General features: G+C 38.8%; 15 protein-coding genes across 16 annotated transcripts; 5 read left to right on the plus strand and 10 right to left on the minus strand.

The window, feature by feature from the left end:
* Window positions 1–3,065: 3,065 nt before the first annotated feature.
* On the plus strand, window positions 3,066–8,839 carry fut7 (fucosyltransferase 7 (alpha (1,3) fucosyltransferase)). Its single transcript, XM_084745448.1, has 3 exons — window positions 3,066–3,206; window positions 5,456–5,590; window positions 7,194–8,839. Exons 2-3 carry the CDS (start codon window positions 5,588–5,590, stop codon window positions 8,268–8,270), a joined length of 1,080 nt encoding a protein of 359 aa, XP_084601574.1. The 5' UTR covers window positions 3,066–3,206; window positions 5,456–5,587; the 3' UTR covers window positions 8,271–8,839.
* A 3,810-nt stretch (window positions 8,840–12,649) lies between these two features.
* On the minus strand, window positions 12,650–17,381 carry pou5f3 (POU domain, class 5, transcription factor 3). Of its 2 annotated transcripts, none has more exons than XM_084745446.1 (5): window positions 16,311–17,364; window positions 16,010–16,121; window positions 14,922–15,052; window positions 14,507–14,671; window positions 12,650–14,407 (listed from the first exon to the last, which is right to left on the minus strand). In XM_084745446.1, the coding sequence occupies exons 1-5, from the start codon at window positions 17,067–17,069 to the stop codon at window positions 14,147–14,149; spliced, it is 1,428 nt and encodes a 475-aa protein (XP_084601572.1). In that variant the 5' UTR covers window positions 17,070–17,364; the 3' UTR covers window positions 12,650–14,146. The 2 variants fall into 2 exon arrangements, with proteins under 2 accessions (XP_084601572.1, XP_084601573.1); XM_084745447.1 differs by having other exon boundaries at window positions 14,115–14,427; window positions 16,311–17,381.
* Window positions 17,382–26,635: 9,254 nt separating this feature from the next.
* On the minus strand, window positions 26,636–55,631 carry npdc1a (neural proliferation, differentiation and control, 1a). The gene is made up of 9 exons (XM_084746388.1): window positions 55,266–55,631; window positions 40,890–41,039; window positions 29,121–29,234; window positions 28,292–28,525; window positions 27,964–28,030; window positions 27,381–27,477; window positions 27,146–27,225; window positions 26,884–26,983; window positions 26,636–26,789 (listed from the first exon to the last, which is right to left on the minus strand). Exons 1-9 carry the CDS (start codon window positions 55,375–55,377, stop codon window positions 26,718–26,720), a joined length of 1,026 nt encoding a protein of 341 aa, XP_084602514.1. The 5' UTR covers window positions 55,378–55,631; the 3' UTR covers window positions 26,636–26,717.
* A 6,012-nt stretch (window positions 55,632–61,643) lies between these two features.
* Window positions 61,644–73,524, minus strand: LOC146308275 (ER degradation-enhancing alpha-mannosidase-like protein 3). Its single transcript, XM_084746641.1, has 20 exons — window positions 72,623–73,524; window positions 72,434–72,479; window positions 71,019–71,119; window positions 70,170–70,209; window positions 69,906–70,018; window positions 69,568–69,721; window positions 68,827–68,961; window positions 68,549–68,654; window positions 68,033–68,130; window positions 67,770–67,895; window positions 67,567–67,650; window positions 67,311–67,394; window positions 67,027–67,151; window positions 66,684–66,849; window positions 65,487–65,644; window positions 65,274–65,391; window positions 64,151–64,324; window positions 63,782–63,947; window positions 62,626–62,817; window positions 61,644–61,882 (listed from the first exon to the last, which is right to left on the minus strand). Exons 1-20 carry the CDS (start codon window positions 72,772–72,774, stop codon window positions 61,644–61,646), a joined length of 2,577 nt encoding a protein of 858 aa, XP_084602767.1. The 5' UTR covers window positions 72,775–73,524.
* An 11,247-nt stretch (window positions 73,525–84,771) lies between these two features.
* On the plus strand, window positions 84,772–92,487 carry LOC146308276 (annexin A3-like). Its single transcript, XM_084746420.1, has 13 exons — window positions 84,772–84,919; window positions 85,034–85,081; window positions 85,516–85,603; window positions 85,764–85,858; window positions 85,969–86,082; window positions 86,968–87,058; window positions 87,200–87,279; window positions 87,667–87,723; window positions 88,425–88,518; window positions 89,154–89,249; window positions 89,642–89,700; window positions 90,757–90,879; window positions 92,087–92,487. Exons 1-13 carry the CDS (start codon window positions 84,908–84,910, stop codon window positions 92,144–92,146), a joined length of 1,017 nt encoding a protein of 338 aa, XP_084602546.1. The 5' UTR covers window positions 84,772–84,907; the 3' UTR covers window positions 92,147–92,487.
* A 92-nt stretch (window positions 92,488–92,579) lies between these two features.
* Window positions 92,580–109,401, minus strand: rcl1 (RNA terminal phosphate cyclase-like 1). Its single transcript, XM_084746419.1, has 9 exons — window positions 109,200–109,401; window positions 107,731–107,802; window positions 106,543–106,718; window positions 104,567–104,641; window positions 104,324–104,448; window positions 103,612–103,737; window positions 102,513–102,669; window positions 95,033–95,136; window positions 92,580–92,754 (listed from the first exon to the last, which is right to left on the minus strand). Exons 1-9 carry the CDS (start codon window positions 109,327–109,329, stop codon window positions 92,601–92,603), a joined length of 1,119 nt encoding a protein of 372 aa, XP_084602545.1. The 5' UTR covers window positions 109,330–109,401; the 3' UTR covers window positions 92,580–92,600.
* Window positions 109,402–110,923: 1,522 nt separating this feature from the next.
* Window positions 110,924–122,599, plus strand: ak3 (adenylate kinase 3). Its single transcript, XM_084746421.1, has 5 exons — window positions 110,924–111,259; window positions 114,556–114,675; window positions 114,954–115,126; window positions 118,740–118,858; window positions 120,287–122,599. The coding sequence occupies exons 1-5, from the start codon at window positions 111,112–111,114 to the stop codon at window positions 120,396–120,398; spliced, it is 672 nt and encodes a 223-aa protein (XP_084602547.1). The 5' UTR covers window positions 110,924–111,111; the 3' UTR covers window positions 120,399–122,599.
* Window positions 122,600–124,878: 2,279 nt separating this feature from the next.
* Window positions 124,879–135,525, minus strand: cdc37l1 (cell division cycle 37-like 1). The gene is made up of 7 exons (XM_084746322.1): window positions 135,071–135,525; window positions 133,285–133,584; window positions 132,599–132,692; window positions 131,788–131,903; window positions 130,652–130,774; window positions 130,246–130,419; window positions 124,879–128,459 (listed from the first exon to the last, which is right to left on the minus strand). The coding sequence occupies exons 1-7, from the start codon at window positions 135,173–135,175 to the stop codon at window positions 128,343–128,345; spliced, it is 1,029 nt and encodes a 342-aa protein (XP_084602448.1). The 5' UTR covers window positions 135,176–135,525; the 3' UTR covers window positions 124,879–128,342.
* A 1,639-nt stretch (window positions 135,526–137,164) lies between these two features.
* exd3 (exonuclease 3'-5' domain containing 3) lies at window positions 137,165–188,854 on the plus strand. Its single transcript, XM_084746196.1, has 22 exons — window positions 137,165–137,297; window positions 137,739–137,909; window positions 138,298–138,357; window positions 144,723–144,787; window positions 146,073–146,234; window positions 146,732–146,917; window positions 147,008–147,061; window positions 147,959–148,098; window positions 148,199–148,305; window positions 148,385–148,458; window positions 148,816–148,854; window positions 149,455–149,621; window positions 150,789–150,942; window positions 151,101–151,299; window positions 151,394–151,503; window positions 152,320–152,503; window positions 152,651–152,823; window positions 153,614–153,832; window positions 153,957–154,010; window positions 154,844–154,975; window positions 188,192–188,258; window positions 188,471–188,854. The coding sequence occupies exons 3-22, from the start codon at window positions 138,330–138,332 to the stop codon at window positions 188,836–188,838; spliced, it is 2,682 nt and encodes an 893-aa protein (XP_084602322.1). The 5' UTR covers window positions 137,165–137,297; window positions 137,739–137,909; window positions 138,298–138,329; the 3' UTR covers window positions 188,839–188,854.
* Window positions 188,855–201,003: 12,149 nt separating this feature from the next.
* On the plus strand, window positions 201,004–202,992 carry nrarpa (NOTCH regulated ankyrin repeat protein a). Its single transcript, XM_084746194.1, has 2 exons — window positions 201,004–201,173; window positions 201,362–202,992. Exon 2 carries the CDS (start codon window positions 201,865–201,867, stop codon window positions 202,201–202,203), a length of 339 nt encoding a protein of 112 aa, XP_084602320.1. The 5' UTR covers window positions 201,004–201,173; window positions 201,362–201,864; the 3' UTR covers window positions 202,204–202,992.
* Window positions 202,993–228,232: 25,240 nt separating this feature from the next.
* On the minus strand, window positions 228,233–234,192 carry LOC146308282 (protein AMBP-like). Its single transcript, XM_084745903.1, has 10 exons — window positions 233,989–234,192; window positions 233,112–233,254; window positions 232,178–232,254; window positions 231,892–232,008; window positions 231,469–231,570; window positions 230,903–230,958; window positions 230,338–230,422; window positions 229,487–229,654; window positions 228,983–229,156; window positions 228,233–228,427 (listed from the first exon to the last, which is right to left on the minus strand). Exons 1-10 carry the CDS (start codon window positions 234,187–234,189, stop codon window positions 228,402–228,404), a joined length of 1,149 nt encoding a protein of 382 aa, XP_084602029.1. The 5' UTR covers window positions 234,190–234,192; the 3' UTR covers window positions 228,233–228,401.
* Window positions 234,193–236,091: 1,899 nt separating this feature from the next.
* Window positions 236,092–238,952, minus strand: LOC146308283 (protein AMBP-like). The gene is made up of 6 exons (XM_084745902.1): window positions 238,683–238,952; window positions 238,263–238,408; window positions 236,986–237,062; window positions 236,691–236,810; window positions 236,273–236,591; window positions 236,092–236,158 (listed from the first exon to the last, which is right to left on the minus strand). The coding sequence occupies exons 1-5, from the start codon at window positions 238,800–238,802 to the stop codon at window positions 236,443–236,445; spliced, it is 612 nt and encodes a 203-aa protein (XP_084602028.1). The 5' UTR covers window positions 238,803–238,952; the 3' UTR covers window positions 236,092–236,158; window positions 236,273–236,442.
* Window positions 238,953–240,112: 1,160 nt separating this feature from the next.
* ptgdsa (prostaglandin D2 synthase a) lies at window positions 240,113–246,568 on the minus strand. Its single transcript, XM_084746540.1, has 7 exons — window positions 246,365–246,568; window positions 243,713–243,852; window positions 243,489–243,565; window positions 242,345–242,455; window positions 240,785–240,886; window positions 240,638–240,669; window positions 240,113–240,554 (listed from the first exon to the last, which is right to left on the minus strand). Exons 1-6 carry the CDS (start codon window positions 246,458–246,460, stop codon window positions 240,638–240,640), a joined length of 558 nt encoding a protein of 185 aa, XP_084602666.1. The 5' UTR covers window positions 246,461–246,568; the 3' UTR covers window positions 240,113–240,554.
* A 5,919-nt stretch (window positions 246,569–252,487) lies between these two features.
* Window positions 252,488–274,379, minus strand: slc27a4 (solute carrier family 27 member 4). Its single transcript, XM_084745410.1, has 14 exons — window positions 273,873–274,379; window positions 270,616–270,777; window positions 265,554–265,764; window positions 265,079–265,262; window positions 262,689–262,847; window positions 260,790–260,859; window positions 260,537–260,628; window positions 258,853–258,962; window positions 257,956–258,165; window positions 257,442–257,568; window positions 256,494–256,631; window positions 256,226–256,390; window positions 255,145–255,291; window positions 252,488–254,673 (listed from the first exon to the last, which is right to left on the minus strand). Exons 2-14 carry the CDS (start codon window positions 270,774–270,776, stop codon window positions 254,516–254,518), a joined length of 1,932 nt encoding a protein of 643 aa, XP_084601536.1. The 5' UTR covers window position 270,777; window positions 273,873–274,379; the 3' UTR covers window positions 252,488–254,515.
* Window positions 274,380–278,418: 4,039 nt separating this feature from the next.
* On the minus strand, window positions 278,419–286,437 carry swi5 (SWI5 homologous recombination repair protein). The gene is made up of 5 exons (XM_084745412.1): window positions 286,257–286,437; window positions 284,683–284,731; window positions 284,221–284,324; window positions 283,802–283,896; window positions 278,419–278,505 (listed from the first exon to the last, which is right to left on the minus strand). The coding sequence occupies exons 1-5, from the start codon at window positions 286,352–286,354 to the stop codon at window positions 278,441–278,443; spliced, it is 411 nt and encodes a 136-aa protein (XP_084601538.1). The 5' UTR covers window positions 286,355–286,437; the 3' UTR covers window positions 278,419–278,440.
* Window positions 286,438–288,358: the final 1,921 nt, after the last annotated feature.

The following is a 288,358-nucleotide window of genomic DNA, read 5'->3' on the forward strand; positions in this document are numbered from 1 at the left end:
CATCAAAGAGTAGGCTCTGCTGCCTGGTCTTTCTTGCTGCATAAAATATTATTTCACTTTTCAGTCTGGTTTTAACACACAGCAAAAACACAGCTACAGCCAGGGATGGTCCACCAGAAACATGGACTGGTTAATACTGCTGTTTTGCTCAAGAAAGGTGCTCTGCCCTTAATCAACTCAAAGATCCCTGGTAACACTTAAAGGAATGTCTTGTTTTTTGCTGTTTCTGATCCCCAATCCACACCTTTAAAACCTGTCAAAATCTGATTTTTGATTAACTTGTAAGAAGCAAAATTATCAGATCATACTTTGTTATTATTTATATATAAAAAAGGAGGATTATTCATGTCTGCTTGGAAAGAAATGTAAACTGTCAACTATTTTCCTGACTCTGTGTGGATTTGTGAGTAACCTTTCTAATTTTGGTAGATGCACAGCGAAATGTTGAGAAACAGAGCTCTTCACAGCAAAAGACAAACTAAATAGGCAACTCAAGCTGAAATTATATAAATGGCCAGTAAGGAATTGAAAGGCATTTATTGTTTATCTCCAAAAAATGGTAAAATTATGAAATGCATTTGTTGTGCTGAATAATACCCGAAATGAGGCACTTCACCTTTGTTTTGAGCAGCTTGAAATAGCATCAGCTTATTTGTTCAATAATTAAAGGATTTTTTTTATTCATCACACATAAAGCAGCAAGCATAACAAGACTATGTAAAAGGAAAAAAAACTAGATTCACATCTAAAAATCAGAATTGGTGATATTAAAGGATTTTTTTTGTGGCATCCCACAAAAGAGAGGGCATAAGAATGTAAACAATGTGCTAAAGTGGATGAGCAACACTGGGGGCTCCCAACGTTGTTACTGTTACTTGTTATTATTATTAATGTTACTTCTGAGTTGCAAACAGTTAAACCAAAGAGTAATAGTTATTTGAGTGGGTTTAAGAGTCATCAAGAGGAATATAATAGCGGCATCTAGTGTTGAGATAGCAGAGTGCAACAAGTCCCTCTTGACAAAGACCATGCCCCGCTTTGAGTGAAAACAAGCACTGGAAACGCAACCTGTCAGTTCATCCACTTTAAAGGTGGCAGATCAAGAGGAACCTCATTTCTTTTTTTCTTTTTTCTTTTTTTTTTTTTAAAAAGACATAGCATAATTGTTCACCTGAATGGCCAAAGTGATATCGGTCTCTTACTTTTTGCATTTAAACTGGCAAAGACCCAAAAAGGGGCAGTGGCATGACATAGATGGGCTGCTCTTGTCCATAGCACACCCCCACCCCCCGAGCATGTAGGAGAACTGGCCACAAAAACAGTGTTCGGTTTTGTTGGTTCTGGGCGACTGTAACATGGTGTTGTACCATGGCAGCCTCCGTGAAGAGGGTCCACTCCCTCTGTAGATGTAAAGGGCTCGTTCTAAGATTAACATTTATTTTAGTTCTCCTTTCCAGGTCTTTATACACTAGTGAAAACGTACTTATGAATATTATATTCAATTTATGCCATACTCTGCAAATAAATCCCTGCAATCTTACTCACTAGATCTTTAAAAGAGCAAAAATTAGAGAAAAGTCCAGCAAAAAAGTGATAGCTGCTGCGTAGCAATTGGTTGGGCCCGGGCATTTTGAGGAGGAACAGGAAGAAATGAAGGATGAAGAGGAAGAAGAGGAAAATGAGGAAGAGTAAAGAGGAGACAACTGACAAATATGTGAGGGTCCACCAGCAGAACTTCCCACACCAATAACTATTTAAAACTTATAAAATTAAAAATATCTTTGAAATCATATGTCTCTAATCCCCAAAGCATAATGCTTGAGTTAGCACTAGCATGTCACTTCTGCATCACCCAGGACGCAAACTCACAACTTCAGAGCCCAAGAGGAAGTCACAACCCTGCTGAGCTACAGGTCACTGCTTAACCACAGACGGCTTTCATTGTGACTCTGGCAGTCAGCAGGACTGAATGGAGGCAAATTTCAAACTAGTTTGAAATTAAACTAAATTAAACTAACCAAACTACTAAAAATTAAGTTTTCAAACAAAATTCTAAGAATTTGTGTGCTACATCTAGACAGCATATAGATACCTGTAATTTTTTTTTCAGACAGACTGATTGCTCCATAAATGACAAATGTTTAAGGTTTAAAGAATCTCCATTTTCCATTAACTGCAATAAATACATGAGGATACAGTCCAAACATTTTTTTAATTCTGTTTTTGAGAGACAATTCTGAAATTTACCACACTACATCTACCGTGACATCACAATGTTTTAATTTTTATCCCATGAACATCAGAGATGTATTTCACAAGTATCTGCGATAGCTCTTTACATTACTGTCTATGGTAAAATGTTTTAATGCACTGTGGGCTGAATTTTTGATAAATTAAAATCTGTCTGGAGAGCAGTTTGAACATGAGGTGGATTAAGTTTGGCTTTAACTGTCTGGAGCACCAGGGGGTGCAATCGCCCTCACCTCCACCATCTACCAGCAGTCCAAATCTATTAATTGAAAAGAATAAAAAGAGCACAATCAACAGAAGCTAAACATGATTGACACATGTATACAGTCATTCAAAAAAAAGTGATTTAAATATTACTCTGTGCATTAATGCTCTTTCTGGTAAACACTCATTTCTTTATATCAATGACAAATAATCAACTGCTTTCTTCTCCCAAGCATTTAAAGCCATCAAACATCTAGTACTAACTTGAGTCAGTAGTATTGACCTAGATTTTGTGTGTTACCACATTTTATTATTAACACGTTTTCATCATCCACGACACTGCTACATCTTTTTACTTAATGGTGTGTGATCACCCTTGTGCAACCTCCATTAAGCTCATGTTCACCACTTCCTCTTTTCCCATCAGCGCATGTACGCAGCAGACCCCACCTGATTATGATCAAACGCTGGGAGGTGTTTCCAAAGATGCAGCATAGTGTCAAATTTGCTAGAAGCAAGAATTGAAGAAGATGTGCAATGACACAGAGGGTGGGGGGGACCCAACAGGACGCTGATCTTAAATCATATTCAGGAACCAAGTTTCAGAGAGCCACACCTCAGCTTCCTTAAAACAGACTGCCTTTTTTGTTCTTAAACACTTAAAGCTCATCATTAGTTTCCAACCAGCAGCGACCAAATATGGTGTCTGTGGTGACGGAGAATGGAGAACAGAGCGCTCATCTTGTGATCAGGTCAGTGTATTTCTCTGGTCAGTTTGGTCTGAAATGTCTTGTTTTACACACAGTCTCTCCATGGCAAGAAGTAGAAAATAATCACCTCTATGTCAAAGCTGATGGTTTGTACTGCTGTGAGCTAAAAGAAGTGTTTCAGAAAGGTTTGAGACCACTGCTTTACACCACTGTTTTGCAGAAACAACTCTCTGATTATAGACATAGCAAATACGCAAACTATGTTCTTTGAAGAAAACATTTCAGGTGCAAAAGTAAGGGAATAAAATCAACTGATCAATTTGTTTTATGTATGAGATAACTGTGCTATTAGAAAAGTCTAATATTACACCTAGTACAGCTGGTGCCCTTTTTCTGTTTTTTTCACAACCAGTACTTAGACAAATCCCAGTTCTGCTGATTTTAAATTGGGAAACACAAATTCCTTACTGATGTAAAAACAGGAGCTTGCCATCTGATGGAAGCTTTGTTTAGCTTTGTTATTTGCTGCCTTAAAATAATGTGCAGTCATGCAATACCATGCAATTAATAAGTAGATGCAGAGCCACCACGAGGCATGAGCAAACTAAGCACTGTGGCCACAAAAGGAGCCCCAAGAGAGCTTAATTTGTATGTGCGTGTGTGTGAGAGAGAGAGATCATACAAAAACATAATATTATGTTATTGCAACACAATCCTAAATGATATCCCCAACAAACTCATCCAACGACTTCAACTCATCCAAAACTCTCATGCTTTTTCAATTACACCAGCTCCCTGTACCACAATGCATCAACTTCAAAATCCTTCTGTTAACTTTCAAAGCCCTTCATAGCCTAACACCTATATATCTCTCAGACCTCTTACAGGCTTACACTTTATCTCAACCCCCACAGTCTTTGTTAGCAAATCTATTAACTGTACAGACTATTAACCTCAATACAATAGGTGTGAGGACGTTTTTTCATGCTGAACCCATCTGTTTAAACAAACATACCAACTCTAACTCCTTTAACTGCATCTCATCTTTATTTTGTACAAATATCGATTTTAATTTATTTCTGATTTCTGCTCTATATGTTCTGCTACTGTTGTTGCTAATTGTATGTTTTTATGATGTATGATCTATTCTGTTGTTGTCTGATGTAAGGTGACATATAATATTTAAAGTTCTCTTTAAGGGGTAATATACTGCAATAATGACCTGCCTGCTCAGTCCTGCTATAACACAGCTACTTACTAAAAACTTTTTTTTTTTCAATTATGCACTTACTCTTTATTTCATGCAATTTACTCAAACATTTTTTTATCCAGATCTGACAGTTTTGTAGTACAGCTCTGTATCATTTGTATTCCTGTGAGTCTTTGCCAGTTCCTTATTTGGACACTGGTCATTGGTCATTTCTCTTGTGTTGCACAAAGTAAAACCCCACAGTTTCAGTTCTGTTTCATAATCCTGTTTCTTGTTTATCTGTATGATTTCACATTTTGTAGGAAGAGGAAACACATATGACACATCAGTTAGGCAAGCCACTTGAGACAGGAGGTCACTCTTAATGGTCAACGCATGCACTGAATAATTTTTTGCTTCTACATTTAAAAAAGTGTCAAATTTTCCCATTAAAGGATCACTGAAAAATGAAAATTCAGCCATTATCTACTCACCCTCATGCTGATTGTAGGTCAGGTTTATTTTGCTAGTCTGCAAAACACTGCTGGAGTTTCACAGGAAAACAATGTTGCAGAATCTCCCACGTAAACGGTGTGAATAGTGACCAGTTTTCAAACATAAAAAACAACATGAAAAAAAATGATTTGCTGTTTGCACACATACCCAGTCCAGACAGTGTGCATGTGCACATGAAAGTGGCTCCAAGCTAAGGATCTACAGTGGAGATTCAAGGTAAAAACATGTAAATAATATTTTTTTTTTACTCAGCTTGGCATTTTGGGCCTTCAGGAGACTTAGATTACACCAGACGAGCAGTGTGGAGGCATTTTATGTTTTTATTCTATTGTTGTTGTTTTTTTACATTTGAAAACTGGTCACTATTCACTTCCCTCATGTGGGAGATTCTGCAAAGCTGTTTTCCTGTGAAACTTCAGCAGTGTTTTGTGGGCTAAAAAACTAAACCCAGCCTTTGATCGGCATGAGGGTGAGTAGATAATGACTGAATTTTCATTTTTGGGTGAACTATCAATTCAGGTTTTGTGTCTTCAGCTCTAGCACTTCTGACTTTGTCCTAAAGCTTTCTTTCTTTTTGTTCATGTAGAAAAAAGGAAGCTTTCAGAAGATTCTCTTTGGCTGTGCTTATGCAGAGGCATGTGTTTCATGGTCTCTGATTTGAGTGGGTGGTAGTGAGAACCCGCCAAGCTGGGAGTGACAGGCTAAGTTGGAGTCACAAATGGTGAGTCCTCGTTACAATGATCATGGTCCCTATGCAGGAATGATACAGTAGATGTTCACTTATATTAAAAAAAGGTCTTCATGTCAATGAATTGCAGTAGTTTTAATGATTTACTTCTCACCGTTTCTTTGTAACTTTTTGGTACTTTAGGATTTATATACATTCCCAATTTTTTAAAAAATGGGACATTGTGTAAAAAGTAAAAAAGAAAATAGAATGCAATGATTTGCAAAAACTGTTTGAATTGTATTCAGTTGAATACGGCACAAAGAGAAGATATTTAGTTTCAAACTGATAAATTTCATTGTCTTTTGTAAATACACAATTATTCTGAATTTATTTGATGTCTGCAACACGTTTCGTTACTACTACTAATACTACTGCTACCACTAATACTACTACTAATACTACTGCTACTACTAACAATAATAATAACAATAATAATAATAATAAGAATAAATTATTGTTGTTATTATTATCATAATCATCGTCATCATTGATAATATTGTTGTTATTATTATTATTATTATTATTATTATTATTATTATTATTATTATTATTATCATTAGTAGTAGTAGTAGTAGTAGTAGTAGTAGTAGTAGTAGTATTATCATTATTATTAGTATTATTTTTGCCCTTACAGTACATTAAAAAGTTACATTGTCACCCAGGAGAGCCTCTGGTCAATCTTTTCTCTTTCATTAAGAGGATAGGTTAGTGACAAAACTACTTAATTCTCAGAATTCTGTTAGATCATGTAATGTGATAAATTTTATCTCAGTTGCAATATATGTTGAAATCATGTAAGAGCCAAACAAAAATAATTTTCCATGAAATTAAGAGAGTCTTTATTAGTCACTTCATTTCATTTCAGTTAATGTTTTCAACGTGAATTACATTTTCTGTTGATGTGTTGATTTTGGACAGGAATTAACCTTGTTAGTCACTGGTTCTCATTCATTCTCATTCTCATTCTCATTCATTAATTAACTCTAGATTTGGAGAAGCAGCAGGAGTTCTGGTGTGCTTATATAATGTTTGTTTCCAATCAGAAAAGGCTGTCTAAAAGAAAGGTTAAGTGGTGAAAATATTCTACAAAATAGCAAACACTACTTTTAGGTATCTAAAATATGATTTGTTACTGACACTGTCCACAGCAGTGCACTGCTTAGCTTCCTACACCACCTCCCCTGCTGCTTCTTCAAATGTTGGGCATGCTTACCACCATATACTGTAGTTAATATACTGAATATGGATAAGTATCTCATCCAAAACCACTTGAAAAAAAATCTGAATTCTCCCTTTAACTCCTGGGCCATTGATTAAAAAAGTCTATACTGCATTACCTTGCAGCAATGATTTTTACATCATACAGGAACTAATGGAAACTAATGGATGCATAGAACAGAAAAGTATGTACAAATTTCCAAAACACAGCAGCATGTTTGCAAAATGGTTATTTGTCATGCTACGTGCAAGAAATGTGCTAAACTTGCAGAAAGTACTGATACAGTCATTTAACGTCTGCTTACGATATAAGGTCAAGCCACAAAAACCTCATAGCTGTTCCATAACCCTACTACCTTATTTCCTTTCGTGACAGGGTTGTCATAACATAAAAAAGACTGGCCGCAGCTCAATGAAGAAGCGCCTCCTCTTCCTCATTCTCTGTGTTTTACCACTGTGTCTTTTCAATGGATGGCTGAGAGGATTCCAGGCCTCGATAGCCATCAATCCCTCCAAATCCTGTGATGGGTGCCGCAGTGGAAACGTAACCATCCTGCTGTGGCACTGGCCCTTCAACAAGTCATTCAGCCTGGAAGGTGACGTGTGCTGGGACCTCTACCACATCCCCAGTTGTAGACTGGTGGACCAGCGCTCCTTTTTCCCTTCAGCTGATGTGGTGGTGTTTCACAACAGAGAGCTAGTACAGGGCCAAAAGCTGCCCTTTGACCTTCCACGGCCAAAGTGGCAAAGGTGGGCCTGGATGTCCCTGGAGGCCCCTGTTCACAATGGAAATTTGAAACAGTATGCAAACATCTTCAACATGACCATAAGCTACAGGAGGGACGCTGATATCACTGTACCATATGGCGAGCTGCTGCCAAACAAAGCTGTAGGACATCAGATGGAAGACGTCTCTCTGAATAAGACCTCCCTGGTCTGTTGGGTGGTCAGTAACTACAGGCACCTGCACAAGAGAAGCCAAGTGTACAAAGAGCTCAATGCCACAATTCCTGTTAACGTTTATGGTAAATGGACAGGGACTTACCTCTCCTCTAGAGAGCTCTTACCTACAATCTCTCGCTGCTACTTCTATTTGGCTTTTGAGAACTCAATCACCAAAGATTACATCACAGAGAAGCTGTGGAGGAATGCTTACCAGGGTGGGGCAGTGCCTGTTGTCCTAGGAGCACCATTAGACGATTACAAAGCCGTGGCTCCCCCTAGTTCTTTCATCCATGTTGATGAATTTGAATCAGTAAAAGACTTGGGAGAGTATCTGCAGCAGCTTGCAGAGGACAAGAAACGCTACAGCGAATATTTCACCTGGAAACATCAGTGGAAAGTGAAGCTGTACATAGACTGGAGGGAAAGACTGTGTAAGATCTGCTCACAATACAACAGTTTACCTCAGCAGAAAGTTTACTCTGACCTAGATGCCTGGGTTAGCGCTTGAGCTAACACTTGAACTTGCATAGTTGTGGTTCATTTTTTCCTGATAACTTGCAAATGTTACCACATTCATGACAAATTAGCAGAGATCATGACCTGATTTTTCGCATCAGGGCTTACCTATTTTCCCTCATGCTTCTGTTACTTGCAATATATTTAGTAATAATAACAATTTAGTATATGTAATACAAACAATAGAATAATTTAATCATTTTTTGCCAATAAAACAAATTGGCAAACAGAGATAATCAGATCAACAGAAACACTGATGAAAGAAATTGTAGAAAAGGCAATGAAATGAAAAATCAGAAGCATTACATTCTTGTGATTTAGAAAACACTGTTGAGGAACATATGCCAGAGGTGGGGGAAACAAGCTGCAACTCTGATGACTTGAGACTTGCTTAGCTAACACTGATAAAAGACTTGACTTTGATTTGGTATTCATGATTTGAGACTTGACTTGAAGATCTTGTAAAGCAACATTAAATGTGTGTTCTGAGCTTGTCACACCAAGGATACACAGCCAAATTTGAATGATTGATAAGAATTGATAACAATAATGATAATAATAACAATATGGGCACTGTCTTTTGACTAATTTATATATAGAAATGGCATCATCAGAATCTTGTATACCTTGACTTGATCGGTTGATTCTCACCACAGTAACTTGGGACTTGAAGGTTACACCTGACACTTGTTTGTGATTTGCATATGTGACTTAACCCCCCCTCTGGTTGATGCACACAAACACAACCAACATGCTTTAACTAATGACCTGGTGAAATGAATCTCAAGCACTTTATACCAAACACCTTACCTCTCTATGGCTTAACAACCAGTCTGACAGTTTAGGACATACGCTTATTTGCTTACTTGGTGAAAGTTAGATGAGAAGGTTGATATCACTGACAATAAATATGAAGCTACAGCTAGTGGCTGGCTGATTTATGTTGCCTACAGACTGACACAGGGGAACAGCAATGGCTCTGTCTGAAGCTATAAAATGGTAATTAGGGGTGACCTTTGATACCTTTGGACTAGCAGCTAGTCAGACTGGCTGTTTTTCTCTGTTTCTAGTCTTTATGCTAAGCCAAGCTAAACAGATGCTGACTGTAGCTTCACACTTCTTGCACAGATTTAAGAGTGGTGTTCACCCTCTAATCTAACTCTTGGTAAGAAAGTGAGTGAGGGTTTTTCCCAAAATGTTGAAGTACTTCCCAGCTCGACATTGCACATAGTATAGTCCAGGGCGCTTTGAGGGTGTTGGTATGACTCAAAGCCCTGAACACATGCACTGTAACAACACCCAACCGAAGTATTTTTTTTTTTTTTTTTTCATTAGTTTTTCTTTGATTTTTATTACGCTTTTAATTTTTGTTTTCAGTTGAGTTTAGTTTCAGTTAGATTCCAGAGTGGGTTTGCTCATTGAGGTTAGTTTTTATTGTTTAAAAAAGTTCGGTTGTAGTTTAGTTTTCAATAGTTTCACTGTTAGTTTCAGTGTTTTTGCTCCTATAACATGGGGGGTATTTGTCAGGGACAGAATTTAAGAAATTCAGACTAGGCATTACAACACAAACACAATATGAAGGCATCTCAATTAACATAATGCCTCAATGCCAGGTCATGTTTTTTGTGTTGACAATTTGAAAAAATCTAGTCTAAAATTTAGTCTAAAACTAAAGATATTTCCTGTATATTATGATTTTATTCTAGTTTTGTAGGCACACAATATAATTTAATTTAGTTTTAGTTTAGTTTTAATTTAAATTTTAGTTAACAAAAATGTTTTTTTTTTCCTAATCTAGTTTCAGTTTTTAGCTTTAATTAACTATAGTAATCTTGTACATAACTGCATATAATAGCACAAAGTCAAAACACTCCAATAGTAAACTTTAGGTGCGTATTTGAATAGAGACCATGGCAGGATTGGGGGTTTATGTGGGGGATTATGGGTGATGCAGGACCCACAACACAAAGCACAGAGGCCTTGAATCATCCTGAAGGGTTTTATTTTGCAATAATGTCCTGCTCACTGTGCATTACACTGCTTATTACATGGTTACTTACCAATAAATAAATAAATTGTCGCAGAATATTAACTTTAAAATGATTTTATGGATTAAAAATAATGTATTGCTCCTTCAGAGTCTATGATTAGAACTGTGTGCATCGTAACAGTCTGTTCTTCATATCAATGGTATGCTATATAGAAATAAACCACCTTAGAATGCTGTATTGGACAATCAGAAAAAAAGTTTAATACATTAATTAATAATAAATCCATGTAAACAAAGTCCAGTATCACAAAGCATACCTCAAGTGGCATATAATAACAACAGAAATGGCAACAATGGCAAAACGCACAAAAATGTATAGAAGTGAGATAAATAACATACAAAACATTACAACTGAATATTTGACACATATACAGTAAAAACAATAAGTAGGCCGGTGCAGGATGGTGATTTTATAAGTCAGAAGTAGCATCTTGAATAATAATAGAGAACAGGGGTTACATGATTACGTTTACAAGTTTTGGGTAATATACTGTATTGTGCAAGTTGTAGTTTGCCAATAGTTGATTTAGGTAAGCCAGAGAGAAGTGTTTTACATTAGTCAAGCCTAGATGAGCTATATACATGAATAAGTGTTTCAGCATCATCCATGGACAGTAAATGGAAATGGAAATATGTAGTTTTTGTAATACTGTCTACATGTTCCTCAGAGGAGAGATTATGACACTGAGATTTCTGATAGGGGCTTTACAAAATTGTGGAACCAGCTGTGTTCAGACTGAGATTGCAGAAATACAAAGGTTGCACAAATGGCACTGACAGTCTGACGAAATTCTATTTTATTAAGTACATCCATTAAAGCATGCTAACTGATCTATGGTGGACACGATTAAAGACCTTAAAAACACTGTAATCTTGATGTAGTTGAAGAACTGAAGATAAATGCTGATTTTGTTTCCTTGGTAAATGCTTTCTTATGGATTTTATCCTTGAAGTTAAGGACAGGATCCCAAAAACATAGCCTTCGAAAACAGTTTGACCAAGGGAATAAAACCTTGAAGTTGACTCCACTTCAATCTGCTGCAATTTACCCTTTGTAAGTCCTTCCTTGCAAAACCTCAGTCAACCATCTCCTCTCTTGTTTCCTGTTCTTAGAAATGCTGTGCTGGGCTTGACTGAAAACCAAATTTACAAGATGGCTAAAAGATGTTGCTGACAACCTGTAAAAGCAACATATATAGGCCTAGTAGCTCCTCAAGTTAAGTTAGCCCAGTGGATCCCAAACTGGGGACCAAGCCCACTGCTCAGTCAATTTGAATCCTATTTTATCAATTGCTTTGCTTAATTGGGGATTACAGGGTGCAACTTTTTTAAAAACTTCTAAGGAGGTATGCAAAAAAGAGTTTGAGAAACCACTGAGTTAGCTAACTAGATAACTAATGTTAGCAAAATGCTTGCTTGCTGGTTAATGATTAACATAGATTAGCTAGCATTTTGCTAACATTAGCCATTAATGTGGATTATCTAGCTAGCTAGTGTTCTGTTAACATAAACCAACTTAAAATGTATATTCTTTTCAACATAGACACACCTAGCACATGGTATATGTGCTAGCACGGTATATATGCCGAAACAAGAAAGAAAGAAGAAAACTGAGGTTCCGAAAGCTGCAGAACTTGGGAAGGAAACTGAATGTAATGAAACAATTGCTGAAAATCAGCATATGCTACAAATGAATGCATTTTTAGATTTTTACGATGCTGTACTATTCAAAAGTTAGGCAAGATGATTTTTTGTTTTTTTTTTTAATTAATGTAATTTTTTGCAATGTATTTGATTTTGAAGATGTCCAAGACTATCCTTTCATATAAATTTGTCTGTCAAATTGAATTATTTAAATTTCATGTCTATCTTCCCTTGACAATAAAAACAGTAGTTTCTATAGGAAATGAACTGTCACTGAGTCTTATTGCAGGGAACAACACAAACTACTAGTAATCTAAACAAAGCCCAATTTCAAACTCATGTAAAACAAAGTAGCCTGTTATCCTTGATAGTAGGTAATGATTCAGTTTGGTGAGTTGCCTTATAAACCTGAAGAAACCATAATTTCAGTTCCTCTGTCCATGCACAATAAACCACATTTGGTTGTAAACTATGATGTGTTGAGTAGACATAGACCTGTTATTAAATTGTACAAGAGAATTCACTGGTTTCAGTTGGACATGAACAACATTTTTACTGGGGAAAAAAGCAATATCACTTGTTTGAACATATGTGAACAAACAATTTCAGCAGTTTTACTTGATAACTAGATGCAGAGATACATTTATGGTCTTTGCTCAAAAACATCTCAGTGTAGCTAACATTTCAATAAATTTAATAAATAAATTAAATCCATTTACAATGTTGAGGAAAATGTGTCACATTAAAAACTACTGGTTAGAGTCAGTTATGATTGCAACCTCACATTCATGTCAGTAAAATTATTCATCATATCTTACCATTAACACTGAAGCATTCTGGGTTTAAGGATTGATCCAGTGTTTTACAGACAACACTGAAAAGTTTAGTCCTGCTAATAAATTTGTGTCACTTATGGGGACTTTGAGCCATGTGAGGTACAGACAGGAGGAGTGACTAAATGACATTTAATGTCTTCATTTTCAAAAAAAAATTACAGTCATTCAAGTAAAAAATAAACTTCTTAAAAACAGCACAGAGAAATACACCAATGAGCACCCAAACTTGACTTGTACTATCAAGTGTTATTCAACATTTCATAAACATAAAAACCCTTTACAGTAAAAACAAAACTGCGGTACTGAAACACAATTTGGCTGTTGTAGTTTCAACTTGACAGTATACTTGATTCAAGTCAGGCCACACTAATCTCACTACCATTCACTTGACTCATTGACAAAATAAACAGTGTGCAATTGGCAGAGCAGCTAAGACACTCGTTTCCCAATGACGCTAAATATATTTGCAAAGATGCTGATAACTTTAAATCTGGGTTTGGTATACAAACCTTTTTTATAATAAGATAATATTCAGCAATTCAAAAGCCACTCTGTGCAAAATGCCACTCGAATGAGGCTGGTTTTCCCATTTCAATGACAGTTCAAACACTGTAGCTGCTCCACTCAGATGGGATAAAGGAATATTGCACAAACATTGACCAGACTGTTGAAAATTAATTCTGTTTAAAGAGGTTCACATTGCAATTCTTTTGATAACCTGAATCTTTCCTCATCTATACCTCAGAAAACCTACCCAGGATTTAGTATAAGTGGAAGAAATACTCATCCTCATGGCACAACTGGAAAATATACTGTAGTGCCACTTCAGCCTTGTTCTAAACCTACAATGATTAAAGGGATAGTTCAGATTATTTGAAGTGGAATTGTTTGGGGCCATCTACTGTAGGTAATACACTGAAATCATTAAGTACCTCATACAACCCACCTCGAATAATGCAAACTGTCCCTTCAAAGCCTATGGAATAATTTACTATGCTCTATACAGGAGGACAAAAGGCACATTCAGCAATATTCAGTTTAAATGTTTCTGTTTTAGTCTGAAGTCAAAGCAGATGACTTTTGTGTCATGGAAAGAGGATGTGGCATTTGACAGTTCAATTAGTTTCACCACCAACACAAACAGGAAACCACTTTGATCCATCTCACTGCTGCAGTCAGTAGAAGAGCCTCCACACTGATCCCACAATCCCGCAATCCACTGAAATGATTGGTTGATCTGGTTTCTAGATTTAAAGGCTCGTCTTCAGCTTGAGTTGGGGTTGGACAGAGACGTTGGGAGGGCAATCAGTGGTTCTGGCTGGGACTACCTGGGCATGTTTATCCAGTCTGGTGACTAACCAGTCCAGGGTGCAGGGTTTGTTTGAGGACGTCCGGCCGATGAAGCTGGGGCATGTAGAGTGTGGGAGGAGGGGCTCCGGGGTAGCTGGATGCAGGGTAGCCCTGATTGGGAATGGGGGAGGGGGCCATGTTCAGCGGGGAAGGGCTCTGCTCGTAGTACTGACCATCGCACTCCTCATCTAGTGGCAAGGCCAGGCGCTTTCCTTTCTGTCGTCGGTTGCAGAACCAAACGCGTACCACCTGCCAAGAACAGCATTTGTCTTTTAAAAGAAAAATGATCAGCTAGGCAGAAATTCTTTAAGAAGGGCAAATGACATCACTTTTGGAGATTGTACTTACATCCCTCTCCAGACCAAGGTCATCTGAGATGTGTGTGATTTCCTGGGTGTTGGGCTTAGGACACTTAATAAAGTAAGACTCCAGAGCTGAGCGCACCGCTCCCTCAAGACTGGTCCTCCTCTTCCTCTTTCTGGTGTCAACAAAGGCTCGCTCGATCTTATACATCTGAGGAATCAGAAACACGTTAGTCTCCTAATACGCTGATTGTGTTTCTTTAGAAACTTAATTTGACTTGATTGAATTCTGTGCAGTCACTTGATGGCATGTTACATTTCACAAGACTAGAGGGCCTTGATTCAGGTTTGCTCAGCAGGATGTTAGCTAGGCCTGAAAAGACCAACCAATGCCATGAAGCTTGGTGATCATCTGTTGTCTTGTAAACTAGTTGGCACAGATGTCAGAGTAGCAGACTTACATCCTGGGGATTTTCCGAGGTCTCTGCCTCATTCAGCCATCTCTGAAGAAGGGGCTTCAGCTTGCACATGTTCTTGAAGCTCAGCTGCAGAGCCTCAAAGCGGCAAATAGTCGTCTGGCTGAACATCTTACCTATACACACACACACACACACACACACACACATATCAATTGTCACAATGAAATAAACTAAAGATGGTCGATTTAAAAGCCAAAACTATAAGGGGAGATTCATCCACATTAGAGTGCCCTGACTGCAGATATAACCAACACTTGAGTTAGTTTCCTTCTTTGCTACCCAACAACTTAAGTGAAATATTGCCTGGATCTACAGAAAGGACCAGATCACTTGCTACTGTTATCAGAAATTTAGCTAAAGCAGGAGTGTAGTTGGGGATAAACCCAAGCAAACTCAGTTTATCCACCTCTTTGAAATGATTACTCATTTATTTTCAGATCAACTGTATCAATTAATGAGAGGAAACAAGGTGAGTAAACTAGTTTGAGGTTAAAGTAATTATTGCTGGTTTGCATAAACTACAAATTTACAGTGTTTTCATGTGGAATACCACAGTGTTTTAATTTTTGCTCCCAGATTATCACTCTGGACTGTAAATGTGACTAGGGTTGAGTATTGTTTGAATTTTAACAATTCTGATTCTGCTTCTCAATTTGGTTTTTAACAATTCTTGTTTCTAATTCAAGTGTCCTACACTCTTCACAGCAGAGTTGAGTGAAACACTAATTACTATAGATAAATGTTACCTGTAGAAACATTTAGCTAAGTTAACGTTGGCTAGATGACTGCAACAACAGTGGTCTCTTTGGTTCTCACTGGACAGATAGCCAGGTCAATATACACTAGGTGTTTGCACACAATTTAATTTGAAACTATAGCACCATTGACATTTAAAAAAAAATCTTAATGACTTATTTGGAGTCTATTTTCTGTGCCAATCCTTAAATCGGACAGTTTCCTAGATTTGCATGTGACATCACTGATCCCAGGGGAGACACTGATCACAACTTAAAATCACTATGGAGTCAACTACACAAAATATAAACCAGTACCTTCATATGGGAACTTACCATAAAGGTTACCCAGGGCAAGGCCAACGTCAGCTTGAGTGAAACCCAAGGTAATGCGTTTGTGCTTCAGCTCCTTGGCAAACTGCTCCAGTTCTTTGGTGGAAAGATTTTCCTATAGGATAGAAAATAAAACATTTCAGATAGGAAATGTGTGCGCGTTTCCAAGTGGCATTTAACTAAATCCTTAGACGGATTACCAACAAGTTGCACTAGTTTTCGCTATGAAGAAAAAAAAAAACAAAAAACAAAAAAGACGCATATCTGGGTAAATTTGGACACCAAGTTCATTGACGGATCTTACCTCCTCAGAGTCGCTGCAGCCGCCGCTGGAGGACCCACTACTCCGCGTGGAGGAGGCCGGGTTCTGCGTCTGGGGCCCGGTGGCAGCCTGAGTTGCGTTCACGTTGAAAAACGCGTTCCCTGGAAGCCCGTTACTTGGAGGTGAAGGGGACATGGATGGTGAAGATGCAGATGATGTTGAAGGATTTTGATTGTTGTTGCCGGGTGGTGTAATGTGGGTGATCCCGGGCCAGAAGGACGGGTTCCATGCCGCGGAGTAGAAGACTCCGTGGGTCATGGCGGCGGAGGCTGGAGGTGTTGGATACTGCTGCACCTTAATCTCCGATGAGTAGTCATCACCAGTGTCTTTCTCAGTCTTCACTTCAGGCAGCTTGATTTGCTCCCGGGTCTCGGCTATGGGGGGACTAAGGTTTAGAGGCTGGGTAGCTGCTGTTACGCCGGGTACCTGGCCGGTGTACTCGGGCGCAGCGAAGGGATACCAGTGCTTGGGTTGCCCAAACTCTCCAGCCTGCAGGTCGGATCCCCTGTAGTCACTGGCGACGGGTGGGAAAGGGAAAAATGTCTGCGCGGATGCTGGTGTGATGCCACTATAGGCGGTTTTGTTGTAGAAGAGGCTCGGGTCTGGCAGGACGCCGTGAGAAAGCTGGAATGACGCAGTGCTGCCCAGACTCTCCTGACCCAAAATCTGGGTGCAAGGGTTGGTCCGGCTGAAGTCATACGGCCGGCTTTGGCACTCCGGACTCTGCGATCTTTCAGACATCTTCCAAACGAGCGTGAGAGCGTAAGAACCTTGGGTCCAAAATTAAAAAAAAAAAAAAAAGAAAAGTTAGCGGTGACTGTTCAGCCTGCTCATCCGTTTGAAGTTTACGCACAAGCCAAAGAAGGATGAGGGAAGAAGAAATAACCCAGCACCTGTCCGAGAAGTTTGGGGGAAAACTGTGCAAAAAAAGTAGGCCTGAGCAGTTTTTGGTGCAACATAACCACCAATACGCCTACGGCCTACTCCATGAAGTCCAGTCTTCTACACCACCTCTACCACTCACCTCACTTTCAAGCTCAAATGCTCCACTTCTGCGTTGGCTCCACAGGTTTTCCTAATCACAGCTGCGGGTGTTGGAGAGCGCCCTATCTCTTCTCCCATTGGCTAGCACAGACAATTGCACACAGCTGATGGTGAATTTGTGAATGACCTTGATTCTTCCCAAAGTAGTGGGCGTGTTTTCACACAAACTTTGCAGACCAACTCAGTTTTTTGCTTTTTCTTAAGTGAATTTAAAACTCATTACGCGCAATGCCAAATCATTACCTTGGACAATATTAATAATTCAACAGTTTGGAGTCACCTGAAAATGTATATTTACATTGCTAAATAGGCTCGGGTCACTGCTCATGTAAATACATATTCTAACACTATATCTTACTCACCTCATACATGAATTATAATGCTCGATTTGTTTAAATTATTCCCCTTTAAGGAGATGGCTTTGATATTAAAATTCCTGTCACTGAGGCACTAGCAGAAAACTAAATGAAATAAAACGACTTTGTAATCCTGAATAACTGTGATAAAACAAATAAACAAAGGCTAATGAATCAGGACAACATTTGAGTTTTTAAGTCAATGACATTGTTTTGGCAGCTCATAAGCGACACTGTATGACAAAAAGACAAAACTGTGTACCGGACACTAGAAATGATCTGTAAGGAGACACGAAGGCTGAAAGATAAGACATCAGAAATATGGTAGCAGAAAAAAAAAGTTTCGTTTGTCGTGAAAGCTTTTGTAAAATACATTTTTAATTTATAATATGTTCGTGTTTTGCATTGGACCTGTTAACATGTGTTAAAAGTGTTGAAAACCTTTGGTCTTTGTATTAGAAACAGGAATCGCAATTTTCCATCAAATTTATCAATACTGTTTCAAATATTTGTACAGCTAGACAAAACCCTACTTTGGACACTAAGTTTCTGGATACTTTTGATTCTGATTTTCTTGCCAGACTAGAAACGGAAGAAAACTGAGAGCTGAATCATAAAATGACCAGCTGCATTCAGGTGAACTTCTCCCATTCACCGCTGATCGATGGCCATTCAGTGGCCTGGATGGCCGGAGCACTGTACAGATGCGCTCCCCTAGCGCGAGTCGTTGGCCGCAGATTGCGGCAGGAAGACACACTGCGGGAAGGGAGAGGGGGTGCCATTGTACGATTTGGCCCCGGGGCACCCCGTGGATTTCAGATCCCGAGTTGCGATGGTCGACCATTAGCTCCTTTTCAGATTGGAACAATAAGTCTCAACCCTTTGATTCCGCCCCACACCCACCTCCTCCCCCTTTTCCCCTCCCGTCCACTGAAACAAACACCAGGTCGAAGTTTCACTCTGGTCTGCAGGCCCAGGGGTCCAGGGCATCCAGTCTGATACGGCCTGGAGGTCCAGAACTGGTCTGAGGACCAAGGTGTTGTCTGCAGGTGTAACAATCACATTTGATATCCATCTTGACATGGTTGAGTATCAGATTCATCCTTTGCATAGCCTTTAACCAAGCTTGAATGATTTTAGTTTTTTTTTTTTTTTCCTTGAAGCCCTTAGACTGAAGAACAATTTGATTAAAGAATTATATTAATTTTGCAGATTGTGCTATTTATTTATTATTGGGGGGCTGTAGATACAAAAATGTATTTCAGAGAAAATGTGGGATAGAAAAACACAAATATATAAAATAGGGTTAGGCGTCTAAAATAAATACAAAATAAGAATTAATTCCAAAATTAAGACTGCAAAGGAACCATTAAGAAATTAACTTCTATTCTGCCTATCAATCCCTACACAAAATGCACTCACTAATTTCAAATCAAACAATGGTCTGCAAACATCTATCATATATCAACCTGTCTATCTGTCTGTGCCTATAGACATGCAATGCATTTGTCTTATTAAATCGAGTCTAGCAATATTCCCAGTTATCCTGCTCAGCGGTTACTAAGTTGCTTAGCTAGCAGGGGAATTGCACAAACTGAGAACTGTGCATTTTTGTAACAATCACCTCAGTTTACCAAACTCTAAGCAACAAAACACTTTACTGGGACGGGATACTCCATAATGTTACAGTAAAGTAGCCTATGTAAATCCCCAGATATTCAAGAAACCAGAATTCACTGCCATCACGGTTATCTATGTTTCCGCTGGTAACATTTATCTGTCATAATTAGCATTTCACTCAGCTCTGCTTTTAACCGTGGAGGATGCTAAAAGAATCAGAATACAGAATCACTTTGAACTGAAATCGATTCACAGAACCAATGTCATTAAACTCCAAATGACACTCAAGTAAAACTACATAATTTAGTTCCACTTTAAACTTATCTCATGGCCTCTACGGGGGCTTGTGTCTGAACCTGAAAATTACTTCTTACACTGTAACCAGGAGAATCTCTCCCAGATACAAAGTCATGTAGGTCCAGGACAAGGGAACCTTGGGGAGACCACAAGAGCCTGGTCAATAGCTTAAAAGACATCAAACCCCAACTATGCGAGCATTGTCCTGGGCCATGGACTTGGGAGAATAATTGTCATGCAAAAGACAGACAGCAAGAGAGATAGTAGACTTTAGGCCAGGTTCAGAGAGAAAGGGACAGCAGAGCAGAGAGCTCTCGGGGGGGTGAGTGTTGAATAGCGAGGTACAGTGTGGAGGAGATGTGTGAGGGGAGTATCTGGGGATTGAGTTGAAACCCCCCAGATGTCTCAGATCTTGTCTTTAGTTCTTTTTAAGTGGCCTCTTGAAGACACTTTAGAGATCCGCTTGCTGCTTGCAGGGCATGTCCAGTCACACAGAGAAAGAGAGAAACTTCCAGATAAAAGAAAGAAAGCCTGTTGGATGAGCAGCTAGGTCAATGTGTTGCACACCTCAACCAGTCACACCAGTGAAGAAGACAGGACCTTCTCCAAAGCTGCACCCATTGCTCACTAAAGTTAGTGCTGCCAGTGGTGGAAGAAGTACTCCATAACATGTAAAAGTTTATTTTAAAATCTTACACTGCAAATATAAGCCATTTGTTTTAACTCTAAAAGTTTTGTGCCCAGGCTGCCTTCAATTTTAAAGTTAACTGAACTTGAAAAGACAAATAAAAGTAATTTGTAAGTGTTCAAAACTAAATAATTTTTTTTGTCATGACATTAATTCACTTGAGAAAGCGTGTTGAACAAGTTTAAGATATTAAGTTGAACCAACGACTGTGAAGTCACACTGACAAACATAAACCAATTTGATTCCTTTTGAAACTTTAAAATATAAAAAAGAAGGGCTGCAGGGGAGTTTTAACCCTCAAACAATGCATGCTGGGATGTCTGCTAATATGCTGGTCATGCTTCTTTAGAAACTTAATTTTATGAGTTGACTGAACTCTGTACAGTACATGCATTCAACTCATCTCATTAGTTAAAAAACGTCTAGTCAGAGGGACTCATGGTTAGAAGTTCTGGAGTATTCTGAAAATAAATACTAGAACTTTCATGTTTAATTAACTTGAATAAATACAATTTGTAAGAAAAGTTTAGTTGATTTTGCCAAATTCCTGTATGATTTTTTACAGTGTACTAAGTAAAAGCATAGAAGTATTACAATAAAAATGTACTTAAAGTATCAAAAATAAAAATACATGTTCTGCAAATTGTATAGTATTATATTTTACATTAGTAATTAGTAATACTGATGAAACAAAGTGTTAGTCACTGAAGCTAATTTTAGTCCTCATACAGTCAGACCCTAGTAAGAATGATGATGGGGATCTGAATAAACTAACACTGAAGTTCTGTAGTTTAATCAAGTGGTTCTCAAACTGGGGGCCAGGCCCCTCCAAAGGGTCTCAAGACAAATCTAAGTGGTTGTGAGAAGATTAATGGGAAAGGAAAGGCAAATTCTGATAAACAAATTTCTATTGGTGGGTAAAAGCTACAATATTTAAGCACTCGAATAAAGTACAAGTATCTCAAAATTGTACTTTTGTCCCAGTATTGAGAAAAGTACTTAAATCCTTTGCACCACTGTCTCCATCACTGTAGGTTGTGTCCATTCAAAGGAAAGCAACACTGGGTGTGTGCCTCTGTGTGATATCAGAATAAGAGATGTTGCTTCTTTCACTGAATGAATTCTTGCCGTCATCTAAGTGACGATTAGTCCTTACTGTAGTCATCTTTCATGTCAGGGCATATAGTTTACTCATGTCTGTATGTATGCTTCTGAAAATGACACATAACTATCTTTGTCACCTCAAGTGGAGATAGCACCAGTTTCATTTAGCAGTTCCTGTGGTTACTAAATAAGCATTTCTGAGAAGTTGTATTTTTTTTATTTGTAAGAAATCCCCTAAAAGCCAATGACTCCTGCATGACATTGTTAAAAAAAATTATAAGTTATAATTAGGGATGTAAAACAATACATCACATGTTGCAATTTAGAAAAGTCTCATTATGTAATGATAAACTGAACGTGTGATAATACCACAATAAAAAGTCCATGATACAATATTTTTCATAATATGAAAAAACATGAAAATGACAAATGAATGAAATGAAAAATGTCCTTTATTAAACAATAAATCGGATGTATAAATAATTTTTTATTTGTGTAAAACATGTTTTTCCTTTTAACTCTGAGTGATTTTGCATTCCTTCCTTAATGAAAGAAAATGAAAGTAGTCAGCCATGATGCATATGTTTAAAAAAGGAAATGGATGCTTGAATTATCTATGTACAATTGCAAAACAAAACAAAAACCAAAGCAGTCAGTAGTAGTCCTTTTATAAATGAAAATAATGAAGTGAAATCACCAAGTAGTCGCCCAATGACAGCTGGGATAGGCTCCAGCAACCCGCGACCCTTCCGGAAAAAGCGGTCACAGAAAATGAATGAATGGATGAATGAATGAATGAATGAATCATCATGATAAATACTGGCACAGTCTGGTACAGCGCTGAGACATTTTATTTGTTGTGATATTCAATATGTTCTAAAGTCCCTGCTGGACTGTGAAATTACATGGTTAATTATTTCATTTCGTTATTACTATTACGTACTGACTTCTGAATTGTTTTGGTTTTGCAGTTGTGCATACATAATTAGAACATTCTTTGCTACAGACAATTGTATACAAGCAGAAAAAAATGGAATAAAATAGATTTTTTTCAAGTTGTCCCTTTATGATTTTGTCAGCTTTTCAATATTAAGATAAATATCTAATCAGGGACTTTTTATCGTGGTATTATTACGCAGCTTTGTCGATTTGGATTGGTCAATGACATAGCATTCTATAAAGGCAGTTATTTATTTATCATTATTATTATTTATCGTTGTTTATCATTATGGTGAAATAAACTCCTTCAGGGAGATTAAAGACCCCTCCCCTTTGTGTCGAGGTTCTGCACCACCCTGTTGGGGTTTATTTCACAATAATGACCTGCCAATTGTTCATTATCCCTTACTTATTGTACCTTGAGTTTTGAGTATAAATTATAAGACATATAGAATAATTACACTATAGTCTGACCCAGCATCCCCCAAAACACAACTAAAATGTAATTTTATTGGTTAATGTAATGTTTTTTAAGATCAGCATAACTTTCAGCTTTGACTTTCCCAAGTTACTGATCTGATAAAGTAATAACACTGGAATCTATATCCCGCCCCTCCTGTTGAGCAACACAATCGTCTCCCACAAACAAGTCTGATGGCTTTTTGATTTTCTTCCCAACGGCCCTGCCTTTGATACCCACCTTCACAGACCCTCCACCCACCCAGGTTTTTATCTGAGGGCCAATAGCTGCTTTCCTTCCACTGTCCACCGGCACAAAGGGCCTTTAATGGCCCTTGGCATGTGGCTCAGTGGGGACAGCAGACTGACCCATCCCCTCCCCAACACACACACACACGTACATACTACCAGTTACACACAAAACCCACATGGAGGTAAATACAAGCTTTCTGTCTGCCCCTACCCCCAACACACACACTCCTTCTGACGGTAACAGAAGGTCAAACAGGATCACCAAAAACACAAATGGAAAGTCAGCCACTCACTGCAAGTTGAGAGGCGTATGTGTAATGGCAAAGTTCATCACAGTGGAAATTCTTAAAGCGCTGCAGTTTGACTTCATGACTCAACAAAACTAAAGATATATTCAGGTGCATAATACCCTTATTTTGTCCTTATCCTGCAGAATTTCCCAATTGAGTGTGCTAGGGGCTCATAATATCTTAAGTTTCACCAAAAAAATATTGTAACCAAGGTTTGTTCCATTACTCGGATTGAGACCTCTCTCTTTAACCACTTAACATAAAGTTTCTTTTCATTTCCCAGTAAAGCTTTAGGTTAAAAATAATCTTAATCCAAAATGTAAAACACAGATTGTTTCAGTTCTTCATTTAAATTGCAGGATTACACTGATACTTTGAAATATTCAAGCACAAGACAACATGTTTTTATGGCAACACTATTTCATCAAATATAGATTTCCTATAAAATGTCTTTGCATTATTTTGTACCTAAAATGCAGTCTGAAATATTTGGCATCTTTGGTAACTTTGGGATCTCAACTAGAAGAGAAAACTGTATACAGTCTTTTTGTTGCTTATTTATTTATTTGTTCTACAATTATATGCCCTGTTACACAATATTTTATTTTATTGTTGTATATATTATTTTATAAATGGACAGTTAATTCTATTATTGTTATTATGTCTTTTATTACTTGAATTACTTCTGTTTGTTAATGGAACATCCCAGCCAAAGTTTTTCACATGACTCTACATGCATAACTGCTGTGGCATCTTAATAAACCTCTTGAATCTTGAAATGAAGTTTTGAGGATTTGAACGTTTGGCTGCAACCAGTATGAGCATAGTTGACAACGTTATTTCCATTGCTTTTGTGGCATACTTCCATTGTATTTATTGCAAGTAAATCCTCTTAATGTGTTTCTTTCTCTTTTTCTTTGTAGTTTGTTCTTGTATGTTAATTACATTTTTAGAATGTACAAAACAGCCTATTACATTGTTATGGCACTCCCTTGTGACTTAGGTGGAACAGTTCATCACCAACCAATCAAAAATACATATTTTTCCTCTGGACTGTAGTTTTATTTATCCATCTAGATTATTTTGGTGTGAGCTGCTGAGTTTTGGAGATATCGGCCGTAGAGATGTCTGTCTTCTCTCACTACATAGATGAAGCTTGGCTTGTTTTGGTCAAAGCACCAAAAAAGTACATTCAGCAGCAATGTCTCTTTCCAGAAATCATGATGTGGTTACTCAAGATAACTCACAGACCTTGTGGTGAGCAGTTTCATGTAGGAACTATTTTCTTCCTGCCGAACCACACCCGCCAACTGTATCACATTGACAGCTATAGCTCAGTGGTGCCAGCTCAGCCGAGGAGGTGCACACCTCTTTTTGCGCAGAGACACCAGGTCTCACTCCTGACTCATCACATGCTGACAATTTGTCACCACCACTCAGTGACTCATACAGGTTGAAAACAACAAACAGGCCTTTTCAAGTAATTTCAGGGTAAACCCATCTGCAGCTGTATAAGACGCCCTGCGCTGTTGATATAGTATGAAGAGGGAGAAAGTCCACACATGGAGCAGGTGGGGTGAAGGGATGGCTCAAACAAACACAGGACTTTCACCAAAGCATCTCATCCAGATACTAAAAGGTAGCTTGTGCTTTCAGTATCAGACACTGAGGGGTGGTGACAAATCATCCGTATGTGACGAGTTGGGATGAGAACAGGTGATACGGTTGGTGAAAAGAAAATGGTTCCTCTGTGAAACAGCTTACAACAAGCTCTGTGGATTGTCTTGAATAACCATGTCATGATTACTGGAAAAAGACATTGCTGTTGAGTTTTTCAAATGTTTTTTTTTTTCTTCTTTTTTTGGCACTTTGAGCACCACAAACTACCAGTACCATCTGCTTCCATTATAATGAAGAGATGGCAGAAATCTCTACAGCCAATAGCTACAAAAAGCTACTAACACCCAAACAATCTAAATGGATAAATAGGTCAGAGGATAAATATGTACCTTTAATTTTAGGGTGAACTGTCCCTTAATACTGACCATTAACCACAATGTCCATAATTTGAACCTTCATTGCATCATTCCATGTCATTTCTATTTCATCACTTTCACCAATATCAATACATAAATAAATAAACAAAAGTAGATAAATAATGATGTGTATACCATGACAAGCACAAAAGTAAAAGGCTGAATGCCAGTTTCACATGTGGTAGAAAGTTTTAATTCCATTTCTTGGTCTGCATGTACAAATACCTATAAAAAGTGAACACTTTCACTCTTTGTATGTACACTTTGCAGCACAGAGTTAACCTGGGACAGAAGAGGACAGAAAGGAAAGAGGGACAGTACAAGATAGTGATATTTACCACCTACAAATCCATCAGTATAGTCTGTCTCCAAAAACGGTACTCAAGTGCTCAGCAGTCACTTTTACTGTACATTCCCTCCCTCAACAGCAGGATGCAAACACACAGGAGGCAGAATAACTCTTCAAAGCACTGCCATGACTCAAACACAGTACAGTCAAACCATGCAAACAGACGTCATCAAGTACTTCATTTTCATATAAGTATGTATATATATATATTTATATTCTATAATGTTAAAATCTTTATGTGCAGCTTATATGACAAGAAACATTTTCAATGCTAAACCTGGTGTTGTGTAGGGGATTTCTTAATGCTAGAGAGATCTGATTTGAAGTATGTCCTGGGTATCTGTTAGGAATGCGGTTTAGCCACTAGGTATGCATAATGAAACAAGGGAGGGCACCTGTTTCTCAACTTCTGTGTGTGTGTGTGTGTGTGTGTGTGTGTGTGTGTGTGTGTGTGTGTGTGTGTGTGTGTGTGTGTGTGTGTGTGTGTGCTATTGTATCACATTCTTTGGAAATAGCTGCAAAAAATAAAGGAAAATAAAGATGGTGGAGAAAATCTTAACTTAGAGTTTGACATTTGAACAGGACAAAACATATATAGGGACATAATCTTGGAGGACACTTATGTTAAAATATAGGAATGTTCCAAAATAGTGACAGAAATAAATTAACAAGGAACCCAACATACACTTGTAGTATTAAAAGCTGTACTCGGGGGTATAGATATAGTAAAGGGCCAATAAGAAAACAATCATTTTGTATCGCCTTGTCCTCTGCCTGGATCCTCAATTTTTATGCATGCAGTGTGAGATCAAGTGGCTTCTTCCAGAGAAATGGCTTGTTTGCCTGTGTGTGTGTGTGTGCGTGCGTGTGTGTGTGTGTGTGTGTGTGTGTGTGTGTGTGTGTGTGTGTGTGTGTGTGTGTGCGCGTGTGTGTGTGTGTGTGAAGTGTTCAGCATTCACTTGTGATTCCCTTGATAATGTAAAGTCGAATCATCAAACAGAGGGTTTTTCACTTCCATCTCTCCGGTCTGTTAAGGAAAGAAGATAAAATTGATTCTCAGTCACAGAACAACACCAGAAATTATTAGTTTTGTATGTATGTATGTGTGTGTCTCTGCTCACCGGTGCCAGTCCCGGGCACTCATATACTGTAAAGTCCCCGCCCACTTCTTCCTCATCTGATGTGACCTCAGTGTCAAGGACTTTCTTTTCAGGTTTGTGACTGCAGAAAGAGAAAAAAAATGAGGCAGAGGCGGAGAGGTTACAAAGTCAGAGGATGTGGTTTAAAATGTTAGGCCTGCATAAAGATACAAGATACAGGAAAAAAGGGAGGAAGAGAGGGGGTGGCAGAGAGAGTGCATAAAAACGAACACAGAAAACGTACTTTCCTGCTGAGAGCATCTGCTGTTTCTGATGTTGGTAGTGATACATTTGGGCACTTTGGGCCAGAGTTTTATCGCCCATCTGAGGACAAAAACAGAAGAAGGAAGTGATGGATGAACATCTGAAATACATGCACAGTCTTACATCTTGTGGTTCTTGCAAAAGAAGAAGTGAGAAATTGAAACAAAGCAAGCTCTAACAAAAACAGATAGGTAGAGGGAGAGCACTGTACTTACTGAATTACCATTACCACTGGCGTTGGCAGCAGGTGCACCTGCTGTTCCGAAAGCAGGGTAGTCGACCTTCTGAGCTAGACGTGATTCTTTCTGCAACCTGTGGGGGACATCATGAATCTTGAGTTTCTTGCAATAATGACTGCTGTTTCCTGCCTCTGGTATTAAAACATCTTTTAACTTCAGCTCACAGCTGATGATACATCGGCAGCAAATGGAGGTAGATTTTTTAATTTTAATGGGATAGTTCAGGTGTATCACCTACAGTAGACAGCACTTTTTAGGTGGCTAAAATGTGTTTTGCCACTGGCCCTGTCTACAGCAGTTAAATTCTTTGCTTCTGTGCTAGTACTCCTGCCTGCTTCCCCACACTGGGGGTGTTTTGACACCTACTGTGGGTAATACACTGACCATCAATAAGTACCTCATACAACCTAATGTCAAGAAATCTGAACTATCCCTTTAAAGGTCAAATAAGTGCAATGCAATTAATTAGAATTCTATAAAATATTGGTCTTTACTGACCAGGAAAAAGATCACATTTGGAGTCAGCTTGCGTTACTTATGCATGTGTGTTTAGACTTACTTGATGTAACAGACAGATGCCAGGATCACTGCCACAGAGCCCACCACCACACACAGCGAGATCATAACTGCAGAATGAGGAAAAGAAAGGGAAAACAGAGCAGAGTGATGGAGTGGTGGACTGATGACTACCCTGCCTGCAGAGACATCTCTTATGGGTCCTAAATATAATGACATCTTAGCTCACTTGCTCATTATGAAATGTTATGGTCATCCTGGGTGAAATAATATGCAACACAGAAGCAATGAACACGCCATGGTGAAAATAATTAACTGTTCTGTTGGCACAAATTGATAAAACAGATAACAGGACATAAAATCATACTCACTGACAATAATGCTGTCACCCTTGGGTACCGGCACAGCTATAGGACCAGCTCGGCCACCAACTGCCGTGGCCCTGTGCTGGGGGGTCGGTGTATTAGGGAGGGCAGAAACTGCAGGGTGGGGGCCTGTAGTGGTGGCAAGTGGGGTTTCATTTGTGAGACGACCCTGGCTTTTCTGTCTGTGTTTGGAGACGTCTGTCTTGCTTTTTTTAACATCTGTCTGACTGGTGACGGTAACTGGAGAGAATGAAGCAGAGACAAACAGGGAGAGAGTTAATCAATATTTGGTGACTGAGATGACTGTCAATTTATCAAAACCCATTTCCATCAATAAAAGAAAAAATAGCCCCATGGTAAGTTATAATTACGAGATATAAAGTAGAAATTGAAAAGTTAAAATTATGAGATAAACCGTAACATATCATTATCATAATCAATCAATCCTAATCAAAAGTCACATTTATTAGGTAACTAGTCAAAATTATGAGTTAGAAAGTCATAATTATGATATGAAGTAAAATGTTGAAACTGAGTAAAAAGTCAATTATGAGATAAAAATGCAGAATTATTAGTTAAAAAGTCCTAATTATGAGATATGAGATTAAAAGTTAATATTGTGATATTTTTTCTTTTATTGGGCTTCCATGTTAATTCGAGGGCATGTAGGAGGAAAATTAAATCCTACATTAGTTTAAACAAAAAAACAAAAACACTCTAATACAAGAAGAACAGTTGTATTTGAAATAAATCCACACATTTGAAATCAAAACACAAAGTGTTTTATAGTTACACAGATATATTTCTATCTGCTGTTTGCTCTGCAGGTTCTTACCAGAATGTTTGAGTTGTTTGTTTGGTGGTTTGATCTCTGACACTTCCTGTTTTTCAATGATGGAGTGAAGATAATCAATCTCTTCATCCAGGTCTTGGTAGAATTTCACTTTGCCTAAAGAACAGACACGATTCAAAGTTTCAGTGGTTAAACAGATACTTATTTTAACTGGCAGTAACTGTCTTTAAGTATAAGCTACAAATAAATTTTAAAAATGCAACAGGAAATACAGATTGCATAAAATGATGTACTGCTCATAGTGACACTCAAGGCTTCTTCATATAAACAAAGCACCATTCATACACATGACATACAAATTAGTTATTAACCACTGACAGTAACTTCATATGCATCACAAGCACAGTTCCCAGGCCAAAACATCTATGGCCATAATGAATAAAATGTAGCCACAATTTTGCAAGGGCTGCACAATAAATATCAGGCCCAGTAAATTATCAGCTGATAGTGGTAAATTTTGGTTATAATAATATCTGATTTGGCAGATTATGTCAAAGCATTTAGTTTGATTTCTTAGGAAAAATCCACTGTAAAAGCCAAAGTATATTTGTAAAGAATTTTGAAGTATATCACCAGACTTGGGGAAGTCTGCAAGCTGCAGTAGCTCTTCAGGAATGCAGGACACCCACAATATTGTATATTGAAAATAACAGGCGACAATAAATCCTACACTGTAATTTAATCAGCTGATTATTTGACTGTCATTTATCTGTCAGTGTAAAGCTTTAAGCCCATTATCCTGAAAACAAAAGCCCACTGCTCTGAAAATACACACTGTGCAGTTGAGGTTCAGTGACTGCTTGTCTCACCGCCTGCCATTAACAGACTCCATTAATATTTTGTTCAATTCATTCAACAGTTATAAATCCTTCTAAAAGATTATTAATGATTTCTTATGACTCATAAACAGACGCTAAGTCATTTAGCAAACATTCGGCATTAATTTTAACTCTAACTAATGTGTAACAGACAAGCAATAGAAATTTCAAAGGACACTGCAGCTGCAGCATTGCTGTGAGAAGCGAGTATTTCAAATTAAGCATGTTTTATCTGTAAGGACATATTGTGGTAATTTTTTGAGTTATTACAGTAAATGTATTACAGATTCCTAGTTTAAATGATTAGTTATTTTATCGTATCAGCCATTAGAAGCAGGTAACTATCAGGTGTTGGTATAAACTGCAAAAAATCAACATCATGCATTCCTAAATTTTGCAACAATCTACACATCACAATTAATACCTGAGTCTTAAAACAGGACTATGTGTGCTTTTCTCTACTTTCTTTTCATTGTCTTATTCTTTGATCATTTGGGCAATAAAATGTGAGGAAAACAGTGAAAATTTATTGTGTGATTTTGCAACCAAATTTGTGACGGTTGTACATAAGACCATATTACACAAGTGTGTAACATTTCATGCACTTCTACCCGCAGGGGCACTACAGTAACAGTAAGACTTGATACAGTTCTATTGTCTTTAATAAAATGAAACTTGGTACACAGTTTCTCCAAGTATGTGTATGACATATTGAAGCATGGTGCAAGAAACATCAGAAGCTGAGCCGGAGAGTGGCGGCAGTAGCAACAGATGCACCAATCACAGAGACTTTCTTCAGGAAATGTAAATACTCTGGTTAGTTTTACTATCACAATAGACATAGGGAACCACGAGAGCCTCACAACACTGGCGTTTTTGCATGACAAAATAACTTACTCAGCTCTAATTTTCTTAGTAACTGTCACTGTCCCTGTCCCCTAGCCTCGAGGTTGGGGTTGTCTGGGTCTGGAGAGCATCATTTTGAATTTTGTTGACTTTCATGACTGTAATGTGAGCAAAGGAGTGACGGAGAGCACTTGCATATGGTTTAGCCATGTATACATGCCTGTCCTCAACCTCTACATGTGTTTTTCAGGGTGCTGCCTCTGAAGTGATGGACAGGGAGTGTGTCCATTGTGTGTTGTTTGTTTGTGGAATGGTAAAAAAAAAGGAGACAATACTAAATCGTTGTTAACAGCCCTTATGGCCAGACAGTGAGCTACATTCCTGCGACACTGCCGAGGTCTCCAGGGCAACCGGGGCCAATAGTGTGTGTGTGGCCAGGGGAGGAAGCACCACAGGGGGCAGGGGCAATCAGCTAAACCTCTGCTTCAGTGCTACATTCACAATAGATCCCATAGCTCGCTGCTGATGGAGGTGATCAAAGTGCTATTTCCCTCTATAAAGTTTGCCTGCAGTATGTCAAACATCAAATTATAGGTATTTGCACTCAAAGTTGGAGTGGTGGTAAGGCAGGAAGAAAGAAGCTGAGAGTATATAACTGTATCTCAGTATATTAGAAGTATGATTATCAGTAATTCATAATCAGTATGTCTGTGCAATATCAATAATTCACTCAGGTGAAATTTAATTTCAACATACTGTATGTCATGTGTCAAATTTTCAATATATGTATAATGGTGTAAACTCTCCTTTGAGTCTGTTCCTTGTTTATATGGCATATATTCTTCCTACTTTTTATATTTTCCTCTTTATGTTGTGCCTTTTAAAAAAATTGTCTTAAAATGTTCCTATTTTTTTTTTTAAATCCTCTTTTATATTGCTTGTTTACATATTTATAATTTATTGTTTTTGACCTCTTTCTATTTTGCTATCCACTCTGCTGCTGTAACACTGGAAATTTCCTTCTTGTGGGACTAATAAGGGATCATTTTATCTTATTTTATTAGCACAAAAAAGTTAAAGGTGTTTTATTACTTTAGCAGATCATGCAGTTTGATATAATCCATTCAGCATCTGGACAAATACATGGACACTTGTTTTGATTCCACAGAAAAACCAGTGTGGCAGTAAAACAAATCTAAATAAAATGTTATTACATGTTATTACAACCACCTACATTACATTAATGATTACAGTGTCACTTTCACTCCAGAAGGCTGGCCATCTGGCTGAGCTAATGTGTATGATATGACATGCCAGCACTTTCACTGCCTGCTTTGTTTTTTTCTTACCCCCCTCCACTAATGGCCATTTAGTGCACTCCATAGCAGGAGTCTGTGGAGGCGGGCTGCACCATCTGTACTTTGCAGGTGGCTGGGACTTCCAACCGTGCCCGTGTGCTCGCCAGGAGCATGTGGTAACGCGGGTTTGAAATTTAGAGGAGACAAAAAAAAAAAAAAAAAGACGTGAGCTAAGTTGCTGCTTTTTCAGATTGTGCACCTTGATTTAAAATCACCGTGGAGGGAAATCCCCAGGACCGGTGGTTTGACATACATAGACTGAGCATGCACACCTCTCGTCCAGTAAGAGAGTTTTGTCACTGGCTTGATAATGACCCATAACCTCTTGAGAAGCACCCGGGGGGCAGTCGGGTACAACAAACAAACACTAAACAGCTAAACAGGGATTGAAGTTCACACACATCTGTGCTGTTGGGTTTTCTCACTTAAAAACCATTAACATCTCTTCCTTCCGCAAACGACGTACGTGCACACACACACACACTCCCTTCCTGCCCCCTCCTCCTTCTTTAAAGACTCTGATTTCTTCTTCTGATTTCACAGATTTATTATGAATAATGTATTTCCTAATCACTGGCTGACATTTGTGTAGAAAAGGTAAAATGTACTACTATAATTATACAGTGTATTATGCAAATAGGCTGCAACTATTTTTTTTTATTAAATCAAATTGGCTTGAGGTGCTGCAACCCAAGATTATTTCATTGTCAATTAATCTGTTGATCATTTTCTCGATTAATCGATTAAATAATCCAGTCACAATCTTGGTTCTAGGTCCTAATCATGGTCCACAAAATGTCGGAAAATAGTGAAAGATGTTGATCAGTGTTTCCCAAAGTCCAAGACTAGTGTGTGCTTATATAAGGTGCAGTTATTTCTTTTATACAGGGATCTCATGACAGAGTAGCCTTTCACTAAATATTAACCAATCGCTATCTAAAGGAGTCTTTAAAGCTCAAGTCTGGGCTCATCTCTGAGGTAAGATGACCAATTAAATTATGATAGGCTGGCCCCAGGTGATATTAGGGTCTTTTATTAATTTACTGTCTTCTTTTGTCTTTTTCTCGTAAACTTTGAAATGTTTTAGTTCTTTTATAGCCATTGTTGTTGTGCTTCTACTGGTTTAGTGAATGCTTCTAGAAATTAATTTCCCTTTTTTTTATTTGTAGGATATTCTTGAGATGGGGTGGAGGGAGGGGTGTTTATTGTTGTAGGGTTTCTGTTATTCGTCATTGACATTCTTTTTACGTCATGCTAGAAATAATTTTTCATGCTTTACATGTTATGCCTTTAATTTTTCTATTCTATGTCCACAATTGCTCAACCAACAGCCAAAAATAAAACAGCAATGAATGAATAAATAAATAAATAATCTGTGAAATAATTACTTAAATAATCAACTATCAATTTTATATGATTGATTTTGTGTTAATCAACTGATTTTAGTGCAACAACTAAGTAATTTCTTGCTTGCAAACTATCAGACAGGTATCAGGTTTTACATGTCACCTTGTTGAGCCCTTAGAAGAGGAAGTGCACACTGAGAACAGTAACTCTCCCTCACAGTGAGCATGTCCTTAGTCCTGTCCACAGAGTACTGATTTATACTCAGAGTGTCCTGCCGCCCTCTAGTGGGAAATTTAATACACCAAGTATGCAGAGGGAAGAAAGACGCAGACAGAGTAACTGCAGGTCATTCTCAAATTCTCTCTCCCAGTCCCAATGTCACATATGTGTTCCTGGTAAGTGCGCAGGAGTTTAGGTCTGTGCCACTGTGTCATCATCAATCATCAGGTCTACGAGGGCGCACTCACAGCGCTTTTTGACTTTGTCCGAGAGATTTACCCATTTTTCAAAGTGTTGTGACATTAAACACAGGGTCATCAGGGTAACAACAAACAAACAAAAAACACTGATTAGTTTCATTCTTCTTCATGCAGCTTCATGCAAGTTTTTTTTCTTACACGCAAAAAGAAATTTTATAAATCTAATTTCCCTGAATGCTTGTATATTATACATTTTTAATCGTGTTGCACATAGGCATATTTGGCACAATATGTTTAATAGAATTTTTAGTTTGACATTTTATTCATCTTTAACATCAGTATTTATGTCGCTGCTACATTTTACAGTCTTTTGTGATACTGTTTATCGGATATTTTTTGGGGGGAATATATATAATATACATATATAACATATGTTTGATTCTGTATATTGTAATTGTACATCGTTTTGCTCAGTTATTTATTTATGATTTCTTTTTATCTCTCCTGATTGTTATTTGTGTCTTGTATTTTTATATTCTCATATTTGTATTTTTATATTGCATATTTTTATTCACTTTTATACATGTAGTTTATTGTTAACCAGCATTCAGTGTTAATTGTGCATATGACAATAAATGAATTGACTTTGTCTTGACTTAAATAAATAAAGTGAAAATAGTTAATAAACATGGAAGGAGCATCTAAAGTAAAAACAAGTTTACATGAGAGTGTTTGGGCGCACAGAGAAAGTGATGAGGTTTTGACATAGATGACTAAACCGATTTCTGTGATCTCGTCCACTCTGTAATGAACGAGTCTGGAAGATGTTCAAAGGTTCAGGAGGTCGGCCCATTAGGTCCCTTGATCATGAAGAAAGTAAAGAAAGACTAAAGAAAAGTTCCAAACCCACAAAGTAATGTAATATGTCTTACAGCCTGTCGCACTCAAGCATGACCAGCTGACGTCAGCTCAGTCTGTGAGGGTTCAGGGTGTAAGGCTCTCAGGGGAACATTGAGACTGGGCCTCTGAAACCAGTCTGGCTGACTAATTGTCATGCTAGTTTCAGGTCCTTCACATTAACATGCTATCTCCACAGTATTTGAGGGAAACATCTACAAGACGGTTGAAAGGAAACAGACCACAGTTTAAAAACTGAAACTCATATCGACCTCTATTAATTTGTCTGCTTTTAGACTGAGGGAGTTAAAATGTCATTTTGCTGCAGTTCTAAAGTTGGTTAGGTGGTTTACCTTTTAACTATGTCACCCTCCCACCTGCCATAAAAAGTTGGTTACAGCTGACTGCAGAGCTTTGAGTCAACACAGGAAATCTGACCGACAGTGTTCTAACCTTCAATAAACAGTCCCACCTGTCTTTCATCCACTGTTTTAGAAATGAATACACCCAGAAATGTAAAACATTCCAAGTCTGCAATAAACCACAGTGCCAGTATGTGTTTAAGATAGACTCTTAAGGCACAGCGGTTTTGCTGAGTCTCATTACCAGGTCGTCAAAACGCTGTGCTGAATGACATTATGTTTGAGGGCCAAAGATAAACCTCAGCTTTAATTTTTAAGATACTGTCAAAGTCAACTGACAATCACTCTAAAAAATAAAAGCTGAGAAAACATAACATTTCAAGGTAACTTGACACGATTTTTGAGTTTTGAGCCCAACTCAACTCTTAGTTTTCCCAGTTAATACTGTTTTATTGAGATATTTTACTATTTTTGTTTGCAACCCTTTAATTTACAAGAACCCAAATAATGACAGATCATGACTTGAGATTTCAATTTATCTCAACAAAAGATTATAATTTGACAAAACTTTGTTTAGTTAATTTCAAAAAGATTTATTATGGGTACAAATATTTTGTTTTTCAAGTGTTAAAGAAAGAAATTGTATTTTTTTAATGTAGCTCAACAATGTATTTATAAAATTACATTTTTAGCTATCTGCTGTAGTGAAATAACAGCTTTGATTTACTCACAGACAGCCTTTTCTGATGGGAAACTGCCTTTATACAGGCCAAATGTCGCTCTCTCTAAACCAACAAAACTCCATAGCTGAAATCAGTATCTTCACCTCGCAGGACACAGAGGTGCTGGTCTACTGCTGCCTCAATCTGTTAGTTTGTTGGTGTTATTGTGTCACTTTAGTGAATCCAAGCTATAAATTTAAAACACACAAAAACATCATTTAGGTAACACGAAAACACTTGCAAACTAACCGATCGAGGCAACGATAGACCAGCAACTACTGTGACTTCTGGCCTATACAAAGGCAGTTTTCCCTTCCGAGAAGGCTGTCTGACGACAGTGGCTAAAGTGGCTGAAGTACTTTTTGTTGCTAACCCTGTCCACAGCTGTACATTGCTTAGCTTCTGTGCTGGTGCCCATCTCTGCTTCTTCAAAGTGGTGGCGTGTCAACCAGCAAGTACTGTAGATAAAAACCTGACTATTGATAAGTACGTCATACAACCCCACTTCAAATAATACAAACTATCCCTTAAAGTAAACTGCTGCGGGATATTTGGTTATGTTCTCTTTTGATGAACCTGTCTAACAGCTGCTGGAGTATATTGGTCTTTGCAGGTTGTTGACTGCTCTATTGTATAACTGTATCATGTAAGAAGATAAAAACATGCATACAAAAAAAAGGGGCACAAACAAAGTCCAATTAAGTTGTATGTGTGGATGTCCAAGACAAAGCCCTACCTTTAGCCCACAAAACATCTACTTTCTGCATATAAAGAATACCATTTAGTCTGTTTGTGTGTGTTCTGATCAAAGGACATGGCTTTGAGGCATACAGTATGTTTACCAATGGCTGTGCACGCCTCCATGTCAAATACAAGCAGGTCCTACTTCCAATAAAAAGTGCTGCCTGCCTGACTTGTTCATCTACTCTGCAGTTTCAGGCTCTCTGAACGAGTATGTGAAATATTAGACATTTCAGACTCCACACAAAGCGATTTCCATTGATTACAGCAGCAGAATCACTTTGAATTCCTGCAATTTATAGGCAATCAAGCCACATGAATAGACCAACCAGTGCAAGGCCACAGAAGTATTATGATGAATGACAGAGAGGAGCTGATAGGATAATTTTGAATGTGAGATATGAAAGCGGGTAGAGAAGAGTCAGAAAGAGGAACATTGATTTACATCGACATTATAGACAACACTGAGCCCAACACTAGCCCGGCCATCAAAAGAATTTTTAGTAGAGTAATACTGTAGTTTCAGTAATTTCTGTGACAGACAATTGGTTGATATCACTGAAAAATAACTGAAAAATCCAGTATTTTCCCCTAAAGAGGATGACAGCGTCAGTATCAACTGCTCTCCAGTTCACTGTCCTACACACAGACTTGGAATAATGGATTTTTTTCCCCCTGACCCTTATTGAATTTAATTCTCTCTATGTGTAACTTTAAAAGTACTTCATGATGTTATTGTGAGTGTCCTATAAAATAGCAGAAAAGCTGAAAATTGGACTGCGCTACAGAGCCAGTGAGTCAGCTTGATGATGGCAGTGATGAGATGTCTGCAACCTTTTCTCTAGTTTCTAACTGCACAAGCTTCACTGACCTAACTGTTACTAATATCACACTTCACACTTTTGTCTTTTCTTTCTTCTCTCCAATTTAAGCTCATGCTTTTATTCTCCTAATTTTGAGTGTCGTAAAATCTTTACCATAATGGCAGATGTAACGAAACAAGTGATGTAAAAGAGGTAAATGATGTAAGGAAGCTGAAACAACATTAAAAGACATAAGACAAAAACAATCAACTCATTCATCACATCTCATGTGTCCATATCTGTCTTCTCTCCCCCCTCCACCCCATTCTCCTCCAGTTCTTCAACTCCAGTAACCCACTGGAGCTTATCCAAAGTCCAGTCCTCATCTTCACCACTTCACTTTTCACATTTCTCATCTCAATTTTGCACGTCAATTGAATAATTTTGTACACTCTGATTGAAATGATGTAATAAGACATTAGACATTCTATTTTTATATTTTGAGTACATTTCAGAGCCTGTACTTCTTCACTTTTACTAGAGTAAAGACGTTGAATTTGTACTTTTACCAGAATTGTTTTTCACACAAGTATCTGTACTTCTACTTGACTACAGTATGTGTGGACCTCTGTTTGTTATTTATTGTGATGCCTGACTTTATGCTTTTGTCAAGTTCAATTTTTCACGGTGAAGTCAAATTTCCACTCTAGATTCAAAAAGGTGGGCAATACAGCTGCTCAACTCAATTTAAAGCACCTTGAGTTGCATGCATTTTTTATCAGAAAAGTGTCTTTCCTCCCAAGACAAAGAATACGGATGTTTTGCGGACAATCATCTCTGCAAATGAATGAAATGACTGTTTATCAGATTAATAAGGAGTGTTTTAATAATTTCAAAACTTTATTTTAGATTTAGAAATACATTTTTCTATAAAAATAATGAATTTTAATTTAATGTCATTTTATATAACATCAGCCTTCATTTTTGGCCCACGCACCTACATCCAGATTAATTTTTAGCCCTTCATAGGAAAGATTTTGGACACCTCTGCTCTATCCTTAAAATTGAAAGCCTGTCTTACTTTTTCCCTCTCCTCTCTTTCTTTTCATGCTTTCTCTCTGTCATGTCAGACTTAATTTAAGACTTAAGTTAAAAACTGGAAGAACAAATGGAAAAAAGGTTGAGTTATGAGCTGAGTTATATTGGGTGTGCAGGCAATTAATGCGTCAGAATGTGTCACTTTGTGCATTTTTAAGGCTTTAGCAAGCAAATTTGTTCTAATCAGCCATCATATTTCCTCTGAAGTGACAGCATGAGGGAATTCAGAGGCATAATTTACAGTCGGTAAGGCAGCAGCTCTTTATTGTGTTTTGATGCATTAAGAGATGTGCGTTGACTCTGACAAAGCAAATAAACCAAATCTGCTAAATTTAAGCAAGTGAAATTATTCAAATTTCATCAGTTCACTTCAACACTTTGCATCTGTTTGTGTGTATGTGCATGTGAGTGTGTCTCCCGTGCGGATCACTGTGGTCTCTCTGGGGTTTATGTAACCACTTTAGGGAGCTTAGCTGAGGCCTACGATGTGCTGGACTCACAACACACACACAGACACAAAACAGCATCACATATTTTAAAGTTACAGTCATCATATTGAAAAATGCACAGACATGCAGAGATACAAATACAATCCAAATACTAATAATAAATGATCAGGCTTTATCATTTTGAGTGTTCTGCAAAATAAAATCCTCTCTTCTCCTGCATGATGTGACCTTTCTCTGCAAAACATCCTCACACTCATCTCCTTCTCGTGTTTACTTCTCTCTCTGATGCTGCCGCCAATAATTTGAGCCAAGTTTGTACGGTATCCTCTCTCCCGCCGCAGACCCATCTAAATTATTAATCCTGCAGAGAACACACGCGTGCCCACCAACATACACACAGTACACACACACGCATTCGTGCAGAGGCGAGTCAGTGCGCTCAAATGTACACAAGATGCTTCCATTTCTCTCGCTAATTTCTGCAGCGCTGTCTTGAAACACGGTGTGCATGCCAGCAGTGAAGCGATGCCATGAAAAATAAGATTGATTTTTACGCAGCTTGGCTCTTTTATTGAGTGACATTAGATTCAGTGATGGAGATGAAGGGCACGCGAGAGAGAGAGGGAGGGAGAGAGAGAGATGCATGTCATCTAAGTGATTAAAGCTGCCAATGTAGGGCGGTGCATGTGTGTTGCAGACACAGCACGGGTATGGGTGGATTAAAAAAACACAGAAGATCAGACTGCACCACAGTTATCACAGATATGGACAGGAGAAGGACGTAGAGAGAAGAGAACTGGACAAGATAAAACCGAATTGGAGGAGATTCGTGAGTTAGTGAGAGGGAGACAAAATAAAGCGATCAAACTCAGACTGACAGAGGAGGAAAAGAAGAGTGCAGAATCAATAGATGACTGAGAGAAGGAGGTGGAGTGGAAGAGAGATGTGGGCAACAGGATACAGAGATCAACTCAAGAGAAAAGAGGCAGTGGCAAAGAATGAATGAGGAGTGAAAATGTTAAGGAGAACAGAGAAAGAACAGCAGTGAATCAGTCAGTACACTTAGATGCACCCGATAATTCAATTATGAGTGGGGTGAAGCGATTGTTGTAACTGTCATTTAAAGCAGCTTATGGAACTCAAATTGTAGTTGTAATTATAATAAGCATAACCTGGTTATTTATTAGTTTTCTATTAGAGAGAGCGATTCTCAGCTCATGTAATGGCAGTTTCCCATCAGAAAAGGCTGTTCTGATGACAAATAAAAGCAGTGAAAAGTGATGAAAACATCACTTTGATACAGTCTAGCGATCCTTTTCATAATGTTTTCACACACTTAGAATAACAATCTGAGCCTGTCACCCGAGTCGCACTTTGGTGGAGTGGCTTCTCTGCTTCCATCAGAGTTTGTTTTGCCAATTGTGGCGATTTACAGACTCGGTTTGTAAAGATTACAGCCTGCCGTGCTGTCGTGTTGCTCTGCGTACAATGACGCAGCTAAAAAACAAGAGCTGAAACTCAAACTCATTTCCAGCCCGGTCCAGACCTTTGAATCTGCTCACTCCAATTAATAAAGTGTAACGTGTTGACAAATCTTTGACTTTCAGCAGCTCTAATCCAAACTATCCCTTTAATCTTTTCTGTATTTTATTCTGCAAAAATTATTAAATTATTAAAAATGGTTAAGAATAGCCAGTTCCTTGTTTTGTCCAAGTCCAATGGCATATATAGTACAATGATATACAACAAAGAAAAGCAACAAATCTTCACAAGCTGGATCCAGAGAATATTTGACATTTTTTCTCACTAACTTAGATAACTCTATCATCAACTAATTATTTCAGCTAATAATTGCAGCAAGCCATTGCTTGTGTTTTTTAATATTGCATACCATGCTGATGGTGTCTCTTCCTCGCCACACAGCGTCCTTCCTCGTTCTCCTCCAATGTGGAGAGGCAGGGGCCACAGTGGGAGGAGCCAGGCTTGCAAAACTCACGTCCCTGTTTGGCACAGTCTATATGGCGAGGGCACTTACTGCCAGCTGCGTGAGAGAGAGAGAGAGAGAGAGAGAGAGAGAGAGAGAGAGCAACAACAACAGTTTCGTGAGTATCCAAACCACACTGTTGTGATGCAGAAGTGATGCTTTTAATGCAGCAGTTAAACAACAGTGGCCTCCACACAACAACATTTTAGTATTATAATCTTAAAGGGACCACAAAATCAAAAACACATTTTTCCCCCTGGCCTATAGCGCTACTTATTCATTCAGATTTTTTTGGTGAGAGTTGCTGAGTTTTGGACATATTGGTCATAGAGATAGAGATAGAGATGCCTTGTCTCCAGCACAATGGTACTAAATGGCACTTGGCTTGTGGTACTCAAAGGACCAAAAGAAAAAGAAAATTAGAAATTTCTTTCCTAAAATCATGACTGGATTTCTTAGGATAATCAACAGACTTTGTTGTGAGTGTAGGAGCTTTTTTTCCTGCAGGAACTACTTCCTTTCTACTAGAAAAAAAGTAGTTCCTACATGAAACTGCTCACTAGGCATAAATCTCTACGGGGAAAAAAATATGGCTTCAGTGAGTGAAAAGAAAAACTTTACACATTTGGAGATTTCAGTCCTGAGTCCCAGGTTTATAATTTTAACAGCGTAAGCAATGGAATGAAGTGCTGGTAATGTTGCCCGAGGCTTGTACTGTCACTGAAATAGAGGCACTGCTTGAATATGAAAACATCTTGCCACAGCAAGGTGATCGATGTCTGCAACGGGACAAGGTGGTCTCCATCATGAAGCTAGAGAATAGAATATATGCCATAATAGATGATGCTGCCCAGTAAGACACTGAGGACGGAGGATATACAGAGACTTTTTAACTCTGCATGTGAAGACACAGCCAATATGCCTGACAGTAGGTAATAATACATCACTGAAATAGACTTTATGGGTAGATTTACAAATATAATTATGAAATGAAATTTATTTTTCAAACTCAAAATGTCTTCAAACTAATGAAATACATTTAGAGTCATTACTGAAAAACTTTGGTTTTAATAATAGCAAACTACGCATGCATGCACGAGGCCCGCTGTTTGTGTGGAAATGAGTACTATAAATGCTCTCAAAAAGAGCTGCTTCAACTTTGTGAGCGACGCTCCTTTCATTAGTGGATGTGTCAGCTCTTCAGCCCCATTCAGAGACAAAACATCTGCCCTCGAACGCAGCATCTGCTGATGTCAGAATTATATCACAACGTTGCTGGGTTTCTGAAAATAGCTTTTAGTGATTGCTATAACCTCATCATGGCTTCCATATGGGCGAGGTTTACCAGATAGGACAAGAATGTTTGAACAGCAAGAAAAGTACATTTTGAATAATTTTCTGCCCGAGCCCCACCTGTTTATCAATCCAGGTTAGGTTACACCAAAGTAAAGAGTGATCTACAGCTGCGCTCTCACAGATCTGCCCGCAATCAGGTTAGATAATCACTTGACCTGATTGCTGCCAGTTTGACACAAAAACAGAGCCCACACATCCTATTTAGCTCTATATACAACTTCACACACACAGTTTGAGAGACACACAAGGGGAGAAGTGGGTCACACAACCACAGCAGGTGTGTTTGGTAGCAGGGGGCAGGTGGAGCACTGAGACGCCATCAGAGCGGATAATGAGCCCGGCAGAGCTGCACAGCGGGAAAGCTAAAGGTGAACAGCACAGCAGGTGTTGATACTGGCACAGCAGACAAGGGGTGATGTGAGGTGGATGTAAAAGAGGGGATGAACCAAGTATTTTAGAGGGATAATGGGTCTCAAAGGTTGGCATTGTTCAAGTTTATAGGTGACACATCAGTGCTGTGAAAACCATCTTTACGAGAAAAAAAACCCTGAAAAGAAATCGTTTGAACTGAGAGTTAATATTCTTTATTTTAAAAACAAACTTATAGTTTTCTGCTAACAACACAGTGGTATCACTCCTCCGTCTTAACCTCACTTTTTTTCAATTGCTACATAGAAAGAAGAGAATTAGACATAAGAGGAGGTCAGTGAGGGAGAAACCTCAGTGATCTCCATGGCAATGAGGCCTGTAACAACAGAGAAAATGTGTTATTGAAGGAGCACATGCGCAGACCAGGAGTGCTGCAGAGATAAAGAGTAGATAGAAGAGGGGCTCTGCTCGGCTTTTTGTTCCTGTGTACACATTTTTATCCCCATTTATACTGTGATTAAAGCTACTACAAGCAGTTTTTAAGGGGTTATGAAACAGATTTTTGGTGATTTTTCTCTCAATTTAATACTGATGCCTCTATATGACCTACATAAGCAAACATGACCCTCCATGAGAAGACTGGTTATTTCTATATAATTATTATTAATGGCTGTCACTGGGTCGGATTCTCTGTGAAATCACAAGAAACAAGTATACTTACTTAGATCATTTTGTTTTTGACATTATTTAGTGTGATTATTACTAAATGATTATTATAAATTGTCAGAAAATGTTGAAATATGTCAATCAGAGTTTCCCAAAGCCCAAGATGACATCCTAAAATGTCTTGTTTTGTCCACAACCCAAAGATATTCAGTTTATTGTTATAAGAGTAAAGAAACCAGAAAATATTTACATTTAAGAAGCTGTAATCAGAGAATTTTGACTGTTATTCTTAAAAAAGATCCACCTAAACACAAATCAACATCAGTTCGAGTGCAGGCTATATTTAGACTATCTTCACCTCTTTACTTTGTAGTCAGGCATCTGTTTCTGAAGGGAAACCCTTATAGAAGTCAAATATCGCTCTCTCCAAACCAACTCAACTATGTAGGCATAATCAGTAATTTTACCTTTGAAAACACAGGAGTTGCTGGTCTACCACTGTCTCGATTTTTTAGTTTGTTTGTGTCACTGTTTAACGTTGCTGTTTTAAAAGGATGGTTCAGATTCACCCAAGTCACACAATAACCCAAAGAAACAGATCGAAGCAGTGATAAAACCCAGATTTTTTTTCAGGTAGACCTTTTTTAAGTGGATAAAATACATTTTGGGGCTGATTCTGTTCACAGAAGTTCATTTCTAAGCCTTTTATTGTCTCCTTTTCACTAACAAAGTAAAATGTTGCTTTTTTCTGCATTTTGTGGACTGCTTTTGGTCTGTTTTTATACGGTCATGGTAAATTGTATTAATGCAAATTTCTTTGTATAGGCTAAATATGATGCACTGAAAGAGGAATTCAACTACATTTTGAAAAGATTTATAAATTTTTGTATTACACAATACCTGCTGCAATAAACATAAAAAAAATCTAAAAACATCTACACTAATCAACACTACTGGAAGCTACAAACAAATACTAATGAAATGCACATTGCACATACCCATACAAACACACACACACACACACATTTTGAGAAGTGAAGTTCACACATCATCAGGGAGGTGACACACTCGTGCACATCTTCTTATGTCACTAAGTGGTCTGCCGCAGGGAGCAAGTGGTGGAGTGACGCAGGTGTAATCTGAGGAGCTTTGTTTTCCTTTCTGTTTGTGTTAAAGATAGAGAAAGACAGAAAGAACAGGAGGCTGCTGATGGGAGATAATGAGCATTTCTATTTTTTTTTAACACCTGAGGGTTAGTGGTTTATTCACTGCTGTATATCTGGGTAGAAAAGCAAATGTTTTGATTAGTGCCATGAATCACATTGCTCACAAGACTAACATGCAGGTAGACAGCTCCCTGAGCATGTTGTTTTAAGTCACGCTCTCTTTTTCTGTTCCCACGGCCAAGCTATTGCCAAATTATTCCACATCAGTGTGAGTGTGACATGCTCATGTGCCGAGCCCCCTCATTCTTGATTAGATCCAAGTACGCACTCTTCATTATTTTTCTCTCCTCCTCTTCCCCTTAATTGTCACGGCTTCTATTTTTACATGCCACGTGCCTTCCTTTAATTTCCCCTCAGGTATCAAACCTTTGTCTGATCGTTTCAAGTGTGCTTATTGATTTCCAAGGCAATGACCTCAGAGGCAGAAAGATCATCACCAGAAATAGACCGTTCTGTTCCTATTGTTATTTTATATGAGCGTGTACAGTTTGTGTCACCACATTGAGTGAATGGAGTGAAATTCGTTCTTGGGCACATGTCTGTGCACATGGTCATGCCATAAGCCTATGTAAGATTTCATGCAAAAAAAAACCCCCCAAAAAACCACGCAGATTCATAATATGACTGAAACAGTGTTCTTATGCTTCTGCACTGACGACAGAGGCTGGAGGCTTTATGTTCTTGGTTTGTCTGTACATCTGCACGTGTGTAGGATGGCAATGTTGTTCAGTCAGTTGGTTGGTCAGTCCACCACTTGACCCAGACTGAAATATCTAAATAACTATTTACAGTATTGCTATGAAATTTTGGATGGGCATTCATGGTTCGATGACGCGACCTGATAACTGACTTTTTATCTCACACAAATGTAGCACAAAAGTTGGTGAATGTGGTAAAAGTTATATCTGTTAAACATCAGCATGTTAGCCCACACAGCTGAAAGCACTGCTGTGCAGTATGGCCGGGCGATATGAACAGCAATCAATTTATGCTATTTATTCATTTATTTGGGTAAGCAAGCATCATTGATTAAACCGTATTCAATTTCAGTTCACATCATTAAACTTTGATTGACTAAACTGAGATTAGTTTTTAATCTCTCTCCTTATTTAACTAATTTACTCATTTAAACCTAATATTGTCTCTAATCCTGAGCTAATCTTAGTTTAAATTAATCTTTGTTGATGCAACCTAGTCCTAAAGTTCTGGACCATTTGCTTTTAGATTTATTACCAGCGATGTCCAAGATACACACCATTGTATTTTATATGATGAGACTGCATATTCTTCCCTCCAAGAGAGATTTGATGCTCACTGGCATCTTATTATCTATAAAGCCCTTACTGGACAATATTACCTTTCAGATTTGCTTCATCACTCAGATGGGCTTTATGAAACCTGCTGAACTGACTGACTCTTGCGTCATGTTGTTAGGTCTGAACTTGGAAAGACTGTTTTTAATGCACCTCACTCACAAAACACAGCATCATCTTGAAATCAGTACACTCTAATTTAAGAAATTTAATCTTAAAACTCTCAACATTTACTTGTAGTTGTTTTACATAACTGTATTTTATTTTATTTGATTTATCTATCAAATTATCTACCCTAATCAGAAAGTCTCCTTATTATAATGAAGCTAGAATCTAAGTCCCTCTGGTCAGCACGTCATCATTATTCAACATACATATATATGTATACACAAACACACACTCACACACAAACCTATTCCATGTGTGCTTCATTATGAATGTATGAGGCAGACCAGCAGTGAGAAAAAGAGGGTGGGAAAAAGCATATAAAGTGTGAAAATCAGGCAAGAGCTGCAAACACATGCAAGAACACCTTTTGTTATAATGACATTGTGCAGGATAGATTAAAAAAAAAAAAGATATAATTTTACTAAACTCACGCTTACATAACACCACTTATTCTACACACAGCTGAACAAATAAAGATGCTCATCATGATAATCATATGACAAAGCAGCTCAATTCTATTTGCCAGCATAACAAAGGAGCAACAGAAGTGAATGTCAAGTCGCCATAGGAGGTGGCCTTGCACCAACATGCCTCCCACACAGTGCTGTGCGCTAATTAGAGAGCTCAATCAAGGAGACGGAGGAAGAGAAATACAAAACAAGAGACACACATACAGACAGACAGGGAGTCGGAGACTGAAGAAAAACAGAAATGAAAAACCTCCACACACGTTCGTGCAGTGCACCAGGTCTTTCGATAATGGCGAAGACAGCGGAGGTGTGAAAACAGATTATATAACTCAGGGACTCAGAAAGTAGTCCTTGGAACGAGTGAAAATGACTTTCCTAACCATCTGCTGCTGCTGTTGCCAGGCTGTGTGCTCAGCAGCAGCTCTGCCAGGAAGAACTGAGAGGCAAACAGAGGCATTCTCACACAGCCTGGCAAACACCTACTCTCACAGACATACACACTCTCAAGCAAGCGAGCGAGCGAGCGAGCACACACTTTCATGTCACTGCTTACTTGTGCTCCGTCAAGCTGTTCTACAGAAAGAATACAACAAAAGTCACCCCAATCTGTAGATGTGCGTGTGTGTGTTTGTAAGACAAAGATTTAGAGAGGAAGTAGGAAATGGGCAGGCCTGGTGGATCATACACTGCCATTGTTTGCGTTTCCTGACCCTCAGGAAGTAAGCCAAGCACTCCAAATCAAGTGGAAACATTAGCTCTACTTGGTGCTCTTCACTTGATATGTAACCACACAGTTTATTTCCACATGGATAAAGTGTGTGTGTGTGTGTGTGTGTGTGTGTGTGTGTGTGTGTGTGTGTGCTCATGTGTGTGCCTTTTTGCGTCACCATGCTGCTATGCTCCTGTTTACCCACCATACCTCACTCTCAAAAGACAAAAACAAACAAATGCCAAGCAGCCGGTTTCTAGTGTTTTGTTTTCATTGGCATCAACTGGGACGAGCCTCGGGATTAGAAAATGTGATGATATACTTTGTAAGCCATGAAACAATATACATTTGTCATTGTCAAAGATTTATCCATACTATTTACTCAGAGGTACAAATCTTTTTTTTCCACTCTGGCCATTCATGCACAAATGTGGGATTTGTTGTAAAGACTACATGAAAACACAGTTAATCACTTTTGAATGTTTTAGATAAAAACGTAAGGGTTCCTTAACTGTTTTTTATGCAACAATATGAAGAAATGCTTTGATTTTTCAGAAATGTATTTTAATAATTTCAATAATCAATTAGCCAAAAACAAAAAAAACATGTCTTGTTTTATCTAAAAAGTGGTTCTGAATTGATTTCCCAGAAAATGTTCAATATTATTAGATGCTGATAAAGTTAAATAGAACTACATATGTTATAAAATGGTTACCCCATCCAGGCAAGTGAGTCACAAAGCTGCCTGATCGAAAATGTATTTATTAGCGGTTATCAAATAACAAAAAGTTAATTGTCATGTTTAATCTAGGGCTGCAATGTCTATGAAATGAAATGTCAGAAAATAACATCAGTTCCATAACTAAAGATGTTCAGTTTAATATGATTATTTTTGTTCTACACAAAAAAAATGACTGATGATTAATTGATAATCAAAATAGTTTAATTCTTTTCATTACTAGGCAAGTGAATTGCTAGATTAGTGGCGCGACCTTGTCCTTTACAGACAAGATGAGGGTGAACATAAAAATGGGGATTTATTATCTTGTATTATGCCTAACATTGGTGGATCATAAAACATCAGGTATGGAATTAATCTGCAGATACTCCAGTTTAAGATGAAACAAAACTTTTCTATGGATGCCAGTTTTTGAGCCACAACAAAGACCAAAACGTGTCCTGCAAAAGACTTGGTAAGCCTTGTTTTTTGCGTAGCCTACGCAAGATTATCTGCAGTCAGATTTGGACACACCACCAAACACATGATCCCCTCTAGGCTTATGCCTGGCAGAGATAATAATTAGGATATTTTGTGCAAAGTACAACTTGAGTGAGTTCCTTCCTTTGGCTTTGCTTTGGCATTAAAACAGCATCTGATTGGATTCTGAGCCAGGCTAAACGCTGACGAATGCAAAGCAAAGCAAAAGTTTCAGAATCAACTGCCTAATTATTTTCACAAAGAAAATTCCTCAGTCAGTCTTTACGTCTTTAATGACACAGCAGAAACGCTCCCACATCAACTTAGATAGCTTCAGTTCTTAGAAAACTGTGTCATAAACCCCTGAGCCTGAATCAGAGAACTAATGCATGGAAACTGTCAGCCTTATCAGTTCCAGTATATAGGTGCTGGTTTCCCACCATAATCTGATGCTGTGACTACATGTAAAATGTCCTGCCACAGTTGGTGGAAAATGGGACATGACTTAGCACTGTTTAACACACAGACAAGATATGTCACAGTGCTGAAGCAGGAAACACACTGGTGTGTAGAGAGGTGCAGATCAAGAGGAAGTGAATGGAAAAAAGTCCAAGAATTTCATCCTTGACTGAAGAGAATTTTGTAGAGGAACCAGGCGGAACGAGTCTTTGTTTGTCCCTTCTTGTGGTGCAGTCATATCTTTTCTGCCTTATCTCTGCCTGTGTCTGTCATTTTTTCTTTCCTGCTGCAGTTACTTCTGTCATGCCAGACAATGATGAGTCTAAGCCATTACACAGGGGCTAATTACTGTGTCATTATCATTAGAGCGGAGCAGAGCAGCACAGCCTGCAGCAAACAGAACAAAGGTTAAAGGGATTTATACAATGGCAACAAGTAGGTGGCAAGAAAGCTCCCTAATTTAGTGTGTTTTTTCATTTCCTTTTTCATGGGCATCGTGCCTGTTGGCCTACAGCTGGTTACATTAGAGCTGAGAGTGTTTCTTTAACTGGACTGATCAATGAAAACCATTGAGCTCAAGATTGCCTTAAAATTAGATTTCATCAGAAAACATTTTTTAAACTCAGTGTCATCAAAAGTACGTGCTGTGGTATTTACAGACAGATTTCTGAGTATGAGCACTTCAGAGGAACTGTCAGCACTGATGTTCATGCTTCAGATAGTATTGGTGCTTCCATTTACATCATGTAATGCAGATCATTCTTGGTAAGGATGTGGTTTCACACAAATGCAAACCTGTGCATACAAAACCGCTGACATATGAAATAAATGGGCTGCTATCCAATCTCTTAATTTACATCACAGGATTGGCTCGACAAAAGACACAACTGCTGGTACGACAATTATAGTTAGGGGGTGGTATAAAAAACTAGGGGACCATGGTGTGATTCATTCAAGCTAAAATGTGCTGCCCCTGGCTTTGTCTAATGTCTTTAGGTGCAATGTAAGTTGATTAATTTAGGGCCTCTCATTTCCTGGAGAGGTCTGGTAGTCGACAAATGAAGAAGCCAAAGGCTGGGCAAAGGAAGACAGACAGCAAGAGAGGGCAGTGGTTTGAAGAAGCAACCACAGCAGAGCCTTGGCCAACCACTCGAGCTGAGACAGCAAGGACCACAATGGGGCAGATTGATAAGTCTTTCCTGGCTGTTGCGTAATTTTAGCACCACCATATAAGTCAGTGGTCATTTTCCCTTTTCTCTCACTGAGGAATGATGGTTATGTAAAATCCCCTCAAATACCACACAAGCTACAAAACAGGTCCATCTGAAACCAGAGGCTTGTTAGCTTTAAACTGCCTTTTATGAATGACTTCCTGAAAGTACTGAGTTCATATACAATATGCATCAAAGGTTAAAAAAAAGACGGAGAATAAGATTCAGTGATCCTAAAAGCTCCTTGAAAGCTTTTTAGAGGTGCTATTATTTTTGATAAATCTGGACAAAGCAAGCCCACTCCAATCAGAAAGCTTTCCACTTAAAGATTTAATACTGACAGATGTCAGCTAACCCATGTTGGTCTTTTATTTGCATACAATCATAAGCAAACTACAGGCATAATAATAGTCTTGACATAGCAGTAATTGTGTCTCTTTGACATTATTTTATCTGACGGGGCCATTTGTTGAATACGGAAACTTAAAATTAAACTTCACTGAGTAAAAAAGAAAAAAAAACATGTTTTGTATCTAATTAGTTATTAGCAGGAGTATCACAATTACAATATTCGAAAATAAACTGAAATGAGTTTTCCGTTTCAAGAATCAAATCAAAAGGCAGAATCGGCACCCCTGCCTACGTGTACATGACCATTGCCAGGGCATAGAACCAATGACCTGTTGATCTTTACAAATAAAAACCCAATAGCCTATGAACTTTTTTATCAGTTGCTTATCTAATTATTGTTAATGATTTGTAATAATTGTGGAGTGAGGGGAAGTCCAAACATTTTTCAGCTTCTGAAGCAGAAAAAAGTTTGGGAACCACTGTCTCAATTGTGGAATGTCTATGTGATCAAATAACATAATCATGTAAACTAAGGAACAGAGACTAAACCTTTTTCATATCTTTGTCTGAGGGCAGCCCACGGTCTCAGACTTTGACAAACCATGATGTAAGCGATGAACAATCACTTGTTTCATGGGAAATTTAATCTCCAGTTATATGAAGAAACGAATCATTACGTTTGAAGATGGTCATCGACTCAGAGGTTTTTATGTCCCCCGGCAGAGTGAAAGTGTCCTTCCCCCTCACCTTTCATTGCTCTCAATTCCCACTTCAACGCACATGATTGTGCTGCAGGGCAAAAAAGGTGATTGAAAAACACTGAGGCCAGTGGTTGTGTGTGCGTGTGTGTGTGCGTGTGCATGTGTGTGTGTGTGTGTGACATTGAAGATATGGATCATTAAGGCTTCGTCCTGGTGGAAGAAAAGGCCGGAGGCAGTGGCTCCCTGAATAATAATCACACCAGTTCTGTGTGGGTTTGGTGAATGACAAACCTGGCATTTAAACGTGGCAGCACAACAATGACCGGGGCTGAATTAGAATATTAAGAGGTGAAGGTGATGTTTCTACAGCGAAATGCTAAAAGTAGAACAGAAAGAACATACAATTAAATGTTTTTTTTTAAATCTAGTATAAAAGGTGACTTCTCTGGTGCTGCCAATTCAACGTGCCTCACTGAGCCTGAATTATACAACATGATAAGGTAATTAATTCTGTAACTTGGCCGGTAACGTGGACATATTTTATGTAATCAACTGGTTTATGCAGATTTTGGATAGTTTCTGTCCTAAGAACCCAGTGTTCTGTGAAAGCTTTCTGACATATTTGCACATGATGATGTGGCGATGTGTGCTGAATCAACCACCTGATTGCTATGCACTTCATGCTGTTGTCACACTCATCCTGAAACCTGACTCGCTACAGTTACTGAATGTGCTTTTTGAGGTCCTCTGATTTATTTAATTGTTAATAAAGTGCTACTTACTGAAAAAGAGCCTGTGGAGTAGATATGACTCCAGTAAAATGCCTGTGCAGCAACATTATGTAATGTCCTATAGGGGTGAACAATTCTGAAAAACAGTTTAATTGTGATTATTTTTTACTGATACGACAATTACAATATAATTTGCAATATTAGAGGGGATTTTAATTTTTACACCATTCTTTTCATTCTATGATTAAGATGTAGAACATGATGTGCGGACCAGGACAACTCTGCAGCACAGCTGGGCTCAATCTAAAGCTATAATATGTAATATTTCCTTATTACAATGTCTAAAAACTCTAGACATATGTTATATATTTTACTATGTTGCTGACTTTTATTATCCCAAATGTTTCCAACAATGTTAAAATACAGAGAAATACATTTATTAAAGGTAAAAGTGTGTTTCCTGCTACCCCTTGCTAGCTAGCTAGCGTGAGGAAGGAAACTGGAAATCATGACTAAACGTAACATAAATAAAAACTTTATTACTCTGCTCATGAACACAATTTCTGCCTGAATCATGTCAGATTTTCATCAGCAATGATGGTTGTTTAAGAGCGAAGAAAACAACTCCCATGATCCCATGCTACTTCACAACGTCATTAAACTACATCTTTCGTACTGTTTTAATTTGAGAGAGACCCTTGGCTGCAGAACTTAAATATTGTATGTTTACATCAAAACTATATTGTAACACACATTTTTCCTTTAAAACAAATATTGCATCTCTTGCGATTTGAAAACTGCAGTCGGCCATATTGCACTTGAGAAAATTTTGATTAATTGTTCAGCCTTATTGTGCTGTCATCGTTTATTTCACACCAGAGTGAAAGGTGAAAATGAAAGGTGCTCTTTTGCCATGTCTTGGTAATTTAACACAAACAATAGGCTGCATACTGATATGCTGTTACATCCCCATTCAGTGTAGCAAGTGTCAAAACCTGTCATCCATCACAGACAAAATCCTTTGACTGCTGACACCAGACATACTATTCTTATCTGAACATGTAAAACAAGAGACACGTTTAAGGTGTAATGACAGTTGGTCTCCATCTTGTACAAATTCTTTTTTTTCTGACACTGGAAAATTTCTCTTTGTCACCAAACCGCAATACTGTTTTTTTAGCATGACCCTTGCATTTGAATTTTGGTTTGCGAGGAGACGAGAAGTGGAAAATTACTGGATTTTACCCCACGGGGGAAAAAACAACAGCTGACGGTGCGTCACATCCTCTTTGTTGTGCACAAGCAGAATTAAGCTTCATGCACAGATTTTAGCAGGCTGGAGAGAACCACTAGATGACTGGCTGTGTGGATAGGTTCACGTTCAGGTGGAAAAATACATATGAAAACCTAGAAATTCGCACAAGTCTGTTTCGAGGCTAAAGCAGTAAATGTTGAGTGTGAGTGCAGTGTGTGTGTGTGTGTGTGTGTGTGCGTCCCTCAGATAAAGGCTAAAGATTACATGTGAGAGTCCAGCTGTTGGTTCTCCCACAGGGTTTCTGTGTTAAAAGCTGAGAAGCAGATAATCTCCACTGAACGCATTGGCAGCAATCATCACTGTGTGGACACACATTACAACCACACACACAGACACACAAAACAGGCATAGACAGTAAGTACTCCAATACATACGTTTCCACTATGTACAACAGCTCACAGTAGTTTCTAGACTAAGGATTAACCAGTTACTCAGTTTAGAAAAGATAAATTTAAAAATTACTGTTTTCATAAATATTTTGTTTGGTTACAGCTCATGCAAATACAGTTACAGTTCAAAATATATTCAAAAAGTAACAGTTGCTTATTTTTCTCATTACAAATATTGTAAACTAAATTTTTTGGGAATTTGTTGTTGCTACTTAGATGTTTCTTTCCAGATCTTTCTGGTTCTTTTACAAACAGCTCTGACAAATCCTACTGAATCTACGCAATGAGCAATATTGTGTTTAACATTACACTTACAGTTTAACAACAAGGTTAATGACCAAATGAAGGGCACTAAAAAAGTAAACTTTCAAATGTATTTTCAATAATTAGAAATAAAAAAAGAGACGCGGAGCAAAATATATCGCTAATGTATTAATGATTTATGTTAGCTTCAATATCCAAGGACAGGATTTACATCAAAATACTAATTAATGTTAGTTATTAAAGTGGTGATTTAAAGATTGTTAGTAAAACCTCACGGTCTAAATTGTGAAATTAAATAAAATTAATACACAAACCCTCATAGGTTTTAATATAGGCATATAAATTGATATGCCAATATGATATAGCTGGTTGGGCTCTAGTATTGTGTTTAAAGGTACAATGAGACATTTTTAACTGCTTATAAGACCATATCAGTTTATTACTGATGTCTCTGTAAACGTTAACAAGAGACTGGCTATTTCTGTACTGTTGTTCTTAATGGCTGTCACTGGGTCAGACTCTCCCTGAAATCAGATGGACGGAGCCTGTGTTTACATTTTCCCAGGCAAAGTTTGACTAAGTAGCATGTTAGCCACTTAAAAACAAGCAGACGGAAATAGATCATTTTATTTTTGATGTTATATTTTGTGACAATTATGGTGAAAACATTACCTTTGTTGTCTAAAGGGGCCTCCAAAATCAACAATATGAAAGTTTATTGCCCTAGCTTTAAAATGACCCTTTAGACACTCAGTGGCATCACTCTCATAGGTGTTTGTCATTATTTTAATCATTATATACAGGTTAATCAAATTATCAAAGTCATGCTAAGTCAATGAATAAATAAAAAGAAAAAAAATGCACCTCCTTCTCACAAGAATACTCGTTATGGTTATTTTAACATGGAATTCCAATTAAATACCAGTCTGCATTACAGCTAGATAATCACTGACTAATCTCTAAGCATACAAGGAAATGCATTAAGTAACCTGACAAGGAAGAATTTTGTTGTCCATTGTTTTAGTTGTCCATTGTTTTTTCTTCCTTGTGCTCTTCTTCCACCCACTCAGAGGCACACCTACTTGTTTAACCTATCTAAAATGGCCATCTGAACACATGGGATATCCCGCACTACTGAGCGAGTTTATCAACAACAAAACTGACACCATAAACAATAAGAGATCAATAAAACACTGCACAGGTTCAAAAAGTCTTCTTCAGGATCTGTTTGTCATTGTAGTTAAAGATGCCCCAGTACTGATGAGACAGACAGTCGTGGGATATTAGAAAATGAGCTTAACACTAATAACTGTGGAGGTTAACTGACTGGTCTGGTGGAGGCTCTGCTGTGTGTTTGTTGTTGTTGTTGTTGTTTTTGTGTATTTACCTGGCAGGCCAGCACTGACAGGGAGGACACACAGCAGCACCGCGGCGAGCAGCAGCAGCAGCACCGAGGCCCGGCGCTGGCGTCCGTTCCGCGGGCTGGAGAGCAGCAGCATCCTCGGGGTCTTCTCGGGGACGGAGAACCGCAGACGGGGACGGAGGTTGCTGTCATTCCCCCATCACTCAAGTTCTATGACTGTATTTTTCTTTTGGTTATTTTTTTTTTTTATTAAGCGAGAAAGCAGACTACTCACAGCGATAAGCCGCACAGGTCGAGAGGAGGAGAGCGCAGTCCACGTACAGCCTGACTGCGCACTATAATCCGCGGCAGAGCTAAAGATAGCGGAGGTTCTCACTGAAGAGGAGGGATGTGTGTGTTCCTGCGCGTGTTTGACATGCTGCCTTCACGGTCTCCACGTAAACAGCCCAACTAAAAAAAACAAACGTGTCACCGAGGGTAGCACAGAGTTTCTCATGTTTGTTTGTTTGTTTTTGTTTGTTCTTTCTCAGCAAAGGACCCCTTACAACGACACAAAAGACACCGTGGACTCATGTATGATCCTTTGAATAATTTAATGTAGCCCTATTTTTACAGTTCTCCTTAGTTATGTGAAAGACCAACACAAACTAATAAAATATATATGTAAATATATATATATATATATATACATATATATTTTATATGACGCAGATACTAGACATGTTTTAAAATATTTGCACCATGTCAACACAGAATGTCCATAACATACACAAAGCAAGGGTGTGTTTCACTCATAAGACGAAGATATAAACGTGTCTGTAGGGGAGATGATGTATTCACTGAGATTGTGAGTGAGTGAAAGAACATGAGCTTATCTAAGTGTGCAAAGCTACCCTGCAAAGAGTTTTTAGGGAGTTTCGACTGCAACCTTTGACCTCTCTTGAAGATATAATAAGAAATAAAAGATAAAAGCTAAAGAAAAATAGAAAATATTGATAAATATCAATATCGAGGTAATTCATCAAAAATATTGTGATATTAGATTTTGTCCATATGAAATATGAAGCAAGTATGATGCTATCCCCATGACAACTGAGCAAACTGCGTCCATTAAGACAGACAACGACATATGGTTGAAACCTCCAGAGAAAAAAACAGCTACAGGGTGGGCATTAAGAAAGCGTTTTTTCTCTCTGTTTTTCCGTGTCAAAAATGCAATTTTAGGTGAAATTTTATCAGAATTCACAAATTCAAAGAAGCTTTATTGGCATGCAAAACAGATTTTGAACTACACATAATAAATAAATAATTTAAAATAAAATAGAAAATAGAAAAAGTAGACTTGTGGCAGAAAAAATTAAACAGTGAGAACTATATAAACACTGTACACATTTTTAAATGAATCTAAATGTTTCAATCATCTGTTTTTCTACTGAAGACATTTGACAACTAAATGTTGAAGAAAAAAATGAATGCCAGTTAAAACGCTGTAAAGGTCAGACAATAGACTGTCTCCACTCTCACATCGTGACAACTGAAACGTCAAAGGAAATTTCCACCCTTAAAATCATTTTTTTTATTATGAAATTCTTACAGTCGTCATGTTTCCTACAGTACCTGAAGGCAGCAGTTTACCGAGCGATTAGACAGCTCACGAGGTACGTGAAACGTGATGACGTAGAAAAACCGGGTTTAATAACATTAGACAGTATGATGTGCAAGGTTTTCATACTGTTAGTGTGGCATGTGCTGATAAAAACTGATAATTTTATTTTAATGCTGATGATTAACACTTTGTCAACCAATCATTTGTTTATTTTTTATCAATTAATTTTCCACCAAGACACACAGATTAACTAATAATAACCTTATGAAGATTGTGGTCAGGGAGAAAGTTGATGTGTAAATACTGTGTTATCCAATTCAGCAGCAGGTACAGATGCCACATGGCACATATGAAAATGTATGAATACACATCAAATAAACAAACATATCATGTATCACATCTTTTCTATTGTCTGTTTCACCTATTAGCGCCATTATTCTCTCCCAAACACAGAACAAATGGTGAATGGCAGCAGACGACAGGCATGTTTGCTTAGTGCTGAAAGACCTTCTCTAAATAAAGGCCATAATTCAGTGAAAACCTTCAGCTGGCGAGCGTTAGATGGAGGTAACAAGAGGGGATATATCTATGCATCAACACTGAATCCTATTAGTACCTAAAAACATTTCTCATTTGACTCTGAAGACACTTATTATCAACTATAAGACTACCAGGAACTTCATACTTCAGAACTGTTTAAATGTGATTTTAGCACACTGTCAAAAAAATATGCACTGTAAAAAAAAAAAACAGGAATTCAGTGCAATCAACTAATCATATATTATACATATATAAGTATTGTTTATTCTGATTAATTAAACTCAGAAATTCTAGCATTTATTCTCAGAACTTATTAACATGAGTTCTAACTTGAAGTCTTTTTGCTTGAAATAATGAGTTGAATGAATGAACTGTTTTTCAGCCCTCAAGCTATTCAATCCCAGCATGCATTGTTTGAGAGTTAAAAGTCTCCTGAGAACCTTCTTTTTTACAGTTTGAAGAAAACACATTATTTAAACGGTGTAATACATTTTAAAATAAGTCACGGTTGCTTGTTTTTAAAATAATGAAAAAACACAGCAAACCATGATGATGGTTAGTATTGAATTCAGTCCCTATACCCTCATTCATAAAATTTCTGCAATGATTGAAGAGTTTTTGGTTAAACTTAATATCTTAAGCTTATTGAACATGTTTTCAGCTGAAATAATATCAGATTTATTGACTGAAAGTTTATGTATCTTGAGTCATTACAAAATTACCTCAACTTGTCTTTTCAGATTCCGTTCATTTAAATTTTTAAGGCAGCCTGGACACTTTTTCTTTTTACTGTGTGTGATTCATTTGCAAATTAGTAATGTTTTGTTATTGTTCTTGTCAGCATCAATGGTGGCATTATCAATAATATCACCATAAACGTCATCATACTTGTGATTGCGCTATTCTGGAACAGCTCAGAGGTTTCAAGGTCTGTCTGATCCTCTCCTGACAAAAAGAACAAAAATGGAATAAATAAAAAAGAACACATTCATTTTACTTACCAAGACACAACTCGCTAAGGGCAAGGATATTTTATTTTGCTGCTTTTTGGACACCATTAATCTTCATGTTTCCTGTCTGAATACTTCACAACTTGATGCAATATGAAGAAATATAGATGGATTTATTATATGCTACATTATTGTTGCATAAATGTTTAACTGTCAGACTCAAGTAACAGCTGCCACTGATGCTAGAAATGTAAAATGAATCTGTAACACAGGAAAAAAAAAGAGTTTTGAGTTTGAGAGCTGTGTTTTGAGATGAGTTTTGAGAATGTGATTTTAAATTTATTGACGGGACTGCCTCAGCTCACAGTCAGGAACTAAATACAGAGAAGATGTGAAACAGAAACAGGAGCCATGTCATGCATCTCCTTTGGCACATTTTGACTTTCAGCGACCGATCAACAGAAACCTCAGAAAACCACTGAACACAAAATTAAATAGCATGAAAAAATAATGAAAATTAAAATCCCATACTTCTTGTCCATGGTCCTTGTCTCTGAACAAAGAACACAGTCCTGAGGTATACCGGTTGGCAAAGCCTCATACAGGCTAAAATAAAAAAAATTACATGCCAGGTTGGATTAAGACTTGAAATAAACTCAGCAGCATCAGGAGAAGATCCACTGTACAAACATTAAAGAAAACACACTCTGGCACAAGGAGTGTTTTCCCCATACAAACATAAGCTCACATTTCATGTACCACACAAATCAAAAACCATGCAACAAATTATTATTGAGAATGAAGTAAGTGAACAAAATGATTAAAGATGCATTTTCAGGTTTGTTGCATAAAGTTATTACACATAAAAATGCCCATAATATGATTTGTGTAGTTTGGGAGCAGGAGACTAACAGCAAGCACATTTTAAAGGGATAGTTTGAAATAGTTGAAATGGGGTTTTATGTATCCATAATCAGTGTACAAACAACACTAGGTGATGGTCAACATGGTTCGGTTTGGGAAGCAGGAGTACGGGTGTAGGAAGCACTGATGTTTTACAGGTTAGTTTGGATTCACACAATAACACAAACAAACTAACCAGTTAAAGCAGCAGTAGATCAGCAACTCCTGTGCTCTGTAAGATAAAATGAGTCTGGTTCAATGAAAGAGAGCAGTATTTGGCTTATATAATGACAGCGTCCCTTCAGAAAAGGCTGTCTGATGGCAATCAGGCAATGGCAATGTAATATTCTAAATGTAGCGTGCACTTAGATGTTTTTTTTAGGTGGGCTTTTAAGTGGCTAAAATATGTTTTGCTGCCGACCCTGTCCACAGGTCCACAGTACTCCTCTCTGCTTCTCCAAATCGGGCGTGTGTCATCAGCCATCTACTGTGGGTAGTACACTGACTATGGATAAATACCTCATGCAACTTAATTTCAAAAAATCTGATTTATCCTTTTAAATCTTGACAAAAGAGAAAAAAAAAGGATCCCAAATGCATCCAGAAAATTCACCGAGTACAGCTGCATCAATCATACTTTGAAGACAATGTATAGGATTCAGTTGGCCCTGGTTTGACTTATCATTTCAGGCAAAGCACATTACTATATTCCAGCAATCTTAACGGGTATAATTAAACATTAGAACTATTTCTGTTTTTAAAACTTGTTTACCTTAAATTTTAAGGTGAACATCAACAATGCATCGCTACTGTGAATGTAAATGGGATGATAAATGACCACAATTAGAATGACTTATTGTGACACACACAAACAAATGCAAAGACAGGCTGATGATGGTCATTTGAACAGTGAGTCTGAATCTGCCACAGACGATCATACCTGTCTTTCAAAGTGCATAGCAGTCCGGGACTGCAGGCCAACCTGTGATGCTGCATCTGAACCGAACCAGACTTGCATTTTGCAACGAACAACTTTGGTTATTTTTGCACTCTTTTAAAATAACGTGATTAATTTCAAATTAACAGTAATTCTTGCCTGAAAAATCCAAACTCATTTTCAAAAGATTCACGGTGGTTAATCCTACAGACATTTTATTCTTAAAGCTACTACAAGAAGTTTCTAACTGGTTGTGAAACTGTCAATTTATTGCCTTTGCCTCCATATAACCTACATAACAAGACCAACCTCAAAGAGACTGGCTATTTCTGTGTTGTTCTTGTTCTCTGCCTGCCACTTCGTCTGATTCTCAGTTAAATCAGACAATTTGAACTTGTATTTATGTTATTCAAGGTAGTTACATTGAGAAATACATTATCCACTTAAAAAGAAGCAGGAGGAGATTATTATTTAGATAATTTTATTTTTGATGTTATATGTTGTTGATGTTGTTTGATGTTATGTTTGTTGTTTGTTGATGGTGGAAACGTTACTGCTTTTGTCCACAGGGGCCTCCAAAATCAGCAAAATATGTAAGTTCCTCATAGTAGCTTAAATTTCTTGCATGATGAGGGTTTTATCTGACAGCAGTGATGTTTTAGCTGAGACGCTGTCTTAGGTATTATAGTTATTAAACACACACACACACACACACACACACACATACACTCACACAGATAAAAGAAAATGCAGAACACACACACACATCATCATCAAATGGGAAACTGCATTCGCTCTTGAAATTCCCTGAAGTTGCTTACAAGTACAAAATAAAATAAAACTCTCCAAATTGGCCCCAGTTCATCTCCTTCATCTACTAACATATTAGTGAGAAGTTAAGACAGCTAACTCCACCTACTGGCCACATAATATTCCATCCAACCAACACTGAATATTCAACAGTAGTTGGTGAAGTGAAAAGGTGCAATCTACATTAAAAAAAAAAATTGCATTGCATAAAACCTAGCTGAGTACATTTTTGCCTTATCTATGTTTTCCTCTTAAGTTAGGTCAATTTAAATTCTAAAGTCAATGATCTACGTCATTATCACCACAAAAACTTTGTATGTGCCAACAAGAGCAACACTACAGGCGAGGTGCTGGCAGCACCTGCCCAGCCATCTTAGCCTACAGTTTGGCCTTTAACTACCTAGTTTAGTCTCATGACTGTTCATTTCACAGAGACCCACATGGCACAGACTGAACACAGAACCATCTTTAGGTTTCAAAGTCTTGACAGGATGTGTGCGTGGCCACCATGCTGCATGACTCTCCTCCTTTGGCTGTAAACATGCAGGCTGGGTCAGCTAGGGCTCCATGTAGGGCAGTGAGGGGCTCTGAGGCACGAGCCATTTAGAAACTGATGACGAGGGATCAGTGTTAGAAAACTTCAGGGTCAGCAGTGATCAAGGGTTTGTGTCCAGTCCAGTTTGAGGTGAACCTGACGAACACGCTTCAGTTCTGTCATTCTCTGCCGTCCTTGTGCAGAACCGCTGCTGTGACTCTTCCTCCTCTTCTTTAAGGACCACCTCTTCTTTCTCCAACACGAACTCCAAGGTGGGCCCTCTGGCTGCTCCTTCCTCCAGCTCCCCCTCCTCTGCCAGCCGGAGTTTGATGTTCATGCCGACATGTTTTTCTGTCTTATCTGGACAGCAAGGAGGAGAACCAATGACATGCAAAATTAGAACACAGAGAAAAATTTTGATTTAGTAACTAATATCCTAATCACATGGGACCAACATTACCTGGGGACCTCATGTAATATAGAAATAAACCCTCCATGTCAGCATTTTACTCAAATTTACTGACAAAGCTCTGCTTGAAGGGATAGTTCATTCCTAAATGAGAAATACATATATGTCCTTTGGCCTGTGGTGTTATGAAGAGACATCAGCCATAGAGTTATCTGCCTTCTCTCGAATTTAATGGAACTGAATGACATTTGGTTTGTGCTGCTTGTGCAGCAAGTGACATGAGTTCAGATCCAAAGAAGTCAGAAGAAGTCTCTTTTTGGTAAGGGCTTTATGTCGGCATGTAAAGTGATGAAAATTCTCTAAATATAATGTACACTGAAACTGATATTGATTTTATTACGTGGCTATTTTGCTGCTGCCCCAGTCCACAGCAGTACATTGCTTAGCTTCTGTGTTGGGACTGCTGAGTAAGATGTCAATCAAAACACGATCTGCCATGCCTACAGACTTGGCAAATCATCTAAACAGCGAAATGAGCTGTTTTAGAATTTGGTTTTCTAAGTTATGAATGTTTATTTTCTCTCAGATTTCCGTGTATGTTTAACAAGACACTCAACTCTGATATCATATGTGCATTTTTTCTAGTTAAATCCAAATTTCCAGAGGTTTTAGTCTTCCTCCTCCTGGTCCTCACCATGTCCCAGCTGCCTCTCCTTGGGCAGCAGCAGCACATCCACATTGCGATGTTCCTCCAGAGCTGCTGTGAGCACAGCGCCCTCACGGCTGAACAGGAAGACCAAAGGCAGGGTGATGTCTTCAGTGGAGTCGCCATCTCCAACCATCTGGAAGAGGGGAGTCTCCTCACTATTACTTCCCTCACGGTGGTCTAAGAGGGAGAATAAGGGAATAACTGAAACAATTTCATTTCATCTTTGAGGTCCAGCCTCCAGTATTTAGCAGTTATTCTAACCTCTGTGTGCTGGGCTTTAAGGTGGGCTGAACTCATTTTGGGATCATTACGGATGGGTGATACTGCAAAATTAGGTTTCGACCCAATACAAAGCAATACAAGGACATAATCACTGATATTGATACAGATATTTTTTATTATTAAAAGTACCTTATGTGCTTTCATATAGGTAGAACTGTGCGCCATTATTTATAAGGTGGGCTGAATATATTATTTGAATGTCTGAATTTAGGCTAACTTAAGTAACAGCTATTGATGAACAATAACAGTATAAAATGTAACATTAACAAATGATTTGACAAAAGTATTAATTTCTCTACTATATAACTGGATATTCCTTGTCTGAGCCTCTCTGAAAAGACTCTGACAGTCAATTCTGTCTCTGCTTCAGGGTTGTACATGCTGAGGCTTTTCCCTCCTCCTCTTCACTTCTTCTCTGTTACAGCTCCACGTTCTCTTTCTCATGGTGTTTTGTTGTGTGTTGGAACATATTTGTGACTAACAGCCTTCCTACCGCTCATGCTTTCATTCACACCTGTGAAATATCTCCAAAGCTCCTCTTTTGTTCAGCTATCACTACATGTGTAGGTATGTGTCAGATTAAATACGACGCATGTGTTGTTTCAGCACAACAAAGAACAAACAACAGCAGTGAAGAAACAAAGAGAACATATACTAAACAACAGAACATTGTTTGTATGGACAGTTCTTCTGTTTTATACAATACATACAATACAACGCAGACAAGAGAAACCGAAACTGATCCTTTTTTTTGGTATTGATCCTATTGATGCCAGAATCGATCTTCAAGAATGGGATGTAGTACCAGAAATATCAATATTATGGGATCAATCCTCCCACCCATACTAATAATACTCACCTATAAAGATGACTCCGATGGCTCCTGCCTCCTGTAGCCGACGAGCCTTTGCGGCGAACATGCAGTCACCGCGCAGTGCCACAGCAATATGGCCATTAAGCTCCTCTGCATTATCTACTGTCCCACATGCAGTGTAGGGGGAAGCTTTCACTATGCTGCCCTTCACCTGCGGCACAAGAGTTTGAGTGCGTAATTGTCAGTTAATGTGTTTCTTAATGGATGGAAATAAAAAAAAAGAGTGCAGGTATAACAAAACATTTGCATAGTTCTGGAAAAATCTGTAAAGTAATTATAACATTTGTATTTTCTGGTCATGTTATCACTACATGCAGGAGCGTTTACTATATTATTGTCACACTGGAAGCTCACCCCGTGCTCCTGCTTGGTGAGGTCCATTCCAAACTTGGCCGGTCCTGCTGTGAGCACCGTCCTACCCAGAAATGGGGGGGATATGAGCTGAACGACATGAGGCACCACCTCCTCCTCCTCTGCTGTCTGGCTTACCTCTGCCACAAGTTTAACTCTGTACACTCCTTTATGCTCCTAAGAGATTCATATTTAGAAAACAAGTGTCATATTTAAGTTATTAAAGGAAAGTTTTATGATAACGCCAGCTCAAATTTTATCATGGTTCATCTTGGAGCTTGGGATATTGTGGTATTATATATTACAGTAACCCATATTTAAGGCAGTACATTAATCACCCTGACCAATTTTTCACTTCATCGATATTGATTTAACCCAATTCTTATAAATCGTTTAAAAATGTAAAATGAAATTGGTAATCCATTTACTCTGATTATCTAATTTCCTTTCCCCCTCACTGTTGGATAACTCATGATACCAGACAGAGCACACTTTCTGCTTAAGGAAACGCAGAACTGAGTGTAGTGTAGCTGATAAGATCACGAAGAAATCTGTTTAAATTTCATCTGGCTTTTAATTTTCGAAATCCTCTGCGTACAGCACTGTTCTTTCCACAATTTGAAAGATGTAATTAGTTCAACAGCAGGTTATATAATTAACCTGTTTTGATGGCTCCATTGAAGTATATTTAGAGCATAAAAAATGGTTCAGTAGGTTGTTTGAGTGCATCATTGGAGACAAAATCAGGTCTTAAATTGGTAACTAAAGATACATTTTGCATAATTTTAACCAAAGCTAAAAACTATGCAATTAAAACCTGCTCAAAAACATCAAAGCAATCTTCACTTTTCGGTCATGTTAGAAACTACAATAACTTACTCTCACTTGTGCTGAACATAAAGAAAATCACAAAAATGTCTGAGATAACTCAGGGGTTACACTAAAAATAAAGGGATTTCAAACAAGTACATGTTGTTGGGACACAATTACTTATTTGGCCACTTGCCTGCAATCTCAAGATAGCATATAACCGTTATCCTTTAACATATCTGCAACAATATGCTTTTAAGAACAACATCCTGCACTGTATTATTCAATGTGAAAGTAAGCAAAGTATCTAAAATACCTTCTGACTTCTAGTGCCTCCTGCCATGACCTCATTCAGTGGAGTGAGAGAAATGCCCATGCTTTTCAAGAACTCTACTGGTTCCATGCCATTATCATGGAGTGGTAGTTCAATTTCCCTGCAAAGCACAAACACAGCCACAGTTAAAACTCAAAGTAATCATGGCTAACAAGTTTCACTCTAAAATCAAAAGCACCTGCCGACTAGGCACACCTGACAGGTAAGGGGTGGAAGGCTCGTCCCACCCCAGTGAGGTACTTGTAGCCGTCCCGGATGGTTTTGGCAAATGAGGGATTGTTGGGGAACAACGTCTCTATGCTGGGGCAGGAGTGTGTGAACAGATCTTCTTCTTGAGAGACAGAAACAGGCTCCTGAAAAACAGGACCAACAGTTAAAGGCATACTCAGAGTATTACCTACAGTAGATGCTGGTCGATATCAGCATGTAAAATAGGCAATGTACAGCTGTGGACAGGGTCAGCAGCAAAATGTATTTTAGCCATCTAAAAACATCCCACCTAAAAAATCATGACCAATTTAAGTGTATGCTATATTTGGAACATTTTCATCAGAAGGCCTATACCAACAGGAAACAACTGTTATATACGCCAAATATCATTCTCTCCAAACCACCAGACTATTTAAGGAAAAACAGTAGTTTTATCTTGCAGAATACAGAAGTTGCTGGTCTACTGCTGCCTCTGTGGTTTGGTTTGTTTGTGTCATTTGTGTGACTTCTGTGTTTTAAAAGGTTGGTTTGGATTCCCCAAAGTCAAAATATACAGATCGAGGCAGCAGTGAAAATATTCTAAACATAGTGTACACTTAAACTGATATTGATTATTTTAGGTGGACCTTTTTTATGTGGCTAAAAAGCATTTTGTTGCTGACCCTGTCCACAGCAGTACACTGATTAGCTTCTGTGCTGGTATTTCTCTCTGCATCTCCAAACTGTGGGTGTGGCGACAAGCATCTACAGTTGGTAATACGCTGACTATCTAGAAGTACCTCATACAGCTCCAAATAATCTGAACTATCCCTTAAACGCATCTTAGCTCCTACAGTTATATGTCAGTTCACGAATTAAAGGGTCAGTTAGCATTTCAAGACAAAGTAGCTCAGCTGGTAGAGCACGAGCCCCACATACTGAGGCTTTGAGTTTGATTCTTGCCTACAACTCTTTGCTGCATGTCTTCCCCTCACTCTCTCTCCCCCTCTCTCTATCAATTAAAAAAGGCATAAAAAGCCACAAAAAATATTTTTTTTAAAAGTAAGAGAAAGTAATGATGTATTAATGTAATTATAAAGTAATAACACACAATGTCAATGTGTTCTATTCTTACAGAAAAATACAGATTATGTATCATAGCAATAAATAATGCTTACTATTAACATTAACTTAAGGTCTCACCGTATTGTTGCCCTGACAGGGTGGCTTAGTGGTGGAGAGAGAAACAGGGAGAAGGTGAGCCTCAGTGGTGAAGATGTAGTCATCAATATCAATGGGGAGCTCGCTCTTCTCCGTAAACAGCAGGTACAGGTATTTAAACATCTCAGCCAGAAAGAATGAGTCCATCCTACACACACACACACACACACACACAGATATACACAGACATGGAAGCTGTTATCAAACATTCGTAAGAGGCATTTTGAGGTTAATTCATCAAACTGGCCTTCTAAGGTTACTCTTCCATATGGGAAATCTAACAAAACATGTCAGTGTGAACACGTGTGTAATGGCATTTGTATACCTGTCCTCATGCGTCCCAGTGCGGACATCTTGCACAGCAGCAAACCCGCAAGGCACCCTGGCGTAGGCATTGAGCTTTTCCACAATGGACTGTCCCACTCTGAGGTAGTAGGGGTCGCCAGTGGCCTGCAGAGATCAAGATATCATCTCGACCACACATCTCCACTTTGCTTTAAATTACTTTGTGTTTTTAGTACAAGAGTGGAGTATCATCATTAATTAGCTTTATCACAACTGACCTGAAGTTTCAAGGTTAAATATAGTTATACATATGTAGTTATTCACCTTATAGAGGTAGTAGGTGCTTTCTGCAAACTCTGGTCTCAGTAGGTGTTGGCCCCAGTGAACTCTAAACTCTGTAGTGAAAGCCTGCGGGGAGATTAAGCAAAGAAAAACATTAGCGTCGGTCTAAATCACAATATAGAATCCTATGATTGTATCCATATTAGCCACCCGTCTTAAGTATTTAAAATACTTGTTCTTGCCCATATATGCTCACTATGTGTCATAAAATAGAACAAAAAGAGCAGAGATTCTTTACCTCTGGAAGAAACTTGTGCTGTTTGGTTACTTGGTAAAGCATTTCATGAGTCTCAATAGCTGGTTTCAGATCACCTCTCAAAACCTGTGTGAAAAAGAAATGTCACTCCAGGAACATGTGCAGCAATTACTACGTCTTCTACCATGTTTTTATTGGTAGTAAATGCGATTAATCAAGTGCAGTCTTAAGACAGCATCTCTGACCTGTAAGCCCGGGAAGAATGCCAGAAGAGAGTCCATCCAGCTGCGCACGCTCACAGTGGGGTTGTGCATGTGTACGTTGAGCAGCAGGGGAGGCTGACTGATGTACTTCATAATGGCACTGTAGTGCTGTTGCAGTCAAACATCATGAAAAATATATTGGCAAACACTGAAAAATGTCTTCAAGCCACTTTCACATTATGAACAAAATGGCCACTGAAGATGCAACAAGGAGTACAATATAAATGCAGTGATGAAGAACTTACAATGTTGAACCTCTCTAGAAAAACATTGTCTCCTAAAAGAATATAGGCCTTCATCAGATATTCATAGTACGAGTCGATACCAGCACCAACTCCACTGTCTGCAAACACAGAAGTGATAAGACGGTCAAATATGGCCCATGTGTACAGCTGTGGAATATTATGTACTGCATGTATATTTCTGTTTTATATGTTGGTCCACTGACTGTATGAGAACCATTGACATAGATGGTTATTAAGTAATACACAGTACCGTAATTTTTTTTTTTTTTTTTTGATAATCAAAACAATGGTATTGTATTCTGAAACAGTCAATCATTACTTTATATTCATGTAATAAACATACAAATGTCAATTAGATTGTAATCTGCTTGAGAAATAAATAGAAATTTGGTTATAATAAGCATTTGCTTATACTGATCAATTTGACACAGATGGACATTATAAGCAGTTTCCACTGTACCAAATATAAATGTTTTTATATTATACAATATTGTATATGTGTTTAAATTGCCTCACCCCTCCGGACCCACTCTTCATTATGGATATTGATGACAGTCCCCACCAAGTCGCTTCCTCTCTGTCTCCTCTCCCACAGGACGTCCAGAGCCTTCCTTGCATTTGCCTGTAAAACAATAATAAGCATTAATAATGTTTCTGGTAAATTTAATTACATCATACATACTGTATATGGTTTCTGGTACTAGTTATAGCCAGCTATAACGTCAAAGAAGAAGAATAATATTAAAAGACATTTAAAAAAGCCTAATTTCTACAAAGGCAGAAGGAGACTGTACCTCAAACACAGACTCTCCTGACAGCCTGCTGAGGGCAGCAAACTCCAGGATCATTGTTCCAGCACAAGCTGTGCAGGTGTCCGATTCAGTGCCTGTGCGTGAAAGTGGGTTTAGCACTCCATACCGCAGATTCACCTGGAAAACCAAAAAATGAAAATTTCACCTTGTCACTCAGCACAATGTTATGTACTAAAATAAGTAAAGTATTGTTTATTATCTCCTCTGTGGTGCACTGACTGTAACAAACTATTCTCCATTAACCTCTTCAACTCCATGGACATGTGTTCTATTTGAATATATTCCTGTATACAGTTTTGGATTTGCATAAATTGGGTAAGACAGGAAAGCTGAGACTCCTCTGGATTCAATGGTCCAATTGTATTCATGTGTGATGATGCCCATAGAAGCCATTTATGTCTTCTAAGATTATTACAGCCTCATGAAACATCACAACCACAGACTAGAGAACTAGGCCATTCAGAGGATGTATATTGGGTATATTTATATTGTAGGGATGTCATGAGAACCAATACTTCAGTAACAAGTTGATGCCAAAATCAGGGTTCAACATTAATGTCTTTTTCTCACTTGCCCGGTTGGGAAGTGAAGCCTCTAAACACGGCAAAAGTATAAATAAATATAAATATTATAGGGAAGGAAGGAGTGGAAGAGTCTATTAATATCTGTATATAATAGATCTGAAGTAACACTTGTGATATTTAACAATAAAACAAGGAATACCTTAGGGTAAGGAAGGCCACTTGTGGTGTTAAAGGCAGGCAGTAATCGATGGCCCAGCTCTTTGGCCATGTGTAGGAGCTCATCACGATACCACTGCATCCTCTCCCCACGCTGCCGTAGCAGGTCAGCCATCACGTGGGCCCCCAAAAGCCCTCTGAGGAAGAATTAATGAAGAAGACAGGTTGAGACACAATATTCAGCAGGACATTTATGTCTAGTAATAGTAATATGCTGTACTGATGTGGAATCACTGTACATTCAGAAAAATAATTCATAAAAAAGAGCATAAAAATGTATCTACAGTACAAACGTAAATAAATCACGGGCAGGTTTCATACCCTAAAACTCTGATGTTGGTCTCAAACACAGACACTACCACATCGTTGTCCAGGCGTACATCCCTCACAGCCTTCCTCACTGCGTCCTCAAACTCATCAAGCTTGTTTAACACCTGCTCACACACACAAACACAGGAACAAATAAATCTACTTCCAAAAAGGGGAAAAATAGACTGAAAGCCAGAGCACAGTGAGACAAAAGAGCAAACAAAAGCAGATTAAACTACTTTCACACTTGTAAACAGAAGAAGAGCAAGCACTCACCACCAGGGTATCGAGGGTGTCAATCAGTGTGAGCGAAAACCTACAGAAAAGACAGTAGAAGTGTTATAATGAGAGTGTCTGGCACAGCACAGGGGAGCTGGTGTCCCACTTTGTTTCATTTGTACTGAACCACAGACTGTAAAATCTCATTCAATTTCTAGCCTGTTTGTATTCACAATGAAATTGTATTATGCAACATGTGTGATACATAAATGGATGCATTGTACTTTAAGTCCTCAATTTACTGCTTTCTTCTAAATTTCATTCACAATTCATAAATCTAGGGCATCTAACCCATGTTGAATTTAATCTGTTTGGTCCTTGTCCTCTTTGAAGATGCAATACTTCAAAAAATGGATGGATGGATGGATCACATCTAGTTACCATTTTACAGCTCTATGAAAAAAACGCTTTAAAGCAGGACCATTTAATTACTCAGAAGGGCCCAATTTGAAAAGAGTAAAGTGCCAAGGAGCCTGATGTTTAGATTTCCTTTGTCTGACCTGTAAAATTAGGAATTTAGATGCAGAAAACAATTGCACCTCATTTTTTACTTACCCTTTATTAGTTTTCAAGTTGAAAAATAAATACGTACAAAATGACAGGAAAAACATCAATGTACCTGTGAAATTCTAGATTAGATGTAGCTTGTTGTTTTAATTAACACAATGTTGCATTCAGCATCTTTTTTCATTCAGTTTGTCACACCTAAATTCCCTCTTTTAGCATTAGCCTTTAAAAAGGCACAAAAATGCTTTGGTCTAAACTGATGCCAACTGACTGGTTAAAAAGACATGGTTTCTTTGATGATGATGATGATGATGATGATGATGATGATGATGAACTTACTTCCCCAAGGAGTCATCTATGTCCCCTCTATTGGGCTCCTGACCACGGACTCTACCCCTGCAGCTCAGAGGCATCAACTCATCTGCAGGATAGGCGTATTTCTGCAACACAAACAACAGTAACTGTCTTCAACCTTCATGTAAAAAAGGTCAAGAAAGATGGCTGGAGGGTTCAAAATTCTCTAGGAAGAAAAAGAAGGGGGGAAAAAAGGAATTCCACCAATATATTGTATTAATTAACTATTATTATTATTATTATTCAACTATTTTAAAAATATATAAATTCTATCTGGTTACTACTAAGAGGAATTAATGTCAAGTGTTCTTTTTCAAATCCAATAAAAGCACTTTATTCATAATTGAAGTATCTCTCCTCTGTGTGTAACCTGTCCTTCCAAAACTCATTAACGCCAACAAGGAAAACCATTGATTCCTAAGAGAAATCTCCATCATCCCAAACAAAAAAACAATCAGTACTACTGAGACCACCAAAACTGACAATGCAGTTGCAACATCATCCTGCATGTTTGCTTTCTGCACAACCCCGCTAAATCTGACAACACTGAGGACTCTGTCAGGCCACTGATTCAAGATTTTCTTATCTGGTATTTAGAAATGAGACACAACAATAAGCTATCTTCCTGGTGCAGACAAATCCTACCTTTAACTGGCTGACCCTGATGAAGGCCACAAGCCGAAACACGCTGGTCTCACAGTTGTTCTTCACACTACAAGTGTTGTTGGAGTTTTAATGTCTGTCAGCTTTTCTTAACCTCCAACATGCAAATATAAAATATAGCTGCAGCTATTAATCAATTATATTATTAGTCAAGTGAAAGACAATTAGCTGCCTAGTCTTTTGATAATTGATAGTTTCACAGTTAAAAGTAAAGATTTCCTGCTTTCTTTTGTCATTGAAGAGTCTTTGAGTTCTGGACTGCTGGTTGGACGAAATAAGTAATATGAGGACATCATTATTGAGTATTTTTCACATTTTATGCTATTTTATAGACTAAAGGCTGCAACTAACTTATTTCCAGGATCGAATATTCAGTTGATTATTTTCTTGATTAACTGATTAGTTATTTGGTCTGTAAGTTGTCAGAAAATAGAGGAAAATGACAATCAGTGTTTCCAAAGGCCCAAGATGACATCCTCAAATGTCTTGTTTTGTCCACAACCCAAATATATTCAGGTTTACTGTAAGAGAGGACTGGGGAAACCACATAAGATTCATATTTCTGAAACTGATATAAGAGAATTTTTGACTGTTTTTAATTGTTTTTAATTACTTAAACCAATTAATCAAAATATTTGGTGATTAATTTAGTAGTTGGATTTTAATTGATTAATCATGAAAAGAATCAGCAGATTAATAAATAATGAAAATAGCCTACATTAAAGTAGATACCTTACCATGTAACTCCCGTAAGCGTGATCAAACATTTCAATAATCTGGTCCCTGCAAAAACAGAAAAGGCAAAACAAATGTATCAAATGTGAAAATGGCACAAACACTGCAATTTTTTTCATAATATTGCAGAGACCTCCTCAGCCACTCATTCACACACGTGTTATATACAGTCTGTCCAGGCATATCTTCACCTGATAACAGTCTTCTCCTCTGGTGTCATGCTCTGGCTCTCTTGACATTTGGCCCAGCCAAGAAGACTGGTGATCAGCAGGGTCTTCAGCATCATCCCAGTGCCAAAAGTGTGGACCAGTTCCCAGCAGAGTTTATTTCCTACTCTCCTCATGTAGTCCTGCTTCAGGTTAAGCTTTAATACGGACAAACAAACTGCTGTCCTTTGTCCAACGCCCACACAGTCTAACAGTCAAACAGCCCAGCAACAGGCACAGCTGTCCTCCTTTAGACCCCCGATCGTCCTCATTCTGGTAGACAGTCGGCTATAGATAAATGTTAGCTACCTCCAAGCTCCATTTCCATATTTCCACTGTGGTTCATCTGTAGTTGATCCAGGATTGTTACGACCACCACCACATGCCCACAGAGGAGCACTTCAGCTGACCGTATCCATGTAAACAATGGAGGCAGCTAGCTACAACTGAGCCTCCATAAACAATGACTAATGACGGTGCCCTGTAAAGAAAAACAAGACTGACCACCGAAGCACTGGCTAATAAGAGAGCACACTTCTGTTTGAACCAAAAAATGTAAAGAAATATGAGGAAGGTATTGAGGTAGTTACCAAATTGGTAGCACAGTGAAGCGGTGTAGCTAACGCTGGCTAGCCATCACAGTGCTGGCTGGGAGGTTCCCCGTTGCTAGCCAGCTAACAACTTCGCCGCCAGCAATGGAGATTAGTTGGCTATTAGCCTTAATAGCTAAATACAGAAAGTAGGCTAGGTCTAAACATCACATTGGTCTAAGACAAACGGTTCGCTTGCCGTCTAGACTGATTATCATTCAGTTAAATGGTCGATGACACGTCGCCGAGTATCACTACAGATAGACGGCACCCTGACGTCGTGTACTGAACTGTCAAAGAAGCTCGTGTCTAGAAGGGAACACAAGATTTGTAAATTTCTCGCGAGATTTGTACGCGTTGTTTCTTCATTTTGCACACTATGCAAATTAGTTATGTTCGATTAAGTGATAACACTGTACTTAAAATCTGGATAGGTTTTGGGTCAGAAAACACGTGCTTAGGGTTAGGAAAAGATCATGATTTCGAGTAAAATATTTATTCTCGCGAGATTTTTCGCGGATCTGAGGATCCCTTCTAAATACAACCGGCAAAACGGGCAGGCTGTTTTGGGAAAATCGGTGTGTTTACCCCGGATCTAGTCTTTCAGGAAAGCTCTACTCCTACGTAACCTGACTAGTGTCCCTTCGGCAATTTCCACCCTTCAAATGGTTATATATATGATTATGGTAGGTTCAAATTAGATTAATTATCAGGGTTTCGATATGAAAATGGAACAGATGTCATATTGTTTGTCTAGGAGAAGAGAAGGTCCCCTGGCAGGCTAAACTTAGGGTATAAAAAATACGGAATCGCCTAGGCACACGTTGTAAGGTAGGAGGAGTCAAAGGGGGTGTATTTCTTTTTTTAATCTAATGCATTTTGCATTCCTAACGAAGTCAAGGAAATTCATTCCAAAATATTACATGAACTATTTTCCAGTGAATTCCCTAATTCACAGATATGTGAAAGTGAATTGCTCTGTTCTTTTTGTGGCCATGCTGATGACATATCTATCCAATTATTCTTGCAAGTGAAATAACAACAATATTTTGGTCTAATTTAAATTCTCATATTTTCAATAGCACCAGTGTTGCTCACTGTTTAATCCTCAAATATATAATTTTTCATCATCAAAATATATATAACATGTCTCTTAAGTATGTGTTAATATTTTATTTTACTGGGAAAATTCTTTATTCATAAACATAAGTTTTAGGTTTACAACCCTCTTTCACTCTTTTAAATTGATTTTGATTTAATGCTTAGCTCTCTTGCTTTTACAAACAATAGAAAAATTAACATGTTTTTAGAATCTGTTAGAAAAAACATTTTTGATGAAACCTCCTGAAGACAAATTAATTGCTCTTTTCTAATATTTATTTGCAGCTTTTTCAAGTTAATCAAGCCATTTATTTGCCTCTCATTGCGCTGATTTTTCCCCTTAGTTTTTTTGTATATTTCTGTCCTATTTTTTGTTATTTTTATTATGTAGAAAAAATTATTTTCTGTATATCACAAGGTAGCTTAATATATTTTCAAGTGTATCAGTGATGTATAAGAGTAACCTAACCCAAACCATTTATGTAGCCTATGTATCTATTTATTTTTTATTTTCTTATGCAAGTCATTGACCTATGCAAATGACCGTGTTATATTTGACTAAATGTTTATCAGTGTATTCAGTGTATATCATTGTGTATTTTTAACAAGAACATACTGAACCCAAAAACATGTCCACACCCACTGAAAATTATGTGTGCAACGTCATCATTCATAAATCCTCACATCTTATCTTTCTTTTGTTGTTGTTGTTGTTTCTTCTGTTGAAAGATCACTTCTCTCTGTGGTGTTTAGCATTTGCCACAAGATGTCGCCCCTCTCCTCTCAGTAGATCACTTTCATTCCTCTCCTGGAGTTTATTCATGGTTTGTTTATACACTTCTTGATCAGTGGTAATATTTTCACTCTGCAGCATCAGCAGCTGCTGCCTGTTCATGAGGATGTCGGTATATCCTTAGACCTGTTGCCATGGTTCCCCTTGATAACAATGTCTCCATGGCAGGATGCTGGGGTGAGCTGCTGCATGCTGTGCATGTTATAGGCTCCACTTATAGTTTTGCCTCTGGATATATTAAGTAAGGATATCCATGCATTTTGCTTAGACTAAATTTGGATTTAAGGGCTTTTTTTTTAGTACGGCTAAAATAACTAGACTGACTTGGGCAGGCCTATACTCCAATAAGAAACATACTGATTGTGATGATGCTCATACAGCACATGCTCAGTTAGACCCCCTACCCACCAGACAGACATATTCAACATCTGCTGCTACATATATTAGGGTCAGTGTGTCTGGCAAGCAAATGATGTTCTGTCATGGCTGATAAGCTAAGCGGCCATTTAAAGGCAGACCACACAACAGTATTTTTCCATCAGTGATAGTGGATACATAAAAACATAATACACACTAATACAAATGTGTATTGCTTTTTCTCAACATACATATATTATTGTAAGGCAAATAAAGCTGTTTAAGAAAAGTTCACTCACAGTAGGGTGACAAAAATGACAAAAATTTGTTTTTAAGTTGCAGTTTTGTACAATAAACACATCTTCAATTTAAGTTTTGTTGCATTGCACATTGATCTGTTCTTCCTCTCTCACACTGAAATATAGAAAAGACTGAATAGCATCTGCATACTGCAGTGATGGTTCAAGGCCAGTTTTGCTGCTGCTGGTGGTGGTGGTCTATTGAGACAAACAGCAAAAGTTAATTAGTGAAATTTAATATATTTTTAACATTTTGTGTCACCAATCATGTATATCATGTATATATATATATATATATATGTGTGTGTGTGTGTGTGTGTGTGTTTGTATATATATTTATATATATATACATATATATATATATATATATATGTTCTGGCGTTGGAAAGGGACTGTATATTCAGCTGATCATGGATAAACTGTGGCCGCTGGGGGGCATCGGTCAGAATGCACAAAAACTCCGGATGTTCCCTTTAATGTCTTTATTGACCGTTCAGTGGGAGCATACATAAACAAGCATGAGCATGTGTAAGTGTGTGGTTCTGAAACAGAAAACAAAACAATAATCAGAACAAATGTACTCACTTCCTGAGCAGTAGTGGTAAACAACACTGAAATAAAACACTCAGCATCCGTATATAACTAATATAATATATACATGTGACCGTGGCTGCTCGGACGATAATTAGCAATTACCAAGCTAGCCGTACGTTTAAACGATCAACATATAACATTAAATGAGGAGCATAACAACCATAAACATCACACTTACTGGTAATATGAACGCACACAAGCCGGCTCAGGCTCACAACGCCATCATACACAACAATAACCCGTTACAGTCTCTCTCTTACTGTGGAGCACGTTTCTCCCTGCTGCACTGACTCACTCTGTAGCGGCCCTCCTTTCGACAGCAGGGGGCGGAGTTCTGCCACTTAATGAATGATTAACTTCTGCTCTGGCTGTCCTTCAGCACAGCCGCCCCCAAATTTGTTCATCAAATTTGTTACATTAAGAAGGACAGACAGTGTCAGTGTCCGGGATGGCAGGCAGAGCAACAAGACGGGCGACAGGTCTGATGTAGGCCTTATCTTTAACCTGGACCACTGCAGTTCTGATTCTACCATCCTGCCCGGGGATAACTTGAGTAATGTGGCCAAGTGGCCAATGTGCTCTTGGCAGTTGGGGATCCACTATCATAACTATGGTTCCAGATTGGAGCTGGGCAGAATCCTTGTGCCACTTAGAGCGTGTTTGCAGAGAGGGGAGGTAGTGTCGAATGAAACGTTTCCAAAACTGGTCGGCTAAAACTTGGGTATGTCTCCAGCGGCGTCGGCTCAGCATCTCAGTCTCCCCGTATACAACTTGTGGGAGTGAGGGATCCAGCCGCCCCATGAGGAGCAAGTTGGGGGTCACTGGGTCAGCATCTGCTGCATCTGACGACACATAACCTAGAGGCTTGGAGTTCAAAATCCCCTCTACTTCGATCAGTACTGTTCTCAATACTTCCTCTGGAACAGGCTGAGACTGGATGGTAGTATACAGTGCAGCTTTAACGGATCTAACTTCCCTTTCCCAGACTCCTCCGAAGTGAGGTGCACTAGGTGGGTTGAACTGAAACTGGATCTGGTGCTTAGCCAGATGAGCCTGGAGGGTGGGGTGCAAGGCTTGGAAGGCTTCCTGGAGCTCTCTCTCTCCTCCTTTAAAATTAGTGCCTTGATCAGACAGTAGCTCAGCTGGCTTGCCTCTTCGTGCAACAAAGCGACGGAGGGCCATCAAGAAGGAGTCTGTGTCAAGGCTAGAAAGCACATCTAAATGCACTGCACGAGTAGTCAGACACTTAAACAGTATGCCCCATCTTTTCTCGTGGCGGCGACCAATTCTGACAGTGAAGGGCCCAAAACAGTCCATACCTGTTGAAAAGAAGGGGGGCTTCATCAGTCTCAGTCTGACTGGAGGGAGATCTGCCATTTTAGGCACTGTTGGAGTAGCTCTCCACCTTTGACAGTCTGAGCATGAGCGCTGATGCCGCCTCACTGCCTCACGACCATGGAGTATCCAGTATTTGCGACGCAGCTCCGCAAATAATCGCTCTGCTCCAGGATGATGAAGGTCTTGATCAGTATCTTGGATGATGAGCTGAGTCACTCGATGACGAGGATCCAAAATCACTGGGTGAACAGCATCAGGCTCCAGCTGGTCACTCCGCCGCAGTCTTCCTCCAACACGAATGAGTTTCACAGTCTTATCATACTCTGGTGCAAGACAGAGCAGTCGGCTGGTTACATGTATCGGCTTACCAGAACTCAGAAGGTTGAACTCCTCTGTGAAGCTGTCTTGCTGAGCTCGTCTCAGGATTTCTCTTTCTGCCTCCTGAATCTCTTTGGCAGAAAGGAAGGCTTTGGGTCCTGCCGCCCCATGACAGGACTGTGCAACAGACTCTGTGAGAGCTCTGAAGGAGGGGGATTGGTCAGCACTTGGCAGAAGAACAGTCTGTGTGGTTGTAGCGAAACAGCTGATTGCCTTTCTCAGTTCAGGGGAATCCTCAGTTCCATCTATTACTGGCTGAGTGGGCCAAAAGTCAGATGGTTGTCGCAGGAAAGCAGGGCCCTGTCGCCACCTACTGTTGCAAGACAGCTCCAGTAATTTCTTCCCCCTTGTAATGTCATCAGCCGGATTGTTGACAGAATCAACATACCTCCAGGCCCGCACATCTGTCAGCTCCTGTACTTCTGCTACTCGTGTTCCAACGAAGACTTTGTATCGACACGAGTCTGACTGGATCCATGTGAGGACAGTAGTGGAATCGGTCCAGAGGATGACATCTCTCAGGGTCACAGTCAGCTCGTTTAGCAGTAGCGAAGCCAACTGAGCGGCAGTCAGAGCAGCACATAGCTCTAGTCTTGGCATTGTCTGCTGTTTCTTTGGGGCCACTCTGGATCTGGCAGCCAGGAAAGACACCTCGACCCGACCATCTTCACTCTCTGCACGTAAATAGGCTACTGAACCATAGGCTCTCTCTGATGCATCCGCAAAGATGTGTAGGTCTAGGTGGGGGTTCGAACTGTCCATCTCAAGGCTTACATAGCAGCGAGGGAGTGAAATCTGAGAGAGATGCTGCAGTTCTTCTTCCCAGTTCTGCCAAGACTGGAGCACATCCTCTGGGAGTGATGGGTCATCCCACTCTCTTTCTTTGACCCACAGCTGCTGCACCAAGACCTTGGCCCGTGTTGTAAAGGGAACAATGAAGCCTAAGGGGTCATATAGGCGTGCTAGAGTTCGGTAAATGTTCCTCATGGTAGGTATTAGCTGATCCTGCATTTGGTATTTGTACCTCAAGGTGTCTGAGTTGCAGAACCAGCGGAGCCCCAAGGTGAGTTCTTGTGGATCAGCACGTCTCACTGATCCACAACTCACTGCTCTCAGACCGGGCTTCTTTGGGTAGGTGGCTGATAACCTCAGGGGTGTTACTGGCCCACTGGCGTAGCTCAAATCCCCCCCTTTTCAGAAGGGATGTCAGTTTGTTGACTAGGTGTTGGGCTTCCTCAACAGAAGAGAGACTCTGAAGGCAGTTATCTACATAGAAGGATCTTTCAATGGACACTCGAACATCCTCACCTGGCTGGCTATGGTCGAACACATGCTTCTGCAGAGCAAAAGTAGCACAGCAGGGACTGCAGGTGGTGCCAAATGGTAGAACCTGCCAGGTGTAGATGCTGGGTGGTTCTTCTGTCTTTAGATCTCGCCACAGGAAGTGAAGCAGGCATCTGTCTGCTGGAAGCAGCCTCACCTGATGGAACATGGCCTTAATATCGCTGCTAACAGCAATGGAGTGCTCTCTGAAGCGCAGTAATACACCCATCAGACTGGAGCTCAAGGTGGGGCCAGGCAACAGCAGCTGATTAAGATTGTCTCCCTTATATGTGAATGAACAATTGAAAACAATCCTATTCTTTTCATTGTGACTCACCATGTGATGAGGGATGAACCAGGACTCTGCTGTTTTGTTCAACTCCTCCTCTGGCACCTTCACTGCATAGCCTGCCCTCTCCAGTTTTGCAATCTCTGCGCAGTATGCTGCTGCTCTTTGGGGGTCTCTTAGCAGGCGCTTCTCTGTGCTGCGGAGATTGGCTAACACAGCCTCCTTTGGTGCACAAAGCTGGGGCATATTTTTCACTCTGAGAAGAGGCGTGGCATAGCGTTGGATTCCTTCCACTTCTATGCGTGTAGTCTTTGTCTCCAACAGGTGGACTGCCTCCTGATCCTGCCTGGAGCGTGTCACGAGTTTCTCACTCCTGTAAGGGAGAACATCTAACTGCCATAGTCTCTCTACATTCTGCAGGAGCTCAGCGGTGGGGGAATGAGTTGAGATATGCAGACACTGTAACTGAGATGACTGCTGCTTGACGTGTTTGGTTGGGCCCTGAAGTGCCCAGCCCAGTCTGGTTTTCACTGCCGCTGGTCCTCCAGGTGGTCCCAGGCGCACAGGTTCCACTGGAGTAATGAGGTGGGGGTAGTCTGACCCGATTAACAGCAGGGGCTGCACTTTGTTATATGACTGGAGGGGGAGACCCTTCAGGTGCTTGTATTTTTTCTGAAGGGCTTTCACAGGATATGTGTGCTCAGCCAGACCCAGCTGATCCGCAGTGAATGCTTTATGGATCTTGAATGACTTGTGGGGCTGATCTGCTGGGGATATGGAAAATGACACTGCAGCACCATGCAAAGTTCTCAAATCCTGACGAACAGTCCGGAGGAGCAGATCCTCCGGTTCACCTGTGAGTCTAAGTCTCTGAGCTGCTGCAGGCAGAATGATGGTCCGTTCAGATCCATCATCAAGAATGGCAAAGGTCTCTAAAGTATGCCTTCCGTTGCGCAACAGCACCTTACTCACTTTAAGCAGGACCTGGCTGCACCCAGACCGTCTATCCAAGTATAGGACTTCATTGGTGGTATTAACAAGGCAGGATGTGTCTGCAGCAGCAGGTTTTATGTTCACTTCATGCAGAACTTGTAGATGTTTCCCCTTGCACTTCTGACATGTAACTTTAAGGCGGCACTGTGCAGCTTGATGTGAACGACCACACCGCCAACATCTTTTGTTGGTCTTAATCCAAGCTGTTATCTGTTCAACAGTCAGCTGTGCAAAGTTGGAACAGTGGTCAAGGAAGTGATATGTGTTATTGCAATAGGGACAATATGCTGTTTTTTCTGGTGACTTGGTGCTTGAGGACTGTTTCCCTGCTGTAGTTGTGTTCTCAGGCTGGTCTGTAGTTTGCAGGATGCTGGTGCTCCTACCAGTCTTCTTGTCACGGCGATGTTCCTCCTTAGCTCCAGCCCTGCTCTTGGTTTCAGTAGGCAATGTCTCATAAACTGTCTCCTGGATCTTAAGCTCGTAGTGGAGCCAGTCAGAGAAATGCAAGAGGCTGGGAATGATGATCCGCATTGGGTAGAGGAATCTCCTGAATTCTGCTCTCATGTCCTGAGGCAGCTTGCACAGCAGCCGTGTCACATGTGACCCACAATGGAGCTCTGTCTGACCATTGTCACCGAGCTGGTCTAACATTCCAACCAGTGATCTCACCTTTAATGCGAACAGCTTAAATCCACGGGTGTCTCCTCGTGAGATGTTTGGGGCATCCATCAGCTCAGCAATCTTCCTGAGTGCCAGCTGGTGTGGTTGTCCATAATGCTCAGTGAGGCTAGCCATGGTGTCAGTGTAAGGCTGTGGTGAGTTGGTGTAAGAGTCCGCTATGAGCAACGCCTCCTCATACTTCAGGTGGTCCACCAGGATCTGGTATTTAAAACGTTCTGTAGCATCCTCAGGCAACAAGTTCTCAAGTGCAACTTTAAGCCTAGCAAATTCTCTTGTATCCCCAAAAAAAAAGGGGATTGTGGGCTGTGGGCCGCGGTACATAGACTCATGTTGAGGGGGGAGGGATGGCCTGCCATGCAGGGACCCAGTCCTTGGTGGGGTATAGGGTGCACAGTACTCTGGTGTCTGCACCCGTGGTGCTGTATAACGTGGGTCTTGGTGACAAGGAGGCTGTTCATGATGTATCGGCCCCAGGTTTCTCAGCAGCGTTGCTAGTTCTGCCCCTGGATCTTGTGATGGTGGCACTGGTGGGTAGAGCTCATCATCTGTCACAGGGGGCGGTGGTGGTGGCCAGTTGTCCTCGTCCCCCGAAGGCTGATGGTTTCCACTGCTCTGCTCAGGTGGGCCAGACGACGGTGGGGAGCGGAGGGTAGATTGTAGTGGTAGAGGTGGCAGGTCACGTACAGGGACATGGGTGTCAAGTCTCTTATGCATGTCTCTCATCTGGCGCTGTAGTCGCTGATTATCCTCCATCAGCCTGTGCAGAGTCTCCATAATGTCAGGAGAGGTTTCTCTAGGAGGTATCCACTGGGAAGACGCCAGCCTACTCTGGAATGGGGTATCTGATTCTGTGTAACCAGACTGATATGGATGTGGGGCTGCTGCTCCATGCTCTGAGGAGTAGTCATCATCTAGCGATGGCAGTGTGAGAGGCGTCATCCTGACGTGTCTCTCTGAAGATCTCTCCCTGCTGTGGTAGTGCTTCCATGTCTCCCCTGGCTGGGTAACCTCATAGTCTTCCATCCAGGCCGGAGGTCGTGTTCTGCGACGAGGCCGAACATCTAATGGGCGGGGCGTGCTACGTTGTTCTGGGAACATCTCAGGTAATCCCACAGTAACCACACTATCCGGCTCGAAGGACCAATTTGTTCTGGCGTTGGAAAGGGACTGTATATTCAGCTGATCATGGATAAACTGTGGCCGCTGGGGGGCATCGGTCAGAATGCACAAAAACTCCGGATGTTCCCTTTAATGTCTTTATTGACCGTTCAGTGGGAGCATACATAAACAAGCATGAGCATGTGTAAGTGTGTGGTTCTGAAACAGAAAACAAAACAATAATCAGAACAAATGTACTCACTTCCTGAGCAGTAGTGGTAAACAACACTGAAATAAAACACTCAGCATCCGTATATAACTAATATAATATATACATGTGACCGTGGCTGCTCGGACGATAATTAGCAATTACCAAGCTAGCCGTACGTTTAAACGATCAACATATAACATTAAATGAGGAGCATAACAACCATAAACATCACACTTACTGGTAATATGAACGCACACAAGCCGGCTCAGGCTCACAACGCCATCATACACAACAATAACCCGTTACAGTCTCTCTCTTACTGTGGAGCACGTTTCTCCCTGCTGCACTGACTCACTCTGTAGCGGCCCTCCTTTCGACAGCAGGGGGCGGAGTTCTGCCACTTAATGAATGATTAACTTCTGCTCTGGCTGTCCTTCAGCACAATATATATATATATATATATATATATATATATATATATATATATATATATATATATATATATAGTTTAACATATCAAGATTTGATTTGTCTTGTCCAAATAGTCTCTGAGTAACTGGGAGAAATGCAAAATGCATTGCAACCGTCCCCAGTCGCCCCTAGTCAGATCTTTTACTTAAGTAAAAATAGTAACACATTATAAAAATTTGCTATTATAAGTAAAAGTCATGCATGATGTAAAAGTAAAAAGTAGGCCACATTAACACTGAAATATGCTTAAAGTACCAAAAGTAAAAATAGTCATCACTATGCAGAATGACCCATTTAAAAATCATATCCATATGTACATTACAATTAGTGATGCATGAATGTGTTAATCTCATATTCATGTTGCAGCAGGTAAACATTATATACTGCTGGATGGATTCATACATAATTAAACATCATTAGTAGATTTTGTACTAATAATCAGAGTGTGCAAACAAAAGAATAGTGTAACTTATCAAATAGGGCTGCACAGATGACATATTATCAAAATCATAATATGCAATATCCAAATCGCAGAAACTGCATTGTTTGATAAAGAAAAACCTAAAAATAAAGAACAAATGCCTCAGTACTTGAGTAAACGTACTTAGTTAATTCCAGCGGATATTGTGATAAGAATAGAGATGAATATTTCCTTCCTCTTTCTCTCTGACTCATACCTTTGCCTCTGCCCTGAGAGCAAACACGACACTGGACCTTTCACTTTCTTACAGAACCTGAAATCTTATGGCTTCAGATGAAACTTGAATAAGGTGTTTTACATCAAAAAATACGCCTGAGTATAAAGATGCTGTGCAGCAGATGTTAGTTGTTGCGCAAAGGAGTCGAATAAATCCAGTAAACATGTCACACATCTGGCGAACAGCGTACTGTTACTGTTTACAAACGAGGAGGAGTTTATGTCAACATCTCCGTGATTCAACTTCCTCCAGCTCATTCTGGGCGTTGCCTTCTCAACTTTTCTGAAAGGTGTGGCGATTTTGGCTCACTGTGAAGTTCCTCCACTGACATCAGCCCTGTCCTCTCACTCTGGTAAGAAGAAAATACCGTTTTCAGATTTTGGATCACGGTTTTTATGCTTGTGCACGTCTTAATTCTCCGTTTGTCTTCCGCGTTGTGTCTTCTTTACGCTTTGCTGATCGGGACGTGTTTTTGGACTTCAGTGTCCGACATTCTGCAGTTGTATTGAATTTACACGTGTCTACTTGCTTTATCTGAACTGAACCTTTATCTGTCAGATTAGCGAAGTTATTTCAGATTTACACGGAGATATTTTGAAGAATAATCCAGTGGATTTATTTATAGTAGAGGATGAAGTGGAGATAAAATGCAGAGCTGTGAAAAAGAATCAAATGTACCACTATACTATATGGCAAGCTTTTAACATTTAATTGACTGGATATACATTGCAGATGTCTGTAATTCATGTAGTCCTGGTCAAAATAGCATGTCAGATATCCAGTGACATTCTTCTTAGGACACATGACATCACTTTTACCATTTGTGTGTATTTCAGATATCTACACTTATGCTTTTTTATATTTTCTAGAATGAACATCTGCAATGGAAAGAAAAACAATCCAATCCAATTGTTGCTGGTCAATTATACTAAAGAATTTGTACAAAGAGGAGTGCGGTTCAATTAAATGTGATGTTATAATACATTGATATAACAATGCTGATAGTATGTGCTTTTTCTTCTCCCTAGTTTAATACTTTCCTCTACAGCCACAACAATGTCTGTTTGGGTGAGTAGTTTCAGGCTATCTGTGAGGGATGATATAATTCAAATTAGATTTTAGGCTGGAAATATGTGAAAATATTGCTGATAATTGAAGCATATTTGTTGACTTGCATTGCAGGATGACTTAGACCTCCTTTTAGACTCCCCCTCATCACTGACTGTGACAGTAAGTTGAACATACTATCCTTCAGTGGGAAGAATGTAGAGATGATTATGGAGTCACAGGAGTGCCATAAAAAAATCTGTAAAAGAAAGTAACACCATATTTTATTTTACTTATTATGATATATACATAGATGTGTGTGTGTCTGTGTGTTGTTCTAACTTTATGTTTATCTGCATTCTATTTTTCTGTGATCTATTATTCTTTATACAAAATAAAATAAAATAAAGGTGGAAATATTTATTTTCTTCTCTTTTAAAGATTCATTCTTTTTTTTTTTTTTTTTTTTTTTTTTTTTTTTAATTAAACATTGTGCAAGAAACAGGATATGCTCCTGTACATGGACAGGACATTGTTTCACATGTACAATTTAGTTACCGGTTGATGTGTTTTCGTATTTATGTACAAGCCTTTGAGTGTGTTTCTGTGTTTATCAGTCCAATGCAAGAGGAACTGTGAAGGACAAGGCAAACTTTAAAGCGGAAGAAGACGTGACTGCACTAAGGCAGGCAGTTGAGGGCATTGGTAAGTTAATAAGTTATCATTATCAGTATTACGAGACAAACATGTAAAACACTTTAATAATAATTTACTAAATATCAGTTAGTGGACTTGCATATGTGTATATATGGTTGTAAACCCATTAAGTGTAGTGTAAGTGGTGATGTTGTCCTCTTCTTTAAAGGTACGACAGAAAAGACACTCATTGAGGTGTTGACCCAAAGAAGCAACGCTCAGCGTCAGCTCATTGCTAAGGCCTATGAGAAAGCCACAGGAAGGGTAAATTAATCGACTTACTTAGATATTAATTCTGAGTGTTGTGACGAAGACCAAAATTAGTTTCCTGATGGCAGAGTGAGATTTGTGTCTTATCCACCTTCCTGCATCAGACATTAAAAGATGACCTGGAGGGCGACACTCATGGAGACTTTGAGGACTTGTTAGTGGCTTTGGTGACGCCTCCTGATGTCTACGACTGTCATGAAGTCATCAAAGCCATCAAGGTGAGGCTGTTAAATTAGCAGACTCTGCATTGGCCTGCTGATGCACAAATAGCATCTGACTTATGTTTTTTTTTTTGTTTCTAAGGTTTACAAAAATGTATCTGGCTCAGTGTTTAAAGAAACATTAAAAAAAAAAACTTTAAAATAGAGGTCTGAGGACTTTAGATTGAGATTGTGATCAAAGGCATCCACAATCTACTTTCAGGCAAGATGTAAAGATTGCAGTTTTGAATGTCCTCTTTGTTTGTTTCAAAACTTCACATAATCTCATTGACTTTTGAATCTGCATGGACAAACCAAAAGAGAGGCGAAGTTCTTCCAGTCTACTACCATGGGACCTTTGTTCGGAAAAAATAGAACTGTAATTGGTTGTCAGCAGTGAGAGACAAGTATTTTTTTGATCCTGTTCAAAATTTGAATTGTGCCACAAATTGCACATATGATGTTTGTCAATTTAACGGTTAATTTTACAAGTCAAGAAAGTTGCAATTCACCATCAAACTGATTAAGTATCAGACTGTGAAGCTACGTAGTTATAAAGACTACAAAAACTACAGGGTAACACTGGAAGGGGTGGGACTTCCCCTTTCTATAGAGTGATGCAGCCAACTAGATGGCTACATTGATAGGAAATATTACTTTGCATGGCTCCTCCTTGGGTGAAGTATTGTAAACAATGCAACTGAGTTGTGAGTACTTGGAAAGTTCAGAGAGTCTTTAAAGCATGGTGATAGTCTGTGTTTGATTTGGATTCATGCATCTTTATTATTCTCACATTGTGGTCTAAGAACAGCACTTCAACTGCTGGTGTTTTGTCTATGTATAATAGTACACTGAGACTGTTTCACACTTGTGCATGTCACATTTTGTGTGTATCACATCCAGGGTGCAGGGACCACAGAAAGTACGCTGACAGAAATCTTTTCCTCCAGATCCAACAGACAGATCAAGGCCATGTCTGAAGTATACCTGGCAGGTTAGTAACTTCAACACAAAGTATTTTTATAATTTCACTTGTTAATAGTGACTCAGATTCTTGTGAAACAGATGACAAACATTCTGATGTAACATGTCTAGATTATTGTGAAATATTCTGTATTGTGCTGTTACATTCAAGAAACTGGAAGATCGATGATTCATGATCTGCAGTCGGAGGTGTCTGGAGATTATGGCAAAGCACTGTTCATCTTGGCCGAGGTACTGTATGTTCAATAAAAACAGCAATGTGCTACCAGAACGCATTCCTAACAAATGAGAATCAGACCTAAAGCATTACATTTATTGTAGCCAGACAGCTCTGAACATTCTGCTCATGTCTTACAAAATGGGATGAAATAAATCATGCTACACCCTGAGAAAAATACATTTCATATATCTGATCCAGAACCGCAGGGAAAAACATGCTGTCATATGTGAGACAAAATAAAATCACACAAATACAAAAACAATCAATAAAAATCAAATATTTTCTACAAGTTCTCTAAATCTTTGGAGACAAGTATAATAAAAGGCTCATTATTTAAATGCCAGGTATATTGGCTTTATAATGTCTCACAAACTGTGTTCTTCTCTTCATTCTCATAGGGGAAGAGAGACGAGAGCACTCATGTGGATGCTGCCAAAGCAAAAGCAGATGCTAAGGTATACTCACTGCAGTTGACTCCTCCATCATTTAGTCAACCTTTGTTTTTACATCTGTTTCTCAGGCACATTTAGAATACTTGTGTGTTTTTCAATGACATATGGTACAACAGGAATAACGGTTTAGGAAGCAAAGCAATCTCTTGCTGTGGACAGTGTAAGTCTACACTATATTTATTATTTGCTGCTAAATAAGATGAGTTTGTTTAAGTTACTTCGGATTTGCACAAGTTACACAATAACACAAACAAACACAGATGAGGCAGCTGTAGCTGAGCAACTCCTGTGTTCTTTGAGGTAAAATTACTGTTTTTGCCAAAGAAGTCTGGTTGCTTTGGAAAGAGCAATAAACTGGCTTCCCATCAGAAAATGCTGTCTGACAGCAAAGTAAAGGTTTTTTTTAGGTGGCTAAAACACAATTTGTTGCAGACCCTGTCCATAGCAGTACATTGCTTAGCTTCCAACATCTGTACTCCAGCTGCTTCCCCACACTAGGAGCATGCTGAAACCCATCTACTGTAGCTAATTCACTGACTATGTATAAGTACCTCAAACAGTGTGAATTATCCATTTAACATGTCAAAATCATCCACTGTATTGCAGCTACTGAATTTGGTCATGAAAACCCTTTTATTTATAGAGTAAAGCTTTTTCATAGTCTAAAGCTGTATGTATTTGACACTCACTCTCATTCCACTCAGGCCCTGTATGAAGCAGGAGAGAAGAAGTGGGGGACTGATGAGGAGAAGTTTATTGACATCCTGTGCCACAGGAGTATTCCCCAGCTTCGACAGAGTGAGTACACGGTTTACTTTTTTTTAATGCTAATGTAATAAAAATATTTATTTAATACTAACATGTTCACAGTGACAATGCTAAAGTGTTGGTGCAAAGCAGGTTTGTTTACCATGTTAGCATGTTGACATTTGCTAATTAGTACTAAATACAATGCACGGGTAAGGCTGATGGGAATGCCATAGTTTTGCAGGTATTAAATCATAAATCAAAGTATAGGAAAATTCAAAAGTTTGACTTGATAATGACACTCCCATTCATAAAGAAAAACAACAACAATCGAGAGAGAAAATAGAAAAACGACAAAATCAGAATCATTTATTAGGATTAATCCTCTGGCCATCATGGATACCTGCACCAAATTTCATTGCAGTCCATCCAGTGGTTACCAAGATATTTCACTAAAAGCCAAAAATGCCAATCTCATGGTGGTGCTGGAGCTTAAAGTAAGCAGGATTCATCCTCTGTGGAACATAGATTTCTACACAAAAATTTATGGCAGTTTTGGAAGGAAAAAAAAGTGGTGGACTGAACAACAGACTGACACTGCTGTCCAAAGAGCCAGAAAATCAACACCTGTTACACCTTCAACAGGAGAAAAAAGTGGTATTCAAATCTCTGTAATGTTTTTGCAGCTCTGGTAGAGTACAAGAATCTCAGTAAGAAGACGCTGCAGGAGAGCATTGAGAGCGAGATGTCTGGAAACCTGGAGAAGCTCCTAGTGGCTATTGGTGAGAAAAGTGTGTCGTATTGTCTGCCTATTTCTGACTCCTCACACTGAACTGTGGTCCATTTTAATGAATATTTGCATAGCAGCCATTTTGGTATGAAATGGTAGGTTTAACACGTTCCATTCAGGTCAGACACAGTTAGAGTGTTGCTACTGTGCATGTTGGCTCACTGGTAGGCTCTGCTACACTAAATGGAATAGGACATAATTAGTATCATTGATATAACCAGTGTTAATGCTACTATTAAACATCAATATGGCTGCCTTGAAAAAAAAACATCTACTTTGTTGCATCTTCATATTCATGTGTAAGATAAGCTAACCATTGTACAGGTGAGATCTGTGTAAGATAAAAAATATTTATTATTAATTTAACTTATTTTGTGTGTTTAGTTAAATGTGTGAAGAACGTTCCTGCATACCTTGCGGAAAGGCTTTTCAAGAGCATGAAGGTAAGCTCTACAGTATGTCCATCTGTATAAAGACAGCCCATAGTTCTACCAGTGCCTCTCCAAATAAAATCCCCATATTGTTTGGTTGCACCCTGTCCTTTTCAGCCACACCATACCATTGTATTGCTCACCACCAGTGTTGTGGAAAGGAATGTTAAGCCCGTTTTATTGCTGCTGCTGCTGCTGCTGTTTTGACTAAATGTGCCAACGGGCTCTGAAGCAGATAACATGATAAAAAAAAAAAAAAACATGTGAAACTACTGTAGATATGAATCCCTAATTTCAAACATGTTGGGACACTGCAAAACATAAATGTAGCCCGGACAATGTGATTTCCAAAACCAAAACGTGCATCAGTCCATCACAGATGAGCTCAAGGATGCTCCTTTAGGGGTTAGGTAACCAATCATGATACTATTACCTGTTAGCATTTAACCTGTGTTGAAAAACAGGTGTTTTTTTGAGAAATTAAACAACTTCCCCAGTCTTTTTTTTTGCACATCTCAACTTTTTTTGTAAGACGATGCAGGCATCAGAGTATATTTACAAAAATCAATGAAATTTATCACTTAGAACATTAAAGGTGCAGTATACAACATTTACTTCCTTGAGAGGTTACAGCAGACAACCAGCATCTTAAATATGGATTAAGATTGTTTCTACATTGCATATTTTTTGCCTATTTTTTGACTTCACTCTCTGCTCAGGTGACCATCACTCCATTTTATCTTCATATAGCAAATAGCTGTTTGTATATATATATAATGAATGCTATATAATGCACCTTTAAATGTTGTGTCTTTGTATTCTACTGAATATAGGTCAAACGATTTGCAGATTATTGTTGCAATTATTATATCCATTTTCATTCAGTTTATACACAGTGTTCCATCTTTTTTGGAACTGGGATTGTAGAAGCAGACATTTTTGCAGGACAATATACGTGAACATGAAATAAGTAGCTGCTAATGAAGACGAGACTGCATTTTCTTCATTTGATTTATCAACGTCCAATATGTGCCTTTGCTTCTTTCTTTCAAATCTTTATTTATCCAGGGTCTGGGAACCACAGAGTCCACTCTGACCAGGATATTAGTCAGTCGCTCAGAGATTGACTTGCTGGACATCAGAGCCGAGTACAAGAAGCTGTTTGGATGTTCCCTCTACTCTCAGTTAGAGGTCAGTACACACACCTGCAGAGATGAAATCTAATATACTCACAGCAACATATACTGTATATTCAACAGTTTAAATATCATAGGACCGGTTTCACAGACAGAGCTTTGATTGATCCAGGAGGAGGCCTGGATAGTTAAACCAGGACAATTCAGTAGCTTTCATGGCTTAAATTAAGCTTAGTTAGTCAGAGACTATGGAGTCCTGGAGTAATGTCAGTAACTAATGGTGCTCATAAAAACCCGGAATGGAACAGAAAACACCAGGACTGGAGTGAATCTTGACACAGAACAGTAGTAGAGGCAAACAAGATGCAATGCTACTCAAACAAATTGTGTCAAACCATCCAGTTATTGTAAGTAAAAAAAAACACTTATCTGGCCTCTGTTGTTCTTCATTTATATCAGGGCTGCCCAAAGTAGGGCTTGTGGAGCAAAATTGGGCTGGCATAAAGTTTGATTGGGTCCGCCAGATGTTTCTAGCCAAAAAATGTTTAATTTTTAAATAGATATTATGTAAAAATGTTCTTTAATGGTCACCCTGGTTGCTCACTTGGTGGAGCGTGTGCTCCATGTACAGAGGCTGTAGTTCTTATCCCAGCTTGAGGATCTTTGCTGCATGGTGTCTCTTCTGTTCCTCCCACTTTTCCTATCTTCACTTGTCTTGTCCAGCAAAGGCAAAAAGCCAAGCAAATAAAAAGCTCTTCAAATTTATAGGATCCCTAATTATTACTTTTCATAGTCTTAGCAGGCGGGCAGAGTAACACTGCACAGGAAGTCAGTCAGTTAAGGGAACTCAGGATCATTGCACCATTTTGCATCATAATGCAACGTGCATTTGCTTTTGACTCATGCCCCACCATTAAGTTTAAGTTTTGGCCCTTCAAAGAAAAAAAGTCTGGGCGTTCCTGATTTAGATTACATTAATTTAAACTTCTATTTAATCAAAGAGTGATTCTGATTCTCCCTCTTGCAATCAGCTTAAACCAGAACAAACTAAATCTACAACTACTACAACTCAGTCTGTGCAAGTCGCTTTGCACTATTACAGCTTAAACAGGTATTTTAGTCTGTTACTAAGCTTGTGCGTTGTTTGTGAAATCAGCCCTTAGTATCTTTGTTTGAGACATTTGACAACAAATTGCCTTTTTTTCAGATGACATGTTAAAACACAGACTTCCTGTTTTCCTTGTCGTTTTGTGTTTCTGTAGTCTGAAGTGTCGGGCAGTTATGGAACCGCCCTCAAGCATCTATGTGGCCAAGATGACTAACTCCTCCCAACTCCTGTGCTGAAAAACATTTGGTGGGAGGAGCAGCTTCACCCCATAGGCAACGGGAGGAACCGCATCTAATGACGACGATGACCAGTCGCTGACCTTTCCAATAAGCATCGTACTGATACATAAGCTCGAATATAGCCGCAACGACGGCTGGAACTAACCATCTAGAAATGCTTCTTAATGTGGAATTTCAGGAATTCCAGTAATGTTCAACTAGACACTGATGCTTTTTTAACTCCAGTACTGTGCAGACTCAATGGTTAACACATAAACACCAAGGAGATGCTGCTGAATGTCGTTGTGAATACATTAAATTTGTGTATTTCTTGTGACTGATAGCTGTTATCAACTGCACATTTTGCCAACAAACACACACAAATAAAAATACTTTATTAGTCAAAGAGATTCAAGACAACACTGTGACATTTATATAAAAAAAATAATTTTATTTAAGGGTTTTGTTTATGTTGCTGTAACCGACACCTACACAGGTCATCAGGACCTTGTCTCCCCCTTTCCTTTCGTCTTCTGAAGGCTTCTGGACTTCGATCTTGAACATGATCTGGAAGAAATCTCTAATGTGCCTGAGGAACTCGATCCTGGAGGGACAGTGGGAGGGATGGGTGGAGGAATAAGGGAGACAGAGGGAAGAAAGTTAGTAATGTGATGATATATATTCCCGTCCATAAATAATACAGACTGGGAGTTGCTGAGCACTGTCCTGGGTGGGTCTACTGCAGGATATCTTCTCTCTCTCATGCACATTATCTTCAGTTCTTAAAACTAGTTTGACAAGGCAAGGAAATTTTTATAAACTGAAACAAATGCATGCAAAAGTTTTAACTGTTTGAATACATGTCACTGAGGTTAACAGACTGTGTCACCTGTCTTCAGCATTACCTGAGTGAGAGGAGGAGTGTATTGTGATGGCACTGCCAATCTTCAGTTATCATAGTACTGTACTTGAGAGGTACACAGCACCGGTACCATGATAACTGAAAATGGACAGTTCATAGTTCACTCCTCATTCATGATGACGACCACAACTGAAATCTTTTTTTTTTTCAGTTTTATTCTCCTTTATCATTAAAAGAAATATGCAAGTCACTAGCATTCAATAAGTACTGCAGTCCAAAAATATTAAATTGGAGCCAGTAACAGTATAGAAAATAAGTTGAATCCCTTTTAATAAAGGATTTATGGTTGAAGTGAGTTGTTCCCCTGCCTTCTCCAACCGAGACTCAAACACTGTACGCTGATCAGCTGGTTAGAAATGTGTAAAGTCGAGCCTGTTATCCTGAAAACAAAAGCCCACTGCTCCGAAAATACACACTCTGGAGTTTGAGTTTAGTGACTGCCTGCAAGACTCACTTAACATATTGCTCAATTTAACCATTATAAACATTGACTCCTAAAAGATTATTAATGATTTGACTAATAAACAGGCATTTTCTAATTCAGTTAACATTCCAGCATGAATTTGAACTCTGATTAACAATCGAGCAAACAAAAACATTCCAGACCTGATGTAAATTTGATGGAGAACTTGCAGTGTTGCCGTTGGTATTTCAACGCAGCATGTTTCCTTAATCTCTGATCACGTCATGTTAATTTTATGTTTATGTAGAGTAAATATATAACATACTACTCCTTTATACAAATCAACTGTTTTGTTTACATTAAATTAATGTGGGTAAAACATAAGACTTAAAACTTCAAATACTTTCATTCACCAAGCAACTTCATATGAACTGACCATGTAGATGCACAGCTGTCCATGTCCCTTGACATGACACGCATATGTTCAAAAGAATGTGAAAAATTTGTGAAGGAAAAAAAGTGGTCCAAAGACATTTCACATAAATGTAGTGAGTAAGATTTACGGGGACCTATTGATGCATTGGGGCATTTAAATTTAGGTGCAAGTAGGTTAAAACTTAAAAAAGTTTTTCTCTATTTCTTTCATTCAGGTTGCTCTTTAAACTGTCACATCTAAACTGAAATAACATCCAGGCCTAAATAATATACATGCTGAATTGTCATGGAATTGATAAAGCCACAAAAAGGTCATCAAAGTGGTTGATAGTCATGGCTCTTTATGACCTACATAAGCAAACGAGACCAACAGCGAGAGGATTTGCCATTACTATATTTTTATTCTTTATGTCTGCCACTGGGTTGGACTGTCCTTCAAATGGGATGAAACGAGCCTGTGTTTACATTTTCTCAGGCAAAGTTAAAGTAGGTCATAGGTTGTTTGGTCAGTTAAAAATAAGCGGGAGGAGATTATTAGTTAGATAATTTTATTTTCGACGTTCTATTTTGAGGTTATGCTGGAGGGAAAGTTACCACTTTTGTCCCCAGGCTCCTCCAAAAATCAAAGTTCTCTGTGGCAGATTTAAGTGCAACTGCTGTCAGTCAGTATTTCAAGTATAAAACTGTTGATTGTAACTAGGTCTGCTCCACACTCTCTGCCCTGGGGTATGGTGGTGAAAAAAAAAACCATTAAAAAGTCCCGATATTTTTCAGTGACAGAGTAAAAAAACAATGGGGCTTATGTCAAACAAACTGATGAGTGTATTTATCACCTCTGTTTATTTGTTCAGCACATCCTGCCCTACAGTGGGACGAGAACTTTGGAATATTGTCACTTGCCAAGATCGGACAGGTAAAAGAATAACAAAATGTGAGTTCCACTACGTTCTGCATTTGGACAGAGTGCATCTATTTAACAACTTATGAATAAGCCAAGTGCCTGTTTGTGAAGTTCAGAGGGGCAGGGAGCTGTGTGTGTGTATGTGTGTGTGTGTGTGTGTGTGTGTGTGTGTGTGTGTGTGTGTGTGTGTGTGTGTCTATTACTGAATGACAGCAGCTTACGTGTACGGGGAGAGCGGTCCAAGCAGAACCTTCGACACGTCCTGTTGGCCAAGGGTCATGAAGAGCAGCGCCAGACTTTGATTGGATGAATCCACACAGCCACCCTAAAACAGATAAAGAGAAGGGGCGACATGTTTCAGCAACAAAAACAACACAGAAATACGTCATGGAGGTGGAGATGTTCAGAGAGAACTCGGCAAACCCGTGATCATCTCATGTTCAGGTCATCTACATTTACAAGACATAATGAGGTCAGATGTTTTTCAGCTCTGGACACAAACAGTTTGTTATATTGTCTTAAAAAACAACTGTTCTGATACTTGACTTTTCCTAGAAGTGTCTTTACTTTCATTTAAAATGTTTTTTTTAAATTATATTATTTAGACGCATCTTGGTAGCTTAGCAGTAAGAAACTTAACACAGCGGTCTCCAGTTCCATTGATTTTCTTACATTAAAGTACAAATTACTGGAGTAATCTGTTCTAACCAGTAGAGTAATTGAAGAATTTGAGGAACATAAAGTACTGGAGACTATTGTCTGTTGTCTCAAGACCTATGACTCGCTGAATTTTTGTGTCAGAGCTCTCATATTTTGACACCAAGTACCCTTACTTACTAAAAATAGTAATGTTTCCAACCCTTTTGGGGTTACATTTTTGCACAATTAAACAAAAAACCAAACACAAAAATGACATTATGTTTTAGGTCAGCTCATTTCTGACCTCCTCCCATATTGGCTATTATGATTTTATGTGACGTTTCTAGGAAGGAATTTATTAGAAATATTAAAATGTTTTATAATCTTATAAGACACATTTAACTGTTTTTTTTTTTCGACTAGATTAAGCTAAAATTTGAATGGGATTTCTTATCCTGCAGTAAAATATTGCTGAGAATCTATGCATTATTTATGGTTTGCTGCATGCGATAGTAGACATATTGATAAATACATATGTAAACTTTACAAAATGAAATAACACCAAAATATTTATAATTTATCATGAGTGATTATAGAGTTTGGAATTCAAAGGTCAAAATGGTTGCTTATGACAGCTCTGGTTGTTGTTGTGTTCGCAGCTATCTGAGATATCTTGAGAAGCAGACACGGTGCCAAACAAACTAAATAAGAGTTCAACTTAAAGTGGTTCTGTTTGTCAGTACACATAACTACATGACTCAACAAAATAAACACACACAAACACTTTGTTTTTTCTGTCATTTCTCTTCAGAAACAGGGGCATTGTTGAGTGTTTTTATTGAAGTAAAGTGTTGTATGGTTAACTTCATGACTCATTTTGGTCCTTATGGATGGTCCACGCTATTGACAATCAAGAAATTATTAAAAGGGCAGATATTTAAATGAAAAACAAAACCAAAACATGTTCTAGTGCTAAACTCAAACCTAGATCTACTAATAAAAGACTATCAGATTTGGTCCTGATCCAAACTTCAGACAAACACTTCTCTATTGTAGCAGTAGAAAACATCTAGAAACAATTTGATTACAGTTTTGTTGTGGTTTTCAGTTTGAGGAGGAGTCCAGGACAAGATGCATGGCTTGTTGTTGCAGGCTTTGGCTAGAACTATTGTAACTATTTTCCTTAATAATGCTGCATTTTCCTGCCCCCTCTGACCCTGTAGCCCTTTGTCTATGGCTGCCCCTTTTTCTCTGAGATGGAGGAATTACAGGACTGAGGACCCTCTCTGCGTATCCAAGCGATCACATGCTATCGTGATTACTCTACAACAGCTATGTGCTTGTCACCAGGCTGTACAAAGAGGCCTATGAGAGACTGGACACACCCAAGAGCATTTTACAAAACCAAATGTACTTTAAAATGCCTGTCCATTGTGTGACTTTGTCAGTTTATACTAAGACTTTTATTATTTAACGGTGCTTAACTGCAGCTGCACCAGGTCGGTTTGCTCAGGCATGCTTGTGGCCCAGTCATACAGTATTGTAACATCGTGACAGCCTGTCAGCAGGAATATGATTCAATTTCATAATCATATCAAGAAATCATGGCCAAACTATGGGGACATTGTCTTAAATGTTGATGAGGCAAAGACTATGCTAACTGCATTCTGTCTCCAAGTGGATGAGACTGATCAAACTTGGTTTTCTGGGGAAAAAAAGAGAATTTTAAAAAATATTTTATAACTTTATGAAGAGCTTCACATCCATCACAATTTATTTCCAACATTTTACTCTGCACTGTAAAACCGGTACAGTTGAGGAAACTAAAACTTTCAAGGCAACTTACTCAAATAGATTTTTGAGCCCAAATCAAACAGAGGTTTTACTAATAATGTTTGTTGAGATAAACTACTCTTCTTTAGATAAACATCTCTAGTTAAACAAGAAACTTTGATTTTCAGAAAGCCCCACTAATGACAAATCAGGTTCACAGCTCACTGAACAATATTTGAAATGTAATTTCAAGATTATAGGTTAGTAAAACTTTGTTTAGTTTATTTCAATACTTAAGAGTTTGAGTAGTATCTCAAAAATCTAGTGAAGGGAGCTGCCTTGAAATTCTGAGTTTTCTCAACTTTTTTTTTTTTTCAGTGTACTAACCAGCCTTGATATTCTGATATTGGTTTGACCATTTAACACACAAATTAAGTCCATCTTCATGGTTTTTACTTTTGATTGAAATATGTTTTCTGTGTATATTCCCACTGTCTAGATACATGATTGAATTTTTCATATTTAAAAGGTTGAATAAAAGAATCCTGAGAGAGATAGTTGATTGTCGAGTCTCATTTCCAGCTTGTCAAATACAGACACTTTGTGACCGAGACACCAACTCGCAGCGTCGTTATTTGACTCAATCAACTTACTGCACCAACCAGTGATTGGCCAACGTCTCTTGTCCCAGGCTAGATTTTCTAAAGCCTGAAAAAAAAAAGCCAAGGAGAGTCTAGTTTTCTCTCAGACCCCATGTTTTCTTTTGCCCAATGATGCCAAAAATTAACTGCCTACCCCAGCTTTAACTACACAACATTTTAATAATCAGGCTTAATTTGCCTGCAGTAAAAACTCAACGGTGCTCTTTAGCTGCAATAAACTTAAAGTGAGGTTTTATCCAACCTAAATGACATTTCTCAAATATTTTTCACCTTACCTTTTTTTGTGGTGCTGAGCTGGGCTAGAGAAGTTCAAATGACTTAAAATATTTCCCGTTTCTGGTTGTCCACCTTTTGTTTGGGTATGTCGTTTTCAACGAGCAGCTTCAAATCAGTACAAGAAATACAACTCATAAGCACAATTTCTGACAGCTAGTTTCAGGCCCTGCCTTGAAGAGGAAACATGAGACAGTTAAGAACTCCCAAGAGGCCAGCAGCCACCAACCAGCCACAAGGGCTTGTGGAAAAGTCCCTTGAATCCTTCAAGTGAACCTCAGTGATCACACTAAAAAAAACACCTGGGTGCTCTCAAGTCAGTTCTCCGTGGTCCAAGCACTCACAGGCTTGCTTGAGCTAAAAGACATGAATTTTTATAAAAAGGAGAGATAAATGTTTTGTGTTTGGTTGCTTCACAGTTAAAAAAGCAATGGACAAACTGATTTTAACATAAGTCAACACAGATCTTACTAATCTGAAATATTATCAATTAATGAGAGCAGTCAACTGCAATAATTTGGATTAAATAAGAAAATCAGGTTATAATTTCAATACGTGGGTGAGCACATTGTATAACTGCGTATAGCTGTGCTCTGAAGCTGAGTATATTCACAAAGTGGCAGACACTGGCATTACTCTTTAAAGTCCAAAAAAATAAAGATAATTTAACTCCAAAAACTCGATAAAAATAGCACAACTTACATCAGGTCCTGTCCAGTGTTGATGTTGCTTCCACAAACAAAATGTCCATCATGTAGCTTTGGTTTACTACAAGAAGACTGTACTGATTAACCATAAAACAAACAGACGCACACATACAGGGCGCCCATGCCCTTTAATGTGAATCCAGCAAATTTCTTTCCTCAGTTTTCAAAAAAATTTAACTATTCCAGCACGGGAGTGAGACATCCACTTTACTCTGCCATTATCCTCTCCCTTCTCCTCTTCTCTGCTGCAGCGATCACCACGTCCTCCTGCTATAGTTAGGTATTTAAATCAGCAGTTATTCAAATGCTGTTCAATATCCAAACTGGTGAATCTACCTGTTCTACCAGCTGCTGTGGCTGTATGGAAAAAGGAACAAAATGTCTAAAACGGAGGGATTTTAGATCCACCACCCTCTGAGGCTGCCAAAGAGAACTGTTAGCTACACGCTCTGTTGCTTGGAGTTAAGAGGAAGCGTCCAACAATATTCCTGTTTCAGAGTTAATCAGCACTACCCTGACCAGCTAACTGGACTCACATGGCTCCTATGAGAGGCAGAGCCATGTGGAGGCAAACTCAAGTCACAGAGTCACTGGATCTAATTGTACATATTCTGATGAAGTGGGCTCTTTTTCCTGCGTGACTATGGGAAATTATTTGCGCCTGCATAGCTTTTTAGTAACAGCTGAGTTATTCTGTCTTAGAGCCACTAATGCAAGTCACACTTACACACCACACAGGTGGAAACATGGAAACATAAATGCGACTTTGTGAGAGTTTTTTTTTTTTTTTGGTCTGTGGCCACAAACTGTAAGTCTCCACCCAAAATTTTCCATTTAACATGTCTGTTTGAACAAACACTATCTAACTGACTCATCACCCAATCGACTGAAACACTGGTGGTAACCTTTGACCTCTGAAGAGTCTCATCTGTGACATGGGAGTAGATTTCTATTCATCATTAAATCAATAAATAACACCTTACGTGTTGGGCAAGTTATTGAAATTTAGCAATTAGTTTCAATTACTACCTCAAAAGTAACTGAATTACTTTACCAATTACCACATTATAAAAGTAATCAGATACTTGGGAAAGTATGTTTTTCAATACTTTTAAATATGTCCTTTAATTCTCCATATTAATGCACACATAATTATATTCTATTAGAGTAGCTACATTATTTTAGTGCAGTTGCATGAGTTTAGTCAGAAGTGTCATTTTTTTTTCTCTCATTGTATCCATTATCACTAATACGAGTTATTAATACCCTTGACCACCAGAGGACAGTAACAACTAGTGTCTACATGTAAACAACACTTTTATTGGGTTTGGTTAGACAGTAGGATTTAGACCCACAGGAAGCTGGATATACATACTAGCCAATCTTTGCAACAGTGGTTAATAAGTAATTATATTATGAACAGTTTATTTAGACTAGGATTAAAAACAAGTGCAAACTTGCCTAAACTGCCTTGCACTACTGTCAAGTTGAATGACGTGACATCATAGATCAGGTAATAGGCTGTGTCTGTCTGCTACGTCTGCTGTCTTCTGCAGTTTCAGCCAAGACAAAAGTAATGAGTGAGGAGCTCGTTAACATTTCAGTAACTGTAACTGCATCATCAGCTTGAGAAAAGTGATTAGTCTAGTTACTGCCAGAAATAGTGGAATTACAAGTATTCTCAACACTGCATATGAATAAATTGTATAAAAGATACAAATATACCAATCAACTGTGAAACAATTTAAAACTTTTCATTTAAGTTCCTTTCTTGATTCTTTATAGAAAAAAAATTCTTATGATTACTTCTTATTTCATAATTTAACTTTCCATGAAATGAGTGTCACCAACTAGGGATAATAGGATTGTCAGTTTCAAGATAAGCAATGATAATATTCCCATTAATTAGTATTACCATTTCAAATTCTAATTATGATTAAAACTATGTTTGATAACCGCTCTTGGAAAAGAGTCTCCAAGATGCAGGCACATGTGGGTTTGTTTTGTGTTAGTTATTGAATATGTATGAGTTGAACACATAAAAATAATGAAATGGATCCCTTTTGTGGCATGTATAATTAATGGGGACACACTTACAAATATTATACTCCATTTCTGCTAGATTCTGCCAACAAATTCCTGTAAATCATATGCGGATCAGATACTGGACAACTTGGGACTTTTGCAATCAAAATTCAGCCAGCAGAGTTGAGAAGAGTCATCTGGTTCTACGTTTTCTGAGGACAGGCCAGTGAACTTAGAAGTCTCGGCTTACTTTTCCAACACACTGACACGCTGGCTACATAACACTTCATAGCACCCATCTCAAGGGAACTGAGAACTTGCATGATGGTAATACCCTTTAGTTGCTTTCTGTATTGTGGTGCTGCCCACAAACGGTTTCTCAGTTGAATACCAGACTGGGTGATTACCGGGGAATGTGGGTAAACAAGGGCAGCAAATGTCCTTGTTGCTCAGACTCTAATGTGTGCTGACTGCGTATGTCAGGTATTCCCCAAGAATTCTGATTTGTCCGGGCACAGGCTGAAAACAGATTCTCCGTCTGCTGTGTGCAGAGAAATCAAGACCTGACATCAACTTCCAGCAATACTGGAGATCTTTGATCACAGTCAAACAAGAAAAAAACAACAACAAAAAGTAGTTGTTTGAGTAAGGTGAACTACAGTATAATACTGTATTCTTAATGATGGAAGATACCAAATTTCAGTCTGCTGCCCACTTTACTTACATACAAGCCACACACACACATTACACACATTAAAGGAGCTATGCTACACCTGTAACAGCATACTTCAATAAAGCCCAATAAAATGAAATTGTTAAGGCAGTTGCGGTAAACCACCATCCTGCAGGAATATGTTGCTTTGTCATCATGTGAACAAAAAATCCATACCATCACACCCCTGGATGCACTGGCCAATGGCTGCGCTCACAAAGCCAAGAAACTGAAAATGTCTGCAGACACATCTGTCAGCTGCTGTGGAACAAAGTTAGTGCTCTGTTTTGAATATTAACACATTTCTCACAACCTAAAAGACAGAAAAACGTATTTAAAATTATTACTAACTAGTGTTTTTATCGTAGATTGTATTTTGCATTAAATAATGGAATTATCCATGACTTTTGTTTGTTTTGACATCAATATTAGATATAGGCTGCCCTGTTCTCTAAATATCAGCATTGGCCATTTTTAAAAAGCCATATTGGTCGACAACTAATGCAGCAAGGACTTTGGTTTGAAAATCCTCACTGGGTTGATTTCATCTAATGCCTCTCTAAAACCAAAACAAGAAGCATGTTTTCATGGCAGGCTATTGGAAATCAATATCAAGCCTTTCCTTTTAAAAAGCTATTTTTGTATGTTTATGGGCACAACGCCTGTTTGTGCAAAAGCTGAAAATGTTGGCCAGATTCCTGAGTATGACTGAGTGTCTCTGTTCACAATGAAAAACATCTCGCACACCCTGTTCACAAGAGCCTGAGCCTGCAGAGTCATCGTTGTTAAATTTTAGATTGAAAATTCATGTCAAAGACCAAAACAAATGTGATCCCAGGTGGAGACAACTGAAACCATGAATTTTCTCCTCAAAAATCACAACATGGGCATGAGTCTTTGCACTACTTACCCGATATACCTCCTCCAAAAGCAGTTTGGCACAGTTCCTGCCAAGGTCCTCTGGTAGTATGGGGTCTCCTTGCCCCTGCGGTGTAGAGGACATCTCAGCACTGAGGAAGGAGCCGTTCAGTGTCTCTGCCACCAGGGTCAGCCCAAAACCTGGAGACCTGCGGGAAACCACCATAAATTACCATTACTTTGTGTCCTTTTCTGATTAACATGGGACCACTGAAACTTTACTTATACATGCACAAGGGTTGTTTTTAAATTTTTAACTGTAGTTACAGCAGGGGAAAGTAAAATGCCATGTCAGGCAAATTAATCTAGCAACTCACTTGCCTCACCAGGCAAATGGTAAAAAAAAGAATTACACAATTAAACTATTTTAATCATTTAAGTAACTTTCATCCCAAAAGAATGCTCAAATATGGAGTTTTCTACATTTATTAAGCAATTAAACTGAATATCTTGACACAATGAGACATTTAAAGACATCCCCTTGGACTGTGAGAAACTGGGATGGCCATTTTTCACTATTGTCTGACATTTTATCAATGTTGCAGCAAAACATGACAATTAACTTTAGTCTTTGTTTTTATTTGATAACTGTTAAATACAACACTGTACATGGGCGAGTAAAAACTGACTTTGGGCATGGGGAAATAAAGAAAACATTAAATTTTATCCTTCCTTGGACTCTGTGGGTCACTTGAAAAACACAAGCAATCTAATAATGGACTAATACAAATAATAATAAATGGAGATAAAACAAAGCAAACCCATAAATACTTGTGTAGTGCACATTTAGCCTGTATCCCAGTATTATTATCCCCATTATCTGAGTTTGAGCAATTATAATAATTCACTTTTAAAGTTTTGTATTTTGAATTTCTTGTTGAGTGTGCTGTGATTTAAATGAAGAAAAACATATCTGCACCTTTATTCTCATTTACATTCATTAACATGTGTTAAAAATGACTCATGAGTATGGGAACTGACAACAAATGTAAAACTTGAATGAATATCCGGGTGCTGCTAAATGCCATCAATGTAAAAACACAACACAATCACAAATATCTCAGGATCGACATTGATGTTGAGATACTGACTTGCCAGAGTTGGGTCCTTTCATGTGGTCGGTGTAGATGTAGATGTCGGGAAGGAACTGGTTGAGGACGCCCCTGGCTGACTCCACTATCCTGTTGGCCATCTGAGGAGAAACTCTTGCTGAATATCTGAGTTTAGATAGTTGAGGACTATTTTGACGATTCAATTCAAATGAATGTAATGAAACGATAGCAACGCATCCGACTCTGAAATCGCACAAATCAGAGTTAGCTTTTTTATTTGATAAAAAGAACACATGTTATAGGCCCTTTTAAAATATAAATTAAATAACAGAATTTAAAAAAAATCTACAACTTGAATGTGGGCGTCCTGTTGGCAGGGCGGGGGCGTCTGTTGGGAGGGCGGGGCGCCCTGCCAAATACACTATAGGGGAAACACAGACTGTTTCACTATTGACAATTTTGGAAGTGTTTAATTTCAGCTGTTCTCTGACTTGGTACAGAATTTTACAGATTTCTTCTTTGCTAGTCATCACATGGTTACCTGTTCTGAACAACTGTACACACATAAAAACTGTGTTCTGTGAAATAAGACCCATAAAAAGATAACAGGTGTTTGGTAATGATGTTCCTTAAACTTAGACCCCAATTTTCAGACTTTTGAACATATTTACTTCAAAATGATGACACCTATCTACACTTCAGTTGTGTTTGAAGATGGAAAAGACCATGACTGTGAGCACGAGAAGGATACGCCACTCCTCTGATCCTCTTGATCTTTCCGGGGTCCGTCAACTGCACCGGCCTGATGGTCCTGCGGACAGGACATGTGAAAGCTACCTCTCCTCCCCCACCAGGTGCCATCCCTCTCTTCACCACCTGAGGGGGCAGCAACACATATCGAGAGAATTGTTTTCATGGAGCAGCAGCACTACATTTGAATGTAAATTTATAACATTATGCCATGCTTATCAACATGCCACCACTGCGTCCTCACCTTGAGATCAAAGCCCTCTCCATCGATGCCAAACTTCTTCATCAGAGGGACAGCTGTGGATTTCAGCAGGTCCACCTGCAGGAGACGGGGATTAAATCCTTACAATATGCTTCTCTGTCTTCCAAGAGTTCAAATCGGAAAATATCTTGCAAAAGAACGTCAGTGCACAAGTCTATAATGGACCATTTCTTATCATGGCAACAGACAAGAGACGCTGTTCACTGTTTCCATGGTAACACCTCCAGAGTCTCCACTTCTTCCTTCTTGCAGCTTTCTTGTGACCTTATACACTTAACAGCGCAGCTCATGACAAAGAGCAAAAAGGGGATAATGCAGATGCTGAGACGTGTTTATTATTATATTAAATTGACAAAACAAGACATTTAAAGACATCCCCTTGGACTTCAAAAAATGAGGGATAGACATTTTTTACTATTTTCTGACATTTTGTAGACCAAATGATTTAATAATCAGTTAGTCTGGAAAACCAAGGACAGATAAATCAATATTTGGAAAAAAATGAGTTGCTACACTATATTAAAATGATAATTAAGTTAACTCTGTTATTATTTGATAGTCGCTAAAACAATCTGTAAAAGAGGCAAGTAAAAACTGATTTCAGGAAAACACAAAACAAAACAAAGCAAAACAAAAAAAAACCCACTGACTTTGAACCCTGTTAAGGTATTGCTCTTTTTTTTTTTTTTACTTTGGTGTCAATACCAGTTTCTGAATTATACTTTTTTGATAGAAAGTCCATTTTAAGAAAACAAAAATTACATTACACATTATGGAACAATTAGTCATTTTAAAGGTAGAAGCTTTTCAAAGACCGAGTGGTGAAAAAACAATGAGAAGCATTTTTTGGATCAATATAGAGATCATGATTATTTATCACCATTATAGAGTAATTTTAGGGACAATATATTTTAATTGTACTTTCACACAGCATGGCTTTCACTTCCATGTTGTGCTGCATTCAGGCTGCTAATGTACAAATCTGTACATCAAAATAAGATTAGTCATTATTCACAGACCGTCTCCTAAAAGGAAAATATAAATAGAATTGTTCCAAAACTTTTTACCCCAAAATTTACATCAACAGAGCAAGGTTTCCACTTTCACATTGCACAACAACTGACACGCTGTACGGCATCACTGTCGCAGATGTTTGAGTTGACACTGGAAAAGGACAGGAATTCGGTGAGGTAATGTTAGCAAAGTTCTTCTTGCATTCATTTTACTGCAACGTGTGGTGTTTTTTTTCAGATGGCTGAACAAGTTAATTGTGTTGCTTTGCTGTGCAGACAAGTTTTATGCATTCTTTGCATACAGTTTGTTCTTGCTTAACATCACCTCACTCCAAAATACTTTCTAACAATGGATGATGATCTGTTTCGACAGACTGGGTCTTTGCCTTCTGTTCCAGACATCTGATTTTCGTTTTGCTCGTCTGCTCTCCGTTGTATATTACTCATCTACTCTGGACTCCAGTCGCAAAATCCAGGAAATTTTGCACAGGCTGCTGCTGCAGGGTGTCTGGCTGTTAGTTTAGGAAGCACTTGATCTGATATGCAGCTGAGTTTTCTAGGAGTGGAGCACACATTTTAAACATCAATATCGCAGTCGATCAGGTTCTTTAAATTTTGAGAAGCCAGAATCGTAATGGCAGTAAATATTTGATTAATTGTGCGGCCGTACCTCAGACATTTTATCTAAAGTCTTTGAAGACACCAACTTGACTCTGCAACATTGTTGATCAGATGTAGAACTGCATGTGCACATGTGTGCAGTCACTAGAGGTCAGCGCCCATTTGGTTTTGGAAGTTGCGCATTTCACCCAGACATTACTATACAAAGACACTGACATGTTTCTTTGCAAATACATGTTTCATCTTTAAGAGCAAGCTGAGTCAAAATGAAATCAGAAGAAGCAAAAATGAGGAAAAAGGAAATAACAGTGAGTGTGTTCTCACCGTCGGGTCAGAAGGGTCGTTGGTGACTCCCCTCAGTGTGGCCTTCAGAGAGGTCTTCATGAACGGAGCCAACATGAGAAGGGCCTCCAGATAGTAGCCGATCGAACGCTGTGTGTTACAGTCATGTTCTACAGAGCCACCATACAACAAGCCAGGCTGGTAGAACAACACGGTACCTTGTAAAGACAAACACAATAAGACAGGGAGTGAGTCCATAACGTAGTGGATGGTCTTGTTAGAAAGGAGAAAACGGGAGAATATGACATTTTGGTAAATCTGATTTTAACAAAACAGAGAAATACAACCTTGGTCAAATTTTCTGCTTGTTAAATCATTAAGATGAGGTTTTTCTATTTATAGTGGAAAGGCCAATTTCACTAAAAAAGATAAAAAAAATAATATGAAAAGAACTGTGTCCTTCTCAGATATGATACTAAGTGCTGCTTGTCTGTCTTTTTAGTGTACCGTTAGGTGTTTGGTGTCTAATTAGAATATATCTGTGTTTGTTAACTGACTAATGGAGAACATTATTTTTAGTTTTTGGCTAATTTGATACGAAATACAGCTTGTAACATCTTACTAGTGTACTGCAAAATAAAGTGCAACCCACATTATTACAAAGTTCAAATGCTATAATAAACCTTTGAGTGTCTATAGCTGATACATATCACTATTGTTGTGCTGCTCAGGCCTAAAGGAATTCAAATACTGTAAACAACACCAAATAACTACACTTCAAATCCTATTATTCATTAGAGCAGCAATGATTAATCGATTGTTAAATTAACTGCTAAGTATTCAGATAATAAATTAATCAGTTTGGGTAATTTTTTGAGAAAGAAAAAGTAAAATTCTCTGATTCCAGTGACAAAAATGTGAATATGATTTGTTTTCTTTAGTCCTTCATGACACTAAACTGATTATGTTTGGAATGTGGGCAAAACAGGACATTTGAGGAGCTTTTGGGGAACAGTGATAGACATTTTTCACCATTTTATAGACCTCAGAACTTATCAGTTAATCAAGAAAATAATCAGTTGCAGCATTATTATTTATATTCAAGGTGTCTGTTGAGCAATGCTGAAATCTCAACACTTCGCCACCCTCTGACAGTAAACAGTGATTAGATGAACCACACAGGCTGTGACAAAGGTAATACTACAGTCACATCCTAATCATAACACTCACCTGTTTGGTTAATCTCTATTCTGGTGCCATTGGTCACTTTATCTAACAGTCTGATGAAGCTGGCCTCAAAATCTGGAGAAGACAGACATGCAGTTAGTCAAACCAAACATCTTACATACATTAACTTATTATATCCATAAGGCAGAGGTGCATGTAGAGGCACAATGTGGCAGCTGCCACCCTAAAAGATGCCTTGCCATCCTTGCCAGTATAGTTCCAAAAATAAATAAGAAGTTGTAATTGAAATTAATGAGAGTTAAATTCTAGTGTCTGAGTGCAAGAGAATGCCAGAAGAGCTGATGCTTTCCTAGTTTTCGATTTCACCCTGCTGCACTAGCCGTCCCTGCAGCCAACATCTTGTCTACGTCAGAGCTGTCAAACTGAAAGTAATAATTGAATGAATTTTTAAAAATAACGCTCGAATAATCAATGCATATAATTAATGTTCTGACCAGATGTTAAGTTAAGTGATGGGCTCATGCCTTATAAAAAAAGTCACGTCTTTTAATAAATATCTGGAGTTTTGGACATAAAACTTATCTATTTCTCATGCCATCGTTAAAGAATGAGGGAAATTCATGAGGAAAAGAGGAGCTCAGTGGCAGGTGTAAATGCTGAGAAGTTATGGTTCTTGTTTTAACGACCTGCAGCTTATTGACAGACAATATTAAAATATTAAGCAACTGGCTGACACTTGACAATACTGATGTATATTTAGATATTCATTTTATCTTTACTTTTTCAGTATTCCTTTATACAAATTGGTTGGCATATGTTTATATTAACTTATTACACATGTGAAATAAAGTAACATTCTTAAATTTCATTTCCTTTCGAAACGAGCCTTCTGGTACCTTTGCATAGTCATACTGATGCAAAAATATCTACATAAAATAAGCATATTTTTTATTCCAGCTCAGTTCTAAATACAGTCACACAATAATACAAAAAATATGATTTCTGAGGTATTAGGGATAGGCCAAAAATCCTATTTTCCAGTATTCTAGATAGTTTTTTGTAAAGTTTACTTTGTCCATGTTCAAACTGCAATTAGTATAAAGTGCAGTACAGATACTTCCCATGCATACATATGCATGTGTTGTCCAGGGTCGGAAAAGGAACCGATTCAGTGGAACTACCCAAAAACACACGGAGTCAAACAAGTGTATTTACGTGTTCTTGAATCTACTGAGGGAACTTTAATAACCCCGACTCACACATGCCAAGACAAGTCACTGGAATAATGTAAACCAGCTCTGTACAGATGTGTTTCACGAGCAAAACAACGTCACAACTTTGTCCAGCGAAGTAAAACTTGCATTTGTCTCCGATTTATTTTACTGCCCCATCGTTTCCCCACATCCTCCGCCCAGTGATAAAACACACTCCCAACTGCGTAGCAGCTAGCCTGTTAGCCGCCGAGCTAACTGCGACTCTGCCACATGCAGCAGAGTGGAGCTGAGACTCACCGCGCAGCCCAGGCTCGTCCTCTTTAGACCTGATGTTCTGGATTTTAACTCGCTTCCCGCTCAGTGTGGACAAAACCAGCCGCTGTCTGAAGAAATTACAGCCGTCGTAGTCGAGTCCGTGGCTGGCCATGTTGTTGTTGTTTCTGCCTGGCGTCAGTGGAAATCCACGTGTTTGTCCAGGAAGACGTTGGTGGGAGGGGAACCTACGGCAAACAGGAGGGTCAAACATGAGCGTTTTTTAAAGGGTGCATCACCACAGTTGACCACCAGATGGGGCCAGACAAACATTCATTAAAATAATGTGGGCGTGGCTGAATCTTTATGGAGTCACTGGCATGCCATAACAAAGACTAAATCTGTAAATAAAATATAATAAATGTGGAACTATACAGAGAAATTAACAAAATAAATAAATTCAACTAATAAAAACAAAATATTAAGTTAAATTACTCTATATTTTCTGTGCTAAGTTTTTATTTGTTAATTAATTAATCAATTTTGTATATTATTATTATTATTATTATTATTATGTTCTCTCTTGCTTTTGCTTTTTCCAGTTAGAAGGAGCTCCCAACTAAACCCAGTTTGTTAACAGTTTGGCCCTTTAAGGAATAGCAAAAACACAGAGAAATTATAAAAGAAAAATGAAAGGATAGAAATAAATAAATTACACTGTAAAAATACATTTTTAAGAAATGTAAAAATGTGCAGACAAATTAGAGTAATTTATATCCCCTAGATAGGCTAAATAAGTAACATATGTTAAATAAATATTTAGAAAAATAAATGCAAAAAATGGCACTGCTAATAATTATTCCTTTATATTACTTATTTGACTTCTATCTCCACATTTATTTATTAATTCAAAATGTACAAACTAAATATTGTAATTTATATCCAATAAATAAATAAATACATAAGTTTAAAAACAATAAATAAATATAAATAAAAAATTCCGAATGATTGCAAAACATAAAGAGCTTAAATTTATTCCTTTATATTTTGTTAAATGACTTTCTATTTCCACATTTATTTACTTATTATTTATTTACACTTTTTTATTTACTGATTTATCATTTTATTTATTCCTCTTATTTATACTTACTTATACTTATATTTTACTTTTTTTTATTATGGCTCTCCTATGACTCCATAATTAATATATTTGCCTCTTAAAAGCACAAAAGCAGAAAACGTGACCAAAGTATTTGCCATTGCCAATATTTGGAAGAGTTATCTCTTTTATCCCTCTTTAAGATGGACTGTAGGTAGAAAATATCTTGTAATTTAAAGTGAACTGAAACCCTGTGTCGTCCTCAAAATGACTGACAGGTCTTTTAATAGACCAACAATGATGAAATAACGCCACAGCTACTGTTTTAGTATTATTTAGATCAGTAATGTCTCGTATCTCATTTAAATCACGTTTGAAGCTGAATATGAGAGAGCAGATTGGTCAGCCAGTCTGCAGGTCTGTCTGCTGACGGGATCGAGGGCTCGGAAAGGATTAATCACTGCAACCTCGCCAACAAGCTTTTCTCCGCCTGTAGACCAATTACATAACCGTGTTATACAATAAATGCATCTCCTGCAAACCGAAAACAGTGGCACGGGAGGCGACGAAGTTTGCTGACACGTCGCAGAAAGAAGTTCGTCGTCAGAGGAGTACGTGCATCCTATCCTCATCTGAACTGGTCGCACTTTTCCTCCTCCTCCTTCTCCTCTTCCTCGTGTTTGTGCAGCGGTGGGGGAAATAAAAGTCAAGGTCCAGTTATAGTGGAGACTGAAAGCACAAGACGCGCCCACTCCTGGCTACGTGCACTCTTCTTGGGAAAGAATGTAAACCTGCTCCTGGGAAGGAAGCGGCCACTCTGCACCTCAATACTCAGTCTGAACAAGCCCCTGTCCACAGATGGCTCTTCATAACATTTTCCGTGCTGTCATTATGGGACCTCCGGGCTCCGGGAAAGGAACCGTGTCTGCGCGCATTACTAAAAGTTTTGGACTAAAACACATCTCTAGTGGGGACATTTTGAGAGCCAACATCAATGCCAAAACTGGTAAGACAGCGCTGTCCTACCTCAAAAATATACTGTAAAAAGTATAGTCAGGCTTAGCTATTGGCTAATTATTCTTTATTTATCATTTATATCTTCAACTGTGCAGTATTGATCTAACACTGCAATCATTTTGTGCAATAATTCAACTCTATGCAGTAATTCAATAGCGAAATACTGCATTTATGTATTCAGTAGGGATGTTAATGAGTGATGATTAAGAATTTTAATGATTAAAAGTGCATTAATCGATTAATTAATAGTCTAGAAATGGCAGTAAGTAAGAGAAAACGTGTTTTGTATCTTAAAAAATGATTGCAAAATGATCTTCATGATTAATGGATTAATCAATTGTTTAGCATTTTCAACTAGGCTATCAGTTAAGGAAAATGCACAAAATATGCAACCCTGCTATTTTTTACTGTAAATTTCAACCGGTCTGTTTCCTGTGTCCTATGGAAAAAGAAATTCTTGCAACTGTTTTAATGTAAAAATTAAAATGCATGTTTTTTTTTTTTGTCTGATAGAGGGTTCAGTGCTGTCCACAGTCACCCAGAAATTGAGATGTGGAGTTGGATGCAGTGCAGTGAATGTGCAAAAGGAAATTGTTAAATATTGTTTTATGTTGTTTTATGATGCAAAAAATGGAGCCAGGGTATGGTTAGGGATCACCTTTGAACCACCATTTGGATCTTTCAGGATTTTTTATATGTAACAGAAGAGACTTTAATGCGCAATAAACATCAGATTTTCTGTGCCAGTTTGTGTGACGTTAAGCCCTTATTGTCACATAATGCCTGTATGAAAAAATCAACCTCCCCTTCATGTGATTCTTTAAGACTTTTGCTCTCATTTAGAGAACACTGAGGACACAAAACCCATTAAGTTTATGTTGCAGTGTGTGTGAGGTTGACCCAAACTTAAAATGCAAACAGGTGAACATATCTTTTTAGAAATGAAGAGATTTCAGGATAGGCCTTGTATTACCTGTTTAAAAGACAGACACTTAAGAAATGTTATTCTACATCCTGTTTTCCGGATTATATGCAGTGTTATTAACAATCCACACCATTTACTATTATGCATAAAAAGATTATTACACACAAATGAGACTTCTGCAGGAAGCTGTACTGTAGTGTGAACAATAATCTGGACTACTGTGATAAAAGCACCACTCCTACACCAGTTCATTTTCTTATCGTTTTGTGGCATACCACAGTGTCTGAACAGGGATTGGTCAGAGGCAAGGTCAAACTGGTTAGCAGGGTTATAGAGCCTGTTGTTTTATGTTTATACTGGAAACACTTGAACTCAGCATAACCTGAACTTTGGAAGGAGGCCCACTGCTCCTCAATATCACCTTGGAGGAAGAGAAAAAGAGGTGTAAAGATAAGGATGGCTGATGTAGGTGTGTTTTTACTGTTCTCTGATCACGTTCATTCAGCAAATGACCTGTAAACGTGCATTTGAAACTTCTTAAGGCTTTTATAGGTCTTTCGATTAGGGCTGAATGATTTTGAAAAAAATTCTAATTGCAATTATTTTGACTGATATTGCACTTGCAATATCATTTGCGATTTTTTTTTTTTGCATTTTCACTTAAACATATCATTATAGTATAAATTTTACAAGAACCTGTACCAATCAATGGTATTTTCTGTAAGTCTCTGTTGAGGCATCCATCTGAATGTGCCCATTTTGAACATCTAAAGGTTTTTTTTTTTAACATCTTAAAATGACAGAAAATTACCCAACACATCCATTTTGAATGCTGTAAAGAAAATTGAGGCGTTAACAGGCTTTTTTTTGGTCGTCTTAACACATACACATATGACAAATTTAATGAATGCAGATACAGAACTAGACGTCCCAGTCCACTCTGGGTTTGATAGCTGAGCAGTTTCAGTGGAGCAGTTGGCAGTCGAAGCGGCTCTTCTTATTGACTTTCCCTGCTCAAATTTTCCCAAAGAGACCTTGGATCTCAATGAGTGACCTTGTGCTTCCTGACACTGTCTCGCTAACCTCCTCACAAGTCGTACTGAACATTAGAGAAGTCCTTATGGCTGTGAGCACTGGATATAAACTACTACAATGCATTAACTTAGTACTAATATACTTACCAGTAGGTAAATCTTCCTAAACTGTCACTTGGCCAACACTTGCCTTGTTAAACTGGTTGCCAACCATGCAACAATGCTTCTCAACACATTATTTAGTTTCGTCATGAAGCAGGCCTAAAGAACATTAGTGTGCGTCTTTATATTTATCATGTACTAAACACAAAGGAAACAGCAACTTATTTGTCTGTATATGTCAGAGCAACACAGAATGACATAATTTTCTGTATAAAATACTTGTTATGTCTTAGCTTATGGTTTTACAGTCAGTTTTACTCTTTGCTCTGTTTCATAGTGAAATCGCAGCAGCACATTCGCACTGTCAGGTCATCTCTACTAGGCCAGTCAGGAAATTCCTTTCTTCAGCTGGACTCTGACCAATTAAAGTGGAAGTGATGAGAAAAAACTCTAATGCCTTAACATCCTAAACACAGATTATCGCTTAAACTGTTTTCAGTTAAGTAGCTCAAAAGTAAAATAAAATGTCTCACATCGTGTGCACATATATTCCTGTATTTGACTGTATATGATTATACTGAATTAAACCCACAATGGCAAAACTTCATTGATTTATGGCAATTGGAAATATACTATATGTTCTGTGCATCATTTAATACACATTTTCTGTGCATCATTTAATACACATTTTCTGAGCCCTGTGAAAATAAGGTTCCCTTTACAAATGGTAGCTAAAAACATACAAAAGTTAAAATTTTTGAGGAGAAAATGAATTAGATGCTTTTGGCAGGTGGATACAACTCATCTTCCACGTTGTGATTAAAATAGTACAGAAGAATGTGAGGGACAGGAATAAGTGAAAATATGAGGAGGAAGATTTTTTTCATTATTATTATTTTGCATTTTGAGAATAAAGACAAAATGTCAAGAATAAAGTTGGAATAGCATTTCAACATATTTCAACTTACTGCAGTTCTCAATATTTCAACTTTATCCTAAACATTTTTACTTAATTCTCAAATGCAGCTAATAAATAAATTCAAATCTTTCTCCTCTGATAAATTTCTTTCTTATACCTGGCAGCTAAACTGAAAGTTCAACTTAATTCCTGACATTTCATTTCGGCTACCAGATACTCATCCATAACGTAATCTTTGTAAAACCAAGATTTAGAAAAAGACAGTAATTTTGTAATAAGTATGTTTCTGTGTGTCTGTGTGTCAGAGCTCGGCCTGCTGACGAAGTCCTGTATTGATCAGGGTCAGCTGGTACCTGATGACGTCATGTCTCGTCTCATCCTGCGTGACCTGAGAGCGCTGGAGCAGAGCAGCTGGCTGCTGGATGGTAAGTTTGTGTCACCACTCATTTCTGCGGGGAAACAGTTGTTACTAAAAACATGTGATCAGAATTCTTACTTATAGATCTTAAAACAGCTGTGAGACTGTTTTAAGTTACGTTCAACTATATTGATTTGTTTGGGATGTTGTTAGTTGTATGATCTCTTTCTTAGATTTGTGCTCATGTCATTTAATTCAGATCCTGGTATTATTTATCACATCATACCTTTTGCCTCTCTCTCTCTCTCTCTCTCTCTCTCTGCTGTCTATCTGTCTCTCTGCCAGGCTTCCCTCGTACAGTGTCCCAGGCAGAAGCTCTGGATGAAACCTACAGTGTGGATACAGTCATCAATCTCAACGTACCTTTCCAGACCATCAAACAGAGGCTGACCTCTCGCTGGACTCACCTTCCGAGCGGCAGAGTTTACAACACAGATTTCAACCCACCTAAAGTCCCTGTAAGTACATCGTCTGTTGCCTCTCACTCCTTCACTCTTTCAGTCTTCGGTTTTCAGGTATCGTCAGAAGAGAAACTGCAGCAATGGCCTATTTTCTTCTCAAACATAAATGTCCTGGAGCTTTAAGTTGGCCTAATCCTTTACTCTGGAATTGAGAAAATCTTTCTGCTTGCATCTGGCTTTTCTTTTGTACTAATAAATAACGCACACTTCATTTGAAATTAGTTCAAATGTTTCAGGTTTCTCTAAACCTCACCTTGAAATGAGATGCAAAAGCCAATATGATTATGCAGTAGGTCTAGTGTGTAAGATCATGTACATCGATCTATTGACAGAATGTGACAGAAATTTAATATAATATTCATTAGCATGTTTTCATTTGTGTATAACCACCTGAAAATTAGAATTATTTTATTTTTGTTGCCTTAGAAATGTTCTTGGATCACACTGGCTATTGTCTGATAATGATTTAACCTCTGGATGCAATGGCCAATGTTTTGGTGTAACGAGCAGATATCTGGATATTGAACATTCACTGCCTAACTGCACCGCAATGTTTCTACAGTAGCCCAGAACAGACATACCAAACACTGGCTCTAAAGAGTGCCTTTGCATCTTTGTGAGTTTCGTGACCACTGTTCTCCTACATGATTGGAAAGGAAGAGTCACGTGAGGAGCCCTATCTTATGCATGGTTCAAAGCGCAAGGCACGACGGTTTTAATCTATTCAAGTCGTGTCCAAATCCACCTTTGTCATCTGCATAGGTGGATGCAATAAACCAATCAGGAAGTCAGCTCTCCTCACCTTCAAGAAGGAGGTGCGCCCAGGTGAAAACACTGATTATGCGCACAATGCTACTGGCTATACACTTTGACCAAGTTTTCACTGGTCTGTGGTGCAGGTGGTTTTAACTACAATGCACCATGCACAAGCTACCAAATGCGCCTGGCCACAGCTTCATTTTTAGACCCCCTGCCCATGGGTGCACAGACAAGGCGCAACTTCGTTTGCTATCTTGCAAACATGGGGAGAATGACAACTGTGCCAGTGTAAGATAGCAATGCCACTAGCATCACCTTCAATCTGCTGTGCACTGGGTGTAAGAGGTGTTAGCAATCTGCAAGCTCATGACTAGATGCCACAAAATCCTGCACACTGGTCCGTTAAAGAAAAAAAAGAAAAAAGGTCAGAGCCAGTGGAATTCAACCTAAACGAAATGATGTTATAACTTGAAGACAGATTGAACAACATAAAACTGAGAAATAGAAGCAACGAATGACGCGCAAAACTGCTAAAGAGGAGAAGATAAAACAACGGGGGACCTTTGCTCTCATTCAGTGCAATTACACACCTATAATCAGAGCATCACTGCAGGTTTAATAGAGAGTGTCAGTTTGATTTTTAACAAGAGTGAACTCTCACACTTGTTTGAAGACTGGTAGCATTGCAAAGTAACATAAATGAGCAGGAATGAATCTTAGTATCATCTTCATTTTCACATTATCCAAATAAATGTATTATTTGATCAAGTATGCTGTTGGATCTTAAGTTTCTTTTGATCAGCATCTCTTTTTTGTGCATATTGCATCTGTTTCCATGACTGCATACAGAGCTAATAATTACAGGCAAAAACGTTTTTGTCATTTTACATTTTGTTTTCATCCTTTCAACATTTATTTTTACATGCATTAGAAAATAGCTATTCAACATTTGCCATGATTGGCTCAATTACTTAGTGTATATCAGTAAGCACGATATTTATCAAGGATACTGAGTGTATTGATCTGTGATCATGATAAGATATTATGTTGCTAATTTGGGTTCAGTTGCATACAGTTACACTGACACAGAACTGAGCTCCTGTTTCTGTTTAACTGATGGATGACTCACAGCTAACATGACCGTGGTCACGTGTTCTCTCTCTGTCAGTGAGTTTTGCAGCACATTCCTGCTACATTTCCTCCAGTCTGGTGGAGTAACACATTTATAGTTAATCATTGGTTTTTATGTATTTTTCACAGTCCTATATGAAAGAGAACAATGTGACAGAAACGGGAATAAAAATTGGAACAAAACCAATCAGGCAAGAAAGAGATTAAAAATGGCAATGATTAATAAATTATTTCTGCAAAAACACAGAAATGATTTTTGCAAATAAATTACATGCATTCATTATTTCTGCAAAAACACAGCCCTTTGGTACAGAAGACAGAAATCCACTTTGCTAAAAGCTAAGTGACATTTAGACCTTTTATGCAACATGTCTCAGTCGGAAAAGCACAAGTAAATATAATAAAATTTATGATGGCTGAATTAATTTAGCAGGTTTGAGGTCCTGGTATTGTGCATACTGCCTCACTGCCTCAGTGTTTGGCTTACTGGGACACGTGAATGGAACAGAGCCATTGTTGATCTTATTAGTAACACCTGCTGTTCCTACTGTGACACATCAAAATGTCTGTTCTGAAATAGGCCTGTGGTTTAAACTTAGATGCAGATGTGGGAAGTAACTAAGTACAAATACTTTCTTACTGTACTTAAGTATATTTTTTTTAGGTATCTGTACCTCACTTGAGCATTTGTTTTTCTGATGACTTTTTACTTTTACTCCCTACATTTTAACACTAATATATGTACTTTCTACTTCTTACATGTTCAAAACAGGCTTGGTACTTTAGTTTTATGCATTTTAGGGAAATTATTGATTATTTTTATTTTGCATAATTAGGCACTGCCTTTTCAGCATCAACAGACAAACAACAGACAGAAGATGAAAATTACATAACAAGACAAAAAAGATGTAACAAAACAGTGGAGACTTAACAAGACGAAAAATGATGTAAAAGATGTAACAAGACAAAAGAGAAATAATAAGACAAAAAAGACAATCAACAACGTAAAAAATATGATGATAAAAAAATTAATGATGGCTATATTTTACTTTTAGATTTTGAGTACATTTCAGAGCCTGTACTTTTTCACTTTTATTTGATCAAATAAGTTGAATCAGTTCCTCTACTTTTACCTTCCTTTTTTTTTTAAAACACAACTATCTGTACTTCTACTTGAGTAAATAATGCGTGTACTTCTGCCACCACTGCTTAGATGTGCCCATGTAGTCATACATCCATTATCAGGAAAATAATGAAGTGCTCTGCTGGAAATCTGTTGTTATATGGTTTCTCTAAGATATTTTTGAACATTGTTCAGTTTTGCTGTTATCAGCTTTAAATGTCTCTTGCCTCAGTCAGCTGGTTTGAAAGCAAAGGCAGCGCTCTGTGTTTCTGTGCTGTGTTTACGTTCCAGTCCCTGTGCTGTGTCTGGGTTTGGGTTGGACAAATCCACTGGATGTGAATTAGTATAATAGCCGGAAGTTACAGTGCCTCAAGCACTTATAAAGCAGCTCTGTCTCAGCAGGTTTCTCACATATTTTTCTCGTAAACATGAATTATATGATATTTTCTTTCATTATTCAGCAGGTACGAAAACAGTTAACAAAACAATTCATCTGCCGCTTCCAGAAAACATGCATTTAAAAAGAAGCATTGTTATACAGGTGTAGCTTTTAAGGAGTGAAGTCAGTGTCAACATTTGTTCATGTGTTTTCTCCAGGGTTTTGATGACGTGACAGGGGAGCCTCTGGTCCAGAGGGATGATGACACACCAGAGACAGTCACACGGAGACTGAAGGCCTATGAAAACCAGACGGAGCCCGTCTTAGAGTACTACAGGTAGGACAACACAGATAAATCAAAATATATCTCCACCTGCTTATTATCACGCTGGTTATACAAGTACAGCCATGTGAAAAACATTCTCATTTGACTGCTCTAAGTATTTCAGATAACTATCAGTCTGGTTGTAGAGCTCTACGTAGTACTGAGACAGCCCTAATTTAGGTGACTAATGACTCACTCCCTGCTGCAAACAAACGTCAATGTTTAGTTCTGGTTGGACACCCAGTTATCTGTCCTGTTACAATCCACTAATTGTAGCAGCCTAACCCAGATATCACTTGCTGGACTTCCCAAAACTCCCACAGACTAACGATGACAAAACATAAAACTATCTCGTTTGCCACACCCAGTGCTTACGTCAGTTAGTCCGCAATTTTGGAGCCCTTTTGCACAACATAAAGCGAACTGTAAGAGGTGTCACCTTCAGCCTCTCTCCATAGCCTTCAATTAGTTCAAAACGCTGCTGCTCTGATTATGAGTGGATCAAGAAACTGAGTTCAGTTAACTCCCATTCTGTCATCCTTGCATTGGCTTTCTGTGCACTTTCACATTAACTTTAAAATTTTATTGTTGAACTTCAGGTCTCTACATGACCAGGCAACCACATCAAAGCTCTTCTATCCCCTTAAGAACCACGGCATCCTCTCAGATCAGCTGATGGTGGCTTTCTGCTTGTTCCCAGAACTCAACCTATTATTATTATCATTATTACTACTATATGTTTGACTGCATTACGGTGTGATAGGTACAAAAGTGTTCTCCATATAAAAGCTACATAAATGCCTTAATATAGCTAAAAGGCTACAATCAAATGGTACTGAACTTTGACCTTTGGCCTCCCTTCACATTCCTTATGGTCCTTATGGACTGACGAGTTGCTTAAGAACCACATTCCAAGAAAATGAACTAATAAGTGCAAACAACCAGTTTCCCTTTATTACAGGAGTTAAATTAATACACACAAAAAAGGATTTTGTATCTTTAAGTTTTACCATAATCAATAAAACCCAGGTATGTAGCACAAAACTAAAGTACAAATACTCGATTTGTGAGGCTGCGGACCCAGTTTGAAAAACACTACATGCATCATAATTGCTATTTCTGGACTAATTAGGGAGGAAAACATATTACTCTGAATTCCCTCAAACCATAGGGATGTGCTTAGCTTGTGTCCCACTTATTTTTGTGTTTGAGAGGCTGTTCATCATTTGAAGAAAGTGCATTACAGACCAGACATAGAGGAGGATAGAGAGTGTTCATTTTCAAGGAGGGACAAACATTTGACTTTGCTGTTTTAACATATTTTATTTGGTATTCTGTTATTTACATTAGATCCTGCACATATTTTTCTAACTGCAGTGTAATACTGAATTGGAATAGTTCAGACAGTAGAGCGATTACCATTTTTCTTTGTGCTTCCAGGAGTAAAGGCGTGCTACAGACCTTCACTGGGACAGAAACCAACAAGATCTGGCCGCATGTCGAGGCTTTCCTCCACAGAAAACTCTCCTCTGCGCAGCAGAAAGTAGCATAGAAAGTCCGAGCAGAAAGGCACAAGAAGGGTTAAAGTTTACCAGGAGAAACCACTCTGTATGCAGGTGCCACTTGGAGATGAAGAGCCATCTGTGTAATGATATATTCTGAATGTTCGAAATGAGGAGCAAGCTCATACAGTTGGTGTCGGGAAGCAATAATAAGACTACAGATGTTGTTGGGAAAAACTCCACTTTTGAAGTACTTATTGCACTACTGTTAATTAGTTTGGGAAACTCTCAGGAGGTGTGCATAAAATCCTTCAAATATGAGTCATTAGAATTGAAAAAGATTGTCTCCTCATTCCATAACATGCCTTTATACAGCCAGGAGACATCACTGAATAAAAGGTTTAGAAATGCAAAGATGAATATTAAGATTGGACTAGTTGCTCAGCAAGTCCTCTCTGATGAATGCAACCAAACTTAAAGTGTAACTTGCAGGTCAAATGTCTTAATAAAATTGATATGTAATCTTGTTTAAAATGAATTTTCAAACTAAAGAAAAAAGTTAAGAGGACAAAAAAATCACAAACTACAAGCATCAAATCAAAACTAGCATTTGAATCCATATTTATTAATGTTAATTCTGACTAATGCAGTCCGTCTGCCTCAAGGTACGTCACTTCCGGTTTGTCCTTTTTAGACGTGGATGTAAAATTCTCTCACAAAAAACGCTCCAGATGTCACTGTAGTGTGTATATACATGTATATCTTTTTCTTCCTACATAATTTCACTAAACATTGATTCACTGGAGCTCCAACCTGCAAGTTACACTTTAAAGACCCTATTTCTCCATGTTTTTGTGTCTGAGCGACTGATGGGACAACAGTTTTTGAAAGTGGTCCAGTACTGAGCGAGAATGCTGCACCCGAAAGCCACAAAACAGGTTGCAATGTAATCCATATGGGTTGATGCGTTCCAAGGTCCCGCCCCGTTATACTCAGTGCTTCAACAACGGTTGAGCAAGCTTGGTACACTTTCTCATTTCCTTTTTCCTCCACTTAGATATGCAATGTGCTAGGTTGGTGTATGTTACCCTTAGGAAGGGTCAATTATGCAAACTCTGTACGTTCATTAGAAGTTCTTTTTGTTCCCACTGACAGCATCAAAGACAGACAACACTAACTTTGATTTGGTGGACATAACTCTTCATTTGTGAAGTTACATGTGAAAATATTAATATATGTAATTTATAATGAACACTGTTCTCTCCAGTGTTTCTCTGATACTTAGTGGACCTAATTTGAAACCATGCAACTGTTCTTCAGGATTACATTGCAGCCTGTTTGACGGCTGCTGGCTGTAGCTCTCTCCTTCAATAATGGAGTAATTTAAAAAATTGCTGTCCCCATTGGTCACTTAGACACAGAAACATAGGAAAACAGGGTCCAGGTAAAAAAAAAACAAAAAACAGACGTTTCCCTCTAAGGAGTGGAGTTTTAGATTTTCTAATTGCAATCATGATTTGTCTTAGTTGAAGGCAGCAAGACTGACAAGAACGGGTGCACACGATATCTTAAAAATAAATAAATAAGAGGTTTTCTCTGGCTTTTTCATAAAAAATCATTTAAAAGCAACAAGTGTTTCACCCAGCATTACTGTTTCTTATATTTTGGATAATTGCCCTAAAGGGAATTGTGCCATGTTCTACAAATCATTGTAAATTCTCTGTTGCACTGAAGTGCCTTTTGCTGCTTTTGAAAATGTAACACGTAGCTCCATGAATGTAGTTTGCACAGACATTTTATGAATATGGACCACAGACTGAATAATGTATAAACTGACCACACTTATTTTCTTTCAACAACCTTGAGTCTTAAAGGTGTTGCCTTTTGAAAATCCACCACACTGCTTCCATTTTAACCAGGTCTTTGTTGTGACCAAGTCTATAACTGTAAACAGGTATTTGATATTAGATATGCAACTAGACAACTGACAATCTTAATGAACGTAACTTAAGTACGTTAACTTCAAACACAGTTTATCATCTTGTTAGAAGACATCACAGCATTCAAGGTTAATCTGCAGTTCTGTGTTTTTGCACTTTGTCTTAAGAAGGTTTCACCATGTTGAAAGCCACAGAAATGCAAACTTGCCTTGTTATGTACTGTAGATTGATGCAGTGAATGTTTCCTGAAGTGAACTGTGTGTATTTCTAAACACTTGAATATTTAAAGACATCTCCTCTTCAACTTACAACTGTGTCATGAGTATTCATTATGGATCACAATAAACTTCTGATACTATTTACTATTTGTACCATATTATTATAACATCACACGAGTAAGAACTGGACAATTCTTTTTTTTTTTTTTTAAAGTATCAAAATTGATACAGCAGGAACAAAAATATTGTATCTTATTCCATGCAGACCTGGCGCCTGCATTACCAAGAGCGCAACTCGACCATCGACAGTTCGGTCAGATTCAGGTGTGTTATGATAGTCGGACTAATGTAGTCTCAAGCTGCCGGCCTCAAGTGAAGAAGAGGAGCGAGCTACAGTAGTCTGGTAAAATCACCTCTAAGATTTTCTTATTTTCAAACTAAAACAGCATCTTATTGCTGCTACTCCAGAAAAAGAAAAAAGGATCACTATTGCATTACAACGTGAAAAGTTTGTTTTAATAAGATGTTTTTCACGTTTTAAAGCTACTACAAAGAGTTTTTAACTTATTTAATTAGTGATGCCTCTTTATGATCTAAATAATTTAACAAGACCGGCTGTGAGAACATCAGTTATTTCTGTGTGGCTGTTCTTCATGGCTGCCATCGGGTCAGGTTCTCTGTGAAATCTGATGAAATTTCTGTCCACAGGGGCTCCAAAATATCAATGTTATAACAAGTTATAACAAGAAACTTCTCTTGTTACAACATTTATGCTATTTGTTTTGTTATAATGTGAAACATTTCAGGTTATAATGTGATAACTTATTCTCATATTTTTTTGTAGTTTACATTATCATAATGTCATGATAACATATTTTAAACAAGTTCTTTCATAATACCATGAGATGTTTTACGTTATAACAAAATAAATAGTACAAACTTTATAACAATATAAGTTACCATGTTGTAAAGTGAAAATGTTCACATTACAACAAGATAAACAGATTAAAACGTCAAAATTTCATCTGATTTCAACAAGAATCCGATCCGGTGGCAGACATTAAGAATAACTATATAGAAAAAGACAATGCTTTTGCTTCTGTAAGTCATATAGAGGCATCAGTTTTAAATTGAGACTGTTTCATAACCAGTTAAAAACTCCTCGTAGCAGCTTTAAGGATTTAAAGATGGCGCCTTTTTATGCTCCTCAGTGTTAAATGTCCAGAGGGTCCCCGTGTATAATTACTGCAGGTCTACAAAGAACTGCAGCAAGACAATAATTTTGCACTGGTTTTATATTTTGAGTTCTGAACACTGGCAAGAGAAGCCAAAACTTACAGCAGCCTAACGTGAATGACAAGTGTAACTCAAAAATCTTCCTGAAACATATAGTTGTGTGACAGAAATTCTTATACTAAGTCTCTCAGTCTTTTGGAAACCCATTTCTGCCGATGTGAGGAGAAAAAAAAGATCCTATCAGTCATTATGAGAAACTCTCTCAAAAGAATTACTCAGTATCACAAAATAAGGAGAAACTTTCAAAATAATAACTTAATTATCTCGAAATAATAATGAAATTATCTCATAATAATAGACACCTTCAGACAATAATATGATCTTTTTTTTCATCACATTGGTTGAAATGGGCTTACATACAGTCTTATATTCCCAAATTTTGAGATAATGTTAAGATAATTTAGGAAGTAAGACACCATGGACACTGGCCACAGGTAAAGTATAACAGTTTGAGCCATACAATTATTTTGCATAGTTAATTGGTTACTGTGGACAAAAAAAGAGAAAAAGAAACACATTTATGAACACTACAGCACATTGTTTTAGCTTCATGGCTTACAATACCTCTGTTTGTGTTTACAGTTTTTATGATTCACATAATACGTGAACTGCCCCGCTCCAGTGCTGTGTGCAAAGTAGAGCTGCAACAATTAATAGGTTATTAATTAACTATTAAATTAATTGCCAACTGTTTTGATAATCAATTTTTGTTTGAGAATTTTTAAGAAAACATGACCAAATCGTCTAATTTCAGTTTCTTAAATGTGAGTATTTTCTGATTTGTTTAGTCCTCTTACAGTAAACTGAATATCTTTGAGTTGTGGACAAAACAAGAGATTTAAGGACTTTGTCTTGAGGGTTTGAGAAACACTGGTTGACATATTTTATCATTTTCTGACAATTCATGGACCAAACAACTAATCACTTAATCAAGGAAATAAGTGAAAGATGAATCGATCTTGAAAACAATCAAAAATAGTGTAAAGTCAGATTAAATGTGTGAAATAATGAGAAGTGAGATGACAACAGGTGCACTGTAGAATCAACAGTGCACCACACAGCAGCTTTAAGACATGTTAATGCAACGTATGGCATTTTTAATTCCACAGTCTGCAGTTGAAGTTTCTCGACAGATTTTCACACTGATTTTGGCTGTCTTGTTTAATAAAGAATATTACTATCAAGGGGACAGTAATTGGGAGGCTAATAAATCTGGCACAACCCTTGAACACAAAAAAAGACAAAAAAAAAAAGTCTGCAAACAACAGAATACAAAAAAATAAAATAAAGTCACACGATTCAAAACACCAAGCTCAGCTAAAGCCTGCTTGTAAAATTAACATTACTGATGAATGGGAAGAATAATAAAGTCAAGTGCTTCAATCATTCCACCTCTGCTTCTTTCTTAAACGGTTTTAAAAAGAGGAATATAAAGTGCAGGACACATTCAGGTACAGAGAGTTCCCCTCTGCATACAAATATACAGTAAAGTCTTTGTGGAAAGCTCAGCCCTTTTTCCCCATCCCCTCCATACTGGTGCTTTTTTAGCTCCTTCTCAGGTGGAGAATTGTGAAATCAAACCAACACGCCACTGACAACAGTCTGCACAGAACACTTGTGTAAGGAAACGGGTGATTTCTCTGCTTCATCACTGAACCAGATAAATAAATACACAGAGGCCATGCAGGCCTAGTTAACCTTTTGGATACTGTAAGATGGAGTGTTTTATGTGTGTGCCAGTTGAAATTTGAGGCTTTGATTATGTTGATGCCTGGTGAAATAAACTCCATTATTAATTAGTTACTCAGTGAAATAACTGCCAAATGTAGGGCCTCTTCACAACTTACATTACCATGCGTCTGACACCCAGATCGTATCTGAATAAGTCACATTCAAACTCAACACTAGATTGTCTTATAAATCTGGGCTGAATTTGCAACTCTAACACACAAAGAGAGCTGAGTGCTTTGTCATGAGTTATAGTGTCTCACATACTAAAAAAGCATGCACTATTTGTTTAAGCTCATTATTGGGCTTTGCCTTATGTCAAGCTGCTTAAATAAATAAGCAACTGACTATTGTTCTGAAAGGCTGAATTATTTTTGTCACAAGAGGACAATACGAGCCACTGCAGCCATTAACTTCTTTATTCTGTGGTTATTTTGTATTATCATTGTAGGCATATATAGGTATATAGGTTAAATTTAGACACGTTTTTCCGCAGACTTAAACACTAGATAAAATCTGAATGTCGAAGATGCATGTTAATGGGAGATGTAAAAGAGGAAGTCTAATTATGCTCTTTAATTGTTGCTTTAAGCTTCTCCAGACAACACCAGGAATACTTTTTTTTTTTTTTGGAAAACCTTAAATATTAAAGGGTAACTTCTGTGTCTTTCAGTCTGGTTTTTGTGCGCAAGTGATTAAAGAGGACAACAATTTTAGAAATTAATGGCGCATTGACGGAGAGTGCTGCAGCCGATCAGCAGGGTAAAACAGATGCAATGTAATCCTTACCAGCAATTTGCACATCGTCAAAACAAGTCCACCAAAAAGTGCTTATTTTTTCCACTGACAGGCTGTTATTATAAGCATCTTTCAAGATAATGGAATGGATCACTACAGAGACAGACCATTTTTAAAGAGAAAATGCCTTTGTGTTTAACCATAAACATACGATTTATTGCTCCCACCAAACTCACAGGACTCCATTTAAGGAAACAATACTTTTTTATCATTGTCAAACACACTTGGTTCAAACTCACCAGAAACAAAATAAAACTCACCAAAACCGACTTGATTCATCTCTTCACTCCCCCAACAATCAACAGCACTGGTTTGGTTAAAATAAACCCTTAATTCACAGCATTAGATGTGAAAAATATTCTGACTATAAACACCACTTCTCCAATGTCCAGCCTCCCTCTCACTCCTCTCCTGATATTTTGCAACGTGATAAAATATCAATCATTCTTATTAACTTTAGAAGTCTTGTTATACTTTGAGCAACAATAAAGGCTCCTGATGGCTTTTCAGGCACAAGGAATAGCAACAATCAGGTAATGACACAATAATGCATGACAAAACACCAAAAATTAACATAATGAAACATCTATTCTATCTGTTCATTGCAGACAACTGATGAGCCACTCACACATATGTCATTGTTTGTCCTTTCCTGATAAAGATCCTGTGAAAGAATGCAGGATTCCTCACATGTAGATCAGCTGTGAGTCTGAAAGCCAATAGCGTCAGGGTGACTGTGACCCAGGACTTTTTGATCCAACATTTTTACTTGCTAGACTATAATTTCATTCCAGCCTCACAAGTTAAATGCCAGAGAAAACACGAATACAAGCGACCACAACTGGAGCATTCATGCTCTCCAAATTTGTTACAGATATTGTTATTATGCCATTAAACACAGACAAACTACTCTTTGCTCATTATTAGCATAGAGCCAGCAACTTAGTTACTAGTGAACCACCAATTAAAAAAAAATGACGCCACGTATGTATGCACGCCAGGTATAAATGTCAACAAACTATCAATAACAATTTCTAAATCGTTCAATAAAGTGATTTCTCTTTGATTTGTTCGACACCACAGCCTCACCTTCAGGTAAACTGGACTCCAAACATGTTCAGATGTGCCGTGTCCTATTTTTTCCCCAACAGTATGAAAATCAAACTATTCCACAGACCATAACTGCTGAGCAACCATCTTGACTCTATTTTACAGTAGTTACTGTATACTGGACCTGTACACACAGGATCAGGTAGTTTTAAATTTGACCTCAAGACACTTTGCCTTTATAAATGCCTTTTTTTGACAAGACCGCATTTATGTATAAAAGTGTCACCGTTGATCTGTCAGTCATGCTTCTCTCGTACTTGACATGATTCATTTTATGTAGCTATAATGCCTGGATTCCAACGGACAGGACAGTTTTGATCTGTCCTTCACACGGCTCCATACCCCAACAGAAGTGGAGCAGTTTGCCTGCCTGATTTTGTCAGTTTCCTTTTACTTTTGGGCTTCTACCAAAGGTAAGTGGGCTACTTTGTAAAATGTTTTCTTTTTTTGTCCATTTTTGTGATCGGGAGTTTGTATTCTTTGTGTTGTCTGGATTGAATTTTCAGTTTGCCAGTTTGTTTTGCTTTCAGATAACAGTGTTTCAGTTTTTCAGGAGAGCCAGCTTTAAGGATTATAATAACTCCATCTGTCAAACCACACTTATGGCACAGCACATGCATTTAACTGGTAAGAGACACTGCAGGATGCAACTCGCCACAGGCTAGCCGCAGTGACATAATATCGATCACATTGAGAACTGTTTATCATCACTGAGACATTATTTCCTGCAGGTTCTCCACTGAAAATTGCAGCACAAAAGACTGATCATTTCTCAGTTTATTCCTGCTCTGCACTGGTGTTTTTCAGCCTGGTCAGTTGTGCAACAGGGAATCCTAAACAGTGAGATGATGGAGATGGAAGAAAAGCGGGGGGGGGGGGGGGGGGGGGGGCTATCCTGCAATCCCTAGGAGGTTTCCATCATGCGAATATCGTCCGTTTCTGTAGTATCATCCTTTGTCCACCTCCCTGTGCTTGTCCACAGTCCAGCCTCTATACAGCGCTTCATAGGATAGTCTGCCACCTAGTGGAGGGAAAGAAAGACAGGAGGGTCCAATAACGATCAATACCCATTCACAGGTGAGGACTGTCAGGCACAAATCAAAAAGAGGTTTAAGTGGAGCTGGAGAGAGATTCTGGAGGATTAAGCTAGGGTTGCCTAGTTAGAGGATTATAATGGTTATGCAACTGCCTCCTCAACATTTAATGCACTGATCTGAGCTTAATGTAGCATTTTGATTGTGAATTCTTCTTTATAAAGAACAACTACTCATGTGCACATCACCGTCGCTCTTCAGAGGCCCAGTTCAGACCTGGTATTTATGTGCATCCTGGGTAATCCGATCACAAATGGACATCTCTGAGTACAGGTGTGAACACGCTCAGGATGCATTTAAGATCTGATCACATTTCAGAGGTAGTCTGAACCGCTTGTGACACATGTTGATACCAGTTTTGAACAAGACCAGATACTGACTGCAAGTCCAAACAGAGGTGAGGAGAGGTGCTACGTGAAGAAAACGGCTCAAATCCAAAAGTAGGACCAGGAGAGCCAAGCTACGGACACAAATTCATACCCGGGTAGCCATCGCTTCTCTGTGGGAGAAGAGGCGGATGTTTTTTCTACTCTCTGAGTAGAAGTTTGGCAGCTAGTCAGGCTGTGGGGCCAGCAGGGGGGGAGGAGGCCCCATTCTCATTCTCTCTCATGTACAAAAGGCTTTCAAACTACAAAGATTAAGTTTACTAGAGAGGCCATTTGGCTACTTTCACCCTCTACTTCATCTGAATATTGAAATACTGGCCTCAAATAAAACACTGTTGCGTGTCTTATTAGTTTTCAATGCCATATACAATAAAGACCTTTAAATAGTAAGACAGTCCAGAGAGTGGCACATTTGTCGCCTGTAGCCTCTCCTTTTCTTTAAAATGGCAGAGTTAGTAAAGCTCCACTCATGCGTAGCCTGGAATCCTCTCAAACTCAATCATGAAACTAACCTATTTATCTGGGGTATGTTCCAAACAGGTGATTTTTTTAGCATTCTGCAACTTTCACCCTCTTTTTTTGCCCCTGTTCAAACTTTTTCTGGAATATGTTGCAGGCATGAAATTTAAATTAAGTGTATATTTATAAAAGACAATGAAGTTTATCAGTTTGAACATTAAATGCCTTGGTGTTTTACTCTATTCAGTTGAATATAGTGTTGCAAAGGTTTTTGTAAATGATTGCATTCTGTTTTTATTTACATTTTTCACAGCGTCCCAAACTTCTCTGAAATTGGGGTTATTTCCAGGAAACCTAATGATGCAAAATAAGGATCTCCAAGTGAACCTTTTCAGTAATACCTGAGCAGCTGACACAAGTTTCTACTGTGTGCCAGAAGTTGAGGTTTCAAATTACAGAAGACAACAAAACGGCAATCTGCAAATACTTTACTCTAGTCGGTCTCACTGATAATATCAGCAACATGATGGCTCAACAAGTCCTGGTTTGTTGGTAACATCAACTTTCATCAATTGTCGTGGTCCTAAGTGCTACCTTGTGCAGTGGTTTAGTCCATATTTCTTAACTCATTCCCTGGTGCATTGTAGCATCGTCACCATTTATGAAACACAGCAGAGACATGTGAATTGAAACAAAGCATGAGTACATTTTGTGGTAATATCACCACAACTAAACTAAAAGATGACCCTTGAGTTCCATGTATACATCAGAAGACTAATAGCTCAATGGTGCCATCTTCCAGCTGTGTGGGGTAACTACAGTAGTCTGTGAGTCTCAGCAGCACTGAGAAAAAGAGACGAGCACTTACTGGAGGTAAAGAGTCCAGGGCTTCTTTGGGGTCGAGTCTGCAGTTTGTGCCAGTGTTCTGTTGTTCAGCGTTGTTGACTGTATCACCTCTACACTTGACTGCGTATTCTTTCACTCTGTCTTTGAAGGCCTCAAGCTCTGTGTGGAAGACTTCTAAGTAGACGTCTTGTCCGTCCTTCACAGCAACAAAGGCGACAATATTAGGAAAACATGGCACAACATGGCTTAAGGGAAATGACAACTGTCTGACAGGAGGTGAAGGAAATTTCAATCATGCATAGGGAAAAATCCAAGAGCACCGTATTAACGTACATTGTAGGGGTAGCTGCTGATTCCCATACTATTGGGAGCCCCTGCAGGAAGGTGCAGTATTCACATACAGAATTAATCAGACATGTGCGTCTTACTTTGGCTTTATGGAAGAATTGCCTGAAGCAGCCTCGAGGATCCTGCTGAGAGGTTGACGCCATCTCCAGGATGAACTGCATGACTACAGCTTGGTGCGCCACCTGCTCCATCAGTGCCTCTTTCTGCAGACAGAACAAATATTTTTTAGCATGTGTGTCTCAGTGTTTCACCTTTTGAGCTTTCTAACACTTAGAATCGATGCAGTATCTATTGTTTTATATGGTAGGTTTACAGCTACTAAACTCACTAAAGCATTTCACTAAAATACCTGATTTCTACAAGAAGTTGGCAGCACAATGGTAAATTCTGGGCTTCTTCACATTGTGCGATACTGCATTAGTTTAAAGCTACCTCAAGGAATTTTCATATTTTGTTGGTTTTGGAGGGCCCTGTCGACAAAAGCAGTAGTGTTTCCACCATAACAACCACAAAATACAACATCAAAAGTAAAATTATGTCATTAAAAATCTCCCTCTGCTTCTTTTTAACTGACTAACATACTACTCCATGTAACTGTGCCTGGAAAAATATAAACAGTCTTGTTTCATGTGATTTCAAGGAGGATTTGAACTGGTGGCATGCATTAAGAATAACTATAAGGAAAGAGCCAATTTTTTTTTTTTTTTTTTTTTTACATATGATCTCTCTTGATTGAACCGTCTCTATAAAAGCATACTGATGCATTGTAGGGCCGGGTGATTTGGTTTGTCAATAACATCTCGATATTTTTAGGCTTTTCCATGATAGAAGACATCAAGTCTCATATCATGAAATCAATATAATATCGTGTAATCGTATGTTTCAGTTTCATTTCCTGATGATGTGCATGCACACTTGAATAGAACAGAGCCATTATTAATGTTATAAGTAACTGCATTTTAATGTCTGCAGATGTCAGTGCACCTGCTCAGGCTTATGGTTCCATGCTTACACTGCTCTTCCAGTTTGATGAGCTGAGAGGAATGAACTACACTTGCCGTGTTTATCATAATCAAAGGATACGCCACCCGCTGCAACTAGATGACTGTTATGGCATAAACTATGTCAGGCTGTGACTACACAGACAAGATTAGTCAGCAGGATAGACTGCTTAAAAAAATTAAATAACGCCAGCCTTATCCTTTCAGAACTTTACCCCTTCTTGTTGTAGTCTCATGCACCACAGAATTAAGTAGTTGGCTGTTTCCTCACAGATGAGCTGAGGCCTGTCTGCGAGGAATCGCTGACTGTCGTCCCATCTCCGCAGCATACCTGACAGAGGGATAAAAGTGAAGTAGGGTTGTGTGAGGTTCTTATCGATAGTTTCAGGACAAAAAGCAATGTACTGATTCACACAGGGTCAGCAACAAAATGAATTCTAACCACTTTAAAAAGACCCTGCATCACTCATCATCACTTCACATATATATAGTCTTCACAGCAGTACATTGCTTCAGTACGTCTCTGCTTCTCCAGACTAGAGAGTATGTCAACTGCCATTTACTGTACCTAATACACTGACTATGGACAAGTACCACATACAACCCCGCTTCAAATGATCCAAACTATCCCCTTCAGAAGGAGGAAATTCATCATAATGAAGGTATAGTTATGTAAAAGTCAGACTGACATGGACTACCTTGACTAGTGCAATTCTGGAAACATTTAATGCATATTTAAATATAATGCACTGATAATTTGGATAACACACCAACTGCAATAATGAGCATTCTATGAAAAAGGCAGGAGTGTGTGTTGAGATGAAACTACTGCCTAAAACGTGTGCAGTGGTTTATAAAAATCATTTAAGAATGCAAATGAAAACAAAATGGAGGAGAAATCCACAAGTCAAAAAGCTAAATGATGACATTTTATTTACCTAACACCAAAACAAAGAGCCTTTTTTATTATTAATGTGAGGGTGAGAATATTCTTATTAGAAACCTAAGATTTGGCATCTCACTTACCAAAATGCCTTAGCTCTTGCTCATACTTCTGAAGAAACGTCTTGCACTTGTCCTGATCCATTTCTACAGGTTGACTTTGAACATTGATGATACTCTGGGGAGAGAGAAGACATTCACTAACTACTGATGATGTTACTACATGGTCAATAAACAGAAGGTACACATGGTCAAACAGGTATAAAAATATTAACAGACATCAATATAATGCAACTGAGGTCCTGTCCTGATTTTATTCACTTTTCATTTTCCATGTTATCTTTTTTTTTGTGACCAAGTTTTAATTGTGTTTTCTTCATTTACATTGGAGGTTATATTCATATAAACATGTCATAACAGAATTTGAATGAACATAACTCATCTATTCATTTCGTACATTTCTGTCACTCACATACTGTCAAAAAATAAATTGACATACCAAGAATAAATAAATAAGTATAAATAAATAGTACATATATCTGAATATTCAGTACAAGACCCACAACAACCTCTTCACCCTGCCCCTCTCCCACCCACCCCTCTCCCATGTGGCCTGAACTTGTAGTTCTTTTAAACTAAAAAATGATATCTGTGTTACATGAAATAGAACAGGACATTAATAGGCAACACCTTTGTTTACCCTACTATTTCATATAAATATGGCTGCAGTGAAAATGGTCTGGAGCTCACATAACTGTTTGCATACTTACCTTATCAAAAACATCCCAACTCCCAACAGCTCCGAGCACAGGACTGCGACTGGGCTCCTGACCTGCCAGCATGCTCTCCTTGCGGCGCCACTCCTCCTCAGTGTGTGTGAGTTCTTTGGGGCAGGCCCGAGTCCGAGCACGTTCCTGCTCCAGGGATTCTGAGCTGTGGACCCCTAAAGAACACATCTGATCCTGGGCCTCAGCCAGTCTCCAGCTGGAGACGATGGAGGCCTTCACACAGCGCTGCTGGCTCTGGCAGAGTGACGCCATGGCGCAATCGCAAAAGTGCAATGATGGTGACTGGTGTGAGGTGAACAGAAGAAAAGCAGATTAGGACATGAGAGAAACATACAGTCAGTGATTCAAGTTAAATTAACAGTAAACCCTTATTTATTACACACTGACCCAGTGTAATTGTAGTTTGTGTTTGTTTGGGAATAGTTTTGAAAATATCAGCTGAGATGAGATGTCTGCCCTCTCTTCAGTATAACAAGACTAGTTGGCACCTGACTTGTGATGCTCAAAGCACAAAAAACAAAGAACTCAGCAGCAATGTCTCATTCCAAAAATCATGACCCAGTTACTCAAGATAATCCACAGACCTTTTCGTGACCAGCATAATGAAGGAACTACATTAATTCTAGTATTAAAGAAAGTAATTCAGGTTGATTCTACTGTAGAAAGAAGATAGTTCCTCCATGAAACTGCTCACAATAGGCCCTGTGAATTATCTTGAGTAACCGGGCTGTGATTCTTGGAAAGAGACACTGGTTTTGAATTTTTTCAAATGTAATTTTTGGTGCTTTGAGAACCACAAGCCCAGTGCCATTTCGTCTCACTGTACTGTAAAGAAGGAAGACATTTCTGTGGCCAGCGTTTCCAAAATTCTGTAACTCAACCAAAATTATCTAGGTGGAAAAACAGCACTGCAGGCCAGAGGAAAAACTGGCATTTTTGTATCAGTGTCAAGTTTAGCATGAACATGAAGAAGTGCTCATGAAAGGCAGCCACGTTAGCAACATCCTCCCAGAGAGGGAAGGTTGGCTCTAATAGGAGTGAACAGCTGACACCCACAAACTGCCTGCTCACCCTGAATCTCTAAATCTCTAAACTAAATGTAGGCCGTTGGCTTTCAAGCTTTCATGACCACAACCACGCTGTATTTGGTAGAGGGTGGGGCGAGGGGGCTAAAAATAAATAAATGCTTGTTTCCATCTTAACCATGGCTACATGACCACCCAAACAGCCAAACGCCTCTTCATCGCACACAGCTGCCAGTGTCTGTGAACACCGTGGACCTGGGGGAAAAGGAAAATGAGCTCCATGTCTTACTGTGGTCTCTTATCTGACCCCTGCGCACATGGAGGGTCTCTTTCTGATGCTGATTTCTCCAATGCCCTGACAGGACAATGACACTGCAAGTTACCTCTTTACCTTATAACCACATGTTGAAGTGGAAACTGGCTACTCTGATTGCGCACCTCGGTTTGTATTCAGTGTAGCATGCAACCTGGACACTGATGTTTCACACCATGAGAGTTGTTGAGTAGCTGCTAACTGATACGATAATGACACAACAGCGGAGGTCAGCTGAATAAAACTAGCACTATTGAAAGCAGATACTAGCCCATACGTTGCTAACTGTCCAGCATATCGGACTTGGCATTAACTCACTTCAATGATCCCCAAACAGGTTTAGCTAGTTAGCATGCATTTAATACCATTCCGTTATATCCGTGCTGCCAAGTTTCCGCAAATAACCCGACAGCTAGCATGAGCTAATTACCTGCTGGCGAGAATAAACACCACTGGAGCCCCTGGCCGTTGAAGCTGGGTCACTGGTGGACGCTTCGTCGGGGTAAACTGAAGCTCCGTTTCCCAGCCACTCCATCACTGCTAAGCAGCTAGTCTAGCTGTTAGCTCTGCTGTGAGGTCCGCTAGCTAATGCTAGCTGCGTTATTGGAGTCAGTAACAGTGTTGCTCTCTGTGATCTGCTGGCTGCCACAATTATATTTGATCTAAATGCCAGTGTAGAGAAGTCAGCAGAACCGACGGAGGAAAATGATTCACCGCGACTGGTCGGGGTGTTCAGCTCCTGTAAATAACAACGTTGTCAAACTTACAATAACAACATCAGTTACTGGCTGTTCAACTACCGCGGAGCATGGCTGCGTCAGTGACACGCAGACCACGTGGGAAACAACATTGACCATGTGACCCTGTCTCAAATATTTTATATATTTTTTTAAAATGTGTGTTTATTATTTAAAGTTGAGTTACATGTGCGATGCCCCTTACCTGGTTGTATGTTAATGTTGTTGTCAGTAAAAAAAAAATATTCTGTGGGCGTCGTTTTTTTTTCTTTTTACACTTTCCTCTTTACTATGACCATTATATATTTTTTTAAAGATATGTATTTATCACTTTAAATTGACTGTAATGGGCTATACTTTTTTTTTTCTACCCGATTGCATGTTATCATGTTGATGTAAAAATAAAACACAAATAAATAAATACTTCTGTGGTCGCCTTGGAGGAAACCCCTGACCCAACTGATTTGGACAAGTCATTGTTCAAATAAAATAGTGTAAATAGTTACAGGCCTTACATCTTAACTTTTATCTGGGTAGGGAATAACTATAAGACAACTGGTATGCCCAGATGTATCTGTGTCGGATTTGAACTGAATGCCTGATTGTAGTCTGATCATTATAATAATGAATATGCTGTATTTAAATTAAGTATAGTTGAGAAAAGTCTTTTGGGAAATGAATAATCTGGAGTTAGAGATATTTATCAATTAAAATAATTTAATTGTATGCCGTTAGAGTCTGGGTATGTAACAAATAACTTACTATTTCATACTATTTCATTTTAAATCCTTCTCTCGTTTACCTACACTCTGTATAAGTGCAATTTTGAGGTACTTGTACTTTATTTGAGTATTTCATTTTCTGCTACTTTGTTCTCCACTACATTATCTTTTATAACTGAAGCTACTAGTTACTTTGCAGATTCAGATTAACATAATGAATTAATAATTAATTGTATTATTTCATTGTACTATTATTAATACATTATTATAAACTGAAGTACCCAGTAGTTTATAAAGTAGCCTAATTTCAAGTATATTAGTTTTACCAGATGCAACATTAACATGATGAACTTATTAATGTATCAGTAATCAATCAATAATCCAGTCATTCAGTAATATCCCCGCTGTGAAATGGATAAAGGATTAATAATAATATCTGTATGTTTAATTCTGAAACGAGCAATTCTGCAGGAACTAAAAGATCTGAGTATTTTCTCCTTTACATCTCATCTCATAAAATAGAAATTCGCTGAGAAAAAAAAAATGTTGTCCGCTCTGCATTCTTTGACCAGAGGGGGGCAGTAGTTCACTTTGAACCTGCATGACAGCCTCCACTGAAAAAACTAGTAGAAGACCAAGAGGCACAGGGAGAATATTGTGCCCAAAGTGTGATATTACAGGCAACTTTAGGTATCGCTCCCGATAAACTGCAATGAAATATCTAAGATTTTAGGAATTCATATTTGTTGTTAGGATTATAACATGGTGAATGGGTTGCTATTTGAAAATCCTAGCGAAAAAAAGCCGGATTTGTTTACAGTGTGAGAGCAATAACAGCCTGGGAGATCTAACGCAGGGCGAAAATAGTTCAAGTATCACTAGTCCAAACAAACTTAAGGTCGTGTCAAGAAGAGAAACCTAGACCCGTGAAAGAACTCGCGAGAGTGGCTAATTTAACCCAAACTATGACTTTTCCCCCTCAAACCATAACCTTGTGTCTCTGTCTATACATCTACTCAGATTTTAACCGCAGTGTTGTTGCATTAAAACATTAATAATGTGTACATGATGCCGAAGGAAGAGACAACACCGACAAATCTCGCGAGATTTTTGCAATTCAAGGGTTCCCTCCTAGCCTTAGCACAAATATAACTAGCTAGATACCTGACGATAGCTAACTGGAAGCAAATATCACATGGTGAGTCCATCCATATCGATAACGTAATGTTACATTATTGTATTGAATACATCTCTTTTATCGACACATGACAAAATAAAGCCGAATTTGTATTGAGCCCAACACTTCAACCTAGCATTGAGTTTTGAGTTAGCTTAAAGTGAGTCACGGGCTAACCAGGACAGTGTCACTAGCAAAACTACAAACACCGTTTTATATTTTAGTTATCTTTCACGCCAAAAACACTTGAGCAAGTATGAAATTAACACACACACGATTGCCACCAAGGATGAGTTTGATTTGTCTGGGCCAACCAAGCTAATATTTGCTAACAGAGAGAGTGTAATCAAGCAACGAGGAAGTAGGGTGTATTGTACAACCACTAGGTGGGGATAAAAGATAATATAACACCTGGCTGCAGGTGCCCTAGCTCTCTTCTCTTCCTCCTCCATCCCCTGAAAGAGGTGCTGTTGCCTGGACAGCCCTGAATGCTTAAGCCCGCCTCTAGAAGCCTGCAGACATTCAGACAGGGAGAAACAACCAGACTTCAGGCCTAAAAAAACATCCTCAGCCTGAAATCAAGTCTCATAGCCAGCTGGCATCTTGCCCTTTCTCAGGCTGCTGTTCCCACAGGTTTGTGTATGTGTGTGTGTGTGTGTGTAGCAGTGATAATATCAGCAAAACTGGTTCATAATCATATTGCATTTTCCCACTTTCCTTTGGCTTGATTTTCATTTCATTTTTGACCAGTTTTTGGCACAGTGACATAATTAAAGATAAAAAAAAATAAAATGGGCCAAAATAATTGCGAGCAAATTCATAAGCTTATAAGTCATGTGTAAGGTATTGTGTCTTGTTTTTTCAGCTCAATGCAGTTGCTTTACCATATTATTATGTGGTACACAATTACATATTTTGCAAATTAAAGTATCTCTACTTTCATTTTATGAGGGATAATAATTAATTTGAGTGAGATGCCCTGTTTATAGCACTGTGTTGTTTTGTTTACTTTCCTCACCAGAGTGACAGCAGCACACCATCCTGTGGACAGAGATGAGCCATGCTACGATGGAGGCAGTAGGTGTGTATTACATTTTACAACACACCATTCTCTTACAATATTTACTTAAAGTTACAAGACACTTTAATATTTTATTGATTTTGGCGGACCCTATGGACAAAACAGTAGTGTTTCCACCATAATAACCAAAAAACATATGGCCAAACATAGAATTATGGGAATAGAAATCCCCTCCTGCTTCTTTTTAACTGGCTGTCATGCTACTCACTGAAACTTTGCCAAGATAAATATAAATGCAAACTTGTTTAGCCTCATTTTAAGTAGAATGTGACTCTGTGGCAGGCATTTAAAACAGCTATAAAGAAATACCCCGTCTTCTTTTAGATGATCTTGTTTGCTCGGATATAGAAGCACCAGTAGTAAATTGAGACTGTTTCATAACCTTAACAATTTCCTTGTAGTAGCTTTAAGAATCAACATTAAAACTACGTTAAAAACTGACATGATTGTAAATTGTATTCACATATATTTTATGCAAAATACTACAGTACACAGTTCCAGGAGAAACTGAAATAGTTAACTTATAACAGGAGGCTGCATAACAATCAGTAAAGCAGCACTATAGCCATATCAGACTGACTTGATGGAGCTTAGGCCATCTGTTGTGCATCTGACCATGTTTAATCAACTCTTTGGACTGTATTGTTTATGTCCTAAATTCAGCATACCACAAGGAGTTTTAACTGGTTATGAAACAGTTTTGATTTAATTCTAATGCCTCTATATGACCTACATAAGCAAACAAGACCATCAGTGAGAAAACTGGCTACTTCTAAATAGTTACTCTTAATGCCTGCCACGGGGTCAGATTCTCTGTGAAATCAGATGAAACAGACCTGTGTTTACATTTGCACAGACATTGAGTTGTACATTAGTGAGTTAAAAAGAAGCAAGAGGAGATTTTTACTTAGATAATGTAATTTTTTACATTATGGACAACACACAGATAGATATACCTGCACCCGAGACCTGATGAACCAAGAAGCCTAGCTGCTGTGTCAGACTGCCTCAATGATATAAACCGTTGGATGACCCAGAACTTTCTTTAACTTAACAACTCTAAATCAGAAGTCATACTGTTCAGTTCTCCAAATTCCATCATTCCCATCAAAAACAGCCTTGGTCCCCTGTCCACAAATTTGACCACTGCCAGAAATCCAGGAGTAATATTTGATTCAGATCTCAGCTTCCAAGCATACATCAAAAAAGTTGTCCAGCCCTGTTGTGTCCATCTATGTACCGTCTCAAAAGTCAAACCGCTGCTCTCACACTCTGACCTGGAAACGGTCATCCACTCATTCATATTCTCCGGACTCAATTACTGGAATTCACTTCTGTCTGGTATTAGCCAAAAATCACTCTCCCGTCTTCAACTGGTCCAAAATGCAGCAGCTAGGCTTCTTACTGGTTTTAAGAGACGACATCACATCACCTCAATCCTGGCTTCCCTCCAGTGGCTTCCTGTACATTTTAGAATTGATTTTAAGATTTTACTGATCACTTTTAAAGCCCCTCTGGGTTTGGCTCCTAGCTACATAGCTGAAATGTTAACCCCTTATGAGCCAGTACGCAGCCTTAGATCCTCGGGCGGAGCCCTCCTGGCTGTTCCAAAGGCAAGGCTTAAATCTAAAGGTGACTGCGCTTTTTCCATCAGGGCCCCTCGACTTTGGAACGACCTGCGAGGATATAAGGCTTGCAGAATCAGTGATATCTTTTAAATCGCTTCTTAAAACCCATTTTAGGGCGCCCCTATAGCTCAGTCGGTAGGGCGTGCGCACCATGTATTGAGGCTGTTTGTCCTCTGCAGCGGCCGCCGGTTCGAATGCTGCCTGTGGCTCATTTGCTGCGTGTCATCCCCTCTATCTTCACCCCCCTTTCCTGTCATACCTTCAGCTTTCGCTATCAATAAAGGCAAAAAGCCCAAAAAATATCTTTAAAAAAAAAAACAAAACATTTTATAGACTTGCTTTTATGTGATGTTGTCGTTTCTTTTTAAGATATTTAATTTTTATCCTTTTATTTGTACTTACTTATTCCATTCCTTTATTATTTATATTGACTTGACAACATCATGTTATGTCTCTGTAATCTCTGCCCTCTTTATTTTAATTTATTCTTAGTGTCACATTTTTCTAGTTTTACTATCTTTGCTTGTGTCTTGTTGTACTTCAGTTTTAGCTTGCTCCTGTTTGGCCATCTGTTGTTATTTTGTTTCTTTGGTTTCCTGCTCTTGGGCTCTTTTGCTTTGTCTGTTAAAGTACTTTGTAAACTATTTTTTTAAAGGTGCTATAGAAATAAAGTTATTCTTCTTCTTATTATTATTATTATATTTTGTTGTTATGGCAGTGGAAACACTACTGTCTTGTCCACAGGGGACTCCACTAATTAATTTTAATAGATTACATTTTTAATTAATAATATTTTTGGGGGGGCTTTTTTGCCTTTATTGAGATAGGATAGCTGAAGATATGACAGGAAAGGGGGTAGAGAGAGAGGGGGGATGACACGCAGCAAATGGGCTGCAGGTAGGAATTGAACTGGCAGCCGCTGCAGAGGACTGACAGCCTTAACACATGGTGTGCACACCCTACCAACTGAGCTATAGGGCTGCCCCAGCTACAGCATTTTTAAGGTATTTCCTGTTATAGTGTAGATTCATGTGTTGCCACATACTAGTGACTATCTTTGACTCATCTCTGATTTGTAGCTTTGTTTACACGTGTTTATTGGCGACATTAGTTTGCTGAAGACCAAGTGCATATAGGTTATACAGTGATATCAGCATCATTATTCTTTTTCATTGGAGAGCCTGTAGTTATGTGTCAGACCACATTTGGATAGAAACCAAGTTGTAGTGGGTCAATCCTGGAGAGGTAATTAACATGCAAACACTGCTTTAAAAGGCATCAAATTCTGTAAGTGCTTGTACTCTCCTCGATTTCAAGAATCTGTAATGGCACCTGTTGAAAGGTTTTTCCAGCACCTACAACAAAATACAAAAGGGGAGAAGTACTTGTAGAAGAATGTTGTGGCATCCTTCCAGTGGAGTTGGGCCACTTGCACAACCTCTGCCAAGTCACACTGAAGCTGTTCTGGTGGCTGTAGTGACACCAAATGCCCCATTTAGACACTTGATCTTTGTGTTTCCTTTATTTTGGCAGCTGCCTGGCAACAGGCAGTCAGACCTGCCTGTAGATTTAATCTCTGTCTAATTTTACTGAAATTCAAGTGTGACTTTTATTGTTTTGTAAAAGTGGGAGGTTAAGATAGTGTCTTATTACTTTAAAATCCACTTAGTGTAAAATGCAGTATTTTCTCATGTGACAAATTATCAAAAAAAAAAAAAAAAAAAATCACCATCCCAAAGGTGAATGAGTGCATGTACTGTATGTGTGTCTGTGTGTATTCATATGTGGTGATGGAGGTTATTATGTTGTAGTGAATGGGGAGCCTCCAGCTCTGTCATTCACCCACAAGCCAAGACTATAAAGAAGCTACATGCTCCACATTCCTCTCCTCTCCTTCTCTGTCCTCTCGTCTCCTCTCCTCACACAAACAGTGAGACCGAAGTGAAGTGGGTTGTGCTGTTTGTGTTTGTGTGAGTCTCTGTGCACGTACGCATGTCAGTCACTGGGATGAATGGGCTGGAGTGGGGTGTATAACAGCAGAGAACCAACCGACTATTCAAATGCTTGAAATTCAAGGACCTTTCAGTGGACCGTTGCAGTGTTTTTGCATGTCTTAGCCCATTTACTACATATCCAGTCTACTTGTTTTCCATAGCATGCTGTAATGTTACTGTCAAAGCTGTGACATCATGGTGAGATACTCAAGTGTGGGTTGATTTGAGAAGTCTTTGTCATGTTAACCATGCAACAATTAATCATCTTTTACAAAAAAAAATAAAAGAGGATATTGTATTCACTGAAATGGATTACATGCATACAGTTTCTCAAGCAACCTTTAAGTAACTTGAAATAGATTTGCACTTTTGGGTGAGATGTCTCCCTTTTCTCAAATGTTTTAGAAGTAGATGACACTCGGTTTGTGGTGCTTGAAGTGCCAAAAAACAAACAATACGCAGAGTTTCATGTAGGAACTTTTTTCTGTCTACCATCCACCAACTATATTGCCACACAAAAAGTAGTGTGCATTTACTCATGGCAAAGAGTTTCATGCTTCTGACAACGCGGGAACATTAATGGCATCTTCTTCACCTGAACCCTAATCTCTTGTCCATGAGTAGATTCACACTTCCTTCTGCATGATGATACTGTTGGGGGTGAAGTTTGGTAGAAAACAGTTCCTACATGAAACTGTTAACTTGAAGGTCTGTGGACTGTATTTTTTGGCACTTTGAGCACTATCTAGTGCCATCTAGTTCCATTATATTCAAGAAGAGGCAGAAATCTCTACAGCTGATATCCCCAAAAGTTGGCAACTCGGACAAAAATGGATAAATGGTACTTCAGGCCAGAGGAAAAATATGTATTTTTGATTTTGCGGTGAACAGTTCATTTAAAACCAGTGTATACTTTGGAAGGCAACTGACACTAATGTAGAGCATGCATGATTTCTACTAAATGGGCCAGAACATGCAAAAACGCTGGCATGGCCCAACTGGCTTTTTTTTTTTCTAAAATAAAAACATGGAACCAAGTGAAAGACTCAGGTGGCTAAAGGTTATGTTTAAGAGGCAACATGAAATAGACAAAAAGTGTCAGGCATGGAGAGATACAGTTAAGAAAGAGGCCGACACGGAGAGAGGGAGAGGCCTTTCGGTCTGCTTTCCCAGGCTATGCATCAGGAAGGTTGTATTTTTTACACCATGACCACCACATAGCCCTTTCCTGGGGAAATCCGAGACAAAATCGAGAGAGGTTGCTGCAGGGAGGGAGAGACGAACAGGAAAACTAGCCCTGGGAAGGAGGGAGGGAGGTAGGGGGGCAGGTACGGTGGAGCCCACACAGCATGAGCGACGGAGAAAGAAGCCGGAGCTTTCGTGGAAGGCTCAGTGGAACACACACACAGGCAGATAGACACAAAACATGAAGCACATATCCATCCTTACATCTCCTCTTGTTTCTAGGCCCTTTTACCCACCGTGTCCTTCCAAAAAATGTGCCCCGAGAGTCGTCTCTAGAGTATTTTGGCTGCAGAGTCAGCTGGAATGCAGAGCTAATGCCGGGTTCCTCCACTATCCAACCAGCCTCAGCTGTTAATCCGATGTTATGGCTGCTCTGCCATGCCTGTTAAAGAAATAATATTTGACGTTATGACTGCTCAGCTATGCCTGTTTTAACGAACAATATTTCCAGTATATCACATTACCTGTAAGCTAAGATTTAGATTGGACACAAAACAAGACCATTTGGCATCTTTTCTTATCATGACCGGAACTTAAGAGCAAGGCTAAATCAGCATTGTGGTTTTCAGAATAGTTTTTATGACCTGTACCAAATTTATACTTGTACTGCAAGGTAAAGGCCATTATGACCAGGAAGAGTTCATAACAACAAATGTCCAAGCAAGCAACTGTGCTAACTGGAAAAAATAAACGTCTTGTCATCACAAACCTCAGTACAAAAATGAAATTGATTGCAATTGTTGGCAAACTGACCCATTTGCATAGCCCCCACATATTTGTTTTATGAATTCCAGCCCTCAAAATTGCAACACCACTTCCTAAGTATTTGAGATATTTTGTAAAACATGAATAAAAACAGAATGCAATGATTTGATGCCTGCAACACATTAAAAAAAAAAGTTCAGGCAGTGGCAACAAAAGACTAGGAAAGCTGAAAAAAAACCCACCAGTGTGTAACATTTGATAGGTAAACAGGTTAACAGTATCAGTGACAGTAACAGTGTTAACAGGTGACAGTATCATGATTCGATATTAAAAGGGGCATCCTCAAAAGGCTCAGTTGTTGACAAGCAGAGGCGGATGGGGTTCACCACTGGGAAAAATTGCGTGGGGAAATATTCCAACAGTTGAAGACCAGTGTTTCTCAACACAAAACTGCAAGGAATTTAGAGATTGCACCCTTTCTCCTAGTATGTGAGCTCAGCTAGGTCAAAGTTTTTGCAAATCATTGTATTCTGATTTTATTTACATTTTATACCAGGCCCAAACTTTTTTTGAATTGGGGTTGCATATCCTGCGGTATTTGCGTCGAAAAGAAGTTTAGTTTTCCCAAATCAACATGCTATACTATGTCCAAAACACTATATGAGCCATTGGGTGCCTGATGAAAAAAAAAACAACTAAAAAGGCCAATAGGTTTGATTCCTTGACAGGTTGATAGAGGTCAAAGGTCAGAGTGAAACCCCACCTCATCTATGCGTGTGTGTGATCCCCCCAGGTCTTGACCCTGCCGTGCTGAGAGACGAACTCCTTGAGCTGTGGAACCGGAAAGATCTGCAGACGGTGAGAGTCACTTTCACAGCGTGTGTCAATTCCACACATGCAATATTGGGTGTGTATGTGTTTACAAAGGTAGAGAGTCTTTGTGTGTCTGTAAGACGCACTTGCACAGGAAGGAACATGAGAGAGAGAGAGAGGGAGAGAGAGAGAGAGAGAGTCTGGATACCGGCATGTATAAATGAAGCTCACCAGTGTGTGTGTGCGTGTGTGACTGTGTGTGTTAATGAGGAAACCAGAGTGTCTGTCAGTAGGAAGGAAGGAATTTGTGTTGCACTGAATGAACTTGAGATCTGTGTGAGGAGGATATTGAGTGGATGACATCTGTTTTGCAAATTAAGACGCAGCGCGAAGCATTTTCTCACACAGATATTATTTTCTTGTGTAGGAAGTTTCTAATGCCAGAGTTTGCATTCTTTAGCTGAGACCTAAAATGTGTCACAAGTCTCTGTGTATGCGGGGCCCAGGGAGGGAAGTTAGCTGTTTGTCTTCAACAGCTCCTTTGTTTCTACTGTTTTAACCAGCAATTTTTACAAATTTACTGGAAAACACATAGAAAACCTGTAATATTTATTACATTTTTTTTTTACATTTGGTTCATCGTGGAATACTCCCCTCCAAGGCTTTACACAGTGAAACTTTTAGGCAACTGGTTGCACATTGCATGTAATTTCCATAATTTTTTTGCGAAAAAAACAAAAGAATTGTTTTCTTATATCAAGTGGGATGTCAAGTCAGGTAAACCTGCAATGATTAATTTATTATTAATTGATTATTAAATTAATTGCCAACTATTTTGATAATATTTGAGTCATTTTTAAAGAGAAGTCAAAATTCTCTGATTCTTGTTTCTGGAATCTTCTTTTTCTGGTTTCTTTCTAGTACAAAACTAATAATTATTTTCATTATTGATTAATCTGTTGATAATTTTTTCAATTAATTGATTAGTTGTTTGGTTTACATAAATCAGAAAATGGTGAAAAATGTTGATCCCAGTTATCCAAAGCCCAAGGTGATGTTCTCAAATGTCTTGTTTTCTCCACAACTCAAAGATATTCAATTTACTATCATAACTGATCAGTTGATTATTGAAATAGTTGGCAATTAATATTCAATTAATTGATTAATCATTTCAGCTCTAGTTTCTTTAGTCCTCTGTGACAGTAAACTGAATATTTTTGGTTTGTGAACAAAACAAGACGTTTGAACTGTAATGTTTTATTTTATCTAGCTTTTCCCCTCTATAACTTTAGTTTTAATTCACCACTCCCTCCCATTTCCCCTCCAACAGCTACGTTTGGCAGCCCTCCGGGGATTTTCAAAGCTGTCTGAGCCGCTTGAAGGCTTGCTAACACTCCTGGAGAGCTGTCCAGGCAAACAGAAAGGTCGAAGCCACACCCTCGGCCATCACATCCTCATGGAATTCCTGACATGGATGAAGGAACATCCGCAGGTAGACGTGATCCATCAGGCAAAACTTTATAAACGAAAGAAATGCACATTGCCATCAGTTTCAGACCTTCTATAATTCTAGTCCAAACGGCATCATCACAATGCGCACCATCTAAAGTCTTAAAAAATATTTTTACACATCTGTGTCACCTGCAGACAATTTTTATGTGCATATTGTAACAGTAGTTACATGTAAAATTGATTACATTGCCATCTTTGTAAACTGGCAGAAGACATTTTCATGACAGTTTCATGAGGTGCGATGCATCTGAAAAGATAATACTGGGGCATATGGATTATGTAAACTATTCTTGTTTGTTGTAAAATTTTTATCACTGACCTCCTGATGATCTACCTGCATGGCTACATGTGTATTGTAACACCACAACAGCGAGATTAGTTCCAACAATTATTGCTCTTCGTTCCAGGCTCTTCTTTTTTTGTCCATGTTTTGAATCCTGTTTTTTTGGTTCATCGTAATTTGTGTCCCTACTCCAGGTGACCCTGAGTTCACTCTCAGAGCAGCAAGCAGTAGTGCTCCAACAGCGGGCTCTGAGCTTGCTTACAGATGCCCAGAGCAGCTTTATAGAGAGTCTCATAAGCATCTACCAACTTCATTCGATGGATCCGACCGTACTCCGACCGCACATTGTGAGGTTGCAGGCTCTTAACTGCTACAAAGAGGTGAGTCCCTCATTTGATGTTTACCCAAAGTCAAATTAATGCTGAAATAAAAGAATTTCTGTCTTGATTTGCACTTTGTGCTTTTACCAGGCAGCAGTGCTCAGCATAAAGCTGCAGTTACAGAAGGAACTGAATATGGAGGAGGTGAGAAAACATTTTCAGCAGACATGTCTGTAACCTTTGTGCATGTTGCATAGGCAGTGAATACATAACTACTATTAACAGAGTTTAAAATTCTGGTGGGGTTGTTTGAGGCATTCATCCATAGTCAGTGTATTACCTACAGTAGATGGCGGGCAGCACGCCCCCAGTTTAGAGAAGCAGCAGGAGTACCGCTGCTGGAAGCTAAGCAATGTACTGCTGTATACAGGGTCAACAGCAAACTTACACCACCTAAAACAAAGTCTATCACTTGAAGTCTGTGCTATATGTTGAATATCTACAGTGCTTTACCTTGCCGTCAGACAGCATTTTCTGATAGGAAGATTATCTTTATATAAGTCTCCCTAGAGCAACCAGACTCCTTTGGCAAAATTAGTAATTTTGTCTTGCAGAAGACAGGATTTGCTTATTTACTACTGCCTCAGTCTGTTAGTTGTTTGTTTTTATAGTGTGAGTTTTAAAGTAACTTCTGTGTTCTTACTGTTTTTGCCCATGGAGTCTGGTTGCTTTAGAGAGCGATATTTGGCTTAAAAATGGCAGATCCTGTCATAAAAGGCTGTCTAATATTCTAGATATTGGGCAATCTTAAACTGATATTGACTGAGGTGGGCCTCTTTCAAGTACCTAAAATCTGTTTTGCTGTTGAATCTGTCCACAGCAGTACATTGCTAATCTTCATACTGGTGCCCCTCTCTGCTTCTTCAAACTGCCAACAACTATCTAGGTACCAACTGTAGGTAATACACTGTCTACGGATAAGTATCTTATGCAGCACCACTTCAGAATATTCAGAGTATCCCTGTAGGATGGGTTGAATCTGAACTTTTCAAAGTGGCCCCTCTAATTTCCAAAATCATCATCTCCAACTTTCTCCTGCAGATGTGTGTACCACTAATCTTGCAGAATAAGCTGCCAATGGCAGAATCCTTTGTCACAGGACACAACCATCTAGAACAAGAACTGGTGACACTGCTGGACTCATGGTGCCACCCTAGCTTCAGTGTGGAGGAAATAAAAAAGTAAGGAGCATGTGTGAACATACCGGAGCACGGTATGTGTATCGGCGTCAGTGTTCCACTGCATGAACTCACACAGTTGTGTCTGCATGTGTTTCCACAGACGGTTCCCTCACCTCTTGCTGTCCAAGCCATGCATGGACCAGATCCAACCCAAAATGCTCACCAAACAAATATACAGACTGATGGAGAAATTCAACATTGACCAAGGTGTGTGACAGGATACATGTTGTAGTTGTTCATGTCCACCTCAGGCAGAAGTGATTGTGACCTTGTGTTTTTGACTCAGGACTGTGTCCCAATGCTCTGCACAAGAGGAGATTGGACTCGTTGCGTTACCTCATGTATGCAAGGTTTGTGGAGGTAAGTGACGCAGCAGGCTGTGTATTATATTTAAACATCATGATTTATAGCCACTATTCAAGAAGGCTACCCAGTACTTTTCACTTTTTTTTTAGCTAGCTCCACCTTCAGTTCTTAACTCCACTGACCTTTCAGTAAATACACTTTGCAGGCTCTTTCTTAAGAGTGTGCCCTTTAACAGTCTTACTGTTTCCCCTCAAAGACTGATGAAATATTAATGGTTGTAGATGAACATATGAAGCCAGGACTATTGGAAGTGGACAGAAATGATTACATTTACCCATAATCACTCAAAGTCTGAGAAGAGTGAAAAACAATTAATTGAATTAAAGTTTTGACTGACTTTTGCTCTTTCAGAAAAGCATGACAGAGGAGAACTGGAGTGACCATGTACAAGTAGGTGTTGCTTGTAGTTGTGTATGCATATGACAGTGAGTAGTATACTGTACTGTATATGTGTGTGTGTGTGTATATATAGATAGATATATAGATAGATTATATTACTACCAATCCAACAAGCAATCAGACTTTATTTGTATAGTACCTTTCATACAAACAAAATATAGCACTAAGTGCTTCACACAATTAAACAGTAACCACCCTCATGCATGCACAAAGCAATAAAGGACTTTGTAATTAATGAAACACTCAATAATGACAGCACTCACATAAACTATCTGGAACTCCCACAAGGAAACCACAAGGCCTCACAATTTTATACAATAACTATCTCTTGTGAAAAAAAGACAGCAGAAAAGTGATGTATGAAAAAAGAATAAATATTTAAATTTAAATACATTTTTAAAAAATCCAAACCAGTCAATTAAAAAGTAATTGAAGGATTAAGAGCACAAGATAAAGTTACAAGAGAGGACATGTATTGAATTGAGCAAAACCAGAAATGAAAAGGAGGGTATTAAAAGGAAAATGCTGTATCACTAGCATAAGTAAGATGATGCAGGATGTATGATTTTTGTGTGTATTATGTATGTGTAGTTTGTAGTTGCAGATGACCTTGAGCTTCAGATCATGTTGGTGGAGATGTTGGTGAAGTATTCTGGTCTTCGGACAGCCTCTCAGTGGTCACTGAGATACAAAGTCCCCAGATATCGACTTCCCTTTGGGGTATGGGAAACGCAGCAGAGTCTACCGCCTTGTCTGCAGTGAGTGACAAAATGTGCATAAACATATCCCATGATGCAATTTGTGGTATTCACAGGCTCTACTTCTTTATACTATATAAAAATGAATAGTTGCAGACTCTTGAGTTTTTATCCCTGAAGTGCAAACTGAAGCCTAAGTTTGTTCACCACATCCTCTTCTCACATGTAAAATGTTACTCTGACGTCACCTCTTTAGCCACAGCTGCTCAGTACTGTCCTATTAACACAGATTTTGAACTAAATTTCCCGTTCGACTTTTACAGATTGTGTGGGTTAAAATATTAATGTGCGTTGAGGCTGTTTCCTGAGTTTGAAACAGAATGATGTGACTGATAAATCTTGTTGTGATTGTGTGTTTGTTAGTTATTAAAGCGATAGTCTGGAATATTTGAAGTGGAGTTGCATGAGGTACTTATCAGTAGTCAGCATATTACAGTAGATGGCGGTCAGCATGTCCTCAGTGTGGAAAAGCAGCAGGGGGCCTGGTGAATGAAGCTAAACACCATACTGCTATGGATAGGGTCAGCAGCAAAATGTTTCTGCCACCTGAAAAAATCAATATAGTTCAGGTACATGCTATATTTAGAATATTTTTACCACTTTACCTTGCCTCCAGATGGCCTTTTCTAACAGAAAAACCACCATTATATAAGCCAAATATCACTCTCTTCAGACCAACCGAAGTATTTGACAACTATTTGTCATTTTACAGAACACAGGAGTTGTTGGTCTACCGCTGCTGAGGTTGGTTAGGTTGGTTGCTGTTTTTTTTTAAGTGGCTAAAATACATTGCATAGCTTCTGTGGTGCTACTGATAGGACTCCTTTGTGTTTCTTCAAACTGGAGGCATGTTGACCACCATCTTGTGTAGGTAATACACCTATTACATATACCTCATACAACCCCACTTCAAATAATCAAAACTACCCCTTTAAAAATCTGACATTTCCCATATTTTGTTGAGGTGCTACTAATTTGTTAGATTGAATGCTGTGTGATTAGTCACTCAAAAATAATCAGTCTTTAGTCTTTTTTTAAATCAGTTTCTGTCTCTCTAATCAGGCTCTCCATCTCTTATTCTGCGTTAGCTGATTGTGTGGTTAGTTGCATTTTGTTTCATTTTAATGTGCACACTCACACAAATGTACATGTCTTGCCTCTGCTCAGACAGATATGTCTGAGTGGTTCAACAGAAACTGAGGACTGGACGCTGTCTCAGTCTCACTGCCAGAAGTTCTACCAGGTGCCCCTCACCAAAGACAACATTCATTTTGTGGACACGCTGGAAGCTCTCCAGAGATGTCAAGACATTGTGCTGAAGGTAAAAAGAAGTGAATGCTTGATTTTGTGTCTTTAGTCTAAATAAACCATTAATGTAAATCTCTGTATATAATGGGTAAGCATTTTTCGTGGCAAGTATTTGTGGTAAATCATATTTTGTTTGCTGTGTTATCCACCTCTGTCTTCATCTTTTCTTAGGAAGGTGGTGTAGTAGGAGTTGACATGGAGTGGCAGCCCACATTTGGCTGTATCTCAACTCAGAAAATTGCCCTGATACAGCTTGCAGTTATTGACCAGGTTTTCTTATTAGACACCTGTGCAAACGGATTCTGTCAACATCCAGATACTGTTAATTTCATCAGGAGCTTGTTCTCTGAAAAAAATGTTCTTAAACTGGGTAAGCAAGAGACTGGAAAAAAGTAAAATCAAATCCATTGGAAGCGTTTCTTCTTGTACGTCTGTCTGTAACATTTTCCCTTGTTCCCATTCAGGTTATGGTATGTCAGGGGATCTCAAATGTCTCGTGGCCACCTGGCAACAGTTTTCAGAGGAGCCATTGAAGATGGAGGCAATGCTTGATCTCCTTAATATACACCAGGAGGTAACATTATCCTGTCACTTACATACCACATTACTTCTAAATTAATCAATAGAAAATATACCATCGGAGCCTTAATATCAGTTATGTTTTCAGAACTGCAAAAATTAAATAAATTATAAATTAAATATCTGCATATATGTATATATATGTATATATACATACACACACACACACACACACACACACACATATCCATGCATATATTGCATCTTCATTACAACACACCTAACGATGTGTCTTTTTGAACTTCTGATGTGCTTGTCTGAAGTTGAGCAAAACACTCAGTAAATGTTTGAGTGAATGTTTGACATTAATTGTTGATGTTTTGGAAGTGAAATTCTTCTCCATTCTTGCTTCACTTAAGGTGCTCAACAGTCTGGCGTGTGTTTTGACGTATTTTGTGCATCATAATGTGCCACATATTTTCAATGGGAGACAGGTCTGGACTGCAGACAGGCCAGTCTAGTACCCAAACTATTTTGCTACAAAGCCACACCGTAACACACACACACAGATTGTGTCTTGGTGAAATAAGCAGGGACATCACTGAAAAAAACATAATCTGGATGGCAGCATATGTTACTCTAAAACCTGTATGTACTTTATCCACCTTAATCGTTTTGGACCTCTGACCTTGAATAAAAAACAGATGCAGACCTTTGAGTTATAAGTTTTAGAACCCCAGTTCTAAATCCTTTATAAAGTTAATCAGGTTGCTGTAATTGTGATCATGGAAACTCTTTTTAGTGGAGTAATGCTGAACACTGGACGACACTGTTTAATCCTAACCTTTAATGTGTGTAATGCCTTTTGCAGATCCAGCGTGGTAAGGTCAAAAGGACTCAAAATGGACCTAAAGAAGTGATGGTAGGAGAGGACTCTGCAGAGAAAGGCCTCAGTCTGATGGTACAGCAGGTCCTGGGAAAGCCCCTGGACAAGACTGAGCAGATGTCAAACTGGGAGAAACGACCACTGCGCATCAGCCAAATTAGATATGCAGGTAAGGTATTATGCATTCACAGACAGACAATGACAGGGAGACAGATGGCTGCTGCTCTTCTCACTATAGAATATCAACACTTATTTTGTTATCCTCTGACGAGCTGCAAACCAAAAAGTTCTCTCCTCTCATTTCTTAACCTTCCAGTGGCAGATGCCTATTGTTTGCTGGATGTGTACTCTGCCCTCTCCAGCAACCCAGCATCCTTTGGGCTACCAGCTGACCTGCGCAGCATCTCCTCAAGCCAATCAGAGAAGAGTGTAGACAAGAAGCAGAAAGAGAAACAAGCCAAGCAGACTAAACAGGCCCATGACAAAGAGGTCAGGAGACAATTTGCTGATTTTCCACTAATTGCTGTTATTAATAGTTTTTAGTTATTTTTATGAGGTTCCAATGGATACCAAATGCCTTGAGGTCTAGGATGTGACGATAAATGAGTCACAAGTTTCCAAGGAAGTCAACACACAGGAGATAACACAAAGCCTATTCTTCCTCTTTTGTTTCTATTGCATCCTTCGTGACAGATATTTTTTTAAGTCACAGATAGTTTAAAATCAATGAGATTTATGAGATAACAAATTGCAGAATTACCAACCAATTGATGAATACTCAACCTATACAAACAAGGATCTGCATCTGTTATTTGTGTTCCTCTTTTGTATTACTGGCTGCCTAAACAGTGTTTTCACAGTGACCGATACCATTACACACAATACTCTACTGCTAAAATATTGAACCAGATATGATGTTGTTGAATATTCTGAACATAGAATATCCTAATAACTGTAATAAGAAAATAATGAAATTAGCTTCTCAACTGAAATACTTTTGTCTGAAAATGAGTTACTCTTTATCACAAACCACTTGTGTCATAATAACCTGTGAGCTTCCAAGAAAACATCCACCTAAAGAACCTGTGTTTTAGCATTCATTCTGCAGGGAGGGATAATATGTGTTTGACCAAGACACTTCAGCCGCTCCTATCAGCTCCAGGGGTGCAGTTGTATAGCTCACCCTGTGCTTTGACCTCCCTGCACTGCCTTGCAAGTGAAAAGAAAATCCCCCTGTGGGGATCAGTTAAGTATCACATTATTGTCTCTGTCCATTTAGGAATGTCAGGGGGCTCAAAGGGTCAGTCCCCCTTGCTCTGGCACAGAGAAAGGCCTCCTGTGTGGCGAGAAGCCCTCAGAAGACACCCCTCCTCTGCCCCCCCAGCAGTTGCGGGTGGTGTGTGACAACATGCTGCAGGGACTCGGGAGGTACCTGCGCTGTTTAGGGGTCGATGTGGTCATGCTGGAGAACACAGATGATCACAGAGTAGCTGCAAAAGTGAGTCAGTGACACACATAGCTTTTTATACACAGACACCAAACACATTCAAGAGGAACCTAGAACAACAATACTGCATAATTAATATGTTTATTTGTTCTGATGTGTATTTGTTGTGTGTCAGTTAGCACAAGCTGAAGGCCGTGTCATACTTACCTGTGGACAGCCGTTCCAGACTGTAAGTACTAAATAATATGAATTCATGAACAAAACTCAAAACTACAAACACATAAACATAAGTTGTAGGGCTGTAATCAACCAAAGAAAATCTTGGCTGACTGAAATTCTACCTACTCTTCAACCAATCAGTTGCACAATACGCTATATTGTTATTGTCAGAGGATGTCTATCAAGAAAAGTTACACACAACATTAACAAACACACACACACTGGCAACAAGAATCAAAAAACAGATCTGGCTTCAGTATAATAATGAAACTAACCAAGCAGCAGTATAAACTTTCAAAAAAAGCAACATGAAAAACACTTACCGACATGCAACCTACTAATCTCATTACTTAGTTTGTGGGAATAGCCACATTAGCGGCGTGCTAATGCTAAGCTAACCAGGATAACCTACAAAATAAACACTAAAACAACAAGAAACATGGCAAAACTTACTGTACAGCTTTTGAGTTTGAAGTCTGGTCACAGACGTCATCGATCTATCAATGAGTTTGAACAGGTTTCGGTACCTGTGAAGAAGGTAGCACGACAAAGTAAAATCCACACACGTGTTGTCATCAAAAATAAACTTTTTATCCACTGAGGCGGGGGGCCAATGTAGCGAATTGTGCTGGTTCTTTCATCTATCACTCCAAAAGAAAATACATCAGGTCTGCGTATGTCCCGCCCTGAAAATAATGTTTTAAAAAGTGCTTCTCTTCTTGTGAAAGTAACACCAATGACTGTCTGACTTATGAGACTTTGGATGGACAAGTTGGACAAGAGCGAATAGACCAACCAACCAGAGGATGTCAGCCCTAATCTTGTCTCTGTTTCCCTATATAGCTGCGGTCACAGGTTGGTGAGGGTCGCTGTCTGTCCCTCGACTGCTCAGAGAAGGCCAGAGACCAGGCTATTCGTGTCCTCAGACACTTCAATGTCCAGCCCACTCCTGGTGATATATTCAGCCGCTGCCAGGTAATGACAATTTCCTAATGTCTTTTTGAAATGAACTGAGGTTAAAATTCATTAGCGGCTGAGTTCTATAATTTTCTACTCACTAAAATAATGTCAGTGATTATCAGTAACGTGGCAAAATAGTGAGAGAGACATAAGTTTACCAAATGATTTCTAAGATAAAACATCCCAACAAAATAGGAGGGAGAAAGAGGATGATAGACAGCTGGAGTGAAAGGGGTAAATGCTGTTTGAAGGCAAATTACCTTCATATAGTTAAAAAAAAACAATAATTTCAACATTTTAAGTGTACAAATGTGCTACAAATATATTTTAAACATTTTCTTTCACACACAACTTCCATTGAAAAAGAAGAGAAAGCTTGAGTTCCTGTATCAGTGGGAAGTACAAACAACATGAATACCCAGGCGCTATTTCTGTGGTTACAAAACACAACAGAACTGGTTAGGTTCCTGAATTATGAGAACAAAGCTTGTGGTGGCTGTGATGTTTTGTGCAACACTGATTGGAAAGGGAAGAAATAAATATGTGGTGATGGGAAGTAGGGCTTAAAAAATGTTATTTTACTTTCTGAGAAAATGTAATGTGTGGAGTGTTGTCAGGGGGGCGAGGGTGGTGGTCTTGACATGCTGAACTCTACGCTCCGAAAACAGCCTTCTCTGAAGATTGAAGGTTTACAAACTTGATATAGTTTGCAGCACTGGCTCTGGAATGAAACTCTTGTATAGGGGCTGGAGTCCCTTATTCTCTTAATGCACCTGGGTCTTGTTCATGAGTGAGAATGAGATGAAGTGAGAGACTGGCAGGCAGATTGGTGTGGCATTGGCCGTATTGTGAATGTTGTACTGGACTGATCATAAAAATGATATTTCAGATACAGGTGGACAGAATGGGCTAACGTTTACTGAAAGGAGGAGGAACTGATATTCAGAAGGAGCTTAAAGTTAGAGGTGGCCTGTTGACACTGTTTGGGTATCTAATCAGGTGTTGTTGGACGCACATGGGAGAAGTTAGCCTTCAGGACCTTCTGGTAGAAAGGCTTCAGGAAGTCAGGTGACATATAGAGGGGTGAAGTTCCTCCCCTTCCGATGTGCCCATTGGGACCTTAACAAAAAATATGGTAGGTAGTCTATGGCCAGAGACAAACAATTTGTTATTCCTGTGTGAATTGTGCCATAAAATACACGATGTTTGTCAGTTTAAAATGTAATTTGACAAGAACACTGCAATTTTTTGTAGGTTTGTTTGTTTTGTTTCTAGGAAGAAAGATAGGTTTAACCATACAGTTTAACACATGAAGTTGGAAGTCAATTCACTTTATGTGAACACATCTCCTCAAAAAACAGAATAATATTTTTCTTTCCTCAGTTATAAGAACATTGCTTACTTGCATTTGGATTCACATAAAGGTACCATGCACTGCATTATTCTAACTCCTGTCTGATCGTGTTTGTGGAGCCTAAAAAGATGTTTGTTGCTACCAATCATTGTCGGATTTACGGTACCTGACCTGTAGATATCTCCATGGGTGGCTGTTTAGGGAAACCTGTGTGTGCTTCGACGTTTGTGTTTGTATATCTGTGAGAGGGGGATCTTTGCAGGGCAGTTTCTAAACTTGGGTGTTCTGGCCTGTTCCTGGTAGGGGGCCCTAAATGTGTCGACATAACCCACTGGGTGTGTTTGTCTGAGACCTAAAATGTAAAAAATCTGGACCACCTGGATGCCACCTCCTGTCTTGATGGTACAAGGATGACGTAAACACTAAATGACCGGTGGCCAAATGGTCATCCACCTACCTCTCCTATTTATCACTCCGGACAGCCGTCACTTTGACATGTTGTAACTAAAGGAAGGCCAAATGTGACTTTAGTGTGACATACCACCAGTAACAGCTCTTCTTCAGATCTTCTCCATCAGCTCAGACAGAAAACCTGAGAAAACGTTTGTCTCAGCATCTGTATAATCCTTTACACGCTGAACAAAGATATAACTATCTCTAACTCAGCCTGATTTAAAATCTGTTTTAAAAAGAATGAATAGAAATGGATTGCCATCTGAATAGTTAAATATGTTACTGAAAAACTTCCAGACTAGGGTGGGTATGATTGTGTGTGTGTGAGTTAAAGAGAGTTTCACCCCTGGGGCTTCTCTGTGGCCCACCCAGGCGAAGTTAACTCCTTTGTTATCTGATTGTAAAGCTCTCTGATTATCAATGGATGGGTTAGTTTCTCTCCCTTTGTCTGTCTGTGTTTCTCCCTCCACTGATGAATGTCATGAGGAAAGAGAAGTGAAAAAAGACAGAGAAGAGGAGATTAACCACAGACTTGTGTACGTGTGTGTGAAGATTTTGCACTGAAAGGGTTAATGTTTGTCTCTGTGTATCAATAGGCCCAACAGAAATTTTAGAGGCATAGGAATGTGTGTCCACCATGGAGACCCCAAGAGGGAATAGAAGATGTACAAGGGCCTCATGTGTATGTGTGTCCTTGTCTGCATACTTGTGTAATAAAGAAGTGGTTAAAAAAGGGGAGAAAAATGCTTTAATATGATTCAGTATCTCTTTTCATTGTTTTTAATGGATTTATCTGCAATTGGTTTATCATGAGTGTGGTTCTGAGAGAGCCCAACTCCAGAAAACTCCAGTCGTGTTCTTTTATAGAGGTAATCTTAGGGAAATACTTAGTTGTGTATTCACACTAATTTAAAGTTATATCTGTGTAAGACGTAGAGTTGTTATGGGCCTGTTTTTTGGCTGATATCGGACCGATATCCGATATCAATATCGGATTGGGACACCCCTACTCAACGCAATACTTATTTTCTTCTTTTAATTATCAACCTGCTTCCACTGGTGGAATAGTGAAGTAAAAGTACCAATACTTTTGAAAACCTTAGTAGGAAAACAGGAATTTGTCAAGTATTTTTCTGTAAAGGCCAATCTAGTGACTGCACTGTGAATTAGCTTAGGCTGTAAGTGCTGTGGTATATATGACATTCGTTCATGGCGTATACTGCACCTATCCTTATTAGAAATAACTAAATTAGTAAATAACTAAATAAACGGCAGAGCTGCACCACACAGAATGAACTGGAAAACCTATAAGGAAACATTAATTGCTACTAATATCTAACATCTAATACATCTAATAATTGTTGACAAAACCTTTGTCTCATGAATTAAAATATAATCTATTTTCATCCATATTCTGTATGCAGAGTTCAACATCCATCGGCTGCATTTATCTTTTCAGTCGCAAACTGCAGCAAAAATATATTGAGAAAGATGACATGTGTCAAAGTATTTAACCTAGTCTGTAGTCCTTAAATTTCATCTGTGTGGATTCCTGTAGCGGGCTGGGTAAGAGGGTGGAGCTGGCGATTGGTCCATTAGAGTTTCCTTATTCAGCTATATCCTATCCCTACCACTAATGCCCTCTGCGTCTATACTTTCCACACACACGCACATACACACAAACACACACACTTCCGTTGGGCCGTGCAGTTCCATCAGATGTCCCATGCTGGCCTTTTATAGACATGTTGAGATAACAGAGATATGTTGAGAGATAGACATGAAACCAACCAAACACACACACACACACACACACACACACACACACACACACACACACACATAAATGCATATACACACTTACACCCCAATACTGACAAATGCACCTTGACACTATCACACACATACACAGTCACTTCAGCACCTTTACACACAGCAGTTAACAGCACACAGACTCAGACTCAGTCGTACACACTATTGCAGCAGAAACACTGGTTCCCACGCACCAGACTACTGGGGAAGTGAAAACAAGAGCAACAGGAACCGCCACACCGTGAGAGGGAGGGGCGGGAGGGATTGGGGGTTAGGGAGAGGAAAAGGGGAGGGAGGGAGAGAAGTGAGAACAGAGGTGATGGCAGGGAGGTAAAAAGAAAGAGAGAGAGAGAGACAGAAAGGGAACAGCAGTGAAAGCAAACGAGAAGGAGCAAGTGAGTCCGAGACAGAGAGTCCGAGACAAAAATAACACGGAGTAGCTGAGAGATTGTATGAGAAATAATCAGCGAGATGAGTGTTTGTTGAGTGAGGAAGAGTGAGAGGAAGAGAGAGTGTCTGAAAAAGGTGGCATTGAAGGAAGAGGAGGGGTGGAGGAGGGCGAGGCGATAGAAAGACTTGTTGTCTGTCCTTTGATCTACAAAGAGAGCCGCGGGCTGAGAAACAGGAGGAATGTGAGAGGTTGGGACACGTTTAAAGTTACCCTTCACTGGCTCTTTGTGTATATTTGTGCATGTGTGAGTGAAATGGGGCTAGTCAGTGTGAGGATGTGTACACATTTGTTAATGTCCAGAAGAAAACAGAAGTCACACTTATAGACTTGTATATTCTCACACCTTAATTAAATACACACACAGCGTTTGCATGACGCTAGTTCCCAAAAAGTTAGGACGTTGTGTAAATCATAAATAAAAACAGAATGCAATAATTTGCAAAAACTTTTTGACCTACGTTCAGTTAAATACAGTATAAAGACAAGGCATTTAATGTTAAAGTTGATCAACTTAATTGTTTTTTGTAAATATACACTCATTCTGTTTATTAAATGTGAGACAGGTCTGAACTGCAAGCAGGCCTACATGCAGGTTTTGTACCTTTCAGCTTGAATGGAGCTTTCACGGATGATAGTTATGTCATGACCTCTAACACACACTTGTAACTGACTGAGGCTTCATCAATTAACCAGTTTATCTGTGGAATGTTCCAAACAGGTGTTTTGAGCTTACAGCAACTTTTCCAGTCTTTTGTTGCTCCTGTCCCAACTTTTTTTGAAATGTATTGCAGACATCAAATTCAGAATGAATGTATATTTACAAAAAACAATCAATTTTATCAGTTTGAACATTAAATATCTTGTCTTTGTATATTATATTAAGGCTGCACAATTAGTCGTAATATCCATATACAACTTATTCAAGTTGCAGAAGCTGCCAATTTTAGATAAAGGAAAAATCTGTGATGAAACAGCGTCTCTTTGTAATGTATTCAACTGAATACAAGTTGAAAATAATTTGCAAATCATTGTATTCTGTTTTTATTTATGTTTTACGCCACATTCACATTTTTTTTTAGGATAGGGGTTATAGATAGCCACAAATATGCACACATGTCACACTGTGGTCGCACACAAGCTATGAAACCCGAACGCACATCCTCACATTTTTACAAACCCATTCAAAATGTGTGTGTGTGTGTGTGTGTCAGGGTTCCCACGCATCCTGGAAAACCTGGAAAACATTTGACCAATTTTCCAGTCATGGAAAACACATGGACCATGAGAAAAAAAAAGTCCTAGAAAGTGTTGAAAATTATTTCAACATTCTCCTATTTTCCTTTAGCTAAGAATGAACTACTAGGCTATCTATCAGAACTCCCTTAAACCAATAGCATTGCCATCTGAAGTTACGTTCAGAGACATATTAACGTTCAAATGCTAGTTATATGGACAAGAGTGTTTGATTAGGCTGTTCTCTGCTATGCTGTAAAATACTAAACACACCTCCAAGAGCTTTCCAAAAAAAACTAAATAATTAATTAATTACACAGTGTTTGCATTCTTCTATGGTCAATTTGTCATCATTTCTAAGCATGTCAAAGATGATTTTATAGATAAGTTATAGCCATAATCCTTGTCTGTTATACCAGTTAGATAATAACTGAAAATGTCCTGGAAAAGTCCTGAAAAATGATACCTAGAAAAGAGTGGGAACCCTGAAGTGTGTATGAGCTCTGTGTCTTCTCTTGCTTTTGTGGTAACGTCTTCTATGCATGTACCGTTCTTTGTGGCGACAAAACAGGGGTCGAATTTGTGTGTCCCGCCGTTTTTCCCACTCTCCCTCCCCTCTCCGGAGACGAGAGGGGAGCGACAGAGGAGGAGACCGTGGGGAGGGGAGGAGGGGGGCATTCCATAGGCACGCCAAGACATTCCGAGGGAAACCATCCCAAATATTTCCCACTGTGTGTGGCGAGGGCTTCGCGTCTCCTGTTACACACACACACACACACACACACGGTTTGAGAATGTGCTAAGAGTGAATACACACACAAACACACAATAGGAGAAAGTGTTTCTCTGGCATCACACAGGTCACTCATACACACATGTAGATAGTTAGTGGGTGCAGTTATGAGTGACTGATGGCATGTATGTCCGTATCCTTTGTCTGTTTTTGGTCTCGAGGGGCGACGAGCTGTCGCTGCGTCTGTCTGTCTGTCTGTCTGTCTGTCTGTCTGTCTGTAGGGGAGCCAAATCAGGAAAGGCCATTGTGATTGTTGTGTCACTCCAACGTGTGAGTTTATGAATGAATGAGCAAGTAAGACATGACCACAAATATTACACTTTTTTTCTTTGTTACCCAGCGTGTAAGCCTCTCTGTGGAGATAAGATGTTGACTCAGTAAGTTATTCTTCCTCAGAAATGTGAATGTATTCCTGTGTGCTTCACTGGAACTCATTGGAATTCATGAATAAGTGAATCATCAGTGGAAGCAAACAGTGGCTTACTAATTTAGAAGTCATATACAAGAGTAAATATTAGTCATATTTATTATGATGTGCATTGCACAGATGTATTGGATTGATAATAGGAAGTAAGCTAACAAGGCCTGGGTTATGTGGTTGAACTCAATGTCACATTAAAAATAAAGAGATTTCCCCAAGAGATATGATATAACAAATGTATACAAAATCATATCTAATAATCATCATTGTAATAATTAGGGATGTAATATTAGAGCTGCAACAATTAATCAATTATGAATTTATTATTAAATTAATTGCCAACTATTTTTTACAAGCGATCAATCGGTTTGAGTAATTTTTTTGAGAAGAAGAGGTCAAATTCTCTGATTTCAGCTACTTAACTGTGAATATTTTCTGGTTTCTTTACATCTTTATGAAATTAAACTGGATATCTTTGGCTTACGGGCAAAACAAGACATTTGGCATTAGTTGCAGCCCTAAACAAGGTTCAGTGTTAGTTCTTCATCACCGTTTGCTCGGAATTCTGTAATCATAAGAGTCACTATATTATTATTCTGAAAACAGCAGTTTAATTTTGAATCCGTGAGAAGTAGGCAGCTTTTTGGAAAGTGGTGTGAAAATCCCACAGAAAAGTCATGCGCTTGTAACCTGTGAGACGTGTCCTTAGTGTCCCTGACTCATTTTGAAGTGGGTTCTCATGGCTTTCTGAGCAGACACAATAGCAGATACACGCACACACACATACACACGGTTAGATAAGGAAGAAGATGAGCCATCACTCAACAAGCATCTGGTCTTTTAAGAAATCATTCCTGCTCTTATTCCCACAGTCTAGTTGGCCCCAGGATAGCATAGCAACGCAATGACACCTGTGTGTGCGGGTGCACACATGATATGTATCTGCTTGTGTGTGTGTGAATTTATAGCTGTTCAGACACCACTGAGGTTTCTCTTAGTACTTAGAGGTGTGGATGAATGTGTATGAAGTGTTTGTTTTTTTAGGACACTTAATTATAGATCTAGGAATCATTCAAGAGTTAATCATTTGTTTTGAAGCTAGGTTTCGGCTCACTAGGATAGCTTCATTTGTATGTCAGTCGATCACTATGAATATGTCATTGAAATGAGTAGCATCTATGACTGTCAATCACACTTTTTTTTTTTTTTTACAGTTGTATAGTTCTCTGAAACCAGAGGCAGAAATATAGGTCGATATGACCACCTGTGTTGTCTTTATATTGAAACAGGAAATAAGTGATCATAGAGAGATTCTGAGAAATTAAACTCTTGCCCAAAGATGGAGTGAGTTACCGCCCATTTTTTCAAAACAATCTGCATGTTCAAACAACCTCTTTGCTTGCTTGTTTGTTTATCAGCTGCCTAAAAGACAAGGTGGAAGAAGGCTTTTCAGTGTGGACAGCAAACCTACCATTTAAATAAACAAAAACTGAATGGTCTTACAGTGCTGTAAATGTGGCCTCTTATTTCTCTCATTTCCATTTCTCATTTTTCTCAGGAAAAGGACCATCAAGATTGTTACTGGTCTTAACTTCAAAAGCCAGCATTTGTGATGGTATGCATGGCTGACTGTGAAGGCACCATTGATGCTGAAAGGTGCATACAGGTTTTGGAGCAACATATGCTGCCATCCAGATGACGTCCTTTTCAGAAACCTCCCTGCTTATTTCAACAAAACAATGCTAAGCCACAGTCAGCACATGTTAGAACAGAGTTTCCTTGTAGTAAGAGTTCAGGTATTAGACTGGCTTGCCTGCAATCCAGACCTGTCTCCCACCAAAAATGTATGGTGCATTATGAAATACAACAACAGAGACTCCAAACTGTTGAGCACCTGAAGTCATATATCCAGCAAGAATGGGAAAGAATGTCACTTTCAAAACCTAAACAATAATTGTCCCCAGTTCCCAAACACTTACTGAGTGTTGTTAAAAGAAAATGTGATGTATCACAGTGGTAAACATGCCCCTGTCCCAACTTTGTTGTAACATGTTGTAGAAATCAAATTCAAAATGAATGTATATTTGCAAAAGAAGAAGTTAACCAGATTTATCTTTGTACTGTAATTAAATAAATATAGGTTGAACAGTTTTTAAATAGGGGTACCTTTGAAGCTCAGTTGGTAGAGTGTGCACTGAGGCTATCAGTCCTCTGCCGTGGCCGCCAGTTCGACTCCCGCCTGCAGTCCGTTTGCTGTGTGTCACCCCCTTTCCTGTCATATATTCTGCTGTCACTATCAAATAATAGGTAAAATTGCTCAAGAAAATGGTTAAGAAAAAGAAAAGCTCTTAAAGATCTTTGCATTTTGTTTTTATTTATGTTTATGCAATCTTCCAACTTTTGTGGAATTGGCGTTGTCTGTATTTCAGTGAATTTTAAACTGTTAACAGTTGTTTAATTTCAAGTCAAAATAAGCCTTAGCAATAAAAAAAAACTGTTCTTTAATGTTTCCAACTGTCATTTATGCTTCTCCTTTTCGCAGTATCAGTTCAAACCGCATTTATGCACTGGTACCATTTATAAAGTATCGTTTTAGCACCGGTATCAGAAAAAAACCCAAATGTTACACCACCCTACTTCTTTGACAACAGAAGGACACAATTTTTTGCAAACTACAGTAATTAGTAAAAGCGATTGTTTTACTATTCACAAATTCTTCTCAGTCGTGCTTCACTTTGTCTAATCCCCTGCTTTCCAGTTCCCCCTCTTTTGCTCCCCAACACTTCTCTCTCTCGCTACTTCCCTCTCTGTATCTGTTTCTCGTTCTCACCCTCTGCTTGGCCCTCTCTCTCTCTCTCTGCATCTCCCCTGCTCTCTCCCTCACCCACTGTTCTCACCCTGCCTCCCTGCTCCGCTCCACTCCCAGTCTCACTCTCCTCCGTTTCAGATTAGCCAAGGCGAGGAATCCGGTGCAGCCGGCAGCTGGAATGTCCTGTTTGTCTTGCTCTGTTTGTGTGTGTGTGTGTGTGTGAAGTTGGTGAGGCTGGTGCTGCTTTTTGATGTGTTCCATTGTCTGAGAGCCAAGCTGCTTCCTGCCCCTGCTTTCCCCAAAAGCCTGAGAGAAACAGAGAGGAGGAAAAAGAGAAGGGAGAAAAACTGCCAGAAAACATTACAGATACAGGCTGAGATGGAGACAGGGATGCAAGGAGGTGGAATAAGAAGGAGGAAATTGGTGGGATGGGGGATGGGGAGGGGGTAGCTAGGAAGAGAAAGATGAGGCAGGAAGTGATGGATGGATGGAAAAGGGAGGAGAGAGTTAGAGAGAGAGGAAGAGAGGTGAGAAGGAAGGAGGGAGAGCTTCAATAGGGCTTTTCCTCCAAACACCAATACAATGAAGTAGTGCGTAATTTCCTATGTCCCCCACACCCACTCGAACACGCACACACACAGACACACACTTTCTCATAGCTGATCTAGCTTTATTTTCTAATTAGAGCTGCAATGATCAGGTGGCTTGTTGTCAATTATCAAATTAATCGCCAGCTATTTTGATAATCGATTAATTGTTATGGCTCATTTTTTTAAAGACAAAATGTCTAAATTCTCTGGTTTCAGTTTCTGAAATGTGAATATTTTCTTGTTTCTTTAGTCCTTTGTGAAAGATAACTGAATGCCTTTGGGTTGTGGACAAAACAAAACTTTTGAGGATGACATCTTAGACTGTCTGACATTTTATAAACCAAACAACTAATTTCTTTGATTAGTTATTGAGAAAATTATCGACAAATGAGTCCATAATGAAAATAATTGTTTATTGCAGCCATACAATATATTCAGGTGGTTATTGGGGGAGTCACAACTTTCTAAAGTCCACGATTCAAAATGTTTCAATGTAAACACTTTTTTAGCGTTAACAACTGTGCCTTTGTTTGACTATCGAGTCTTGATTTGTAAAATGTATTATTATTATTATTGTATCATTACTGTATCATTATTGTTTTATACGCAGGCATTTGCATATACAAATTATTCTTTAAAAAGATGGTCTAACTGATATCTAGTGTGATATAATGGCCGGTAGACTACACCGTGTTATCTTTGAGGTAGAGCTGCAAGTAGCAATTATTTCCATTGTTGATTAAACTGTTGATTAGTTTCTTGATTAATTGATTGTTGTTTAGTATAGAATGTCAGAAAATGGTGAAGAATATCTATCTCTGTTTCCCAAAGCCCAAGATATCATTTTTAAAAGTCTTGTTTTGTCCACAACCCAAAGATAGTCAGTTTAGTGTCATAGAGGACTAAAGAAACCAGAAAATATTCACATAGATCATTTTGAAATCTTTTATAAAAAAAAACCAAACAAACTGATTAATCACCTATCAGAACAGTTGGTGATTCATTTAACAATCGATTGATTAATTGTCGCAGCTGTACTTATTTCTTTCTTTGGAGCATGTTTTCATTCGTCTCTCTCATGCTTGCGCTCTGTTTCTGCGGTCTGTGTGTGGTCTGACACTGCGGACAGCACAGGCAATACAGATATGAAAGGATGAGAAATTATGAACAAAACAGTGCGATAAAGATAAGGAAGACATGCAGCGGACGAGGATGTCTGTGAGCTGGGTCAAATGAAAAACAACTGCAAAGTAAGAAAATGCCAGATCAGAGAAAATGTCTAAAAATGCTATTTGTGTGCGTTGTGCATGTGGTACATTTCCCTGTGAAAATGTGGACGTGCATAAATCATTCAACATGTGTTTTTGTGTGTGTGTGTGCGCACAAGTTGCTGGCCGGTGGAGGGGTTTTGACGGGGCAGAGCAGAGCATTCCTGCTGGGTGGTGATGTCATGAGAACTAGCTCTCCGCTCGCAGACAGACAGCCCTGTTTATGTTCCCCTCCAGAGGAGAAACCACACTGTGTGTCTGAGTGTGTGTGTGTATGAGCATGAATGTGTGTGTGTCTCTGTCTGACTGCGTTATTGGCTCATGGGGGAGGTGGGGAAGCCGAGAGGCACTCGAGAGGGTCTACTTTCCCCTGCCGCTCAGGGAGAGGGAACCACTTACTGATGCCTTCCTCTGAAACATACACACAGAAAAAGGAAGTTTCTCATGTTTTTCAGAGCACAGTAGCTGCACGGCCAGACTGTGCTGCTCTGAATGATTGCCCTCTGCGTCTAAATAGTCTCCTAAGGGAGGCAGAATTCTTTGCAGTATAATAACAAAGCTTGGGTCAGCCAATGACAACAGTACCACACAGAAAACAGACATGAACCCATTAAAAGTGCATTATGATTCAATCTGTTGAATAACTTGCAAATGCCTGCATTTTTGGGGGTATATAAGTTTGGCTTCAAACATAACGAGACGCGCCGAGACTATGGTTGTATGAAACCAATTGCGAAAGTAGGTCAAAGATTTGTTAATTAGAAATTTGAAAAGATTTGTGAACAATTGGATTCAATTTCTTTTCCCACCTTAAAGTGTACGTACCCATGCAACTGTCTTGTCTTACCCACAATTTTTGCCTCCACCAATGAAAGGGAAACCAAATAGGTAACTTTAGAAAAATGTTGTGAGAACTAGCCCTTGCAATCGTGTTTTGAGAAACTCAGATACTGCTGGTATGACTTGTCTTTGTGTCTGTGGTCACGGTATAATGATTTCCCTTGCGATAGTGAAATGTGATCTTCAGTCTTTGGAGCTTAGTGAATCATAGATCATTCTCCCACACTCAACACGCAGTGCAACATAGCAAAACCATCCGCAGTCGGGCTGCACACACATCTAGGATGATAAAGAACTCTTGTCAACCATGCTAATACCTGCTAGTGAGAAATAGCTGAGAGGTTTAGGGTTGTTATTATCACAACTCTTTGGCACATGGGCCCACTTAAGTATCTCGGGTAACTCCTCCACATGCAGTCGTGGTTTTGAGGCAGCCATGCTTGCTCAGATGTGATTTTACAAATGAGTCCTTTTGGCATAAACCCATTTTTTTTTACCTCTTATTTGAAGGGTTTTTGTACTGTGATCTGATTACTGTGACTTCCAGGAGAGAGAATAACTTGATTGTAGGTTGAAGCCAAGAATATATGGGTTACATCAGTTCTTGTGGAGGCAGACAACTTAACAGGCTAACTTGGAGCCAGTCTTTTGTTTACTGATTGATTCAAGACTGCTTATTTCCCTGTAGTTGTCATTCTACCAAATTTACTCTGCAGTTTGTAGGATTTCATTCCAGTTTAATTACATGGACAAACTGTGCCATAACACCCATCTATAGACAGCAGAAAATTATAAACTAAAGGTTTTTGGTTAGGTATGCGGTGTCATTTACATGTTTAAGACACCAGTATCAGCTCTGGTAGACATTTAACAGTTTTAAATCAACATTTGAGAAGAAAAGATACCTTGTCCTCAGCATGTCTTTGCTTACAATAACAACATCCCTCGTGACATGAGGGAGTTTTAGGAAGCAAATCATGTTATCCTTCCCTGCTTTGTTTTTGCTAATGTTAGGTTATTAACTGCATAATTTTAGCTACCTTTCAGCTCATGATTGCTGTCTCCCTGTGTGATGAATGTGTGTGGTCTGTTGTCTGCATGCTTACAGTCACACAAGAGTTAGGGGTATTGACATTCTGTGTCTTCCTGTCTCCTGTTTATAGTTTCAAGACTGTTAAGAAAAAAAGAAGATGTCTGACAGAATTCCCTTAAACCTGTATTATACTTTCCACATCCATAAGTGCACAAGGGTCCCTTAGGGTCCATGTGAAATAAGCTTAGTCATCAGAGAGTATATGTGTAGGTTCTGTGTCGACATCTGTACATGTCCAATTTGTTATGATCATGTGGATTTATCCACGTCGCCACTACGGCAGTCTTCTAGACCTGTGATTTTTTAAGTGGGGCCTACAGGGGGTGTCAGTTGTCAGGGTGTCAGAAAACCAGGGTTCAAAACCATTTAGAACTTCAGTGTCAGGCCAAAAAAACAAATGACTTTTGTGTTTGAAATATCTTACAAAAGAGGAGCCCTAGCCATAAGCTAATGCTATTTGGGTGAGGCTTTGCATGGAAAAGTTTTTGAACGCCTGATCTAGACATTGATCTGCTGCATGGAGCATGTCCTCCAAGCAGAACCTTGAATGTAGTTTAAACAGAACCACTTTGTGTCCATGTTGTCTGCAGCTGTTCCTGTATGCATCCAGTATTTACAGTTTGTGCAAGACTCTCTGAGCACTTCAGATTCTGGTCCACAGGAACCCTGAGCCCTGCTGGTTTTTATTCTTACCACCAATTAAGAACTGATTTACAATGCCATGAGAATGTGCTTAATGCAACTGATAGGACAGAAAACCAACAAGACTGGCCTTTATATCTTTACAAGAATAAGCCCATGTATTGAGGGCTGGGTTGTTTTTCAGAGACCCCTGTGTTAGTACTCTGTGTGTGTGTGTGTGCGTGTGCGTGTGCGTGTGCGTGCATGCAAGCATGTGCAGTTTCCGAGAATAAGTTGTGTCAACAATTAAATTTAAACCTCATGGAGACAGAGATAATAGATGGTAACCCCCCACATAGTCTGTGGTTTGTGAACTCAACCACTGTACTCTGTGTTTGCATGTTGAGTCGATGCTCCTGTGATGTATTGCTGTTTTTCTTACTTGTCTCTCATGTTTGAAACTGTGAAACGCCATTTGTGTGTTTTCACAGTTTATGTTCTGAGCCAAGGTCTGTACATTCTGCAAACATTCCTTAAATGTCTGAACTGTGTTCTCGTCGTGTTGTGCCGCTCGAACATGCATGTGTAGGTCTTGGGAATGTGAGGCCAACTTTAAACTAAGTCTTGCGGTGGTTCTTCCTAAAGCCTGCAGTTTGCGTGATGTGATGCTATCAGGAGGTTAGAAGTCTGTTTGCTTCGGGAGTCACAGGCTTGGCGGGCACACACTTTTTTGTTTTGTTCTCTCTTCTCTGGCTCTGGTCAGACCTGGTGTTGATATGCATCCTCCTCTGATCACAAGTGGACAGCTCTGACTATGTGAGTTCACACCTGATGTTATAATGTGTCTCTAGATGCGTCTTGTTTGACCATTTGTGATCAGATCTATATTCCCTGCTCCATATTCAAATAAACACTAGGGCTGATTTTTAGTTGAATGTCCGTTACTGTTCATTTGGTTGTGTATTTGTTCCTTTTTTTTAAGCTCAGTGCCACGCTTAACTCCTCTACTAGCCCAAAATATGTCTCATGTTTTAACTGCGCTGTCAGCAGCCCAGCAGAAGAGATGCTCTGTGTTTCCTTGGGATTTTGTACCTGAACTTATGAGCACAATGCACACGTTAACTTCATCTGACTATGTGGAAATCTGATGTTTTCACATTACATTTGATGAAGAAAGGCATCATTGACAGAGTCAGAAAGAGGGTAAAACTGTGTGTCCCAGTGCACCAGTATATGTGGAAAGAATGATTAAGAACTTGCCATAGCAGTTTTACTTCCACACTCTGTATGCAAATAAACATGTTTGCAAAATGTGTTGTTTTCAACAGGGGGCTCAACAGTAGTAGCAACGCACTGGGACAAACAGACACAATGTCTTTTTTTCCACAAAGCAAGAAAAAACTTAATGTATAACATTTAACAATTTTACAAGAAGGCCCAAATTGTTACGAATTTGTGGTAGATAGTGTTTCACAAGTTTCAACTCACTCAACAACTCACAAAATAGAGCAATTTTTTAGGGAGTTTTGGGATACACAAACATCCGCTGCAGGGTAAGAGAGCCCAAACATATAATCTGAAACTCAAATGCGTCCGTAGTGCATCCACATTTGTACACAGTGTTGTCAACTTGTGATTGGATCACTTTTGAAACATGTTAATACCAGTCTGAACAGCTAAACAGAGCCTCTATTATTCACAAGCTTCTTTTATAGATATTCATTGGCTCCAGCGCCGATTGGCAGTGATGTCAACAACCAGGTAGACATGTAATTTGAGCACTTTTTTTTAGCGGAAGCAATGAAGGCTTGTCACCTTTTTTGCTCCTTTTTCATACACACATGCAGCTTGGCTTGGCTCGGTGTGTTAGCTCAGCACAGTGTAGTTTGCACCCACTTGAAGGTGTGTTTATACTGATGAAACACTTGTCTTTAGTCGAGCATCTGAATGGTGGATAAACATTTTATGTCCTATAAATTCTTCAAAGTAAAAGTCACCTGTATTTTATTATCTAAAAGCTTTCATTATGAAACATCAAAATTAGGAAATTTTGCATGTTAATCGACAAAAGATGCATGAAATTACAAACAAATACTCAGCTGAACACACAGACACCTGAGTCTCGCCTTTTCAGTGCTCATAAGAAAATTAGCTATGTTTAAAAAAGCTGTAAATTTCTGTGTAAAAAAGTTGAGAGTCTGATTAAAGTGACAGTCTTTGCAGGGTGGGAATGATCACAGGCAGACACCCCGCTACCCCCAGGGACCAAAGAGGTAGAAGGCTTGAGAGGTCAGGCTGCTTGGCCTGGGAAAGGCCTGAAAGAGCAAAAGGGGGGCAGTGTGGATAGATAGAGAGGGTAGATAGACTGATAGAAATCAGATGAGAAAAGAGCAAAGAGAGTACAGAGAAGCGATATATGACAAACAGTGACAGAGGGAAAGAAGGGGATAGACTGAATAGAGACAAATACTGTAAGTTTGGGGGGGAGAGAGAGATAAAATAAGAGTGGAAGCCAAAAGTTTGGATTTCTTGGACTTCTAAGCTACTGAGAGACATGCAGGATATAAAAGGGATGGAAAATTAGACCCATAGTAGGTAAAAAAAAAAAAAAAAAAGGATGATGATGATGATGCGCAACTTGCGTCTTTTCCCTATTTCCTTCTCTTCCTCCTCCTCCTCCTCCTCCTCCTCTCTCAGGCCAAGGAAAACCAGTGTGTAATGTTTCTCATAGGAACTGCATCCCAGCATTTTAACTAATGCCATGAAGTCTGAGATGTTTGCATGCACGTTGTCTTGTGTGTACTCTCTGGAGACCAGCAACATTGCATATACACCAAATACAACATAAACATACCAAACAATTAGTATGAGCAGTTTTGATACATAGCTCAGCTGTGGTAGTGTTTTTTTTTAAATTCCTGATATCTACAGAGGAGTGTATTGAAGCTGCGATGTGGTCTCTGATATTAATTTTCCCATGACTAAGGCTCTGTGAGGCCCTGGTACATATAAAATGAAAGGTATCCAATTACAGATTATCAATTATAATACTAAACTTCATAAAAAAATAGTTAACATGCGCAAGAGATGAGACCAATTGGAAAGATAAATTCAATAAGACAATTCAATAAGATGATTAGGCAAAAACCTAATATAATATCATGATTAGGATTAGTGCAATCAGAGCTGGTCCTGACCTCCTTGGGGCCCAACTTACCATCTGCCTCACTGCATCATTACAGAGAATTTTAGGATTTAGAAGAGCAATATGTAGCAATTGTGCATCCAAAAATGAGTACTACAGGTACGTTGAAATCCTATTTAATGTACAGTTCCTGTTTGAAGCAAGATGTTTCTCTAAGCCCGCTCCTCTGCAAACTCAGGGAACCTCAGACAGGCTGCAGAAGCACCGCAGGAGTGCAACATTGTACATAATGTGCAATGTTGAGTGGATCAGCTGTTTACGTCTGTGAATGTAAAGTTAAGTCCGTTAACCTGAAAACAAAAACCCACCCCTACAAAAATACACACTCTGGACTTTTCAGTTCAGTGACTGCCCGGCTCACTGCCTCCCAGACCCCATTAACATATTGCTCAATTTTTTTAAACCAATTTTTTATTTTAACTTCCGCATGCCATATAGCCAGTACAGTTTTTACATAATTTCACTTTGGTCATTGTCTTTACAAAATTCCAGCTGCCGTTACAACTATCCATGTTTAAGACAAGTACGGTGAAGTGCTCGAGTGCAGGCAAGGAAAAGGACAGGAAAGGATAATGCAATAATAGAAATTTCTATTATTATTAATATTATTGAGAATAGAAATTTCAAAGGAGGACACTGCGGCTGTAGCGTTGATGTCAGACAAGGAAGTATTTAATTTTTTTTATAGTAAACATTTTGCAGATTTCTCCTTTAATTTGTGGTATTTTCCTTGATTTCAGCATACAAAAGTGTTTGCCTGGTATTGGCTGAAAGTTAACTGTACACCTATTTTAAGTTTTTTGAATGCCTGTCATTCCAGTCATCTCATTCCTGAAGCTGTGTAAACTTTTAGACTGATTCCTTGTGTTTGCACGTGTGCTTTTAGAGGTGCGTGGTTGTGGGTGTGACTGGGTGTGTGATAGTGTAGTATTAGTGTGCTGTTTGGGTGTGGGTGTTTGTGGTTAAGGGTGTTGCCTTTTTCTGCGTGGGACTCTGCTACCTAGTAACTGTAGGACCGTTAAAAATGTGTATGCGCGCGTGTGTGTGTGTGTGTGAGAAGGAGAACTTTCAGTATGTCCCACCAACTCCAAGCAAAGCCGCATATCCATTAATGAATTAATGTAGCAACTCAAGCCACCCAGCGTCCCCTTTGTTGCCAGTGGAAACCAGAGGTGACTGGAGTGCCTGAGTACCTGTCTGTCTGGATGATCCCATGGACCTCCTACACACACACACACACACACACACACACACACACACACACACACACACACACACACACACAGGCCTCCTTGGATGCAGGGAGCCCTTTCTTTCTTTCTTTCCCTCCATTTTCCTGCTGTCTATTTTGGTCAACTGGTGGCCCGTTCCCACAGTGCTGCTGTTCCCATGGTTATCGCCGCGGAGATAGCGAATGGGGGTTGGGGTGGTGGTGGTGGTGGTGGTGGGCTTGACAGAGAGCGGGAGAGACAGCGTTGCTCTGTTCGAAGAGATAGGGGACTCTGTGACTGTAGAGGAGGCGGGGGTGAGGTGGGGAGCATTGGTGGGGGGGCTGAATGAAGGGTAATGGGTTGAGTGCATGTATGTGTGTGTGTGTGTGTGTGTGTGTGTGTGTGTGTGTGTGTGTGTGTGTGTGTGTGTGTGTGTGTGATGTGTAGCTCCCATGAACATCACAGGTGGCCCATTAGGATTCGGCCCATATGGGTTTTTGTTAGATGTATGATTTTTAATTGAATCTGCTAGTGGGTGATATTCATATCTTCAGTATACCTAAAATTGTCAATTAAAAAACTTGAATTTTAAGATGTTAGGTTGAAAGTATTCATCACATTAGATGTGGAGGATGCACACTTGTATGGAGGACTTTAACTACCTAAATAAATATATAAAACAGAGACATAATTTCACTAAGTTTGTTTTCCCTCACCCAGTAATAGCGCAATTTTTTAGATGTATGATTTTTAATTGAATCTGCTTCTAAGTAATATTCATATCTTCAATATGCTCAATATCGGCAGTTAAAACATGGATTATAATATCTATTTGATGGTATCCATCCTATTAGATGTGGAAGATGTGAGCTTGTATGGAGGACTGTGCAGTGATTACAAATAGTAAATGAATTAAATTAAACTAAATACAAAATGCCTCAATAAATATATAAATATGGGATTCAATGCATTTATAAAATGACAAATACATTTATATTTGTGTTAATGTGCTTTTTCATTTGTTTGTATCATTGTTTTTGTGTCATTTCTACATTTATTTATGCTGTTATGTTTTATTGCTTCATTTTATCACTAATTAATAGCTCTCTGGTCAATGGCTCTGGATCTCAAAGCTCACATTTTTATCCAGAATTCTTGAAAAAAATAGTTTTCTTTCAACTCATCTCCTTCTTGTAGAGATTCAGCAAACTGAACAAATTTTAGTCAGGTTTCAGGACGCATCATAGCACAGAGTCTGCTCTCCAGACAAATGATTATTTCTTGTCTGTGGACTCAGGAAATTACACCATCCTAATTCTCCTAGATCTCTCGGCTGACACAGTCAATCACACCATCCTTTTGGACCGTCTTAGGCATGTTGTTGGCATCATCATTCAAAGTGCATCATGGGATCAACTTTTTTGGTTGATCGATAATAGTGTTATGTTTGGTGCATTTAATGGCTTATTTATTTATTAAGTCATTTATTTAGTTTTGATTTTGGCATTTATGGTCCTCCATAGGCTTATTTTTAACATAAGGTCAGTATTAGCCTTGGATGTCAACATGTGTCTTTTTAACCTCATGTGAGATGTCATTCTGGGATGCTGCTTCCTGAGATGGAGAGATGAAGTGGGGTGCAAAAAGAGAGGTGGCAAAGGAAGTGGAGGGGAAGGGTAGGAGCCTGGAGCTAGTGAGGTGGGGAGGGGGCAGCGAAAGGAGGGAGCGCGGGTGGGAGTGCGGGGCTCAGAAAGAGGGACGGATTCAGTTCCCACACTTCTAATTACTGTGTCACTGGAGACTGAAAGGGGACTGCCCCTGGCCCTAGGGAATTCGCCGGGGCCGGTCGCAGAGAGGGAGCAGCGGTGGAGGGAGGGAGGGGAGAGGACAGAGGAGAGGAGGGGAGGAAGGGTGGAATTAAAGAGGGTGTATGACACAGGAACTCTCTCCATCGTCCTTTCTTTTGGTTTTACCTCATTGCATTCACACTAGAGGTGAACCCCTTCACCGCAAGTCCCCTCCCCTCCTCTGCCCAATACCACAACCTCTCACCTCCGACCCACTTCTCCTTAACCCCCCCTCCAACCTCAGTCCTCTCTTTCCCTTCAGCCTTTGTTCACCATCGTGTACTGCTTCCTTTTTACCCCCTCACCCCCTCTTTCTTTTTTCTTTTTAGCCCCCCCCCCCCCACCTCTCTGCGTTTCTAATGCTATGTCCTACTCCTGTGTCTCCTGTTGACATGAACAAGGCCACCAGAGACACTTTGAAGCGAGTTTGAACACACACACACACATACGCTGATCTCTTATTCTGCATCATTATTGCCACTTAACCCTGAGCCCTTTCCCTCTTTTATTTGCCTTTATCTCACCCTCCCATAGCCTGTCCACTGTGAGTTGTGTGTGTCCTGATAATATACATTATGACTCTGACAGAGACGTAGATTTGTGTCTGTCTGCGTCCACAAGCTCAGGAGTGGTTTGATAACAGTTTGAAACACTAATGATGTTACTATCTTGCTCAGCATCTCTCTCCATTGTCTTGTGGACCAGTTGGTCATTTGTGGCCCCTATAAAATCACATCTTAACGCAGCTTACGGTCCTTTTTTCTGAGATTAACACCAGCTTTTGTGGTTGTGTGAACAGATTTTTTCTTCTTGAAACCATTCCCTGGTCAGCTGAGGTATTGATCACAATTTAATGTTGTAGGTTTGGAGTGTGAGTTAGTTGTAAATCTCAGTTCATTACAGACTTGTTATGAATAAGAAGTTGTGTAAAACCAACAGGTTTTTTAAATATTGACTAGTAGAGCTGCAACAATTAGTTAACTAATATATTGGTCCATTAAGAGACAAACAATCTGCAACTATTTTTAAAATCAGTTAATCGTTAAAATAAAATTTCAGGCAAATATGGCAGAAAATGCTGTTTTCACCCTCTCATATATGGACATCTTCTGTTTTTCTCTGTTTTACATTGGTGTTTGGACTGAAAAAACAAGGTATTAGATATCACCTTGGACTTTGAGAAACTGGGATGGACATTTTTTCATTTTTGTACATGTTATGGACCAAACAATTAACCTATAAATCTATAAAAATTGGCAGATTAAGCAATAATAAAAATAATAATTAGTTGAAGTCCCATTGAGGATTCACCAGTTGGGGTGTTCGGTTGTGTTTTGGTCCCAACAGCACACGGCGTAAGTCTGACAACCAGAAAGTATGAAGACAATATTCCTTTAGTACATGCTATTTTATATTATGTCATGTTTACTACTTGTGTACTACACACTAGAGGCATATTATGCAACATTTTCCCCAAAAGTAATGTATAGACTCAAAAAAATAATCCTCAATAATCATCACTTATGACCCACTAGAAGTGTGTGGTGTTGGCTGTATCTGCAGCGACCCTGCCCTCTGCCTGTATATCCTTATTTCCCCATTTTTTTCTGTGCTTGTGATGTTTTACCAACTCGAAATGTTGGTATTTGACATCCTGGGAATGAAACTCAACAATCAGCTATTTTTCTGATCTCTTTATGTACAGCTCAGACAAATCCTACTGATTCTTCTTTTAAGTGCTTTTGCAACATAGATGTTTTTGTCATTCAACATTTTTGTCTTTGCAGCTTTTCTAATTCCTGCACAAAGCATTAGATATGAATAAGGACCTTGAGCCATGCCAGACCTGTTGGCTGTCTGCTATTTAGCGGTACTCTAAATGCTGCTATCATGCAATAATTGTAACCTTAAAAGAACTTTTGTTACCCGTTCTTACTGACCTCCTCAGCACTCAGCTAAAGGAGTCTATTGGGAATTTCATGCTTTTTCAAGATGCCATGATAAATCAGAGAAAGACATATTTGTAGTGGCTGCTGAATAGTCTAGAAAGAGCCACAGACAGTGGATGCACATACTGCAAACACAGATGTGTTCACACGCTTGTTGACATATACAGTCCATGTTCATAGTCCTTGCAGAGCCTTACAGATGTACAGATGACAAACTTACATCACATGGACCCTCACAGTCAGATAGATGCAGGAACTACAGATGTAAATTAGCATTCACACTAAATCTGGCATGTTTCCATAATTATTTTTTATGCTGATTTTCAATTACATGTTCTATCCCTATCAAATAAACAGAGAAAGTAAACTGTAAAATTGCACTCAGTACTGCTTGGGGTGTTGTTGCTGTTCTGAAATTATTTACGAGATGATGAAATTCTTTGCACACACAAAAGGATAATCGAACGAAAACAAGACTGATTATTTCAGTTTCCCAGCTGTTCTGGTTCGCCTTCACAAAGGCAAAACTCAAACGGTCCAGAAATTGTAAACCCATATGCTGACTCAGACCCTTACATGACACGCTTGTCTTGACTTAAACTGCTGTAAACACTGGACGTTTCCTATAAATTCTTCACAAGGAAAGTCCCCAGTTGTTTTGTTATTTAAAAGCCAACTCCTATCAGCTAAAAGCGAACAAACAGTTGTCCTGAAAGAACAAAAGTATGGAGAGCTGAACACATACTTTTTAAAAAGCAAGTTGGTGTCAGACTTGTAGGGGAAACACTGAACATCTTGTGAGTCCAGGTTTGTCTCCTGTCAATTGATATTTTGGTAGCAAACATGCTACTAGTTCACCAGTCACCAAAACAGAAGACAGAATGTTTTTAACCACTAAAATGACATACAGTAGTATGCATCCTGTGATTACTTTGCATGATGTTCATGCCAGAAATGAGCCTCCGTTCACTTGACAACCCCTTTGAGGCGGACCAAAGTGCAATTGTTTAGTTTGCACCAGAGTTCGAGTCTGATGTTCACACCAACCCAAACGAACTGCACCAAGGGGATAAAGGCTCCAGGGTGCATTTAAACTGGACAAAGTTCGTCTGAACACGCTCTTAGTCTGCCCACTTATTCATCAGATTGCACTAAAATGAGAGATCAGACTTGTTTCTTTGGGGCCCTACTTATACATATTAAAGACATGAACAAATAAACCAGCCCACACCTGTGTGACTCTGGCTAGCAGTGCATGCCTCAAGCTGCACAATTATCCGGAATCTGTACCACCTTCAGTGAGGTCAGAAGAAAGCAGCGAGCAGAAAAACAAATCTGTGTGCTGAAATGAGATGTTCCAGTTCTCCAGAACAACGCAGTAGGTCAAGTTGAAAGAAAAAAGACTTTACAGTGTTTCCACCACAGATGAATTTTTCACCATGGTCTAGTACATGATCCACCAACCATGTGTTCTTGGCTCAGAAACACCCACATCTGGTTGCCCAAGCGTTCGACTGTCAAACCGGGGAACGTGAACGCCAGTATGCAAAATGATTTGCTGCCACCCCACCCGGATGCTGACACCTTGTCTGTCAGAAAGCCATGCGGGAGATTTTTCTCTGTTCTCTCAGAGCTCCTCAGGAGAAAGCAGACCAGACCAGCAGCAGCAGCCACCACCACTGTCAATATTTACAGTCTTGGATGAATCACTCTGCATTACAATAACATTCCCTGCGTGCCTGCGTGCCTCGACATCAGGAAGAGTTGAGAAAAAAAAAAGGAAAAGTGAGAGAAGGGGTGAAGAGGGGGGCCGGAGGGTGAAATATGCGCCAGCAACGATAAACGTTGAGCAAAGGAATCTGCCGCTGGCTCTCCCATGACGGAGCTTTGTGTGTGTGTGTGTGTGTGTGTGTGTGTGTGTGTGTGTGTGCGCGCGCACGCAGACGTAGTTCAGGTTGATGGATTCAGGTCGAGTGGGTGGAATTTCAGTTTGCAGTGTGTGGGTGTAATGACAGTTTGAGAACTGTTAGCGCATGTCGAGGAAAGCTGTGGATGTCGTAATAATATTGGGTTGAATGGGTACATTGAATGCATGGGAATAATCAGCATATTTAGACAGTTTTAATGTGTTATATGTGTCATATGTAAACGTCACCCTGGACCAGCAAGTGCATTTGGAGCACCAGATCTGCCTCAAGAAGACAAATGTTAACTGGCAGTTGAATGGATGTTCTATATTTGAGAGAACCAGTTGTCTTTATTGCACACATGACAGTGCCACAAAAGCCACCATTTGTCTCCTCAACAATTGTGTTTTGCAAAGGAAAACAGGCAGAGAAGGATCCCAGGGATTCTCCAACCTTATGCAGTCAAGCATGTGGAGTTTTAAATCAGTTTAACCTTGCTCAATAGGTCATGATAACCATGCAGAGTACTGTTTTGTTTCATCTACAGGCACAGCTTATTTGTAATTTCTAAAACTCCAGAGTGTGCTTGAGTGAACCTACAATCAACGCTTTGTCTCTCTATTGATTGTGTCATGAAGTCCAAGTTGTGATGTCATATCTGGGCCCGCTGCTGTTCCTCTGACTTCTGTAACTTTATGCAATCTCACTTGACATTCTGCAAGAGCAAATACATTCTGGTGTTTAGTAGTGATGTGCCAAATTAGTCAACAAAACAATTAAATGTCACCACCCTTACTAGTTGGCACCAGAAATACATAGGATATACATATGAAAAACATAAATGCACAAATATGACATAGAAATATATAGCAATTGACACTGACCTGTGCATAGGGTGGCATGCACTTATGCATAGATTTCATTCAAACTCCCCAGGAGCAGATTAATAAGTGTCCCTCATAACTCTGCACCTTTAATAATTTAGTGAGCATTAAAATATTGGCAAACATTTCCTAATAGCATAACCATTATCAACATAGTATACATCCCCATCAACAGGACATGACAGTCACAATAATACTAGCTAGTACACTGTGCCACACTGTGTGGCAGGTAAGTCTACTCCAGGTAAACAACCATTGATCATGCACACACACACACAGAAGCAGTTGCATGATCCCCTGGTGGGAATAACAGTGATGGAATGAATATATTTTCAAACAAAAGGGGATTCCTTGTGTCACCTTGACCAGTCTGCTCTTCATAAATCAGCCACTCAAAGTTCTTATCCATCAAGTTTTGAGGCTGAACTGAAACACTGAAGGACCTAATGCTGACATGGAAGTTAACTACAACAATTAAAAAAACATAGAGCGGCAAGTGATGAATCATTCATGTGCCACCTAGTGTACTGCCCCTCCAACTTGTTGAATCTTTTAGTCTGGCTGTTTTAACATTAACCCATAACACAAAAAAGTAACATATCAATAGAGGCTGTCTGGCGGTTTAATCCAGCTTTTTATGTTTTTGAGATGAGCTGTTTTTATCCCTCTTCAAAACTCGGTGCCCAGTGAGCAGTATTGTCAACGGACCTTTTCAGTGCGTTGTTTTCCTCAGCTGTTTGGCGTAGGATCGGCCCCATCTATGTGGTGTCTGAAGAGAGAGAAAAAAAGGGTACTTGGAGAAGGAGAGAAAGAAAGAGGTTAGAGGTGAGAGACAACTAGAGAGAAGGAGAGAGGGAGATTGAAGGGAACGCTGGAAGGGGGTTGATGGAGCTTCAAGAAAGACACGGAACAAGAGAGAAGACGTAGGTTCAGTTGGAGAGAGGGAGAGATAGAGGTTGAGGTTGAAGGTTGAGTGGGTAAAAACCAGAATGAACTGACTGTGCCAAGCCAAGGGAAAGAATTAGTGCTATTTGTGTGATGGCTAGACTGTTATCAGCTAGACTCTAGACTATTATCTTCTTCATTACCCCTTTTAGTGAGCTCCAATAAAGAGGGACTCAGGGAGCAAAGGAGGGAGGGAAGAAAAGGCAGAAATGTGGAGGCCAAGTGGAGGGTGAGAAAATGGTCGAAAGTTGACAAGAGAAAGACACAAAAAGAGATTGAGCAAGAGTTCAACAGACTCCAGCAGCGAGAATAAACATGCAATGCTTGAAATTACAAAAGTTCCTCTACATATTCTGAAGGAGAGACCTGTAAAATTGTTGATGTGCTTATCGCTTATAATGTCTTAGAACTGTGATAGCTGTTAAGGTAACACAACCTCAGTCAATGAGATATTAATGGTGAAGAATGAAATTATCTCAATAATATAATACATTTCATTCATTCATGTAATGTTACCTACCATAACATAATGTTGGAATCAGATAATATTACATTTTGGATTTTTGTAGCACTCAAAAATAAATACAAAACTACATTCAACCCTTAGTCTGGATTTCACCAACAAATATTAATTTAATCAAAGATTAGTTCCAATCGGAGTTAAGTAAAACTACTGTATGTTTAAAATGAATAAATATAGATTTAAGGGTAAGCAGAGCTCTGATGCACAATGGAAAACTAGTCTCAGTAAATTATTGAATGTTGATGTAAACTGAAATTAAATAGGGTTTAATCAAAATGGAGATGCTTGCTTACCCAAATTTTAATGGACAAATAAAAAATTGAATTTAATGCTGTTAGAACTTAGTAAGAATAAAATTAATATTGGATCAAAGTTTGAAATGGACTTTAAAGTCTTGGTGCAACAGAATTGGATTTTGAGAGTACGAATTAAACAGTGGTTTAAAGAGAGGTTTGAAATTAAGTTTAGCCTATGATTTAATCTTGGTTGGTGCAACCCAGCCTCAGAGAATTGACTGAGGAAAGCCAAAGGTGCAGTTAAGCAGTACTGAAAAAATAAAGCAACTTCATATTGAAAACATAGCACATCTGTCTTGGGCGATTCAAAGAAAAAAAAATCACTGGTTATGTAATATCTTCTTTATGCACGCCAATTCTCCATATTGTTTACAGAAACCATATGCACAAAGTAAAATGAACAGTAGACTTTTGTGGTCATAGTGTATGTAACACAACTGGATGGCTTGGATCCGTGGGAAAATCTGGAAGGAAATAATGTATAATTTGTCTTTCACGCAGGTGAAATGAGTGGGTGCAAACGTGAGTCAGTGAAGGGTGTGCGTGTGCGTGTGTGTGCATGCGAATTTTTACATCTTATGCATGGCTGTGAAGTATGTGCGAGCCTGAATGTTTGTACATGTGTGTGAGTGAAGTGAGTCAGAGAAAGGTGTGTGTGATGTCAAGCCCAGACAGGCTCTGCTGTGGTCCAAGTTCAGGTTGCTGTCAGGTGGTAGTGGTTAGTTAACAGAGCTGGTAATTACCTCAGACTGTCAGGCTGAGACACTGGCCAGATACCCTCAGGATACTGTGGGAAAGTACATTTAGTAGGTCACTGCAGTATTTTCCTAATGCTCCTGCTGCAGCAGAAAAGTGACCCTTTCTCCAGGTGTTTAGATACAGTATTTACAGGAAGAATTTATTTTTAAACACATCTTCTAAATTACTTTAAAAACGGAGAAAATGTCCTAATGAACTGCAGTACATTACAAATGAACTGCATATGTAATAGTAATATAAAATTGAGTCATAAGAAAGCTTTTACCTAGCTGTCAACATCTGTACTTCTTTTTCAAAACAGTGTTACTCATGTTTCACTCATCATCTCCTGTCGTAATGTGTGTTTTCCGCTGCAACAGCTGAGGATTTAAAACTTGGACTTGTCCATTATATTAAACACTTTGTTGACTTCATTTTTAAAGGTACAGTGTGTAAGACCTATGGGGATTTATTGGCAGAATGTGGGAGAAATAATACAATGTATTGATAAGTAGGTTTTCCTCAGTGTATAATCACCTGAAAATAAGACTTGTTGTTTTTGTTACCTGAGAATGAGACGTTTATATCTACAGACACATGTCCTCTTCCACGGAGGTTGCTATGTTGCACTGCCATGTTTCTACAATAGCCCAGAACAGACAAACCAAACACTGGCTGTAGACATGGACTTTTCATTTTAAATGAGTAGTGGTGTTCTCCTACACACTGGTCCTTTAAGCAACCCACATTTTGAATAAATACACTTATACTGCCCATCTGAAATGAGTAAATACTTGACCCATGTGCCCTTGTCTTATCATTTAGTTTTCAACATGAGGAGAGTGTTGACAATTGTTTTACTTCACCTTGACTTGGCTGCATTTCAAAATCTGATTGTGTAGCAAATACGGATGTGCGCGGTGTTGACTTACTGATTGAGCGTTGCTACCCTTGCCAGTTGGCATCGGATACTAATAATAGTTGGTTTAACTAATTGTTTATGTCTTATTAATGTACAGTGGCAGCTAACTGTGACATCTAAGATATTATACAAACACCCAGCAGGTAGCAGCCTGCACTCCCTGCGCTCATGGCTGGATGTAAACCATTGAGGTGGAAAGTGGGACAAAGGTGATTTTTTGTAAAAACCAGCAAGGTTTGGCCATATTTTGAAGTAAAATGAAAATAAGGTTGTATGTAGGCTGTCTGAGAATAAACTGGCATACGACCACTTGACTGGAGCAATGCTTAACCACATTCAGCACAGGTGTGTGGATGTTTACCTGCAAGGAGAGCAGGCTGCTAGTGCTGGCAGAACTAATGTTAGCCAAACAATATGGTATTGTTTACCACCCCAGCCCACAGAGCACAACCTTCAGAAATGACTCGTTTTCTTACTTTTAGACTAGTCAACTTGTCTAACTTCAATTTCTGCTTAATCAACCAGGAAATTAGTTGTTAGGAACATCCTTAGAAGCAAATGTGAGGAATCAAAAACACACCAAGAAGTTGAGAAAACTAATTTCAAGGCAATAGTCTTCACTATATCTTTGTTTCTTAAGTTTTTAAATAAACTAAACAAAGTTTTTCCAACTTCAATGTTTTTTGAGAGTATTTCCTTTTATTCTTTAAATTTGAATCTTTGAGTTTTAGAATGCCCAAAAATTTGTACAAAAATTGTTGGAATTAGATTTTTCATTATTTGGGTGCTTGAAAATGAAATGTTTGCAACTGAAAATATTAAATTATGAACCATTATTCACTTCAACTTTGTAGTATCTGAAATACATTTTTTTGCGAGGTTTCTGAATTTATAAATAAAAGTAAATTCATTTTTTTTTAGCTTGTTTGCAGAATAATAAAACACTGATAGATGGAAGGCAGTGACATGATAACATGTTAGACCTCAAACATGTTGCAATTAACAAACCACAGGATTGCCTCTTTAATTTAAAATCAAGTCTTCCTATAAGTGTTTTATCAGTAAAGAGAATGTCCTGACTTTCTCACCTCTTTGGTCACTGGTATTACATTGCAGACTGACGACTGGTATTCAGGCTTCGTTTTCCACTCAAAGATAACTACATTTAATGATTAACTGTGAAATTATGTCAGCTTTGTCAGTGGCAGAGTGCTAAATGAAGTAGATTCTTTCCACTACTCTCTCCTTCCCTCTGTCCAGCCACTGAAAAAATAAAACAGGTCAGTTTTCTCTGCAGTTTGCATCCGTCAGTAAAAAACCTGCGTGAGATTGTCCATTGCTGTTGGACGGTCTCCAAATCACCTAGTATGACCTTGGGACTGTGTGAGAAAGCAAAGAAAGAGGTCAATGCTTTTGGCCCGTTGGCTTCTCCTTACTCATCATTTCTATGGCAGTATGAAGCTGCTTTTTCCAGTTGAGCTTGCCATCCAACTTACAATAGACCTACATCATTCACAGTGGCAACAAAATGTCACATCTGCCCAACAGAATGACGAGGAAGCAAAGATGGCAGAACATCCCAGACATGGGATGATGGGAACAGACAATGAATCTCTGGTGTTTTATTTTTCTTTCTTTTCTTTTCTTATATACTGTGTGTGTTTTAGACCACAGCAGCCTTGGACACTGGGATTAAGTATATTTAATCTCAACTTGGACTTGAAATTCACATTGAGAAGGAAAAGACAACATTTTCAAAGGGAAACGATGCTGCAGTTCTTGCTCCCCTCTTGCTCTTCTTTTCTCCGGTTCCCACGCTGCCCCTTACCTGACTTACCACAATTTGAATCAAATCACTAGCGGCCAATTGGCTGCTCTGGCCATGTGACCTACATCGGCCCTAAAAGCACCGCCTTTTGAGATTGGTCTAGGATTTTCCCATGGGAGCTGCCTACACAGCCAGTGCCGTATGAGTGTGTGTGTGTGTGTGTGTGTGTGTGTGTGTGTGTGTGTGTTTGTGTGTGCGCGCTTGAGAACGTTGGGGAAAAATCTCCCACCCCCCTCCCACCCTCTCTTTCCTACCTCCTCTCCACTATCCCCCCTTTCTGTCCTCTTTTTTTCCACCACCTCCCATCCTTTGAAACACAGTATCACACTTTAGATAGCCTTTGTTGTCACGGCAAGGAGCATTCTTTCTCTGGCACGGCCACACGGAGTGTGAGAATGCAGGAGGTTCCCTGAAAAACACAGAAAGAACAAAAGACAGAATAAGGAAATGCATCAGTGTAGCAACTGCCTAAAACCTAAAAAAGTTAAATATGAGGCTGCCACTAATGATTTTTTTCCCACTATCAATTAATCACCTGAATATTTTTGGGATTAATTGTATAGTCTATAAAATGTAAAAAAAAATGTTTAAAAGAATGCTCATCACTTCTTCCCAGAGCCCAGTGTGACATCTTTAACCATTTTCTTTTGTGCAACTAAAACCCAAAGCCTCCTCCCCACTGTATTAAAAAAAATATAAGAAGACTTAATAGAGTAATTGTGCAACAAGAAAAAAATGTTTGGGTTTTCTGGTTTCATTTTTGGTGGTGGACTTAATGGCAGTATTTAAACATAATCTGGCAGATTTGCAAATGTTGAAATGAGAGGAAGAACAGGAATCCAGAGTCAGTACATTTATAGGAATTCATAGGGAGAAGCTTGTGAGCTCCAGTTAGTGAAGACATGCACCTGAGAGAGACGAGTTTAAAACACGATCAGTATCATGACAATGTGGACCAGCTGCAGGCTTCTACAAAAACTCCAACCTGCGCAGACCATCGTGACTGCAGCCACATGGCGTGCTTCTTGATGATCACAGAGGCAATGTTTTGCCTGTACAAACAAGCCAGATTTGAATTTGGTTTGACAATACTGTCAGTCTGAGTCTTACTGTGTCGCCAGACATGCAGGAGCTGCAGAGACAGCACCCTCATACCTGTGTGCTTCTTAAGCTCACTGTGACAACTGTGTGCCTGAAAACTCTGGTACTTAAGTGGTGCTGTGGAAAAATCAAGCCTCCGTGTCCTGCAGCAGCCAAAAACAGGAAAAATGTTACTGAAATCATCCGGTCCAACCCAGTTTCAGAACTTAAATGAAGGCACAGAGCCACCATCTGTGTTCATTCAAATATATAAGACACCGCCAGACCTCACCAAGTTTGTTTTGTCAAGTCCATTTCCTTGAGAACCACTGATATACTTAAAGGGTTATTCACCCCAAAATCAAAAATACACATTTTTCCTCTTACCTGTAGTGCTGTTTAGCCATCTAAATAGGTTTTGAAATATCAGCTACAGAGATATCTTTCTTCTCTCAAATATAATGGGACTAAATGGCACTCAGTTCGTGGTGCTTGAAGCACAAAAAAAAATACATTTGAAAAATTCAAGGGCAATTTATCTTTTCAGTAATCGTGGCCTGGTTACTCAAGATAATCCACCAATCCTGTCGTGAGCAGTTTCATGTAAGAACAACTTTCTGTCTTGTGGAAAGAAAGTATTTGCACTTGATTCTGCTATAGAAAGAAAGTAGAATCTGTTCACAACAAGGTTTGTAGATTATCTTGAGTGAGCGGGTCATGGTTTCTGGAAAGAGACACTGCTGTAGAGTGTTTCGGGCTTTGTGCACTACAAGCTGAGTGTCTTTTTGTCCCATTATGTTCTAGAGAAGGCAGATAACTTTATGGCTGATGTCTTCCAAACTCTACAACTCACACCAATAAAAATATGCATTTTTGATTTTAGTGTGAACTGTCCCTTTAAAGCACTGTGTTTTTTTCTGCATATCAGTTAATATCCCTGCAACACAGTCATAATGTGATTTCTAAATTTCACTTTTCTCATAACTTCTTTTATTTGTCTATCAGATCTCTGCAGGATTCTTGCATTTGTAGCTCGCTGTGTTTTGATTAATTATAGATCAGATTATTTCCATCCAGGTTGCGTGTGTGTGAGACGGTGTGCGTGTGTGCCTGCTGGTCCGTGGCTTAGCCTTAAGAGTTCAGAGCAGGTTCTGGCTTGCTCAACTCTGGGAAACTTTGAGCTGAGCAAATAGCTGGGTCTGTTTTCCTGGCTGCTGCCACGCTCATATGTGTGAGCCATGTGTGTGTGCTGTGAGCACTTGTATGCATGCAGTTTAAGCGCACTGTAGTGTAGCTTGTGTGAATTGTAAAGCATTTTGTCTTTGTAGAGTGTTTTTTCGTGTGTGTGTGTGTGTGTGTGAGGCAGAATACAAAGAGAATACAGAATGTACTGAGTGAGAGATGAGCTTCATTCCCACAGACAAGACAAGAGATGACACCTCTGCTATTCCCACACCTCCACTGTCTAGCCACTTTCTCCTGTCCTGACCTCAGTTACCGCAGAGGCAAACACTGCTCTGCATGTGCACACAGAGGAGAGAAGACACACTTTTTCTGATTTGCAGTCTTCATTAACCTTTTCCCTGGAGGAGAGAGAAACAAGCTGGCCTGCAGTGAGCTTGTCAAGAATCCTTGCTTTGTGAGGTCTGCGAGCGTTTGATTTACAGCCCACCTCTAAGTGGAATGCTGTTTGCTGGGTGGAGCTCAGGTGTGTTGACAAGGCTTTTAGCACCGACATGCCGTCAGGATGGCTTACAGACGAGTGTGTGTGTGCACGTTAGGGGCCGGCGAACAAGGGGTCACTAATGTCCCACCAGGGCGACCTTTACCATGGAGAAGGACAGGACGGCACGGACATGTGAACGTTACTGAGGCGTAAACGCTGTCTCTACACACACATACTCACACTCGCACACTGATCTGATCTTGCCCCTTTCACACCAGAGCAGCCACTGGGGGAACGTGTCTGTTTGCCGTTGGTGTGAATGGGTCAACACAGGTTTTTAGGCTCTGCAGCTCTGGTCTACACCTGATTTTAACATAGGTTTACACTCTGGTCACTATAGTTACCACAGCATTACTAAAGCAAACTTACAGGTTGACAAAAATGTTTTTTTAATGCTGCTGCTGCTAATATTTTTTATATCCGTTTGTCCAGGTGTGTAACAGCAATCAATACACGGCAGTCCCCAGACAGGACATGGTCAAGATGCTTAAACAGAAAGGTCAGTCAAACTACTCTGTATCATGGAAGAGGTTTCATTTTTAGTGTACTCCTTGTGATACAGTATAGAATATATATAAATATACATCTACATGTCATTACTTCTCATGTCTTTGCGTCTTTTTAGTGTAGTTTTGGACTTGCTGTGGCAAACCTCACTTCATTTTGACAGTTCAAGAATGAAGTCATTAAATTTTGTTATTTTGTTTGTAGGATTTCTGCAGGATCAGGATGACACTGACCACACACTACAGCAGGATGAGGTGATGACCCCCTGTGCGACCCCTGACCTCCCCAGGTATGGCCTTCAGTGTCAGTGGGCCCCCCTTTCAGGTCTGGACCCCGACACCCTGACCTTTCCCGGGGGGGCACCCATGCAGCTCCACACCGTGCCCCCCGGCCTCCTGCCGAGAATACCGCTCTTCTATGTCTGCACCAGATGTGGCAAGGTGTTCTGGGAAGGCTCTCACTTCAGCCGTGTCGTTTCCATGTTTCATGAGGTCTTACACATAAAAGACACTGAATCTCTTGCAGCGCCCGCGACAACAGCCCAGCAGAACTCAGTACTGAGCGACCCTTAATGAAACATCCAATAATAAAGTTTTAAACATTTAGACGGCTGGGTAGCTGTCATAAAATCGAATTTAACTAATTTAACTGTCTCATACATATTAGTTTTATTTTTTTTATACAGTGGATTGAGGCTTTTTTGTCTTTTCAGATGTATATAGTTTCAGAATTTTAAAACTTGGCTTGTTTACAAGAGTTTAAAGCTCAGTGAACCAAATAAAGTCCTTTGATTCTTTTCCTTTTTGTTGTTGATTGTACTCTCTGTGGCACAGTGACACGTTAATGGTGATTTATGGGCTGGATCCTATTGAGATCAGTTGAACTGTAATACATGTATTCTTCCAGACTCAGCAGGGAGATGTATGTGCAAACTATCATTTGCATTTGACAGATTTGACACATTTATCACTTTATTCATTATTTGTGACAACTTTTTTATTATTTAGATTCAGAAGTTGCAGTTGAAGGGATAGCTTGGATTATTTGATGTGGGCTTGTATGGGGTACTTACTGATAGTCCTAAAGCAGATGCAGGTCTGCACGCCCACAGCTTCTAGAAGCAGAGAGTAATACCAGCATGGAAGGTGAAGAACAGGGTCAGCAGGTATTTTAGCCTCTTAGAGATACTGTAAAGTAACAATAAATGTGTGTTCTGAGTCCAAATTATCCCTTTATATAATGACAGGACTCAGTTCCTCAGACCTTTTCAGCAGTCTGTGGTACTTTCATTCTCTGTGATTACATTTACATATTTTCTGGTTATTTAGCATAAAGCTTAATAAGTGTTAAACAGATTTTAATTTCTTTTATATTAAGCTGTAAGAAGTTGTAATTATTTCTGTCAACCTGCAGGTACATTTCACAATCCACAAAACAGATGGTAAAGGACTTAGAGGGGACAGATTGATGAGATCATGGAGGCTTCGCTGATGTCCGTCAGGTGTAACTCTAACAGTGTGGGGGTTTCCTGCCCCGAGGCTGAGGAGCAGACAGGTCACAGAGTAACCCAACACACACGCACACACACACCGCCTGAATCCCTTCATATTTTCTCAAACTGTTCATTCTAACAATCCTCTCCTCTGCTCGCAAATCCCACATTGGATTTGTGCGATTGCAGAAAATAAGATTGCCCAAAAGTGTTTTAAGAGATATTATGTGGAAAAGTCTGCAACTAAAGATGTTCTGGTGTTTTCTGGACAAGCACATTTTCTTAAGACTACATTGGAAGGCTTTTTACACTCATAAAATCTAAGAAACCCTAACCACAACCAGATGTGCACTTTATTTAACTGATCATTTAACGTGCATCAAAAAAGCCACAGTGATTTCCAAAGACGGGTCATGCTGTGAATCACTGAGGTAAAAGTGTTTTCAATGACTATGTTTGAATCACTGCAGCTGCAGCAGTACATCAAGGGACTAGTCCTGATACCTCTTTATTTTTATTTTTTTTTAGCATTTTAAAGATATTTAATGAAAGCATTTATCCAGAACGTGCACACTATGTGCTTGCTCTTGGTGGGAACAGTTGGGTTTATAAAGAGTTCAATCCAGACTTGCTCTATATGAGAAGTGCCCTGAGATAACTGTTATGATTTGGTGCTTTATGAATAAAATTTAATTGAATTATAAACGGATTCTTCTGTCAGGAATAACCACAATGAGCTTACAGATGTTAAGTGTTTAATATGTGTAAGCTGAAATGTTTCAGCGTTCTTACAAGTCAGCGCAGTCCCTACAGCATGTTGTGATCATAAAAATTAACACTAATTTAACCACGTCCAGTCATTTCTGCACAAGCTTGCAGTTTTGTTCAATCGTAGCAACTTTGCGGCAAATTTGACCAATCATCTTAAATCCACCAATCACAGAGGTCCTTGTGCAAATGTCATACATGTACATTTTATTGTTTAGTTTCAATTTTACCACTGTCTTGTTTTTTATTTTTATTTTCTCAAGGTTCGTCATTGTTATTGACATTTATCAATGTTCTGTGCACTTTTGTTCTATAATTTAATACTTGCCGTTTTGACTGAGTATGAGCCGCAAAAACATTTCACCTCTGTGGAATACTCCTCAGGTGCACTTATTCATTTACAAATAAAGTTTTTTTTTCTTTTTACCTCAAAGTGTTCCTGCTCTTCTTATAAAATAAAAGTAGCCAGAATTGACCTAAGCATGTGCAAAAATTGGCATGAACTGTCTTTGGCAATGGATGTTTGAATTATGTATCTGCAGTTGCAGAAAAAAAAACAAAAACTATGCAGCCGTCAGTAGCAGTCCTTGTATAAAAGAAAATGAAAAATTCTAAAAGAAAATAATTAACCATGTAATATCACAGTACATATTGTCATAGTCCAGTATGGTATTGAGACATTTTTAATCTTGATATCTCAGTATCAACAAATAACCGTGCAAAGAGTTGTTATCTAATCAGAAAGTCCCAAATCAGTCCTCTCTCCATCCCCTTCTTTTCTAAATGTTTTACAGATGTTTAATTTGGAAGAAGTGGACATTTTCCACCGCCATGTCTCAATAGTGAGTTTGGACCTCTACATTTGAGTCATGTAACACCTTATTATCAATTGCATAATCTCAAGCGCTTTACAAAATGTCGGGGTTAGGGTTTCTGTTTGCAGTAAGAAACGTAACACCATCAATAGGACATGAGTATTGTCACTTGTAAAGAATAACATTACAAAAGTGGGTGTCTATGGCCGTGAATGTGATGTTCACTGTTCATTGTTGCACTCCGGATGTGAACCTGCTTCTTGGATATCCCATCCAGGCGACCACTCAAATGAGATCACTTGGATTCTCTAGCAGAGTATCTTGGGATGATTTGCTTATTATTCTATTTAAAATATTTTGTATAATCCTGATGTGAAGTTTATAACTTTGTTTGGTACCACTCTTAACATAAAAGGGTTTCTATGTTCTAACGAATGTCATTGTTAACATTAGTCAGTCACATTTTGTCTCAGTCAGGGAAAACCCATTTCAAGAACCAGAACACTTCATCCACGTTTCCACAAGAGATTTGAAGAATTTCAAAAAACAGACTTTGGGCCATACTATCTTTACACATCACTCTAGGTCACATGGGTGCCTCACTATAGACAAAACTGAGATTCTTCTAAAAATTTTGATATGAAACACTTGGGTATTATTACTAAATATGAAAGTACCTTAAAGGGTGAATGAAAGCAGTCCGAAGAAGTGTATGACTCTTTCTTATAAGTGTTTAGTCATTAAGTTTTCTAGAAATAATCACACAAACATGACTTGTGTCTGGGTATTGTAGCTGGAGGTTAGCTTACCTAAAGAGAGGGTGACAGAAAATGTCATTTTAATGTTTGTCAAGTTGATTAAATTTGTCAACACAATAAGCATGAGGTGGTATCAGTGTATACGTTTATGGGATGTCTACATGACTAGGAGTCACTTACCTTCACAAAGTGTTGTTAACATTGTAATACCTGTTCTTAAATACTGACCCTGACAAACACCCCCATGTTATAATACAAACAAACTAAACCAAAACTAAAAATGTTTTTTTCTTTGTTTTTCTTTTTTCAGTTTCAAACACTAAAACCTAAACTGAAATGGGTAAACCCACTCCAGAAAGTAACTGAAACTAAACTGAATTCAAAACAAAAACTACTGAAAGGACTTTCCAATGTGTTTCTTTGTGACTGCTAACTAGAAACAGTAGCTGATTCCAATAATAGACGATTAGATTAAATATAATAATGTTGGAGGAGACCTACATTATTCTTGTCTACAAGATGTTAAAGGGGTAGTTCAGATTATTTGAAGTGGGTTGTATGAGGTATGTATAGTCAGTGTATTACCCACAGTAGATTGAGGTCTGCATAACCCAAGTTTGGAGAAGCAGAGAGGAGTGCAGATGCAGGAAGCTAAACAATTTATTGCTGTGGGTCAGCAGCAGAAGGCATTTTACCCACCTAAAAAAATATATCAGTTTAAGTGTACACTATATTTAGACTATTTTAACATAGCTTTTGACCTTGTTTAGGTACTGTGCTGGTGCTCCTCTGCTTCTCTTAAGTTGTGGACCTCCACCTAATACACTGACTATCCAGAAGTACCTCAAATAATTTGAACTGTCCCTTTAAGTTATAGGAAAAATAATCTCTCCGTAAAATAAAATGACTTATTTCTTTTCAAACACACATCCTGGAATACCAAAAATATTGGCACACTGCCATGAGTTTTTTTCTTCCTGTGTAATAACTACTGTAACATTAATCTACCCTGAAGTATTTTTATTGCTATGAATGAAGTCGACACCCTCGCTCCCAATAAGACCCTCTCTCTCTGTTTGTGTGTGTGTGTGTGTGTGTCTGGTCTCGTCCTTGTCCGGGTGGTCACAGGCAGCCCCGGCAGCAGCCTCTGCTCTGCTCTGCTCTGCAGCTCTGTGCTGCTGCTGCAGCACCGTGTTATTTGATCCTTGCTCTTTCTTTGCTGGGAAGAAAAGCTCGCCTCTTTCCCACGCTCTGAGGACACGTGGTGCCCGGAATGAATTGGATTCAGAAGGCCCTCCCTCCCGGTAAAACGTCACCTCTCCCTCTCTCACTCACACACACACACACACACACACACACACACGCACACTGAGTTTAGTTCAACAGGCTTTCTGGCATGAATGTAAAAAGTATTGCCAGCGCGTCATGATTAAAAAATGGACACAATTGCATGACAGTTTAATATTTATTTTCCTTCGTGTGTCCCAGTATGTGATTTTCCTGGACTCTTTTCTGCAGCGATATGCATGCCTGCAAAATGCCGGGACGGGAGCCTCCTCCTCCCGACGTGTCTGGCTCCGGCTACCCCTGGTCTCGGCGCCAAAACTCGGCACAGCGCAGAGCTGTGCCTCGATCTGTCCGACGACTCTGGGTTCTCTCTATGTCTCTGGGAAAAACGCGTTTTTTTTGTTTATAGTTATTCTATTCAGTTCATTTATTGGCATGGGAAACAGATGGGTTCGTTGCCAAAGCAATGTGAAAAAAGCAAGAAAATGCATTGCCAAAGTAAGTGTGAGATAAAAACCACAACGTAACATAAACATAAGATTCATGGTTTTGTTCATATATGCAAATGAGCACAAAAATGGCTTAAAAGGATGGTTGTGCACATAAAGTGCATATGGTGCACAGCCATGTAAGATAGTCAGTAGGTTCCAGTGTTTCCTGGGTCATTGTCACACGCTGCACCTGAAGATGTACAATCAGAGCAAGATCATGCAAAAGTTACAGGGTGGTGCAAAAACTGTTTATGACAGTGCAAAGTTTAAAGACTGCTGAAGACAGTTAAGCTGCTGTATTCACCCTCATTGTAACATTCACTACTGTACAGACGTTGCACAAGAATGCAAAATATCAGCAGGTGTGACAGTTATAAGCTGTATGTATGTACAGTTAGTGTGTCTATGTACAGAGGTCAGTACAGTGCAGATGGTCCGTGCAGGAAAACACAGGTGACTGATCTTTAAAGACCGGTGTCACACATTTAAACACTGTTAAAATACTTTAAGCATCTTTTCACTTAATGAGGACATACTGAGTTACCTATTCAAATGTATTGGTAAGAGGGAGGGAGGCACCAATAGGTGCAGACCATGGAAAAGCACAGGTTGTGGGAGAAAATAGTGCACATTCAGAGTTACAATGCAAAAAAAAATAAATAAATATTTCAATTATATTAATTTATTCAAATGTATAAAATTCTGTAAATATTTCCCCTTTCTTCTTTCTTAATGTAAAGTTTAAGAGTTTTACTAGGTTGCAATGCTATAGTGGCCTACATACAATAATACATACAGTATTGTAATACAAACTGTGAATATATCATATAAATATGGCATTGGCCCATTGTATCAGCATATGATACAATTTGCATTTTGTCTATCTAATGAGCTCCAACTGGGCTGAACTCACAACCCCAGAGCCATACTGTAAGTTAGACCACGGCTGACATGTTGGCCTGATGTGGGCCTATTACAGATATATAACAATATAAGCTTACATGTTTACGGATATGCAACGATGTGAAAGAAAGTCAGATAAAGAGAAGAAAAGAAATGAAATAAGTCAGGTATTTGCTGAGCCAGATTGTACAGGAAGTCAGTGATTAATCATAAATCAATTACTTGCCAAATAAGAATTAAGCTGATTAAACATGCATTTATTGATAATCAATCAATAGTCTAGAAATGGCATTATTTGTGCCTCATTTGACATTGTTTTGTCTGGCAGAGCCTTTCACTGTGTAAAGAAACTTAAAATTAAACTTAACGTAAAGGAAACAAAAAAAGAAAAAAATGTGCATTTTATATCTTCTTAATTATTCATGCTTCATCAATTAATCAGTTGTTAGCATTTTCAACTAAGGAAAATGCACAAAATGCGTAACCCTAATAGGAAGCACAATAACATCTGATTGAATGTGATGAAGTGATGAAATAATCATTTAGTATATAAATATGTTATTTATCACAGCTGGAAGGGGCTGGAAAAGACTGAAAATGTATGTTTGAAAAGTCTCTTAATTTGACTTTGGAAAAGGAGTGAAAACCCTGAAACTGTGATTTTAGTTGACATGTACAAAGCTGATTTTGAGGACCTCAGAACAGACAAAGCCTTGGGCCCCCCCTGTGATTTCTGGTGCCCCCCTAAGGGGGGTCCGGACCCCAGGTAGGGAACCAATGATTTAGATTAAGAACAATGTGGAACATTTATGAGGACAAGTATGCATATACTATGTACTGCTGGTGCTATACTATACTACTTAGTTACTTTAAAATCATATACTGAGTGGGCCTACAATTTGAATTAATGCCTTTCATCTGCATTTTTGTAGCCAATAAGGTTATCCAGTCATAAACGGGCCAACAAAAACCAAGACTTACAGTCAAAAACAAACAAACAACACACAGTAGACACAGGTTTGGAGAGGTGACCACTGACCAGTTGGATGTAATTTAGACTGAGGATCAGACTCAAACAGAAAACCTTTTTCAATTGAATGTCTGCTGCTTATAATACATTAAACATCAAAGAGTAAAAAGTATCTAATACTAACTAATAACTAGTAGTATAACTAGTAGTAACTAATAGAGTAGCTTTTGAGAACAATACTTTTACTAAATTATTTTAACACCAGTAGTTTTACTTGTAATTGAGTAATACCTCAGTTTGTAATGGTATCTATACTTAACTACAGAGTTTCAGTAAAGTACATAACCCATCACCTTTTATTAATGACTTACTGACATTTATAACTGGCAAAAGGCAGCCTCATTGTCAAGTGTAAAGCAGTACATCCTGAAAAATGTTAAGGTAAACAATATTGCCACAGCCTTAGTGTATGAATCTGATAATTTGATATGTTAGTTCTGATATGACAATTGAAACTTTTTGACTATTAAGATATGCTGATGATGGTTCAATTTTAGTAACTCATTAACAAATATATGATGAAGCTGATATAAATGCTGTGGATGGACAAGACAAAGTAAACTAAATAAGCAATGAGATCTGAGGCTTAACAGCGCAGATTAATAAGGGGTCACTGTTTGGCAAGCTGTTTTTCTGTTGTGTTGCAACAGCTTATTAATGATTTATAAAGAGTTTGCAACCTAATTAAGAACCTTAATACAAACTTATGAGAAATAATGTATAAGGGTAGTCTAATTGTAAAGTGGTAATAGATTGTGATTGGTATGTCGTAAGTAAGTATGTAAGTCGTTACACAGATGTGTTAATAATTCCGCCTGTCAGAGAGAAATTCAGAGACTGTAAAATAATTGTTTAAAGTGTTTCGTCTCTGCTTGAAGTGTATCTACACAACAGCCTCATGATTGTATCTGGTTTTGGCTGCTTCCCAGATGCACATTACCAGGAAAAGACTCAGGAGTGAAGTGGTGGGAGGGTGGGGGGGCAGAGAGAGGAGAGCAAATGCAACAAAGTTTGGGGGAGAAACTCATCCAGTCAGAGAAACTTTTGGCTCCTGCGGTCTGTGCAAATGTTTTCCAAGTGTCCAGACGCACTGCAGCCAAAGCTCTGATAGCGGACAGATGTTCCTGATTTTCCAGAAGATGTTCTGTACCATTCAGTAACCCTAAGAAGAAAACATATTTATAACAAAACGTAATAAAAAGTTATCCTAAAAATACCAAACCTGAAATCAAATCTCAAAAAGTAACTACAACCCCATAACCTTTGTACATTTAGATTTAAACTACAAACTCCAGTACATCCACGTAGGTCAATGCTGCGTCATATAAAGGCTATAGAGAGGAACACATCTGTTACTGTAGCCTACATAAAAAATGTCCCTGTTAAGTATTCACCACATTTCTATGAATGAGTCAGAACCGCTGTCTTTGTTTTGGAGCATTTGCAGCTGTGGGCGCAGAAGAACAAACAGTAAACAGGCAGCACGCAGACACACAAACCGTCACCTGCAGATGCACCTGAAAGTGTGCAGAGCATGATGAATCACATTCTCCCACACAAACTGTTTGGCCTACTGCCCAACAAAGCTGTGACCTAAGATACAGTGGCACACATAAGCACTTTTTTCTGATCAGCTGGCAGGATCAGTTTCATTGTATAGTGGGATGGCTCAGACCGGTTGAACCCCCCTGTTCTACTGTAGGGTCAAAGGATAGTTTGGATCATTTGAAGCAGAAATGAGTGAAGTACTTATCTATCATCAGAGTGTTACCTACAATAGACAATGGTCAACATGGCATGTAATTCGCCACTTTAAAAAGGCCCTAAAAAGATTCATATCAGTTTATAAGTTTAAGTATATACCATATTTAAAATATTTTCATCACTTTATCTTGCTGTCACACAAAAAAGACATAACAAGACCCTAAAGATGTGTAACAAGACCAACAATGACATAACAAGACGAAAAGATGTAACAAGATGAAAAAGACAACAATACAATGAAGATATAACACCAAGAATAATTTCAACCTGAATGGATTGGACATTTGCTCATACAAGAGACGATTCCTTGGTTTTTCCATCAGCGTGCCAGACATAAATGGTGTGACAAGACAAAACAGCAATCTAAGAAAATGAAAAATGGTGTATTAAGAGCAAAACTGATGTAAAAGATGTAACAAGACAAAGTGGAACAAAGTAACAGGACAAAAAATATGACACAAGACCAAGAATTATGTATCAAGATGAAAAATAACGTAAAAGATGTAACAAGAAGATAAAGATGTAACAAAACAAATAATGATGTAACAAGACGAAAAAGACCTAACAATATAAAAAAGACATAATATGTAAGACATAATATCAACACTGATTTAAACCTGAATGAATGAACAAATACCCATACAGGAGATAATTCCTTGGTTTATCCATCAGCATGACGGACATAACAAGACAAAAACAATTTAAAAGATGTAACATGACAAAAAAAAAAAAAAAAAAAAAAAAAAAAAAAGCGAAGAAAATGTAACAAGGCAATCAAGGCGAAAAATAAGTAAGACCAAAAATGACATAAAAATGAAAAAGACAACAAAACATAGACGTAACAAAACGAAAAATGACGTAATAAGATGAAAATCTACGGAAAATATGCAACAAGCCCGAGGTTGACTCAAAAAGATTAATAACAAGACCACAAATTACATATAAAAATGAAAAAGACATTACAAAACGTAAAATTCTATAAAAGTTATGATAAAGATGTAACAAGACGAAAAAGACATGAAAATACCAAAAAGATGTAGCAAAAAAAAAAAGTACTCGACTGTCACTACACTCGAGTCAAGTTGAATCAGGGCTTCTACTTTTTTCTACACATGTATGTGTATTTCTACTGGAATAATGTGTGTACTGTCGCCACTTCTTGAAAAAATGAACATGACTCCATCTAAATATCGCTGCAGTGATGTTTTCAGTCACAGTTTTTTTTTTTTAGATTTAATAAAATAGGTTGTGACCTTTATTTGCGAGATCTCTGTTGCTGTTTCTCCCACACTGACACAGACGCACAATCTCACACATCACGTAGACAGATGCGGCCGCAGACGTGCGCCAAATGTACAGTTCAGAGTGTGGGAAAAAGAGGACAGTGTGAAAGCCACCAAACCATCAGAGCGGAGAGCGGTTTATAAAGTGTTATACAGATGACATGAAGTACGGGGCCGCCAAACGGAGCAAACGGTCCGAGTGGAGGCTCACATGAACCTGCTGTGGTTTCCACATCTATCCCTCCATCTATCCATCTGTCATTTTCACATGCGTTATGTGTTTCTCTCTATCAATATCTATCACCACCTTCTCCACCTCTCTGTAGCACATTCACATACATACACACACACACACACACACTCTTTCTCACACACTCACAGGCACCCAGTTCCCACGGTGGCGGCGGGAGGGGGGAGCCGAGCGGCGTGTCAATCTGCGCACAGCGTCACCTCTTTTCACTTGCAAAAAGGAAGTAGCGCAGGGCTTTTGTTATTTGAAGTCCCACAGACTCGTCGTTTCAAAACAACTGGAATATATCCGCAGTTTATGATTTAAACAGCCGCCTATAATCTCGTCTTCAGAGGTGTTTTTTTTATGGAGCGGTGCGGCCGTTCTTACAGAGCTTTGTATTTTACTGTCATGCCCATTTGGTTCAGGGACCTCGTCACTATCCTGAGAGGACACACAGGCTCTCTCTGGAGTTTCACATTTTCAGTTTAAGCATTAAAACTATTTTTTTTTTTGTGTGTCTTAAACTATTTAGAGAATAAGTCGCTTTGTCTGCCCTCTGTTTAACTTTAACCAACCGACTCTGAATTTGAAATTGTCTCACTTTGGAGCAAACATTTTGTTCATTGTTTTCATGTTTTGGAAAGGTTCACCTGCACTTTCAGGGTCAAACTGAGGAGAAAGTTGGGCCACATATCGCTCCAACAGCGGCACACAGCTGTAAACCACACCCTATCCTGGATAGCATATCATTATCAGCACCTTTTTGCACCCATTTAACATGAAAGGGTGTTAATGATGCTCATTTAGAAAGAGACATCCAAATAACCAGTTCTGACTGATATTATTAAGATTTTTTTTTCTTTTTAAGAAGTTGAATAATGAGTGATTGGAGTTATATTTGCTTTTTCATGAACTATCATCTGTTGTGAGAATAAAAACGGTGTGTAGGCCTAACATCACATTTACACTGGCGCTAACTTGACCCCATAGGAGAATCTTTTCTTAGATAAAACCCTTGGAAAATTCATGGTAGAACCATTTATGAAGGTTGTACCCGGAATCTTTTCAGAGGGTTCTGTCTTGAACCCAACACAAAGGGTGATACAGTTCCACCCAAAACCCTTTATGAGTAGTAGCTGCACCATAGAATCCTTCAAAGCTGCAATGGCTCAGGACCCTCTCTGGGGGTTTTATACAGAATCTCTCGACCTCCTTCAGGTGCTAACAAGAAGACACTCAGGGGGCTCTACTGCAAACCTTTTATATTCCAGGGGTTTTTCTAGAACCCACCTACAGGGTTTACTGAGAAACTTTTTACATTCCAAAGGTTTTAACTAGAACTTACCTAGGTGAAAAAAAGTTTTCATTATGTGGAGTTGAACAACATGTATCGATACGAATATAGACCAATATCAACCACAGGCCAGTACTGGGCTGATATTATCGGTAAGGCTCTAGTTTTAACATTGGGTAAAATGATTTCACTGATGTGGGAAATCCTTTTTTTAAATTAAGTGGCTATTTGATTTTTATTTCAGTCGACTTTTTTGCTTTGGATGAATAAAATCCTCTCAAATGCTGTTTATTCTCCGTCTGCATCGCTGTCAGTGAGACGTGGAGAAGTTTGACGGACGTTTTCCTGTTGATGTTAATCCAGTGGATGATCCTTTACAGCAGCTCACAGCTCCGGCAGCTCCGACAGCCTCTGGCTCTCTCAGTCACAGGAGATCGGATGCAGAGCTCACCGTAACGTTGCTCCGGGCGACTTGTTTAATATTTCTGCAGCAGCAACATTTGGCTCCCCCTCCTCCTCGGAAGACCACGCCCCTCCTTGCAGATTCACAGGGGCTCTGATCCCTCCCCCTAACGGAGCCGGCAGCCTATAACCTCCCCGGGTTTCCGCCCATTCCTCCACAGTTGATTCTTTGGGATGGCATTGTCATGCAAATGAAGGACGCGTAAAATCTTCCCCCAGAGCGCAGCGCAGGGCAGAGACTCACACGGACCGCGCGGAGGACACAGACCGGGGCCACACGGTGGATTTGTATCGCTTTCGTCGCTACGGACCCGTCCATCTGTCACAGGTAAGTCCCAAACCCACCGCGGATTAAATTCCCACACATGTTAAGTGGCCAAAAATCAAGCCGTGCGTAAACGAGTGCGCACGGCGGTCTCCCTCCTCTCTCCCACCCTTGGATGTGGCGGAATGTGGGGTTTCTCTCGCAGTCGGGACTCATTCGGACCTCTGTTGTCTTTATTTTGTCTTTCCCAGACAGCCTGGCCACATGAGCAGCGACATATAGCCGGGACGTGTAGCCAGGACCGTTCAAGGAAACCCAGCGGAGGCTGCCCTGTGGAGAACATACTTCCAGTTTCTCCAAGTGAAGCCGGAGGTGTCTCTCTTCTCCATCCCCTGCTACAGGCTACCTGCTGCTGCTGCTGCTACAGGGGGGGACTACATCTAGAGACCTCTGGATCGCCTGAGAGCACCCTTTTATGTTTTAGGGATTTTAGGATCTCTCAATATTAACATTTTTGCACACCACGTGTGTTGATTACTCTCGTGTCCTTTTTGGGATATATCCAGCGCTACTTTTTTCCTGTTTTAGTGCCTTATTAACTGGTTGTAATCCAGTGAAACTGTGGCATTGTCACCAGACCAGAGACGCTCAACAGGGAGAAGACGATTATCATCAGCTTTAGAGCCCAGCAGGCAGGATTACTGGTTCCCCCACCTTCCTCCTCCTCCTCCTCCTCCTCCAGCGAGCTGCAACCATGAGCCAGGCGGATGTGTCGACTTGCTCCGCGCCGCAGAGGGTTTTCCAGGAGGCGGTGAAGAAGGGCAACACCAAGGAGCTGCACTCGTTGCTGCAGAACATGACAAACTGCGAGTTCAACGTCAACTCCTTCGGGCCGGAGGGACAGACGGCCCTGCACCAGTCCGTCATTGACGGCAACCTGGAGCTGGTAAAACTGCTGGTGAAGTTTGGCGCAGACATCCGGCTGGCCAACAGGGAAGGGTGGAGCGCTTTACACATCGCCGCCTTCGGGGGCCACCAAGACATTGTACTATACCTCATCACCAAGGCCAAGTACTCCTCTGGCGCCCGGTGATCTGTCTCTGCTGTCAGGTAATACAACCAGAAAATTAAAAAAAATCACAAAACAACAAGTGGAAAATAAAACACGGGAAAGCCAGGCTCTCGTAAAAGCAAAAAACTGCCATTATCTACATAGTTGTGCCAAATTATCTAGAAAGTGAAATAAAAATAGGCCAATAGGCTAACCAAACGGGGCCCTCTGTGCACTCTGAGTGAAGCACCACATGGTCATGGATACACAGCGCTTCAACACAAAAAAGAAACGCCATTTCTGTTGGTGGGTTTGTTGGTACTAAAGCTTTTCTCTTGAATGTGTATACTAGATCCTGTCGTCCACTATAAAAGAAGCCACTGTCTGTGTATCCATCCCATGTGTGTGTTTGGACTCCAGAGTGCAGATGACCCAGTTTCTTCCTCTCTCCCATCCCCAGTACAGTTGAATGGTTTCTTTGTGGGGGGGAGGGTGCAGCAGCAGCAGATTTGACCTGTTGCTCCTCATTGTTCACCCTTTTTTTTTAAGTTATTTTATATGATGAAACACGGCACTTGATGCTACATGGCTGCATGCTGGAATATCTGAAAGGGAAGACACATGAACAAGAGAAGAAGGGTTGCCCTCTGTTGGCTACCAGAGGTCTATTTTCTTTCATTCATTGATTTTTTTTATGTTTGTTTTTAACTCAAAGAGCGGCATTATGGCTATCCAACACGCTTTCAGATGTGTAATCATGATGAAACAACAAGTGGCTCCATCATTGTTGTGAAGTACTGTACACCAATAGCTTTACTTTCTGTTTTTTTTTTTTTTTTGGAAAAAGAAAAAGAAGTGACAGTAGCTGAATGCAGATCTTTGCCATGCTGGCGTCCAACTTTTTCAAGCCAGTGCGACCACTTCTTCTTCGTTGCCTCTGCCAAGTGGTCATTGTGTTATTTTGTAAAAGATAAAAAGAAACCGCTGCTTTCGCTTTGTATCAAAAAAAAAAAATTGGAATTCACTTTATAATCTCCTTTCAGTATTTTATTAACATCCTAGTCATCACTGTGAAAGCAGGCTGGGTTTTTTCTTTATTTATGAAGGTACATTGAGAAGATGCATTTTTGAATATGTTGTGGTTCTTCTTAAAAGAAAATCTATGAGTGTAAAGAATATCTAGGGTGACTCAAGCTGCTTCAGACTCGTAGTATAAACTGTCCCGTGTGGAGGTAGACCTGCCACTCCCCCCTCAACCACCACCACCACCCCAGGAACCCCTCTGTTTTAGCCCTCCTCCTCCTCCTCCCCCCATCAAAAGGACTTTGTTTGGTTGCCTTTTGCCAGCTACCTCGACTATAAAGTATTCTCAAGTTGCTCAGCTCTCTATCACCACTCTGCCACATTGTTTTCAGAGTCTGAAGAGATTCACAATTTGTCTGTGACCATCCGCATGCCAGTATGTTTCTCTCTCTCTCTCTCTCTCTCTTTTTTTTTTTTTTTTTTTTTGCTATGTAGCCTAACAGACATGATGGACTTCAATACAGAAGATGCAAATGAACCCAATTCCTGCATCCTCAGTCGGGACAGTTTATTCTACACTACAACCAAACCAATTCTGACAAGCATAGCATCATTTTGCCTTTTTTCTGCAAAGGTTCTTTCTCTCTATCTCTCTCTCTCTCTCTCTCTCTCTCTCTCTCTCTCTCTCTCTCTCTCTCTCTCTCTCTCTCTCAAACACACACACACACACATTGCCCTATAAACCTTCACTTTGCTCTGTCTGTTTGTCTTCATCAGCCTGTTTTTTTTGTTTGTTTTTTCAGTCATATACACACAAAAAATGGAATTGTATCGCATGACTTATAAATGCAGGGAGTTTTATTGCACAAAAATGCAGAGCCTTGCGCGCCCCCAGTGTTTGTACGGGGTAACTGCAGGAGCCAAGGCTTTGGAATAGTTACTACTACTGAGCAGGACCCTATTACTGTTGTTGGACGATGAAGACTTAAAAAAAAAAGCAACACATGACTATTGCAGGATGTCACAAAAAAGGAAAGACAAGAATTTGGTTTCATAAACTTGCCTGCTGCATTTTGAAAGTCATGGCACCCTAACATTTGTATCAATGCTGCTTGTATTTTTCTTTTTTTTTTTGTTAATGTTGGTGTTTTTTTTAAAAGCCTACTGCTCAAATAGAAGCCTCACAGCAGCACTGGTTCGCCTCATGAGAAGCTGTTGAAAGAGTGTGTGTGTTTTTTTAAAAAATCGATGTGTGTGTGTGTGATTGTGTGCTTCTCATGAGGCCCCCGCCTGTGTCACTGTGTTAAAAACAATTTCCCATTTTAAAACCTGGAACAACCACAAGTAACTGAAGCGATAGATCCACTACATCAAGGTATAGATTGGTATCAGGCAACAAATGAAATATGCATCGCTTGTCTTAAACTTGATGTTTTTTGTTTTTTTCTTGTTTTTTTTTGTTTGAATATTGCACTGATGACTGTCGTTGAAAAGTTGGCTTTTATGTGTCAACATTTTAATTTTTTTCTGAATAGAAAAAAACAAACACAACAAAATACTATTGTATAAATATATGCTCCAGGTGATAATGTCCTAATGTGTGTGTTACTTTGTGGAAAAAACATGATGTTTTTTTAACAAAGATGCGTGTATCTCTGTGATTGGGTGTATGTATATATACATATGGATATATATATCGACGCTGATGATGATGATGATATCTTGGGGCACTTTCTTTTCTGAAGTGCTGTCTTCCTGTTATTTTTTTGAAAGGGGAATAATACATTTGATGGTAAGATCATTGTAACATGATTAAAAATTGCACGGTTGTGTGGTTGTTTGGCTTACCAGGGTCATAACATTTATGACGTAAGGAGCCAGCCGCCGGATTGGTGTACATGAGTGAGATGATTTTTAAAAAAGAAAGAAAAAGAAAAAAGTGCTGACTTCTTTGGACCAAGTTGTGTTTCTGGTCTTGCTTCATTTCAAGCAAGAGGAAACAGCTGATTTTTCATGAGTGATGCAGATGTTCCATCATGTTTGATCTGTTTGTTTTTGTTTGTATTCTTTTATTTTTGAACGTTTGTAACACTGTGATGATGACGTGACGTCATGTGGAGATGAGTGCTGTATTATTTTTGTACGTTTGTGTACAAGCCAGTAAAGAAATCATTAAACTCAAATTCTCTGTGTATGCATACATTTCTTCCTCATCTCCCAAGCCAAAGCTACCCCTCCTTCTCCTCCTCCTCCTGCATTTTTCATAGAAAAGGTTGGTTTGGGAAACACACCCCTACCCTCCTCTCTCCGTCTCTCTTCTCTCCCTCCCCTGTCTTCCAAGCCGGGCCCAACCCAGATCCCCATTCTCTCCTTTTGTCATTCATCTGGCCTCATCCTTTCACTGCCGGGATAAAAGAGCCCAGTGCATTGTGGGTAGGCTCAGTTTAAAGAAGGGTCCCCTCCCCTGTGTGTGTTGTGGGAGAGCTGGTTTTATGTTACCCCCACACACTCAAAAACTTTCCAACACACACTCCTCTCTTGTGCTCTTTTTCTAGCAACTGAGGCTCGATCTTTGCACGACAATCCAGCTCTGTGCTAACAACCTGTTTGAGTATGTCTTTCACTCGTTATCCATATGCTTTTTCTCAAATTATCCTCCTAACCCCTTCCCCTAAGCTGTACAACTCTGCCTCTCAGCTGATTTGTTGGACGGGAACAAAACATACTCCTGCTTGTTATTTTTTTTAATGTCTATTTGTGAATTTTCTTGTGAAATAATGTTCTCCTGTAATGATGCATGAAATTGCCCTGAAAATGGTTGGTTAACCTTAACAACTCTCAAGTCTTTTGGACCAGTCATGAGCCAAAAAATGGTTAGGAAACAGTCTCAGTGTCAGTGTTTGTACGAGTGCTGCAAATCCTTGAAAACATCTGAATATTATGTTGTGCTTTCAAGGTTTGAAAAGTTCTTGGATTTAGTTTAAAGTGCTGGAAACTGCTTGAGACTATAATTGATTGTAATTACGTTTATAATCACCTGACTGAATAGTTGGCTTTTTAGATAATGAAATACAAAGAAATATAGGTTTAGTCCACTCACAGACAGATGAAACTTTGTTGTGTTCTCTGTTGAATTTGACTTGGGAAAATGTGTAAAAATCCTGTTATGTGTGCATTTTATACTGGCCAACAAGGGTTGAGGTGATTTTTTTAGTTAAGCCTTTAAAGAGACAGTTCAACCTAAAGTCAAAAATGCATTTTTCCTGTGGTTGGTAGTGCTATTTATCCCTCTTCACAGTTTTGGTGTTAGTTGCAGAGTTCTGGAGATATCGGTCGTAAAGATGTTTGCCTTCTCTCAAATATAATGGGACTAAATGGAAACTGCTCACAATGAGGTGTGTGCATTATCTTGAGTAACCAGATCATAATTTTTGGAACATGTCAGTGATTTTGAATGTTTGATGTCTTTTATTTTTTTTGTTTTTTTGTGCTTTGTCAAGTGTCATTTAGTCCCATTATATTGAAGAGAAGGCAGATTTCTTTATGGCTGATATCTCCACAATTCTACATCTCACACCAAAACAACCTTGATGCATAAATAGCACTGCAGACCAGGGGAAAAAAATATGTATTTTTGATTTGGGGGGTGGACTGTCCCTTTAAATGTGTAATTTTTCAACCATTTTCTGTGCTGCAGAGTTCAGTTTTAGCTTCTTGTCCTTTGTTTTTAATCTCTTCTTCACTGTACTAAGATACTGTGGGATACATTTTGACCACTCGCATTGTGCTCATGAGTCTCAGCACCTGTTTGTTTGAAAAGGAACCCTTCATTGAGTCATGTTCTCCTCATTTCATGGAAATGCTGAGTTGCAACTGATATTGCACGGGTGTGGGAGGGTCGTGGGAAAAGCGACACGACAATACATCTTTCTACATATCGGACCTGTTCGTGTTGTAACATTCACTGGGTGTTGACCTGCAAATGTTTCAGCAAAGAGGGTTACAAATGCGATGGAAATAACTGTTGTGGTTTGAGAGTTTCCATTTCACCCTGAATTTAAGTGAAAAAAAGGAGTAGTATCTTACATCTGGTCTTCACTGGCAGGAAAAAGTTTGTGCTATTGTTAGAGCAGCTGTTAAACTTGCGTTCTGGGCTGCAGCTGAACCATCCGTGACCTCAGCTCAAATGTTCTGCACCGACCACACCAAGTGCACCAATCTGATGCATTTCTTTGTCAAACGCAACACCAGGAAAGTTAACTCCTCCAAACACCAGCCCCTCTGTGTTTTGATACCGTGTCAGGCTGAACGGGCTATCTGGCTTGCTGTTTGCTTGTCTTTTCCTCTCTCCCTCCCAGTCTCTCACTTCTGCAGGATGTTTTTGTTGAGTTGGGTTCCCTATTGTTCACACACTGAGTTGGCTGGCCTCCCAGGGTTGCTGCTGGCTGCTAGGCCCCCTAATAGGTTCTTCATGTGCCTTGGCTTTCCTTGCTCGTCTTGGTCTGGCCTGCGCATTGGAGCAGCCAGACAACACAAGGCATTCTGGGAGGAATTTTGACAAGTGAGAGAAAATCAGACGCAGAGTTACATCGAAATCACTTTATTACTATCATTATTGCTCATTCCCAAGAATTATGACAAAATTGTGTTTCGAACAGGTACCAAATCTTGTTTTGGTAAAAAAAAAAAAAAACAAAACGTGATGGAACTAATAGAAATCTGAGGCCCAAATTTAAAGGGCCATCATTTCCATAAAAAATTTAAAAACAAATATTGTTAGTTTTAGGTTTCTAGTTTCTAGATTTTGAAAGATTTGAGCACATTTTTGAATTGTTTGAAGCGGTGAATTCTTGTCTTGTACACATATTTCATATATGTACAAATCTTTAGATCTATATATATAGATTACATTTAGATTAGATATTCACCATGCTATTAATAATTTTTTAGTTTTTTTTTTTTGGTAGCACATGAGTTGTCCCAGTTCTCCAGAATAGCTGATTGTCTGTTTTTGCATTTCTCTGATTAACTGAGTAAAATATTGCTGGTGGGTCACTGTTAGAGCAGCTGCAATCAAGTGCATCTGTGTGATTATCTTCTCCATCGCCATTCAAAAGGCCATTGTTCAGTGGCTCATAAAATATTCATATCCATGATTACACCCCTCATTTGAAGGGTTACACTTGATCTGTAAGACACAAGATTAACTGAACATCTTGTGATACGTGTAAAATGCAGTTTAATTGGTTTTGCAACACTGAATTCCTCATTTTACAACGACTCCTGTTCAACAAACGTGTACAATGATCAGTTCTTTGATTGTGACTTCCTCAAAGTTTCTCTGTAGACATGATTACCATTTGATTGGGTAATAATGTAATACAAACAGCTTGTTTGAATGAGATCTGTTTTGCATGGAGAACACATATGAGGAACTTTGAGAGTTGCTGTGGGAACCTGTGGAGTGATGACAGCCATATAAAGAGGAACTAAGAGAGCCATTTAACAGTCTTTCTAGTATCTTGAATTAGGCTGCACAATAGGTTGTGACATTGCTTCATATTGCTTTCCACATGACGCCCGTAATGCTGCTCAAATTACCTCAAAAATTGAAACTAATTTATAGTACTACTCTTCCTCTTATGACTATGCAGAGTACTTTGAAAAATACGTTTGTCTTTTTTTTATCCTGTTTGCTACTTGCAGCAGGCACAGTGTCAGCTAGTAAAGGCAAGCACTTCGCAAATGGTTAATAATTAGAACCATGGCAGCCAAGTCACTTCATCTGTACTGGATTTCCTCACCCCCCAAAATATGTCTTACGTGCTATTTGGGATTGAAGTTTTTAAGGGATGCTCTGATCTTTTTCCCGTCAGAAAAGGCTCTTTGGCAGTATGGTTAAGTGGTGACAATATTCTAAATATAGCATACACTTAAACTGATATTGATTTCTTGAGGTGGACCTTTATTAAGCAGCACATTTCTTAGCTTCATACACAGGTGCTCCTCCTACTTCTCTTTGTCCTGACTGCGACCTGCTGCAGGTGATAAGTACTGTATACAACCTCACAACAAAAGATGGGAACTACCCGTTAAAAGCCCCTACACACTCACAGTCAAGCCACACGGGTGTTTTCACTTACATTTCCCTCCCTCTCCTCTTAGTTTTGTTGCACCTGTTTGGACGGGACAACTTAACTTCTCTTGTTGTTGCACAGACTTTGGTGACACCACTTATTTCCCATCGTAGCTCCGCCCAGTGTCCACCTGACTAGAGGTCTAATCAGCTGGAGCGGTTGAAAAATACTTGTGTGGGTGTGCAGCGCCTTTACATGTGTTTACAATAATAAATGAGCTATGGCACAGAGGGACTTCAGTCCTAGCTTGTACTTATTGCTCACGGCTGTTCTAGGAATTTTCCACAAGGTACACACCTGTCCTCCTGAGTCCTTGTTCAAAAAGATATTCAAAGACTTAACATGTGTTGACTCCTCTGTACGATTATATCAAAGAATTTGATTTGGCTAAATCATGAGATATTTATCTTTCTTTTTTCCAATTAATTTTAGCATTTAGATCAATTCAATATTTCAGCACTGCAGGGTTGAAAACAGTGAATTATTTATATTATTACATACCTGTAATCTGTTTATTTTTAGCATAATCTGTCTCTTTATGTTCACCAGCTAGTTGCTAACTGTGCATACTGCCTGCAGCCATTTTAAAAGTTAAGCTTCTTTAAGTGTAAGTTTAATGTTCATACTGGATCAAAGTTTAAATTTGACTTTAAAGTTTTGGTGGAAAGGATTAAATCTAGGTTTAGAGTAAAAAACTAAACCGATGTGTTTGATGCAACATCATGTAAGGTTAAACCATGATTTTACATATATAAAAAGCACAAATCAGTGCATAAAAATCTCATGGAGGAGGGCACCCAGGTTCCCACTTAACCTGTGTCCCCAGGCATGGGGCTGCTGGCAAGGTGTCCTTTATTTTTCCACACTGGAGGTGGCAACTCTAGCCACCAGGCATATTTTTTTCTCAGAAAATATAGTATAAATTGATCAACAAATTCACACTTTTTCCACCAATGTTTTTTTTTTTTTAACATATTCGTATATTTGCAACAGTAATCTATGTCTTACTTCTCTACACTTGCATTTATACCTTTGTTAAAACTAGTCTGTTGTAAATGTGGGAGTCGAGCGTAGGTGGACAGCATGCAAGGAGCACCTCCTCAAATTTCTAATGGCCTGGAAGAAACCTGTCTTTTGACCACGGTGCAGTGATGATGGGGCAAAACCCAGAACATGAGGCAGCTTCCAGTAACAATCCCTAGTCACTTTTTATACCAAAATCTAAAAAAGACAGTTACATGATGAAGTGCTGCTGGGCCTCCTGAAAAACACTAAAACATCTGCAAGCTCATTGAAGTAAGTTGCTCTTACTGTAGGTGAAAATTAGCTACCTAGCTTTAGCTTTAGCTTTAGCTGTGTTAATGTTTTATGTGTAACTTTAACTTTTGACATTATTGTCATTAACATATCTTGTAGCTGGTGGTCTGTTGGGCTTTTAAATGGTGTGCTGTAGAAAGTAGTTAACCTAACATAATGTCAACTTCAATGACAGCAGTACTTTCATAAGAAAAGTACTGACCAAATATGGATCAAGATTCTGTTACTACATTACGTATTTCTCCCTTTAAATGTTTTTATACATATAATTTTGTGTACTGCTGTAATATGAAAAAGAATTCTTGTTTCCCCTTATTGATTGATACAGTTTATTTGAAAATAGACTTATTTCAAAAAGATGGATAAACATTTACTTGAGTTAAGCCCACCACTGAACAAAATGGTGCTAAAACATAATGTCAAGATGGACTAAATTATGCCCAACAACAAAAATATACCATGATGTAGTGCTGGGCAGTAACACATTATTATAATAATATTATTACTTTGCCCAGTGGTATGTAATGTAAGGGATTACATTTTCCAAAACAGTAACTATATCTCAGTTACTAATCCAAGTTTTTGACTGAGGTTGGTTGTATGTATTATTATGACATGTACATGCAGCAGTTCAGGACAGGTCACATAAACTGCTAACCAAAAAGCTAAATGAAAGATGTAGGATGAGGGAGACGGACAGAGGTATACTTTCAACAGGTGGAAGCATTTTCATCATTTTGAGTTTGTTTGGCTCCTCGAGAGAGAATTTACAGTGATGGAATCTAATTTGAAGGCCGCACTCAGAGAAGGAGAGCCGAACATCTGGACAGCCAACAACAAAAACTTTGAGTGTTAACAGTTTACTGGATCAGCAGTTCATTTTTGGAGCAACAAGGCCACCAACAAGGTATGAAAATAATATAGAAATATAACAAGAAATATGACTAATTACTTTTGATACAGAATAAGTAAAGTAATATTATTACTTTTAAAGGAGTAATATATAAAACTTATATGTCCTCAGAAACTTGCCCATCACTGCTGAGATATGGGGTCTGTCTTCTGATATGAGTGCAGGATCTTGCCCAAATGATCTTACAAGGCTTATAAACATCAAATAAACTTAAATTATATGTGGATTATTCAGTCTAGTTTGACTCATTTGACTCAAGCTTTTGAAATAAAACTAGCCTTTTCCTTCACACTCAGAACAACTTTTTTTTTGTGTACTTAGAACACAGGGTGAGACGGTCGCGGAGCTTTGCACATGAGTTTGCTGAAGCATGCACTGCTATGTTCTGCAAAACCACGCCCATCCGGGCAAAATACCAAGTTTTTAGGGAGTCCCCTCATCAGTACTGCCCTTGCTCTAGTTGCAAAAAACCAAGATGGCGACCCCCCAAAATGCCAAACTCAAAGCTTCAAAACAACAGTCCATAGACCATTGGGTGACGTCATGGTGCCTCCTAATACCTCTGTCTCTGAGGTTGTCAGGACAGGTGTCCTGTTTAGCTCTTGTTTGGGCAACAACTGCTCTTCCTGGTGTCTATGATCACATCCCTCAGTCTCATTTCCTGACTTATCAGCATATTTTTCTGCAGATTCATCCTGTGCAAAATCCTTTTTGACAGCCTTGCACTATGTTGCCTGCTTATTTTGGTGACAGTCATCTCACCCACAGCAGCAGCCCATATGCAGTGAAGTCAGCACAGAGTCAGTGCTGCTGCTGGTGGATGACCGTGAGCTTTAAATCCTGCTGATACAACACTTTCTCCCTGACAACAAAAACATGTCTGTCGCTAACCACGACCAAGTGAACACCCCCTCCCCAGAGACTGCCTGCGAGTAAGAAGGGGAGTAAAAGAACTGAAGTGAGAGAGAGAGAGAGAGGGAGAAAGAGAGGGAGAGAGAGAGACAGGTGGTCAGGCCGGTCTTTTCCTTGCCCTCCGCTCCTTTTTGAACTTTTCTTTCATTCTTCCAGTTCATTCTGTGCTTCTTTCCATAGCGCTAGTGACAAGGCGCTCCATTCACTGCCTCATTCTTCCACCCCTCCCTCCTCCCTCAATCTCCCTCACACACCCCGACCCCATCCCCTCCCTCCTGGCTCCTTTGTCTCGCTTGCGGGGGCCTGCTTTAGCTGCTATTCACCAGCCAGACGGACCGCCATTGACTGGACCCCCCTCTATCCTCCCCCCCTAACATCCCTCCCTCCAACAAACACCCTCACACACACACACATATGCACACAGCAACCTGGCCATTCCCCACCCTACGCCCTGTATCAGGCAGCTGCTATGCTAATAGGGAGGAAGGGATGGATGGAGGGAGGGAGGGAGGGATGAGGAGGAGAGACAGAGCAGCCAGCCTATAGTAAAGGGACAGAGGGAGGGAGAGCAGGGAGAGTGACCCCGCTCCTCCATCTCCATAGCCATGCCAGAGCAGCAGCAGACCTCCTGTTACACAAAAGGAGACCCCCCCCACCCCTTCTCACCCCTCTCCCCCCTCCCTCCACCCCTCTGTTCCCCTCTTTCTCATTCAAATCCATTTTATACCCCAGTGGTAAAGGGAGCTGTAAGTGCAGTATGTAAAGTAACCTTACTCCTGCCCTGCGGGCGTAACCATTCAGGGCTCAATACACAGAGAACAGCCTGTGTGTGTGTGTGTGTATGTGTGTGTGTGTGTGAGCATGTGTATGCATATGTGTGTGTCCATTCCCCTGCTTTGTTCTGCAGCTCATACCTCCACACACATACAAGTGACACCTGTCCTTGAGTCGAGTTGCATCTCCCTTCCTGGTCAAATTGTGCTGGACACATTAGAGCACAGGTGGAAGAGGTGTTCAGACTCTTTACTTCAGTAAAAATACTCACACGACACTGCCAAAAATACTCCACTACAAATAAAAGTCTGCATTCAAAACTAAGGGTTGCAAGTTTTGTGCATTTTCTTAACATGTTAACAATTGATTAAACATTAATAATTAAAGCTACTACAAGGTGTTTTTAATTGGTTATTTAAGAGACTCAATTTAATACTGATGCCTCTATATGACCTCTATGAGTTAACAAGACCATCTGTGAGAAGATTGTCTGTTTCTATATAGTTATTTTTAATGCCTATCAACTGGTTGGTTCCCCTGTGAAATCAGATAAAATGAGCCTGTGCTTACATTTTCCCTGGCAGAGTTACAGTGAGTTGCTCATTAGTGAGTTAAAAGGAAGAAGGAGGACACTTTTGTTCAGATAATGTTATTTTTGATGTCACATTTTGTGGTTATGCTGGAGGAAACACTACCGATTTTGTCCACAAGGGCTTCCAAAAACAACACAACATGAAAGTTCCTTGTCATAGCTTTAATAAGTGTTGAATTTTATTGCTGTAGATTTTTAAGGTTGCACCTATTTTAATTACTTTATAAACTGTTGGTAGGGATCCAAATACGAATACAGCCCTCAGGAAAGTACAAATAGTATAAGCTGCTCATAATTATGGAGGAAAAAAAATGTTTCCAAAATGTCATGCAGTAACATTAAGAGTACTACTTTTTTACATTTATCTTAGTACATTTTCACACAAGTTCTTAATTATAATATTACGATGCATTATAATAATATTCTAGTACTGTGAACTTCAGCATGGTTAACACATCACAAAACATGAATGTAGCATCATAGCAGTTGAAGATTGTTCACTTGAACTGGAGGATATTTTTGTGTCTTTACTGTAAAGAGTTTTTTTTATTGCCAATGCAAATGAAAATCTTTTGATTCTTACTTTTTTTTTTCAGTTTCTAATTGTTCAGTGGCATCAGAAAGTTCTTAAAACTAAGACATAAAGAGAGACAGAGAGAGATGAAAAGGACAGTTTAAAATACTTTAAATAGGCTTTGAAGGCCCCACATTTGAATTGGTTAAAAAATTAAATATACGCCAGATTTAATTTGACTTCTGGTATAAACCACACCCATTTCTGGTCTTCTATCCAATTACAGATTAAGATAATTTTGTTTGTCCAACAGGTACAGATACAGATAATAATGTCTCTGTGCACCTCTAACTGTTGGATAGTTTAATCTACAGGAATGCATCATATTCTACAAGATCAACATGTTTGTACATGTCTATGAACATTTTGGGGGATATAGTTTGAATTGTAGTGCATTATACTGAGACATATTTCTAATATTTTGTCCATCTCATTTATATTAATGGCAGTAGACTTAAATATAGAGTATACAGAATATAGAAGTAAAAGGATTAATGCCACTTAATATGACCAATTATGGCCTAAACTATTTGCGATGCTTGTTCTTATAGGGCATCTTTTATTGTTAAAAAACAAAACAAAACAGAAGGTAGTGCAATAAAAATACAAATGAACTGGTAAAACACACAATATAATAAAAAGACAATAAATGCACCGTTGAACTTGATAAAAACTTCAAAACAATCATTACCTGAAGAGTGATGATCAGTTATGGATGTTGCTTAAACAGTTGCCTCTATCTTTATATTGCAAGTGAGGCTCAAATGGTTTATTGATATTTTCTCCAGTTTTGTAAATTTTTACTTTTGCATCATTTTTGTTATTTTTTATTTTTAAGTTTGAAGTGACTAGGTTTGATCACAAGTCAGGTTTAATGTGCTACTTCAGGAGTTTGTCAGACTGATTGTAATTCAGCGCCCGTGGCTGTGTGTTGGCATGTTTGTGTCAGCAGCTTTTTTCTGGTAGCATGTGTATACATCTCTTTTGGTGTGTTTTGGGGAGGGGGGACGTGATGGGATGGGGGGGTGTGGGGGGTGTTGGCAGGAAGGCATTGCTCTGTCCCTCCTGTTCTGTTATTTACCCCTGTGCAGTGTGACCCTGTGCCCCATCAGGGAGGCACGTCCCATTTGACATCTGCCTGTTTGCAGGGGGAGGGCGGGGGGGATACAAGGGGTGGGGTGCCCATATGGAGCTTCAACCCCCCCCCCAACCCCCACTCCAGCCTTACCCCCCTGACACACACACACACACACACACACACATGCACACAACTCCAGCATCACATCTCCTGCACCCTTTGTTCCACTTTGTGTGTGTGTGTGTGTGTGTGTGTGTGTGTGTGTGTGTGTGTGTGTGTGTGTGTGTTACATGTAATACCATTCCAACACACAGACCTGCTGCAAGCCAAGCCCAGCTGGACTCTTAGGTGCTCCGTGTGTGTGTGTGTGTGTGTGTGTGTGTGTGTGTGTATGTGTGTGTGTGTGAGTCCATTTTTGACACAAATGCTGATAAATTAGAAATTAGGATCCCTACACTTTTCTGAAGTCAATTTCAAGCACTTTTCAAGCTTTTTCAAGGCGCGATTTCAAGCTTGTCCAGAACTTTACTGTGATAAATTCATTTTTATATACATACACACAGAGATAGTGTTATTTCAGTTAAATGTATATAAGATCAGTATTTAATTACCTAGGATGGAATTTGTTACACAGTACTTTAAAAGCCATTTGAAATACATAAAACACATTATTTATTATTTATTTATGTCATTTTATTCTCACATAAGACACCTGTAAAATACAACTGTAAAATAAATAAATAAAAATTGTAGCATCAGTTTTAGGCTAAAAATAAATGAATCACATGAGATGTCTGGTCAGGATCAGCAACACATTCATTGTGAACATGGACTCTGACATAGATAAGTTCTTTTCAGTTATGTTCATTAAACATATGTTCATAAGGATTTACAAAATGAGATTTTGTCAACGAGAATGGTACACCTAATGTATGTTCTTTGTGTTATAAATGATATAATATGATATATAAAAATAAAATCTAAAAAAAAAAAAGAACAAACAAACCTCAAAAATACATTTTTGAGCACTTTCCAAGCCTTGAAAACACCCAAAGTGTTTCAGAGGATTTCCAGCATCCATATAAATGATACATTTTTAAATAAAGTCTCTGAATTGTAACTCTTATAATTATTTTTGCATGTAAGATAAAGTTCTGAGTACTTCTTTTTTTTTATCTACAAATGCCATGTGGATGGATGGATCAAGCCGCCCATCCGTCCATACCTAAATCCTGCTGTCCTTATGTGTAGCATGATAGGGTGTAACAATTACCCTGTATGGATTATCCTCCTCCACAATGATTCAGTGTGCTGGACGCACAATGAGCAGGCTGGCCGCAGGGCTGGATCTAGGCTAACGAGCTCGGTGGAGTTTAAATGGCCCAGTGTAACACTGACAAGAACTGTTGGTGATACTGCACTCTGTGACAGCACTTTCTCTGTCAAGGCTGCTGCCTTTGTCTGACAGGCTGTTTACGATAATACCTCTTGTTAAAGGGCTTACAGTGAATTAGGTTGGTAATACATATTGTGACACAGCTGTTGCAGCTATTTTTTCTATTAGAGTAAATTAAATGAGGCTTAGATGGCTTTGGAATTAATCACCATATGCACTGGCTGAATTGTTTCTTTCTAGCTGTGGGCTTTTGTAAGAACGCAGGATGGAGATTGAGTACATATCTCATCCTATATTTAGGTCAGGTCCAGGTGAACAGCAAATTAAAGGGATAATTCAGATTATTCGATGTGGGGTTGTATGTATATAAATAGTGTACAGAATGTTTCTGCAGGAGGTGTCGGTCGACAGGCCCCCAGTTTGGAGAAGCAGAGAGGAGCACCAGCATGGAAGTAAGCAATGAACTGCTGTGGACAGGGTCAGCAATAACCACTTAAAAAACATCCACCTAAAAAAGTCAATGTCAGTTTAAGTGTAAACTATATTTAGAATATCTTCTCTGCTTTACCTTGTCATCAGACAGCCTTTTCTGATGGGAAACCACTTTCATATACTGTACTGACAGAAAGTAATCAAGTTACAATATGTTATTATTGTGATACTTAGGTTAAGTTACTGAATCCGTTCTTTAGCAAGTAATTAGTAATCGTATGGCAATACATTTTTAAGGTAACCCTCCCAACCCTGGATGTTTGACTAATAAAACATAATTTTATTACTCAAAAAGGTTTGTTGCTGGATTGTTGTACTGCCATTTAGTTTTGTGTGAAACCGCTTAATGTATTATGTCTCTTGTCTTGCAAAATATACCTCACCAACAACAACATCACTGTCCCTTGTGGCACAATCTTACCTTAAGTGTTTTATCCAGCAACTCCTAATCTTTTTATCAGCCAGTACAAAAACACACAAGCATCATAGCTAACTTACACAACTTTTGGGTGGGCAGCCCAGCCTCTTTTCCAATTCATCAAATATGTAATATTTTGCTGACTCGTACAGACGGTACCCGTGAGCGGCTGAAAGAGACAGAGACTAGGCCTTTACATGACTTCAATCTGAACCCAACTGTTTATAAAGAGGCAGAAAGTCTCTATATTTAGGAACTGGGTTGGAGGGATGGCACATACACAGGACTTTAACCAAGGGGACCAGAGTTTGTGTCCCACGTGAATCCAAACTGTAGTTTTAATGTACATAACGTCATATGTGTCATGGTCTTATCCTAAACCTATCCAGGTAGTTTTGGTGCCTAACCCTAACCAAATTGCAACCATTTTACCATCTTAACTACATGTTAAAAACAGTTTTCTGACAGCGTCTCATACAGTAGTAACAGGCTAGGGTGTGTAATATTTCTAAATATAGATGTTCATAGTCTTATTGTTTATATAGTATAGACAAATGACAACTTTTTTGACTTGTAAAATGATCTTTTACATAGAGATACATAATATGTGTAATTCAAATGGGATGAAAAAAAATTTGCCTCTCGCCATTGACTACCATTCATATTTTTTCTGAAGTAAGGTCCATGGTGATGGACTCCGCCTTTCTGTATCTTTTGATGTCCTCATCACTTTAACTTCAACCACAGATCTTTCTTTGAAATGACGTTACTACCTAGTATCTTTTCTTTGTGTAGTTCTCCAGCGATGCAATCGGGTTCATATAAGTGTCAGATATTCTAGGTCACATCTCAGTGTCCATGAGCCACTCTTTTTAAGTTTTGAGGATCACCATCAAGTCCAACTGCCTTTAATTTAAGCAGATAATTCCTCAAAAATATATTTGTCAATTACTCATATAAGATAATAAGATACATTTTTCCTTTTGTCTCTCCTCATGTCATCACTGCCATGATAAATACATATTTAGCAGCATTCTTCTCTGTGTGTGTTTAGAGAACGACAGGCTCTGTTTGTGATTACTGTGGTCGTCTGCAGTGATGATATATTTAAGTATTCCTGTCCTACTATAACAGACTTCATTCTTTTTTGAGGTAGAAATTAAACAGGACTTTAGTGGAATCAACTAATCTTTTCTAATTAACATAATGTAAATATACAAGCTGAAATCATGAGTTGAATGAATGTACTGTACAAAGTTCAATCAACTCATTAAATTTTTTCTAAAGAAACAGATTTCCCAGCATGTATTGGTGGACAGTTAAAACTGTCCTGAGGCACTTTTTTTTATAGCTTGAAAAAAACATATTTGAGAAAACTTACCGTGTGTCTCTAGTACATTTTAAAGTAAGCCATGGTTACTCGTTTTGATGATAATGTAAAAAACTCACACACAGAATTTAATAAATTCCCTGGGAGCAATTTCACATTTTGTCTTTGTGCTAGTTTTCAAACTGAGAAAATGTAAAAGGAAACCAAATTTGTGTGTAATGTTCGTCAGTTTGATTGAAGAGTTTTTGGTTCAACTTGATATCTTAAGCTTGTTAAACATGTTTCACAAGTACAACTGAATCAGTATCAAGTTTCTTTGACTTGAAAAGTTTATTTGTTTTGAACAATTACAAAATCCTCCAATCTCAACTTGTCTTTTCAAATGCAGTCAACTTCAGCCTTTTTTAACATTTCTTTTATTGTATGGCTAGAATTAAACTGTGTGGACCTACATTTGTATAAAACCTTTCTGTAAATGAACTTTCAGGTTCAGCTGTTGTGACGTAATATTGAACCGTATCATCTGAACAATTAAACTGACACCTGACACAGTTTCACACTGCCAGAAGTCAGTCTGCCTGTGTTATTTTTGTGATTACTCATATATATTTATAAATATGTGTGCATGTGTGTGTATGCATGTACATGTATGTATATATGTGTGTGTGCATGTGTGTATACATGTGTGTCAGGGAGTAATTATGGAGAATAAAGGCCTGGTTGTACAGAGAGAAACTGTGGGTTTTGAAGTGAGATGGAAGATGCTTTTCTGTTTGGCTGAGCAGACTCAATGGTCCTATTCAGCCAGCCCCCTTACTGCCCATTGTCCTCCCACCACCAGCCCTCCACACACACACACACACACACACACACACACACACACACACACACACACACACACACACACACACACACACACACACACACACACGGCTGCAGGGACTCAGTGGAATTGGAGTGGAGGCCTGGAGAAGAAAGAGAGATGGAGTGAGCTCCTGCTGAATCTGAGAGCTGTTCGGAGGGGGTGAAGTGAGGAAGAGAGGGAAAGAAAACAATATTGGATGAAGTTCAGGGATGGAAATAAAATTGTAATGCCTAATATAACACCCAAGTAGGTAGGGATACCACGATACCAGAAAGTAGTACCAATGAATGAGCACCAATTAATTTCCACGATTCTCAATACCCCATTTGATACCATGGTAAAAAACAAAAACAAGAATAAAATGGAGCCTTTTTTGCCACAGAGGGGATATTTATTATTTCTGACACTACCAGCAACAGCTGTACACTACTTAAAGTATGTAAATGTAATGTAAGTCATGTCACATGAAATACGTGGTTAATGATGTTAAACTCACAATTTGGTAAAGTTTAGAAACCAAAACTACTTGATTAGTTTTAGGAAAAGCTCATGGTTTGGTTTTTAAATAAGTATGTATATCATTTCAGTGACATCACTTATGAAACGAAACTTAGGTACTACTAAAAATGGTTAATAAACACCTTATATGTTTATATGTTGTCATAGTTAAACCTGTACTGAGCTTTTGTTGTTACTTTATTAAGATTTCTACATATTTCTACATACTTCTACTTCTACAAGTTTCTAACTGAGACTGCTTTTACATGTCTTCAAAAATCTAACATGAATATGTCTATCATGCTATTATTAACACTTACATAGTTTTATTAGCACATTTTAATACTAATAAGCATCTTTTAAGGGCCTTATTACCTATTACTAATGTAACTCTTTTTTTTTTACAAGCACCTCAATGTAAAGTGTTGTTGTATTTTGTATTTTTAAAATACGTTTGATGTATTCAGTATAAGCATTTGCAATTTGTAATAAGATATTGTTTGATGTATCTGTGCCCATCTCCGGCTACTGTCACTTCATAAACCTTTTTTGGCACATTTTAATGTCCAGTTTTCTCAGATCGAGACAACACATGTTGTCACCATTCAGTGCCCTAACTTAGACCCCTCGTCCAGCAGTTAACCAGCTCTTCACAACAGAAAAAAACCCTCGCACAATAGTCTGTATTCGAACACACAGTGGTCACACAATAGTCTGGCAAGGGGTATGAGGAACTGACACTTGTCGGGGGTTAATGATCATCGGCCATTGGTTTGGAGCCCATTAGGCCATTGATCCGACTGAGTCTTTCATACCACCTGGGGAAAGGAATGTGCCGGGTCTCCTATTGTGTCTTGTCGTCTGCGAGTGTCACTGAGTGGTCATACACCCTCAGTATGTGTGTGTGTTACGGAGAGGCCAATCAAAGGAGAATGGGCCAGAGTGTCACACACTGTGCAGAGACAGTGAACGGTTGAATATTCTTGGGGTCAGCTGGTCAAGGGTTATTTGGTCTGGATTGACTTGAATACAGAAATGAGCACAGACGGAAAAAAATGCATTTACACATGTATGAGCTCACGTGTCTATATCTGAACACAAATACGCAAACACATTCTGATATTCTTACTCAGCAAGATGTACACTCAAAGTCCTCTACGCAGCGTCTGAAGAAACACCAAGGATGTAGATAAATGATAATGCAGAGCTCAGCACCTTTGAGGACAACGTGAGGCGCATACATACACACCACACACACAAAGGGAAGAAAGGAGCTTCATTCATAGCTGCTTCTGTTAGTTAGCTGAATTTATCACTCCTTTTATAAAACATCCTTCATTAAAACAATAAAACTTCTCAATGGGTAGAAAACAACAAATTACAAGCAGTCTCATTAGTTTAATTGAGCGTGTGCTTCTACTTTTTTTTTTTTTAAAGGTCTTAATCAGTGGAGTTTAGATTAGGCAGACTACCACTTCGTAGTGAGGCATTATACTGTGTGTAAGGTGTAACAGCTTTATTAATAGTTAATTCATAATTTCTTAATGACGTATAGTTAAATAATATGTAATTTATTTGCCAGTTCCAGTTTTTTCTTTTCTTTTTTGTCTCTTTTTCTAAGAGAGTAATATTTTTGTATTATAATCCCAACTTTTCCATATTAATACATAACATTTACACACACATTTCACTTATTATTTAACTTAATTCACAGTTTTGTAAAGGAGTATCTAATATGAGCTAACATTAGCTTGGCAGCACCATAAATGTGGATGAACTGTTTCCATGGTTACGTAGTTTAGCTAGCTTAAGTTATCATATATTTATTTTTAACAAAACTGTTATTATTATAAACTATTATTCTCTATTATCTATTATAATATTATCTATTATTTTTAAATGTTTTTAAAAGTATGGATGGATTATGTCAACTTTAGATTTTGATCTTTTTTATATGTGAGTTCTATGGGTATTAATAGGAATCTTTTCCTATTTATTAGTTATATTCATCAGGTGTTAGGCTGATACAATTTTACACAGTAAGATAAATTTATGTTTGGTAAGCTACAAGTAGTTATTTATATTTACTAAACTGATAGCTGTTTAACATAACATTTACATTTACATTTACATTTCACTTATTATTTAATTTGATTTGCAGTTATGTGAAGGAGTATCTGCTACTAGCTTGTAGCTAGCACTGTAGATGTGAATGAACTGTTTCCATGACTATGTAGCTTATCTAGCTTTTACACAGCAAGTCAATTTTAATTTTTTCAGTTTCCAAGTCTGATAAGCAAGGCTTCATGTAGTTATTTACACTGACCAGAGCGATAGCTTATTTACATGTCCACTTACATTTCACTTAATTTACACTCATGTAAAACACTATCTTCTATGGGTAGCTTTTATTAAGTAAGTTATAGATACTTGTTTTTTTCCAGTGGATTAGGAAGATATTCCATTTAAAATTTATATGAATCTCATGTCCCTCATAAAGATGTTTTTTTTTTTTTTTTTTATGAGACAGCTGCTCGTCACCACAGCACTGACAGGAAAAGAGCTTACTTGGTAGGATTTTTTTTACACACAAAGTTCCTTGCAAATTTTGGTGGACTCTGTCTTTTTGGAGCAAACATCTGTTCGATCTCGGACCCACTGAAAACACTCAGCTGGGGTTTAGGGGAGGGGGTTTGCAGGGTCTTTAAATGCTGGGGGCTGCCAGTTGGTCGTCCATGTAATCAGGATTGAACTTGAAGAAGGAAAGAAAGTGATGTCCAGCACAAGTTGAGAGGGAGAGTAATGTGAGTGTGTGTGCGTGTGTGTGTGTGTGTGTGTGTGTGTGTGTGGAGGGGGGTCCTCTGTCGGCAGGACAATAGACAGTGGCAGCAGCAGCAGCAGCTGACCAGAGAATCCCTTCTTCTTTTGTCATCCTGCATAATGACGTCTCCACCACACACACTCTGTCCCTCCCTCCTCACCCCACTGCTGCTCATCCCTCCTCCCTCTCTTCCCGATTTGGCATCACAGGACGTCTGCATCTTCTCTTTTTTCCTCTTTCCCCTCTCCCATCCCTCTCTCTTGTCATCTATTTACTCCCCTCTCTTCTTCAAGTCCCTGTTGACTTCTCTGTCTTCTTCTGTCCATTCTGCTCTTCAGAGACACGTGTTATTTCAATATAAAATTGTCGTGTGTGTGTTGGTATGACTGTGTTTGAACGAGTATGTGTGTTTGTATATGTGTTTTCCAGCCTGTGCTCTTAAAGAATGTAACCTCTGAAATGCTCTGAAATACAGGCTAGTTAACTGAGTGTAAATCTCCCAACTCCCATCTGCGTGCAACCTGTTTGCATCGCAGTCTGTTTCACTTTGTTTTCACTTTGAGGATTTTTTTTTTTCATGGCACTTACTTAAGTAAAAGTACCAATACAGCAATGTAAATATGTAAATTCAAAATCCTATGAAAGTAAAGGTGCATAAGTGTTATCAACAAAATGCATCAAAAATAAAAATACTCTGTAGAAAAATGGCTTGTAGAACTGATTATTGTATGACACACTGTTATGAGTGAAAAGAGTGAAAAGGACTGGTGAAGATCTGACTGAGGGTGAAGTTTGCGTACTACAGGATGGTGGACAATCTGGAGACCTGCTTCATATGGACAGTAGAGGGATTATTGTGTACAGGGGTCTGGTTTTACTTTACTTCTAATCATCTTTAATGTTAATGTAAAAAAAGCCTCCTTTTAACCTGTAATGCTACCAATGTTAATAAAAAGACTTCTCTTATGAAGGACTTATACCTGCCTTCTAATTAGATTTTTATTTAGGCAGTAAACAAATCATTAAGAAATAATTATAACAAGTTATAACAGTTTTCATACATCAACATAGACTCACCATTTGGTGAGCTCCAATTACTGCTTATTACTATTTAATCTAATAATATATTTAATAATAATAAATTGATGTAATGAGTTACTAACAATTATAGCTGCCAAAAGGGAGCGTTATTGTAACATGCAAAAACATAATTTATAATTAATTACTGCCATTTGTAATTGGCAGAGGGACTTTTAAGCTATGACAGTATGAGCATCACAAGTCATGTGGAATCTGATCTTTTCAAATGAGATTTGGGCCACTATCATATGTGTCCTAAATCAGATGCAGGTCTGATTTTTGGAATGTGACCTCAGTGCGAACAGTCAAATCTGAATTCATGTGATTTGAAAGACTCGTGGAGATTTGTGGAGAGGTGCTAACAGATATAGTTAAAAGTAGCCCCTTGACAGCCTGCAATTTTGGATAAAATCTCTGTCTGCGGAGTCATTCATGTCACTCGTACCACTCAGTTAGCTCTGACTCTGCATCCACATACACTTCCATAAAGAGGTAACAGCCATCAATCAACAGAAAGTCAACCTTGATATAATCTACTCATGAATTTAATCACTTCCATTGCACATCAACTTATAAGTGAAACTAGAAATGGGACTGTTCTGAGCCAGTATCAGTATCAGGTTCCAATGTGGACATGAGGTGTTTATCAGAAATCAGACTTGCGATACCAAACTGCGGCCTGACGACCAACTCACAATGCCATCTACAGTCTACAACACCATCGACTTCTCAGGTGACTTTGTAATCTACTGATAGTGCATTCATTAGTAAATCTCAAGGGTTATATTCTGCTTTTATAAGTATGCAAGGTAAAAGGATATTTGTAATTGAATATAGCTTTCATGAAGAAATGTAATAGTCACTTCACTCCTAGTTTAAAAATGTAACAATAAACCAACACAAAAATGACACGTACCAACATAAACCACCTTGTTGTGAATAAAAACAGTACAATGGCATGACAAACACATTACAGACACTGACTGTAACCTGATATGGGCCACATTTAAAAGATGGTGTGTGCAACCAAATAAGAAAACAAACAAACAAACAAATCTGAGCAGTGTGAACATATCCCTTCTATAAGTGTGCAACAATGCATGCTGAAAACGTCAAGGTAAACAATATTGTTAAAGCCTTAGTGTATGAATCTGGTTATTTGTTAATTTGATGCCAAATTAAACTTTTTGACTATTAAGGTACGCTGATGGTGGTTAAATGTTTAACTTATTAACAAATATGTGACGGAGCTGACAGGTTTAAACGCTGACTGATGGAGAGGACAAAGTGAGTTAAGTAAGCAATGAGATCTGAAGGTTGACAGCACAGAAAAATGTGAGCTCACTGTTCGGCTAGCAACAGATGACTGTTGCCTTTTTTATTAATGTGTTCCACAGCTTATTAGTGCTAATTATGAAGCATTTATAAGGCTGGTCTAGTAAAGCGGCACCCTTGTTACAAACTAATTCAAGTTCATCAGAAGCTGTCTCTATGTATTGTATTTCAATAAGTCATTTTGAGCAAGATTTTTTTTTTTTTTTTACAGTGTGCAGTAGGATTTTTCCTGTTAAACATGTGGTCAGCTCGGCCTGTCTATGTAAAGGTACTGGAAAGTTTTCTGCATGACCACATAAAATGATCATTTCCTCTCTCTGTCTTTCTCTTCTCCTGGAAAGCAAACCAAAGTGTGTCAATAAAGTTTCTCAGTGAATGTGCTTCTGGCTATCTGTGTGTGTGTGTGTGTGTGTGTGTGTGTGTGTGTGTGTGTGTGTGTGTGTGTGTGTTTGTTTGGTAGCTCTCCTCCAGCCAACACCAGGTGATATGGCCTGGTACGGAAGGTCACCGCTGTGATGTCACTTCCCCTTCCTCTCCGGATGTTCCCAGCATTCTACTGCCAGCAGCCGGGAACTCTGGGAACTAAGAGCAGGAAGCCTGGCTCCTTCACAGCAGAGAGAGAGGGTATGTGGTGATTTTGCAGCATGGAATGACTCATTTGCTGTAAAAAACAAACATAAGCAGCGAGGAGAGAGTTAAAATGCAAGTAGACGAGACCCAGGAATGAGGAAGGTGCTGTTGTGTATTGTTTGTGTCTTTTACTGTATAAATGTGTGTGCATATATTTGATTGGAAGTGTGTGAAATACATGAGAGTCATTTGTAAATAGATCACTATCGCCCCCTCCTGGCTACGCCCAGTCAATGAAAAATGCTCTGCATGCAGCAAGCCCCACATAATATTTGTGTTTTGCTGAAATTGGCTCTATTCCTTCATTGTTTGTGGCCCCACACACCCCACTGCTGTACGCTGTTTTGGAAATTTTCTCTAACAAAGTGAATTTAACAAAACAACTCTTTAAAGGGACATTTCACCTCAAGATCAAAAATACATGTTTTTCCCTTTGGCTTGTAGTCCTGCTTATCTATCTAGTTATTATATATAATAGCGATAATTTCTGATATTTATTACATGTATTGTGCTTTTGATTTTTTTTTTTCATGTCATGAATATCAATGAAAAGATCTGTTGAAAAAGTAGTTTCTTTCTACCAGAAAGACAGTAGTTCTTACATGACACTACTTATCTTGAGCAATCAGGTCTTTATATCTGGAAAGAGACATTAAGGTTTAGTTCTTCAAGTGAAGTTTTTAATGGTTTGAGCACCACAGGCTGAGTGCCATCTAGGTCCATTATATTGGAGAAAATGAAGACATATCTCTGTGGCTGATAACTCCAACTGACACCAAGAAATCTAGATTTCTAGAGACCAAACAGGGCAGCATCAGTCCAACTGCTCAGTTAGTTAACCATCAAAAAGAACAGTGTTGAACGTCATTATCACAACTTACGCCAAATGCAGAAAAAAATGCACTAACTACAAAAGCACAGGCAAGAGATGGTGAAGCACCTACTGCAATGCAAACTCAACTTAACACGATCCCCATATATGTTGTCCCTAAGTGAGACAAGATTTCAAACTGAAGCAGTTGTTGATCACTTGCGGCCCCTGGTGGCCAGTTAGAAGAGTGAGAAATCAGCTGTCAAGAGTCATATAAAACAGAGCTGTCAAAAAATAGACTCCACAAACCAGTCAAGTTTCAGTTTACATCCATGTCTGTCCAGACTCATATAATGTCTGGAGTGAAGACTTTGAAGGAATTAATCTGTAGCTTACAGCTTTATTTTGACAGAGGTGTATAGAGGACTGATAAAGAGCTGAACATTATGATGTCACAGTGAGGTTGACCTTTGACCTTTTGGATATAACATCTCATCGCCTCATAATTCTGTCTTATTAGATATTTGCATGCAATTACGTTTCGAATTCTTGACTTATAGCCAAATATGTGTTTCTTGAGGTCACTGTAACCTTTGACCTCTGACCATCCCCAGTCTGATGAGTTCATCCTCCAAGTTAATGCTTGAACCAAGTTTGAAGAAATTCCCTCAAGTTGTTCCTGAAATATTGACAACAGGACAACAGCACAGATATGAGGTCACAATGACCATGATCTTTGACCACCAAACTTTAATCAGTTCATCTTTGAGTCCAAGTGGTCATCTGTGTCAAATTTATATTTTCTGAAGGCATTCTTAAGATATTGCGCTCACAAGAATGGGATGACATGAAAACATAATTCCCGTGGCCATAAAACGATAAAGGTATAAAAGGTGTAAAAAAGGTTTTTTCAAGGTTTTTCGAAAATTCTGAATCACATAAGTCCTTCAGTTGTGTCAATGTGCACGAAATAGGCTGATCGATCCAGTAACATTCGAGATCAGCAAAGTGCAGCTGCGTGATCACACATGCATACAGAAGCCATTGAACAATAGCAGCAAACCAGAAACAGACAAACAGTAATGATTTATTTTTATTGGTGATCTGTTGTGATATGACTTCACATATCTGAGTGCATATAGACAGAATCATGTTTACTATGTGTGCGCCTTATGTGATGCAGGTTCATGTTGTATCTCGGTATGAGACGAGATCCGATGAGCAGCAATGTTTCCCCATCTCGCTCAGTTTGCACTCAGGAGATCTGCATCTGTAAAAATGCACAAATATATTTAATACTTTTATTGTAAGTGGTTGAAGATTTGGTGCGTTTGCATGAAGACGCATGAGATGTTCAGTCAGTTTCATAAAGTTTTCCTTCTGGTGTGTATCAGGTATCAGCAGTTATGACAGAATTCTCTGGGTCATCTAAACGCAGGGTTTCTCAAACTTTTTTCACCATGTATCATTTCAGAAAACAATAGGCACTTCAACTACCACCATTATGACTGACATTACAATACATTAGCATAGGTCCACCTTGTTCAGCTGTTGCCGCAGCCCCACAGTCTAGCTGATAACTAATAATGGATGAGATATGTTTAATGAGGTGTTTTCAAGGTTTAGAGGTTTAGTGTTTGGATTTTGTATTAAGTGTTCGAAACTTCTTGAGATTATAACTGCATTACTTTCCTAATTAATCTCTATCTGACTGAATAGACTCTGCACTTTTGGAATACGTTTTAAAAGTAACCCTCCCAACATGGTCTATATGTGTGTCTGTTATGCGTTTCTGTATTTCTTTATATTTTCTTTATGATCTCACCATCTTTCACCACTCCGCAGTACTCCTCACACTCCGACTTGGTGTAGAACTTGTTGCCGTTGCCCTGGCAGTAGCCCTGTTTGTAGGGCACACACAGACCGACAGAGGAGTCAAAGGCCCAGATGGTTGGCTGGCCTGTGCAGGGTTGAGGTGCCAAGGGCAGACGGCACACAGCTGGGGAGACAGAACAGAGGAGTGTTGATAGTTTCCTGTAACGTAATATGCATTGGCAACAGAGACGTCATTATCTGTATCTGTTCAACCATCAAAATGATGTGTCTCTTTATCTGTATTCAGATAGAACTGGGTGTAGTTTATACCAGAAGTTACGCTAAATTAGGCAAATGTTTTATTTTCTAACCTAATATTTGTTGGCAATGCAATTGTTTTGTCTACAAATCATCAAAATGGTTTAATATTGGCATATAATTAATAATGAAATATATTTCCACATCCTCATACTGTACTTGTCATCCCTCTCTCTCTAGGGGAAAAACTCCTCACCCTCAGTGCGGCATCTCTGCAGACACTCTTTCTCATCGTCAAAGTTATTCTGGTTGCCCATACACCCTCCGTACTTGAATTGTTCACAGCTCATTGATGAGGAGTTGTAGAAGAAACGCCAGTGCAGCCCAAAACATGGTCCTGTATCTGGTTCTGCTTGACAGGCCTCTATATGGGAAAGAGATAGCACAAGGAAGGGTAGGTACGTATTAGTCACAACATCAGAATCTCTTATCCTCCGTTTATTGAATGTGTTATACTGTACATTAATATCTTAGGCTGGGTTGCACCAACAACATTGAATTTTTTAACTATAATTTAATGATAGTTTAACTTTTAATTAATGTTGAACAAAAGTTTAAAACTAAAATTAAAGAAAGGAATCTGTAATATATTCACTGTAATAAATCATAAAATGAACATGACATATCAGAGAGAAATTAAATTTCTATTCTGAGCAGGAATAACTGTAATTGTTTGCCCGTTTCATGTTATAGTTCAAATTAATTCTGAAGTGGTAAGCAGAGGCAGAACTACCATGTATAATACAGATCGATTCGACAGAATTTCACAAGGACTGGTCATAACAAATAATTCATAATCTTTTAAAAGGAGTAGATGTTAAACAGATAAAATCAATAAAAACTTAAACTTGGATTTACTAAATGGAGATTAGTTTTCAACCAGTCAACAGAGCTCTGCTAACTACTGAATCTGGTCTTGTTTTAAACCTACTTTTTGCTAAACTCTCACTAAAACTAATCTTAAATAAAATGACTCTTTGTTGGTGAAGCTCAGTCTAAGCATATCAGGGTATGTTGTTATTCAACTGAGTAAAAAAAATCACTTACCAGTACTATTGAAAAGTGAAAAATCACCAGAACCCTCCTCCTCTGCTGCAGCCAAAGTAGGCACCACCACATTTCTCCTCACCCGCTGTATCACAACCACAGACAGACTCTTATTACATGTCATTGTGTCATGTCACTGTAGTTTCAGCTGTGGAAAATCCATGATTGTATTTTTTCATTCATTTATTTAAAGTTATGGTTAAATAACATCCTTTTTTCACCACATTTACACTGCTCTACTATTTTATTATTTTACTGACAACTCAAGCAGAAATCATTTTCATTGACAAGGTCATATATTTTAGTTTTAATCATGTTATATTTAGTTGTTTGCTGACTTCATACCTCACTCTGAATCCAATGTATCCCATGTTTTTTTGGAAGTTATAGCAACTAGCGGCTAGTAATGGATTTTTCCGGGTCATATCATTCAACTAGCACGAGTCTAGCACATTTTAATGTGGAAAATGTATATATCATACCTTTAAAAGATGTTTTAATTATTTTTTTAACATACACGATAAGACAAGCTTGGTTATATTAATTAAATTTCGATTTTTAGTACCTGAGGCTCAGGCTGAGCTGTTGGCTCTGCCACCTGCTGTCCAGGGACACAGTCACCTGCAAAGATGAAATTGTGGGATTTAGACAACTGTTCACTTTTCAGCCAAATACTGAACTCTTTTATTGTCTTTTTGTATTATGATTATTAATTTTTATTGCATTATGTTTGGTAAGACAAAATTTCACCCGTTCTTGAGAACTGGGGGAAATTTTGTCTTACCAAACAAACAGAGAAACAAAAATTTGCTCTGTGCCAGAAGACAGAGCATAGGTGTAAAAATGTGATATTGTAATCATATTTGTTTTAAAATAGATTTTTTAAATTAAAATGTTGCTACTTTAAAGTTTGGTCCAAGATTTCCATGAACTCCATAAGATTTTTTTTTTTTTTTACAAAAACATGATTTAGTCAGGCGTAAAAAGCGTTAACATCAAAACCCTCTAAAAAAACTGTTTTGTCCTGATTCTCAAGATGTTTGTGTGCTGGCTTGCATGTACCGTCTTTCAAATATTGTCTAAATGTTTCATATGTAGCAGTGTCACATAATCTGTGTGTCTGTGTTGTACCTTTGTCCTGTTTAATGGCTATAGCGTCATCACTCATTCCCTGTTCTCTGACCAGTGTTTTGAAGTCGTCTAGCACCGTGTCTCTCACAGTCCTGGTTCGACCTGAAAAAAACAGTCATTAAGATGAAGCACATGTAAACTAAAGGGTTTGAAGTACAAGAATATGGAGTAAGATCAGTCTCAATATTTATGAATATGCACAGAGAGATTCACAAAAGAAATATATATGGTAAATAGTGTAGTAAAAGTTAAATGTAGTAAAAGGCAAAACTGGCAATGGCACACATAGAGATTGCTGTGAAAGATTGTCATAAAGATTTATTGATGTCTAATTGGTCTATCTCAACATAAATAAGGAGTGAAGTCCAAATACTTGAAAGAAATGATTGAAACATGCACACATGCATCTATCTGTCCACTCACTGTAAAGCCTGGCTGAGATGCTCTGATCCCCTGATGTTTTCTGTTTGGACATTATCATTATTGCGTACTCGTTGTAGTTTGTGTGAACCACGTAGGCATCCACATCTGACCCCCACCCTGTTGAAGGACAGGGAGAGATATAATACCTGTAAAAAGTTCATGGTCAAGATGAACAGACAAGAGAGATGTATCACTGCAAGACATATAGAGTGAGACAGAGAGAGAGAGAGAGAGAGAGAGAGAGAGAGAGAGAGAGAGAGAGAGAGAGAGAGAGAGAGAGACGTACTCTCAATGTGGTAGAAGAATCGTCCAGGTGTGGTGGTCAGCTCATAGTCCACAGACAACTCCTTACATGTTCCATGTCTGCACACACACAAGAATAAGTTAGTAAAGTAGAAACCATGTTTGAAAGTTTAAATCTGTGTCACATCTTCAGACTAATCTGTGCAGATATATGTATATATATATATGCATGTACATATGTGCATATATACATATATATATATATATATATATATATATATATATATATATATATGCACATATGTACATGCATATATATACACACACAAACATATATGTATGTATGACCTAAATTATTGATTATGTTAATCTTTATTTCACTAAAGTTCAACCTGAATCCTTTTTTATCAGTTGCATCCCCAATTATTATTAATGATTGATAAAAAAAAAAATGTTGGGTTGGGTGTGCGTTAACTTCTTTTAGTTTCTGAAGGGGGCCGTGACAAAAAAAAGTTTGGGAACTACTGGTTTAGTTAAAGCTACTATGGAAGCTGGCTATGGAACTTTCTTATTTCGTTGATTTTAGGGGTCCATGTGGACAAAAAGCAGTAGGGTTTCCGCTGCTAAGGTGGTTTTGGGTCATCCGTTCAGCAGGAAATAATGGCAGCCTGCCTGGTTGCACTCATTCTCATATAACAGCTGAACAGTACACCAAAATAATTTTCTGACAACACTTTAATTGACAAATTGGCAATGTAGTAACATAATCTTTATCTATATGTGATCAACGCTCCCTGTTTTGATAGTTTGATCTGAGTTTTGTAAGCACAATATGTTGCACTGGCCTGATTTGACAGGGCAGTGGCCCTCTGCTGATGAGAAAGTGTTCCAAAACCATTTTGGAATTCTGACATGTCTCTATGCTTTAGGTGTTGGTGTGTATGTGTAAAATTGTGATGCACAAAACTCTTACAAACCTAAGTACAGTTCGAGTTGCCTTCAGTTTGTCTGCAGTGGTGCCGCTCTGCAGAACAAGTTTACCAATGGCTGCATCCCTCTTATGACTTTGCATGTAGGGACATGTACTGGCCACAGCAACATCATACCAGGTTCCCAAAAACTGTTAGAAAAGAGGTACCACAATATATTTAGATTTTACTAACATAAGGCACATAAAATCTATAAATGTACCGTTGGTTCAGTTTAAAAAAACACTTTAACCAGAGGCAGGAAGTTGCAAGAGCTGACTATTAGTACTTGAGTATTTATTTATTTTTATTGTATTTGACTTTATTATGTATTGTATTTTGCTCCCTAAATTTCAACACAAATAGCTGTACTTTCTACTCTACGTTTTCAAAGCATGGTTGTTAATTTAGTTTTAATGCATTTGAGGGAAATAATTTATTATTTTTATTTTGCACCATTGTGCGCTGCCTCCTCAACATCAGATTTCAACCTAAGTAGATGGAACAATACCACATAGAAAAGACTGTTCCCTGGTGTATCCATCAGCGCATATCACACATGACAGATGAAACAAGACGAAAATGACGTACAAGATGTAACAAAATGAAAACGTAACAAACAAAATGCAAAAGACATGACAAAATGAAAACAACTGTCATAACAGGTTTTATCTACCATTCATATGTCTTGTATTTTTAGGTTATATTAAGGTTTCCTCTGCCTGCAGGGTGAAACATTTAATCCCCAAAATATTAAGTAAAGCGTTTAAATCTAGTTCAAGAAACAAGTGGAAAAGAGAACACATGTAGTACAGAAGTACATTTCTGAACTTCTCAATATTACACCTAAAAGAGGAAAATGAACATGCAACACTGTGTCACTCACCTGGGCCTGATCAAAGTTCTCCTGTGTGGGGTACAGGGGTTCTGGGAGTACAGGGAGCCCCTGGAGGGTCCTGGTCCACCCCAGGACCAGCAGGGAGACAAGAATCACCGCTGTCTGCATCCTGTCAGCCTGTCTTAACACTCTCCTCTGAAGTCTGAGACACTGGATCCCAGGAAGGAGGCCGCCTCCTTGCCTAACCATTTCTTACACCCACTCTCAGCTCTTCAAACGGGGGAACGGGGCATTGACCTGTGTTTTGTGTGCAGTGCATGCACAGCCAAGTCCAAAACAAACAAGTAAAAGAGCAAAGTTCTGCTTCTCTGCTTTCTGCTCTGACTTGGCCAAGCAGCTGACCATTTAAACACTGGACTTCAAACTATTGGCAATATCAACAAATCAATACATGTCATGATCTGAGAGACCAATGAGTAACAGCTGTGTGATATTTTATCCTGTATTGTGTTTCATGTTATATACATGTACCATGTTTTTATCTCTGTACATCACAGGAAACAACAGTAATCCTCTGAAGTACTGAGGTCCTCTTCTGCTTGTGTCTTCTGCTGAGAAGTTATATATTCCTGTTTTACAGTTTTCAACCTCCTGACCATGGGTCTTCAACTGGGGATTCGGGACCCATAGGGGGTCCTCAAAGTTATTGCAGAGGATCCCCAAAATTATTAACTTTGAAAGTTTTATCAAAAATTGAAATATTTCTGAAAAGAACACAATAACATGGATATAGTATATTAATAGCAAAGATAAATCTGCCTATTGTAAAAACAAAACAACAAAAACAACAACAACAAAAAACCATAAGCATTCAAGTTACGCAACATTGACAAAAGGCTACCCATGAACACTTAAAATTTAATAAATTGTGTTAATGATGGAACAAAGTAGCTCCAACAGAAGCAGCTGCAGCTGTAAGTTCTCTGAGTCAAATGAAGAACTGATTCTTACAACTGAGAAAATATAAAAGGAAATTAATTTATTTGTAATGTTCATGACTTCACAGTTGATGGTTCAACGTAATATCTTAAGTTTACTGAACATGTTTTCTTAAGTACAGCTGAATTAATATCAAATTGACTAGAAAAGTTTGTTTTTAATATTACAAAATTAGGTCAACTTGTCTTTTCGGATTCAGTCAAATCAGAATTTTAAGGCAGCCAGAACACTAACTTTTATACTTTTACAGTGTATTTTTATTGTTGTTGTTAAAAAAGATGAGATCTTTCTTCCTTTCTTTCTTTGATTGTCTTTATTTTTTTGTTTGAAAAAGGAGGTTCAGACAAACATGACTCAAACAGTATTTTAAAACTTGGCAGCATTATGAACTCTCAAAGGTCAGTGAATCACTTTATTTGCAAAACGCCTACACTACAAATTAATTTTAACACACCAAGCCTCAAATACCATTATAAAAAGAGTAATATACATTGGAAATCACAAACAAAACAGTATTATTTCATCCACTGAGGAAAATGTTTTTCACATTCAGCATTCAGTGTGACATGTTGTGATGATTATCCTCTTCAGTTCGGCGTCTTCCACATGGTCACTCACCTGTAACAATAAACATTTATTAATATGCAAAAACTGACCCTTCACTATGTCCTGCTCTCCTGTTGCTACAGCGGTCAAGTTCTCCATTCTTGTACTGCACATGTGTAATTTATGGTGATAAGATGTGGCAGATTCAACACCAAAACCACAGTAATTTTCAAATCCACAGAGAAGAAAAGTAGGTTGCTCATTTCTAGCTGATGAACATAGATTTTGTCTTGGGATGAAAATGCCATAAAAAATATCGTAGTTTATAAAATGCCAATAATGGGGTGTCTGGATGGTCTGGGAGACACCAACCATGAACTTTAACATCACAGATTTTCGTCCAGCCAGGGCATTCAATATCCAAAAAAGTAGAATAGCTCACAGTTTGCTCACAGTTCTGCAGTACTGTTCCCATAGGCTACCATGTGTGATCTGTGGGAACCTGAATCAGTGTATAGTGAGTGTAAACATAAAAAAGATCATTCCAACTAAGCGCTGATCAGTAATTATGTAATGTGACCTTTATGAGTCAAATGTCCTCTCACCATGATCAACGACCAGTGTCCTCCACAGATGGCACCACGTTCCTTTTTGACTTCTTGGGGACAAAAATCTGAATGTCAGACAAACAAAGTGCCCACAACAGGTGACTGACCAATCTTCATACATAGACAGATCTGTGGTTTCAGTATGCAAATGTCAGCACTTCACAGTATGATGCACATACCTGAGGCCCAGTAGTGACGGACGTTGTCACCTGCTCACCTGGAACACACTCACCTGAGGAAAAAAGCCTTGAAACCGTAAGTCATGTCTTAACTTAAAGGTTGAAAATCAGGCAAAAAACCCCCAACTAATTTAGTAGCAGAGTGACATGTTCTCTCTTCTTTGTTTTTGTTAGGAGTCAAACAGCAGAATTATGGATAAAATCTGTCTGTTTGTACCTTTATTTTGATTCATGATGATAGTGTCATCACTCACTCCATGCTGTCTAACCAGAGCTTTGAAGCTGTCCAACACGGCAGCCGTCACATTCATAGTTCGACCTGAGGAAGATAGAGCCACCATGACACAGAATGATCCACATAAGAAAAATTAACACACAACAAATAAACAAACTGATGAATGCAAAAATTTCCACTCACTGTAAAGTTTGACTGTGGTGGTTTTATTTCCTGATGGTTTCTCTGTGCTCAGCAGAAGCATCACTGCATATTCATCATAGTTGGCAAGTATCACGAAGGAATCAACATCTGCTCCGAACCCTGCAGAGAGGAACATGTTCACAATACATTCCATGTTAGGTTTGGAAACACACAGATGTATGAAACCTGCTGCTTGTTATTTTAACATCACTACAGTTGTACAATTGTGGTGTGAACAGGGCAGAATGTACAATTACATTTTTAAAAAGGATGAGGAGAGATAGGAGAAACATACTTGCAACATGGTGGAAGAATCGTCCTGGAGTGTCGGTCAAACCATAATCTGTGAACGTCTGCTTACATGTGCCATTCCTTCATACAGGTAGACACACACATGCAAACACAGCACAGTTTAAACTGTATACTGTCGACTGTGGCTGGGTCGGACCCACAACAATTGATTTTTAAACCTGATCAAATCATAGTTTAACTTTAAATCATATTGCAGGAAGCTTTTAAATGATCTCAAAAACCAGGAATATTAAATTAAACAGCTCAGGTTTTTACTCTAAACCCAGATAAATGTTTTACTGTTGTACCAAAACTTTAAACTCAAATTTAAAATATGATCCAGAACAGAGTAGTCCCTCCCCTTCTGGTGTGCCCTGTGGGACCTTACTGCAGAAAATATGAACTATACATACTATATTTTTTATTCCTGGTTGCATAATGCCACAAATTACACATATGATGTTTGTCTATTCAAAAAAAATATAATAATAATGTTGCAAGTCAAGAAAGTCACAGTTGGTGTTTGTTGTGTTTGTTGTAGTTCTGTGTGAAACTGCTCAATGAGCGACAACTCTTGTTTCGCACAATATATGTCATCAACACTAACATCACAGTCCCTAACATTATCTCACCTGAAGTGTTAAAAAGCGACTCTTGGTCCTTTTATCCGTTGGGAAGAGAAAGAACGAGCAAGACCCATTGCTTTTGTGACTACATCCCTGCACAAAAACACATAGGCATTGCAGCTTCAGCGGCTAACACTAGCTTTTGGAGGGAGAAAGTCATGATGTCACTTATACAATTGCTGGGTGTGTAGTCTTTTTAATTACGAATCTTCACAGGCTTATATTTCAACAGTTTTACAACAAACTGGGACTTTCTTGACTTATAAAATTATCTTTTAAATTGGCAAACATCCTATATACCTAAGCAAAATAATCAAGTTCCTTGAAGAAGGTTAGGGGACAGTTACATAATAATACAAAAAACAAAACAAAACATAATAACAAACATCTCCTTCTTTTATACATATTAGGTCCCAACAACATGCAAATTTATTTATTTATTTATTTAATTTAGGTGAGCATGCATCTTCATAACATTTAATTCTGGTTTACATCAAGAAACTTGGATTTTCTAAACTGAGATTACTCTATAATTGTGCAACAGAGCTTAAATTATTCATTTTAAACCTAGTTTTGCTAAACTCTGATTGGAATTCATCTTAAATTAAATGAATATTTATTAGTGCAACCCTACTAGAATGCATGTAAGTCTGACCTGAAACTAGTGGCCGCCATTGTAAAGTTGGCCTCAGTTGCAACATGTTGCAGCTCTAGTGCAATGATGACTGGGTTTCCCTTCTTGCGCTGCATGTAGTGAGGACAAGTAGAAACCACTGCTACCTCATACCACTTTCCCATGAACTGCAAGAGACAGAAATATTTACTGCACAGTAAAACATTTGAATATGGATTGATGTGCTAATCTTAGAACCTGTAATAAAATGCAACACTTTAGTATTTTATTTTTCAAAAGACAGCAGGATTAGTGCTCAGTAGATATTCAGTTGAATTAATTGAGTGGTTATTAAAAGGGAAGCTGCTGAAATTTCATTATGACAAGAAAAAACATTTTGATTCTGGTTAAGCAATAATTTGACTAATTAAAAAAAACAGGCCATTAAAGAAAGCCACTTACTCTGTCCAGATCAAAGTTCTCCTGTGTGGGGATAAAAGGTTCTGGGAACACAGGGACCGCTTGCAGGGTCCAGGCCGACACCAGGATGAGCACAGACCTCAGACTCCCTGCTCTCTGCATCCTGTCAACCTCTCTTGGTCAAACTGTTTTTTGTCAGTACCCTCACACAACGCTACAAAAAGCATAAAAGTAATATAGCAAAGTGTCTCTTTTTCTGTCTTTGTGTGCCTTGGTGTGCTTGTGTGTGTGTGCACTAAAGTGTGCTTTGTGACTGTTTGTTTGTTAGTCCAGATAATAGGCAATGAATGACTGGACTTCAGAATCTGAAGCTAAAACAAACAAACAACCAATCAATACAAGTGAGAATTTAACAGCTGATAGTTAGTGGGGAAAAGGCTGGATTGTTTTTTGAAACTGTCTTTTTTCAGCATTTTCCTAATTCTACTCATAGTGGCTTTAACTGAATTTCTCACAGTATTCTGATCATCTTTTGTATAGGCTGTATGATACTTGATTAAATAACACGCTTTAGCATTAACCAGCAGTAGGTAGCACATCAGACAGCTCTGAGGTCTGCCTCGCAACAGAATGATGGACAGTATATGTAGCATCTGCCCCCTGCTGTTCATATGTGATCTACACGAGGGGTTCTCAGCCTTTGGTAACTGCAGGCCCACTTCTGATTGTTCAAAGACTTCCAAGGACCGCGTTATAAAATAAATGGGGATAAAACATGGTGCAAAAAATGAGGAAAAATAAACTGAGTATTTCACTGCTTTTTGGTCGGCATCACAGCCTGTGTGTGTGTGTGTATATGTATATAATTTTTTCTATACTATTATTAGTTATATTTTAATATATATCTCAATATTATTAATTGTAGTATTGGTATTATTTTCAGTATCACTCTGTTGTTTGCACATGAGAATCTGTACACCAGACTGTGTCAGAGGCCCATTGATCTTCAGTGCCTTGTGCCACATCTGCACTTTATTTATTTACATTCTGGACATTTTATTTGATTTTTTCTTTAATACTTGGTGATGTCTTTTTTTTATGTGTGTATTTTGTCATGTAATTTTGTCTTTTTGTTTTATTGCATGTGTACTGTAGCTGGCAGCTATGACAATATCTATTTATCAGTCTATCTTGAAATTATCCTTTTTAATCTAATCTGTTTTTATTTTTGTGAATTCTTGAACATATTTACAGCATATTTTAAAAAAATAAGTAGCTTGGTAAGCCCCTAAACAAAAACAACAACAACAGTAATTGTGTATGACCGTCTCCGACTCCAGGGCCCACTAGATGGTGCTCTGACTTGAGAATGGCTGATCTACACTTTTTGCAGTGTGCGACAGATGAACACAGAAGAACACAGTACAACCTGTAGATTTAACACACACTCAAACATGCACTCGCACTCAGTGTGGAGGTTAATATTGTTTATTTAACTGTGTCAACACTGAAAGAGCCCAAATGGTTATATTCAGGAGGATCAGAACAACATTTTAAACCCAGAATTTAACTCAAAGATAAAACAATATAATGAAAGGCAAAAAACAGCTACCACAAACGAAAAATCTGAACACCTTTCTCTGTAATTTTTTTGTTTGGTTGGTTAGTTTTTGGTGATGAGGGTAAAAAAAAAAAGAATAATGATTTAAATAATCTTGGAGGTTGATTAGTTAACTATGACAGCACAGGAAAATGATGAGTACATTCCATTGACAATATTTGCTGTTTGTCATCTTTGTAGCAAGAATGATGATGTTTGCTGTAAGAGAGTTCTTTCATCAGAGTAAATGCTGTGAAAAGGGAAAGAGCTCATCAGGATAAACTGGAACCCTCATCTCACGTACATCAGGGAACCTGCAGGGAATAACAGAAACTAATTTACACTCAGCGTACAAGTAATTCCCCTAGTTTTCACATTTAAGAAAAAAAAGACTCACCTAATGTCCAGATCCTGACGGTGGGCAATTTTCTGTCGGTCAGAAAACATGTAGACGAGATTAGGAAATTTCAAGGTCCCCGTTATCTGTGTGTGCATGTGTATATTTTGCATGTCTGTAGATAAACGTGTGTTTCTTCTACTTTACCTGCAGGTGGTGGAGTCAGAATGGATTCCATGGAGAAACCCCGAGACAAAGCGAAGGCTTTAAACTTCTGAATTACAGCATTTCTGAGGCTGTGAGTGCGACCTGCATATAGATTGAGAGACACATTTACAGTACAGACACAAGAGTGATGAGCAGTATACACTCTACAGATCACATGTTTGGATGTCATGTAAAAATATACAGCTGCAACAGTAAAACCACTGACAGATGAAGTGAACAACATTGATCATCTTGTTAAAATGGTATCTGTAAAACACTCAGTTCTTGCATTTGATCATTTGATGTGTTGTATGGCTCTGCCAACTTGCCGAGTTGCAGTTTACCATACATGTCTGCCCAGACTCATTATATATATATCTACACAAGACATTGATGGAATTTCATAAAAGATATTAGGTGTACCTTTAGCAAAATGTAAGTTATTACTAAATTGTGTGATTGTGTAAAATGCAAGATTCCTGTGTGAAACATGATGCCTTCACTTACACACTATTTTTATAGAGGAGGACTGTCAGAGGACAGAACCAAACATTATGATGTCACAGTAAAGCTGACCTTTCACCTGTTGGGTATAAAATGTCATCACCTCATTGTTTTAACCCATTAAATATCTGTGTGAAACTTTGTCATAATTAACATGAGTTATGGCCAAAAGTGTGTTTTGTGATGGCATGGTGATCTTGACCTTTGACCACCAAATTCTGATTATTTATCCTTTGTGACAAAGTTGAAAAAATTCCCTCAAGGCGCTCTTGAGATATTGCCGTCAGAAGAATGGGACAGACCTTAAGGTAACAGTGACCTTTGACTTTTGAACAGCAAAATGTAATCAGGTCTTCCTTGAGTCCAAATGGAGGTCTGTGCCCAGTTTGAAGAGATTTCTTGCTTCTTGCCTCTTGCTTTCTTGAGATATTGCATTCACACGAATGCGACAGACAGACAGATGGACAACCTGAACACGTAATGCTCCAACCATGGCCACCGCCGGTGTGGAGGCGTAACAGTGGACAGTATAGGGATCTGAGCACTGACAGCATATCAGTGGACAGAGCCACTGTTATGTCACCCACGGGTTTCTTGACTACAGTTATGAAGCCTTTGGGATTATGGGGGTTGCCATCTTGTTTTTTGGAACCAGAGCATGCACAGTACTGACGAGAGTATGGAGGTGGTGGGTAACTTATTGCAACTTGGGCGGTGCTTGGTTTTGGCTCATTTCAGCAGGAAATGATGGAAGCCTGCCTAGCCGCAATCTTTGTCATGTTACAGCTGCACCAAAATATGTTTCTGAAAACATTTGAGATAACAAGTGGGAAATAGGTAATGTAGTAACAGAATCTTAATCCACATTTGATCAGCACTGCCTAATTTTACAGTCTGATCTGAGTTTTGAGACGCTCAGATGGAAACTGAAAACACAATGGCGGCCGCTTGGTCACGTCTAGAAGGGAAGCATTTTTAGAAAGTTTAATTAAGAAATGTTAGCTTGAATGTTGTCACTTATCTGTATATGTGAATGTTTGTGTGTGAGTTTCTCACCATAAAGCGCCACCTGTGTGTACTCTCTGTTAAAAGCCTTGTGTTTGAGAACCAAAGCGTAATCAGTGTAGTTTGTGTCAACCACCGTGATGTCCTTCACCATGTTATGGCCTGACAGAAAACACAACACAGACGTGATATCAGCTTAGAGAAATATGAGAATAAATGAATGGAAATACATGTGAGTGGCACTCTTATGCCCTCTGTAGAACAATTAATCAAATCTGTAAAGTAAAAAAAAGTACAGTAGCTAATGTACTATTCACTGTGACTTTGCCTGGGAAAATGTAAACAGGCTCATGTCATCTTATTTCGAGCAGAATCCAACAAGGTAGGACGTGACAGATGGTCTTGTTTGCTTGTTTAGGTCATATAGACAGATCAGAGATTAAGATTAAATTGTTATGCAGAAATGACAGATTTCAAACAAACAGAGTCTATATAAGATGGATAAAACTGTCGCTTTCATCCATATCACTGCAAGTTCTCTCTGTCACAGATGACAGACTCACTAGATGCCTTTTCTCTGCAGCTGAGTCTCCCCCTCTTGTTAGTTTTGTCTTGTTATGTCTGTTGTGCATGATAAGCACTGATGACTAACTATCATCAGCTGAAGGATATTTTAATATACTTCTATCTCTGATTTTTCATTACAGTGTTTCAATATATGGTGGTACACTTCAGACCGTTAATAAAACTTGGTTTAGTTAGAAATAAAAAAGAGAGAACAAGATAGATGAAAAGTCCAGAGCGAATATGTGGAACTTTATTTCATAACTAATTATATGTCAATATTAAATCATCTCGACTTTGTAGAGCCAAAATTGCATTACCAATAAATTTTAGGTTAGAAACTAACATTTTCCCAGTTCAACACAGCTGCCTGTATAAACCATGCTCACTTCTGGCCTACTATCTGAATACAGATACAGAGACATCATTTTGTTGGTTGAACAGATACAGATACAAATAATGATGCCTCTGTGCACCACTGGTAGAAAGTACAGATATTTGTGCTAAAATGTAGGGTGTAAAAGTAACAAGTTGTCAGAAAAATAAATACTCAAGTAAAGTACAGATGCCTGAAAACGGCAGTAATGAAGTATTTGCATGTGAGTGAGATCATTAATGTGCAGAGACTCACGTGTGCTGAAGTAGGTGAACTGTCCAGCCACGTTGGTCTTCTCATACTGGTACACCTTTCTCAGACAACCCAAAGGTCTAAAGCACACAGAGGAGAAACAATGTGCCTGTATCTTTTGTAAACTTCCCTCTATACATCCTTGTGTTTCTTCCATCTGTTTTCCTCCTCTCTTTGACCTGTACATGCACTTCTGAGACCACTCATTTACTCAAACGTCTACTCACGTGGCGTCCCACATCGTGAGGTTAACGTTGCCGTTCGGCAGTGCTGTGACGATGCCCATGGAGGCCTTCAGTTTGCTTCTGTAGGGGACAAAACTTGGAGAGTCATAGGCCAGGCCCACCCGGTACCATGTCCCTGCAAACTGAACACACACAGGATTAATATTTCATTTCACTGTTGGGCTTGCCGTAGTTTTAGTGTGTCATTTCATTTTGCACCCGGCTCTCTTAGGGGAGTGAAATGGACATGGACACGGGAGATGACATTCTGATTACATTCATTCATTCATGTTCATGTCACCAGGAATCCCAGGAAAACAACAAAACCAAGTGAGTCAATTTTTGTGACCTCCTTACCTTGTTTGCGCTTCTCAGCCACATATAGTTTTACTTTAAAGAAAAAGGCTCAGTAATCTCCTAAAACAGCTGGACTTGCTGTAGTTTGAAGAAAACCACATTTTCCCTCTTATCTGTAGTTCCATCTGTCCATCTAGACTGTTTTTAGTGTGCCACCAACTGTTTCATCACGCTAGCCAGCTCAGTAGGGCTAACATCCTCATCTGAGGAAGACAACATGAATGTTCACATCCTACACTATCAGGAGCAGGAACCTCTCATCCATGAGTAGATGCACACCTCCTTCTGTGTGGTGATGTGGTTGCTGGATGTAGTTCAGTAGAAAGAAAAAAGCTCTTGCAGATTATCTTGAGTCAACAGGTAATTCATTTTGAAAAGAGATACTGCTGCTGTTTTTCAAATGCGTGTGTTGTTTGTTTTTTGCCGCTTTCAAATAATTCCCAAACTCAGCAGCTTATTCCTTAGTCTGTGACATAAAGGAATAAGTCTTTGCAGACTTGTCTGTGGGATCAGTTCATTGATGGTTTGGTCTTTTTATGAGTTTTGAGAATAAAATGTGCATTGTAACTTTGACATCCAAACATTAAGCCATTATTTGTCACCAAGCACAAGTACTAGGGAAAAGATCATTTTATTGTTTTATGCAACATGTGCCATATTTTGCCTGTTTTTTATGGATATGTGTATTTTAGTATCCATATTTTTAGCTTAAAGGGCCCCAGTGGGAAAACAAGTAAGCTGTATTTGTACCATGTTGCAAACGCTGCTGCTAACCACAGCATTTCCTCATATGTACATATAGAGCCTTGCAGGTACTACAAGGAGTTTTTAACTGGTTATGAAACCATCTCAGTTTAATACTGGTGCCTCTATGTGACCTACATAAGCAAACAAAACAAACAGTGAGAAAATTGGCTTTTTCTATTCAGTTTTTTTTAATGGCTGCCAAGAGCTCAGATTCTCCTCAACATCAGACACACAGTGTCACAGTGAGTTGTACATTAGCCAGTTAAAGAGAAGAAGAAGATGATTCTTATTCTGATAAATGTATTTATTAGGTTATGTTTTGCAGTTATGGTGATATAACACTACCACTTTTGTCCACAGAAGTCTGCAAAATCAACTAAATAGAAAAGGTCCTTGTAGTAGCTTTGAATGAAAAAAACTGAATGGATGGAGGGAGTGTAAATGTTACCCTTACAAAAACAGCACATATGACTGATCACATCTGAAACAGCATTTCATTTGTGACATATTCATAAGGATGTGGTTTTTCCACATGTGAAATGTCACATTTGCCTCTGAATGCATCACAAGTGAAATGTCTGAAAACCACACATGAAATATTTTATTGATTTTTTTGAGTTGTGACATGTGTGTCCACATGCTGCTTTATGAAGGTAATTAACCATTTTTACCTGCTGCTACATTTTCTTTGAGCGGCTTCGGGCTTTGTAGATAAATGGGAATTGTAGGGAGGGGGAAAAAAGATCAGATAATCATAGTAATCATCCCTTTGTGGGTAATATGTCACTTTAACCCACACCAGATTAGTAAGTAACTGACCTTTTGATGAATATGGAAATACCCCACCACTGGGATCTTTGAAATACTTCTGGGATAAATCTAGTTGGTTATCAAATCAGCCACAGGAAACAAATAAGGATCTTCATTTTTAAAGACATTTCTCATGACGTGTTTACCCTGGGAAATGTCAGTGACCTCTCTCAACCTCTTGTTTGTGAGGAAACCAGGAAAATAAGGATCGACAAATTTATTAATCATAACAATTTGTACTGATGTTTGTGCCAATCATTGTTTGTTTTGAGTCACCAAGTGAGTAGCTGTTGTGACTATACACACACAGACACACACACACATACCGGATCTTATACCGGATCTTTATTTGTTTAAACTTAAAAAAATGTAGTTCCCACACTACCTTAAAATTTGAAGTTGACTGACTTTGAAAAGACAAGTTGAGGTGACAATTGTCAAAAGGCCTGAACTTTACTCAGTTGTACTTGAGAGAGCATTGTCAATAAACTGAAGATATGACGTTGAACCAACAACTGTTAAGTCACACTGACAAACACACAAAGAACTACAGCTCTTAAACAGTGCATGCTGGGAAGCCTACTGACAAGTCATGAAGTGTTCTGAAAATAAATCCCAGAAATTTTAAGTTTAATTGTGCGCACACACAAACACACACACACACTTAAATATTAAGAGCAGAAACTACTTAACTAATCAAATATACAATTCTAGAAAGGTCAATGTATGTGTTTCTCTCACCCTCTGCAGGCTGAAATCTCTCTGGGGCTTCACATCTGCTCGTGCCGTCATAACACACAACATCACCATGACAACGGCGACCCCCGTGGTCCTCATGGCTGCGTGGAGAAAGGAAGCGGCCAGGTGGATGGACTTAAAGGTTGGGAGAGGGCGTCTGACCTGAGCCTGAAGTGAACTGTAGATAGTCAACAGATACAGGTACAGAGTGGCAGAGCCTGTGGCAATGTTTGTTTTTCTCCTGATCCACCCACCTGGTTGTCAGCCAATCATCACCGGGGATCAGGGAACAGTGGCCAAGTGTTGAAGATGTGTGGTTCCAAAACAACCCCAACTTAGACTTCACTTCCCATAGGTGCAGGAATATATCACGCCTGTGGTCTCTTAGCATCAGCTGAAGCTCATGTGCTGTCCACAAGCATAGACACACTGGTTTCACAAGACTGTGTCTCACAGTGAAAGACAGAAGAAGAGGAAGCTTAGAGGGATCAGGAAGTCCCACATCCAAGAGACAAACATGGAGACTGAGTTTGGTAAATCCAAGTTTGTTTGAATCTGAGTCTAATCAGTATGAAGATGGTTTCTTACCCAAATTAAAATAAATAAAAAATAAATGTGAGTGCTGTTTGGATCTAGTAAGTAAAAAGAGGAAAGAAAAGTGTTTACGGCTCTATATTCTGTTCTGTATTCCAACGAAATGTTGCATCGTTGGCTGGCTATCTAAAACCTAAAAAATTGGTTAGACATGTAACCATGGTAACCTATGCCAACGATGAACTCCTTAAAAAATATATTACATCTGGTAAAGTGAAACCTTACCTAAATTTAAATTGAAGCATTATTGACATTATTGATTGCTCTCTGCCTTTATGTTGTTAAAATGTTAAAATGGTAGGAACTACTACATTACAGTACTTTTCCACTGCTGCATGGAAGAATACCTTCTGGCTTGAATTGAAGTTTGACAGGTTTGCACAAATTGCAGTATGAAATGCAAGTCATAATTATCACTCATGTCTCGACAAGAGAAACTACTTATACCAAAGAGCACAAATGAGTAAAGGTAAATTCCTCGAAAAGGCAATTACTAACAAGTTCACAAACAGAAAGCTGAACAGTAAAATGTTAGTAATATAGAAGCTTTGGCCAACAGTGAGTAGAGTAAATGAATATACACATATACATAGAACAAAGGATGGATGTTAAAAGTGGATTTAGAGGGAGGTGTGTTTGCAGGGTCTAATACACTTTTTTTTTCTCTAAATCCAAGGATTATTTAGAGGAAGTAATAATCATCTTGCAAAAAAAGACTCCAGCTCTGAAGATGGCCTGCAGGTTCTGAAACATTAGTTAAGTCTTAGATCCAACAAGAGTGTGCAGGATATTAAGCTTGCATCTGATGCATCTGCATTGGAAATACTGACTGTGCAAGTCTCTTTTCCCCCTGACACAGCAGTAAATTAAATACATGTTTCTGAAAATTAAGTGACATACTGAAATTAGATCAGAAGATTAGTTGTTAGACTGCCTAAAAGAGGTCTCTTTTTAAACTAATGCCAATCATAAATCTGTATTGACCAAATTAAATTGAATCCATATTTTTTCCAATAAATCAAATGCATTTTGACAAATATAACATTTTGTACTTTTAGTTACCTAAGAGGAAACCATCTTAGTATGACCCAAAGTCAAAAAAATAAAAATAAATAATTAAAAAAAAACAGCATTTACCAGGTAAATGGCTGTGCTGCTCTACTCTTGTGATATCACCTACATGTTTTAGGCTTTAATAGTGTGTCAAAATCTATGGATTATCAAAAAACAGCAGTTAGGCATCAATGAAACTGTTTCGTCTGAAAAGAAAGAAAGTGGAACAACAATTGGAGCCCAAGTGAACAATTTAAATAGTTTTTATTAATAATGATTTTCCATTTGCAGCACTGCTTTTATCTCATTTTCTTGAAATGCATGATGTATACAGCTAGCCTTCAGTGGACAAGAGGACATCAGTGTGTGTGTCTCACACACACAGCACACCTCACAGACCTCCCCTACACACTCTGCACAAGCTAAGAGCTGCCGCCTGTGCAATGAGACAATAAAATAAAATAATAATAAAAAACACTTTCACACACATACATACATACAGGCAGACGTGTACAAATTTGTTTCCTTCTGTAGCACTGCTCGATGTTCCTGAGGACCACAACAGGGAAAAACACAAAAACAAAAAGTGCATAAAGCTGAGTGAGAAATGTTGATCAGAGATACAGAAATGTGATCACACACAGTTGATCAGCCAGGGTTTATGGCCTGACTGGTGTGTAATGATCTCCACATAAAATCACAAACTCATCTATGGTCTAAGAGGTGACTTTTCAGGTTTTTGCAGTGCTTTTACAGTCGGGAACTTTGATTAATCTGACTAGGGGTGTCAGGATTTTAAAGATTAAAGATTTAAAGATTTTAAATATAAATTACAGTCAGGGCATAAAATCAAGTATCTGTTGATCTTTACAATCAAGACATGATGGTCTAACAATGGCAAAATGACAGTGCTAAAAAAAAAAAAGTTTCAATCGAAAAACTGAATGAAATTGTGGATTTGGAGAATTGTGACACCCCTAATTTTGACCAAGGATGAGCTGGGAAGACTGGTGACAGCGTGATGCCTCTGAGGCTTTCTCACAAAATTGTTGCCTTTGGAGCTCATCTGAACAAACTTTCACATCAATCGCTGCATCTCACTACGTTTTCAGTCAAAGTGAATCAGGAGCTGGTTTAACACAGTCAAATAATGAGGTAAAAATAAGCAAAGGTACCTGAAGAATGGTGAAAATGTGAAAGAAACAGATCAAATAATATCCACAGGCCAATAAAAACATTTAAAATCAGTTAAGTTGGTTGACAAATGGAGAAAACCATAAATATATCATTGTTTCATCAATGTTACATCAATGTTTCATTTTCACCAGTACGATTTTATCAGCAGCTGTTCTATTTGTTAGATCCTTTGATAACTTCTCCAAAGACTTCATGGTAAAAATAATGACATGGAAACCCATGTGTGTCTTAGGTGAGGACACAGCACCCCTCTCTGGTCAAACAGGTGTCTCAACCTCTCAACACACCCTGTCCCACAAACATGTCACTCCTTGCAGGCCCTCAGCTGTTTTAGGTTTTACACCTGACTTATCTGGTTTGACATCTGCTTTTCAAAACAATATTTATTAACTGGGAAATGGCTAATTGGCTCATGGTGAACATTTACAACCACTGTAATCCAGAAAAGGTTGATCCCTGGCTGGTTCCAAGTGCCTTTTATAAAAGGTAGAAAAACACAACTGCCATTCGATTGTCTTACACTCATGCATGAATCCTGTTTTTTATATATATATATTTATATACCAAAATCACAAAGCTATGATTTCACGCAAAGAAAACAAAAGCAAACACATTTAGCAGTGAAACAATCAAAGTATAATTAACAGTTCCTTCAAAAATAATAATTTAAAGTTATTAAAAAAAGTGAAAATGGAAACATCTTATTCAGAGTGCTGCTGTGGGGCTGTTCAGTCAGGGCTGACAAGTGCAACCCTCAGTCACAAGCATCATAACAGCCAAACTGTGTTCCCTTAGATACGTAAATCATACTTCACATCATCATCATTGGTCACTCGTTTGCTTTTTCAGACATTCATGAGAACATTTCACACTCATCATTAAAGAATAAATATGTGTGAGAGAGACTCTTTGAACAAAGTCTACAGAAGCAGGGATGAATCTGAAAATCTGTCAGACAGCTTTGTTGGTATTTTTCCCCCAAACAGGGAAATGACATTGACGATCACTGTCAGCAGACTGCAGCCGTCAAAGTCAACTGTGTCAGTCAGTGCAAAGTATGAACTAAGAAAAGCTGTTTAAACATCTCGAGAACGAGTCTGCGGACAACAAAGCAGCCTAAAACTCATGAAGAACAATAGTTCCTCTACCCTACAGCCAGTCTTCACATGGCTTGTTACACAGCCACTCTTGGTGAGGGCCAGCCTGGCTGAGCTGCAGGCGACTCTGGATGCGGTCAGTTGCAAAGGTAAGACAAAAAATCAACAGGTAGTGGTGGACTATACACAACACACATCGGCAAAAGATATTTGAAAACTGTTTTTTGAGTGTGTAGGTGGAGCTTTACGTCAACAGACCACAAAAAGATTCTTCCATTAAATGAACTCCAGTTGATCCTTCCAAAGTCCTGCCCCTTTTTGCACTGTGCTCCAGTAACAGTTGAGCAAGTCTCCTGCCCCATTTTCTGTACTTAGATATACTATGTGCTAATTTTGAAGACTGTTAAAAGATGTTGCTAGTGTACCTGTCAAAAGCCACATACTGTATATTAAGTCGCTGAGCTAATGGTAGCAAAACACTAGCTAACAATTGATGCAGATTAGCTTGCTAGTTGCCTATGGTTTGCTATCAGCTCACTAATAATTGATGTAGATTAGCTAGCTAGTTAACTGGGGTTTAGCTAACATTAGCTATCAGGTGTAACTAGCCAGCTAACAATTGATGTAGATTATATTAGAACTTGAAGATGGCGCCCATTCAGTTAAATAAGAATCGCTCACCTGTTGCATAAGCCAAAATGTTTTCTAACTCCTGGGTTTACCTCCGCGGTATGCAGCTCTCTTAATATATGTAGTTGTGTTTGTCCTTCTGAGAAAAGACTACATCCTTGGCTCAGTTTTACAGACATCTCATTTATAATGGTGGCTGGCCACTGGGAAAAACTGGAAGCACGGCTGAGTGGCATGCCCAGTCTAAGTTTTATTCTAAATTTATGATTCACAATCAGATCTAACTACGTACCTACTGATTTTTGTAGATTAGCAAGCTAGTTAGCTAGCATTTTGCTAACACTAGCTATCAGATTAAACTAGCTAGCTAACGTTGATGTAGAGAGGCGAGAGTTGACTCAGGCTCCATCGGGTACCAAGCTTCCTAACTGTTGTTAAAACACGGAGTAAAAGGGGCAGAACCTCAGGGATCAATTAGAAAATGTCTGAAATGTATTCAACTACTGTTTATACCATTGTCTGAATCAATGTGAGCACAGCAAGATGATGCAGACATGGCAGAGAATGAGGCTCGGCACCTGGTGGAGACAGCGAAGATCAAACAGAGTAACCAGCTTGAAGGGATGGAGGGCCACAGAGAGAGAGAGAGAGAGAGAGAGAAGACAGAGGGAAGAGGTTAAAGGTGGATTAACGGAAAAGATTGGTGTGCTTGGCAGACAGATGATGAAGGCTTGTTGTAAAGGTGCTGAGCAAATGGAAACTTGGGTGAACAACATCTATCAGACAACCCAAGAAACAAACAAGTTAACAAATATGACAGCTCTAAGACAAATTAAGGGTACAGCTGGGACTAAGTTAAGACCGAAAGAGACTCAAAGGACAGATAGTAAGGAGGATAGAGTCCTCAAAAAAGCTATGACAGTAGCCTCACAAGGTTTTGGACTGTTGCCCGTTGAGACATCAACACAAAATCTTCCTGCACCTGGCAGGATGAAGGCGCCAGTAGCTGGACTGCGAAAGATCTTAGCAGGTGATTTTCAGAATAAAATATGAGCTCCCAAGATTTAGGCCAGCTCTACTACGAAAGGAAACTTGGAGACAGACAGATGAGATTATGGTCAATAGAAGCTGAATGATAATAATGAAGGTAAGAGTCCAACATGGGGAACCATATGTGATACTATGTGTGGGCCAGGGCCTGTGAATCTGGGAGGTGAACTCACAGTAAGGCACAGTGCTCTGCTTGTGGTTGATGATGCTCATTCATGCCGCTACAACCTCTGATGACAGCTACTGCGAACAACAGACAAAACATGGATGACAAAGCACATTTTCTCTTCTTCTACTGCTCTATTTTGACATGCCCCCTCCGCAACAATGCCCCTACTCCCACCTTTGAATCTTTGGATCTTTCGGCTCTCATGAAACATCCCTCTTTAGCACCGGAGTATTGTTGAAAACACAAGTCCTTGCCAATTAGGCGATTTGGTGCTTCTTTCTCTTCAATCAAGTCCTCTTCGTATGTTTCAGAAGAATATACACGCACACACTCTACGATAGGCGAAGTCTACCTTTAAAGACAAAACCTGCACAATACAGCCACACAACCATACTGCATGTCAGTATGCTGACAAATTGTGTGTGTGTGGAAATAGCCCAATGTATTTAGCCCAGTGTTGAATTGGTCAGATCACATGACTTGGTGTTCCAGCAGCTGATATTAAATGCATACTGCAGTCTCACTTTTGAGGACTCCAAGAGTTACTGAAGCACAGATTTTGGATACACATAAAGCAAAAACAGCCTGATACATTTGCACTACAACAAAAGAGAAAGCTGTTACGACAACATAAAATACTAAAACTTCCATATTTTCTTAAATATGTAAACAAACATTACAACTTAAATATATTTGGTGTGATGCAGACATATTTAAATACAAAGCTTTGTTTTATATCAGCGCTTATGTAGTGCGGCTGATTATTGCACTGCAAACGCTGGAGCCCTATTGCACTTTAGTGAATCTGTCAGCTTCAACCACTGGTCTAATTTAACTCATTTACTTTCAGTCACAGGCTTTTCAAAATCCCTCACATCCTTACATTGTTCCCTTTTTCAAAAAAAAAAATCCTCCTCCTCATTTTCATCTCAAGCTCTAAGCAGCAAGGGTGGAATCAAGGACAAGGAGACCATTAAAGGGATAGTTCAGATTATTTGATGTGGGGTTGTATAAGGCATTTATCAACAGTCAGTGTACTAGCTACAGTAGAAAGCGGTGGGCACACCCTTGTGCGGAGAAGCCGAGAGGAGTACCAGCACGAAAGCTAAGCAATGCACTGGACAGAGTCAGCAGCAAAATGTATTTTAGCCACTTAAAAAGTGTCCACCCAATAAAATCAATTTAAGTGTACGCTATATTTAGAATATTTTCACCACTTAAGTTGCTACCAGACAGATCGACTGATCTATCTGTTTAAAACACAGAAGTCACACAATAACAAAAAAAAAAAGTTACAGATCAAGGCAATGGTAGGGCAGCAACTTCTGTGTTCTGCGAGGTAAAAACACTGGTTTTGCCCATGGAGTTTGGTTGGTTTGGAAAGAGCGATACTTGGCTTCTATAACAGCGGTTCCTCATCAGAAAAGGCTGGTACTGGTGCTGGTAATCCTCTCCGCTTCTCCAAACTGGGAGTGTGTCAACTGCCATCTATTGTATGTAATACACTGACTATCAATAAGCACATTCTACAACCCCACATGGAATAAACCAGACTATCTCTTTAAGTTAACCTCAAACAGAGGAAAGCTGTAGCTGTCACACAGATTTGTCACTGCTGGCTAATTGTGCAGGTGTAGTCGGCGGTAGAGGCTCCTGTCTTCCACAAAACAATCTCGCTGATGAAACAACAAACTGAGAGACAGTTTAGGTCCTCATGGGTCCCTCTGTTGTCCCATGCACTTTTTGCACTGAATCCACGCTCCTCCTCCTCCTCAGCATCCTTTAAGTCTGTGGTTATCTGTAGTCAAGTTTTTGCATTCTAGATGCCAGGCAGCCTGTGCTCCACATCCCTCCCAGTTGTGTCCCCCAGCAACACATCTGGTTTGATGGACCAGGATGGCCAGGCGTGGTTGTTTGAGAGTCCTGTGTGGGCGGGGAGTGTGTGGCTATGAGGGTGTGGTGTTTTCAAGTTACCAAATAGACCTGGTTACTAGGTATGTGCCTCTCTCTGTGTTTGCTGAGGTAGCGAGAGGAGTTGCTGGGGAGATTGCAGGGGGGATGGATGGAGTGGTGCTGTGTCTGTGTTTGTGTGTGGCGTGCATTCAGTCTGATTTTAGGGACTTCAAAGAGCAAAGTGGTTTTGGGAATACAATGTGTACGTAGGTATGTGTGTAAATGTGTAGGCATTTGTGTCTGGGTGCATGGAGTGTGTATGGCTATTATTTTATATGCATTTGTGTATATGGGGACAAGGTCCTGCACTCTGCTATCCTGGTCACACAGTATTGTCTTTTTTTCTGTATCTGTATGTGTATGTCTGTGTGTGTTTGTGTCTATGTGTACATGTAGTGGTCAGCCTGGTCATCACAATTTGCTTTTCCCTGACAGTATGGAGCGGTAAAGCTCCTCGTCCAGCTCCGCATAGCGCCCTCTGCTGGAATCCAGGAAGTACAGTCTGTCTGACACCACAGTGGGGTCAAAGCCGTCCCGACGCAACTCCGTCTTCTGAAACTTAAATGTTCCTGAGAAAGAGAAAGAGAGTATATAGATATTTCATTTAGCCAGTTAAGCTCCTATTCAGCTATTATATATTGACTGTAATTCACTAGCTTGATTGTGTTACTATTTTAAGAAATATAACAGAATATACCACTGTTTAAAGGAATAGTTTGGAATGCTGTTTTTAGGTGGCCCAAAATAAGTTATGCTGCTGACCCTGTCCACCGCAGTACATTGGTTAGTTTCTCTGCTGCTACTCCAAACTAGGGGCGTGTTAGCTGTCATCTACTATAGGTAATACACTGACTCTCGATAATGACTTCATACAGTCCCACTTAAAATAATCCAAACTATCCTCTTCAGCTGTTGTCACATGTTTAAGTCTTTCAAAACCAACTGTACGTTTTCAAACTGCACAGAAACAAATCTATGTTAGCTTCTGAAAATCTCATTTGTGGATTGATTCTTTTACGCACAATGGCAGAGAGTTTTACCTGTCTTGTTGACCTCTGGAAGGAAGCGGAGAAACACTGGCCTGGCGTATGGAGGGAGCGCCTTCTCCATGTCCTTCACAAACTTCTCCAGGTCAGTGGAGTGAGACGGATCAGCGATGGCTGCCATTCCAGCCTTTCCCTCTGCTCCTGTGCACACAGAAAGGGCATGTCAGAGGATTAAATGTGTGGAGGTTTAATCCGAACTCACCTTTTGAAACACGGAAGTCACGTAATAACACAAACAGCGGTAGCGACTGAGACGATAGATCAGCACGTTCCTACACCAGTGTTCCTGATGCTTCTCCAAACCTGGGGCACTTCAAATAATCTGAACTACCTCTTTAATGTAAGACAGATATGTGTGTATATGCGGCCATGAATGCTGTGCAGAACCCTCTGAACCCACAACCCTCTGTTCAATTGTGTATTAGTGTCATTACTGTTGTGTCAGAATAAAATCTCTTTCATATGTTGTCTGCTGTGATCTCTCTGACTTGAGCATCTGTTGTTATTTGTCACATTGCATGCCAAATTAGTTTCTCCCTTTGGGGATTAATAAAGTTCTAATCTAATCACAGCGACTGGAAAGTGGCAACTGTGATTTGTCCTGAGTGTCACTCAGTCTGCAGAGCCTTGACTACAGTTCAGCTTTATATGTGATGACATTTCAAATGGGTATAATTCATTTCAGGCCACAATGAGTCGAGAGCAAGTCAAGATACTGCAACTGTAAAAACTATAGTATTTAAGGCAGTATAGTAAAAGGTACAGTTAGCAATTCTGGAGAAAGACAGTTTCACTGCTCATGAAATACTGACATTTTGGTAATGAGACTCAACTATCTTACTGACTTGTGATTGGTTTCCTGAAGTTTACTGTCATGGGCTAGACTTTCTAAAGCCTGAAAACAGAGGCAAGAGGAGGAGCAGAAGTCTGCTTTTCACTCAGACCAATTTAATTACATTATGCTAAAAGGTTGTTATGGAACTTTTGGCCAGTGACACTAAAAATAAACTGCCTACCCCGGCTTTAGTCCCACATAAGAGCAAATATTCAAGCATATATATTGAAAGATATTTACCTGGTACTTCCACTCCATAGACTACCACATCCTTCATGTCTAACAGCCTGCTGAGTGTCCCCTCCACCTCGGTCGTTGAGACGTTTTCTCCTCTCCAGCGGAAAGTGTCTCCTGTGCGGTCCTTGAAGTACATGTGGCCGCACTCATCCATGATTAACACGTCACCTGGTGAGAGGCAGGATGAAAGATCATATTCATTCAGTCAATCAGCGAGGAATACAGTGAATAATTCAATATGTATGTATATCTGTGTGTGAGTGACTCTAACCAGAGAGATAGGCACTGTCTCCCTTCTTGAAGACGCTGTGAGCAATTTTCTTGCTGGTTGCTGATTGGTTGACATAGCCATCAAACCTCCGAAGAGGGTCGTTCTGAATGATCCTGCCGACTAGCTGGCCCGGCTCGCCTGCAGAATGAGACAGCCAGTCAGAGAGAGAAAGACAGAGACATGCTCAGAGACAGACATTTTCATACACAGAGTGGATTGTTTGAGCTCCATCAGGGGTTTCAGAAAGGACTTAGTGTGTCCACATGTTTGTATGTCAATAGTGCATCTTTAACATAAAGAAAAGGCTACACAGTTATTTGAACCCTCTATGGTATGCATTATGATGGGTTTTCTGGGTCATAAAATAGACTGCATAAACAATTTAAAGACATTTTCAAGAAATATTTTTTAGGGTACACTTTATGGAGTGGTACTTTAGGAAAATATTCAAATGTCTCAGCAGTTTAAAATTTATGCTATCTGAAACTGAAAAAGATTTTAAAAAAAAGGTAGTCGTTTCATAACACAGAATTAATCTAGGCAGCTTTGTCATGTAGATAAGACTGATGAGTGCTCAACTTTTTGTCGTTTACCCAAATATTGGTAGAGTTGGACTGTTATTTACCCCACAATGTTTCCGACACATTCTTTAGACAGTATCTTGTATTTATATTCTGTGATTTGTTCACATCAACAGGTGCAATGACATGCATGAGACATGTTCTGAAATACTGGAGATAAACGGCTAAACTGAAGCCTTGGTAGTGGTTAACTAGTCTTAGCTATCAATGTGTTATTTCACTTATAATCAAACATATGATGTGGATGGGGAAATGAGTGCCTTTGTGTGCTCCAGGTGTATTTTTCTGTTGAAAACCCGCACTCTGTGTATGTTTAATCTTATCAGGTGTAAAATTGATTTTTAATATGTGTATACAGTAAACCTACCAGGTTTACAGGGAATACAGACGCCATCAGGTCCTCTAATGAGCTCCATGGTCTCTTCATCAACCCTCACCAGCCTGATTGGGTAGATGAAGGGTAGAATCTGGCTGTTGAAGCCACACGCTCCAACCTAAAGTACAAAGAAAAAAACATATGACCAAAGCTTTTTCAGTGTGGTGAGGAAAATAAGAGGCAGATCAGTTGCAGTGCTGTGCATTGTGTTGTACTGATGAAAATCTACAAATGCTGAGAAAACATTTTTTACAATAACAGTGCTTACAGTGAGGATTTTACAGCAGTAACAGAAAGAAAAGCCTTTGAACTTAATGTGACACCCTCTCAGGTGAAAGGATTTGAGTGGTGGTGGTAGTCTTAAGGATTTCAGAAGAGAGTATTTCACTAAAATGATACCACTTGAAACACTTAATCTGAGAAAGAAAGTCCAGGCAAAAAAACAACCCTGAATAGCCATTTGGTCAGACCATCATCACCACTTTGTTGCAGGACACCTGCCCACCTTGTTATCGAAGTTGCCCAGACTGCAGTTGCACTCTGTGGCGCCATAGAACTCTGCGATCTGTGGGATACTGAAGCGCTTCATGAACTCCTCCCATATAGACTGGCGAAGGCCATTGCCCAGCGCCATGCGCACCCGATGCTTTTGCTCCGTGTCCCGAAATGGTTGGTTGAGGAGGTATCTGCAGATCTCACCGATGTACTGCACAATCTGGAGGAGAATGGAACCAGATTGTAATGAGAAACAGTAGTTTCGTGAGACAGAGATGTTAAAAGATGAATTACTGATTTGATACCAAGCTCACAATAATGACAAAGGAATTCAAGATTAACTGGGGAATAACATTAATCTAACCTAAGATTCTTTCTAATGATAGGTTAGCAAAACGGGGTTTAAAATGAGTAAACCCAGATTTATAATGAAGCAGAGCTTTTTTGTTGCACAATTAAAAACTAATCTCTGACTAGTAAATCCAAGTTTAGTGATGCAAACTGAACTTAAATGAGTTTAATTAATATGAAGATGCTTGCTCACCCAAATCCAAATAAATAAATAAGAAATGAATGTAAGTGCCGGTGAGACCAAGCAAGTATAAAGGGAGAGAGGATGTTCTTTGCTCACCATCTAAAAAATTAACAAAATGTTACATCATTTGCCACCTAGCTAAAAAATTAACAAAGAGTTAGTTTGCTATTGGGCTAGTTAAAAAATTAAAACATTTAAGTGTGAGTTAGCTAGCTAGAAAGTTAATTAGCCAAGTTAAAAGAGCAAGTTTAAGATAGTGGATCACATTTTAAATTGAGAGTTTAAAGTTTTAGTGTAAAAACTAATCTGAGATTTACAGAGAGGTGTAAACTGAATCTTTTTAAAAAATGTATTTTAAGTTGATATGCTTACAGTGCAGTTGTATTTGACACAGTCGTCCCAGAAACGTGAGGCAGAGAACTTCTTTCTGATGACAACAGTCATCCCGTGTATTATACACTGGCCCACTCCCACAATGTTACCTGTAGACAAAGAAACAGGAGGTGTCAGGGTCGTAGAACTGCAGCCTCAACATGGGAATCTATCAAGGCATAGAATTTAAAGCAACAGCATGCAACTTCTTCTTTCTTTACCACTTCTGCCACCAGGGGTCTCTCTCACATAAAAAAAAAAAAAAGAAACAATGTAGTATGATGATGTCATGAAGTGGCATGGGATCATGGGATTTGTTGTTAAACAATCATCGTTGCTGATGAAAATCTATCTGACATGACTCAGTGAGGTATTTAAGTTTTATTCACGCTACATTTAGTCATGTTTGCTGACTTCTTCCTCACTGTTGTAAATCTGGTGTAAAACAGTGTGTGAAGTTATGGCATCTAGTTAGCAATGGCTATCATGAAAGCAACCGTTACCTTTAAGAACTATTGAACAATTAGTATATTAGTTATATATTAGTTAGCTCTACCACTGAGTCACAGCTACCCCATAACTATGTAACTCTTCTACCTTAAAAGAACAACTTCAAAATCATTTTGATGTGACAATGACTTGTAATAATGCTATATAGCACTAAGTCAAACACCACCAACTATGTCATTGCCATGTCATTTTGGTGAAACTGGATTATATTTTATGCAGAAAATGTTTTCTGGTTTTCCCTCTTATCTGAAGTCTTCCAGCTAGCTCAACTCTGTAATTTTCTGATGAACAGTGAAATACACTGCTGCTAAATGCAACTGGTGGGTAGCTCAGTTGGTAGAGCGTCCGCCCCATGTATAGAGGCTGTTAGTCCTCTGCAGCGGTTTCCCCTTTCCTGTCTACTTCTCAGCTATCCTATCTAATAAAGGCAAGAAAACCCCCAAAAAAACTTTCAATGCAACTGGTGTTATCTACAGTAGTTGGCTCTTACACCACTTCCTAACTGGAAGTGATGAACTACTGAATTAGCAAACATTAGACTGTTTGAGGTTTTCCTCAATCCATCAGTGAACAGGTTAAGCAACGTGATGCTTGTTTAAAAAGCCACAAAGTTTTGCACACGTACTTCACCTCCAAAGTATTTGCTATGGTCAAAATAGTGGTTGACCTCCTTGATGTTTCAATTTCCCCTGATCCAAGAAGTCAACAGGAACGAGGAGAAACTAATTCACACTGGACATTTTTTTTGCCCTCGATCCACTTTCACTCGCTTCGCTGTATGTATGTATGAAGCGGTGTTCACCACACAACCCACACTGAGTACTCAGAGCACTGTACATACAGTGTACAGCTGGTCATATTTACAACATGGTGTATAAGTGAACTACCAAATCACAAAAAATACTGTAAATGTTGCTTTAAAATAGCCCATATTATACCTGATCTTGTTTGTCTGGTGCAGAAGTCAAGAGAACTAAATGTGAGCCAAAGATCGACTGACTCTTTTTAGTATTTGATTGGCTTTATCCACCATTTTAGGCTGGATGCTGATTCAAGCTACAAACAATCCATCATGATGAACATTATGAGGAATGTCACAGGTACAAAGGGACTGAATTTGGACTTTGCAACAAGATCAAAAGTAACTTAAAATTTAACACAGCTTTAGTTTTACCTGCAGAGTGGTAGAGTGGAAGGCAATCATACAACACATCATCTGGTGTCATCCTAAAGCCATAATATACCAAGGCTGCCATGCGATAGTACCTGCAAGAGAAGAAAGTCAAAACAAAACCAACAAGTTTTATGTTTTTCTCTTCCACTCTCTTAAACAGCATTTACGCTACACATGAAAGCTACAGGGATCAACAAAGCGAGCAGCTGCAAATCCTGTGTATCTGTTAGTCAGCTGCATGGCTCCTTCCTACCTGCTGTGCACAACAATAGCAGCTTTAGGCATCCCAGTGGTTCCTGACGTGTAGATGTAGAACAGGCGATCTGAAAAAGACAGTATAGTGAGAGTGAGATATCAAACACTAAATGTGCTTTAGCTGAATTTGGCATGAGCTTGCTGTGAGTGTGTCAAAACGAAGGCTCTATTATGGTTAAATGTGCAGTTCAGTTTAGTCTTTCTGAATAAATGTTTTGCGTCATGCTCATTTTTGATCAGCTGTGCAGGAGAGTAGATGCTTGGCTTTGAACCATAATTACAGGCCTATTCACAGTTTTGACTGCAAGCCCATTTGACTAAGTTGCAGCACTGGAGGGTGGAGGTAAAATAAAGCAGTATCCCCTTTTAAAGATTGTGCAAAGTAGATAGTTAAATTCATTTTTTTCCCAGAGATAAAGTGCGACTTGTAAGCAAAATTACAACCAGACATATACAAACTGGCCCTAGATTGAGAGATCTCTGGCATCACAATTGAGCACTTGTGTTTGGATTTGGCTTTCCTGCTCACAAATGATTTTATCTGAAATAAAATCAGCCACTGCTAAACAGAAGAAATATACTGCAGAGCTCTGACATCCAACTAGAGAACTGGATCGTGGTGGCTATGTGCTACCTCAATTGGCATAAGCAAATCAGCTGTGTGTGTGAGTGTGTGTGTGTGTGAGAGTGTGTGTGTGTGTGTGTGTGTGTGTGTGTGTGTGTGTGTGTGTGTGTGTGTGTGTGTGTGTGTGTATGTGTGTGTGTGTGTGTGTGTGTGCGTGTGTGTTTGTGCGTACAAAGCTGACAAAGCAGCAGCAACCTCAGTGCACTTGCGCTCACTGACATTCACTCTACACAGCATACTGTGTGTGTACATTCACTAATCACCTCTGAATGTGTCCTGACTTATCTAACACGATGCATTTTGGTCGTCAGATCGTTGGATAACCCGAGACACATTTTTGCGCATGTGTGAACATGACCAAAGGTCGCAGGTTTTATAGCTGCAACAGCCTGTGTGGCTGTAAATGGATATATGTAATGATCAAAAGCTTAACTGAGAGAGCAGGTAGGACTTGGCCCTAAAAGAGAGCTTACTGATTAGCTCTGTGGAAACAATGAAAAAGGAGAAAATAAAAAAGTACTTTTCTATCATTAGTTTTCCTTATCTGAACCAAGGCTCTGATGACATATGGTGTTGTATACTTTTAAGGTTGTCAAAAGTATCATATATACAGGCATCAAACTGGAAGGTATCATTTGATTGCCTGCATGTATGCATGCATGCATGTATGTGTGTGTGTGTGTGTGTGTGTGTGTGTGTGTGTGTGTGTGTGTGTGTGTGTGTGTGTGTGTGTGTGTGTGTGAGTGATCGACAGACCCTGGACCTGAAGCTTGTTCAGGTTGATCTCAAATACTACTGTACCAATCAGCCTAATTTGTATGAGGTGGCTTTAAATAAAGTAAAGTAATTAAAGTCTCTGTTTGTTCCTGTATTTATTTAAAATCATTAATATATTAACCAGCATTAAAACATGACAAAAAAAAGCAGATATTACTCTTGACATTTCAGTTCAGTACAAGCTTTTCATTTTTCAACAGTGAGTGATGTGATTTATTTGACTGTGACTCACTGCTTGGTTCCAAAAGTATTACTCACCACTCACAACTGCTCTGTGCTGCCAGACCAATAAATACAAACAAATTACTTTTTGAAACTATTGTGCTGCTTTTGTTAGAGCAGGTGCTGAAATCTTGGTTGCCGATTTAATATTACACCACTGAAAATATCACATGAAATAACTCCCAAAAGCATCCGTAAAATGTTTTTTTGTTAAACAGAGCTATTAATATTGTTGAGAAACAGGAGAAGTATGATGCGGCATGGCGTTCTCACCCGTGAAGCAGCGCTGTGGCCGGCTTGGCAGATGAGACGGGGCAGCATCCAGCAGGGGCTCTAGGCACTCGGTTCCCTGTGGGACTCGTTTGGGGTCCCAGTCTCCAGAGCAAAACATCTGCACTGCTTTCCCCATTGAACTGTGGACCTCACACACCGCTGTGAGAAAAAGAGAAACACATTAGGGCTGCAACTAACAATTATTGTCACTGTCGATTAATCTGACAATTATTTTCTAGATTGATCTATTAGTTGTTTGGTCTACAAAATATCAGAAAATGATGAGACATGTTGATCAGTGTTTCCAAAAGCCCACAGTGATGTCCTCAAATGTTTGTAGTTTGTCCACAACCCAAAGATGTTCACTTTACCGTCATTACGGACTAAAGAAACCAAAAAATAATCATGTTTAAGGAGCTGGAATCAGTGAATTTTAACTTTTTTCATTTCATTTCACTTCATTATCCTAAATTTCAAGAAGATTTTATGTGGTACAATATTAAAGCACCATAAAACGGTAATTTTTTGCAGTCTTTATAGACAGCGAACAGAAGTAAAGATGGAATAGAGTGTCAAGAGGAAAGTGGGGGAGTCGACATGAAGAGAGGAAATGTAGTAATGTAGGAAAGAAAGTATCAATATGTGACTGTGAGCAAGACAGACCAAAGAAGGGAACAATGAACTGAAACATCTTATATTTTCCCCTAAAAAAAAAAAAGAAAAAAGAAGAAAAGACAGTGCATCTTAATTTAAAAGCCTTATGTCATGCTGGCTCAGTACTAATGAATACTGGCTCGACTTTGGCCTGCTCAGTAGCAAAGAGACTGCGTTTCCAATTACTTAAAGGCATAAAGCACATGACAAGTGCAGGATCCAATACAAAGACTGTTCCATCAATCCCAGGATGAACAGCTCAAAACTCATTCACTCTTTATAGCTGTTGAGATCAGGGCTTTTCAAATTGGGCAGAGACCCAGAAGAGGGTCATGAGGAGATTGAAATACCTCCCTAACTTATGTTTGACCAGTCTCCTCAGCTGTTGCAGTTTTATATTATAAGCAATAAAAGGCAGGGCTGGGTGATTAATCAATTTTTTTTTTGGCTCCCAACTTCGGCTGGATGATACAGAGATATCATGATATGAGACTAGAAGTCATCTTAGATTTGATATTTGATATGTCACTGCAGGTCAGTAGATTAGATATTAAAAAAGGCAATTAGTTCTATTTGGCCCTTCAAAAATACTCAAGAAACTCACACATGTAATCATGTAAAAAATGATTTATATCCTTAATCTTATTATTAAGTAAAATCACAAATGACTGCACATTGAACAGTTGCTTAGCAACTAATTTGTTTATCCATTTGTCAATATGTATTCCCTCTTTTAATGTTGGTCTTAACCTTATATTGGTAATTGAGATATTTAATTTTCTTATGTGCCATAATCATTACTCATGTAAACAAGAGGTTTAATCAAGAATGTTGCTAATTTATAATAACAATATGTGACTCAGCATTGGCTGGTTTAAATCTGTTATGTTGTTTTTGGAAGGAGGTTCTTGACATGATTAGCCAGATAACAGAATTAAAAATCCCTTGGTCAACAAAGCTGTGCATCCTGGATGTTTATTCAAGTGATTTTATTACACAGAAGAGTAATTAAGAACTAATAGACTTGTGTCTCTTACAAGCTAAGAGGGCGATCGCTATTAGATGAAAAATGTGCCAACCAAGTATGAATTAATATATTGAGAATATATCAACATGGGCTGCTATGAAAAAAGAAATCTGCATAACTAAAAGAAACTGGGAGTTTTTGAATCAAAATGTTGGTAATGATCAATAAAGTGGGGCAGGGTGCAGCAACTGGAATGAGATTATAAAGTGTAGTAACTCATGTGATCTTCAAGATATTTTGTGCATTTTAATAACTAACATCTGTATATACATCTTTGTTTCAATTACAATGTTTTTATTTACTTGTTTAAAAAAATCCCTTTTCTGACCAACTCAGACCCTGAACACTGCAGATTGATCATAGACACATTTCTCCACTCCCCTCTCCATCACTCCCTTCTTTCCGTCCATCAGCCATTTAAAGCTGCACTGATACTGAGGAGACATGTCCTCCAAAAGCCATCTAGCTTTTATGACCTCTGCTGCTTTCTCCCCGCACCACTTACCTCTCTCATCACAGCGGAAACATAACAGCACTCATCAGCATAAGTCAATCCTGTACAGACTGTAAAGCCCTTTGAGACAACCTTCAGATTTTTGACTATAGACATGCCTATGTTAGTACTGTAACAAACAAAAATCTGACACATATCCTTCAGATGCTTCTCTAATGTCCATCCATCCCCCTCCTCCATGTTCCCTGTTCTTACCATCAGTCAGCTCCGAGCCAAACACCACAGCCTTGGCATTGGAGATGTTGACACAGTGGACCAAGGCCTCTAGTCTCAGGTTGAAGTTGATCAGAGCGGCCTCTACTCCGATCTTGGCCATACCCAGCCAGAGGCCCACGTACTGGGACCTGTTCTCCATGAAAAGGGCCACCACATCCCCTTCCTGAAGAGAGAAACAACCAAAGGAGGGGCTTGACTGCCATTAAGTGACTGACTGAAGTTTATTTCTCTTTATGGAATATTTGGTCACACTTTATTTTACGGTACACTAATAAGACGTAACAAGCCATACTTTGTCTCAAATTAGACAAAAACTAAAAAAATTTTCTTTATTACTGTCTAATAAAGAACATATTATTTCTAGTTTTTGTCTAATTTGATACAAAGTATGTCTTGTTGCATCTAGTGTAGTGTAAAATAAATGGCGACTGAATATTTTGTTTTGTAGACCTACCTTGAAACCCCGTTCCAGCAGCAAGTTGGCGACTCTGTTGGAGTACTCATCTAGCTGTCGGTAGGTCCACCTCTCCCCAGTCCCCTCAAAGATCAGTGCCGTTTTGTCCCCGTAGCGTTGCACTGTTTCAGCAAAGATCTTGGGAATAGTGTTCTTCTCTCTCAGGTGGCGTCTGACGTTCATCTTCACTCGCAATAACACACCTGCCGCACTGAAGGAGGAAGAGCAAATGTTATTAAAAAGTTCTAAAAGACCATTTGCCCTTTAAAGTAAATACCAATCCACCTCCCTATAAAGACCATTACACATTGGTTTTGCATGATGGAGCCCATTAACTACAAAATGCATATACATTACTGTAATTACTGCTAGACCCTTTGCAAGTGACAATTATCACAAAGTGTTGGTAAGTCTCTGATGTTCCTCTGCACGGTAGATGCACAAATTGCAAGGATTCAAAAAAAGATTCTTTTGACAGTGGTCAGCAGTAATATGAAGTGTGCATTGGTTGTAGCTGAGCGGTTAAAATGTGCGAAATCACTTGTATTATCAAAGTAAATGGATGTTCACGGCAAAATACTTTGAAGTTGAACTTAAGTTGACCTACTGATGTCATTTATTACCTACATTGTGCAAATACTAACAAGAGGCATATAACGTTATGACAGAGATGGTTGGGTGGTTCTAAGGGACAAAGTCTGCCTAAATGGAAGGATCTCACTTGATAATTTACATTTATGGTGCAAAGATACAGATAAAAGTCTTTCTCCCAAGCACTGTATGATGAGATTAGATTTTAGATTTAACTTTACTGTCACACACACTGGCACAAGGCACAAGCACTGAGACAAAATGAAGTTTAGCATCTGAGCCTGTGGTTCCCAAACTTTTTCTGACATGCTCCCCTTCGTAAACTGACAAATAAATAAATAAATACGCAAATAAATTAACAAAGAAATTAACAAATAAATCACACACATCCACCCTGCAACTGTTATCAATAGTTAACAATAATTGGGGAAGTGACTGATAAAAGATTATTCCAGTTGAATTTTACTGAAGTAAAGATCAGCATGATAACATCTGTAAACTCTTGTTTGTGTCAGCCATCTCTGTCAAAATGTTTTATGCTAAAGACTTCAGGTCTAACTGATCACTATGACCAGATGATTATTATTACTGATTTTTTTTACTCATACAGTAAGTAGTAGTAGTCCAATTTACATGTATTCATTTATTACAAAATTGCTAGTTACTATTTATTGGACAAAACTGAAAAAAACCCCACAATACAGTTGTTTCAAACTTTTACAGTTATTGTGCAAATTAAATTGCTATGCTGTACATAATTCAAATACACTGTAATACATTATGCAGCGTTTTTCCTGCCTATCTAGCTTAAAGGGATATTTCAACCAAAAATGAAAATTCAGTCATTATCTATGCACCTTCATGCCAATTGAGAGTCAGGTTTAGTTTTTTAGTCCACAGAATACTGCTGGGGTTTCAGAGGAAAACTCTGTTGCAGAATTTTCCAAACAATGGAAGCGAATGGTCAACAGTTTTCAAACGTAAAAAAAACAAAACAATACAAATATAAAATGCCTGGTGTAATCCATGTCTCCTAAAGCAGACATGCCAAGTTGACTGAAAAAATGTTATCTGCCCCATGTCTTTAGCCTGAATCTTCACTGTAGATCCTTACCTTGGGGCCACATTCACATTTGTTTGCACATGCACGCTGTCTGAACTGGGTGTGTGTGGCGTGACAGTGTGCAAATGGAATGTTGGGACTTTAGGAGACTTGGATTATGCCAGATGAGCAGTCTGGAGGCATTTTATGGTTTCTTTCCAGTTGTTTTTTATGTTTGAAAACTGGTTACCATTCACTGACATTGTTTGGGAGATTCTGCAGCGCTGTTTTCCTGTGAAAGTCCAGCAGTGTTTTGTGGACTAACAAAATAAACCCGACCCTCAATCTGCATGAGGGTGAGTAGATGATGTGGAACAATGGGAGATGATGATGCAACCTGTGACTCCAAGTCAGTACCAAGCATTATTAGGCCTGTTACACTGGACAAATAAGACACGTTTTATCACGAGGCAAGTATCATGTGAGTATTAAAAAAACAGAATATAAGTGGTTATCATTTTTTTTCCATTGTTGTCATGAATGAAAAGTATTAAAATGAACACTGTCAGCAGATGACTTGATCATGCAGTATAAGCTAATTATTTAAACAGAATTTGTATAGGAATGATCCCGTCCCAAGCTTTTTGATCCATGAGAAGCTGGTCACTGTATTCAGCTTTGAGCAACCACTTCCTTACAATGACAATAGTAGATTTTAGCTCCTCAGCTACAAATGATGCACACTGACACGATGCGTCAGATATGCACAGTACAGACAGTAGTCTAAATATGAATACAGTACAGGGCAGATATATAAAGAATGTACAGTTGCATAAATATGTTTTGGTTTGTGAGGGTATAAATAGTGCAGGTAAGTGTACAAAATGTGGTAGTGGGAAGTGAGTGGGCGTCAGCAGCAGTTACTGTTTAGAGCTCATTATGGTGCAACAGAGGAGCTACGCAAACTTCACACTATAAAATCAATTTCTTTTGTCTGGATATTTTTTAATCAAGTTGAATTCAGTTTGCTGGTAGTGACTTCTAGAAAGATTCATAATAAAACAGGTATTATTAAAATGCATGATTTCAAATACTGGTTTCTCCTTTCACATTCATGAGTACAGTTCCATACTGAAAACAAACTTCACTGCACAATTAAGAAAAAGAAAAAAAATTCTAGCAAACACAGATGCTTGATGCCCACTGAACCACCCAGTGACAATCTCTGGCATTTGCAGGGACCAAAATCTGTATATTGGAGGTTGATTTAGTTTACAAAGGCATCAAGTTGTGAAGTTACTGAGTTACTGTGTAAAAGGCATGTTTTGACAGGGTCAGATATAGTGAATTTTTAACCTAGAGTCTTCAGACATACAAAGATAAACAATGACAACATCATCAGAACTGGAGCACAGATAATAACTGGTCTAAAGAAGAACAAAGTTTAGCTGGCAGCTCTTCGCCTTGAAAATATAGATATTATCTCACTAATCAACAAGAGAGCTGAGCCCCCCTTTCTTATGCAACAGAAAAGCACTAATCCTTACTGGTTAGGTCACATCTTTTACAATTTCCTGTTCTACTGCTACTAGAGCTGTTGAGGAAAGACGGAAGTTAACCACAAACCAATTACCATGGTAACCCTGAACTGTAAATATTGGCTTTAGGTAAGACAGTTGAAAGATCTGCACCTCCCCCACCCTCTCCATTGTCCTTTGTCTAGAATATTTTAGACTACCTGCCCATGTCACAAGGTTTTGAAACATGCACGATGGGAATAACACTGGCTGTAAAACTAGGCCTGAAGAGGAAGAGCAGAAGGTCTTGTGGTGAATTCTTCAAGCCACATGTTTGCAGAGTTACAAGTGTGAGACACTTTACTTGCATATGTTCCTCCAGGCAACTTATGCACGGTGAAACTGATTTAAAAGTTAACTCTACTCATTGCATTTTGTGTGAAACCTGAGTTGATGCAGTGTTTTAATAATTAACTTGAACAACATTACAGCATATTACTGTCAGTCAATATCAGTTTCATTACATATTCTATCTAGAGGTGATACATAACAATTCTGATTTAGAGCCCTGTCCTATCTACACTAATGTCTTTGCCAGTCGTCTAAGTAAAGGTCATCCTTTTCTGACTTTTCAGTGATAAATATCACTATTTCCACATCAGCTATGTGTCAGAAACTACCATGTGTGCAAATCTTAAATCTTTGTATTACTTTATGTCAAAGGTTTTGTCTGACTTCAGCTATCTTCAGGAACTCTTATTGTTGAGATACACAGAAGTAGGGGTGCAACTATTATTTTCATTATTGATTAATCTGTTCATTATTTTCTTGACTAATCGATTAGTTGTTTAGTCTATAAACTGTCAGAAAAAACAAAAAATGTCAGCCAGTGTTTCCCAAAGCCCAACATGACGTCCTCAAATGTCTTGATTTACCCACAACCCACAGAAGTTCAGTTTACTATGATAAAGGAGTAAAGAAACAAAAATATATTCTCATTTAAGAAGCTGGAAACAGAGAATTTTAATCATATCATCCATATTGAAAGAACACCATGGGGATCATTAAAAAAAATCTTTTAAGGGACTTCAAAATTGAAAATACATATTTGGCCTGCAGTCCTATTTATCCATCTTGTTTTGGTATGAGCTGCTGAGGTTTGGAGATATCGACCATGGCAAGATTAAACAAGTTCAGAATATAGTGGTTAATAAGGTGGTTGACTTACAGTCACATAGACATCCCAGCCTCAAGAAAACTATGTACCAGTGCCTGCTCATGCCTGTTGTTGACAATTTCACCATATTTACAAAGACTAAAACTAAAGACATTTTCTGTATATTTTTATTTTAGTTGGTTTTGTAAGTATACTATATGGTTTCATGTATTTTTTTTCTAATCTCTAGTTCTGATTTTATTTTATTTAACTGGAATGTTTTTTTTCACAGTTAGTTTTAAGTTTTAGTTAAGTCTTAGATAATTATAATAACCTTGGTACCTACATGAAACTCGGTGGTGGGTCGGTGGATTATCTTGTGTAACTGAGTCATGATCTCTGGAAAGAGACACTGCTGCTGAGAATGTTTTGGTACTTTGAGCACCACAGGCTGAGTGCCATATAGTTCCATTATATTCAAGAGAAGGGAAACATCTCTGTGAGTGATCTTCAAAACATGGCAACTCACACCAAAACAGCGTGTAGAGCCAAAACCACAGAAAACTTCTCACTGTCATTCTACTTACAGATGGTGCTACATTTTAGCAAACCTGACTGGTTGAAAAATAAAAAGCAATAAACAAAAAGGGAATAATTTTGCTTGGAAGAGCAGTGAACGTTTCAAATTCCATGACTTTTCTAGATTTCATTATCACTAGAGCTATGCAAACATAAATAAAGCTTCCTCTTGCTTACTGTAAGTCTCTGCCAACTGTTTTGGCAAAAATCTGCAGGAAGCTCCATCCTCCACTTCCCAGGTAGAAGATCAGGATAGCCGGAAGAACCTGGTACCAAGGCAAGCCCACCAGCAGCCTCAATACGAACAGCAGGGCTGTGCAACACGCTAGACGCATCATCCTGAAAGAATGCACACACATATAAATAGTTACAGAAAATGGCTGCGGATTGTGGAAACTAATCACAAACATTTTAGACCAATCGTTGTTTCAGTAGGAGAAAGGTCACATAGTTTAAAGGGAGAGTTAGTTTGCTAGTTTGCTTGTGTTCTTGTGTGACTACACAATAACACGAGCAAACTAACAGATCAAGGCAGTGGTAGACAAGCAACTGTGGTGTTCTGCAAGGTAAAATGACGAATAGAGACTGCCTGGCTTGGAGAGTGTGATTTTTTGCATATATGATGGAAGTCTCTCGTCAGAAAATGGCTGTCTGAATGCAAACTAAAGCAGTGAACATATTATAAATATAGCGTACCCTCAAACTGATACTGAGTTTTTTGTCCCTGTCCAAAGCAGTACATTCCTACACCAATACTCCTGCTGCCTCTACAAACATGGCGTGTGCCAACTGACGTCTACTGTGGGTAGTACACCGACTGTCAGTAAGTACCTTATACAGCAACACTTGTCATTTTAAGTTACCAAAAAAATGATTGTGACATTGCAATTTATGATTTGTTTACACATCCTGTACCCATTTGAATCCAGTGACTCAGCTCTGGTACACTGTGAGCTTGTAATAAATGAGAAAGAGGTTACCCATACGTAACCACTCATATACTAAATGTCATCATCTTGTCTGACATCTGTAAATGAGCAAATAAAATACTCTGTCGTCTTGTTACAACAACTTAGTGTAATATTTTTTTCACACCGTGGTAAGACTGAGAAAATCTTCTGACTTTTCATCCCTCTTGCAGTTGAATAAAGCCCAAGGCTGCTAAGACCTTGGGGGAACCCTAACTCAAAGCAAACTGACTATAGTGACAGCTGAGAGCAGCAGAGGACAGCAGCATGTGTCGACATCGGTGTGTTCCGTGCCACCAGATAGCCAGGAAGATGATCCTAAAGCAGTGAAGGATAGGTTTACATGACTGCTCATTATCTATTCATTAGGCTTTGTAGAAAAACACTGCAGGGTTTTTATTTCTCTTTATCAAGAGGTGAACAACTATAGGGAAGTTCACGGAACGACACCTGTGCATCTGTTTTAAGCCCATTTTCTGGAGCTGTGACACTCAACTTGTGGCCAGTCGGCCAAATGTGGCCCCTGATAGGGTGTGTATTTTGTAATTCACAATAAAAAATAAACTGACACCATTTATCCTATATTATGGTAGGATAAATAAGTCTTTTAGAAAAAAAAAAAGAAGGCTGATCTTTGTGTGAAAAGTTCAGTAGGATCAGAGGGTGAGCTATGTAGTGGAAGACAACTAACTTATTGAAGAGGAGCAAAAGTTTGAAATGAGGATAATTCTGAGAGAGCTTAAAATGAATATGAGGAACTTTTATTTAAAATGAAACAATATAAATAAAAATAAAATTATCTAAATAAACACCTACTCCTGCTTCTTTTAACTGGCTAACAAATGCACTTCAACTTTGCCTGGGAAAATGGAATCACAGACTCATTTCTTCTGATTTCAAGGAGAGACTGACCTGATCTCTGACGACAAATTACAGTCATTTTATGATTAATTACAGCAAATATACTAGAGTTCTTTTTTAAAATCACAAGATTTGTAGAGTTGTGACACCCCTAATACATTGCAATTCTGTAAGCAAGGTGATATTAGGTCTGTAAATCACAAATCTCCTCACAGTGTGATATCTGGACAGTGATGCAAGATTTGCAGATATCACAGTCTATAACGCCTGTAACGATACGATTTCAATTTGAATTAATTCTGGGGCCGCAATCAATATGAGACAATATCATATGTCCATCTAACACATTCAGTTACATTTATTTCACCTCACACAAAGCAACTAAATTATGATTTGACTATTTTATGACTGAAATCTTCCAGACACATTTGTGGGAATTTCAAAATAAAGGCACATCTCAAAGATGATGATATAGATTCATTTTATCTAATAAATAATGTTAACATGTTTGTTTATTAAAACTACTACAAGGACCATTCATATTTTGTTGATTTTGGAGGCCACTGTGAACAAAAACTGTAGCATTTCCACCTTAATAACCACAAAATATAACGTTAAAATAAAATTATCTAAATAGTCTAAATAGTCTTTTTAACTGGAAAATCTTCTCTTGACTGTCTCATTAATTTACCCATGTCGTACAGAGGCATCAGTATTAAATCGAGACTGTTTCATAACAAGTTAAAACTCCTTGTAGTGACTTTAACTGGCCCCTGGCCTCCTGTCATTTTGGTCAAAGCAAGTTGGGTTGAGTATCCCTGTTCTTGAGCCAAGACGCAGACTAGATGCATTCCTGTCTGCCTGCATGTGGCTGTGATGGTAATGATCACAGCAATTCAACAAGTCTGCTGCTATTTAAAACACAGACTGACGTACTGTGCTACAAGACAGCTGTGTTGTGGACAGTGAAATGACTGAATGTCCGGCATGATGGGATTTGTCACACGTCAAGGGACAGAAATGCATTAAAGAGGCCAGTTGCCACTTCAGAGCAGGAAAAAAAGCTTCATCATTCACTGCTGCTGCTGCTGCTGCTACACCCGGAAATTTAAAAGGCGCGGAGCATCATATTGCGGTAGTGGATGGGGAAACGATAGAGAGGTTCAACCCACTGTCGGTTAGACTACGCCTCACTAAGCATGCCATGTGCGCTTGCAGACAGACAGGGCCTCCAATGGTGAACCCGGTTGGAGCATATTTCTAACCTGATGTAGGTTATCATGGTAACGGGAGCGGGATGCGCAGCGGATTGCGCGCAGCGGTTGAGGCGAGGACGCGGATGGACAGTGTGACACTTTCTGAATATGCTGGCCACGTCCACACAAATCATCTTTTCACGGGGTATGATGTTACTATCGAGTCCAGTTAGTGGGTCGATCGCTCACAAGGTTGACAGAGGACAATAGAGAGACATTACCGGGGATGGCTCGGTCCCTTTCTCCTAATAGCCGGAGAAGTTGAGCATCGCGGGGCGCACGGACGGTCAGCTCGGGCTGTGGCTGTCGGGGGGATGGTTTTTGTTTATCTTTTTTTTTGCTTACATACCTTGCAGCACCTCGTTCACACCGTCACAGCATGTAGGTGCGCACAAAATCCCAGACGTGAAGCTCGGTGTGTGCGATTCCGCCTTGATCGGCTTATAGGCTAGGCTGGTCGCCCCCTCCGCTCCTCACCACCGCTCGGCTGTGCTTGACAGAGGCTCACAGAAACGCACAGAGGAACGGACACACGCACCGGGATCCCCTCCTGTTGTTAATGCTGCTGCTCCTCTCCTCCTCCGGTGCGTCAGATCGGCCTGGCTGTGGCTGTGCGCGTCGACTTTGACCCCGCGATCATCATCCGTTCATTGTCACAATCATTGATATCATTTCTGGCTTCATTGTAGCCGATAAGCTCGCTAGCAAGCGTAATTCAAATGACCTTATAATTTTCTTAGCAGCGCCCGCCCACCGCCGTCAGTGTGTCAGGAATAAGCGCTGACGAACGGCTGCCCGGGCCAATCGAGGGGGGCAATTGTTTCAACATCCCATCCGGCAGGGGCGGGGTTTGCGGCACTGCTGAGGAGGAAATGCAGTGCGGCCCTGCGTGCACGCACAGCAGTTTCCACCCGGTAGTGACAAGGCCCTGATGCTGCTCAGTCGTGTGGCGTGAAATGAGCCCTGCCTCTGCCCGTAGAGTCCATTCATTCAGTCACGCAGACACGGGATGGGCTTTAAATACGCATCTGTCAAGTGGGGGGACCCGTGCAGGAGCGAGGACTTAGATAGGACAGGGTGTCAAACAAGAGTTGAAATGTCCCACTGCGGACCCTCAGATCTACAATCAAAACCCATTTGCCGTCATCGTTTTTCACTGCAACCAAACGCTACGTCAGCTGGATGCTTGCATATAGAGCTGCATGGTTTAGTTAAAAAAATGATCATATTGTGATTATTTTGAAAGATACTGCGATATGATTCAATATTAATGTGAATGTTCATTTTTGCATCACAGTTTTCATTTTCACTGTTTAAAACAATTATTAAAATCGTGATATGTGACAGGCCGACTGATACTGGAGTTTAGGGCTGATGTTTATACAGATAGTAGATCAAACTCTCAGAAAAAAAAAAAAAAAAAACATGAAACAAAGATAATATGACAGCACATTTTTATGCATCTGTTATCAGTACATATTGCTAGCTTTAGATTTTGAAGGCCTTTGACACATTTTTAAGTAGTATGAAGTACCAATGTATTGCAATATTTTGTCAATACACAGAAGCCAAATAAAAAGCTTTTTACACTAGAAATTATTAATACTGAAAATACGAATAAAACATTTTGTTACTAGAATAATAAAATTAGTTTCAGTACACTAGATGGTGCTGTGTTTTTTTTCTGGTGAGGTCAGCAGAGGACTGGTGGGTATGGGTGTGTGAATGGGTGAATGTGACGTGTTGTAAAGTACTTTTCCAACAGGACTAGAAAAGCGCTATATAACCATAACTATATAACATTTACTTGTATTTGTTTATAAGCCAGTCTTGCCCTGAGCAACATGGTGGCGACATCGATGTGCAATGCAAAGGCCAATGCTAAGTCTAAATATATGTCTCTGTCTAGAACTGTTGGTCAGTCTGTTTGCTTGTCAGTCTCATTTTGGGGGGATAATGATTGAAGTGAGATTAACAGACTGCAAACTTTCTCTTATTAGATAAAACAGTTGTAGATAAAGGTTTCCTTTGGGGACATAATTTGCAGTTGAAAAAAGGTAATAAATCACTGTTATCACAATAAAATGTTTAAAATTGCAATAATATTATATTGTGACTTAAGTATTGTGATAATATATATCGGACCGTTGGTGATTCCCACCCCTATTAAATGTGTGGAGTGAAGGTGAAAGACAAGATAATTTTTTGCATTGCTGATAACTGCAACTTTAACTTTAGACAGAACAGAATAACTTTGGCCGACTTTTGAAATGACACAAGGAGAGTGACATTTTACACAGTGGTCATTACAGCAATATGTCATGTCACAAAAAACATTGCGTAATCAAGGAGGATTACAAAAGATCTACTCTAACAAACTGCAGGTCTCTGCTGCAGGTTACAGACGGTTACTTCCCCAGTGGTTTCAAAAGATCAAATTGACAGGGAAATCAACAGGTTTATTTGCTAACTCTCTCCAAATATGTTGCATGTAACCCGTTTTCACAGAGTTGGGTTTATCTGCAGCAATATCTATGACTTTTTGGATAAAAGTTGTAATTTGGCACTGCAACCATGAGGACCTTGGTTAGCATTTATCATCTGGTACGGTACATATACACCACACTGACCCCAGTATGTGAGATTGGACATGAACACAGGATAAGAAAATAGGATGAGCTTTGACCTGTAAATGAGAGATAAAAGTGCACACATGTATACATTTTTGCTTTGTTGTGCACATACACCTCAATATACACTCTCAATACACACATCCATTGTAACACGCAGTCAGACAGAGCATCATCAAGGCTGTGAAGCTTCTCTGCCACTATCAGTCAGACAAGGCACATTATCAGTGGTTCTCAGACAGATAAGGCACACCCTGTGTTCTCTTTTCAATACATATACTGAATATTTCATGCAAGCAGAGCAACACTGGGGACTTTTTTTTAAATAAAGGAAGTTGGTACCAAAGCCTTTGCTTGTAGTTAAACCTTCAGATAGTCCCATGGAGACATACAGGAAACTGTAAATGAGTGTGACAGTTGCTTAATATCCTTTTTCCCTCCACAAAGATCTTTAAAAAAGTGGCATGGTGGTGACCTGGCCTATTTTTAACAGTCACACTTTCACTTAGACAAATGCATTTTACTAAAAATGGGTGGAGATTCTGAAAATTTTATCAAAAACTGACCTTCTGTCAGCTCAACTATTTCAATCCACAAAATTTATGCTATAATTACAATTTATGTGTAACTCATTTTCGTTGCCATTGTGGCTTTAGAGGTAACAATGCAAATGGTATTAACATGTGTCCTGGGTGATCCGATCACAAGTGGACAGATATAAGCACAGGTGTGAATACACCAAAGACACATAGAGGACACACTGAAATCCAGATACACAGACCACTGAGGTAGTCTGGGCTGCATGTGACCACAGTCTTTCAGCAGTGTGTATGCAAATTGTCCTGGGCCACATTGAGGGACCGCCTATTCAACTGACAGATTCAGCAAACGCTTGTAACTTCAGAAAACTGTGTCAATCATCCACCGTGCATATGAGTGCACATGCGTATGAAGAAATATATTAGCATAATTAACACCCCAATAATACCATATAAGGCTATGATTCCAGCCTTATATGCCAGGAGGTGTTCATTCATGAAAATGGCATCAAAGAATAATAAAGAAGTTTATAAGTTTGGAGAGTGCTGCTGTTGGAGATCCATTAAGGAAGGTCTATACGTTTAACAGCACCAGCAGTGGATTTAAGGTAAAGAAAGAAAAAATGGTTTGATTTGAAAGCAGCTTTAAAAAAAAAAAGAAAAAAAAAAAAAGGAAAAACTTGCCACCACAAAGTGATTGATGACTGCAACAGGAGGATGGGATCAAGGGGAATTCTGGTGGACAGAGGACAGTATACATGTCATAGTGGGTCATGTTGTACTGACAGGCATTGTACTACTACATTGTACTAACTACTCATGACTCTTACGACATGTCTGGACCACTAAAAATTGTGTTTGAGAAAAAAAAAAAAAAAAAAATCACTCGTACAAACTGTGAGAATGAGTCTGTTCGTAGGAGTGGTTCTTGCATGAGGCCCATTATGTTGCTGTAAAGAGCAGGCTGGAGAGACGCTGTGGTGCGCTCGGACGCACACTTTTACTCTCTCTGACTCATTAATGCCTTTCTTTGTCATCTGTGATGTGAAAACATCGGTCAGAAAAAATAAAGGTGGTCATCCTGCTCACAGCTCATGTATAGAATCCCAGCATACCATGGGACACCTCTCTGACCAAGCAACTGACAGAGCAGGTAAAACAAGGCATGCTGAGGCAAATATAGGGTTTAGTGTAGCCATGAACTACAAAAAAGGAATGAATAGTTGAATTTTCATATTGAAATGGACAGCCATTGGCATTCAACTGACAAAACAGCCTCAGTGTTTATTTGCATATAGAGCTGGGGAGTCAGCGCCGATCTCAAGTAGTCACTTGTGAAGCATCTGAAGGCGCAGTCTAATATCAGGTGTGAACTCACGTACTCAGAGCTGTCCACTTGTGATCAGCTCATCCAGGAAGCATGCATGTTAAAACCAGGTATGAACAGCCTCTCACTGCCTGTAGTGGTCTATGTGACTAATTTATCCCGTGTTATTGCCAGCATACAAAGCATATTGTACAAGGAGCTAGAACATTTTATTTTACACTTTACCTTGACACTCCAGTATTCCTGTAAATAACAAAAAATCAAAGCCAAAGATAAAGAAATAACTGGCATTCCTGCAACCATCACACACCCTTATGCCAACTCCATTTAGAAAGATCAAATGTCAAAACAAAACAAGTGCTTTCAAAGTTGATTGAGTCAAGCATAGCATTTATACTCCTTTTTCCATACTTTTTTTTTTTCAGTCATCAAGTTCCAGACCAAAGTGGCTGTAGAGATCTCGTGTCGTGGTCCCCCTCAGAGCAGCTGCAAGACAGAGCAAAGTTGGGGTTAGGCCCCTTCAGCAGATTACAGGGTCAACTCCCTCTGGTCTACTTTTCAAACAATCCTCAGAACATTGAACAGACCAAGATCACAGCACTACATAAAAGACTCACTTTAAACATAAGGCTTGTACTCAATGAAAAGATTTAACACAATTGCTTCAAAATGAGAAATAAAACAGACCTCCCCATTTGCTCATTTGATTGCAGCTTAAAATATAAAACCTAGAGATGTTCCGGCACCATTTTTCCCTCCCTGATACAATATGTGAACTTTGTGTGTGCTGAGTGTGTGTGAGCTGATACTGAGTACTGATACGATACCAGTGTGTTAAAAAAAACATATATTTTATTTATTTACTACTAGCCTTGTATGTGAGACACTGCAGGGAAGTAGCAGGGTCCCCTTTCAGGAGTAATAAGTGATGTGGTATCGGCTCAGTGCATAGACTTGTATAGTCAGAACCCAATGCTGCATTTTAGGCAGGAACATCCCTACTATAATCAGCTTTTTAAAAAAGTTTTTCCTCATAAATAAGGCCCATTAAAGCATAATCATCTAACATGCATATCATCTAACATATCTGACAAATTAGCCCCATTAGCTAGATGCCTGTCTTTTTTAAATCATGCCGATCCAAGCTATACTGAGCTGTGTCAGGCTGAGGCTGATACAGAGACCAATTGGCTTTACTGTTTTTCCTATACAGGACTAACAAAGCTCTAGCATTTGCTGCCACTGCATGCTGTACTGGCAGGATGCTACCAGGGCTGAAAATAATTACATCTTATTGTCAGTTAATGCCTGAACTACTCTATAAGTCTAAAAAACAAAACTCATCACAATTTATTGTTTTTTTTCTTTTCTTTTTTTTTTTTTACTTTGTTTGATCAGCAGCCAGCAACACGAAATAGCCAAACATCACATTGGAAAAGAAGAATCAACTGATTGGTATTTTCTCTTGGTTAATAACTCCCCCCCTCATATACATCTTTATCTGGTCTTCACCTGATATTCTTATTAGCCTTGATAATAATAAGCAATGGGTCAGCCCTTAAGTGACACAACTATTCTTCTTTTACCTTGTGCAAATTATATTTGTTTGTGCACATGCATTGCTGTTGGAATATATAAATATAAAAGCCTGGAGCTACAGAGGGGTTAAGGCTTTGTTCTGATCTGATTTTGAGCATCTTTGCTCCTGTGGGGCTACACTCAAGACTGAGGTACGGTTGCAGTACAAGGCTTTGTATGAGAGTTTCCTCTCAATATTGTACCTATTCTGTCCGTTTTCCTTCACAGACATTTCACTTAACTGTTCAATAATGCATGAATGGCAAGGGAAAACTGGCAAGTTTGTCATTAAGCAAACTCATAGATTATATAAATAGCTCTAAATGTGTGAAAACATGAATATTTCTAGGAATAAGAAAAGACATTTCTTGAGAGATGTGACAATGACCTTAATCTTGACCAACAGACAGACAGATGGACATGATGAGAGACAAAGGGACAGTTGTCTTTAGAGGGTACTGCAGGGCATCTCCTCTTGTCTCCTCACTCATTCTACAGCCTGCCCACCCATCGCCTCCCTTTCAGAATAACAGCATACAACAGCAACTCAGTGCTTAAGTGTAGACTCTTTGTGAAAGTGGGTGCGTGTGTGTGTGTGTTTGAGAAAAGTGAGTGAGAGAGAGCGCAAAGAGAGGATGATAGAATGCGTTTGTGTTTGACAGTTTGTGTATGTGTGAGTGTATGCATGTGTCTGTATGACAGACAGTGACTGTACTTATGTGTGTGTGAGTAAGTGATGTCAAAGACAGCCATTGTGTCAGAGGGGAAACGCCACCTCCATTCACTGAGAGGTCATTATCATCCCGACTCTCCACTGTACTGACAAAGAATTTAAAGTCACAGCAAGCTTTTGTCTCACAATATAGATTTAAAATTTGAGATTGCCCAGTTTACTGAGATTACTGCAGATCAAGTTATTGTGATGAACTAAAACTAAACTAAAAAAATAAAACTATGTGTTGAAAAAATAATATTGTGTACATAAAGCTACTACAAGGAGTTTTTAACTGGTTATAAAACAATCTCAGTTCATCTGCAAGAACATCAGCTATTTTTGTATAGTTGTTCTTAATGGCTGCGACCAGGTCTGAGTCTCTGTGAAATCAGATTCAGAATCAGAAATGGTCCTATGTTAATACTTCCGAAGTCAAAGCTACTGTGAGTTGTACATTAGCCAGTTAAAAAGGAGGCAGGATGATGCATCACACTCAAAACTCTGAATATCATGGCCACTAGAAAGGAAACTGATCAGCATCACAATATGTAACATTCAATTTCTACATGTCAAAGGACCATTTTAGTAACCCATGACCACCAGAGAGGAAGAGCTATATTGACAAACTCAATATTGCCTGTATATCTCAGTGTCCCTTCTTCTTACCTTGCTTTTGCAGTGAAATACTTTGATTTTTACAACTATTTGATTGATTCTTGTAATCATCATTTAACCAGGGCTCAACAATCAGGATTGCAACTCGCTTGCCCGACTGGGAAAGTGGGAAAGTTATTGATAATCCCTGAATAAAACAATTTGCACAGGGGCAAGTAAAAAGTGACTTCAGGCAGGTAGAATTCTGAACAACTTGCCATGATAAAGTAACATTGCACCCTGTTACCCTAACAAAGATCAAAACCAAGTCTTTCATAACCGAGTTAGCTTCAACTTTTCCATTTAGTCACAAATTAGACAACAGCAAATAACAAATTAGATAACAGCAACTAACTAATATTTTTGACACAGTTTTCCCTATTCTTCCTGCTGATGCCTCACATCTTTTGGCTTCATAAATGCTCAGTTTTTCGATTCAGAAGCTTATAAAAACCTTAGGTCTGGGCTCTTTACCCTATTAGTAGTGCATCCCATCACCATGTAAATGAATGACTAGAATAGCCTGTGGATGGTCCTGTTAACTTATACATGTCAGCTTTAAACAATAAAACTAAACTGAAATGAGCAAAACCAGTCTGGAAACTAAAATGAATTAAAGGCTGAAATATGTAAAACTGTAATAACCGCCACAGAAGCAGGAAATGAGTACCATTAGCGTATTCAAGGTGTGTTTAACTACATGTTGTTGCTATGTACCTATATGGGCAAAGTTAAATAGAGTATAGTAGGGGAAGTCCAGATTTTATTTAACATCACACACACACACACAGACACACACAAGTACAAGTAGGTAAAAAGTCATGTTTGTTATGACACACACAGGCCATAATGTGACTTGGCGGTGATACACCAAAACCTCCCCACCAGTGTGAAATTTTTTGAACTTCTCCACACTTCCTCATCCGCGTGCAGTTGCAGCACATGCACACAAAGATATTTCAAAGACGCATGGACTATTTCCTCACACTAACACGTCCCCAGAAATACATCACTCCTGAACAGATTTACACAGTACTATGCAGTGTCACAAGAGCTGTAGGGATAAGGTGAAATGCCAACACAATTCTCTGTGAAAGAAGAGTCTACAGCCTGCAATTGTTGTACTAGCTATTAGCCAATCAGTGATTTGAGTTAAGTGATTAGTAAATGTTACACCGTAAAGTATTGCAATTGCAACAACACTAACAAGTTAGACATTTTATAGTAGATTAATCATGAAAATAATCTGCGGATTTTAATCGATCATAAAAATAGTTTTTAGTTGCAGCCCTAAAATTAATACTGCTGTCATCATATGATGCATGGACTTTTAATAACTAGCTTATTTAAGCTGGATGAGGTGGAGAAATATAACCAAACAGGACCAAATAAGAGAGGCACTTCAACCATGACATTTTTTAAGTGTTGATCTAATGGGTTTGAATGTTTTAAAGGCAGACCAGTGCAATCGAAATGCAAACATCATCAGCGTTGTGTAAATACTTGCCAAAGTCAAATGAATGACCGGCTTTGGCATTTGATGCAGCTGTTGGAGGGAAACTGAGACACAGCTCTGCTGCCTTCTGGTGGTGGACTGTCAACTTCAACCAATTTAATACTGTATAAGACCTTCAAATCCATCCACTTCACTGAACTGACTGATTGTCTGAAGAAGGAAATGACTTGACAATTCAGTCTGATATCAGGCTAATGAGATAGAATGAAATTGATAATTTTTAGTTTATATTTCTAATACAAGCTATAGTTGCAATACTTAATCAGATAATAACTTATTCAAGTGTTTCCTTCTGCGATATATGTTTAAATAAAAAGAATGTAAAATTTAACATGCATAAAGATAAACATAACTACATATGAGACAGTATACTTAGTTAGTCTCATCTAGTCTGTTCAGTGTTCATACAGCCTGATTATAAATTAGCCAGGAAGTGTAAACATGAGTCACATAGACAGACAGACAACTCATTCAACTGGCAGTGTTCGTTAGCAGTTATCTTGCAACATTTAAAACGCCTGCAAATAAATAGTTGAAAATAACTCATGACTCATAACTACTACTGGTGGACTTGTTCAGTCATGGATACAGAAAAGGCCATAGCTAACAGGGGGAGGAGATGAAGCATCCTATAAATGGCTGCCACGATCAGCAGACAAGTCGGGTATTATACTATATACTGTGGATGATTCAAGTTGATTTCATACCATAGATTTTCCACACCTCAGTCCCGTGGAAGAAAAATCAGCCTCATTCCTTCAATCTCCATGTGACTGCGCACCAGAGTTAGAATGACATTGTGCTAATTTGACCAAAAGAACTGAGTTAAATGAGAGCAAGCTCATAGTGGGGTGGGATGAATCAAATCATAAAGGATAAGCATGAAAGGTTATTACAAAAAACCTCATGACTTAGAAACTTTACTAAATTCACTTCAAGCTAAAATTTGGTGCTGTGCCTGAGTTCTTCTTGACTTCTTGCCTGACAAAAAACTGTGCATTTCTGGGATCCATAGCAGTGCAAAATCATGCTAGTTTGGCTAGTTTGGCTCTAGAGTCTTTTTCTGAATTTGTTTCACTATTGGTTAGAGTAATTCAAATTTAAACTCTGTATATGGTACTGAAATTTGATGGAACTTAAAAACAGCATCTTGTCCTCATAAATTCTGCACTTTTAAATGCTGCTAAAAATTTGTGAACTAAAACATTTCACTTTCTTGTTTAAATGATAAATTGCGTGGTCCAGAAAATGACAAATGACAAATTGACAAATGTAATTAATTGCTTTGGCTCTAACGTCCATATGATCATTTCCCTTACCAATACGGCCAAGGAGTGACTGTCCAATGTCTTTGATGTCATTGTATTCATGCAGCATATCAATATGATGCTCCAGCTCCTCTACTCTGTATCCCCTGCAGAGAGACACACACATACAACTGGTCTCACACAAAGGCAGGTCTGTGCAAATACTTATACTCAGGCACACACACAAATATCTCAAAAAGAGGAAAATCAGATTAATAATGACAAAACTATGTGCAGGCAAGAAGAGCACACACAGAGAGACACATGGATTGTAGGCAATTCAGGGAATTATTTGTGGGGATCAACACTATTGACTCCCTGTCCCATTAAACTGAATCATGAACACTAAATGCTCAAACTCAACCCATACTATTCAAGTTGGACCTCAAAGACAGAAATGCAGGAAGACAAACACACACAGCTGTACTCACTCAGCCTCCAGCTGTGCTATCTCTGTGTCCAGCTGCTCTCTTCTCCTCTCAAGGTCTGCCACCTCCTCTGCAGGACTAACTTTAGCATTCTCAGATACTTGAAGCTGTGAGGTGCAGAACGACAAATGTGATACTGGCATGCTTATCAGCACTACATTTAGTATTTATGTTTGTGTGTGTGTGACTTAAGTTATTTTTGAGGACCAAGTAAGACCAGGTAATTGGGGACAGTTGGTCCAACTGGGGACAAAAGCTGAGTCCCCAGTTGGAAAAATTAGGATTTTTGGGTCAGTGGTTAAAGGTAAGGATTTATGTTAACGTTAGGGTAAGGGTTAGGCAAGTAGTGGTTATGGTTAGGATAAATCTCCAGGAAATGAATTTAAGTCTATGTAATGTCTACAGAAGTGACCTTAGTAAACACGTGTAAGTGTATGTATTACAATCAGAGAGGGATTTACTCACAGGTGATTTAAAGTTGGAGTGTACCTTCTTAAACTTGGAGAACGGCGTTCTAAGGAGAGAGGAGAATCAGTTAAAAGACCAGCGTGTCAGATTTTGTGGCATCTAGTTGTGAGTTTGCAGGGTGCAAACACCTCATCTCCCTCTCCCCTTTCAAATGTGTAGGCGAACCTATGGTGGCTGCAAAACTCGTACAAAACACAAATGGACGCATCTAGAGCCAGTATTTGGTTTGTTAGGTCTGTGCTCTCTGTAGATATAAACAGCTCATTCTAAAGCAACAAAAATTCAATGATTCCTATTTCAGGCTATTATACACTAATAAAAACTTTAAATTTTAAAATATTTATGTTCATGACGTTACATTTCTCCAATATTCAATAGGGGTTTGTAAATCTTACACACTGGACCTTTAAACTGTTTTTAAAGACAGGATATGTTTCATGTGATGAAAAAATGTATAAAGAATAACATCCCTATGAAGCGGCTGTTACATCTTCACTCAGTAGTATTCAGTAACTCTAAACAAGCAATTATCAGTGGTAAATAAAAGCATTAACAGCTGTATTGCATGTGTGTACATATACTGCACATACAAAGAAACCAGCAACAGGTTTACAGCAAGAGTGCAAACCTCCCATAACACTGAGCCAACAAACACATCATATCACTTCTGTTTTAAGTTAATTAAATTCTAACCCCTGTAGATATATGTCTTCATCAGTTTCCTAGCTATGGTTAAATTATGCTAATTATCAAACATATGATTAAAGGAATTTTTAACAACCTGTACAGAATAAGAGAGATACCCAGAGGAACCTCATGTGGATAAAAAGATAGTTAGTTAGTTAGATTTTTTTCAACAGGACTAAAAACCAGTAAAAAACCCAGTAAAATGAGGACGTGTTTCCTCTGTCAGCACATTTTAACACTACAGCAACAGCAGTGTTAACATAATTTGTGGTAGGGATATTCTAATTTATTTTGAAAATAAGTCTATCGTTTTAATACGATTGTATATCTTTAGTTTTTGGTAATTTCCACATACATAAAATCAAATGGGCCAACTGAAAACCAAACTTTACCTTACTTCTGATTGATAAAAACCTACATTAGAATTCATTAGTCAAGGAGAAAAGTAAAAAAAAAAAAAGCTACAAAGACCCACGTATTTGAAATATATGAAATCATCGAGTGTTGTTACTCATTATTAAACTGACCTCTTTTATTCATAAATTTTAATGTTCTATCTTCCCCATTTGCATTATTTTGCTTTTATTGAATGTCATACTTACTCCACGATCTCTCTTCTGAGTGCCTATTATCATAATTAATAACAACGTTATTGTTACAGTTAACCTAACAGTGACCTACATATAATTTCAGGATGGTCTTGGGACAATATCACACCGATACAGGAGGCCATTGGAATAAAGCTATGTGAAACATATTTTTAAGTGAATAAATCCAATTAGCATGTCTTGAAAATGCTGTTAGCAGACGTTTGTAGACGACATACATCAGTTAGCTAACGTTAGGGGTAGCTAACGCAAAGTATTAACAAGTTAGCTAGATACCTTTTCAGCGCTCCTTTCTTCAAGTCCTTCCCTTCCGGCGTCGAAATTGAACAATGAATTGCACTACTGTGGGTTTCAGCAGACTGCTCTGCGTTCATACTGCCTCAAATGTTATGAAATGGTGAGTGTTTTGCTTGATTTTATACAGTAGGAACAGTAAATGAACGGTGAGAGAAGTAGGAAGTTCGCAATTCGCGGCTGAGGGTAAATAGACACACATTAAAACTGGATTGGTTCTTGTGAACTGAGGGGCGGGACTTCTAAGTTTGGTTACCGTGGTAACATCGGCATGAAAAACCAGGGTACTCGCGGAAAGGTCTCGAGAGATTTTCCCAATCATGACCTTTTCGTAATCGTAATCATTTATTTATTATTGTCCCTAAACCTCCTCATATCCTAAACACGGCACTGTCGTATTATAAAATGTAATTAGTTTGTACAATGTGAATAATGACTTAACAACATATACAACTCTCGCGAGAGTTGGACAAATCTAAGGTTATTTAATAAGTACACACTATATTCGTTAACGCTGACATTTTTTTCTGTTTAATATTTAGTATGTGTGAGTTCTAATTCAAAATATGATTGTCAAGATAAATGTTATACAAATGCATTGTAATAATATAATATAATATAATATAATATAATATAATATAATATAATATAATATAATATAATATAATATAATATACCTGTCCAGCAATGGTACCACTGAAGATTAATTATGACCTATTTGATGCCAAAATATAAAACATACAAAACATGAAAAAGTTATAGAATTTTTGACCTTTTCAGTTGAGTTACATTATAACTGAATGTACAGAAAAAATATCTACCTTGCAGCAAAACATATGGCCATTTGGAGGGACTGTCTGCTATCAGGCTGTTTAGTCAGTGGTGGATGAATTAGGCCCACTCAGATATTTTAATTATTATTCTAATAATTAAGTACTCTACGGGGTAGCTTGCGAATTTCATCTATGGATCATGAAAATCTTTAAATTAATTAATTATAATACACCATAATGTATTTGTGAGTTTAATTTTGTATTATTAATCTAAATCTGCAAAGTTTATAGTGACTAAACCTGTCATACAAATATTGTAGAGCAAAAAGTACATTATTTCCCTCAACACAAAGTCACTATCCTTATTAGCCCACCAGATGGCGACAAAGTTCCATTTAAATTCACTCCTTTATTTTAGCCTTCATCACATCTTTGCCTCTCACAGTGCTCAAATACCAACTCTCTCTGTGTGTCTGAAACAGCCCACACACTTGTTGACTGAGAAGAATATTGCATAATCAAAGAGTGATGTTGAGGCATATATTGATGCAATACTCTAAACCGAGGCAACTCTGAACTGCTCGCCAAGCAAGGTGCCTCTCAGACTGATTCAAAGCCACCAGTGCTCTAAATCTAAATCGGTGGTGGATTAACAAAGCAAAAGGTCACATTCAATCCATAAAAACAGACACACACACACACACAGACACACACTCTTGCACCACATATTGGAACCAGAGTCAATATGGTTCACTGGACAAGTACCAAACGAAGATGAACACAGCAAAAGATTTAGCTTTTAAGACACACACAGAGACAGAGAGACAGGCCTCATAGAGAAAAGAAAGGAGTGAGACAGGAAGAGAAAGGCAGACAAAATGTGTATCTAGGGGAGTTGGTGTTGGGGTGTGTGGAGGACATAAAATCAAGTCCATTCTGCTTTATGTCCACAGGATTCATTGCTTATTTATCAGTTGTTATACAGAGACAGAGAGGGTGGGGAATGAAAAATTCAGACAGGAGGCATGGCCTTTTCTCCTTTTAGAAATCGCAAAGATTACACACACTGGGTGGTAATGGCTCCTGCACGCACTCGTGTGTGTGTGTGTGTGTGTGTGTGTGTGTGTGAGAGAGAGAGAGAGAGACACACACAGAGAGGGAGAGATTTGTGGAGGATGGCTATTTCTCCACATCTCTGAAACAGCAATGAGTATCTCTGTGTGTGTGTGTGTGTGTGTTTGTGTGTGTGTGTGTGTGTGTGTGTGTGTGTGTGTGTGTGTGTGAGAGAGAGAGAGAGAGAGAGAGAGAGAG

The sequence above is a fragment of the Lutjanus erythropterus genome, chromosome 20 (genome assembly GCF_056507025.1).
Source record: "Lutjanus erythropterus isolate fLutEry1 chromosome 20, fLutEry1.hap2, whole genome shotgun sequence".
Taxonomy (NCBI): domain Eukaryota; kingdom Metazoa; phylum Chordata; class Actinopteri; order Lutjaniformes; family Lutjanidae; genus Lutjanus; species Lutjanus erythropterus.

Coding starts and splice junctions, on each gene's coding strand:
- npdc1a (XM_084746388.1), bottom strand. CDS start 55,377: ATGCTGCTGCTCTCCAGCCCGCGGAACGGACGCCAGCGCCGGGCCTCG. Junction 27,478..27,963: donor GCATCTGTCTGTTACATCAA/GTAAGTCTAAAC, acceptor TGTCCCCCACAG/GTTGCAGAAAGAATCACGTC. Junction 27,226..27,380: donor CCAGTGGTAATGGTAATTCA/GTAAGTACAGTG, acceptor TTTTGTCCTCAG/ATGGGCGATAAAACTCTGGC.
- rcl1 (XM_084746419.1), bottom strand. CDS start 109,329: ATGGCCAGCCACGGACTCGACTACGACGGCTGTAATTTCTTCAGACAG. Junction 104,642..106,542: donor ACGACCCTTCTGACCCGACG/GTGAGAACACAC, acceptor CGTCTCCTGCAG/GTGGACCTGCTGAAATCCAC. Junction 95,137..102,512: donor TTTTGGAGGAGGTATATCGG/GTAAGTAGTGCA, acceptor TATCTGTTTTAG/GGTGGCTGTGTGGATTCATC.
- LOC146308283 (XM_084745902.1), bottom strand. CDS start 238,802: ATGCAGAGAGCAGGGAGTCTGAGGTCTGTGCTCATCCTGGTGTCGGCC. Junction 237,063..238,262: donor ATGGCGGCCACTAGTTTCAG/GTCAGACTTACA, acceptor ACCTGTATGAAG/GAATGGCACATGTAAGCAGA. Junction 236,811..236,985: donor ATTCTTCCACCATGTTGCAA/GTATGTTTCTCC, acceptor TCCTCTCTGCAG/GGTTCGGAGCAGATGTTGAT.
- slc27a4 (XM_084745410.1), bottom strand. CDS start 270,776: ATGATGCGTCTAGCGTGTTGCACAGCCCTGCTGTTCGTATTGAGGCTG. Junction 260,860..262,688: donor GCCACAGCGCTGCTTCACGG/GTGAGAACGCCA, acceptor TGTCTTTTTCAG/ATCGCCTGTTCTACATCTAC. Junction 256,391..256,493: donor AGACAGTGCCTATCTCTCTG/GTTAGAGTCACT, acceptor GCCTCTCACCAG/GTGACGTGTTAATCATGGAT.
- LOC146308275 (XM_084746641.1), bottom strand. CDS start 72,774: ATGAGGAGAGTAGGAAATAAACTCTGCTGGGAACTGGTCCACACTTTT. Junction 71,120..72,433: donor ACGCTTACGGGAGTTACATG/GTAAGGTATCTA, acceptor TTTGTGTTGCAG/AAATACGCCTATCCTGCAGA. Junction 65,645..66,683: donor CCTGTCAGGGCAACAATACG/GTGAGACCTTAA, acceptor CCTGTTTTTCAG/GAGCCTGTTTCTGTCTCTCA.
- pou5f3 (XM_084745446.1), bottom strand. CDS start 17,069: ATGTCTGAAAGATCGCAGAGTCCGGAGTGCCAAAGCCGGCCGTATGAC. Junction 14,672..14,921: donor CCTCGGAAAATCCCCAGGAT/GTAAGTCTGCTA, acceptor CTGATTCCTCAG/ATGTATAAGATCGAGCGAGC. Junction 14,408..14,506: donor ACCTTGGTCTGGAGAGGGAT/GTAAGTACAATC, acceptor TGTTCTTGGCAG/GTGGTACGCGTTTGGTTCTG.
- LOC146308282 (XM_084745903.1), bottom strand. CDS start 234,189: ATGGTTAGGCAAGGAGGCGGCCTCCTTCCTGGGATCCAGTGTCTCAGA. Junction 233,255..233,988: donor AGAACTTTGATCAGGCCCAG/GTGAGTGACACA, acceptor CTTTTCTAACAG/TTTTTGGGAACCTGGTATGA. Junction 232,009..232,177: donor ATTCTTCTACCACATTGAGA/GTACGTCTCTCT, acceptor GTCCTTCAACAG/GGTGGGGGTCAGATGTGGAT.
- nrarpa (XM_084746194.1), top strand. CDS start 201,865: ATGAGCCAGGCGGATGTGTCGACTTGCTCCGCGCCGCAGAGGGTTTTC.
- ptgdsa (XM_084746540.1), bottom strand. CDS start 246,460: ATGAGGACCACGGGGGTCGCCGTTGTCATGGTGATGTTGTGTGTTATG. Junction 243,853..246,364: donor GAGATTTCAGCCTGCAGAGG/GTGAGAGAAACA, acceptor GTGTGTGTTCAG/TTTGCAGGGACATGGTACCG. Junction 240,670..240,784: donor TCTGACTCCACCACCTGCAG/GTAAAGTAGAAG, acceptor TCTGACCGACAG/AAAATTGCCCACCGTCAGGA.
- swi5 (XM_084745412.1), bottom strand. CDS start 286,354: ATGAACGCAGAGCAGTCTGCTGAAACCCACAGTAGTGCAATTCATTGT. Junction 283,897..284,220: donor ATAGCACAGCTGGAGGCTGA/GTGAGTACAGCT, acceptor GTCTCTCTGCAG/GGGATACAGAGTAGAGGAGC. Junction 278,506..283,801: donor GTCACTCCTTGGCCGTATTG/GTAAGGGAAATG, acceptor TCTGTCTTGCAG/CTGCTCTGAGGGGGACCACG.
- exd3 (XM_084746196.1), top strand. CDS start 138,330: ATGAGCCATGCTACGATGGAGGCAGTAG. Junction 144,788..146,072: donor ACCGGAAAGATCTGCAGACG/GTGAGAGTCACT, acceptor CCCCTCCAACAG/CTACGTTTGGCAGCCCTCCG. Junction 147,062..147,958: donor AGGAACTGAATATGGAGGAG/GTGAGAAAACAT, acceptor TTTCTCCTGCAG/ATGTGTGTACCACTAATCTT.
- ak3 (XM_084746421.1), top strand. CDS start 111,112: ATGGCTCTTCATAACATTTTCCGTGCTGTCATTATGGGACCTCCGGGC. Junction 115,127..118,739: donor TCAACCCACCTAAAGTCCCT/GTAAGTACATCG, acceptor TGTTTTCTCCAG/GGTTTTGATGACGTGACAGG. Junction 118,859..120,286: donor CCCGTCTTAGAGTACTACAG/GTAGGACAACAC, acceptor TTGTGCTTCCAG/GAGTAAAGGCGTGCTACAGA.
- LOC146308276 (XM_084746420.1), top strand. Junction 87,280..87,666: donor CACTGTTCATCTTGGCCGAG/GTACTGTATGTT, acceptor TCATTCTCATAG/GGGAAGAGAGACGAGAGCAC. Junction 90,880..92,086: donor CCCTCTACTCTCAGTTAGAG/GTCAGTACACAC, acceptor GTGTTTCTGTAG/TCTGAAGTGTCGGGCAGTTA.
- cdc37l1 (XM_084746322.1), bottom strand. CDS start 135,175: ATGGAGTGGCTGGGAAACGGAGCTTCAGTTTACCCCGACGAAGCGTCC. Junction 131,904..132,598: donor GCAAGAGCTAAGGCATTTTG/GTAAGTGAGATG, acceptor TCCCTCTGTCAG/GTATGCTGCGGAGATGGGAC. Junction 130,775..131,787: donor TGAGACTACAACAAGAAGGG/GTAAAGTTCTGA, acceptor TTCTGTCTGCAG/AAAGAGGCACTGATGGAGCA.